The 288,358-nt window shown below is 43.8% G+C and overlaps 2 pseudogenes; one reads left to right on the top strand and one right to left on the bottom strand.

Annotated features, from left to right (window-relative positions):
• Positions 1-24,069: 24,069 nt before the first annotated feature.
• On the bottom strand, positions 24,070-29,389 carry LOC110496786 (annotated as a pseudogene).
• A 106,201-nt stretch (positions 29,390-135,590) lies between these two features.
• LOC110495963 lies at positions 135,591-262,244 on the top strand (annotated as a pseudogene).
• Positions 262,245-288,358: the final 26,114 nt, after the last annotated feature.

Here is a 288,358-nt window from a genome sequence, read left to right as displayed (position 1 = left end):
TACAGTATGTATGTAATGGATACAGTATGTATGTAATGGATACAGTATGTATGTAATGGATACAGTATGTATGTAATGGATACAGTAACAAATACTTGCAGTAGCTAATGATGCATGCAGCACCTTCAAAAAGTATTCACACCCCTTGACTTTTTCCACATTTTATTGTGTTACAGACTGAATTTAAAATTGATTTAATTCAGATTTTGTGTCACTGGCCTACACTTGTCAAAGTGGAATGATGTTTTTTGATATGTTTACAAATTAGTTGAACATTTAAAGCTGAAATGTCTACAAAACATGCATCATGTTTGCAATAAGGCACTGAAGTAAAACAAAACAAAAATGTGGCAAAGAAATTGACTTCATGTCCTGAATACGACACGTTATGTTTGGGGCAAATCCATCACAACGCATCAATGAGTACCACTCTTCATATTTCCAAGCATGGTGGTGGCTGCATCATGTTATGGATATGCTTGTCATTGCCAAGGAGTAGGGATATTTTTAGGATGAAAAAAAAACATTATTGAGCCAAGCACAGGCAAAATCCTAAAGGAAAACCTGATTCAGCATGCCTTCCAACAGACACTGGGAGATTAATTCACCTTTCAGCAGGACAATAATCTAATACACAAGGCCAAAAAATACACTGGAGTTGCTTACCAAGACGTCATTGAAAGTTCTTGGGAGGCCTAGTTACAGTTTTGACGTAAATCGCCTTGAAAACATATGGTAAGATTTGAAAATGGCTGTCTAGCAATGATCAACAACCAACTTGACAGAGTTTGAAGAATGAAAATAATAATAATGTGCAAATATTGTACAATCCTGGTGTGCAAAGCTCTTAGAGACTTACCTTGAGAGACTCATAGCTGTAATCGCTACCAAAGGTGTTTCTAACATGTATTGCTCAGGGGTGTGAATGGGTATGTAAATTAGATATATTTTTGATAAAATGTCTAAAAACATGCTTCCACTTTGCCATTATGTGGTACTGTGTGTAGATGATTAATATATACTATATATATATATATATATATATATATATATATATATATATATAATTCAGGCTGTAACACAGCAAAATGTGGAAAAGGTCAAGGGGGTATAAATACTTTCAGAAGGCACTGTATGTACATTTAATCGATTGATGTGAAAAATAGAGCAGATACTATATGTTGATGTTGTTATTGTTGTTGTGTTTTCCATCTCTCTCTCTGGCCAGGCACAACACCAGTGAGGACGGGGTGGTGGGTGGCAGGTCAGTGTGAGAGAGGAGCCAGGAGCGAAACCACCCACACACCTCCCACAAGCCCTGCCAGTCCTGCCAGTCATACATACACACACATGCATCAACACACGCACACATGCACACCACACACCCGCACACACCTACCTACACACATTGAATTTGTATGTTGCAAATTTTCATGTTGACTTTCTTCAAGTATTAACGCTAAAGGAGCATCATAAAATCTACATGCAAAATTGCCATTTTAGCCTTTGGTACCTGGCACCTGATACCTGACAATGACATCATTAATGACAATGTGTTAACTGTGATATGTAGGCCTATCACCACTTAAATTATCCTTATCCACCTTGTGTTCTTCAAGTCAAGTGTTAAGTGGGATCAAATATTGAATTGGATCTTAAAAGTCCAGTAGTCAAATTGCTGTTTAATTTACCTAATTAGAGTCTAATTAAATATACTGTTTCAGATACACACAATAGTATAATTCTACTATTGAAAGATGTTTGCAAAATGATATCAAGCTGCAAAAAGCTTCAGTGAACACTTCCATGTTGTTCCCCATCGTTGTTCCCCATCTAGTGGGCAATTCTGGTACTTCTTGTATCATATCGTAAGCTCTAGTTCAGATGTCCTCAATTACGTTCAGGCTTGTGACGATTTTTCCTTGGGGGCCTGAACATAGTGCAAAATGTACAGTGCAAATTGACTGTCTATTTATGCGTGGGAATACTTGGGAACTACAGGAGGCTGCTGAGGGGAGGGCGGCTCATGATGGCCGGAACGGCGCTAATGGAATGGCATCAAACCCATGGAAACCAGGTGTTTGATGTATTTGCTATCATTCAACCTACACTGCTCCAGACTATTCCAAGAGCCCGTCCTCCCCAATTAAGGTGCCACCAACTTCCTGTGTTGGGAACAGATTTCCTAAACAATTTTTTTGTACAGTCTTTTAGTCCAAGAAATACATTATTCCAAGAGCAAAAGTTTAAAAAAAAATATATAAATTGGAAATGGCGCCGGGGGAGATGGCTAACCAACTGTGCTATTTTATGTGTTTTTTCGCGTTGTAACTTATTTTGTACATAATGTTTCTGCCACTGTCTCTTATAACCGAAAAATAACTTCTGGATGTCAGAACAGCGATGACTCACCTTGAACTGGACAAAGATTTTTTCTTTAACAAGTCAGGCGCAAAGGTTTTCTCCAGATAACGAACCAGGCCCAAATCACTGTCATTTACATGACGAAAAGACACCGGTACAGGGGACGCAGGTCAGGGTGCCTTGTGAGAATTTGTTGGTGAGTGCGTAACACGCCTCTACCATCCATCCTATTGGCCAACGTGCAATCATTGGAGAATAAACTGGTTCCATTTAAGACTATCCTACCAATAGGATATTAAAAATTGTAATATCATATGTTTCACCGAGCTGAACGACGACATGGATAATATACAGTTGGCTGGGTTTTCGGTCCATCGGCAAGATAGAACAGCTGCCTCCGGTAAGACAAGGGGTGGCGGTCTGTGTCTATTTGTCAATAACAGCTGGTGTGTGAAATCAAATATTAAGGAAGTCTCAAGCTTTTGCTCACCTGACGTAGAATATCTCATAATCTGATGTACTGAAGGCCACACTATTAACCAAGAGAGTTTTCATCTATATTTTTTGTAGCTAGACCATAATTATATCCTACTGATTCCTGCTTACAAGCAGAAACTAAAGCAGGAAGTACCAAACCCATGCCAAATCTTTTCAGTCTCCTGAGAGGGAATAGGGGATGTCATTCCCTCTTCACGACTGTCTTGGTGCTTTTGGACTATGATAGTTTGTTGAGGATGTGGACACCAAGGAACTTGAAGCTCTCAACCTCCTCCACGACAGCCCCGTCGATGAGAATGGGGGTGTGCTCGGTCATCCTTTAACCTGTAGTCCATAATCATCTCCTTTGTCTTGATCACATTGAGGGAGAGGTTGTTGTCCTGGCACCACACGGCCAGGTCTCTGACCTCCTCTCTATAGGTTGTCTCATCATTGTCGATGATCAGGCCTACCACCATTGTGTCGTCGGCAAACTTGATGATGGTGTTGGAGTTGTGCCTGGCCATGCATTCATGAGTGAACAGGGATTACGGAGGTGACTGAGCACAGACCCCTGAGGGGCCCCCGTGTTGAGGATTAGCGTGATGGATGTGTTGTTACCTACCCTTACCATCTGGGGGCGGCCCGTCAGGAAGTCCAGGGTCCAGTTGCAGAGGGAGGTGTTTAGTCCCAGTGTCTTTAGCTTAGTGATGAGCTTTGAGGGCACTATGGTGTTGAATCCTGAGCACTAGTCAATGAATAGCATTCTCACATAGGTGTTATTTTTGTCCAGGTGGGAAAGGGCAGTGTGGAGTGCAATAGAAATTGCATCATCTGTGGATCTGTTTGGTCGGTATGCAAATTGGAGTGGGTCTAGGGTTTCTGGGATAATGGTGTTGATGTGAGCCATGACCAACCTTTCAAAGCACTTATAGCTACTGACGTGAGTGCTACGGGTCGGTAGTCATTTAGGCAGGTTACCATAGTGTTCTTGGGCACAGGGACTATGGTGGTCTGCTTGAAACATGTTGGTATTGCAGACTCAGTCAGAGACAGGTTGATTATGTTAGTGAAGACACTTGCCAGTTGGCCAGCGCATGCTCGGAGTACACGTCCTGGTAATCCATCTAGACCTGCGGTCTTGTGGATGTTGACCTGTTAAAGGTCTCACTTGCATCGGCTACAGAGAGCGTGATCACACAATCGTCCGGAACAGCTGATGCGCTCATGCATGTTTCAGTGTTACTTGCCTCAAAGCAAGCATAGAAATAATTTAGCTCATCTGGTAGGCTTGTGTCACTGGGCAGCTCGCGGCTATGCTTCCCTTTGTAGTCTGTAATAGTTTGCAAGCCCTGCCACATCCGATGAGCGTTGGAGCCAGTGTAGTATGATTCAATCTTAGTCCTGTATTTACGCTTTGCCTGCTTGATGAATCCTTGGAGGGCATAGCAGGATTTCTTATAAGCTTCCGGGTTAGAGTCCCGCTCCTTGAAAGCGGCAACTCTATCCTTTAGCTCAGTGGGGTTATTGCCTGTTATCCATGGCTTCCAGTTGGGGTATGTACGTACAGTCACTGTGGGGACGACGTCATCGATGCACTTATTGATGAAGCCGGTGACTGATGCGGTATACTACTCAATGCCACATATTCCAGTTTGTGCTTTCAAAACAATCCTCTAACTTAGCATCTGCTTCATCTGACCACTTTGTTATTGGGCGAGTGACTGGTACTTCCTGCTTTAGTTTTTGCTTGTAAGCAGGAATCAGGAGGATAGAATTATGGTCAGATATGCCAAACGGAGGGCGAGGGAGAACTTTGTATGTGTCTCTGTATGTGGAGTAAAGGTGGTCTAAAGTTTTTTTTCCCTCTGGTTGCACATTTAACATGCTGATAGAAATGAGGTAAAACGGATTTCAGTTTCCCTGCATTACAGTCCCCGGCCACTAGGAGCGCCTCCTCTGGATGAGCGTTTTCCTGTTTTCTTATGGCCGTACACAGCAAATTCAGTGCAATCTTAGTGTCAGCATCGGTTTGTGTTTGGTAAATAGACAGCCACGAAGAATATAGATGAAAACTCTCTTGGTAAATAGTGTGGTCTACAGCTTGTCAAGAGATACTCTACTTCAGGCAAGCAAAACCTTCCTTATATTTCATGCACCAGCTGTCGTTTACAAATATACATAGACCCCATACCCCTTGTCTACCAGAGGCCAATGTTCTATCCTGCCGAAAAGCGTTATACCCACCAGCTGTGGGTTATTCATGTTGTTGTTCAGCCATGACTCAGTAAAACATAAGATATTACAGGTTTTAATGTCCCATTGGTAGGATAATCTTGATCGTACGTCTTTGATTTTATTTTCCAATGATTCCACGTTGGCTAATAGAACGGATGGCAGTGGGGATTTACCCGCTCGCCTGCAAATTCTCGGAAGGCAGCCCAACCAACCGCCCCCTTTTTCTCTGTCTTTTCTTCACGCAAATGACAAGGATTTGGGCCTGTTCTCGAGAAAGCAGTATATCCTTTGCATCGGACAAGTAGCATGTGCCACATCTTTGGGTTTGCAAGAACACAATGAAACTCCCTGTCTTTTTCCCCCATCCCCTGTCCGTCTACAGTATATATACCAATTATATCCCCTTGATGAGACATATGATATAGGATGCATCTCCTTGTTTTCTGTTCTTCATCTTTACTAAGAGGAGAATCCTATCTTCCACTTAGGTAACATTTTCACTTGGTCTCCCATAGACATCAATGCATGACTAAGTGAAAATTCAATTAAAAGTTAGGATTTGCCCCTAATATATACTTTTTTAAAGGACAGGTGAAAGCAATATGGAGGATCCCTACCTGGAATGTGTTTTCCCCTGTCCAATTTCTTTCCCATTACTGCAGATGAAGGAGTGTAGTGGAGGAGATGAAGCAATATGGGGATGCACCCACAGTGTGAATTTTGTTTTTAACATATAGTGCTTGAGCTGCAGGGGGCAATATTGCTCTTCTCTACAGATTTCACTGCATTATCATCCCACACAGTTATTGAGCTGTGAGGGAACAGTCGAGGTAAATCTGCTTTCACTGTACGAGAGTGATATGTTTATTGTAGGCTATACCTGGAACTGGATAAAAGACTGATAACCACTCAAATACTAAAACAATACTCATTTAAATATAGTTGACCTTACTTACTCACTCACTCACTTAAATCAGAGAAACACACTTGACAGGTAGTCTATTGTGTAAACTATACACTGAGTGTACAAAACATTAAGAACACCTTCTCTTTCCATGACATGACTGACCAGGTGAATCCGGGTGAGGTGAAAGCTATGATCCATTATTGATGTAATTTGTTAAATCCACCTCAATCATTGTTGATGAAGGGGAGGACAATTGAAACAACTGAGGTATGGATTGTGTATGTGTGCCCTTCAGAGGGTGAATGGGCAAGACAAAAAAATGTAAGTGCCGCCGAAAGGGGTATGGTATTAGGTGCCAGATGCACCAGTTTGAGTCAAGAACAGCAAAGCAGCTGGGTTTTTCACGTTCAACAGTTTTTTGTGTGCATTAAGAATGGTCCACCACCCAAAGGACATCCAGCCAACTTGACACAACTGTGAGAATCATTGTCTACATAGGCCAGGGGGGGTGCAACTCCGTGTAGACTGTTGGTGTGAAAACGGATTGTTTAATTTGAATTACAGCAGAGATTGATGGTGATACAGAACCCCCCTGCCGAGGATACTACAGGATGGCTCTCACCGTTTCTCCCCCTCACCTGAGAGATCGATATGTCCCGGCTTTGTCGTGGCTTAAGCCAATCGGACAATAGCCATGTGTCTCACTCCTGTGTACTCTCTAGCCATGCAGTCTATCTAGGCCCTGATTGGCTAGTAGCCTAACCCATTCTCTCCAAGGGAGTAAAATATTCCCCATACCAAACGGTATTTTTCCAGTATGTGAGTGTAGGTGGACTTGTAGACATAGGATGCTTGAGCACATGTACATTTGTATCACTATTGTTATGCTTGTTAGACGTGTTACAGACGTGTTTACAACATGCATTGCCTTCAGATAGTATCCATATCCCTTGACATATTTCACATTTTGTTGTGTTACAGCCTGCATTGAAAATAGATAAAATATTTGTTACAAATCTCATCCATCTAAACACTATCCCATGATGACAAAGTGAAAACATGTTTTAGAAATGTTTGCAAATGAAATACAGAAATATCTCATTTACACCCTGGTCAATCATTTGTAGAAGTACCTTTCTGAGAAAGTCTCTAAGAGCTTTCCACACCTGGATTGTGCAACATTTGCCCATTATTCAAAATTATTCAAGCTCTGTCAAATAGGTTGTTCATCATTGTTAGACAACCATTTTCTGGGCTTGCCATACATTTTCAAGTACATTTCAGTAACTTGGCCACTCAGGAACATTCACTGTCTTCTTAGTAAGCAACTCCACTCTAGATTTGGTCTTGTGTTTTAGGTTATTGTTCTGCTGAAAAGTGAATTCATCTCTGTGTCTGGTGGAAAGCAGACTGAACCAGGTTTTTCCTTATTCTGAAAATGTCCCCAGTCCTTAACGATTACAAGCATACGCATAACATGATGCAGCCACCACTATGCTTGAAAATATGGAGAGTGGTACTCAGTAATGTGTGGTATTGGATTTGCTCCAAACTTAAGTCCGGGGCTGGATGGCATACCAGTTGAGCTATACCAAATCTTTCTTAATGGACACAGAGGATCGTTATTAGCATGTTTTAACCACTCCTGTAAAAATGGTAGATTATCAGATACTCAACAAGAAGGTATGATTTCATTATTACTGAAACAGGACCCAAGTGGTAAATATAAAGTGCATGAAAAAAAGTAGAGGCCCCTTACACTTGTTGTGATGCAAAAATGTAGCAAAATGCATAGCGCATAGAATTAAAAATATATTATTCATCCTAATCAGACAGTTTTCTAAAATGGACGATACATTGGGGATAATATAAGACAAGTTATGGAAACAGTAGAACATTATGAAAAATCTGGGAAACCAGGCCTGGTATTCATAGCTTTTGATAAAGTATGCCTGGAATATTTAAATTTTGGAGAATCTCTTATACAATGGGATAAAGTTATTTATAATAACCCTATGTGTAAAATAGTAAATATTGACTACTTCTCAGAAAGTATTAAACTGTCAAGAGGAGTAAAACAAGGTAGTCCACTATTGGCACATCTATTTATTATGACCATCAAAATGTTAGCAGTTAAAATCAGATCTAACAATAATATCAAGGGCCTAGAAATCCAGGGCTGAAAAACAAACGTGTCATTGAACGCTGATGATTCATGTTTTCTTTAAATCCACAATTTGGATCCCTCCACCGCCTCATAGAGGATCTAGATCATTTTCCTAACCTCTATGGATTACAACCAAATTATAATAAATGTACTATATTACGTTTTGGATGACAAAAAAAAGACAACTTTTACATTACTTTGAAGTTTACCAATAAAATAGTTTGACGGTAAAGTGGATATGCTTGATATTCATATCCCCAAATTGATCTCACTACAATACATTTTAATAGAAAGTCACCAAAAATAGATAAGATCTTGCTACCGTGGATGTCACGAATCCCGCCGAAGATGGTGCCACTTCCTGTTCGGGCGGCGCTCGGCGGTCATCGTCGCCGGCCTACTAGCTGCCACCGATCCCCTTTTCTGTTTTATTTAGTTTTGTCTGATTAGATGCACCTGTTTCTTGTTTAGGTCTTGGTTTTGGGCTATTTAAACCCGGTAGGCCCGTCGGCTTTTGTGCGGGCTTGTTTTCTGTTATTTTGATGTGTGTGATTTTCTGTGGAAGTATTTTGTTCTCGAACCGTTTCGTCCTGTTGTTTTGGACTGGGTCTTATTGTGCCCGTGTGTGTGGCGTTGACCGACACTGCTGTTTTGGGAATAAACATTCCACATATCAACTACCCTGCTCTCTGCGCCTGACTCCTCCACCCACTACTTCTAGAAGTACATAACAGAAGCCCGCACCATACCCATGGAGTCAGCAGGAGCAGCGACCACCCCTCTTCCATCGATGGAGGAGTGTGTTCTCCATCATACAGCCATCATCCATTGGATCGGTTCGGCGATGGACCTGATGATGGAGAGGATGGAGCGATGGGAGAGGAGTGGTCTCCCGACATCCACCCCAGCTCCCCCACAGAAGACACAACCCACTCCTCCACCGTCATAGTCTGGTCCCAGCGCGTTGTGTCTCACGCCCCCGAGGGAGTACTATGGAGCGGCGGCTGGGTGCCAGGGGTTTTTGCTCCAGCTTGAGCTCTACCTGGCTACCGTTTGTCCGACTCCCTCGGGTGAAGAGAGTGTGAGCCTCCTCGTCTCCTGTTTAACGGGTAGAGCCCTGGAATGGGCCAACGCTGTCTGGAACGGCCCAGACTCTGCTCGGGACCACTACCCGGAGTTCAGCGACTGTTTCACCTCAGACAGGAGACGAGGAGCGCGCAAGACTTCGCCTTGGAGTTCCGGACCTTGGCTGCTGGTGCGGGGTGGAATGACAGGGCCCTGATGGACCATTACCGATGCAGCTTCTGGGAGAACGTCCGCAGGGAGCTAGCTTGTCGGGACACCACACTCTCCCTCGACGAGCTCATAGACATGTAGATCCGACTGGACAACCTGCTAGCTGCCCGCGGGCGTTCAGAGGGGGTCCTGTCAGTTCCACCTCCCAGCCCTCCCGCTCCAACTCCGATGGAGCTGCATCTAGGGGGACCGGGGGAGGAGGCTCCTCCTGCACCTACTGCGGCCGGAGATGACACACTTCGGACCGGTGCTGGAGGAGTCTGTCTGGGAGTTGAGCTGCAGGCGGAACACTTCTTGGCCACCCCAGGTGAGTAGGCACCAAACTCACCCAGGGCTCCCTGTTGGTCACATGTTTTTATTTTTATGTTTTCCTGCGTTTTTTCCCTCTCTCCAGCATAAGGCGCTAGTCGATTCAGGCGCAGCTTGGAGTTTTATGGATCGCGGACTTGCCCGTAAGTTGGGGTTTCCGTTAGTGCAGATAGACCCACCCTTCCCCGTGCACTCCTTAGATAGCCAACCGTTAGGGTCAGGGCTGGTCAGGGAGGCCACGGTTCCGCTGGACATGGTAACGCAGGGGGATCATAGGGAGCGGATCAGTTTCTACCTTATCGATTCACCTGCGTTTCCAGTGGTGTTGGGGATTCCCTGGCTGGCTATTCACAATCCCCTCATTTCCTGGAGACAGGGGGCTCTTCAGGGGTGGTCAGAGGAGTGTTCAGGTAGGTGTATAGGAGTTTCCATTGGTGCCACGTCGGTGGAGAGTCCAGACCAGGTTTCCACTGTGCGCATTCCCCCTGAATATGCTGATTTGGCTATCTCCAAATTACCACCCCATCGACGGGGGGATTGCGCGATAAACCTCCAGGAGAATGCTGCAGCTCGTATAATCTGGTGCGTATTCGGAAGCGAGACGAGTGGAAAACAGTGTTTAGTACCACGTCAGGCCACTATGAGTACCTCGTCATGCCGTATGGGTTAAAGAACGCTCCAGCCGTCTTTCAATCCTTTGTAGATGAGATTCACAGGGACCTGCACAGGCAGGGTGTGGTGGTATACATTGATGACATCTTGATCTATTCTGCCACACGCGCCGCACATGTCTCCCTGGCACGCAAGGTACTTGGGCGACTGCTGGAGCATGACCTATACATTGGGGCAAAAAAGTATTTAGTCAGCCACCAATTGTGCAAGTTCTCCCACTTAAAAAGATGAGAGAGACCTGTAATTTTCATCATAGGTACACTTCAACTATGACAGACAAAATGAGAAAAAAAATCCAGAAAATCATATTGTAGGATTTTTTATGAATTTATTTGCAAATTATGGTGGAAAATAAGTATTTGGTCAATAACAAACAAGCAAGATTTCTGGCTCTCACAGACCTGTAACTTCTTCTTTAAGAGGCTCCTCTCTCCTCCACTCGTTACCTATATTAATGGTACCTGTTTGAACTTGTTATCAGTATAAAAGACACCTGTCCACAACCTCAAACAGTCACACTCCAAACTCCACTCTGGCCAAGACCAAAGAGCTGTCAAACGACATCAGAAACAAAATTGTAGACCTGCACATGGCTGGGAAGACTGAATCTGTAATAGGTAAGCAGCTTGGTTTGAAGTAATCAACTGTGGGAGCAATTATTAGGAAATGGAAGACATATAAGACCACTGATAATCTCCCTCGATCTGGGGCTCCACGCAAGATCTCACCCCGTGGGGTCAAAATGATCACAAGAACGGTGAGCAAAAATCCCAGAACCACATGGGGTGACCTAGTGAATGACCTGCAGAGAGCTGGGACCAAAGTAACAACGCCTACCATCAGTACCAGGGACTCAAATCCTGCAGTGCCAGACGTGTCCCCCTGCTTAAGCCAGTACATGTCCAGTTGAAAGTCCGTGTTGCCCAGCAACAGCCCCAAAACATCACTGTTCTAGAGGAAAAAAAATATCAGCAACAGTGTGTGTAAAACTTGTGAAGACTTACAGAAAACGTTTGACCCTTGTCAATGCCAACAAAGGGTATATAACAAAGTATTGAGATAAACTTTTGTTATTGACCAAATACTTATTTTCCACCATAATTTGAAAATAAATTCATTAAAAATCCTACAATGTGATTTTCTGGATTTTTTTTCCTCATTTTGTCTGTCATAGTTGAAGTGTACCTATGATGAAAATTACAGGCCTCTCTCATCTTTTTAAGTGGGAGAACTTGCACAATTGGTGGCTGACTAAATACTTTTTTGCCCCACTGTATGGAAATGTCTGCTCTACCCAAAATTACAACAAACTAATTGCAGCATTACTACAAAAATGGAAGAGGCAAGTGTAAGGGGGGAAAAGTAAGGAACTTGTCTGTCATTAAAGACCAAAATTGGTTCAAGAAAATTGTGATAAATAAAAATATATACCAGTTTCATTAGAGTTAACTGCACCTCACATTGCAGCCCAAATAAATGCTTCACAGAGTTCAAGTAACTGACACATCTCAACATCAACTGTTCAGAGGAGTATACATGAATCAGGCCTTCATGGTCGAATTGCTACAAAGAAACTACTACTAAAGGACACCAATAAGAAGAAGACTTGCTTGGGCCAAGAAACACGAGTAATGGACACAAGACCGGTGGAAATCTGTCCTTTGGTCTGATGATTCCAAATTTTAGATTTTTGGTTTCAACCGCCGTGTCTTTGTGAGATGTGGAGTATGTGAACGGAGGATCTGAAGCATGGAGGAGGAGGGGTGATGGTGTGGGAGTGCTTTGCTGGTGACTTTGCTGTGATTTATTTTGAATTCAAGGCACACTTAACCAGCATGGCTACCACAGCATTCTGCATCGATACGCCATCCCATCTGGTTTGCGCTTATTGGTACTATCATTTGTTTTAAAACAGGACAATGACCAAAACACACCTGCAGGCTGTGTAAGGGCTATTTGACCAAGGAGGGCGATGGAGTGCTGTATCTGATGACCTGGCCTCCACAATCACCCGACCTCAACCCAATTGAGATTATTTTGGATGAGTTGGACCGCAGAGTTTATTTATTTATTTATTTTATTCCACCTTTATTTAACTAGGTAGGCAAGTTGAGAACAAGTTCTCATTTACAATTGCGACCTGGCCAAGATAAAGCAAAGCAGTTCGACACATACAACAACACAGAGTTACACATGGAGTAAAACAAGCATACAGTCAATAATACAGTATAAACAAGTCTATATACGATGTGAGCAAATGAGGTGAGATAAGGGAGGTAAAGGCAAAAAAAGGCCATGGTGGCAAAGTAAATACAATATAGCAAGTAAAACACTGGAATGGTAGATTTGCAATGGAAGAATGTGCAAAGTAGAAATAAAAATAAATGGGGTGCAAAGTAGCAAAATAAATAAATGAATGAAATACAGTAGGGAAAGAGGTAGTTGTTTGGGCTAAATTATAGGTGGGCTATGTACAGGTGCAGTAATCTGTGAGCTGCTCTGACAGTTGGTGCTTAAAGCTAGTGAGGGAGATAAGTGTTTCCAGTTTCAGAGATTTTTGTAGTTCGTTCCAGTCATTGGCAGCAGAGAACTGGAAGGAGAGGCGGCCAAAGAAATAATTGGTTTTGGGGGTGACTAGAGAGATATACCTGCTGGAGCGTGTGCTACAGGTGGGAGATGCAATGGTGACCAGCGAGCTGAGATAGGGGGACTTTACCTAGCAGGGTCTTGTAGATGACATGGAGCCAGTGGGTTTGGCGACGAGTATGAAGCGAGGGCCAGCCAACGAGAGCGTACAGGTCGCAATGGTGGGTAGTATATGGGGCTTTGGTGACAAAACGGATTGCACTGTGATAGACTGCATCCAATTTGTTGAGTAGGGTATTGGAGGCTATTTTGTAAATGACATCGCCAAAGTCGAGGATTGGTAGAATGGTCAGTTTTACAAGGGTATGTTTGGCAGCATGAGTGAAGGATTTTTTATTTTTTATTTTTTTACCTTTATTTAACTAGGCAAGTCAGTTAAGAACAAATTCTTATTTTCAATGACGGCCTAGGAACAGTGGGTTAACTGCCTGTTAAGGGGCAGAACGACAGATTTGTACCTTTATTTCATAGTATTGATGTCTTCACTATTAGTCTACAATGTAGAAAATAGTAAAAAATAAAGAAAAACCCTTGAATGAGTAGGGTATATATATGGGGGTTTGGAAATGATGCAGACAATTACCTTGATGGAAACCCCAACCTGTCTGGAATATTAAAGCTGATCTACCCCCTAAAAAAACATTCAGGCTGTAACACATCAAATGTGTGAAAAGTCAAGGGGGAATCCTTTTCTGAAGGCACTGTAGAGATTAGCTCTTTTTGCCATTGATGTTGCCTATTTGGATGTAGCTTCACTGTGTTCTTTGAATGTCATTAGGTAACATGTGTATTGTTAGCATGAGTGCCATTTGTGACTTTTGTTACTCTGTAATACATGGCTATTAGAAACAGTCCTTTGCTCCAGTTGTTCTATTTATTATCATTCCTTCATGCATAACTTATCCCATTCTTTTGCACTCTGCACATATCGATGCAGTGTATTTATATCCTGTGTATTATATTCATAATCTCTGTCTCTGTTCCTTTACAGAATAATCCCCATGTTTATCCTCCTTAGTGTGTTTAAATAAAGTTCCTGTGTGTGTCAACTCTTGGCCTGCTTGATTCCCCTCTAACTGGGGGCGGTGTCAGTGGGTCACAAACCAGTAAAATGCATAGAGCCAGGACGCTCTCATTGGGTCCAGGCCGGGTTACTGTAAAGCAATTTGTGACAACTGCTGATGTAAAAATGATTTTTTAACATTGTATTGATTGATTGACAGATGGAAGTTGTGGCTGGGGATTATGAGGAACAGACAGTTTTAGAGGGTGTAACCAAGGAAAATCCTGTTTTCATACCTGGGTCTTTCAGCAAGGTCATAGATTTATCAACTGGTGAAAGATATACCAGCAAAGCAGGAATGGACATTTTGCTAAAAGGTGAATTCTCTAACCTGTGACATGACACACACACACACACACACGCACACTCACGTGTACAACCACACGCAACGACTCTCTCTCTCTCTCACACACACACACACACACACACACACACACACACACACACACACACACACACACACACACACCTCCCTTGGGGCTGAAACCCAGGAGGACAAAGAAAAACAGGATTCCATTTCTCTGTGTAGCAAAGGAAAACCAAAAAAGAAGTGCTGACGGCTTCCTTCACTCAAACCCGATGGGAGCGTTTATCACATTGGTGCCGCAAGATAGAAATCTGCTTTATTTTTTCAGGTTGCCGGTTCATCCTCATTTAAATGATAAGGAATGCGTTGTTATGCTGGCTTGATGCCGTTTCCTATATGCCAATCAGGATTTAAGGTCACACTCTACTAGACATGAACAATATTGGTATATTAGGATTCATAAACGTTGAGCAATTGCACATTTTTTGCTACTCCAGGGAGGAACGCTCTTTAGCTCCCATCTCAAAACAGGGCTCAGAGATAAGTTTCCTATAATCTGCCTTCCTCCTATCTCCCCAATACACACTCGGTGTATTACTGCACCGTACACAGACGCACACACACATACATACATGCACTCGCACACACACCTGGCATCAAAGGAACATTTGCTACACTTTAATCCACCAAAGGAAAGACAATTGCAGACTTTTGCCCAGTGTCTAATACCACATAAAACCACAGTAAAAGTAAGACAAACAGTGCTTTTGGTAGAGGTTCTACTGATAGAGGATGGAGGCAAGGTGCCATGTTTGCTTTGGGATGGATTTCTGCTTTGTGAGAGGAGAAATCCATCTTCTCCACAGTAAGAGATATCTGTGTTAAATTCCCTGTTGCAAACAGTTCCATGGGCCGACCATCTATTTGTATCGTTACGCTGGCTTCGAGGAGTGTGAGAGGCCTCCACCTTGTGTTAGCACAGCTGATATAGGGAATCACAGGAAAATAGTCTTGCAAGAAATAGGTTCTTCTTCTGTCTTCAGCTGAAGTCTGTGATGATAGATTAACTGTCCAATTGAAATACAAGGAACATGTGTATGGCATGTCATCGATATGGCATTGGGGGATCTGATCATACTATGTGCAGCCCAACTGCCATAAAGACAACCTGGAACATACCCAATAACAAAGGTATAAGAAAACTAGCAAGGCTGTAAGCTATACAATTGAGGTTATATGCTGCTGATCTAGGTTTATTAACTAAGAGAGTACACTGTGACATGTTGCTCTGGGTTAGAGACTAGAGAGAGAGCAACCACTGTCAAACGATCTCTTCCGACGATTTCCATCATGGCTCATAATGAACCCTGTTAATTAAGATCCTGGTTAAGGAAGAAAAAGAAAACGGGGTTGATAATGGAGGAAGGGGATCTAATTAGTCTCTTCAGATCCAGACTCACAGGACACAATTAAAGATCTCTTATCCCGCCTTAATGGGCTTCAGTGAGGGAGAGCCCCTCATTCATTCTCTCTTATTTATTCTTTCGCTAATACGCTGATGACATGCTACCACTAACCTCTTTTAGAGCATCACAAACAGATGGGAATGTGTGTCAGAAGTTGTGGCTAAAGCAGCCTAGTCTATTGGTAGAAAAAAGAAAAGAAAGAAAGAGCGGTTTTAAATACGTTGATAAGAGTTCTTCCCGGAGATCATTCTGCAAAAACAGGTTCCCCTCAATCTGTCTTTACTGTAATTTGGCTTGTTTTCATTTCTTCGTCTAGAGGAAATTGATATTGTCTCCAGAATGGAGTATTTTGTGTTGAGTAAATAGAGGGATGGCGAGCTATCCTGTCTCTGTATCTTCCAGTAAATCTGTCTGTCTGTCTGTCTGATAATCAGTCTCCTGATGTTCTAGTCCCTTTCATCCATCCGTCTGTGTGTGTGTGTGTGTGTGTGTGTGCGCGTTCATGTGCGTGCATGCATGTGTTCTTGTGTATATTTGCTTGGTGTGTACGTATGTGTGTGTATGTGTGTGCATGTGTGCGCATTTGTGTGTGCTAGGAAGAGAGAAAGGCTGCGGGGCAACCTTCAACCTTTGCCTGCTATAAGGTCACTGTCCCTCCCAATGGAAGGAAGAGGGGTGACTGCCCTAAAAAACCACACCTCATAACCCCCAAAAACATCCCCAAAGGGAGCTGCAAGAATTTCTGTGATCTTTTTTGGGGTTTTGCATCCTAGGGTCAATTGATGCTATTGTGAGATTTGTTTTCCCATTCATGTTCAAAGCCATCCATGACCGCTTGATGTTAACTATCCTTTGTTTGGAAATAATCCTTCCTACTGACAACAACTTGCAGATTCACATCCTATGTCTCAACCACACTACGCCTCAGGACGACAACTAGGGCTAAAGTGTGGAGAGTAAACATCTCAGGAATCACATTGATATGATGTGCAGCATGACTGCAGTTGAAGAAGACCTGTAATACAACCGGTTATTTGGTTAATGTAATTTATTGGCTGGTGAGCCCATTTATTTACATTTTTTTCCAACTGCTTACACACAAAATCTTTTCATGTCACACGATTTTTGAAACCTCTCACTCAAAGTGCAAAACTACACACCAAATATCCAAAACCCTAAGCTATTTCTCAGCCTTTGACTCAGTTGTCAATTGCATAAAACACTTGTACTTGTTACCCCTCTCAGCAGATTACTTTCACTGTAGAACATTGTATTGAAATGTAGATATAAGCCTATGAAAGACCAAAGAGCTTTAGATTTAGAACAACAGTGTTTACATGGTATATCCAAAAATTTCCTTTTATGAAAGCAGTGTTTGCCATTTGATGCAAATGCTTCATTCTGACATGTGTTTATGCAATTTTGAATGCAGTGTTACATTTTGAAGGAGATGTGAGGCATTTTGCATTTTGTGTGTGCAGTTTTGGGAATTGTGTGTAGAGATTTGAAATAAAGGAGACAGTTTTATAAAAGTGTGTAAGCAGTTGGAAGAAACTGTAATCAGCCTTTTTTTATATATATATGAATAGGTTAGATTTTAGAGCAAAGACCAGCAGACAATGTGCTTCTCCGTGATTGGAGCTAAATCAAAAGAGCCAATGAGCTTGGTTGCAGTACCACCGCTCCCCGGTAACATTTACAAGTCGACACTTAAAAGGTAATATAGGGCTGTATTCAATCTGTATTGCCAAAAATTCTGAGATTTCCATACCCAACTATAACATTTTCCGTCAAGATAGAACTGCCAAAGGGGGAGGAGTTGCAGTCTACTGCAGAGATAGCCTGCAAAGTAATGTCATACTTTCCAGGTCCATACCCAAACAGTTCGAACTACTAATTTTAAAATTACTCTCTCCAGAAATAAGTCTCTCACTGTTGCTGCCGGCTACCGACCCACCTCAGCTCCCAGCTGTGCCCTGGACACCATTTGTGAATTGATTGCCCCCCATCTAGCTTCAGAGTTTGTTCTGTTAGGTGACCTAAACTGGGATGTGCTTAACCCGGCAGTCCTACAATCTAAGCTAGATACCCTCAATCTCACACAAATCATCAAGGAACCCACCAGGTACAACCCTAAATCTGTAAACAAGGGCACCCTCATAGACGTCATCCTGACCAACTGGCCCTCCAAATATACCTCCGCTGTCTTCAACCAGGATCTCAGCGATCACTGCCTCATTGCCTGTATCCGCTATGGATCCGCAGTCAAACGACCACCTCTCATCACTGTCAAACGCTCCCTAAAACACTTCTGTGAGCAGGTCTTTCTAATCGACCTGGCCCGGGTATCCTGGAAGGACATTGACCTCATCCCGTCAGTTGAGGATGCCTGGTCATTCTTTAAAAGTAACTTCCTCACCATTTTAGATAAGCATGCTCCGTTCAAAAAATGCAGAACTAAGAACAGATATAGCCCTTGGTTCACTCCAGACCTGACTGCCCTCGACCAGCACAAAAACATCCTGTGGCGGACTGCAATAGCATCGAATAGTCCCCGCGATATGCAACTGTTCAGGGAAGTCAGGAACCAATACACGCAGTCAGTCAGGAAAGCAAAGGACAGCTTCTTCAGGCAGAAATTTGCATCCTGTAGCTCTAACTCCAAAAAGTTCTGGGAAACTGTGAAGTCCATGGAGAACAAGAGCACCTCCTCCCAGCTGCCCACTGCACTGAGGCTAGGTAACACGGTCACCACCGATAAATCCATGATTATCGAAAACTTCAACAAGCATTTCTCAACGGCTGGCCATGCCTTCCTCCGCAGTCATCCCCCTCTTCAAAGGGGGAGACACCCTGGACCCAAACTGTTACAGACCCATATCCATCCTGCCCTGCCTATCTAAGGTCTTCGAAAGCCAAGTCAACAAACAGGTCACTGACCATCTCGAATCCCACCGTACCTTCTCCGCTTTGCAATCTGGTTTCCGAGCCGGTCACGGGTGCACCTCAGCCACGCTCAAGGTACTAAACGATATCATAACCGCCATCGATAAAAGACAGTACTGTGCAGCCGTCTTCATCGACCTTGCCAAGGTTTTCGACTCTGTCAATCACCATATTCTTATCGGCAGACTCAGTAGCCTCGGTTTTTCTGATGACTGCCTTGCCTGGTTCACCAACTACTTTGCAGACAGAGTTCAGTGTATCAAATCGGAGGGCATGCTGTCCGGTCCTCTGGCAGTCTCTATGGGGGTGCCACAGGGTTCAATTCTCGGGCCGACTCTTTTCTCTGTATATATCAATGATGTTGCTCTTGCTGCGGGCGATTCCCTGATCCACCTCTACGCAGACGACACCATTCTGTATACTTCCGTCCCGTCCTTGGACACTGTGCTATCTAACCTCCAAACGAGCTTCAATGCCATACAACACTCCTTCCGTGGCCTCCAACTGCTCTTAAACGCTAGTAAAACCAGATGCATGCTTTTCAACCGTTCGCTGCCTGCACCCGCACGCCTGACTAGCATCACCACCCTGGATGGTTCCGACCTAGAATATGTGGACATCTATAAGTACCTAGGTGTCTGGCTAGACTGTAAATTCTCCTTCCAGACTCATATCAAACATCTCCAATCTAAAATCAAGTCTAGAGTCGGCTTTCTATTCCGCAACAAAGCCTCCTTCACTCACGCCGCCAAACTTACCCTAGTAAAACTGACTATCCTACCGATCCTCGACTTTGGCGATGTCATCTACAAAATAGCTTCCAATACTCTACTCAGCAAACTGGATGCAGTTTATCACAGTGCCATCCGTTTTGTTACTAAAGCACCTTATACCACCCACCACTGCGACCTGTATGCTCTAGTCGGCTGGCCCTCGCTACATATTCGTCGCCAGACCCACTGGCTCCAGGTCATCTACAAGTCCATGCTAGGTAAAGCTCCGCCTTATCTCAGTTCACTGGTCACGATGGCAACACCCACCCATAGCACGCGCTCCAGCAGGTGTATCTCACTGATCATCCCTAAAGCCAACACCTCATTTGGCCGTCTTTCGTTCCAGTTCTCTGCTGCCTGTGACTGGAACGAATTGCAAAAATCACTGAAGTTGGAGACTTTTATCTCCCTCACCAACTTCAAACATCTGCTATCTGAGCAGCTAACCGATCGCTGCAGCTGTACATAGTCTATCGGTAAATAGCCCACCCAATTTTACCTACCTCATCCCCATACTGTTTTTATTTATTTACTTTTATGCTCTTTTGCACACCAATATCTCTACCTGTACATGACCATCTGATCATTTATCACTCCAGTGTTAATCTGCAATATTGTAACTATTCGCCTACCTCCTCATGCCTTTTGCACACAATGTATATAGACTCTTTTTTTTTTTACTGTGTTATTGACTTGTTAATTGTTTACTCCATGTGTAACTCTGTGTTGTCTGTTCACACTGCTATGCTTTATCTTGGCCAGGTCGCAGTTGCAAATGAGAACTTGTTCTCAACTAGCCTACCTGGTTAAATAAAGGTGAAATAAAATAAAAATAAATAAATAAATAAATAAATTGCTGAAGTATTACTGAATGTTAAAGTCATTTACGATTGAGCCGACATGCAGCGGTTACTGTGAATGCAGTCTCCACTAAGGCGGGAACATTGCCTTTACGTTTCAATCACGCTGTGCTACCGCTATACGGATTGAACCCAGCACATACACTTTTACTTCACAAAAGCACTTCCTACAGAACCATATTTTCAAAATTGCCATGACCATTACCAAACTAACATTGTCACAGGGTTAGTCTAGGCTAGCCTGGTTAATCTTAAAATGGACTGACAAGTAATTCCATTATTTTTATTAGTGTACTACAATTTAGAGCTAAAATTTCTGAGGTGGCAGGTAGCCTAGAGTATTTATGCCAGTAACCGGAAGGTTGCTAGATCGAATCCCCGAGCTCACAAGGTAAAAATATGTCCTTCTACCCCCAAACAAGGCAGTTCCTAGACCGTCATTGTAAATAAGAATTTCTTCTTAACTGACTTGCCTGGTTAAATAATAAATGATAGTCCAACAAGATGGGTTTTCCTTCTAGTGGTTGCCATCTTTCTTACAGTACAAGCGGCGGTGAATTCATGAAACACGGTGCTTATCATGGACTGTTGCTTACCAGCTTTGGAAGATAATAGAGACGATTAAAAAGACCATAAAAGCAGTACTGTGAGCATTTCTTACAGTAATATGTAAGGCCCCACTTTAATCGGGTGTTTGTTCCCGTGTGGCTGGCAGTTGTGTGTGTTTTGGGTGTGCTACACGCATGCTCGTGCCTGCCGGCTGGGTATTTGATTGGTAGTGTATGAGCCATTTTGCCTAACAGGATACATGACCCAGAGGGCAGCCACACATCAAAGACCTGTCACATGTCTTTCAAGCAGAACATTGTTGTTGCACCCAGATCGTTGAATATATATTGCTCCATGACATTGGTACGCAACGGCCATATACACATACTTTCATACCACAGCTGTGGGTGATGACAGCACCGAACATGAAACACCAGACGGCATGTTTTTCATCAAACCACAATGTAATAGTGAGGACTGGGATCAGGGCTGGCCTTAGCCTGGTTAAACCAGACTGAACATTGTGCTCTGAAACAGTGAGTCTGTTTCAGTCTGTTTTAACCAGGCTAGCCTACAGTAGGCAATCCTTGGGTCAGAATGTAACTGTTTTGTAATGGCCATGGCAACTTTGAATACAGTTTATGTAAGGGATTTGGTCAAGTAAATGTGAAAGTAGTCAAATCAAATCAAATTTTATTTGTCACATACACATGGTTAGCAGATGTTAATGCGAATGTAGCGAAATGCTTGTGCTTTCTCAGTGAGTTACTAGTTACCTGTCCAATTGTAAATCAGTAACGTAACTTTTGGATAACCCAAACTCAGTAGCGTAATCTGGTTGCTGCCTGTGGGTCTTGCGTAGCCTCAAATACAGCAATGTCGCCAGTGCAGTGAGCGAGACCCCTCCCACAGCAGCCAGCAGTATCCCAATGAGAGACACGCCAGAGGAAGGAAGTTAAATTATTTCACTCAGAATACAATACAACATCATTATAAACTGAGTAATACAGGATGTCTTTCCAAATGCAGTTTCTCAAAGCTTCAGTTAGTGGAAAACATTTTGAAATTGGGAGGTATCTTAACATGTCCCTTAAGAACACAGATTTTTACTCACCATTGCTAGATGTTTCCTTAAGGTGTGCCCTAGTGAACAACTACAGCCAACACAAAAGTCATTCACCTGTTGTGCTCTGGTAGTTGACCTCTAGTTCAGACGCCTGCTCCTCGGGGAACTCATTCATCTGTACCCATTCAGGGTCCTGAACTAAGATGGGACTGAGGGCAGCATCCGCATTCCCATCTACAGTGCCTTGCGAAAGTATTCGGCCCCCTTGAACTTTGCGACCTTTTGCCACATTTCAAGCTTCAAACATAAAGATATAAAACTGTATTTTTTTGTGAAGAATCAACAACAAGTGGGACACAATCATGAAGTGGAACGACATTTATTGGATATTTCAAACTTTTTTAACAAATCAAAAACTGAAAAATTGGGTGTGCAAAATTATTCAGCCCCTTTACTTTCAGTGCAGTAAACTCTCTCCAGAAGTTCAGTGAGGATCTCTGAATGATCCAATATTGACCTAAATGACTAATGATGATAAATACAATCCACCCGTGTGTAATCAAGTTTCCGTATAAATGCACCTGCACTGTGATAGTCTCAGAGGTCCGTTAAAAGCGCAGAGAGCATCATGAAGAACAAGGAACACACCAGGCAGGTCCGAGATACTGTTGTGAAGAAGTTTAAAGCCGGATTTGGATACAAAAATATTTCCCAAGCTTTAAACATCCCAAGGAGCACTGTGCAAGCGATAATATTGAAATGGAAGGAGTATCAGACCACTGCAAATCTACCAAGACCTGGCCGTCCCTCTAAACTTTCAGCTCATACAAGGAGAAGACTGATCAGAGATGCAGCCAAGAGGCCCATGATCACTCTGGATGAACTGCAGAGATCTACAGCTGAGGTGGGAGACTCTGTCCATAGGACAACACTCAGTCGTATATTGCACAAATCTGGCCTTTATGGAAGAGTGGCAAGAAGAAAGCCATTTCTTAAAGATATCCATAAAAAGTGTAGTTTAAAGTTTGCCACAAGCCACCTGGGAGACACACCAAACATGTGGAAGAAGGTGCTCTGGTCAGATGAAACCAAAATTGAACTTTTTGGCAACAATGCAAAACGTTATGTTTGGCGTAAAAGCAACACAGCTGAACACACCATCCCCACTGTCAAACATGGTGGTGGCAGCATCATGGTTTGGGCCTGCTTTTCTTCAGCAGGGACAGGGAAGATGGTGAAAATTGATGGGAAGATGGAAGGAGCCAAATACAGGACCATTCTGGAAGAAAACCTGATGGAGTCTGCAAAAGACCTGAGACTGGGACGGAGATTTGTCTTCCAACAAGACAATGATCCAAAACAAAAAGCAAAATCTACAATGGAATGGTTCAAAAATAAACATATCCAGGTGTTAGAATGGCCAAGTCAAAGTCCAGACCTGAATCCAATCGAGAATCTGTGGAAAGAACTGAAAACTGCTGTTCACAAATGCTCTCCATCCAACATCACTGAGCTCGAGCTGTTTTGCAAGGAGGAATGGGAAAAAATTTCAGTCTCTCGATGTGCAAAACTGATAGAGACATACCCCAAGCGACTTACAGCTGTAATCGCAGCAAAAGGTGGCGCTACAAAGTATTAACTTAAGGGGGCTGAATAATTTTGCACGCCCAATTTTTAAGTTTTTGATTTGTTAAAAAAGTTTGAAATATCCAATAAATGTCGTTCCACTTCATGATTGTGTCCCACTTGTTGTTGATTTTTCACAAAAAAATACAGTTTTATATCTTTATGTTTGAAGCCTGAAATGTGGAAAATGGTCAAGGGGGCCGAATACTTTCGCAAGGCACTGTATCTGTTGTGAAACAGTAATCAGTCAGTGTACACAATCGGATGGGGAAGAGATGCAAGCTAGACTCCACTTGATAGAAAAGCACCACTAGCACTGATGGTCAAATCATAAACTTCAAAGATTACTCTGGTAGAATACAATGTCAGTCAGCAGACTCCTCCCCTTTCTCAGGCCACAGGTGGAGTCACAGCAGCCACACACCAGGTCATCCCCACCTGCTGAAGCCCACCTTAGAGGAAAGAAAACAAGACCTGGGGTCTTCAGAAAATGCAAAAAAAATAAAACCATGTATAGCTTTGGGTCCTAGTTCTATACAAATCCAATATATAAACATCCAGGTTTGCAGAATTATAGTTGTGTGCAGTATAAACTCAATCCCCAGAGACAAACCGGTTTGCCTCTGTTGTAAACTAGCAAGCCATGTGTTCTGAGTCAATGGAAGCAGAGGCCGACATTTCTCTCTGTCACGACTTCCGCCGAAGTCGGTCCCTCTCCTTGTTCGGTGATCAACGTCATCGGCTTTCTAGCTATCGCCGATCCACTTTTCATTTTCCATTTGTTTTGTCTTTGTTTTACACACCTTTTTTCAATCCCACAATCACTTGTTCATTATTTAACCCTCTTTTCCCCACATGGTTTTTGTGAGTGATTGTTTATTTGTAATTTTGGTCTGTCATGGTGTACGTGTATTTGTTACTTTGTGTATTTTACATTTTGAGCAAAGTGTGTTTAATTACTCATATCTGCTGTCCTGCGCCTGACTGGCTACACCAGCTACACCTAGGACCCATTACACTCTCAGATGACATGTGATGTACATCTTTAGGATGGTAGGAGAGATATTACTTGTACAGGGATGTGTTCATTAGAGTAAACAGCAGAAAATCAAAGTCATTGTTTCTTATTGGACAAGTCCAGGTATTCCACCTGTTTGTTTTCTTCCATTTATTGCCTAATGAACAAGACAAGTGAGTACAGTACATACAGACTAAAAATAAAATGGCCTTCAGGTGAATGTATCGTTACTCACAGAGCTCCTCTCATCTTGGTGGAACCTGAAGTCCTCAAGCTGAAACTAGAGTTTGTCATCCTGGGTTTGCTGCAGGAAGTGGGACTTGGAGCCTGTATGTCTAGCATCAGTAAGACACCTGATGGGGTGAAATAAAAACAAAGTTGAATTTACATTCACAATATACAGAAGTACGGTAAGCTGGAAGGGGAACACACACGCACCGCTCACGCACCCATGGTTCTCAATAAAGGAATATCTAGGTTCAGGGGCCAGCGTATCCACACAGCTGTCCACGTAGACATGGAGAGTTGTGTGGTGGGCTTGGATAATGGAGGCTTCAATGCTCATGACATGCCCCAGAAAGTAGACACTGGAGGGCCTCACAAATTGCCAGTCATCTGAAAGAGAAGAAAAGCTAAAGCAGCAATAGAGCCTCACAATGGAGGTGTCATAATACCCATAAAACCTAGCAGTCAAACAGGGAAATGGTTCTAGTTGTTTTCCACCATTCATTTTTCCCATAGGGGATTTTAGAAACACTTAAAAACAAGGTTAATTTTGTAAATATATTCTGCTCTATTTACACTCAGATTCTAAAATGCTAATTAGCATCAATGTAGACATCATGCAAAACTACAAATCCCTGCAGGGTCCTGCATGTCATCTCTAGCTGACACCTTTGCTAACAGGTATTGTGTCAATTTCAAACTTGCACAAGACAGTACAAAGAAGTGTCAATATAAAGAGATTTAGCCAATTTATTCATTACTACATTTAGCTATCATTAGATAGTTAATCCAGAGATGCTTACCTTTGCCTTGATTTGGCAGTCTCGTCCAGATCATCATGGCATTTGTAGTGCTTTATGAAAGCCACATAAGCAGTTAATTAGCATTTAATTGGGGGGGGGGGGGGGGGGGGGGGTAAATACAGGAGAATATATTCATTAAAGTGACTGTCCTAGAGAGATTTACACGTTACCAAAATGTCATGGCAGAGTAAGCCTACATAAAAATGCCCTATGGGGAAGATGATTGGAACCATTTCCCTTTATGACCCCTATGTTTTATGGGTATTATGACTGATACAATGGTACTCTATAGTCCAAAATGGCAGAGGTCAACTTTAAAGGTGTGGTCTCACCTATGTTCTATACCCACCTGTCATGAGCCTGAGAGAAAAGACCAGCTGCTGCTCTGCAACCTTGGTGGAGGCAAAGGGAACCCAGGTAGGCTTCAGAGCATTACTGATCACATTGTGCTTCCTGATGGATACAAATGTTTTACAGCCAAAGCCAGGGTTGTGTTCATTAGAGCATGATATGGAAAACATTTGAAAAGTGAGAATAAAATAAAAGTATTTACCTTTGATAATGGCATTCAACTCCAACCTCAGCATAATTTGTTCTTACAATGGGAGTGCCTTAAACTGGTGATGGTGTGTAGATAAGGGTACAGATATAGATGAGTACATCCTCTGTCATCTAAAAGAAAACAAAGTCACTTTCCAGCACTACAACACCACTAAGCATCAATACAATCCACTCTTCCTTGTACAAAGACAGTGACTCTGGAATCTACAGATGTTCTGTTCCATTTCTCATTCCAAACTAAATAAATTAATGTGTTCTTTTGTAGCTTGCAACAATTATGGAAGATAACTATTCGTTGTACAATTTCCCCATACACACAGGCCCAAACATACCATTAGCATACCATTAGCATTACCATTAGCATGCTCCTATATCCTAGCAGCTCAGTCTCAAACAGCAGCCTCTGGTCAGCATGGTCAAACTCTGTGGATGCACTGTGCTTCCAGAGTGGCACAGTGGTCTAAGGCACTTAGGGTTCAGGGATGTCCTTGTCCCATCGTGCACTAGCGACTCCCTGTGGCAGGCCGGGCGCAGTGCATGCTGACACGGTCGCCAGGTGTACGGTGTTTCCTCCGACACATTGGTGTGGCTGACTTCCGGGTTAAGTGGGCATTGTGTCAAGAAGCAGTGCGGCTTGGTTGGGTTGTGTTTCAGAGGACGCACAGCTCTCGACCTTTGCCTCTCCCGAGTCCTTACGGGAGTTGCAGCAATGAGATAAGACTGTAACTACCAATTGGATACCACGAAATTGGGGGGAAAGTTGTTGTTTTTTACTCTGGATGCACAGCCTCCCAGGGTCAGATCAGATGGTTGGATCAACTGACCGTTCCCTAGGAAATCCTGCTTGACCTCCACCCGAACCACGTCCTGCCTGTACTGGACCGCTACACTGGTCACAGACACTGGATTCTTCAGCTCAAACTTCACTCTGCCCTGCACAGGAGGTTTCCCCGGTTGAAACGCCTGTTGATTTCTGGCAGGCTGTTGAGGTTCGTATTTTACAGGCACCTGGGTTGGTTTTTGAACAGGTTTCTATATTCAAACGGTATAGGAGATGGTGCAGGTTTCCCATGCTCAGTTTGCACAGGGATTTGAACAGGTATCCTTTGTTCAAATGGCATAGGTGTCTGAAAAGGCCTGAATAGGTTTTGTGTGGGTAACCTTGAGCCTGTGCTCACAAGCTCTTCTGCTTGCTGCTGTGGACCATAGCTGATAAAGTTAGATGTTTCTTGATTACGTGATGGCATTGGAAAAAGCTAACTCTGAGCATCACTGAATTACCTGAATGGGACAAGCACAACAAACCCAATCAAATCTACTCTCAACCCCATTCTGATTTTTGACATAGTGTCCGTTGTGGATTCAATGGCATTTCATTTTAAAGCAGAATCTGTGAGCTTGCGCCTGTCTCCTTCCACTTGTCGTTCGTGAAATTGCAGCCCAGAGAGTTGCGCAAGACTATGGATGTGTCTCAGTACTCTTTCATGGTTTTCTTTCCTTGTCTCCTGTCACTCATAGAGGGTAGGACATGAAATGACTCTACACTTTTGAGATGTACCCTCAGTATGAGCTTATAAGCTGTGTTCGAATACTCATACCAACCACACTATCCATACTATTTGTGACGTGAATTGAGTATATAGTGTGCTTATTGGTCATAGAATGGATATAGATTTTTCATTTTAAAATAGAGTTTTATGAGCCCTATGAGCAAAAGTCACCACACCTTGGGGGTTTGAAACCTGGCCTTTATACGGGGATCTTAAACGTCCATGTCAGATGATCAAGAGGCTCCAGTGGCTTGAAGAATGTGGACTGTGTGTGTGTGTGTGTGTGTGTGTGTGTATTTGTGTGTGTGCGCATGTTCGTGTGTAGGTGATTTATGATCGTTCCCTGTGGTGCGTCAGATGGAGGGGAGTGTGAGGGACAGTGAGCAGGCCTCATCTGGAGCCTATATGGGTTGTCAACAGGCCTGTCAATCATACCTAAGGGGCGGGGAGACAGAGGGGCAGGAAGTACATGGCCCCAGTATTTATGGTTGAATTACAATATGAAAACCTCCTCACTGCCTGACCTCTACCCTTGTTGACTTGCATGTAAAGAAATAGGAAATGCTTGGATGGGTATCATGAATGTGTCAAAAATATAGCAGAAATGTTCTCTAGGCTTCAGTTCAACAGGCTAACCCAGTCTTGTTGTGTGAAGATGATTCAAGTTTAAACACACACACACACACACACACACACACACACACACACAGCCACACAAACAGGCACACACAGACATCCACACACAAACACACACCAACTCGTCTGTGGAAATTATGAAAAGAAACATCACATATTCATTTGCAAGGACTGTTCTTGGAAGAATTAGCAAACTAATCTCCCATAACTCATAATACAATACCATACCTACCTTTGCGTTGAAATACTGGAATACATTAACCATCTTTCCTCAACCATTTTTCCCAAAATACATCCTACCTGAAAAGCCATTGTCAGGAACTGGCTGTTATCTCCCGATCAGCAGGCAAACAAAAGGCAGAGGAGAGAATAGAGACTATAGCCCTGAGATGAGTCTGAGTTTGCCCCAAATGGCACCCTGATCCAGTCTGGCAGTGCACTAAATAGGGAATAGGGTGCCATTTAGGATGCAGTCTGAGTCTGAGCCCCGGTCTGTCAGTCAGCTCCCTTGGTCCATTTCTCCATCTAACTTAGTTAACAGGCTCTAATGTGGCCCTTGGGGAGCCCTAATTTGGCCCCTGAGGGCCTCCAGATAGGGCCTGGCAACCTCTACGACTCTGTTTCCAATAAACCTGGCCCATCTGGAGCTGAAGGGGAGCGCAGGAAGCAGGTAGCCATGACAACAACCCCCCTCACACACACACACACACACACACACACAAAGTCACACACACACTTGACACTCAAACACCCACACTCTGCTGCACCAGCAAACCAGCTGCTCATGTGTTTATTAAATGAGAGAGCAGGGATTGGGGAAAGCTGTTGACCATAGGAGGGCACTGTGCTCCTTACTTGACCCATCTTGTCTAACTTTGCACTCCAAGGGATAGTCACCGATATGAAGTTTCAAGTTAAAGTTTTTTTATTAGTTGTATGGCATACACCGTCCAGCAAAATGCTTACTTGCAGGTTCCTTCTCGACAATAATAAATAATAAAATACAAGAATAAGTTGTGTTTTTGATTGAGATTCTAAAATGCACCTACAGTATATGGGTTCTATACTTAATTCCATGTTATACCTACTCAGTTTTCACATGGACACAGAGTAGCAGTTGCATTGCCACTGTCCTGTTATGAGCCTCATCAAAAAAGTGTTGTCTGTGTGTGGACGATGTAAATGGGATGGAAGCCAGCACAGATGTTCTATAACACCAACACATTGATATAGACCAACACAAATACACACGTATAATACAACCTCGCAGAGTCAGAAATGAGGTGATTTTGCCACTGCTCCACAGTGGAACATATGGGTAACGGTTATGATGCTCATCTAGGATGTGTAGGAGAGACAGAAGGAGTTATAGCCTTCTGCTTTGGGGAGTGAGAAGTGTTCAAGATTAGCAGGTTTATTGCTTGTTCATCATCATTCCGCAACGGTGATTGTAAAATGTGGAGGCTGGTTGGGACGTGGTTGGATTTTGTGAGGATTTTATCACACCATCCTCTCCCAGTGACTTCCTTTGCAGTCTTGGCATCTGTGATTATGTTATTTTACAATCATTAGCATGATTCACATAGCTGCTTGCTTTATGGTCACTGTACACTGATACACTGTACGTGTACAGTGTACACTGTGTGTCTTGTATTATGTTCCATTGGGGGCCGTTTTTAATTTTGGTTAGAATCTGGTGGAGAATGAGAATAGGTAGAGGTTAAAAGATAGAGGAAGAAAACTATAGAAGAGAGGGGGGTGATAAAAGAGAAAGAAGGGAGAGACGAAGAGAGAGAGAGCGAGAGAGAGACAGACAGACAGACAGACAGACAGACAGAGGAGAGAAAGAGAAAAAGAGGAACGAGAGAAAGAAAGAGAAAAAGGGAGAGACTGCACAAACAATGGAGATACAGGAGGGGCAGAGGGATGATGTTTTACTCTGGGTGCAGAGAGAAGGATAACAGAGAGAGAGAGTGCTAGTCTGCTGGTCATCCCAGTGGGAGATTCAATGGGTCATCCCAAATGGCACCCAATTCCCTATTTAGTGCACTACTTTTGACCAGGGCTCAATTGTTTCTGTTGTTATCCCTAAAGGAAGAGATCATCTGAATTAGATAAATACCATCCAATTTCCAGATTATTTTACCTTTCCAATGTTTTAGAATCCCTGGAACTTTTTTTTATTTCTCCCTGCTATGCTTGTTTTTACATTATTTGTTAAATTGCTTAGATCATAAAAATCATTGTGCTGCCTTATTTCTAGAACTTTCCAAGGCCTTCGACACTGTTGACCACATTCCCATTCAAAGGTTGACTGAAATAGGCCTGGATCAGTTTTCTTGCAAGTGGTTTGAGAATTATCTCTCAGACAGGACACAATGTGTGATTTATGATGGTGTGAAGTCTAGTTTCCTGGAATATAGAAAGGTGTACCGCAGGGCTCAGTATTGGGACCTGCTCTCTTTACTATTTATGACAAAATGTTGGTCAATCTATCTGTATGCAGTAGATACTGTTGTTATATGCCATAGCCCCAACTGTAGACCCCCCACCCCCACTCCCCACTCCTGGTGATATCGTGTGGAATTATCCATATAATGATCTACTGTACAGAAAACATTAGGAAAACATTCCTAACACTGATTTGCACCCCCTTTTGCCCTCAGAACAGCCTAATGTTGACACAGACATGCAATCACAACAACAAGACTCTCTGATTCACGGGCCATCAGACTCAATTTCCAGTAGATTAGCAGAGAAGAAGGGTCTGTTCCACCACAGGTATGATGTACTGTTTGTTATTAAAGATGTGCATCACACCACATCCCTGCAGACCACACCAGACCACATACACACACACGGCCTCAGGCAGGCAGGCGCACGCACACCCACACGCAAGCACACACACACTCGTCACACACATACACACTAAAATAATATTCTCAGTCTCTGGCATAGCTGCTGTATCACTTAGCAAAATGGTGCAATGATGTAACATGGTGCTGACAGAGGCAGGTTGACAGTTTAGCCTTGTCTGTGTCCCAAAAAGCACCCTATTCCCTATGTAGTCAAAAGTAGTGCACTGTATAATGAATAGGGTGCCATTTGGTTTGCATCCTTGGTCTAATGTTACACAACTCAGATTCCTAAATGGTAGCCTACGTACAGTGCATTCGGAAACTATTCAGACCCCTTTTTCTACATTTTGTTACCTTACAGCCTTATTCTAAAATGTATTAAATGTTTTTTTTCTCTTATCAATCTACACACAATACCCAATAAGGACAAAGCAAAAACTGGTTTTTAGAAATGTTGGAAAAAAACTGGAATATAACATTTACATAAGTATTCAGACCCATTACTAAGTACTTTGTTGAAGCACCTTTGGCAGCAATGATAGTCTTGAGTCTTCTTGGGTATGACGCTACAAGCTTTACACCCCTGAATTTAGGGAGTTTCTCCCATTCTTCCTGGCAGATCCTCTCAAGCTCTGTCAGGTTGGATGGGGAGCGTCGCTGCACAGCTATTTTCAGGTCTCTCCGAAGCCTGTGTGCTTAGGGTCAATGTCCTGTTGGAAAGTGAACCTTCGCCCCAGTCTGAGATCCTGAGCTTTTTGGAGCAGGTTTTCATCAAGGATCTCTCTGTACTTTCCCTCGATCCTGACTAGTCTCTGAGTCCCTGCCTCTGAAAAACATCCCCACAGCATGATGCTGCCACCACCATGCTTCACCGTAGGGCCAGGTGATGAGCGGTGCCAGGTTTCCTCCACACGTGACGCTTGGCATTCAGGCCAACTACTTACGAGTGACTTCTGTCTGGCCACTATTCCACAAAGACCTGATTGGTGGAGCACTGCAGAGATGGTTGTCCTTCTGGAAGGTTCTCCCATCTCCACAGATGAACTCTGGAGCTCTGTCAGAGTGACCATCGGGTTCTTGGTTATCTCCCTGACAAAAGGTCCTTCTCCCCTGATTGCTCAGTTTGGCTAGGTGCCCAGCTCTAGGAAGAGTCTTGGTGGTTCCAAACTTCTTCCATTTAAGAATGATGGAAGCCACTGTGTTCTTGGGGACCTTCAATGCTGCAGAAATGTTTTGGTATCCTTCCCCAGATCTGTGCCCCGACACAATCCTGTCTCGGAGCTCTACAGACAATTCCTTGGACCTCATGGCTTGCTTTTTGTTCTGACATGCACTGCCAACTTCATTCAAAAAATGAAGGGGTCTGAATCCGAATGCACTGTATCTCTTTACTATAGAGACAAAACAAAGCAGGGTGGTCCTGGTCAATTACTACACTTCTATAGGGAATAGGGTACCATTTGGAATGCAGTGAAAGGTTTTCCATCTGAAAAGGTCATGGGCTAGAGAATACATGGAGCATCTGATCACATTCTAAAGGCATTTTCCACGCAATGATTGACAGGTGACGTTGACTCAAGCAGTGGACAATAGCGTGGTCATTGAACCAGGGCGTGACCTATACACTTCCTTGTATGTAGAAGAGAGCTAGGGATAACCATTGTGAAAACGATTTAAACCAAAACTTCTGTTGTTAAAAGTTGTTTTCTCAGCTGTAACCTAGTATTGACAAATTCAATTATTTCACATTTAAAATGTAGGACATCATGAAAAAGATGACTTCGGTCGTCAGTTGAACGGTGTTTCCTCAAACACATTGGTGCGCCTGGCTTCCGGATTAAGTGGGCGGGTGTTAAGAAGCCCGGTTTGGCAGATTATGTTTTCGGAGGACACATGGCTTGACTTTTGCCTCCCGAGCCCGTTGGGGTGTTGCGGCGATGAGACAAGATCGAAATTGGGAGAAAAAGGGGTAAAACACAAATAAGTAAATCAAATCAAATGTATTCATGTAGCCCTTTGTACATCAGCTGATATCTCAAAGTGCTGTACTGAAACCCAGCCTAAAACCCCAAACAGCAAGCAATGCAGGTGTAGAAGCACAGTGGCTAGGAAAAACTCCCTAGAAAGGCCAAAACCTAGGAAGAAACCTAGAGAGGAACCAGGCGATGTGGGATGGCCAGTCCTCTTCTGGCTGTGCCGGGTGGAGATTATAACAGAACATGGCCAAGATGTTCAAATGTTCATAAATGACCAGCATGGTCCAATAATAATAAGGCAGAACAGTTGAAACTGGAGCAGCAGCACAGCCAGGTGGACTGGGGACAGCAATGAGTCATCATGTCAGGTAGTCCTGAGGCATGGTCCTAGGGCTCAGGTCCTCCTAGAGAGAGAAAGAAAGAGAGAATTAGAGAGAGCACACTTAAATTTACACAGGACACCGAATAGGACAGGAGAAGTACTCCAGATATAACAAACTGACCCTAGCCCCCCGACACATAAACTACTGCAGCATAAATACTGGAGGCTGAGACAGGAGGGGTCAGGAGACACTGTGGCCCCATCCGAGGACACCCCCGGACAGGGCCAAACAGGAAGGATATAACCCCACCCACTTTGCCAAAGCACAGCCCCCACACCACTAGAGGGATATCTTCAACCACCAACTTACCATCCTGAGACAAGGCCGAGTATAGCCCACAAAGATCTCCGCCACGGCACAACCCAAGGGGGGGCGTCAATACCAAAATGTATATATACAAAAATCCCCTACACACACGCACGCACGCACGCACGCACACACGCACACACGCACACACACACACACACACACACACACACACACACACACACACACACACACACACACACCAGAGCCAGGTTTATGCCTCCTGCTCCCCACTGAATCGTTGTCATTTATGTAGCAACCGAACCCCTTTTGTTTAATAAACAATTTGTCAGTGATGTATCGAAAACCAACTCTAATTTGATTACCCATGAAACGGAGCAGTCGGCGGATGTGCATGGGACATTTTACTTTCTTTGTGAGGGTAAACAGAAATGTAATAGCCAGTGAGTGAGTGCAATGCAATATGCTGTTTGTGTGTGTGGGTCTGTGTGCACGCTGCCTGCATATGTGGAGAAGCGATCCCTGGGGGCTTGCAATTACATCTAAATGACATAATCAGTCAAGATGGATGACTGCCTCCCGTCCAGAGTGTTTTGAACTCTCAGCCGATCCTGCTCAATCACGTCTGGAGGGAAATTATGAAATGTCTAATGGCTTTCCACTGTGTTGCTCTTATTCCCTCCTCTTTTCACATAACTTGAGGGTTTGTGTGGATTACTGGCTCTGCTTACATATCTGAAGGAGACTGATGCAACGATGGAATGTGTTTTTTGTCTATAGTCTAGGGCTGCGTCTCAAATGTCACCCTTATTGTGCACAACTTTTGACCAGGGCCCATAGCGCTCTTGTCAAAAAGTAGTGTATCCCTCTATAGAGGGCAGGGATGGGCAACTTTGATGGGGCTGGGGGCCACAAAAAAACAAAAAGAAAACACATCCATACCCACACATCTAGTCAGAGCCGGCCCTAGCCTTTTGGAGGCCCTAAGTGAAATTTTGAGAGCAATGTTTGCAGTTTTTAATATGATATATGAGTGAGCGTGATAAACAAATTCAATGGGGGCCCCTTGGTCGGTAATTTGACCATGATTACAACAAGTATAGATAGCTGGCAACTACACTAATTTAGCAATCTTTAAAAAAAATACTGCCAGAAGATCTCTTTCGCAAGAGTAATACTACATTGCTGTGGAGTGAACAGTGAAGAGCTGTAGTCTAAATCTGAAGGGAGCATACAGTAATAATCAACACACAAAAAAATGATTAATCAATTATTAATCTCTGTCATATTCTTTTCAAATCATAAAATGAGTGGTTGAGAAACCCTGCAAAAGCTATAACCATGGTTTCCTTGTTTTTTGGCTTCCATCAAACAAACCTTTCAAGCGTTAATTGTTTGTGTTCCTCCCGACGCTGTGACATCATCAGAACCGCTGGTACAGTGCCACATCCACATCTCCCATGGGAGCCTCATCATTACCCACAATTCCAGAGTTGGCGAAGAGGAGACTCTCTGCCTGGTGAAGCCGCTGCTGCCTTCCTCGCTCTGTGCCAAGCTGTCTGTCACACGGGAGACCAAAACAGATGTTTCAGTTGCGAAAAACAAACAAACAACAAACAACTTAAAAATAGACATTATCTGTGATGGGGAAAAAACAAATCTACGTGACAGTGGTTGATATTTGAGATGATATTGAGTGTGAAAGGCACGTTTCCTCTGATCTTTTGATTACTCTGGAAACAAGGCAGAGCTACTTTCCCAGTAGATTTTTGTATATATTTGTTTGTTTCCCTATGATCCAGGCTAACCTACCGGTGCCAGTCCAATACCCTTTTCACAGTACTGTGATGACCCAAACCATTTTCTTTTCATATTGTCCTTTCCAGAACATTCCAGCTGCTATGGTGGATGTGTAAGCAGGCCACCCCAGCTCGGCTTGGTTCGATGGTATAACAATACTGGTACAGGACCGGCTTTGAGCTGTATGTAAATAGCTTTCCTAGTCTCACATGGCCAGACACAAGTTCAAGTTTAATTCTAGTTCCATGTAAGTACAAGCACATACATCAGGGGATGAATTCAAGACCTAATCTAGGCATGTCGGTCAACCCTATCCTAAACCACCACCTACACCAACCTATAGCCTACAGTACGTGTAATAACCACTACGGTAGTTACCTTAGGTATTGCCTATTTTCCATCTACTGTCTGTGATCTCCGCTGCCACATAGTGTTTGAGATCAAAGCCATCTCAAAGCCCCCATAAGCATAACAGTCAAACAGTGGCCCTTCTCTCCTGCTACACAACAGCCATTAGAATGCAAACAACCACACCACAACGATCAGCAAAAACACGACAGAAACAAATGATTCTGAGAAATCACCCATGGCAGAAAAATTATTCATTCTTAATGTCAGCCCTGATCTTGACAATGAGGAGGAAAATAATTTTGGAAACACTCCAGGTGACATTTGAGAGATATTTACCTTTTAAAGATCTTGACATTTCACTGTGGCTGTCTAATAATATCCTGTATATGAAAAACAGTTTGTGTGGAGTGTCTCGGGGTCCGAGGTAGCTGTTGTTGGAAGATATTGATCGCTCCTGCGGGAGTGAAAACCTCTGCCAGGATATAGACACCTGCAGAGAGACTTTATTATGGAAGATCCCTTAGCCTTGTCTAAGAGGTGTGTGTGTGTGTGTGTGTGTGTGTGTGTGTGTGTGTGTGTGTGTGTGTGTGCCTACCTATGGTCAGACTCAATGGACTGAGCTATTGACATGATGATTTAAAACACTTCTCTTATAAGTCAGTAACAAATAATTATACTGTCATATTTTATGATGAATAGGGCATACTGCGCATTAAATCAATGTGTGGCTTTACATACTTTAGTTAACTTTATTCTATTTTCAGAGATGTAATGACATTTTTTAGATAGATAAAAAAAAGAAGATTTACTTTAAGCTAGTTTGAATCAATACTTCACTGCAATCTGAAGGAAAGTTGCATGGTTTTATAAAATTGCCGCCATTGATCCCTGGTTGTCATTCATGTTAACTCAATTTTAATTGATTTTTTAAAAGAGGACAGAGGAGACCACTGCCAGGGTTTCTTTGTTGGATAAGATGTCTTATTGTTCATTGACTGTACTGCTGGGGGTAAAATTAAGAGGCTTGTCGAAAAAAAGGCTTGCAGAAAACCCAGATCAATCATCCAAAAAACAATTAAATATGTGTTTGCATCGATTCACTAAGTGGATCCGACTGAGACAGAAATGTTGTGAGTTTGAGTGAAAAGTTCCACATCTTTAGTGAGTTTTCTGTGTGAGTGGTGATGCATACAAAGATTTTCAAATGTTGTCTGCCAACCAGGCCGTGGAAGAAATATAAAGGAATATAACTCGTGTTTTTAGTTGACCAGCAGTGCACTTTCACCAATATAGAAACAGAATTATATTTTCTATTTCTATGCTTTCACCAATATAGAAACAGAATTCTATTTTCTATTTCTATGCTTTCACCATCTTCGAACAGCTATTTTGCCTTCTCCTCATTTGCTCACATACAATACAGGCTCACCAACACTCCAGTCTTTGTCTGCATCCCAAATGGCACCATATTCCCTTCCCATAGGGCTCTGGTCAAAGGTAGTGCACTATACAGAGCCAGTAATTGAAAGGTAGCTGGGATCGAATCCCCGAGATGACAAGGTAAAAATCTATCGTTCTGCCCCTGAACAAGGCAGTTACTTGTAAATAAGAATTTGTTCTTAACTTACTTGCCCAGTTAAATTTAAAATATACATAATTTTTAAAAATCAGAGACGGCAGTAATGTATACAGTAATCAGAGACGGCAGTAATGTATACAGTAATCAGAGATGGCAGTAATGTGTACAGTAATCAGTGAAAGCAGTAATGTATACAGTAATCAGTGAAAGCAGTAATGTATACAGTAATCAGAGACGGCAGTAATGTATACAGTAATCAGAGACGGCAGTAATGTATACAGTAATAAGAGACAGCAGTAATGTATACAGTAATCAGAGACAGCAGTAATGTATACAGTAATCAGAGACGGCAGTAATGTATACAGTAATCCGAGACGGCAGTAATGTCTACAGTAATCAGTGAAGGCAGTAATGTATACAGTAATCAGTGAAGACAGTAATGTATACAGTAATCAGTGAAAGCAGTAATGTATACATTAATCAGAGACGGCAGTAATGTATACAGTAATCAGTGAAAGCAGTAATGTATACAGTAATCAGAGACGGCAGTAATATATACAGTGATCAGTGAAAGCAGTAATGTATACAGTAATCAGTGAAAACAGTAATGAATACATTAATCAGAGACGGCAGTAATATATACAGTAATCAGTGAAAGCAGTAATGTATACAGTAATCAGTGAAAGCAGTAATGTATACAGTAATCAGAGACGGCAGTAATGTATACAGTAATCAGAGACGGCAGTAATGTATACATTAATCAGTGAAAGCAGTCATGTATACATTAATCAGAGACGGCAGTAATGTATACAGTTGAAAAAAAGACGGCAGTAATGTATCCCTGACCAGTTTGTGGCCAATTACCCAGTCAGAGCCATGGACACTCACCTCCCCTGTGACTGGCAAGATTAGTGGCCAAGTCCCAAATTACCGTACAACAGACCACACATTCACCCTGCACACCCTAATGGACAAACAAAGGCAAAGTCTTCGCATGCTTTGTTGATTTCAAAAAAGCTTTTGACTCAATTTGGCATGAGGGTCTTCTATACAAATTGATGGAAAGTGGTGTTGGGGTTAAAATTGGCAAAAAACATACATTTATTTCCACAGGGCTGTGGGGTGAGATAGGGATGCAGCTCTTCAACATATATATCAACAAATTGACGAGGGCACTAGAAAAGTCTGCAGCACATATGACATTTGAAATGTGTTAATTCTTTGGGAACTTTTGCGAGTCTAATGTTTACTGTGTAATGTTTACTGTTTATTACTTTTGTTAATTATCTATTTCACTTGCTTTGGCGATGTAAAACATATCTTTCCCATGCCAATAAAGCACTTCAATTGAAATTTAGAGAGAGCGAGAGCGAGAGCGAGAGCGAGAGAGAGAGACCGTCTTTAGGTTGAAAAGGGGAGGGAGAGAGGAAAGGGCAACCAGAGAAGAACAAACACCACTTTGTATTTTAACTATTTTCACATCGTTATAACACTGTATATAGCCATAATATGACAATTGAAATGTCTCTATTCCTTTGAAACTTTTTTGAGTTTACTATTCATTTTTAATTGTTTATTTAACTTGCTTTTTCAGTGTAAACATATGTTTCCCATGCCAATAAAGCCTTTTGAATGGGTTTAAATTGAGAGAGAGAGGTCAGTGGACTGACACTGTAGCTACTCTCCAAAGACAGAGAAAAAAAAATCATCCCTCCATCTCACAAAATAATACAAATGTAAAACACAAGACCTGCCTCTTACAACAGATTGGCTCAAATAACTTAAACTGCTGTTGGTTTAAATCCTTTCTGTATCTCTCTCTCTCTCTCTCTCTCTCTCTCAATTCAAATGGGCTTTATTGGCTTGGGAAAAGTGTTTACATTGCCAAAGCAAGTGAAATAAACAATAAACAAAAGTGATAAGACACAAAACAACATCAACAAGAAACTATTCGAATTTAACATTAAATACTGCACTCACGGTTTCAAAACTCTCTCTTTCTCTCCTTTTGAATTGTTCTCTGAAGTTGAGGGAGGGAGAGTATTGGGTTGAAAGGAAAAGCAGACAGTTGGTCCCAAGTGGCACCTTATTCCCTTTATAGTGCACTACTTTTGACCAGGGCTCTTGTCAAAAGTAGTGCACTATCAAGGGAATAAGGTGCCACTTGGGACGCACAGAGAGTACCTCCTCTACATTAAGAGGTTTAGTTGGTTGGAGACGTCCAGTCTAGGTCTTTGAACTTTGTGACATGTCCAAGCTGAGGGTAGCTTATCCCCATCACTTCAAAGTCTCGAAAGGTGAGGCAATGTTATGTCAGTGTCTCCATGGTCTCGTGGAGAGCACGGCTGCATGCTCTCGGACCAAAAACCGAAAGCTAAGAAGTGTCTACATCTGTATTGCTTGCTCTTTTGGGTTTTAGGCTGGGCATCTGTATAGCACTTTGTGACAAATGCTGTTGTAAAATGGGCTTTATAAAATACATTTACTTGATTGACTAGGGAATAGGGTTCCATTTGGGATGCACCCCTAGAGGTGTAAAAGCTTTGGGTCACCTCAGTGTGGGAAGAACAAAATATTCAATGAATTATATTTCTATGGTCTGGGTTTTGTTTGCAATCTGAGTGCTACGATGAGTGTTCAAAATCCTATGGTCTCATACCGTGGAGATTTCTCCAGAAATTGCAATACATTTTTTTTGTGTGTAAGACAGGCCTTTTTACTTTTCTTTTTTACCACTGAAAAGCCAAGCAGCTCAGTCTCTCAAGACAAATTTATGATTTCCCTTTGTTGGCATCTTTAACTCACCAGCCCAATAGCCTGGTTAAAGGTCCAATACAGCTGTTTTTATCTCAATATAAAATCATTTCTGGGTAACAATTAAGTACCTTTGTTTTCAAATAAAATGGTCAAAAATTTACAAAAATAGCTTCTAATTTCTCAAGCAAGAAACTTGCTAGGACTGTCTGGGAGTGGTCTGAGTGGGAAGTGGACTATCTATTATTGGCAGAGGGGTTTGGAACTCTCTTTCTTATTTGGTTTATTAACCAATTTACTGCTTGGTGATGTCACAAGGCTGGCCAATGCTCCATCCCACCAAAATGGGCTGAAATGTCTGGGAGTATTTTTAAACAGGTCTTACACTAAAAGGGCATTATCATAATTTTCCAAATTTCACAGTATTATTCCAGCCTCATAGTGTGGAAATATATTAAAACACAGGAAATCACCTTTTTGACTGCACTGGTCCTTTAAACCAGAATGAATGTTGCACTCACTATTGCACCTATCACCCCAAACCCCTTGTCTGTGTTCTCACATAATTTATTCACGATCCTAAAACTACAGAGAACCTCCACAATACCCTTGGCTGCTCCTTCTCACTGCCCAGACACCTTTTTTTTTTTAACACACCCCTACTCAGTTTCCACATTGAGAAAGATAGACAAGGAGATAGAGCGCAGTGAACATGACTCACAGGAACAAGCCCTCAATCTGCAGGTTTCCCTCCACAGAATAAAAGAGAGAGAGAGAGAAAGACAGAGGAAGAGAGGATCTGGTTCTTTCAGAGGAATGACACAGGCAGGCTTGCTAGAATAGGAGACTACAGTGAGTCAAAATGAAAGAATAGGAAAGGGAATAAAAGGAGTAAAAATGTGACAACTGTCTTTGTTAGTTTTTATTTAACCTTTCTTCAACTAGGCAAGTCGATTAAGAACAAATTCTTATTTACAATGACAGCCTAAACTATGTCTGTCATCGAGATAATCAGAATTTTTGTCAGTGAAAGGTAGTCTTCATTTCTTCCAAACTAGCTATTTTTGGGCAATTTCCTTTGCTTTATTCTTTCAAAATTATGGTAATCTTTATCCTCCTCCTGTCTTTTGCTGAGGAAAAACACTTGTAGTATCGATTGAATCACAACAACTGCAGTTTCTCCAAGTGATTAAGTAAATTACAGCCCCAGCATGCGGTCAAGATTGGGAGGCTATAGATTCATCCACAGCCCTAATTAGAGGAGCTGCAGACATAAATAGCTTCAGCTTTCATCTAAACCAAATGGCTCTCTATTACCAATATATAGTGCACTACTGTTGTACAGAGCCCTACGAGCTGGTCCCATGGACAGTGGTGTAGGGGAGTGTAAATGCATTTAAACACAATTTTTATTTTTGCCAAGCGCTTACTCACCTTTTGTGGGAAAAAAGCATTGAAAGTATAGGGAGTGTTACTTCTCTAATCCTGACCAGCGATCAGCATTTACCCACATATATTTCAACCAATACATCACTGCCTAAAGGGCCCTCGTCAAAAGTACTGCACTAGGTAAGTAATATGGGGCCTTTTGGGGCGCAAGCAAGCTGTGTAGACATGGGTTCAGCTCTGTAATCAACACAAAGGTAAGTAGACAATACTATGCTAGTATTGTTGCATGGTTATAGCCTACATATCAGTTGTCTTGAGAAGGAAAAATGCATACCTACAAGAAACACTTAGAGAGAAAAAAAACAAGGTAGCCACAAATGACATAATTGGTTAGAGTAGACAATAAAATCTAAGTTTTCTAGGATTGTATTCCCTAGCACCAAGTGGAAGAAATCAGAGTGAAACAGGAAGCGACTACCTAAACTTGTCCAAATGCTGATTTGAATTTTCGTTGCGAAAACACTTTTCTACTGTGCCCGCTAATGAACACCAAGTTGAATGTATCAATGAGAAAAAGGATCACTGAGAATGGGAAGTCATGTACTGCATGTAAATGAAGAACACACCTTTGGGGGGCAGTGTTCATCCTCTACGAGAAACGAGAGGCTGTTTCCATCATGTGCTAAAGGAAGCTTGGCTGCATAGCTCTGTTAGCAGGTCAAAAGAAAACAGACACATTTCCTTATGTCTTCCCTTTACATCAGTCAGGACTGTTCTTAAAGGCTCCGTAAAAAAAGTGGCAATCAATTGGGAACGTAACCATGTGGTGAGGCAGCGTCTGGATAGGGGTTAGGAAACCGATCGACAGACAGACAGGCATACACAGAGAGACTGCACAAACATCCGTTCACACCTCCATGGAGGTAATCAGACATCCTCAGCTGTAGGACATGACTCCGGACAAGCCCTTGCTGGCTCCACTTATTCCTGATCATCGACCAGTGTTCACCTACCTACCTACCGCCTCCACAGACACAGGGGATGTCCACTCTGCTCTAGTGAACAGTTAGCTTTACAGGCCTTGCCAGTTACTTGTGTGAAAGCCCATTTAACCGGGAAGACAGAGGGCTTGAAGCTCAATAGCGAATTGATGAGATAGACGTTAGCCCAAGTCATGTTTCTATGAAAAGCTGCCGTGTTCATTAGTGCACAGCGTAGCAAAACACAGCAAAAACAAGCGTTTACTTATTGGACAAGTTTGGGTAGTCCCTCCCTGTGTCGGTTTGTTGTCTTCAGTTTGGTGCCTATTGAATACGACCCTGGTCCTCGTACAAGGCTTGTGACAGACTAGCATCCTGTTCAAGTCGCCTCAGGCGCGCTACAGAAACAGGAGATGGGCTCAGGCTCTATGGGCCATTCTGGCTTGGGCAAGGCTTACCCTCGTTCAAATCATAAACAAATCTATTGACAAATCTAGTTACTAGTAGATTTTTTTTGCTGCTGTCTTATCAATTTCAGTGGCGCATCATTCTCTGACCATCCAGTGTTTGGATCCCATTATACAAATCAAATCAAATCAAATTTTATTTGTCACATACACATGGTTAGCAGATGTTAATGCGAGTGTAGCGAAATGCTTGTGCTTCTAGTTCCGACAATGCAGTAATAACAAGTAATCTAACTAACAATTCCAAAACTACTGTCTTGTACACAGTGTAAGGGGATAAAGAATATGTACATAAGGATATATGAATGAGTGATGGTACAGAGCAGCATAGGCAAGATACAGTAGATGGTATCGGGTACAGTATGTACAAATGAGATGAGTATGTAAACAAAGTGGCATAGTATAGTATAAAGTGGCTAGTGATACATGTATTACATAAGGATACCGTCGATGATATAGAGTACAGTATATACGTATGCATATGAGATGAATAATGTAGGGTAAGTAACATTTATATAAGGTAGCATTGTTTAAAGTGGCTAGTGATATATTTACAGCCTGCATACAAGTTAAAAGTCAGATTAATTCAAGTTGGTCTGATGAACCAATTACACAGTAATTGTTCTGGTCTAGGCGAGTGATTCATGATGTGAACAGGTTGCATTGTGCCTGTCTTCTACAGATTGGAAATTATTATTGTTTTTTTTGAATGGCAGTAGGGCCATTTTGATCTCTCTCTTTCTCTTTCTCTAACTCCCCATCCCTCTCTCTATTGAATATAGCCATCAATGTGGGGGGTAATATAGACAGGGAACCAATTGTACTCTTATGCAATATAAGCTCAGCGTATAATACCTTTTTTTGGGGGGGGGGGGGGGGGGGGCTATTGGGGTTAAATGATGTGTGATGGGTGTGGATTTGTAATTAGTGCTTATTTGCATAACTTAATTGACTGTGTTTGGTTGATGGAACATCATTAGTTCTGGTACTGCCTTTGACACGTGTTAATGTGGTGTGATGTGATGACTACCACACACACACACGCATATGCCAACATGCACGCATGCACGCAGGCACACACACACACACCAACAAGCTTCTCTTGACAGAGAAAACTGCCTTAACCTACAGGTCCTTAAATGAGCTTACACATTTATGTTTACACTCTACTGAAGAACTTGACAGACGTTCGTTTGAATGGAGCTTGATCAGTCCATCCAAACTAAACATTATGCTAATAAGAGGGCCTTTTATAAAGGTTACACATAATTCGTTGTCTTTAAAGTCACTCTGATCAGGAGTGTCTTTAATCAGGAGTCTCCTATCACCCTTAAAGAGATTCTCTGGTACTTTCTTATGCTTTTTAGCCAGTAGTTTTGAAAGTAGTGCTCATGAGCCAAAAGTGGCCCCGAAAATGACGTATTACAACACACTGAGTGTACAAAACATCATGAACACCTGCAACCAGTGTAGCTCAAACAATCAAATGTATTTATAAAGCCCTTTTTACTTTAGCAGATATCACAAAGTGCTTACAGAAACCAGGCCTAAAACCCCAAAGAGCAAGCAATACAGCAGCACGGTGGCTAGGAAAAACTCCCTAGAAAGGCAGGAACCTATGAAGAAACCTAGAGAGGAACTAGGCACTGAGGGGTGGCCAATCCTCTTCTGGCTTTGCCGGGTCAGGATTATTAGAGTACATGGCCATTTAAGGTCGTTCTTCAAGATGTTCAAAAGTTCATAGACAATGTAGCACGTCCGGTGAACAGGTCAGGGTTCCATAGCCACAGATAAAGCAGCCGAAACTGGATCAGCAGCACGACCAGGTGGACTGGGACAGCCAGGAGTCATCAGGCAAGGTAGTCCTGAGGCATGGTTCTAGGGCTCAGGTCCTCTGGGAGGGAAGAGAGGGGGAGCGAGAGATGGGGGAATTAGAGGGAGTATAATTCAGTACCCACAGGACACCAGATGAGACAGTAGAATTACACCAGATAGGAAAGACTGATTCCAGCCCCCGGCAAATAGACTACTGCAGCATAGATACTGGAGACTGAGACAGGGGAGGGTCGGGCGACACTGTGGCCCTGTCCGACAATAACCCCGGACAGGGCCAACCAGGCAGGGTATAACTCCACCCACTTTGCCAAAGCACAGCCCCCACACCACTAGAGGGATATGATCAGACCACCAACTTACTACCCTGAGACAAGGCTGAGTATAGCCCACAAAGATCTTACCCACTGCAAGAGCCCGAGGGGTCGCAAAACAAGACACGAAGACTGCAATGAAGCGGAGGAGACAGGTTAAAGAAGGATTGTTAAGCCTTGTGCATGTGTGCCATTCAGTGGGTGAATGGGCAATACAAAATATTTAAGTGCCTTTGAACAGGGTATGGTCGTAGGTGCCATGCTTACTGGTTTGTATCAGAACTGCAACGCTGCTGGGTTTTTCACGCTCAAAAGTTTCCCGTGTGTATCAAAAATGGTCCATCACCCAAAGGACATCCAGCCATCTTGACACAACTGTGAAAATAATTGGAGTAAACATGGGCCAGCATCCCTGTGGAATGCTTTCGACAACTTAGTATTAGGAAGGTGTCCTTAATGTTTTTGGACACTCAGCGTTTACATACCGTATTCTCAACATAGCTAATCTTATACAACTACTGCTGTACATATATTTTTCCAACTTACATTTTGGGGGAGGTTCAACTCAATATTAGTGTTCTTAAGGTTTTGAAAAACTCTGTGTATGCACCACGTCGTTGCTCTCTCTGCTGTGTTTGCGTGACGTGCCTCTCACTAGCTGTCACTCAAATGGCGAGGGGATAAAGCTCATTGGTTGAACTCAAATTGCTAGGAGGCTGGCCCATGTGCGGGGAAAAGTAAGGAAAATGGCGCAGAACAGCTTCCAGAAAAACAAACGCTTTCAAACACAGGAGGTTGGTGGCACCTTAATTGGGGAGAACGGGCTCGTGGTAACGGCTGGAGTGGAATCAGTGGAATGGTATCAAATACATCAAACACACATTTTCCTCCTTTCCAGCCATTAATATGAGCTGTCCTCCCCTCAGCAGCCTCCACTGTTTTAAAACTAGGGATTTGGTGGATAATTGAGGTAAGATAGTAATTCTGCTCAAAGATTATACATTGACACATCCAGCTCAAAGCGGAAAGCTTAAAAAATACGTAGTCAAACATCCCAGTGTGACAGGCTCTAAATTAATTTTCTGTGATTCCTTGCATCTTATTTCTCACCTTCTTCCCAAACGTATTGGAGTGAAAGGTCCAAGGTCCCGCCCTTCTGGCCTTCTCCAATGGGTTTGAGAAGGTGGCAAGTAAATAAGTTGAAATACTGATAGAGCCACTGTATGGCATCAACCTCGCCACCAGAGGAAACTATATCTAAGCAAATCCATGTAGCTACTGTAACAGAACAGCTCAAGACTGAATGATATCCCTCCACCCCTTCACAAACCAGGCGCATATCAAGATGAAATAGAGAAACCACTTGAATATGTGAACGTATAGTATGACTCTCGAGGTTTAGCTCAACTCTGCAGACAAGCAGGATGTTTCGAATGACGAGGAAAATGGTGCCATTTAGGCTCATTAAAAGAGTGAGATGCGTGACAGTGGCATGCTAGTTCCCTCTGTTCCCCCGCTCTTTCGTTTCCACCTTGTTTGCTTTTGTTGTAAACATAGCACATAATTGCCCAAATCAATGTTTGATGTCGCTCTCGGCATGATTAGGCAGAAAATGTGGTTATGCTGCAGTCGCCATGGTTTCCAAGCACAATTGTATTTTTTTGAAAGATCTCCCGCAAAGAGATTGCATGGCATAAATAACTTATATTAAAGCAACTCATCTGAATGTAGTTTAACTAATTACCCACTTACTCTTTCCGGCGGCAGCTAGGCCGAGGTGTAAAATACAAAAAAAGAGGAAAAGAAAGGAGAAAACAACGACAGGATGAGAGGAGTAAGAAACAGGTTTATGTGACAGTGAACTAATTTGATCCATTAGAGAATGTGTACGTACGTGTGTGTGTGTGTGTGTGTGTGCGCGCGCGTCTGGTACCTATCTGCTTTTTACAGATTCTCATTTACCCATTGAGGTGAATAGAAAATAGGGAACAGGGTGAGAAACTCAGACTTCACTTGTTAAGCTCTTCTATTCACCACCGTTGCATGGAGATATGAGTCTTACTGTGGTAGACATGTATAGTGTGTTTCCTGACAATGTTACTGACAAGGAATATATCCGGGCTCAAAAGCCTCATGAAATTGTGGTCAGGTCACATGGTGTTACAAATCCCTTTGGCTCTGCAGTCTAGGGGGGGATGGCAACGAGACCCGCAAATAACATTGAAAAAGTAACAGTGAGAACAAAAACCACAGACACTCAAGGTTTATTTTTTAAAACACGGTAATGGGGGGGGTTTACCTCCAGATAGTGTATGCCCATTGGCGACTTGTACCCCCTTTTCCCACCATCAAACAAACAGTCAATCACCGCAACAAAACAACACAGGATAACAGACAACGTGACATGTAGTTGCAAAAAACAAAATAGAGCCCTCTGCATACAAAGAGAGAGACAGAGAGATCAAGCTCCAGAGAAAACAACTGACTGGGTTTTTAAACCAAGGGAAAGGGGATGTGATAGGGTAAGGGAAAAGGAGCCAGGTGTCTTCTGATTGATGACTGATTGTGGAATGATGATTGCCACCTGTGAGGAGGGGAGGAAGGAGAGAAAAGAAATACACACAGGATACTTGTATCCGTAACACATGGTAAAGAAAAGCTCCTGGCCAAATCATCCAAAAAACACCTATTTTCTTTTATAGTTTCCTCATAGGAAACGATGAGGACACTTAATTACATCCTCGTAATTAAGAGACACACACACAGACACACACATACACACACACATGATAACATATGCACCCTACACGCACGTACACATGGATTTTGTGTTGTAGATATGTGGTAGTATAGTAGTGGCCTGAGGGCACACACCTAATATGTTGTGAAATCTGTTGTGAAATGTAATGAAATGTTTTTAGTTGTATATAACTGCCTTCCTTTTGATGGACCCCAGGATGATTAGCTACTGCCTTGGATCCATAGTAAATACAAACACAAATAGGGAATAGACAGGAAAGTTTGTAAAACTCAGAAGTTTTACATGTAATAGTATTTACATATATCTTAGATCTGCATGTTCCATTTTTTTCCCTTTTCCTGGTGATATAACACAATGGTTTGGTTTCTTCGTAGAATCTCGCTTGTAGTGATCCCACCACAAAACCATTTTCTGGAAACATTACTCCTCTGCTTGTGTAACAGACACATTCCAACATCACATTGGCTACTTGCTACAAAAAGCTGATGTTGAGTGTTCTGTACAAAGCTTGTTATGGAGCCTTCCAACAATTGTAATCCTCTCTGAATAGCTGCACAAAATGACCAAGACAAACATTTGTCATTAAGTTCAGCTGACTTTTCCTCTGTCTAAAAATATCAAGATTTAGAGTCGCTGTAAGAGTAAGAGCCAACTCATTTGGCCTTCTCACGGGTGATTTAGCCGTGACTGCATCTCAAATGACACCCCATTCCCTACATACAGGTGTAGGATCTTAATTTGACACTGTTTTTGCCGAGAATTCTCCTGCGCCGCAGGATTGACATAAATTCACTAAAAACCTGCAGTAACACACAGTTATATTAACAGTGTAGCACTAATATACCCTAATTTTGGCGAGCTAATAGCCAAACCACAGATTACATCGGCGGAACGTTACATTACATCGGTGGAAAAGTGTGAACGGACTAAACATTCAAATCCTGTTGCTGCAGGATTTTTTTTTGCTGCAACAGTACTGGTTAAACTAAGATCACACATCTGCACTGCACTACTTGACCAGGTTCCATAGGGAATAGGAGTAGGAATAGGGAATAGGAAATAGGGTGCATTTGGGACGCATCCCCATATATTGACTGGTTCTGATATGCAACTGGCCTTGTACTCAAAGGTTGTGCTTTTGGCTCTGTTTCACATTGTCCTCAACTCAAACCCTAGTCCATAAACACGCTGAAAATAGTCTCTAATTATGGCAACCCACACAACAGCCTTCCTTCAGGATGTGGAGGATGAGAATGGTTACATCTGTTTTTTCAACATGGAGGTTTTGGGCCTGGAGAGAATAGTTATGAGTTGAGAGAGAGAATACTGTACTCCATTCATGTCAACGTTAGTTCAGCCATCTACCCACAAATCCGCCTCTTGATACATGATCACCCTGGTGCCCTGACAAAAAAGACACACTCACATGCACACACGCACAGATAGACACACACACACACACACACACACGCACGTGCATGCAAGCACCTATACACACACTCTTTAGATCACAGACAGTGTTAAGCGGCTGACATTTGGTAGGTAGACCCTAACCATTGGTCTTGGTTGACATATTCTCCTACCCCCTTATTAGTTAAGGTCAAGATTGGGGACTATTCATATACAAGCTAAAGGTCCTTAATTTGCAGTTAGGGACAACTTTGGGCCATTATGGACTATACTTAAAACTTACATTAACACATGAATGAATTATCAATGACACAAGCACATGAAATGTGCCGTTACATTGCCCTGTTTCTATCTACCTTGTCTCCACCACAACATTGGGAGTTCAAGAGATGTCCCGAGGCGGTTCTGACACATAATCCCGCCGTTGTTTGGTTACCAGCTGAAATTGAATTGGGGTTGTTAAAACATTGCTAGTTGCCTGCCGAATCCTGAGCTGAAAATGAAAACAGAAGACCTGGCGCTCCCTCTATTTGCACAGCTCTCCGTGTGTTTGTGTGTGTGTGTGTGCAGCTCTCTCACTGTGAGTGTGTGTGTGTGTTACATCCTGATTCCCGCGGCCTTGTCTCCCATAACATTTATGGAGTGAGAGTATCCCTGGAAAAACAATACATCCATCCTTTGATTTATCGGCACACATACTGTATGCTTAACCTCTAATAACAGTGACGACAGATCAAATGGATTGGATCTAAATCTGCCAGTTGTTAAAAGGAGGATGACGAAACCCTTGAGATAAAAGGATGTGGATATGTTTCACACACACACACACACACACACACACACACACACACACACACACACACACACACACACACACACACACACGACGGTCCCTCTGTGGGGCTCTGTGAGTAATCCATGTTACTGTTCTAGCCTGTTATTGTAAGCAGGAGGACGGCTATTGACAAAACCTGATCCCACATTGAGCTAAAACGCGGAGGTGGTGGCACGACTGCTGAGTACCAGTCGATTTTGCTCTTTAAAAACCTGCCACTGATCTAAATCTGAAAGCAAATCAACGACATTATTGACCGCGACAACTACCCTCAAAATTGCACTCCAAGAAAGTTGGACACAAAAACATCCTGCGATTTTTACTGTGTAATATAGCAGAAGTTAATAAAATCCCAAATGCACACACACACACAACCCACAAACCTTCTTTCGCATTCTCTGTAGGGATGGATGACATTGGGAACTATTTTGTGCTGAGCATATTGCCCAACACATACGGTATTGTTTTACCTCTACCTATCAGACCAGTGGGACAGGTGGTTCAGCAAATAGCTACACTGGCTGATCAAAAGGGAAGTGACATCGGAGACCAAAGAGTCAACAGGAAGAAGGACCTTATGAATGTGCTTTCTATTGTTCTTCCCCTTCTAAAGGTAGATATTGTGTGCAAAATAAGGATCCATATTGAAAACAAAGGAACTGTGGGTGGAGGACGTTATACTTTGTTCAGCGTTTCAATCAGGATGTATCGACTCCCACTTACCTCTTGTAGCATCTACGACGTCGACATGCTCCTGCTTACCTTCTGATTTGGTTCTGCCGTACAGACCTACACATACTCTACGGTCACAAGACACAGGCCTCCTTATTGTTCCTAGAACGTCTAAGCAAACCGCTGGCGGCAGGGCCTTCTTCCATAGAGCTCCATTTTTATGTAATGGTCTGCCGATCCATGTGAGAGACTCAGACATGACGGTGTGTCATCCCATCTAAAATTAAGCACTTAAAAAACAAAAGACATGGTGATTGACTTTCGAAGGAACACTACCATGCACACACCACCACTGATAAAAGGTGAGCCCATTGAAATTGTGGAGGAGTACAAATAACTTGGCTAGTCATTGACCTCAAGCTGTCCTGGGATCAGTGGACTGACACTATTTAAGAAAAGCCAACAGAGACTGTATTTCCTACAGAAACTGCACTTTTTTAATGTTGATCTAACCATCATGGTTCTCTATTACAAATGATTCATTGAGAGCATTCTGTCCTACTGCTTGACCTGCTGGTTTGGGAATATCAAGGTTGCGCAGGAAAATAGGTTGGGCAAGATAGTCAGAACTTGCGGAAAAATCATGGGGCAGCAACAGCAAGAACTGTCATCTCTCTAACCTGGCCAGAGCCCTTCATAAGGAGAATAAAATAGTGGTTGACTCTACCCATCCACACCACCCTGAATTCCAGCTCCTTCCCTCTGAATGCAGGTACAGACTACCTAAGGGTTAAAAAAAATAGGGCCAAGTACTCTTTTATTCCGAATGTAATTCTGCAACTTAACAAAACGTTGGACTAATTGAACTTACCACTTGCACTATGAAACTGCACTTACCCTGCCTATTTGCTGGCAAATATCCGTAGCTATTTATTTTTATATGTGATATGTTTATTGATTGCTGCAAGATTAATTGCCTCTCTGAGGACATTAAGGTTTTCTGAATCTGAATCTCGACCTTTAAGTCTTTACTGACGACTCATCTCTTTAGTAGGTCCTGTGATTGAGTGTAGTCTAGCCAAGGGGTGCGAAGGTGAATGGCAAGGCACTGGAGTGACGAACCACCCTTGCTGTCTCTGCCCGGCCGCCTCCCCTCTCTCCACTGGTATTCTCTGCCTCTGACCCTATTACCGGGGCTGAGTGACTGGCTTGCTTGCACTTACCCATGCAGTCCCTAGGAGGGTCAGGGTGCATCATGTCATGCCAGCTATACTCAAATTGAATGGCTTGAGTCACTGATGTGATCTTCCTGTCTGGTTTTGCACCCCATCAGGCTTGTGCGGTGGGGAGATCTTTGTGGGCTATACTCAACCTTGTCTCAGGGTAGTCAGTTAGTGGACTGTTGATATCCCATTGGTGGGGGCTGTGCTTTGGCAAAGTGGGTGAGATTATATCCTACCTAGTTGTCCCTGTCCGTGTGTAACTTTGGAGGTGGCCACAGTGTCCACCGACCCCCTCTGTTTCATTCCCCAGAATCTATGCTGCAATAGTCTATGTGTCGGGGAGTTAGGACAGACTGACCCTATCCGGTGTAATTCTCCTGTTCTTACCTGGTGTTCTGTGTGATCTTAAGTATGCTCCCTCTAATTCTACTCTCTCTCACATTCTCAATTCAATTCAATGGGTTTTATTGGCATGGGAAACATATGTTTACATTGCCAAAGCAAGTGAAATAAATAATCAACAAAAGTGAAATCTCTCTCTCTGTCTCCCCTCCCAGAGGACCTGAGCCTCAGGACCTGACTTGACGAATCTTGGCTGTCCACGTCCCCAGTTCACCTGGTTGTGCTGCCGATCCAGTTTCTGCTGTTCTACCGGCTATGGAACCCTGACCTGTTCATCGGATTTGCTACCTTGTCCAGGACATGCTGTTTCGAGCCTCCCCACATGAAAAAATACAATTTATAGTATGGCATAAATACTATAGTAGTCACTGTAGTGTTTTTGCAGACTTTACTGTAGTTATCATTAAAGTCTGCAAAAACACTACAGTGAATACTGTAGTATCAAATCAAACTTTATTTGTCACATGCGCCGAATACAACAAGTGTAGGCTTTACCGTGAAATACTTACTTACAAGCCCTTAACCAACAGTGCAGTTCAGTATGTACTGGAGTATAGTGTAATATAGTGTAGTATGTACAGTTCACTATAGTACGCACCTCTCTGATTCAGATGGGTTGGGTTAAATGTGGAAGAGACATTTTAGTTGAAGGCATTCAGTTGTACAACTGACTAAGTATCCCCCTTTCCATTTCCTTTCCCTTAAAAACACTGTAATAAGAAGGAAACTGTTGTCACGCAGGAGTAGGTGGGTGCAGGAATCAGACGCAGAGAGAGTTCCACTGAGGTTAAGTGCTTTACTCAGGCAAAACAAAATAATAAGCCCAACAAATACAGGGTGTGGGACACACAACGAGACAACCCAAAAAACCACAGGGTGCCAAGTTAAAGAAAAGAAAATCCACCACTACCTAAAATGCACACACGTAACATAAAGACAATCCCGCACAAAACAAGGGCGGGTCTACCTACTAAATATAGGGAAGCTAATTAAACCAAACAACAGAAACACAGGTGAAACTAATAAGACAAAACAAACAGACAAACGAAAAAGGGATCGGAGGCGGCTAGTAGGACGGTGACGACGACCGCCGAGCACTGCCCGAACAGGCAGGGGAGCCAACTTCGGAGGAAGTCGTGACAACTGTGGTATATACTATAGTAATAAATGTTGTGTTTTCTGCAAATTGTAGTATAATGTAGTGTATACTGTAGGGTTTTTGCAGACTGTGGTATACTATAGCATTTACTGTATTATTTTTGCAGACATTACTGTAGTATTTACTACAGTGCTTTTGCTTTATTGTCTTTGACATAAAAGTGTAGGCTTTCTCCTTGATGAATCCTACGTAATAAATACCGAAATAGTACATTTTCCAGAACCTATAGGTAGGACTGGGGTCTGAACGGGTAGTTCCGGGCTTCTGCTCTTTTCTATAACTTGCAGGGAACACAATATATGGTATATACTTGGCATGTAGGTTTCTCAGTTATGTGTGACACAAATTGGAATATGGGGGAGGGGTATGAGCAGGGTATCTGCAAATTAAATGCTGTAGTATTTACTATAATTAAAAAACTGCAGTGTTTCTGCGGACTGTGGTGTTTTTGTGGACATTACTGTAATATTTAATACAGTGTTTTTTTTCTTCTTCTGGATAATACTGTAATATTTACTGTAGCAGATATGGGCAACTTTGATTGGGGTGGGGGTCACAGAAAATCTTAACTCATCATGAGGGGTCGCAGTGGCTCATGGATCTGCGTAACCACATCCAGTCAAAGAGCCTCCCTCCTGATAGTTTTAGAGAAAAATATTCGAATTTAGAGTTCCTTTCCTGGAATTATATACATTTTGCAACAGGGTGGAGAGAAATGTTTGCAGTGAGAGTGCCTAACAAAATCAATTAGGGCCCCCGGTCGGTAACTCGACCATGATTACAAGTTTAGATAGCTGGCTAGACGAATTTACCAATCTACAAAATGTTAGCTGACTAATTGAGTGACTGTCAGTGACTGACATAACAAGAGAAAAACTGCTGATGCATAACCAAATTTCTAAATTGCACCTCGTGTATTCTACTATTCTAACTCTCAGACTGAGTTCCAAAAATGTATCCATGTGCTAAAAAAAGGGGGGCCACGGGCCGCAAGTTGCCCATCCCTGTACTGCATGGTATGATATACTATACTACAAAATGCTATAGTAAGTAGCACACATAATTGAGGGATACTAAAGCTCCTGGTTCCTCTCGAGGTTTCATCCTAGGTTCCTACCTTTCTAGTAGGTTTTTCCTAGCCACTGTGCTTCTCTGCATTGCTTGCTCTTTGGGGTTTTAGGCTTGGTGTCTGTATAAGCATTTTGTGACAACTGCTGATGTAAAATACATTTGATTGATTGATGATAGAGATAAAGGAAAGAAGAGCAAGATTAGTGTGTGTGCCACAGTTTCGACTGAACCGCTCTCACTGAGACAAATAATGTAGTTATTTCTTTTGTGTTGAGTCTTAATGCATGACCACAATGAAGCACACATGTCTGTGTAATGGCTTTCATCCTTCACCTGCCACTGCTCCAGTGTGGACATTGACAATACCACAACACAATAGTGCCCCTACAATGACACTCATTTCATGCAAGTTGAATGGGTTTGACCACTGCCAAGTCTGTGCACAAAAACCAAGGTCCCACAGTACTATACAGTTAGTCCACCTCCTACTACAATCACATTGTGGGGGAAAACATAAATTGAATCATATATCTCCGCAATGGCGATGCAAATGCTAGGTGTAACTCTGTGTAATCCAGCATTAATTATTATTGTGGGATAAACAGCCCACCAGAGAGGAGGAGGGCAGGACACAATGCAGGATTGGCTAGTTTGGCCTGGGCTACATTTCTCTCTCTCTCTCTCTCTCTCTCTCTCTCTCTCTCTCTCTCTCTCTCTCTCTCTCTCTCTCTCTCTCTCTCTCTCTCTCTCTCTCTCTCTCTCTCTCTCTCTCTCTCTCTCTCTCTCTCTCTCTCTCTCTCTCTCTCTCTCTCTCTCTCTCTCTCTCTCTCTCTCTCTCTCTCTCTCTCTCTCTCTCTCTCTCTCTCTCTCTCTCTCTCTCTCTCTCTCTCTCTCTCTCTCTCTCTCTCTCTCTCTCATACCTTGTTGATTGCTGCACTGATGAGATGAGCAGAGGGAAGGAGGCATTGTTCAGTTCACAGTAGGGATATCTAGAGGGGGATTACAATGTCAGAATTCGTAATTGATTGTTGTGATTATGACTGCGTCCCAAATGGCATCCTATTCCCTGAATGGGGTGCCATTTGGGACGCATTCTATATGAATCCATCAGTTTCTGCTTTTGGGGTAGATGTGGCCAAAGAAATTCACTTTAGAAAAAAAGGTAACAACCAGGATAAGAGGAGGTGGAGTCTGTCTATGTGCATTAATATGCCATTTAAAATGTAAAAGCAATTTACCAGATGTTTACAGTAGTAATGAGATGGCAGAATCATTATACGATTCCTTTGAGAAGAGAGACAGGTGGGATATTATGGGATCTTGTCAGGAATGGGAGGAGGGGATGAGTTGAGTGGATGTGATAGGAGAGATGAGGGTAGTGGGTTGTGGTTGCACTGTAAATGGGGTGAGAGAGTGGACTATTTCTGAGATCCAAAATGACTGCAAACCAGGGGATTGGATAGGTGGAAACCATATGGCAACATTTCCTACTTAGCAGTTAGAAGTTGAAGAAAAACAGAATTTAAGATTTTAAATAATAATGTTCTACCTCATCAAATTAAACAGACATTTTCAGGGATTTCATATTAGCATGGTTGGCCGGCTTGAGAAATTAATTTAATAACCTAAACTAAAATATATTTCTTATCAACAAGTCTCTTAGGCTACAGCTGAGGCTTGAATATGTTTTTTTTAGGCCATGGCTGTGTGTTGGAATGCTGACCACACCGCTCGTGCCATTGCACACATGTTGATTTTGTCACGCCACCAGATGCGATCAGGACATGCAGGTTGAAATATCAAAACAAACACTGAACCAAACTATATTATTTGGGGACAGGTCGAAAAGCATTAAACATTTATGGCAATTTAGCTAGCTAGCTTGCTGGTGCTAGCTAATTTGCCCTGGGATATAAACATTGGGTTGTTATTTAACCTGAAATGCACAAATAAACCGAGTACGTTTCTAGTAATCTCTCCTCCTTCAGGCTTTTTCTTTTTTCTTTGGACTTTATATTGCGGTTCACACCCAACTTTAAGGTGCATTACCACCACCAACTGAACTGAGTGTGGACCTAATTTCATCTTTCAATCACCCACATGGGTATATGCTCCTAAAAAACAATGAGATGAGAGAGACTTGCAGGTTATATTTTAGCTGCTGGCTACGCAGACTCACAAGCAGTGTGGGTGAAATTATTGAAAGATACATTTATTTTGCAATGCTCGCTCACGCATACGATCAGCATATTAATAAGCTCTCAATCACTCGCCATAATTGACCCTTTGACAAAGTGTCGTGGTTGTTTGGTAGGCATGTTTGCGCTTTGAACTTGTAACTTTTTAAAACGTAGGGTATAAAATGAAAGCAGGGTTTATGGTAAACAGGCTCTACGTCGTTTACAATCATTGTCATGTTAAAAAGAAAATGGCTTAAAATAGGTAAGACGAGGGAGTTGAACCTTTGAGAAGATAAATATTCGAAGCAATCGTTGATACGTTTATCAACAGCCTAACATTGGGTTGTCACTTGTTACCACAGCCAGTCATAAACCATGCTCATTTAAAAAAATGTATCTGATTAAAATCAGATTATGAACCTAACCACTTTGCTAACCTTAAATTCTTCATTTTTGTTTTCATACATTTTTACGATTGGCCTATAGCCAATTTTGACTTCGTGGCTGTGGTAACTAGTGGAAACTTATCATTGATCCGATTTATGTTGATCAACTTCCAGGTGCAATGATCAACAGGTATATTTCAGCAGACAAAATAATGAAAGCTACTCCGTTCATTAATTTGACCGATAATTGAGAAAAGCTTTTTTTTATCGTAAATTGCAACTATTAGTAGTAGTCATTTTGTCAGTGTATATTCGTCCAGTGACACCTATGCTCCAGTTTCAGCTGAGGCTTGTGCGGTATCAAGCGCTTCGCAGCCTCGCACATGTGAATGAATCACAGAGGAATATACAAATGATCAATTGAGGCTGTTCTTCAAAAAATTTGTTTTCGTATGACAAGGACAACATGAAAGTCACTAACTTTTGGAGCGACTGCAGTGGTCGTTCCGTGTAAAGGAGAATGGACAGTTCGGGAGTTGATTGACCAAGCCAACCAGAGGTATCGAAAGATTCTGGAACAGGTAAGCAAAATGGACTCTTGGAATATATTGAAGTGTTTTACTTTGGCTGACTTTTGTTTTTTACATCCTTCCTTTTAATCCGGTTAGTTTTCCATTGAAATTATTATTGACAACGACATATTTTCCTACATTAGGCTATATTCATTAATGTTACCTCTGGAAACGGAAGCCGTTTACCCTTATAACCTAACAGAAGCAAACGGTACGAAACGGGGAGTGACTTACCTGCGTTTGTCCAATAGAAACTCGTTTTCATTGCAAAATAATTTCCAAGCCATAGATACAGATACTTGAAACTCCCATTTTATTCTCTGGACAGAGTTTATATACCAGGCTACAAATCAACGGGACACATTGTAAATAACCTCTTAATCACTTTCTTTGAAAGCACCAGAAAGCCAGGTGTTAGTGGTCTATATGAGTATCATGTGCCGCAGCTAGCAAGCAGCTGTCTAGAAATGTACTATGGGGCTCTTTTAAAACGGTCAGTATCTCCCTGTGCAGGTGGGACTCAGTGTTTGATGTGCTCTGCATCGTTTCGCCTAGCCTGTGTGGCGGACAACAGCCTTTGTCCTCTGAATGATGGGGGATTAGGGTGGCTGACAGCTCAGTGTTATCAGCTGGTTTTTCCCTGGCACGGTGGTGGGAGCCCGGTGATGGACAGGGTTATGCCAAGCAGGCAGTGGGGATGGATGACTTCCCATTAGAGCTTCCACCCAGGCAGCCACCTGCGTTGGTGGGCTCTAATCTGCCAGGTCTCCCCAGGCCCTTGGCTGACTGGGCCTGCTTCCCAAATTGCATCCCATTCCCTATAAAGTGCTCTACTTTTGACAAGGTCTTAAGTGAAAAGTAGTGAACTATATAGGAAATGGGGTGCTATTTGGGACTACACTGAATTTCATTTGCAGCCCCACATCCAGGTGAGTTTTCCCCCTGCCATTGGTTATAGGACCCTGAGTTTGTCCTGATCAGGTCACATGGAAAAAAACTCAGGGACCTACTATATGTGGCTGCCCAGCTACCCTTGTCTAAATTATGTTTGGCTTCAATTGGTAGAATTAGTAGAAGCCTCTTCGTGGCCAATTATGTGTGAGACACATCTCACTGACCTAAAAATCCCTCGAACATGATCAAAACAAACCCAGGGTCCCACAGGGTGAAATAACCCGTTAATGCGTCTAGTGAGATTCATCCTAGGAACAATCAAGAGTTTGGCTGGCGAGGTTCCACTCTATCGTCAACCATGAACTTTACAGCTCTCTAATTGCCTGCCACTGGTGTGACAGCGTTCATAGACCGTGTCAGGTGTCCTTGCCTTAAACAGAGATATCCTTGGTCTGTGAGAAAAGGCACACAGAGGAACGTCAGTCACGCTCTCTCAGTGGAAAAGGGAAGGTAGTGTACCTGCATGGTTTGCCCCTGCCACTCAGGTTACAGCCATAGAGAGCAATGAGTTCTGTCACGTCCTGACCTTAGTTCCTTTTATATGTTTCTATTTTAGGTTGGTCAGGGCGTAAGTCGGGGTGGGCATTCAATGTTTTTGTCCTATGTTGGGTATTTCTATGATTTTGGCCTGGTATGGTTCCCAATCAGAGGCAGCTGTCAATCGCTGTCTCTGATTGAGAACCATACTTAGGTAGCCTGTTTTCCCATTGAGGTTGTGGGTGGTTATTTTCTGTTTAGTGTATGTCACCTTACAGAACTGTTTCGTTTCTTCCATTTCACTGTTATTTTGTTTTTTGTGCGTTCAGTCAATAAATTATGACGGACATTTTCCACGCTGCATATTGGTCCTACTCTTCCTCAGACGAAGAGGAGTTTCGTTACAAATTCTCTGTAGCTATTAGGGTTGCACATTTTGGGGAATATCCGGAGGTAGAAACTTGCCGCAGGAATATATGGAAATTAATATTAAAACCATGTAAATGTATTTTTTTTTGCATTGGATACCATATCATATGTAGACAGAAACATAAAGCTTGTACCTTTATAAGCATACATAATTGCAAATGATTCAATCCTTCCAATTGAAATTAAAAAAAATAGTTAGTTACAAATTGAACTTTAATTAAATGAGTTGACTCTTCACATGGGATGATTTCACTGAACAACAAAAGACAGGGAATATTGAATGATCCCCAATGATCCATCGCATCTCCCAAAAACATTTTCAACATACAGTTGAAGTCGGAAGTGTACATACACTTAAGTTGGTGTCATTAAAACTCGTTTTTCAACCGCTCCACCAATTTCTGTTAACAAACTATAGTTTTGGCAAGTCAGTTAGGACATCTACTTTCTGCATGACAAGTCATTTTTCCAATATTTGTTTACAGACCGATTATTTCACTTATAATTCACTGTATCACAATTCCAGTGGGTCAGAAGTTAACATGCACTAAGTTGACTGTGCCTTTAAACAGCTTGGATAATTCCATAAAATGATGTCATGGCTTTAGAAGCTTCTGATAGGCTAATTGACATCATTTGAGTCAATTTGCAGGTGTACCTGTGGATATATTTCAAGGCCTACCTTCAAATAAGCCAAGACCTCAGAAAAAATGTGTAGACCTCCACAAGTCTGGTTCATCTTTGGGAGCAATTTCCAAACTCTTGAAGGTACCACGTTCATCTGTACAAATAATAGTACGCAAGTATTAACACCATGGGACAACACAGCCATCATAGCGTTGAGGAAGGAGATCCTAGAGATTAATGTACTTTGGTGCGACAAGTGCAAATCAATCCCAGAACAACAGGAAAGGACCCTGTGAAGATGCTGGAGGAAACGGGTACAAAAGTATCTATATCCACAGAAAAATGAGTCCTATATCAACAACCTGAAAGGCCGCTCAGCAAGGAAGAAGCCACTCAAGCAACATCTCAAGACATCAATCAGGAAGTTAAAGCTTGGTCGCAAATGTTTCTTCCAAATGGACCCCAAGCATACTTTCAAAGTTGTGGCAAAATGGCTTAAGGACAACGAAGTCAAGGTATTTGAGTGGGCATCACAAAACCCTGACCCCAATCCTATAGAAAATTTGTGGGCAGAACTGAAAAAGTGTGTGCGAGCAAGGAGGCCTACAAACCTGACTCCGTTACTTCAGCTCTGTCAGGAGGAATGGGCCAAAAGTCACCCAGCTTATTGTGGGAAGCTTGTGGAAGGCTACCCAAAATGTTTGACCCAAGTTAAACAATTTTAAAGGCAATGCTACCAAATACTAATTGAGTGTATGTAAACTTCTGACCCACTGGGAATGTGATGTGCTCTTATTCTTCTCACTTTGCTTGGTGAGGTAGATTGCTGCTATAACTTGATGACCCTTCACATACCTAACCATTTCCTTGGCTCTTGTGTAGAGTGTATCCCATTGTTTTCAGTGTCATGATGTCCTTGACGAGCAGATTCCGTGCATATGATGTGAGGGTAGGAATCCTCCACTTTAGACCAAGCAGCCTTCATGTTCGCAGCATTGTCTGTCACCAGTGCAAATACCTTCTGTGGTCCAAGGTCATTGATGACTGCCTTCAGCTCATCTGCAATGTAGAGACCGGTGTGTCTGTTTTCCCTTGTGTGTGTGCTCTTGTAGAATACTTGTTGAGGGGTGGAGATTATGTAGTTCATTATTCCTTGCCCACGAACATTCGACCACCCATCAGAGATGACTGCAATGCAGTCTGCTTTCTCTATGATTTGCTTGACCTTCAGTTGGACTCTGTTGAACTCTGAATGAGTAGATAAAGCATGTCTGGTTGGAGGGGTGTATGCTAGGTGATAAACATTCAGAAATCTCTTCCAATACATATTGCCTATGAGCATCAGAGGTGAACCAGTTGCATACACAACTTGAGCAAGACATTCATCAGCATTTCTCTGACTACATTCATCCATTGATTCAAATACAATTCTGATTCCAGGAGGACCATGAGCTGTTGCTATCGATAAGGTGGCTGATTCATAATTTTCACCCTAAATCAAATTTATTTGTCACATACACATGGTTAGCAGATGTTAATGCGAGTGTAGCGAAATGCTTGTGCTTCTAGTTCCGATAATGCAGTAATAACCAACAAGTAATCTAACCTAACAATTCCAAAACTACTACCTTATACACACAAGTGTAAAGGGATAAAGAGTATGTACATAAAGATTTAAGAATCAGTGATGGTACAGAAGGGCATAGGCAAGATGCAGTAGATGGTATAGAGTACAGTATATACATATACATATGAGATGAGTAATGTAGGGTATGTAAACATATATTAAGTGGTATTGTTTAAAGTGGCTAGTGATACATTTTTACATACATTTCCATTATTAAAGTGGCTGGAGTTGAGTCAGTATGTTGGCAGCAGCCACTCAATGTTAGTGGTGGCTGTTTAACAGTCTGATGGCCTTGAGATTGAAAAACAGCTTCTATCTCGGTCCCTGCTTTGATGCACCTGTACTGACCTCGCCTTCTGGATGATAGTGGGGTGAACAGGCAGTGGCTCGGGTGGTTGTTGTCCTTGATGATCTTTATGGCCTTCCTGTGACATCGGGTGGTGTAGGTGTCCTGGAGGGCAGGTAGTTTCCCCTCAAATAGAAGTAGAGGGACTTTTGTCAGAGGTTGCTTGTTGTGAGCGCTGAGGGATCTTTATGCACTTGGCCAGATGATTCTACATCTTTGTTGCATTCTTCACATGATTTGGCACAGTATTTGAAAATCTACAGTTTTTCCTTCTACATTAGCTGCAGTGAAATGTCTCCACACATCAGATAGTGCCTGTGGCATTTTCCTGGAAAGATTAGAAAAAATGAGTAGAAAAAAATTAGTAAAAAAAAACAAATAAAATTCCATGTACAGATAAATAGTTAAGCAGTTAGATTAAACAACTCCTTTGCAAGATACATGTTTTAAAAGGAAACATGTATGGAAACATGTGAATTAACACTCCTCAGTTAGCAGGCTCAAGCAAGCTAAAAACCCACATGATAACAATTTTTGCTAGTTCGTTTTTGCTACCAAGTTGTTAATGATTTAAACACACTTTGCTGCTTGCTACTATTTACTAGTTTAACAAAAAATAACGTTTGTCGTATTAAATATATTCACCCCACCCAAAATTGTAAACAACTTACCAGAAAGCATGTAGTCCTTAGCTCAGACAGACTAGTAGTGTGGGCCCAATAGCATCTCATTAGTGTGCAATATCTCGAGAATCAGCTGTACATGTGATGGAAGAGTGCACTGTGCATGCAGAGGGTTGAAAATCTGTTGAATTGGGGCTAGTTTAACCAAAATATGCCACAAGACCTAGAATTGCCTTATGTTTATCCCACAAAAAGGTTCACTGTTATAAGCTAACTTTTTGATGAATTTAAGCAAAATTACAAAGATTCCCAGATATAACTTCCCATGGAAAATGTCCGGGAAAATTCAGGAAATTTACTGGAAAGTTTTCCCATCAATTATAGATTTTTTTAAATGGACCAGTAGAGGCTCATCAGAGGAGGAAGGGGTGGACAATCTTCCTCAGTTAATTTAATTAAAATATAAATAGTAAAACATAAAAACAGTTCTTTTTTAGAAAACTATGCTAAATATATTGACTTGTCACCAACATAATTGATTAAGACACACGGTTTTGCAATGAAGGTCAATAGTACCCTCAGCAGCACACACAGCTAGCTTCTGTCCTCCACTGAGTATGTTGACTTCAATACAAAACCTTCAGTGGTTTTTCCACTAAAAGTTTTTTGATTATGCTGCGGGACTTAGAAGTTATTTGTGGTTTAGTACGGTACCCTGTGTCACCGCTTCATTGCTCCAGACCACCGCAAGGGGGAGTTAGATCACTGATTATGTTTTTGGGGCTACTGCGTCTCTAAATGACAGTGAATGGGTGACATAAACCTAAATAGAAACTGATAATTGTGCATGTATTACTTACTAACTGTTGTTACACTAAGGATTTTATTTTAAGATTATTTTTTCTCTTACTGTACTGTAGCCCACTCCTGACCAGTCACATTGTGCAGCACCTAAGTGGTGCAACAGTTTAAGACACTGCACAGCAGTGCAAGCGGAGTTGCTACAGATGCTGGATCAATACCCGTGCCGGCCTCGACTGGGAGACCCATGAGATGACTGTAGGTTTTTAGTTTCTCTCCCTCTATAAACAGAAATCAATAATTCTAAATAAGAAACTGGCTTTACTTACAAATTAGTAACAATGTCTCACCCCATGTTCAAGAATGGCCTTTTTTTCGCTCATTTTACGTTATTTGAAAACAAAATAATCTCCAATATTGTTATTTTTTTAAACGCAGTTTATTATTAATTTAGAATTATATTAAAGTCCCTTGGCTATTCTCACTGACATATTATTAACCCTGCTATTAGCAGGACTATATATATATATATATTGGTCATGGCTCCCGAGTGGTGCACAATGGAATTGCCTTGCAATTCTCCAGCTTTATCCACTGAAAGCGCGCAAGGTTCAAGGCATGAGGGCAGGGGGCACGGGATGGGCCGCAGAGCACAGAAGACAGACCTAGCCTATGGGGGAGGGAAGGGGGGGTGGCCCCCCACCTCGCCACACTGGGTAGCTGGACAATAGACTTGCCTATATGGAGGGAAGGGGGAGAACTCTATCGTCAAATGTATTTCTAAGTTAAGTTTTATTATTTATCACATCTGACCGTGATTGGGAGTCCCATAGGGCGGCGCACAATTGTGCCAGGGTTTCTCTTCCTCTAAAAACAGAAATACAATTTTTGGCCTTTACAAAAATGATGTAGGCCTTTATTCAGATTAGTCGCTCACTTTCATATTTTTTTTAAAGATGAAGTAACCTCCAAAATATTGCTATATATTATCAAGTTATAGTGGCACCTACATAAAGCTGAGTGACTCACTCATTCATGGCTGTGGATCAAAATAAGTACCGACATTCTTTCTGATAGTCTTTAATAAATGTTTTGGTTATAATGACCTGGACACCATGTATAGTCTTATAATTAACCATTATGTGCTATTAGTAGGACAATACACCTTTACTAACACCTCTGCATTTTGATACTTTGTGGATGGGGCCTCCCCAGTGGCGCAGCTGTCTGAGTCACAGAATCGCAACGCAAAATGCTTTGCTACAGATACCTGTGCCGGCCACCACCGGGAGACCCATGAGGCGGCTTTGGGTTTTAAGTTGGAATCTTCCAATCCTCAATATGTAATTATTGGCGGAGAGTCACGTCATGTGTTTTGATATACTGTAGGTCTACCGTAGGCGACATGAGTCTCACTAATGTTGAGTAATGTGCTGTTAAAAGTGGTGTAGGTCTTTATTTATTTAAAGAGCATAATGAAGTTAGAAGCAATAGGATTTTAAGCAATAGCCTTCAACTATTTTAGCACCGTTTTGTGCTGCTCTGAGACAAGCATGGGGAATGATCTTGATAAATCAATGAGATTTTTATTTTGACTGAGTCTCCGTTTGGTTATTGTTTAGACAACAATTATGGTATAGAAATGTTATGCTCTTTGTGTAACCTTTATTTAACTACGCTAGTCAGTTAAGAACAAATTCTTATTTACAAGGACAACCTACTCCTTCCTGCCCGTTGTGGAATTAAACCCCAGTCGCCCGCGTGCCTGCACGACACAGGAATTCTTTAGCTAAATAGCCCAGTACTGTGTAGCCTATTCCTGACCGTCACGTTGTACAGCGCCATATTTTCCATTCCATCCTTACGGAAACCCAGAGGGTTTATAAATCAAATTAATCCCAAACTCTAAAAGTAATTGGAAAGGTAGATACAAATTATTTGTGACATTGTGGTTACAATAAAGAATGGAAACAAGATGTGTTTTTATTTACAGTAGTAACGGACAGGTTTTCAAACACTTGTAGCCTGATTAGCTGGACAATAGACTCTTTATAGCCCGGCGACTGTAGGTGTGAACATCCACACACCTGCAATGTATTCAATGCTTATGTACTCTTAAGCGTTACATTTCTAACTCAAAACAGCGGTACAGTATTTCAGTATTTACAGTATCTTTATGCTTTCGTTAATAAAATGAAGATAAAAATGCTCTTTCAAAGTGCAAATGTTTAGTTATGGATCCATAACAAATTACTATGGGAATAAATATCACTGAATTACAGAAATATTGGATCAAAGTTGTCTAATGAAGGTAAACAAATTGTTGCTTACTGGAAAATATTATTTCAAACACACACGGTCACGTTGTACAGCGCCATTATGGCTATCAGCAGGTAACTGGACAATAGACTTGCCTAGAAGGAGGGTAGGGGGAGAATTCTATAGTTTAAATGTATTTACAAATTAGAACCGAAGTTGAGTATTATTATTATTATTATTATTATTATGTATCACATCCGATTGTGATTGGGAGTCCCATAAGGCAGCGCACAATTGCCCCAGCGTTTCTCTCCTTCTTGTCGTGTCTTTGGCGTCATTAATGTGAAGACTGTTATTTTCTCAAATCAATTCTCTGTAATTATTATTACGTGATTAAACTAATCATGTAAATCTTATTCACTAGGAAGTCGGGCCACCAAGGAAAATCTTCAGATTACAAAGTGATAATTTTCAGATATTTTAATATCTGTTTATTAGCTTTCTAATTAATGAATTATTCTTTACCTCACATTAGTCTCATTCCAAATATCGTAAATGGTTGGTTATCTGCACGAACCCTGTCTTTACTATGAATAATCCATACACCAATTGTCTTAATCATTTTTTTAAACTAACTATCTAAATAATCACAAATGCATAAACAAACAACATTTATGGTTACAAGGAAATGATAGGGGAGGTTCCCAAGCGGGCTAAGCCAATATGACGGCTTTGTGGACAAAGGGAAGTGGGTGTGAACTGAAAAGGATGTGAACAAAATAAGTCACTACACAGTTGATAATTATATTAATTGAAATGCCAATCCTTTGCACATGAATGCACACTCATTCGGGAATAATTGCAATCAAAAAGTATTTACGCCCAGTGTGTTGTCGTGATCTCTGTTGGAATCGTCAGTCCTCTCTCTCTCTTTCTCTTTCTCTCTCTCTCTTTCTCTTTCTCTCTTTCGTGGTATCATTCAGAAATGTTCTCATAGAATATATGTTTTGTCGGTCTCCTCTTGGCAGTTTAATACTTTTTGAGAAGTAGCCATTATCTACTATTTTACACCTAGGTTGCTAAACATAACTTTAACACGTTTTTATAAGATATTCTCCAATGTAAATATACAGGCATTTATATATAAACTCCAGTCATACTTTATCAAAAGCCTTTTCAAAGTCTGCTATGAATACCAGGCCTTGTTTCCCAGAATTTTCATAGTGTTCTATTATTTCCAGTACTTGTCTTATAATATCGCCAATGTATCGTCCATGTAGAAAAACTGGGATTAGGATGAATAAAATCCGACAATACATTTTATGAATTTTGCAAGAATTTTTGCATCACAACAAGGAAGTGTAAGAGGCCTACAATTGTTTAAATGGACTGGATCTTTATATTTACCACTTGATTCCTGTTTCAGTAATAATGAAATCAGACCACCTTGTTGTGTCTGATAATATACCATTTATATAGGAGTGGCGAAAACATGTTAATAATGGTCCTCTGAGTATATCAACTGGTATGCCATCCAACCAACCCTGGAGTTTTCCCGGACTTAAACGCTTTAATTGCATCAAGAAGTTCCTCTTCTGTAATTTGGCCTTCACAAGAGTCTTTCTTTACAGCTGTTTAATTGTAAATTATTAATAGAAAAAATTCCATACAATTAGCTTCGGTTATTGAACGTATGCTTAACTTCTTACAGCTAGCGGAACCCTTCGTCAACATTCCGCTGAAAAGGCAGAGTGTGAAATTTAGTGCAGTACACCAAATTAAAGAAACTTCTTGTTAATCTACCCATCGTGTCTGATTTCAAAAAGGCTTTACAGCGAAAGCACACCATATGATTATGTTAGGTCAGAGCCTAGTCACAAAAACACACACAGCCATTTTCCAGCCAAAGAGAGGAGTCACAAAAAGCAGAAATAGAGAAAATGAATCACTAACCTTCGATCTTCATCAGATGGCACTCATAGGACTTCATGTTACACAATACATGTATGTTTTGTTCGATAAAGTTAATATTTATATCCAAAAATCTCTTTATGGTCAGTAATGTTGTGCCTCGAAAACATCCGGCGAATTTTCAGAGAGCCACATCAATTTCCAGAAATACTCATTAAACTTTGATAAAAGATACAACTATTATGCACAGAATTATAGATATACTTAATGAAAGCGCTGTGTCAGATTTCAAAAAAGCTTTATGGAAAAAGCAAACCCTGCAATAAGCAAACAAACCATGCAGATACCCGCCATGTTGTGGAGTCAGAAATATCATTATAAATATATATGATGATCTTCATCAGAATGCACTCCCAGGAATCCCAGTTCCACAATAAATGTTTGTGTTGTTCGATTAAGTCCATTTATGTCAAAATACCTCCTTTTGTTAGCGCGTTTGGTAAACAAATCCAAACTCACAAGACGCGGGCAAGTCCAGGCGAAAGTTCAAAAAGTTATATTACAGTTCGTAGAAACATGTCAAACAATGTATAGAATCAATCTTTAGGACGTTTTTAACATAAATCTTCAATAATGTTCCAACTGGAAAATTCCTTTGTCTTTAGAATTGCAATGAAACGCAGGTCGCTCTCACGTGTGCGCGCGTGCGGTGTGATGGGTACAGGGGAAATTTTAGTCATGTAGTGGCCTAAACCTACCTACTATGTTACATTGAGCTGTGTGAATAGAATATGAATAAGTCATCCAATAGGCTATAACAGAAAAGGCCATGTTCATAAAAAAAGAATTGTCCTCCCTCATCTTAAACGGCACCGACTGCCACTGTTGTCGACATTTATAAAGTTTGAATAGAAAATAGATTTGACAATTGCCTGCTCCCGTGCATTTTCATTTAACAATTTTGCGTCAATAAAAACAGCTGGAAGTAATGACGTCACACCTGAAAAAAAACGACAGTGTCGGGGAAAAAGGTGGTTGAAGTGTTTCCATGACCCAGTTAGGCAAATTGCGCATTATTAAATTGGCAAAAGCTTGTATGCCCTCCCACCTATGTTTCATGTCTCAGGTCGCCCACAAAAACCAGCAAGGATAGAATGCAAATTGAGTTCTCACAAACTCACGCTTTTTCCAATACCCTTTTTACACTATCGTGCCAACACTTCTATAACCAGTCTCACTGTCTGTACTGTAGCTAGCGCAAAGCACATCTTCCTATGTACGGTAGCTACAGTAGCTAGAGGAAGGCACAACTTCATATGCTGTTGTTCATCTCCCTTCTAATAATACATTAAAGTGCTATATTCATGACAGTTCCCTTTCTCTTGTACTTTCTCTGAGGTACTCCACAGCTTTCTATTTGCTTGTTCATTAATATGTTTTCTTCTCTCACGGTAATCCCACACATTTACCTTCAGCTGTGTAATTGTGTTGGGGGGGATTAAAGTGTGAAAAACCAGCGCCCCAAATTTAGTGTCGAAGTGCTTCACTAATCGTGACGCGCTTCACCGCTCTCGAGATATTGCTTCAAATAGGCGACTTAGCGGTGTAATTTGACGAAATGTACCCTCTAACTGTCACTGCTAGGCCTAATTCTTTTATTGTGTTGACTGATCCACCATTGCCACATTTCCCTTTTGGTTTGAAGGGGACCCAGGAAATGTGAATGTCCATGATATATGGGAATTATGTAGTTTGACAACAAGAACTTCTGACAGATTTTTCTGTCCTGCTTTGTTTTTCATTGTACTCATTGAAGTGTCACGAGTGAGACAGGATTAAGGAGGAGTGGTAGAAACTACGCAGGAGAATAATTACATTTAAGAGCCTTGAGATGTTTGGCAATAGAATCTGCATCCTAACCAGATGGGAGTATGCATATATCAAGAGAGCTAGCTGAAATACTGCCAATTAGGCTAATGCCTAATGCGTAGTAATGTGCACAGAGTGATTTGAATGAGCAGTCAGGTGCAGTGTCTCTCTAGTGTTATGGGTGTTTCCTTTAAGTCTCCATTCCTGAAGGTTGCCCGGTGTATTTACCCCGATACGCTGATCCTTGGTCACTTTATCATTTTACCCACTAATGGTTAAGGTTAGGATTGGGGGAGGGGAAGGTGATCCTAAGGGAAACATCACCCTCCTACAACTGTGCCATGAACCTGCTCAGGGAGAAAAATGTGCGTGTCTTCCCACAGGTGAAACCTGTTTTTCAAGGGAGGTATTCGTGCTATGCCTGGAGACTAGATGGCCTACAGCTGGGTCCTTGTTTTGATGTGCGTGTGTGAGAGAGGATCTGTGTAAGCCTAAATCTGTTTCTCTGCTCCCACTGGGTGGGTGTGTGTGTGGTTGGTTGGTCCAAACACACCTAAAACTTTTCTCAACTCTTATTTGATTTGTGTTGTATAAAGCTTTACACTTATTCTCTGTGTAACATTAGGGACTCTAACCTAACGCATTGGTATATCTAAGCGCAGGCGGTAGCACTATAGGTTCAGGGGTGTGTCAAATTATTTTACAATTTTCACTATCACAATTATCGCCGTACTTGCTGACGTTGGTGCGAAAGGGTTGGGTTTTGATAATTAGCAAGTTGTGGGTGTGTCCCTCACAGGCAATCAGAATGGGATCCATGGCGAAATATGTGGTTGCTTCATGTTGTGTATTTACGGTCTTTTATGTATTGCCTTGGAATCAACTCTAATTCCAATGTTAGTCCGTTTATAGTTTGTTAAATGGATTACAGAAACTAAATAACAAAATATAGAACTAACTTAAACCCATTTGCAGTCCACATTAAGTAATTGCATGGCTTCAATAGCATTCACAATGATATAGGGGCTAGGCTCACTGTAAATTGCATTATGGCTGAGCATGGACATGCCAAACCTTGTCAAGAAGCAAGATTAAATACGTTTTTGAAAAAAGGGAAAAAAATAACTTTCTAAACAAATGAAACCACTTGTTTTAAATGGGCTATGTCACACTTACAGGCACCATCATTTTCCCCCATGGGCATATAAAATTAAAACAATGCAAACTATGGAGGGTTTTATGCACATCCTAACTGGGACCTGCATGGCTAAAATAATGTGCCCCTGCCTACAATAGATTGATTAAAAGGGAATGTCAGCTCACTGTTTCATATTTTTAATAAAGCTTTGATGGTTAAGATTTATTTCCAAGCAGTCTCAGGAGCCAAAGCCTTTATTGACGGTCTTGACTACTTTGCGATTGCTTTGGGCAGACACAAAAAAACTTTAATTGAGAGGTGGGGAGGCTATCCTTGGGAAAAAACGTTAGATTATGTTTCTAAATATTTTATTTTTTATTTTATTTTTATTTTACCAGGCAAGTCAGTTAAGAACAAATTCTTATTTTCAATGACGGCCTGGGAACAGTGGGTTAACTGCCTGTTCAGGGGCAGAACGACAGATTTGTACCTTGTCAGCTCGGGGGTTTGAACTCACAACCTTCCGGTTACTAGTCCAACGCTCTAACCACTAGGCTCTAACCACAGGCACCAAAAGCACATTACGCGACTCTTGTTCCATGTGTATATGGACAGTGTGGATAGGCTGCGTTTCCGCTGTCAAAATTCATGCCCGTAACCAACTTCGTTACCGCTAAAACCAGCTTTTGGTTGGTCTTAAATATCCCAATTAGCACTGCCTGAAATGAGCAGGACACACCTCAAATATTTCCACCCCGCCCATCTGAGCGCAAGCGAGCTGATATAAAACAGGTAAATTGCCAAACCTGGCGTTATGGCTGGAAAATGCCAATGCACCAGTTTTGTGCATGTGACCTGTTGGCCACAAAAAGGGGAAGCTAGTATTGTGTGGCCACCTCTCAGACAATACTGTTTAGTAGTGTTATTTTTTTAGTTTTTTAAAAACAATTAATTGACCAATGTCTGTTCAATTATTTGAATTCCATTTCATGATTTTCTGTGAGCTAGATGCACACATTGCTGAGTATTTCTAGAGATAAATCGGATCAAGCCCAAACTGTGCAACGTAGTAGGGAGTTGTAGTTTCCAACAGGCCAATATTCTACATCGTTTAGCTCAGAAAATGTGGTAGAGGCTGTGTAGGCTGCAGCTCTATAGAGATGAGATGACTTGGAATAAAATAATCATAAAGTCATCAAATAAAACAAAATGTAATATACTAGGGATGCACGATATATCGGTGAACATATCGGAATCGGTATGTCTAGTTTAACGCCGATGTACAAAACCGATGCCAAAGCTGACAGGTACATGACGTAATAACCCTACTTGAAATTTTGCGCTGTACATTCAACACAGCATTTCTTAACTAGCCCACAATGTCTGCTGTGTGGATCGAGCAGTCAACAAGTCAAGCAGTCATTTGAAAAAGTAAGAACATTTCAGCGAGACAACTCAAAAGGCAAAATCCATTAAAGCCAAGATGATGGAATTCACTGCCCTTGACCGTTCTTCTGTCGTGGGTGACGTTGGCTTTCGCCGTCTGGTCGAGCACCGGTTAACACTACTAAGTGTGCTATTTTTCCGATGTTGCCCTACCGGAGTTACACAGTAATGGCGTCACTGCTATTAGCTTCACGACATGCATACTATAGAATGCTGTTTGGGTCTTTGCGTGTCAGTAGCACTGTCAAAGCTGTATAAAAAAACTATGGAAACAAGCAAACACCGGCCACGAACGATGTGTTTACAATACTGCGTTGGTAATAAAGCATAATTTGTTCGACCGCAACTTCTGGGGTAGCTAGCTTTAGCTTGGCACCTAAGCTAGCACCAATACAACCAGCCTGAAAACAATGACCAGTAGAAACTGCAGTCATTTTCATTATTGTTAGCAATGAATTAGGAATCCTTGTGAGGAAGTATTAGCGAGGTTGCCACTTGAAATTGTAACCTTTTATTTAACTAGGCAAGTCAGTTAAGAACAAATTCTTCTTTACAATGACGGCCTACCCAGGCCAAACCTGGACGACGCTGGGCCAATTGTGCGCCGCCCTATGGGACTCCCAATCACGTCCGAATGTGATGCAGCCTGGATTCAAACCAGGGACTGTAGTGACGCCACTTGCACTGAGATGCAGTGCCTTAGACCACTGTGTGTGTGTGTGTGTGTGTGTGTGTGTGTGTGTTAATTATTTAAGTGTACTAGAATGCTTAAAAGGCCTCTACATTTTTTTTATATCGGTATCGTTTTTTTTGGCAAGGAAATAGCTGATATCTGTATACGCCAAAAAATGTCATCGGTGCATACACAACAACTGAAATATTTTAATATAGTAATATGAATAAATTATGATTAATAAGTGATAAGCCGTAATGGATAGTCAGTACCATCATGGGACTTTTTATTAATTGTTTTATTCTGTGTTACAGCATTCCAACCCACAAAATGCATAGTGCATTTAATGTAAAAAAATATTATCGAAAACGTAATCGAACTGAAACCGAACCTTGTTCTCTGTGACAATACCAGGAATATGGTTCCTATGCGTTCTCAGACCTGTGTTGCCATAGTGACATTTCAGGAATGGCCCACTACACTCGTTCCTTTCTAACCCCCCCCCCCCCCCCCCCCACACACACACACACACACACGCCCCACATACATCACATACACAAACACAACTACTGTACTTGGCTATTGTCATACATTTTGATTACCTGTTATGAAATAATAATGAGGCAAGTTAACAAAAGCAAGACCTACACAATGTGTAATTCTCTTCCCAACCATATTTCTGAATGTGTAAAGATGAAACAGTGTGCAGCCATTTTGCGCTTCATAACCCAGTTTTGTCTTATGAAGGTTTGTTGAAATTACACTTTTATTGCAGTTTACTGTATTCATATTAGCAGGTTGCAAATGGTACCATTTCAACTAACTGCTTTTCAGAAGTGTAATTGTATACCAATTAGCGGATGCTTTTATCTAAAGTGACTCAGTCATGTGTGCATACATCCCGGGTGGCCCCGGGATTGAAACTCACAAACCTGTCGTTACAAGCTCCATGATCTACCAACTGAGCCATACAGGACCATAAAGTGTGTTTTTACCCAATAACCACCCAATCAGGTTCTTATCATGCTAATGTGTCCATGTTTTCTGTGTACCTACCAGAATGGGGAGGACTTCCTGGTTCGAACCCTCCACGTGGAGTACTGTGACGGGGGCATCTTGGACCTGGATGATCTGCTTACTGACCTAGTGGAGGACCGAGACAAGGTAAGGGCCAATGATGTCAACATTAATATACATCATGAAAATATTTGCCTGTGTCTCCACCTAGGTGGAGCCTGTGTCTGACCTAGACTCTGATCTTTGGTCAGTTACGCGTTTTCCCCACTAATGGTTAAGGTTATGAGTGTGGAAGAGGAAGTTGATCCTAGATCTGTACCTAGGGTACACTTCACCCCGGAGCAGGTGAGCAGAATAGTACAACTCAGTGCCTGGTATTAACACAACACACATGTAACCTCTCACAGACTGGGTTGGAGAAAGTGGTCATATCTCTCATTGCCTAAACACCTTTATCATGATTACCTCCCCCTCTTTCAGTGTAAGTGTCATAAAGGGATGACAGCGAGACGCAGAAATTAATTGCTGGCTTTCAAACAGAGGCAAGCAAGCCGTGCCATGTGCGTACATACAGCAATTTGTAAACTATGACTGTAGTATGTGCTGCCAACTCTGTGGACTTGCTTATCTGGTCTGTCTGACAGTGGTTGGTTGGTTCATGATGGATTGCATCATACATCTCACTAAGAGGCAGGGTTTAGTTATTACCACTTAGTGTTTTGCAGTTAATCTTGTTCATGCTTTTTTTCTTTTTCACTCTGAAACAACTGAACCATGAGGAAAGGGAAGTTCATCAGATAGGGATCAATGTTTTGGTGTGAGAATCAGAGGATGGGCAAGCATTGTTAGTGTATCATGCCTTTCCTGTGTGGTCCCCTTCACCTGCTGTGTACGCACGAACGTACCCACCCACACAAACTGCTCCACTTTCTAGGAAGAAAGAAAATGGATATGGTTTTACATTTCCTCCTAATTTGGCATTATGCACTACTAAGATGTGCTAATAACTGCTTGTAATCCATTTTCATAAAGCGGGAAGCAGAATAGAATGATAAATTACCAACACTTACTCAGCAAGAACAGAATACCAAATGGAATATTCATGTTCATTCGGTGGCGGTGCTGTGTTCTGCAATAACAATTTATGTTTAAAACTTACTGGGCGAGTGTAACGCACTGTACTTGTCCTGTGCCTCCAGGATTCAATATGAAAGTATAATTAGTTCTGAATATTGAAGGGACAAGGGGGTAAATAATAGATGCTTGAACTCGGTCGCTAACTTAAAAAAAATAAAAAACTCTTTATTTTGTGATATGCTCTGTGGTCATTTTTATCGAGATATTAGTTTCAAGTTTTATTAGTTGTATGTAGGGGATGCACATGGTATACACCGTCCAACAAAATGCTTACTTGCAGGTTCCTTCTCGACAATGCAACAACAACAATGACATATAAGAACACTAACATAAAGTAAATGTAAAAGGTAGGGGAATTGTGTTGAATCGTTGTTTTACAAGGCCTTGTTTATGAGTGAGAGGAGGGTTGAGCGATATTACATGCCCGAATGTCGGTAAAAGCTAGGATGGCCTACTGTAAAGTTATGTAAAACTCTAAACATGCTGTTACTGTTGGTGTTATGTGTTCTTTACTATTAGTACTAGAGGATATCCACGTGTAAGCCATGGTAAGCGCCCAGGTGATGACTTGAAAGCTTAAGGTGCTGTAACCTATTGACTCCTCATCACATTGTTCATTGAGGGTTGTTTGTGTTCTATTGTTTAGCACATTATAAGCGGGATGGCAGAGCAAGCATGTACTTGCTTTACTGTTAAAAACACTCGAAGCCTCTGCCAATAGTGTTGTCCCTTACAGAAAGGCATCTTTGAGTGCTTGATCTAGGATCAGGTTCCTCATGTCCATGCAATCTTATTCAGTATGTTCTAAAAAGACACGACTGATCTGAGATCAGCAATCCTACTCTGATAAACCTTATGTAATTAAGCTTGATTACGTATTATGTCTTTCTGTGACTGGATGTGTCCCAAATTCCACTCTATTTCCTATAAAGTGCAGTACTATTTACAAGCCATCAGACTGCTGAACACCTGAACTGACCATCTGTCTGATTCTCTGCATCTTAGCACATGTTCACTCACTCATGCAAACAAGCGCGCAGACGTACGCACACGTGAACACAGAGTGTACAAAATATTATGAACATCTTTCTAATATTGAGTTGCACCCCCTTTTGCCCTCAGAACAGTCTCAATTCGTCAGGTAATGGACTCTACAAGGTGTCAAAAGCGTTCCACAGGGATGATGGCCCACCATGACTCCAATACTTCCCACAGTTGTGCCAAGTTGAGCATGAAAAACCCAGCAGCGTTGCAGTTCTTGACACTCAAACTGGTGCGCCTGGCACCTACTACCATGCTGCGTTCAAAGGCACTTAAATATTTTGTCTTGCACATTCACTCTCTGAATGGCACACATACACAATTCATGTCTCAATGCTTAACACATTTTTTCTAACCCGTCTCCTCCCCTTCAAATACACGGATTTGAAGTGGATTTAACAAGTGTCATCAATAAGGGATTAAAGCTTTCACCTCGGGCAATCTACGTCATGGAAATTGCAGGTGTTCCTAGTGTTTTGTACACTCAGTAGCAGTACATTCATGCTACACACACACACATCACAACTTGCTGCTACCACACCTGTTACACGGCTCAATTGATCCCCTGCCCTACCCAATTTACTGCCATTTACTTTGTTCGTATTCTTACATTTTTATTATTATTGCTTTTACATTGTCGAGAAGGGACATGCAAAGTAAGCATTTCGTTGGACGATGTATATCATGCATATCCTGTATAAATGACTAATAAAACTTGAAAGTACTTTTGACAAAAACCCTATGAGCCCTGGTCAAAAGGAATGCTCTACAAAGGAATAGAGTGCCATTTGGAACGCAGCCTATGTCAATGGTTTATTATTACTCCTCTCTGTGATGAAAAAAGTTATCTTTATCGCTTTTGTCCTCTCATTCCCAGCAGCACTCCCCTCTCCATCAATGATCTATGAGGCGCCCATCGCGAGATCGTCCACCGCACAGTATGTGTGCCGCGTTAGCCACAGATGCTAATGGTAGATAATCGTCGTCTATTTGTCTGCTAGCGTAGCGACTAGCGAGCCCTTTACACCCTTTACTATCCTACCTGTGGAGCCGTGGGCTAGGAGGTTAGCATAGTGCTGTATGGGTGTCGCGTAGCTATCGCTCCACTGGTGGTTGATGAGGGGCAGGAGTGATTTGATAACAGTACACACACACGCCAGGGGCTCCATTAACCTCCAAGTCAGGAACACCGGCCACAAGTCTCCTCATGAATATTCAGGCCTGCCTGATGAATGATGAGGGGAATGCAGAAAGATGGGAGGGAGGAGGGAGGCTGTATCTGTATATGTGGCCCCCCGGAGCACCAAGGGGCGTGGGACACACCACAGAGGAGAGGAGGGAGCTACCTGCGCAGTCATTTAAATACTTACAGCTTTGCCACCCATCCAACAATGTCCCACAACAGTTTATCTCAGTGACTATAGTAACAGAAGCAGGGCCCAGGAGGCAGATGGTGGTATAGGCTTGGTGTTATCCATAAAGAATAACATTATATATTCATTCTATTAAATCATCAAATGTTATTTGTCACATGCACCGAATACAACAGTGAAATGCTTACTTACAAGCCCTTATCCAACATTGCAGTTTTAAGAAAAATACGTGTTAAGTAAAAAGTAACAAATAAATAAAGAGCAGCAGTAAAATTAAAATAGCAAGGCTACGGGGGCACCAGTTAGTCGAGATAATTGAGGTAATATGTATGTTGAGTTACTGTGACTATGCATAGATAATAAACAGAGAAGAGCAGGAGGGGGGGGGGGGGGGGGCGCAATGCAAATAGTCTGAGTAGCCATCTGATTAGCTGTTCAGGAGTCTTATGGCTTGGGGGTAGAAGTTGTTGAGAAGCCTTTTGAACCTAGACTTAGCGCTCTGGTACCGATTGCCGTGCGGTAGCAGAGAGAACCTTCTATGACTAGGGTGGCTGGAGTCTTTGACAATTTTTAGGGCCTTCCTCTGACAATGCCTGGTATAGAGGTCCTGGATGGCAGGAAGCTTAGCCCCAGTGATGTACTGGGCCGTATGCACTACCCTTGCAGTCGGAGGCCGAGCAGTTGCCATACCAGGCAGTGATGCAACTAGTCAGGATGCTCTCGATGGTGTAGTTGTAGAACTTTTTGAGGATCTGAGGACTCATGCCAAATCTTTTCAGTTTCCTGAGGAGGAATAGGTTTTGTCTTGCGCTCTTCACTACTGTCTGTGTGTGCTTTGACCATGATAGTTTGTTGGTGATGTGGACGCCAAGGAACTTGAAGCTCTCAACCTGCTCCACTACAGCCACGTCGATGAGAATGGGGGCGTGCTCTGTCCTCTTCCTGTAGTCCACAATTATTTCCTTTTGTTTTGATCACATTGAGGGAGAGGTTGTTGCCTGGCACCACACGGCCAGATCTCTGACCTCCTCCCTAAATGCTGTCTTGTTGTTGGTTATCAGGCCTACCACTGTTGTCAACGGCAAACGTAATGATGGTGTTGGAGTTGTGCCTGGCCATGCAGTCATGAGTGAACAGGGATTACATGAGGGGACTGAGCACGCACCCCTTAGGGGCCCCTGTGTTGAGGATCAGCAGGGAGAATGTGTTGTTACCTACCCTTACCACCTGGGGGCGGCCAGTCAAGTCCAGGATCCAGCTGCAGAGCTAGGTGTTTAGTCCCAGGGTCCTTAGCTTATTGATGAGCTTTGAGGGCACTATGGTGTTGAACGCTGAGCTGTAGTCAATGAATAGCATTCTCACATAGATAGATGTCCCTTTTGTCCAGGTGGGAAAGGGCAGTGTTGAGTTGAATAGAGATTGCATCATCTGTGGATCTGTTGGGGCAGTAGCAAATTGGAGTGGGTCTAGGGTTTCTAGGATAATGATGTTGATGTGGGGCATGACCAGCCTTTTCAAAACACTTCATGGCTACAGACGTGAGTGCAATGGGTCAGTAGTCATTTAGGCAGGTTACCTTAGTGTTCTTGGGCACAGGGACTATGATGGTCTGCTTGAAACATGTTGGTGTTACAGACTCGGACAGGGAGAGTTTGAAAATGTCAGTGAAGACACTTGCTAGTTGGTCAGCGTGTGCTCGGAGTACACGTCCTGGTAATCCGTCTGGCACTGCGGCCTTGTGAATGTTGACCTGTTTAAAGGTCTCACTCACATCGGCTATGGAGAGCGTGATCACACAGTCGTCCAGAACAGCTGATGTTCTCATGCATGTTTTTACTCCTCAATGCCATCGGAAGAATCCCAGAACATATGCCAGTCTATGCTTGAAAAACAGTCCCGAAGCTTAGCATCTGCTTCATCTGACCACTTCTATATTGACGAGTCACTAGTGCTTCCCTTCCAAATGGAAGGGCGAGGGAGAGCTTTGTACCCATCTCTGTGTGTGTGTCGGAAAGGTGTTCTAGAGTTTATTTCTTCATTTTCTCTCCCCTCTGCTTGCACATTTAACATGCTGGTAGAAATTAGGTAAAACGGATTTAAGTTTCCCTGCATTTAAGCCCCTGGCCACTAGGAGCGCCACATCTGGATGAGCGTTTTCCTGTTTGCTCATTGAGTGCGGCCTTTTTGCCAGCATCGGTTTGTGGTCGTAAATATACAGCTACGAGGAATATAGATGAAAACTCTCTTTGTAAATAGTGTGGCCTACAGCTTATCATGAGATGTTCTACCTCAGGTTAGCAAAACCCTGAGACTTCCATGGATATCGTGCACCAGTTGTTGTTTACAAATATACATATACCAACGCAACCCCTTGTCTTTCCAGAGGCCGCTGTTCTTTCCTGTTGATACAGTGTATAACCCGCCAGCTGTATGCTATTTATGTCGTCGTTTTGCCACGACTCGGTGAAACATAAGATATTACAGTTTTTAATGTCCTGTTGGTAGGATATATGTGCTTGTAGTTTGTCTATTTTATTATCCGATGATTGTACGTTGGTTAATGGGACCGATGGTAAAAACAAATGACCCACTCACCGACCGGATACTTACAAGGCAGCCCAACCTTCGTTCTCGATATTTCTGTCTCTCTCTCCTGCAAATGACAAGGATGAGGGCCTTGCCAGGTGTCTGGAGTAAATCCCTCTCGTCCAGCTCGTTTAAGAAAAAAATTATTTCAAAACGAGGCGAATAATCGCACTCCTGTTTTCTAGAAGCTATTTTCGGTCATAAGAGACGGTGGCAGAAACATTATGTACAAAATAAGTTACAAATAACGCAAAAAAAATACACACAATGGCACAAATGGTTAGGAGACCGTAAAACGGCAGCCATTCTCTCCGGCTCCATCTGATCAATCATGGCTGGACTTGATAGTAGGGGGGCATCCAGGTTAGTATGACGTGATCACTGCCACTATGGTTAGTAATTTGAAAATATGGTCTTGTGTTGCTCACTGTATCTTATATTTAGGGCTGGGCGATATGGCCTGAAAATCATATCTGTTTTTTTTTTTATTTTTATATTTTAACTTATGGGCGATTCACTATTTAAAATAAATAAACATATTTAAGAAAAATGTAATAAGCGTTGTTGTACAATTTTAAAGGTCACATACTGCATTTCTAACCATCAGCAATAATCAAATGAATTCAGGGCTTGAAATGTATATTAATTTGATGAAAATGGCAATAATTTTGGGCAATAATCACTGATCTGGCTTTCAAGTTTATGAAAATGCCCTTTTTTGTTACAAATGTAACAAGAACCATGCACAATGTAAATTCACTGATGACTAACTTCTTGTAGCAGGCATTAGGCTTACAAAATGAACACAGGTCTGATCAACAATCTCTCAAGCCCACTTGCTAGTGATTACCCAGCTAATCTTTATATTTCAAGTTTAGCTAACTTGGATCTAAACTAAAAGTATGTGGACACCCCTTCAAATTAGTGGATTCAGCTATTTTAGCCACACCTGTTGCTGACAGGTGTATAAAATCAAGCACACAGCCATCCAATCTCCATAGACAAACATTGGTAGTAGAATGGCCCGTACTGAAGAGCTCAGTGACTTTCAACGTGGCACTGTCATAGAATGTCACCTTTCCAACAAGTTAGTTTGTCAGATTTCTGCCCTGCTAGAGCTGCCCCTCTAGCAACTGTAAGTGCTGTTATTAAGTGGAAACATCTTGGAGCAACAATGGCTCAGCCACGAAGTGGTAGGCCACACAAGCTCACAGAATGGGACCGCCGAGTGCTGAACCACAGCTCGTAAAAAAAAATGTCTGTCCTCGGTTGCAACATTAACTACCGAGTTCCAAACTGCCTCTGGAAGCAACGTCAGCACAGGAAGTATTCGTCAGGAGCTTCATGAAATGGGTTTCCATGACCAAGCAGCCACACAAGTCTCGGCTGGAGTGTTAAACTCGCCGCCATTGAACTCTGGAGCAGTGGAAACTCGTTTTCTGTAGTGATAAATCACGCTTCACCATCTGGCAGCCAGACGGACGAATATGGGTTTGGCAGATGCCAGGAGAATTATACCTCCCCGACTGCATAGTGCCAACTGTAAAGTTTGGTTGTGGAGGAATAATTGTCTGGGGCTGTTTTTGATGTTTCAGGGTCCTTTATTCCAGTGAAGGGAAATCTTAATGCTAGGGCATACAGTGACATTCTAGATGGTTCTGTGTTTTCAAATTTGTGGCAACAGTTTGGAGAAGGCCCTTTCCTGTTTTAGCATGACAATGCTCTTGTGGCTGAATTGAAGCAAATCCCCGCAGCAATGTTCCAACATCTAGTGGAAAGCCTTCCCAGAAGAGTGGAGCCTGTTATAGCAGCAAATTGGGGACCAACTCTATGTTAGTACCCATGATTTTGGAATGAGATGTTCGAAGAGCAGGTGTCCACATACTTTTGACCATGTGGTGTATTTGCTAGCTAATAAGGTTGAATTGTTATTGTAGCAAGTTGAAACCCCTTGTCAGACTGGAAGATGTGATCTCTCAACTTTGTTGGGGGTGGGGGTGGGGGAGGGGCTTGGTGTGTGTGCAAACCATAGAGGAACCTCTTGCTAAAATTGGTCCAAAATAAGGCCAATGCGGTTCTTTGGCCTTATTTTGGACTTAAGCTTGTCGCCTGCCTTTTCGCATTTGGGACAACGACTCCCATTGTTAGGGCGGCGATGTACGTCTCGTCATTATGTACAGATCTCTGGTGTAAATGGGAAGGTGCACAGGGGCGAAGGAGACGAGAACAAGCGGACAAGGCATTTGGAATATCGTGCAAAATCATCAATTCAAATTAATCGCCCAGCCCTACTTATAGGTCTCACTTTTTTTGTAGCACCCATATACACCCCCCCCCCCCACACACACACACACACACACACACACACACACACACACACACACACACACACACACCCACACCCTCTCTTGACAGAACCTTTTTGTGCTAATCAGAGCTCCAGCTCTCTACTCTCTCTGTGTGACTAATCCCCATAATCAGCCCTCCGTTCCTGATGAGTGCCCATGATGATGTGAAAATAGTCAGTCTCTCAATGTAAGGGGATATGCACCGCGTTAGCAGAGCACAACCAGAAAGCCTCTCTACTCCTCGTAATAACTGGTGGCAGCACTTTACCTCTCCCAGACAGTCATTTACCCAGGTAGACCTGTCATTCACTGCATTCAACCACCAGAAAGGCTACATTATCACAGCAATTAGCCTACTCTCTAAGTCTCGGGCTCTCCATATTGAAGTCCTGTCATAATCATTGAGGATTGGGATAGTGCCTCATTCAGATGGAACTAGATGGTAGCATATGTTTTCTGTAGGCCATAAGTCTATAGGCACTTAGGAAGTCTATCATTTTGCTGGTAATAAGTAGGATTTAGTAAGTGCACTATGCTTTATGTTGCTGTACTATATTAGCAATTCGTATTGATGGACCTAACAGAAATGGCTTGAAGTTCTGTGTGCATGCGTGCATTCATGCATACATGTGGTGTACTCGCTGTGTGTGTGTGTGTGTGTGTGTGTGTGTGTGTGTGTGTGTGTGTACACTCACTGTCTTTCCCTTCTCGTGTCAACCACTGTAACTAAAACCAGGGAGCATAGCCGTCCTCATAAACGGACTGTCACTCCTTATTACACATACACACCCACAACACCAAACGCGGCAAAATTACATTTTTGATAAAAACAACTAAATGATTAAATCCATCTCGACTAACTTGCTTTTTTTAATTGCTGTGTACAAGTTATCAAGGGCCCCAGCTCCGTTTACACTGTGGTACCCTATTTCCTATTTAGTGCACTACTTTTGACCAGGTCCCATACCATAAGGCTCTGGTCATTAGTAGTGCACTTTATAAGGAATAGGGTGCCATTTGGGATGTGGACTTTGTAAATGGTGGTGTGGATGTCTCGGCCGAGGTCATTCTTGCACATATCAATGGTAAAGCATTGGTGTCGTTCATACGTGATCATATGTATGGGCTCATCCATGCCTGCGTCCCAAATGGCACCCTATTGCTTATTTAGTGCACGCATTTTGACCATGGCCTATAGGCCTCTGGTCATTTGTAGTGTGCTATTTCGGGAATGGGGAGCAATTTGGGATGCAGTCTGAGTAGATGTGAATGTTGGTTTAGGTTTGGAATGGATCTGATGAAGGGAATGAGGAATGTATCTCATTTGGAATTGTGGTAAAAACTCAGGAAATGGAGAAGGATATAGCTTATGTATTATTCCAAGGATAATCATTCGGATGCGTCGCTCTCAGTCCTATGAAAAGCTTATTGACAAACCCATTTTAACGAAAGCTAAAGCTTCTCCGACTCCACGAAAAGTATAGATCTGTGAGTCACAGAAAAAGTTCATTGAATGAAGACTGATTTCAGGAAATAGGCACCATGCAAGACTTGTTGATTAGCCAAGTGACGTTGGCTACATTGGGCTTTGTGAGAGTCGTTCAATCCATTCAGTTTGCACAGATGGCAGTATTTGACTGGCATCTGATGAGTAATATTTTCTACACATATAAAATAAGTAGTGATGAATATGAGCTCAAATTAAACCAGTATCACAATCCAGACATGTCTGTAACCATTTATTGTAATTCAATTGGGATTTATGAGTGTTTATCTGAAATTCCAGGCTTTTGAGAAGTCTTGGTCTTTAAACAAATTTGATTTGTTTCATATTGTTAGAGCCCACCACCTAAAGTCTTTCCTATCAAAGATAACAAAATTATTAATTTAGCCTCCGGTCTGGTTCTGCCCCTACTGTGGAAACTGTGGAAACCTTTGACGGTAGTGGGGGAAAAATGTACGAACATTTGTATTGTATTTTTTTGTTGTTGTTTTTATCAGGGTTCATAAGGTCATGAAAATCCTGGAAAAGTAATGGAGTTTTAAAATGGTGTTCTTGAAAAGGATCAAATCCTAGAAGTTTTGGAAAAGTAATGGAGTTTTAAAATGGTGTTCTTGAAAAGGATCAAATCCTAGAAGTTTTGGAAAAGTAATGGAAATTAATTTCATAATATCTGTTAATGTAATATATTTAGGCACAGTTTAAAAATGTCTATTTTATCATTCAAATAAAAATCCACATATCAGCCAGGATCGGAATTCAACTTTAGCGCGTCATGCATGTTTGCTCGAATGACCTGAATATGTGCGAAATGTGTGGGCTGCTGCTCACGGAGAGAGAGAGTTGGACATTGCAGCAGCAGGTAACGTAAACTCTCCGCATTCAGTACAAATGTGCGCAACCGCAACATTCAAACGAGGCTACAAAGAAAACTAATGGGACTGTTTTGACGTCAAAATCGGGGGTGTGAACTAGGTTTCTATTCAAGCGTTGATCGACATGGTAATGGCTCTATAGTATTGGAGAAAAGTTGAGAACTGACACTCCGTTACATCTTGACGTGTCATGTCGTAATGTACATTACGACATGACACGTCAAGATGTAACGGAGTGTCAGTTTTCTCAACTTTTCTCCAATACTATAGAGCCATCACCATGTCGATCAACGCTTGAATAGAAACCTAGTTCACAGCACGCATAAAGCAACTATTAATGTCTTACAATCTCTCTCCATCAGGTGTAGCACTTCTGTCATCCGTTAAAAACAAGAAATGGACAGTGACGGGGGTAAGGGGGGATACCTAATCATTTTTTTTGTCATCATTGCATGCAATCATCATTCTCAAAGCCGCTGTTTTACTTGTAAGATCACTTTAGCACCGCCCTAAAAACCCGATTCAAATTCGACACAAACCTTCAAATAGGTATGTAATGACACTATAAAGAGTTTATATAATATGTTTTTATTTATATTTTTGAGGCGAGAAGTTGGACAGATCGAGTGATCCCACACAACATCTCTCCTTCTCACTATCACGCATTAGTTTAGCTTCCCCACCCGACCCAACTGGGCTCATTTCCTGCTTGAATTATGCAGAAACGGGCAACGTTTAGGTCATGTAATTGATTATTTGGAAAGGGGAGAAATTGTGCTTTACAATGGTATTGACATTATAGTTGATCTGGAAGTATTACGTTTTTGGGGCGCTAAAATAAGGGCAATTGTACGGACCAAGGCGATGTACGAGTTTACGTTAGGCATAGCTTATAAAAATTGGTAAGAGTGCAGACCTACTAGGTACCCTGTAGTTAACTGTTTAGCTATTATAAACATGTAGGCTATTCATGTTTTCTTCATGTCATGTCCCAAAAACCGTATCACCGACACTTGCGAATAAGGCCCTTCAAAGTCGATATTCTATTTTGAACGATTCATATGATTCACTCAAACTATTCACTAGTTGGTATTCGGTTCAATCGCATTGAAATGCGCAAATCAAAAGAATAATTTGTGAATTGTGAATATTTCATTTTAGGAAAAAATAATGCATGTTGCCTTTCTGTTCGATTATGTGGCTTCAAAAATCGCGATTAGGACATCCAACGCATGGGACATTGCAGGCTGACTAGCATCTATTGAGTTGCAAAGTAAACACTTAAGATCAAATTGACTGAACTAGAAAATGTAAATTTCATGAAAAAAAACGAGTGGTCTTGCTTCAGCTGAATAAAAAGATGTGCAGCCTGCTATAGCCATTTGATATATTGAATGAGTCAATTATTTCACAAGGCATTAAACGTATTTGGTTGGAATGTTACAGGGTTTTACATCAAGGGTGGTGCCCCATCCTCCCATGAGAGCTAATGCATGTGCAGGCTTTTATCCCTGTCCCCCTCTAACAAACCACCATGTCCAATCAATTGAATTTACCACAGTTGGACTCCAATCCAGTTGTAGAAACATCAAGGATGATCAATGCACCTGAGCTCAATTTCGAGTCTCATAGCAAAGGGTCTGAATACTTATGTAAATAAGGTATTTCTGTTGTTTTTTTTAGATACATTTGCACATTTTGTTTTTGCTTCGTCATTATGCGTCATTGTGTATAGATTGAGAATAAACGTTTATTTAATCCATTTTGGAATAAGTCTGTAAAGTAAGAACATTTGGAAAAGTCAAGGGTTTGAATACTTTCCTAATGCACTGTAATGTACCCTGCTGCGTGTTCCAACCGCATCCAGCCTCCCAGCTAATCGCTCGAATTATCTTTAAATCAAACATGTCTATGTGAGACCGCTGAGTGTGAAGGTGTGTGCATGCTCTGTGTAGCACGTGGACCCGAGCCAGGGGTTGTGGGGTTAACTGGAGGAGGGAGCAAAAGGCACGGGGCGAAATCCTTTACCGTGTTCCCGCCGCAATTAAACGTCTGAAACTGCACCTGCGTCCTCTCTGATGGGTCATTGACACTGTCATCATTTATTTGTATCATCCGTCGCTATCAATTTACACCAGGCGCTACCCACCCGTACGAATTAATTGATTGTCTTAATAAATGGACATCTTGATTAGACGGTAGTGCATCTGAATAGCCCACTTGAGTTGTTATTGTGACTTTCCATAAGCCTGACATGTGACAGGTAATACCATACACTTCACAAAATGTAGGAAAATCATGGATTTACATGAAAGGCTTGCCAATACCCTTCAACAACTGAAAAATAACCATATCTCACCATTTCTAACAGTGAATTTTCTATATGCTCTTCTGTCATACATTTATTATTATTATTATTATTATTATTATTTTTTTTTAAATATATGTTCTATTTTCATGTTTGAAGTCTAAACATTACCAACCACCATCCAGGGTACAAAACGGCACTCTATTCAATATAGTGCATTTCCTTTGGACAGAAAGTACTTCGCAAATAGGGTGCCATTTCAGATTTAACCACAGTCTTAGCCATCAGAATTCATAATTCTGTCTTGGAGATTCTAGAAGGCTCTATAAGATTTTAAATTCCTAGCCAGAGCTGAGAGGCTTAGCTCACCATGGCAACAGTAAGTATGGTGAAGCCAGTAGGCTAAATGTACTGCACATGACTGTATTATGATATGAATGGACAGAGCGCTTATTGAGCCTTGGGTCAACACTGTAAGGAATGATGATATTAGCAGGGTTGACGACCAGAGGCTACAGGGAATCTAGTGGCTCAACTATAAGCCTTTATTACATCTGCTATTTGTGACACGTATGAGTGGTGGCAGAAACAGACTGGCCAAAGGGCAGTTCAGGCAAATGCCAGATGGGCTGGTCCATCTTTAGCCCAGTGGAGCATCAGTGAGATTTTTTTTACTTCACTATATTTGGGTCCCAAACACTCACTAGTATTATATTGCTGTGAGCTTGACAGAGCAGACACCCACTCACTACTGCAGAGGTAGTTGGCTAGTCCAAGGCTTTGTTAAATGAGTATAGGAGGAGGTGTGCCTATTAAGAGATGGTTTAGTTTCTATTTAATCACTAAGCGTGTGCCGGTGGTAATTAATTCATTAATTAAGGAAAGGAAACTACCTTAATTAAAGAAAAATTAGGAGAGATTCACAAAAGTGGACTTGATTGACAGCAAACAATGAAGTGAAACAGAGATGATGTTATAAAGAGAGAAGAGAACAAGTGAGTGTGTGAATGGAAGAGAGCGCCACAGGTGCATGGTTGCTCCAGCATGCCAGTTTCCAGGTTAATCACTCCTACCAATTTCTCTCCCTGACCCTCGGGGGGTGAACGTAGAAAAGGAAGGATGAAGGAGAGGGGTGATTGCGGGGAGCAGCTGGCCTTACGTTCGCCACAGGGAAAAAATAACCCAATTTTATTAGCTTCTCACAAGGACTTTTGGGAGGAGGTGGATGGTGGAAAAGGGTAGTGGAGAAAAAACAGTGTGACCATTAGTGATGTGTTTGCACTGTTGGGGTGATAAATTCATATTTTTTTACAATTTTGTATGTGACTCTGTGTTGTGTCACATCTGAGAAATATATGTAGCCTCAGGGCCCCCCCCCCCCCCCCATCTTTCTCTCCCCCCTCTTTCCTCCCTCCCATCATAAATTGACAAAGACACAGACGCATGCACACACGCCCCTCCCGTTCTCCTGGGCACCACGTGATTTGTGAAGAGTTTACCCTGAGTGTTCATAAATAAAAAATAAGGCCTGTCACAACGCACAGCTAGCAAACAGTGCCTGTTTGCTTGTGTGCGTGTTATGTGAATTAGAATCATCAGTCAGAAATGGAATGTGTGTGGGTGTAGTGGGCACACACCAGAGAGAGCACTCCGTCATCACGGTGGTTGATAGAAGAGATCAGGCATGGGAGAGGGAGGCTGCTTTTACACCTGGATAGATGGAAAGAGCAAGATGGAGTGAGAGCGACGTCCTGGGCAGAGTAACCCATCAAATCAACGTTTATATGTCGCGTACAGAGATTAGCAGGTGTTAAAGCAGGTGCAGTAAAATGCTTGTGTGGCTAGCTCCAGCGATGCAGTAAAATTTCTATCAGTACAATACTAATAAACAAATAATCCCCCTCCCAAAAAAGAAGGAAAAAAATAAGAAACGACATTAAGAAATATCAGTGTGCAATGTCAGAGTCTGGAATATACATGTGGTGTGTATAGACAGTATGGACAATATACTGTATACTGTAAGTAGGGAAAAGCCATGTACAGCAGTAGTTGTATAAGATGAGCTACTGTATGTCGTTGAATACAGTATGTACACTGGATGTACAAAAAATTTAAGGACACCTTCCTAATATATATTTTTGTCCTCAGAACAGCCTCAATTCATTGGGGCATGGACTCTACAAAGTGTCGAAAGCGTTTCACAGGGATGCTGGCCCATGTTGATTCTAATACTTCCCACAGTTGTGTCATGTTGGCTGGATGTCTTTTGGGTGGTGGACCATTCTTGATACACACGGGAAACTGTTGAGCATTGCATTTCCCAAATGGTGCGCCTGGCACCTACTACCATACGCCGTTCAAAGGCACATACCTTTTTTGTGTGTCTCAAGTAGAGGTCGATCAATTAATTGGAATGGCCGATTAATTAAGGCCGATTTCAAGTTTTCATAACAATCGGAAATCGGTAATTTTGGATGCCGATTTTGCCGAATAATTATTATTATAATATATTTTTACAACTTTATTTAATCTTTATTTAACTAGGCAAGTCAGTTAAGAACACATTCTTATTTTCAATGACTGCCTAGGAACGGTGGGTTAACTGCCTTGTTCAGGGGCAGAACGACTCCTGTGGCGGGCCGGGCGCAGTGCGCGCTAACCTAGGTTGCCAGGTACAGTGTTTCCTCCGACACATTGGTGCGGCTGGCTTCCGGGTTGGATGCGCACTGTGTTTAGAAGCAGTGCGGCTTGGTTGGGTTGTGTATCGGAGGACGCATGACTTTCAACCTTCGTCTCTCCCGAGCCCGTACGGGAGTTGTAGCGATGAGACAAGATAGTAGCTACTAAAGAATTGGATACCACGAAATTGGGGAGAAAAAAACAGGGTAAAATTGATTTAAAAAAATAAAATAAATAAGTGTACATTCAGTATTGTTGTAATTGTCATTATTACAAATACATTTTAAAACACGGCCGATTAATCGGTATCGGCTTTTTTGTCCTCCAATAATCGGTATCGGCGTTGAAAAATCATAATCGGTCGACCTCTAGTCTCAAGGCTTAAAAATCCTTCTTTAACTTGTCCTCTTCATCTACACTGATTTGAAGTGGATTTAACTAGTGACATCAATAAGGGATCATAGCTGTTTTTCAGTATGTCGGTCCCAGCTTTGATGCACCTGTCTTTACCTTCTAGATGGTAGCAGAGTGAACAGACCAGGGCATAACATTTTTCTTTTTGATCCACCAGCCACTCAGATTTTGTACCAGCCAAAATATTTTTTTCCCACTAAAATTACACCACCACCACCACCACCAAAAAAACAAAACAACAACGGATTAACCTGCTTTGTAATGTTTCTAAAACAAATGTATTACTAGTAAGAAGTAATGTGGTATATTATCTTTTTAATAAAAATATCACAGATGAGACAAATACTTTCACGTGCCCCTTTAAGGCAGGAGGTTACCGTGGTAGTGGGATTCAAGTCAGGTTTGTGTCTGAGATTGAGTATGAATAGTGGAAGCATTGTCTTCTCTTCCCTAGCAGTTGAACCTCCAACATAGAACAACAACCTAGCTTGTGAACAAAACAATATAAATAGCCAAGAAACACAAGAACAAAGTCTCACTTCAATCGACTTTTGTTTCAAGTAAATTAGACAGACTTTTATGCATGTGCACTCCGCTTCTAAAAATGAATCTTTCACTTAGCTCTTCATGTGTGCACAACGAGGTGAAATAGCCTATATATGATTGTTTGTTCTTTGACTTTGTGTGATTCATTTACCAGCTATGAAATGAAAAGGCAGAAATACTTTGAAAACAGTTACTGCAGCATTTATTTGACTGTAAATGTGATCATATTTGACACTTTGTATCCACAAACGCGAGTGAAACGCTCGTTCTGTCGAGGCCTGACCACCTGCCAACGTGGCTGGTCAATAGACATCTTAACCGCCAATGGCAAAATCTACCAGCGTTTGGCAGTTGGTGGGTGTTCATTTTAGGCCCTGGAACTGGACGTGGCTCGGTTGGCTGAGGTCGTTCATAATCTTCTTGCCTTCCTGTGACACCGGGTGCTGTAGATGTCCTGGAGGGCAGGCAGTGTGCCTCCAGTGATGTTGGGCTGACCGCACCACCCTCTGGAGAGCCCTACAGTTGCGGCTGGTGCAATCTGTGGTTGGTGCAATCGGTGATACAGCCCAACAGAATGCTCTCTGGTGCATCTGTGGAAGTTTGTGAGGGTCTTAGGGGCCATGCCAAATTTATTCAGACTCCCACCATGGTGTCGGTGTGGAGGTAGGTTATTTGCCTGTAAACCATTCCACCAGACTCTCACCTCCTCCCTATAGGTTGTCTTGTCGCTGTTGGCAATCAGGCCTCCACAAGGCTCATTATAGTAGGCCTGTGTGTATGGTTATGTGTGGAGAGTGAGTTGGGTTGGCTGATGCTCACAGCCATGTTTGTGTGTTAGGAGTGTATGTGCGTGCGTAGATGTGTGTGCGTTTTATACTATGTATGAATGCATTTGTGCGAGATTGGGGTATGCTGAAACCCAGGTGTGTGTTTAAGGAGGGCTCCCGAGTAGTGCAGTGGTATATGGCACTGCATCGCTAGTAGGCATCACAACAGAGCCGGGTTCCGATCCCGGGCTGTATCACAACCGGCCGTGATCGGGTGTCCCATAGGGCGGCGCACAATTGGCCCAGCGTCGTCCGGGTTAGGGGAGGCTTTGGGCGGGGGAGTTTTACAAGAAGGCCATCATTGTAAATAATGACTTGCCTAGTTAAAGGTTAAATAAATAAATAAAATCAAACATCTGGATGTATGTTACAGATACACAGGGAAGTAGACGTAGGATTAGGGGAGTCTAGATGGTAATCGATCCAATTTCCTACTTGTTTTTAACAGCAGTGTGTGTGTGTGTGTGTGTGTGTGTGTGTGTGTGTGTGTTAGACTGAAAGTGTGTGTGCACAGATGCGTAAAGCATTGCATCATTGGAGTACATTTGGGTATGCATGTACTTTTAACATTGCACCGCATGAAATGATGACTCATGACATCAGTAGGTTTTCTTCCATTCATCACACCCTCAGCACCAGAGTCACCTGACACTGGACTCTACAAATGCCAATCAGGCAAAGCTCAAATGCATTCTTTCTTCCTCCCTTCCTTGATGACTTGATTAGTGTAAGGTTGGGAACAGTTCTATCATACGCAGTAAGTAGCCTTTCACCAATCCAGCAATGTCAGATCAGTGATTGCTTCAAAGAAAGGAGGAAGGAAGGATGCATTTTAAGGGCCCAGCAGTTTTCCCTTCGTTCTATTCTTCACAGTTTTGACATGTGATTCCGCTGGAATTTCAGTTTCTGAAAAGCAACTTCCATCAGGATCTGGCTGTGTACCAAATGGCACCCTATTCCATTTGGGTCCTGGTCAAAAGTACTGCACTACCTAGGAAATATGTTACCGTTTGGGAAGCAGACTAGCTGTGTGCTAACAGAGGTGTAAGGTTTTCTACTTCTTTCAGAGGTTTAGAGTAGACCCTATATTTAAGAGAAGGCCCCCCCACGCTTTAAGCTGAACAGTTCCTTGACTGCTTGTGCGTGGAAGGGTGTAGGGAGACGGAGATGATTGGATAACTGTATTACCGTCACGATGCGGCCCGCGCCTCGCTTCCCGCATTATGCATTCCAGGAGTTTCAAAGGAGAGAGGCGGGGGGGGGGGGGGATAGGAAGAGAGTGGGGGGACTCTAAAGATGCTTGACAGGCAGACAAAAGCACAGCAGCTCAATAGAGATGTGCCACACACCAACAGAGGCGATGGAGAGCGGCGAGAGAGAAGAGAAGGAATGTTTGGAGAGAGATGAAGTATGTATGTGGGGGGAGGGGCAAGTGTAGTGTGTGTGTGTGTGTGTGTGTGAGATATGGTTGAAAGACGGGCTGTAGTTGCTGTTGCTTTGAGCTAGGTGGCACTGTTCATCTGTTCCTATATGTGAACCTCTGTAGACTGAGTGACTGATTACTTTGTTTTGGACATGGAGGAAAGGGAGCTTGTTACAAGCCACAGACATCTGCACTAAATCTACCTGGACTGTATCCCCTTTAACAACAGGGTCATATTCATTTGTTCAATGTAAGAAAATGGGTCAAAATGGGGAAGGACTACCTGATCTTTCTTGTCCAATAAGAAACGGTTGTTTTCATTTTCCATTGCGAAACATTTTGCTACAGTGTAATGAATATGTCCCAGTCAACCCAGCATTGTGTATAAGTCTAGAGAGCGTAAACATCAGTGTTTAGGTGTTCAGCTTGAGAGGTACAATAGGGGAAAAGTCGCTCAGGAACACACACACACCAGTCCACAACACACTGTTTATTATTCTCTCTGAGTTGTTTGATTCAGATGTAAACTTTTAGCTATGGCCCCTGGCTGTTTGGAGCAGCCAGGTCACTCAAGATCCAAGGTGATTATTCAACGTTTGTCTAAATCCCCAGGACATCAGGAGATTAATCCAAAACCGGACACTAGTGGCAAAGGTGAGCGCTATTACCAAGTAGGCTTGCTAGGGTGTTGTGGATGGAGGATGGGTGTAAGCCGCGATAGCTGGCTTCAGTCAATCAATCAATCAAATTCATTTATAAAGCCCCTTTTACATCAGCCTATGTCACAAAGTGCTGGACAGAAAGACAGCGTAAAACCCCAAACATCAAGCAATGCATATGTAGGATTGCTCGTTCAATCCCAGTGCTAGGCACTCGTTACATTTTTGGGGGGTTTTAACCCTATCCCAAACCTTAACCCTTACCTTAACCGTTTACACTCATGGGAATGGTCCTATATAGGGCTAGGGCTAAATTGAAATGTTTCTTAAAGAAGAAATATGGAAAGTATATGCATAAACATGGAAGTAATCAAAAGGGAACCATTTGGAGATTATCGGGAAATTATTAGACTATGGATACGTTCAGTATCATAATATTATTTGAAAATGTGGGATAGGTGCAACATAAGACAACAAAAAAATGACATGGGTTTGAGTTAGAGGTCAAACTGGTGTCCCAAGTGGCCACACAGTGTGCACAGTTCCCAAGTAATTTCAATGAACTTTTATGACTCAAAGACGAGTCCAACTAAAATATATATATATATATATAACAAAACTGCAAGTGTGCTTGCTCTAGTTCCTCAACGACACAGTTAGGAGCTATATATATATATATATATATTAGCTCCTAACTCTGTCGTTGAGGAACTAGAGCAAGCACACTTGCAGTTTTGTTTGGAACATAGCCCTGCATCCCTGCCGACACACAATTACTTTTTACGGAATACTAAGATGGTCCATTATAAATCGCAATCTGGTTCAGGTGGGCATCATTGGGAAAGCTTGTTCTATTGCAAACATGACTAGCTAAGAAATGAAAATATATTTACAATAAATATATATGGGGGATTGGCAATTATGCAGACAATTACATTGATGGAAGCAACAATCTATCTGCAATATTAAAGCTGATCTACCCCTCTTGGCTTTCTCAATGCAATTCAGAGACGATCGTAATTTTGGTGTCATGAGTGCATTCAGACAAATTGTCCGTGACAAATTGTCTTAGGCTCATTCTGTTGAGGACAACCCAGGGTACGACGCCATGTCATCTTGTAACTAAATCAAATATTGTGATCATAAACGTAGGCACTGTATATTTGGACTCAGGTGTTTGGCTTGCTTGTATGACATCGACATGATATTTCTTATAATCCTCAGCGTCTCATCTTTCGAGTCCTCTTAATTTACAGCATTTCCCTCACTCAGAATTTTTTTTTAATTTTAATTTTTTTAAAGTTGCCCAATTAGCAGGATGGATGGAGGCAACTTGCGGTGCTCAAATTTATAACGACTGTCAGTCATAACCCATACAGGGCTGTGAAGCGGAGACCCCGAGCTCTGACGTCATGTATAGCTAAATCTGCCTAACTTAATTCCTAAACTTAAACGTAGAAATGTTTTGTTTTTTTATCCCCCCCCACTTCAGTATTCCACAAACGTGCAAACTTGTTGGTTTAAAGCATAATGATGATCATTGTAGCTGTTGTGTGCAAACATCTTTGTGTGCGCTTACACCATCAGAGTCTGGTCACGCGTTGTAGAGAGAGAGAGAGCCCTCCGTTTCCACACCTAGTGTGGTGATTCATTGACCATCTTTATATGACTATAAATAAAGCCAGTGTGTCTATGTATGCGGATGACTCAACACTATATGCGTCAGCTACTACAGCAAGGGAAATCCTTGCAACACTTAACAAAGAGATTCAGTTAGTTTCAGAATGGGTGGTAAGGAATAAGTTAGTCCTAAATATTTCAAAAGCTAAAAGCATTATATTAGGGAATAATCATTCACTAAACCATTATTGACCAGATTAAGGTGACTAAACTGCTTGGAGTAACCCTGAATCGTAAACTGTCATGTTCAAAACATGTTGATACAACAGTAGCTAAGATGGGGAGAAGTCTGTCTATAATAAAGCGCTACTCTGCCTTTCAACAACACTAACAACAAGGCAAGTCCTACAGGCTCTAGGAGAGAGTGACTTGGGAGGAGAGAGTGACTTGGGAGGAGAGAGTGACTTGGGAGGAGAGAGTGACTTGGGAGGAGAGTGTGACATACTTGTCAGTATACAAATGTAAGCAAGGTTTGAAATTATTATGTTTTAGTCCAATATCTGTTTGGGCTTCAATTTGCAGTCTACAAATGATTTGTAATTAAGAAACAATCGTCCCGCAGCTGAATCTAGTTGATGATCCCTGTCCTAAAGTATGCTCTTCCACACTTCCCGTCATGAATTTAACAATGGTGGAAACTCATTCCAGCTAATGAACCACCAATCCAATGGATTTACATGCATGATGGGAGGTGTGCCTGTCCACACTTTGGATGAAGGGTGGAGAATCGGGATAGTGAGACAGTGTCCCCATCCACCCATCAGGCCAATTAGGACCCCACTGATTCAGGTAATTATATCATCAAGTTAGGTTGAGATGGCATGGTATGCGTTGGCAATGCGTATCACCTGTCAGTAGGGTTGGGCGGCATACCATATACAGGGGTATTTGGAAATGCACAAGGAATGGTGTTTACCTATACCGTTGAAACTATTTTGTTAAAATTGTTGAATACATTTTAATATTTGTAGCAACTTTTTAAGTAAATACCTGCAGTCAACTTGTCCAATATGTTAGGAGATAAAGCAGAGTGTGTTCTTCATTTTGCTTGTCACATTATTTTTCATTTTGAAGCTTACCATATTTCCCCAGAACAGCAGCCAGTCAAGTGTTGGCTGTAAAGAGCACAATGGGAGAACGCGGGAGCGGGTGAGTCCACAGCGTTCTGTATCTATCGCTGAGTCTCTCTCTGTAGTGCGTCGCACATTAGGTGATGAAGTTACCCTTGTATGCAATTCACTACTAAATGTTTGCCATCCGATATCTTATAACTGTCTAAGATGTGCTACACTCTCCAGCTGTGTTTTGTTAGTTAGCTAAGTAAGTGGCTGAATTAATAAGGAGATGGGGTGTTGGCTTTCTACTGTGTTTGAGAAGTCAAAGAGTTCTGGATGAGCTACAGTTGAAGTCGGAAGTTTACATACACTTTGGTTGGAGTCATTAAAACTCGTTTTTCAACCACTCCACAAATTTCTTGTTAACAAACTATGGTTTTGGCAAGTCGGTTAGGACATCAACTGTGTGCATGACACAAGTCATTTTTACAAAAATTGTTTACAGACAGATTCATTCACTTACAATTCACTGTATCATAATTCCAGTGGGTCAGAAGTTTACATACACTAAGTTGACTGTGCCTTTCTAAACAGCTTGGAAAATTCCATAAAATGATGTCATGGCTTTAGAAGCTTCCGATAGGCTAATTTACATCATTTGAGTCAATTGGAGATGTACCTGTGGGTGTATTTCAAGTCCTACCTTCAAACTCGGTGCCTCTTTGCTTGACATCATGGGAAAGTCAAAAGAAATCTGCCAAGACCTCAGAAAAAAATGGTAGACCTCCACAAGTCTCGTTCATTCTTGGGAGCAATTTCCAAACGCCTGAAGGTACCACGTTCATCTGTACAAACAATAGTACGCAAGTATAAACCCCATCAGACCACGCAGCCGTCATACCGCTCAGGAAAGAGACGTGTTCTGTCTCCAAGAGATGAATGTACTTTGGTGCGAAAGGTGTAAATCAATCCCAGAACACCAGCAAATGACCTTGTGAAGATGCTGGAGGAACCTGGTGCAAAAGTATCCATATCCACAGTAAACAAGTCCTATATCGACATAACCTGAAAGGCCTCTCAGCAAGGAAGAAGCCACTGCTCCAAACCGCCATAAAAAAGCCAGCTACGATTTGCAACTGCACATGGGGACAAAGATCGTACTTTTTGGAAAAATGTCCTCTGGTCTGATAAAACAAAAATAGAACTGTTTGGCCATATTGACCATCATTATGTTTGGAGGAAAAAGGGGGAGACTTGCATGCCGAAGAACACCATCCCAACTGTGAAGCACAGGGGTGGCAGCATCATGTTGTGGGGGTGCTTTGCTGCAGGAGGGACTGGTGCACTTCACAAAATAGATGGCATCATGAGGTAGGAAAAGGATGTGGATATTTTGAAGCAACATCTCAACACATCAGTTAAAGCTTGGTCGCAAATGGGTCTTCCAAATGGACAATGTCCCCAAGCATACTTCCAAAGTTGTGGCAAAATGGCTAAGGACAACAAAGTCAAGGTATTGGAGTGGCCATCACAAAGCCCTGACTTTAATCCTATAGAAAATTTGTGGGCAGAACTGAAAAGCGTGTGCGAGCAAGGAGGCCTACAAATCTGACTCCGTTACACCAGCTCTGTCAGGAGTAATGGGCCAAAATTCACCCAACTTATTGTGGGAAGCTTGTGGAAGGCTACCTGAAACGTTTGACCCAAGTTAAACAATTTAAAGGCAATGCTACCAAATGCTAATTGAGTGCATGTAAACTTCAGACCCACTGGGAATTTGATGACAGAAATAAGCTGATTAAATGTCAGGAATTGTGAAAAACTGAGTTTAATTGAGTTGGCTAAGGTGTATGTAAAACAAGTACAGTTGAAGTCGTAAGTTAACTTTATGACCGTATTTGCGATTAGTCTACTCGTTAGTATTTAGTTAAAAGCGTCCATGAAAATTGCTATTACTTATTTAGTTAGCATTCTGGTAATAGCACCCCCTTGTGTGCTATGCCGGTAATAGCATAAATCTCGGGATGGCAGAAGAACGGTATGAAAATCTGGATACCGCCCAAGCCTACCTGACAGTGCTCCTCAGCGTGCGCATTATCAGCCCTTAGCAGTCTACCGGATTTGTTAGCACCCTTTGGCACACATGAGCCCTCTTTATCCCACTTCAGCCCTCCTTAGCGCTGACTGCCTGCATGTTTGACTCATCAGCTGAGATTAGGGTTAGATAAACAGTAAGCTTGCACACACACACACACACACACACACACACAGGAAGGCTCCAGAGTTTTCCTGACGGAGTATAAAGAGGTTGGGACTAGAGGTCGACCTACTATGATTTTTCAACGCCGATACCGATTATTGGAGGACCGAAAAAAGCCGATACTGATTAATCGGCCGATTTTGAAGAAAAAAAAATAATAATACAAATAAAAAAACAATTATTTATATATATATATATATATAATATATATATATATATATATATATATATATATATATATATATATATATAATAATTTTAAAAATGTTGTTTAAAAAAAAAAAAAAAAAAAAAAAAAAAAAACAATACTGAATGAACAATACTGAATAACTTAATATAATACATCAATAAAAATCAATTTAGCCTCAAATAAATAATGAAACATGTTTAAATAATGCAAAAACAAAGTGTTGGAGAAGAAAGTAAAAGTGCATTATGTGCTATGTAAGAAAGCTAACGTTTGAGTTCCTTGCTCAGAACATGAGAACATATGAGAGTTGGTGGTTCCTTTTAACATGACTTCAATATTCCAAAGTGTGAGGTTTAAGGTTGTAGTTATTATATGAATTATGGGACTATTTCTCTCTATACCATTTATATTTCATATATCTTTGACTATTGGATGTTCATATCGGCACCTTAGTATTGCCAGTGTAACAGTATAGCTTCCGTCCCTCTCCTCGCCCCTACCTGGGCTTAAACTAAGAGCACATCGACAACAGCCATCCTCAAAGCAGCGTCACCCATGCAGAGCAAGGGGAACAACTACTCCAAGTCTCAGAGTGAGTGACGTTTGAAACGCTATTAGCGCGCACCCCGCTAACTAGCTAGCCATTTCACATCGGTTTCACCAGCCTAATATTGTGAGTTGATTGGCTTGAAGTCATAAACAGCGCAATGCTTGAAGCATCATGCTTACGAGCATGCTGCTGCCTACAATCGCTCAGTCAGACTGCTCTATCAAATCATAGACTTAATTATAACAATAACACACAGAAATACGAGCCTTTGGTCATTAATATGGTCAAATACGGAAACTATCATTTCGAAAACAAAACATTTTATTTCAGTGAAATACGGAACCGTTCGTTATTTTATCTAACGGGTGGCATCCATCAGTCTAAATATTACTGTTACATTGTACAACCTTCAATGTTATGTCATAATTACGTAAAATTCTGGCAAATTAGTTCGCAATGAGCCAGGCGGCCCAAACTGTTGCATATACCCTGACTCTGCGTGCAATGAACGCAAGAGAAGTGACACAATTTCATCTGGTTAATATTGCCTGCTAACCTGGATGTCTTTTAGCTAAATATTCAGGTTTAAAAATATATACTTATGTGTATTGATTTTAAGAAAGGCATTGGTGTTTATGGTTAGGTACAGTCGTGCAACGATTGTGCTTTTTTCGCAAATGCGCTTTTGTTAAATCATCCCCCAGCGTTGCATCGATTATATGCAACGCAGGACACGCTAGATAAACTAGTAATATCATCAACCATGTGCAGTTAACCAGTGATTGTGATGTATTGATTGTATTTTATAAGATAAGTTTAATGCTAGCTAGCAACTTACCTTGGCTTACTGCGTTCGTGTAACTGTAAGGTTGCAAGATTGAATCCTGGATTCAAGATTGAATCCAGTAACCCTAGGCCGTCATTGAAAATAAGAATGTGTTCTTAACTGACTTGCCTAGTTAAATAAAGGTGTTAAAAAAATCGGTGGCCAAAAATACCGATTTCCGATTGTTATGAAAACTTGAAATCGGCCCTAATTGTTCGGCCATTCCGATTAATCGGTCGACCTCTAGTTGGGACTATGTTGAAGACCACTACCTACTGTTCCTATAGCTATTGGCTTGACAACCTGTATAACCCTCTACTACCAATTTACATGCTACTCTAGACTTTCCTTGGTACAAGTGCCCAGAGGCTAGACTAATTGAGGAGAGCTGTGTGTGTCACCATGACTATGGGGACACTGAGGATGGTTGTATCAAGGAGTAGAGATGGCTCTTGCTCTCTACAGGTGCTTCTTTTTGAGCTGTTTGTGCACTGGGGTTTCTACAATTCTCATCACATCCACATTAGTCAACTCTCTCATCCTCTGTGAGGGACAGTCATCTGATTTAGAAAGAGGTAGAGAACAGGAAAAGACCAGGGAAGAGAGGAAAAAAGGAAAAGACGAAGAGGCATCAATCAATCAAATAGTGCATATGCTTTTTTCTGGCCCCTCCCTCCCTCTGGCTGATGCTCTGATGTGGCCAATTTCCTCTGGTTTGGGGCGTGGAGGTGTCAGGATATTGAATCATGGCAGAAAGGGTGAGAGTGAGAAGCGTGACATTCACGCCATGATTTATGATTTATTTCTACCCACCGTGTTATTGCTTATTGTTTCCCCCCCCCCAGTTATGGGTGCAGATGATTCTGAAAAACTCTCTTTCTCTGTTTCTCTTTCTCACTCATTTTCTCTCACTCACTCCCTCTCGCTCTCTTGCGTGCGCGCACACACACACACCTGCCTCCTATGAATCTATGGCTCTCTCTTTCTTGCATTTGTGTCTCACTATTCTTCCTCTGTCTTTGTTTTTCACTTCCCCCTGTTCTGATTATCATTCTCTCTTTCATTAAGTGGCCATTTCCTGTGCTAGCACTGTTTAATGAGAGCGTCACGCCAACAAAGTGCTAATTTGTCAAACGTCAAATTCACGGCAGCGTGTCGGAGGACCATTACCCTCTCTCTCTCTCTCTCTCTCTCTCTCTCTCTCTCTCTCTCTCTCTCTCTCTCTCTCTCTCTCTCTCTCTCTCTCTCTCTCTCTCTCTCTCTCTCTCTCTCTCTCTCTCTCTCTCTCTCTCTCTCTCTCTCTCTCTCTCTCTCTCTCTCTCTCTCTCTCTCTCTCTCTCACACACTGTCTCTCTCCCTCTCTGTTCTCCATCCCTTGCTCTCGCGCCTCCATCCCTGTCTCCGTCCAGCTCGTGGAGGCAACTGTGTCATTGTGTTTGACAGGTTCTGATTCTTCTGTCAGATTTAATTTGACTATTTATTCCGATGTGTACACTCCTCAAATCCTACCACTGCTGGGCTGGGTTTCTGTGTTGTGTGTGTGTGTGTGTGTGTTTTTAGTAAACACAGTTAACCAATAGCGATTTAACACATGGGAACACAGACACACACTGTGCATATGTATGTTTCTGATTCGTATGGCTAACTGAGTTTACTAAACTGGCCTCATGGAATGTGTTTTGCTGCCACGATAAGACAAATTACTCCTAACTTCTATGTGTTATTATTATCTGGAATGCACAGATCACATTCGTATGCTGCTCTTGTTGGTATGCCCTCATACACCGTCTCGGGTTGACAGAAAGCGATAGAGCTGTTTTGATCCCTATAAATCACGTAGGGTTTGGCTGGCATTCACACTCACACACACACACACACACTCACTCACATACACACCTTCTCTTTCTCAATATCTCTCGCTCTCTCTCTCTCTCTCCATCGTTGTTGATTGATGGTATTTGTGGAGCACCACATACTCTTCCTGGCCTAGAGAATGCACAGCCCTCTCCCTACTGTTAGGTAGATAAGTCTGTTTTGTGCGTTTGCGACTGCGTACGCGTGTGAGGATGCGGGAGGCGGTGTGTGTCTGTCAGGCTTATGCTAATGTTAAGTGCATTTCCCACCAGTTCGCTTCCCACAGAGATGAATTGCAGTTGTACGTGCAAAAAGCATGAACATGAGCATTTACTATTGTCACACCATTACATCCATAAAAGGGTCTAACGAGGCTAGATTGTCCCTCTGTCTGTTGATAACCACTTTTTCTTTGTTGACAATAGGAACACTTTCACACATTCTGATACCCACCCACTCAGGTTTTACTTGCCACCCATTTGGAAATAGGCCATTTGACTCTGTGTGTCTGGTTGGTGTACAGTATAACTCTACTACAGAATTATTCTATTGATAATTGTTGTATTTAAATAAAGAAAATGCATGTTTTATTGTCACACAACGGATAGGTGCAGTGAAGTGTTGTTTTACAGGGTCATCCATAGTAGTCTGGAACCCCTGGAACAAATTAAGATGAAGTGCCTTGCTCAAGGGAACATCAACAGATTTGTTTTTACCTTGTTGGCTTAGGTATTCGAACCAGTGACCTTTCAGTTACTGGCCCAGCGCTCAAACCGCTAAGCTACCTTACCACCCTATTGTTTCTATTCCTGTATGATATCAGTGCTGTTGTGCATCTGTGCTTGTATTTCAGCTGTTGGCAGTGTTCGAAGCACAGGAGTTCCAGAGGAGGGCGACAGCGAGTACGGGCCACTCTAGCCCCAGCCCTTATCCCGATCCTGAACCCTACGAACACCAGCCCTCCTACTTTCAGCCAACCAGAGGAGGAGAGATAGAGGTTAATGCCTCCACCCTCAAAGCCAGTACGTACCACAGTAGAGTGTCACTAACCAATTTTAATGTACAGGGCTATGGCATCAACAGTTAAGTAACACCCATGATTTGGTGGTACATGTTGGTGTGGGACAATGCTTGATTTGAGCCAGTACACAACTCAAATGGTGAACTGCTTGAGTACCAGCACCTCTTATGGAATATTCACTTTAAAAATATGTTGAGTACCGGCACCTAAATATAAAGACTAACTGCAGTCAAATTGTGTACTGGCACAGAGTATTTCAGTCCGCTTCAACTATTGGTATAGGATGGTAACACTGTTGGGTAGTAACATAGTAATGACATTTAAAAAATATATTTCTATAGTTTTATACAGGAGCGCAACTTTCACTGGGGATGGGGGGACGCCCCCACACACACACACATTCTGAAATTGCATTTTTGTCCCCTTCCAGTTTTATCATTGGAATGTGATACAAAACGAGGCAACAGTGTGCTTTAGGACCATGCGGATGCCTCCGAGCGGTCGGATAGGTTGTTTGGGCCTGTAATTTTCATCATAGGTACACTTTAACTATGACAGACAAAATGAGGGGAAAAAATCCAGAAAATCACATTGTAAGATTTTTAATGAATTTATTTGCAAATTATGGTGGGGAAAAAAGTATTTGGTCAATAACAAAAGTTTATCTCAATACTTTGTAATATACCCTTTGTTGGCAATGACAGAGGTCAAACGTTTTCTGTAAGTCTTCACAAGGTTTTCACACACTGTTGCTGGTATTTTGACCCATTCCTCCATGCAGATCTCCTCTAGAGCATTGATGTTTTGGGGCTGTTGCTGGGCAACACAGACTTTCAACTCCCTCCAAAGATTTTGTATAAGGTTGAGATCTGGAGACTGGCTAGGCCACTCCAGGACCTTGAAATGCTTCTTACGAAGCCACTTCTTCGTTGCCCGGACAGGGTGTTTGGGAACATTGTCATGCTGAAAGACCCAGCCACGTTTCGTCTTCAATGCCCTTGCTGATGGAAGGAGGTTTTCACTCAATCTCACAATACATGACCCCATTAATTATTTCCTTTACACGGATGTTTCCACCCCCATGCTTCACAGTAGGTATGGTGTTCTTTGGATGCAACTCAGCATTCTTTGTCCTCCAAACACGACGAGTTGAGTTTTTACCAAAAAGTTATATTTTGGGAGAATGTCATATGGTCAGATTAAACCAATCTTCTTCTGGATCATCCAAATCCTCTCTAGCAAACTTCAGACGGGCCTGGACATGTACTGGCTTAAGCAGGGGGACACGTCTGGCACAGCAGGTTTTGAGACCCTGGCGGCGTAGTGTGTTACTGATGGTAGGCTTTGTTACTTTGGTCCCAGCTCTCTGCAGGTCATTCACTAAGTCCCCCTGTGTGGTTCAGGGATTTTTGCTCACCGTTCTTGTGATCATTTTGCTCCCACAGTTGATCTCTTCAAACCAAGCTGATTACCTATTGCAGATTCAGTCTTCCCAGCCTGGTGCAGGTCTAAAATTGTGTTTCTGGTGTCCTTTGACCACTCTTTGGTCTTGGCCATAGTGGAGTTTGGAGTGTGACTGTTTGAGATTGTGGACAGGTGTCTTTTATACTGATAACAAGTTCAAACAGGTGCCATTAATACAGATAACGAGTGGAGGACAGAGGAGCCTCTTAAAGAAGAAGTTATAGGTCTGTGAGAGCCAGAAATCTAGCTTGTTTGTAGGTGACCAAATACTTATTTTCCACCATAATTTGCAAATAAATTCATTAAAAATCCTACAATGTGATTTTATGAATTTTTTTCCCTCATTTTGTCTGTCATAGTTGAAGTGTACATATGATGAAAGTTACAGGCCTCTCTCATCTTTTTAAGTGGGAGAACTTGCAATTGGTGGCTGACTCATCTTTTGTAAAGTTGTTTTGTTGATTCTCTTCCTCCACAGCATGCAAGAATTCGTACTAAATGAAAAGACTAAGTGAGTGTAATATTCTGGCATTTATAGCATACCAAATTTCACATATTAGAAATTTCGAATACTCCAGCGGCCTACTATTTAGGATGCAGCTATGGGTATCCAGACACTTCCCACATCTCATGTTTTGTCAAATGGTGTTTCACTGGCTGTGTGAGAAATGAGTATCCGGCCACAAAGTATGGCTGTTGAGCCAGAAGCTCTCCCTGTATATCCCAGCTTGGGGCCCTCCTAGACAGCTGAGCCCTTTTTAGGAGACTCTCCAGGGTTAAACAAACACTACGTTTCCCAGGTCTCCCCTCTGCGGTGCTCCTCAGGGCTACCCATGCTCCCCAGGTGGGTTTCACTTTAGCTGTTTGCCAAGGCCAGGCTGAACGCAGGCACACGCACGCACGCAGGCAGGCAGTTAAACTCACACGCACTAGATGGGGGAAAACATTGGGGCTCTGTGTGTGGGTGTGTGGCGTGCGTGCGAGATGGCGTAACAATGTACGTGTGTGGGCACTGTAGTTTGTTAGTATACGTGTGCAGTTAGGTGAGTGGTTGCATGACTATGCATACTTGCGTGCATGTTCATTTAACAACCTCACATAATTTAGAACTGCTATGTAAAGAGAAGCTCAGCTTTTAATTCACTGCCTGTGAAAGAGGATTTAAGTGCGGCTCTGGCATTCTTTGGGATAAGTCATGTGCTTTAATGTAAACATCTAGGCCAAGGTGGTGTACCGTTACAGAAAAAACTTAACCTCCAGCTCTCACACTTTTCCCAAATCCCCTTCTTCCTCCTAATTTTCTTCTTCCCTACTTCCCCTTTCTTTCTCTTTCATTTCTCGCCTCATTTTCTTCTTTCCTCACTCCCCCTTTATTTCTCTTACCCTTCTCCTCATATTCTATTTTTTTTTCTCACCTTTATTTCCAGGTAGGCCAGTTAAGAACAAGTTCTCATTTACAACTGTGACCTGGCCAAGATAAAGCAAAGCAGTGCGACAAAATCAAACAGCACAGTTACACATAAACAAACGTACAGTCAATAACACAATAGTAAAAATCTATGTACAGTGTGTGCAAATGTAGAAGAGTAGGGAGGTAGGCAATAAAAGGCCATAGAGGCAAAATAATTACAATTTAGCATTAATACTGGAGTGATTGATGTGCAAGTAGAGACACTGGGGTGCAAAAGAGCAAGAGGGCAAGTAATAATATGGGGATGAGGTAGTTGGGTCGGCTATTTACAGATAGGCTGTGTACAGGTACAGTGATCGGTAAGCTGCTCTGACAGCTGATGCTTAAAGTTAGAGAGGGAGATATAATACTCCAGCTTCAGTCATTTTTGCAATTCGTTCCAGTCATTGGCAGCAGTGAACTGGAAGGAAAGGCGGTCAAAGAAGTGTTGGCTTTGAGAATGACCAGTGAAATATACCCGCTGGAGCTCTTGCTACAGGTGGGTGTTGCTATGGTGACCAGTGAGCTGAGATAAAGCAGGGCTTTACCTAATATAGACTTATAGATGACCTGGAGCCAGTGGGTTTGGCCACGAATATGTAGTGAGGGCCAGCCAACGAGAGCATACAGGTCGCAGTGGTGGGTAGTATATGGGGCTTTAGTAACAAAACGGATGGCACTGTGATAGACTGCATCCAATTTATTGAGTAGGGTATTGGAGGCTATTTTGTAAATGACATTGCCGAAGTCGAGGATCGGTAGGATGGTCAGTTTTACGAGGGTATGTTTGGCAGTATAAGTGAAGGATGCTTTGTTGCGAAATAGGAAGCCAATTCTAGATTTAACTTTGGATTGGAGATGTTTGATGTGAGTCTGGACGGAAAGTTTACAGTCTAACCAGCACCTAGGTGTTTGTAGTTGTCCACATATTCTAAGTCAGAACCGTCCAGAGTGGTGATGCTGGACGGGCGGGCAGGTGCAGGCAGCGATCGGTTGAAGAGCATGCATTTAGTTTTACTTGTATTTAAGAGCAGCTGGAGGCCACGGAAGGAGAGTTGTACGGCATTGAAGCTCATCTGGGGGGTTGTTAAACACAGTGTCCAAAGAAGGGGCAGAAGTATACAGAATGGTGTCGTCTGCATCTATCTGAGAAGTAGTTGGTGAACCAGGCGATGCAGTCATTTGAGAAGCCAAGGCTATTGAGTCTGCTTATAAGAATGCGGTGATCGACAGAGTCGAAAGCCTTTGGTCAGGTCGATGAAGACGGCTGCACAGTACTATTCTTTTATCGATGGCGGTTATATCGTTTAGATATCGTTATAATATTGTTCTTTCCTCACACCCCTTTCTCTCTCCTACTACTGTCCTCCTTTTCTCTCATCCTACTCCCCCTTTCTTTCAGTCTCTCCTCCTCTCCCACCATCCATCAGATGTTCCATGACCCAGAGCAGAGTGCCAACCCCTCTGACCCCACCCCCCATCCTCTTTCTGCCACCCCCTACCACACCATTCACCACCTGCCTGCCTGCCAGTCACTCACTCACCCCCCCCCTCCCCCCCATCTCTCTCACCGCATCCTCCCTAACCCTTGGCTTTTGGATCACAGCTCCTCGTTAACCAACCGCAGTGCTCTGGGATGGGGCTCAGAAACTAACTGGATTAACGCTGTAGCCTGTTAGCGTGCCCAGGGTCCAGCCGAGCATGAACATTTTTTTCCAATGCCTCTCATTTCAACTCTTTTTAAAAAAACTTTTAGGGCCTCTTCCTGCCACCCCTCAATCCCTTACAGAGTTAGGACATGGCCCTGTGGAGCTCTACCACATAGGTTGAGATGACAAAAGAAGCTTATTTAATTAGTCTCAGTCTACTAACAAAAGCATGGGTGGAGAACTCACTTAAACAGGCTCAGCCTAAACCCGATCATCCAGCCACTGCTATGACTGTCTGACAGGGACCACTCTGTATGTGTGCACAGGGGCCTTTTTTGTTTTGATGATCATCAGAATGCCCTCCCAGGAATCCCAGTTCCACAATAAATGTTTGTTTTGTTTGATAATGTCCATTTATGTCCAAATAGCTACTTTTGTTAGCGCGTTTGGTAAACAAATCAACTCACGAAGCGCGTTCACTAGTTGCAGACGAAATGTAAGTTCCGTTACAGTCCGTAGAAACATGTCAAACGATGTATGGAATCAATCTTTAGGATGTTTTAAACATAAAACCTCAATAATATTCCAACCGGAGAATTCCTATGTCTTCAGAAAAGCAAAGTAACGAGAGCTACCTCAAGTGAAATGCGCATGACCAGCGCGTGACTGCTGGCAGACCTCTGACTCATTCCCCTCTCATTCAGCCCCCCTTCATAGTAGAAGTATCAAACAAGTTTCTAAAGACGGTTGACATCCAGTGGAAGCCTTAGGAAGTGCAACATGACCAATATCCCACTGTATCTTCAATAGGGGCTGAGTTGAAAATTGACCAACCTCAGATTTCCCACTTCCTGATTGGATTTTTTTCTCAGGTTTTTGCCTGCCATATTAGTTCTGTTATACTCACAGACATCATTCAAACAGTTTTAGAAACTTCAGAGTGTTTTCTATCCAAATATACTAATAATATGCATATACAGTGGGGCAAAAAAGTATTTAGTCAGCCACCAATTGTGCAAGTTCTCCCACTTAAAAAGATGAGAGAGGCCTGTAATTTTTGAGAAGAAAAATCCAGAAAATCACATTGTAGGATTTTTTTATGAGTTTATTTGCAAATGATGGTGGAAAATAAGTATTTGGTCAATAACAAAAGTTTCTCAATACTTGTTATATACCCTTTGGTGGCAATGACAGATGTTGTTGGGCCCACACTACTACACTGTCTGAGCCAAGGACCACATGGTTTATGGTAAGTTTTGATTACAATACTGGGTCAGATGAATATATTTTATAGGACGTACATGATTTTTTTGTTAATTAGTAAATAGTAGCCAACAGCAAAGTGTGTTTAAATAATTTATGACTTGTTAACAGTTTCTGCTAGTTAGTTTTTGCTACCATGTGGGTTTTAGCTCGCTTGAGCTTGCTAACTGAGGGAGTGTTAATTCACCTGTTTCCATATATTTTCATTTAAAAACATTTATCTTACAAATGAGTTCTTCAATCTAACTGCTTAACTATTTATCTGTACATAGAATTGTATTTTTTTCTTTTTTCTAATATTTACAGGAAAATGCCACAGGCACTATCTGATGTGTGGAGACATTTCACTGCAGCTAATGTAGAAGGAAAAACTGTAGATTTTCAAATACTGTGCCAAATCACATGTGAAGAATTCAACAAAGATGTAGAATCATCTGGCCAAGTGAATAAAGATCCCTCAGCGCTCACAACAAGCAACCTCTGACAAAAGTCCCTCTACTTCTATTTGAGGTGAAAATTATGAATCAGCCACCTTATCTATAGCAACAGCTCATGATCCTCCTGGAATCAGAATTGTATTTGAATCAATGGATGAATGTAGTCAGATAAATGCTGATGAATGTCTTGCTCAAGTTGTGTATGCAACTGGTTCACCTCTGATGCTCACAGGCAATGTGTATTGGAAGAGATTTCTGAATGTTTATCACCTAGCATACACCCCTCCAACCAGACATGCTTTATCTACTCATTCGTTGGATCCAGAGTTCAACAGAGTTCAAGTGAAGGTCAAGCAAATCAAGCAGACTGTATTGCAATCATCTCTGATGGGTGGTCAAATGTTTGTTGCGCAAGAAATAATTAACTACATCTCCACCCCTCAACCAATATTCTACAAGAGCACACACACAAGGAACATCAGACACACCGGTCTCTACATTGCAGATGACCTTGGACCACAGAAGGTATTTGCACTGGTGACAGAAAATGCTGCGAACATGAAGGCTGCTTGGTCTAAAGTGGAGGATTCCTACCCTCACAGCACATGCATTGAATCTGCTCGTCAAGGACATCATGACACTGAAAACAATGGGATACACTCTACACAAGAGCCAAGGAAATGGTTAGGTATGTGAAGGGTCATCAAGTTATAGCAGCAATCTACCTCACCAAGCAAAGTGAGAAGAATAAGAGCACCACATTGAAGCTGCCCAGCAACACCTGTTGGGTGGCGTTTTCGTCATATTTGACAGTCTCCTGGAGGGGAAGGAGTCTCTCCAAGAAATGGCCATATCACAGTCTCCCGATATGGACAGCCCCATCAAGAGGATCCTCCTGGATGATGTATTTTGGGAGAGAGTGGTAAGCAGCCTGAAACCTATAGTGGTAGCCATTGCACGGATTGAGGGAGGCAATGCTATCCTGTCTGATGTTCAGACTCTGCTTGTAGATGTAAGAGAAGAAATCCGTATTGTCCTGCCCACTTCACTGTTGCGCCAAGCAGAGGAAACTGCAGTTCTGAAATACAAAACAAAAGCGTGAAGACTTCTACCTTGAAGCCCATACACACCTCAGAGTATGTTGGACCCCAAGTGGGCTGGCAAGAGCATCCGTCTGCTGCAGAGATCAACAAGGCCTATGGTGTCCTCACTACCTGGATGAGGGCAAGGTTCTTGGAAGTCTGGCGAAGTACACTTCCAAGCAAGGGCTTTGGGATGGAGATGCAATATGGCTGTCGTGCCAACATATCTCATCTCAGCTTGTTACCTGTATAAAAGACACCCGGGAGCCAGAAATCTTTCTGATTGAGAGAGGGTCAAATACTTATTTCCCTCATTAAAATGCAAATCAATTTATAACATTTTTGACATGTGTTTTTCTGGATTTTTTTGTTGTTGTTATTCTGTCTCTCACTGTTCAAATAAACCTACCATTAAAATTATAGACTGATCATTTCTTTGTCAGTGGGCAAACCTACAAACTCAGCAGGGGATCAAATACTTTTTTCCCTCACTGTATATCCAATGCAAAAAACATCTATATTTTAAATGGTATTAATATTAATTTGCATATATTTCCGTTAATTCTCACAAAGTTTCCACCTCTGAATATTCCCCAAAATGTGCGACTCTAGTTTTGAACCATGATAGTGATGTGGACACCAAGGAACCTGAAACTCTCAAACTTCAGTCCCGTCGATGTTTATGCTGGCCTGTTCGGCCCTCCTTGTCCTATTGTCTACAATCAGATCCTGTCTTGCTCATATTGAGAAAGAGGTTGTTGTCCTGGCACCACACTGCGGAGTCTCTGACCACCTCTCCATAGGCTGTCTCATTGTTGTCGGTGATCAGAAAGTCAAGGACTGTCAGGAAGTCAAGGATCCAGTTGCAGAGGGAGGTGTTTAGTCCCAGGGTCCTTAGCTTAGTGATGAACCTTGTGGGCACTCTGAATGCTGAGCTGTAGTCAATGAACAGCGTTCTCACATAGGTGTTCCTTTTGTTCAGGTGGGAAAGGGAATTGTGGATTTCGATTGCGTCATCTGTGGACCTGTTGGGGCGGTATGCAAATTGTAGTGGGTCTAGGGTTTCTGGCTTGATGGTGTTGATGTCAGCCATGCCAGCCTTTCAAAGCACTTCATGGCCATTACAGGGAGAGGTTGAAAATGCCAGTGATGACACTTGCCAGTTGGTCCGCACATGCTTTGAGTACACGTCCTGGTAATCCGTCTGGACCCGCGTCTTTGTGAATGTTGACCTGTTTAAAGGTCTTGCTCACATCGGCTACGGAGAGCGATATCACGCAGTTACCCGGAACAGCTGGTGCTCTCAAGCATGCTTCAGTGTTGCTTGCCTCGAAGTGAGCATTAAAGGCATTTAGCTCGCCTGGTAGGCTCGCGTCACTGGGCAGCTCACGGCTGGGATTCTTTTTGTAGTCCGTAATAGTTTTCAAGCCCTTATACATCCGACGAGTGTCAGAGCTGGTGTAGTAGGATTCAATCTTAGTCCTGTATTGATGCTTTGCCTGTTTGATGGTCCATCTGAGGGCATAGCTGGATTTCTTTATAAGCATCTGGATTAGTGTCTCGGTCCTTGAAAGCTGCAGCTCTACCCTTTAGCTCGGTGTGGATGTTGCCTGTAGTCCATAGCTTCTTGTTGGGAAATGTACGTGCGGTCACTCTGGAGACAACGCCGTCGATGCACTTATGGATGAAGCCGGTGACTGAGGTGGTATACTCCTCAATGTCATTGGATGAATCCCAGAACATATTCCAGGCTGTGTAGGGAAACAGACCTGTAGCATAGCGTTCGTGTCATCTGACCACTTCCGTATTGAGTGAGTCACTGGTACTTACTGCTTTTCAATTTTAGCTTGTAAGCAGGAATCAGGAGGATAGAATTATGGTCCGATTTACCAAATGGAGTTTATGTACAGTATGTGTCTGTGTGTGGAGTAAAGGTGGTCTTGAGTTTGTTTTTTTCCCGGTGGTTGCACATGCTGGTATAAATGAAGTAAAACCGATTTAAGTTTGCCTGCATTAAAGTCCCCGGCTGCTTCTGGGTGAGCATTTTCTTGTTTGCTTATGGCCTTATACAGCTCGTTGAGTGCAGCCTTAGTGCCAGCATCGGTTTGTGGTTGTAAATAGACGTCTACGAATAATATAAATGAGAACTCTGTTGGTAGATAGTGTGGTCTACAGCTTATCATGAGGTATTCTTCCTCATGCGAGCAATACCTCAAGACTTTAATATTAGACTAGCAGTTATTGACAAATAGACACACACCCCCGCCCCTCGTCTTACCAGATGTAGCTGCTCTTTCCTGCTGATACATGGAGAAGACGGCCAGCCCTAATTATCCATGTCGTCATTCAGCCAAATCTTGGTGAAACATAAAATATTAGTTTTTAATGTCCCGTTGGTAGAATAGTCTTGATCGTCCAGTTTGTTTTCCAATGATTGCACGTTGGCCAATAATACTGATTGGGGGTTTAACCTAATCATCTGCGAATTCTTACAATTTACCCCGCCCTCTTCCCCCTTTTCCTCCATCTTCACGCTTATGACAAATTTGGGCCTTGTCTTGACAAAGCAGTATGTCCTTCGCGTCGAACTCGTAAAAAAAAAAATCTTAGTCCAGTTCGAGGTGAGTAATCGCTGTTCTGATGTCCAGAAACTATTTTCGGGACATCAGAGACAGTAGTAGCAGCAACATCTTGTACAAAATGAGTTACAAACAATGCAAAAAGACTAATAAAATAGCACAGTTTGTTTGGAGCCCATAAAACGGCAGCCCTCCCCTCCGGCGTCACTCTCCCTCAAAACTTGAGGCATCTGTGGCATTGTTTTGTGTGACAAAATTATTCATTTTAGAGTGGATTTTTATTGTCCTCAGCACAAGGTGCCCCTGTGTAATGATTATGCTGTTTATTCAGCGTCTTGATATGCCAAACCTGTCAGGTGAATGGATTATCTTGGCAATGGAGAAATGCTCACTAACAGGGATGTAAACAAATTTGTTCCCAAAATTTGAGCGAAGTACTTTTTTTTGTGCTTAGGAGACATTTTTGAGATTTTATTTTAGCTCATGAAACATGGAATCAACACTTTACTACATGTTGCGTTTATGTTTTTGTTCAGCGTACATGGTCTTGTTTTATGATCGGTCATGATGTCCTACTTATGTGCCGTAACTAGGGCACCGTTTTTTTTTTCTGTTCATAGTTTTTTCCTGTGGTGAGTGCATTTTCACTTCAGTTTCTCCTCAATTCATGCACCTTGATTGGAAAGCGAGATAATGGCAGACAACAGTAGTTCCTTCGCTAGCCGCTGTGGTGACGAAATACTTCTGGCCCCAGTCATAACACTGGGTGTTGTTTAGTGGTACAATTTGACAGCTGTGTGTGGATGTGCTATAGCAGTGTAGAGGACAGGATTGGAACTTGGTTGTTTTAACATTGTGATTGAGCCCCAGCAGAGTCCCAGTTGGATGATTAGACCTGCATCGATCCCTGTACTGCACTGAGCGCACACACACACACTCTCCTGTCGGCGAGAGGGGATGACAGTCCTTATCACTGCGTCCCACAAGCACCCTGGGCAGGAGGGTTCTATTGATCTGACTAGACACGATCACTCTGGGCGCGCACAGACACGCTCCCACAGAGACGTGTACACTCACACCCAGGACTGCATGCCAAATGGGAATGGTTATTTCATCTGTGGCTTTGCCTTAGTTTAGATTAGCTCAATAACCGTTTTGAAGAGTTTTTTTTCTTCGAATATTCAAAATTCCATTACAGATTACAAACAGAATTAGCAGTCCATTAGGATACATACTCCTCAATGGATTGTCATTAAACTCAACATTGAGACAGAGAAGACTAAACAATCTACTACCCTTCTCTTCTGGGCCTTCTGATCTCCCATGAACCTATGCTTTAGGGTCAGAGGTCAGAGATGTTTATCTGTGGGGTTGGACCTCTGGCTTTCTCAACCAATGGGTTTTTGAGAAGGAGGCGAGGCGAGAGGACGTGAAGAATATGCAATTGAGATTCTCCCTCGCTCTCCCGAAATACCTCAGGTTTAGGAAGCACATTTTCAATCCCACTTAAGCAAAAAACTTAATCTCCCATTGAAAATTCTACTTAAAAGTGGGAGTTAGGATTTGCCCCTTAAAGTGGGAGTATTGAAGCGAGAGACATTTAACTGATCTGTAGTTAACCTCTACCTTGGTCATCAGAGTTTTTCCTGGTCAAGTCAGGTGAGGACAAACTCTGGGCCCTAAATTATGTGTAATCAGCCTCTTCATATAACAAAATCATAGGTACCTTTCCCTGGGAGGACTCTGAAGTGCTTTTTGTCCATGACTGAGTAGTCTGAGCTGGTATTTGGTAGCGCTGGGAATTGCCAGGGACCTCTCGATACGATATTATCATGATACTTAGGCGCCGATACGAAACTGTGCCTTCAGAAAGTATTCATACCCCTTGACTTATTTCACATTTTGTTATGTTATTTCCTGAATTCAAAATGGATTAAAATGTTGTTTTTTTTTTACACACCCATCTACACATGATACCCCATAATGACAAAGTGAAAATGTGTTTTTTGCCAATTTATTGAAAATGAAATACAGAAATAACTGTTACACAAGTATTCACACCCCTGAATCAATACTTTGTAGAATAACCTTTGGTGGTGATTACAGCTGTAAGTCTTTTTGGATAAGTCTCTTTGCACACCTGGATTGTACAATATTTACCCATTATTTTTTTCAAAATTCATCAAACTCTGTCAAGTTGATTGTTGATCATTTCTAGACAGCCATTTTCAAGTTGTGCCATAGATTTTTCAAGTAGATTTTAGTCAACATTGTAACTAGGCAACTAGGAACATTCAATGTTGTCTTGGTAAGCAATTCCAGTTTTGGCCTTGTGGGTTTAGGTTAATGTCTTGCTGAAATGTGAATTAATCTCGCAGTGTCTGTTGGAAAGCAGACTGAACTCCCTAGTCCTTGCCGATGACAACATACCCATAACATGATGCAACCACCACATGCTTAAAATATGAAGAGTGGTACTCAGTAATGTGTTGTGTTGAATTTGCCACAAACATAACTCTTTTTTGCAGTATTACTTAAGTGCCTTGTTGCAAACAGGATGCATGGTTTGGAATATTTTAATTCTGTGCATGCTTTCTTTTCACTCTGTCATTTAGGTTAATGTAATGGAGTGACTTCAACGTTGTTGATCCATCCTCCGTTTTCTCATTTCACAACCATTAAAATCACCATTGGCCTCATTGGAGCGGTCTTTATATGTACCACAGAAGAACCAAGAAATGAAGAGCGACACCATGGCTGTCTTTTGGGGCTTTTATGTAGATCTGATAATCGTCAGGTTAGGAATGAAAAGTCAGGTTAGGAATGATTATCAGGCTTCAATGCACCGTCTGACAAGTTGTTCTCTCTCTCTCTGTTTTCACGGACCCACACAATCACATTTATAGATAAAGCAATACTGTATAGACTACAGTAATAAACAAACTTCAATACACAGACTATATAATAGCAATTTATAGACGATATAACCATACCTGCAATGGTATAATGAAAACGTCAGGACTGGAATGCATTATTCTTCAATGCACCATCTGTCAAGTTGTTCTTTGGAGGAGCATGGAGGAAAGTAAAATGCATTCTGTCTCACATCTCCATTTATTTATTGTGTGCTGGATTTCACATCATGGACTTCTACACAGTAGTAATCAGCGACACCCATTTCTCTCTGTGTTTTCACAGACTGAGGAGAACGGGAGCTACGGGTAGTACCAGGGTGTTAGTAGGTGACGTAAGCACGTAGATGAAATAAAGTAGATTTAATCAAATGAAAACCGAAGATGTTAATATCATCCAGCTACTGTAGCTACCTCCTTAACCTCAACAGGCAGTACTAGTAGCTCAACAAATGAAAATATAAATCAAAAGTATGGTTCCTGGCGATCGTAGCGATCTGTTTCCTCCTTTTGTCTGAACTTGGAACATTCCTGTTCGCGAGCTTGCGCCTCTGAACCTTAACCTGGATGCTCTGTTTTGTGAACTATTCTAATCATTTGAAGTGTGACGGGAATAACCATTTTAAATCTCCTACACTATGGTGAAATCCACTTTTAACCACTATTATTGAACATGTAATGAGGTCACTTTTAACCACTATTATTGAACATGTAATGAGGTCACTTTTAACCACTATTATTGAACATGTAATGAGGTCACTTTTAACCACTATTATTGAACATGTAATGAGGTCACTTTTAACCACTATTATTGAACATGTAATGAGGTCACTTTTAACCACTATTATTGAACATGTAATGAGGTCACTTTTAACCACTATTATTGAACATGTAATGAGGTCACTTTTAACCACTATTGAACATGTAATGAGGTCACTTTTAACCACTATTATTGAACATGTAATGAGGTCATGCAACGTATTATGCAATTTGTTTGGCACATTTTTTTAGGCTTGCCAAAATAACAGAGGGGTTGAATACCTTGACATTTCAGCTTAACATTTTTTATTAATTTCTAAAATGTACCACAAACTAAATTCCACTTTGACATTATGGGGTATTGTGTGTAGATCAGTGACACAAATCTAAATTTGAAACCATTTTAAATGCAAGCTGTAACACAACAAAATGTGAGAAAGGAAAAGGCTTGTGAATACTTTCTGAAGGTACTGTATGTATTGCAATTTGATGTTCCAAACATCTTGCTGCAGAGACAGCATGAGACAATTTGTTTTGATCAGTAATGGAAATAAAATTGATACTCGTAGTCAATACTCGTAGTCAAATATCGGTTATAATACAACTCTACGTGTATTTATTAGGAGCTCTTGAGTGGCACAGCGGTCTAAAGCACTACATCTCAGTGCTAGAGGCATCACTACAGCCGGCTGTATCACAACCGGCTGTGATTGGGAGTCCCATAGGGCGGTACACAAGTGGCCCAACTTCGTTAGGGTTTGGCCCGGGTAGGCCGCCATTGTAAATAAGAATTTGTTCTTAACCTTTATTGAATTAGGCAAGTCAGTTAAATAAAATAATAACAAATAAATATTGAGCTGTGTGTGTGTGTGTGTGAACGTAAAGTGTTAATGCATATGTGTTTTAGTTTGTCATATTGAGATGTCATGCAGGTAGGTCCACCAGTAAGAGAGACTGACAATATTGGTTGTAAAGCTGTCTATTAAGGTTTTACTAGGGTACTGCTTCTATATACAGAACCCTTTTTAAATATCGACCCTATGTGTACAAATGGAAAAGTCAGTGGGGAATAATCTGGGTTTGGGGTGTACCTAGAGTTATTGCCTCGTCTCTGCCTCGAGATGTCATGAGCAACATTTTAGATGTTCGGAAGTATTTTTTTTAAAGAACAGTTTAGTTCATTTAAGTCAGAGAACCTAGAGTAATTGAGAGAGAGAAAGGCACACACACACACACACACACACACACACACACACACACGGAGAGTAACAGACAATTGCTGTGATAGACAGATAGGACATGGATCCAAGTGACATAGAGAGGATTAAACACAGAGCTTTACCTCACAGACAGACAATACATCATCGCCTAACAGAAGCAGTGTTCGGTTAAACATTGGGGACACTATTCTAATGTGTCTGTTTCTTTGTAAATCGTTGGAAAAATGGGCTTCCAGATGGTAGGTCTTTTTATAGGAGCATAGCACTGTAAGGGTTTTGAAATTGGTTGTTAAGGTGGAGGCATTTCTGGATTCCTTAAGGTGTGTGTGTGTGTGTGTGTGTGCCTGCCTCTGAAAGTGTGTGTGTATTTACTCTAGTAGAGAGCACCTCCTGGTAGGTCTGGTCTGAGGTTGTTTGTATGGTGTAGGGTGACTTGGTTGATGTGGTCAGCAGCCTGGGTGGGTCAACACTAGAGCAAGGAGCGCTTGTCCTGGTCAGGTCATGTGGTCAATAAAAATTATTGGCCCCTACTCCTGTCTCTGCAGAGGATCTATCCTTTAGGCCTTTCATACAGCCGCTACCATAGGGACGGAGATTCCACCATAGTCCTAACATCAAAGCAAGGTCAAAGGAGCAAAGTGGGACTGGCCGATACAGTGCAGTAACACTTCTTCTCCTTTGAACTTTTTCATATACTTGATACTCATCCGTCTTTTATTTTGGCCCAATTGGACCAGAAAGACCTAGCCTCTTCCCCTTTAAAGTGAGATTGATGACGGGATTATAAAGATCAGAGGGATCACTTTGGCTTCTCTCCCTCACTCCTCCCTCTCCTTCGCCTTTTTCTATCTCGCTCCTCTGTGGCTTCCAGGTCTAACCAACTCTCTTTAGGTTACAGTCGTATAAAAAGCTCAGTTGCCCCTACATCTCTTTAGATGTGGTTTCACATGATGTGTCCCAAACTGCACCTTATTTTCTATGTAGGGCACTACTTATGACCAGGGCCTCCCTATTCTCTATATAGTAGTGTACTATATAGGGAATAGAGTGCCATTTGCGAGTTAGCCCAGGCCTATTTGAGGTCTGGCCCTGATGCCGCTTTTAAAAGCAGAGTAAAAATATTTTCCTCCCCCGTAGTTCGGTGTACCTCTCTGGTACCCCAAGCCGTTTCATGTGGTGTAATTGGCTTGATTGCATAAGGGGGAGTGGGTTAGGTTGCAAGGCATGGGTGTGTTTGGGGGGTGTGGGGGGGCAGCAGCTGCTGATCAGATTGACTTCCCATTTAAGGAGGGGTGGGGGGGCGCAAAGTATGTGTTTGTGTCCCGGCTCACTCGCTCTTTCTCTCCCTCCCTCTGTCCCTCCGATGCTTATTTCATCCTCCTGTCAAAAAGGCACTGAAATCATATCTTGACAATTCAAAATCTTGGGCAGATTTACAGTGGATTTGTGTTGTTGGAAAACAGTGCCTAACTTAATACCAAGCGTAGATCGGTTTACACAAACACAACCAGTGTACTACTGCATGAGGCTCACATTTGCATTGATGGACAACATTGACCTCTCCCTCTCTCTTTCTGTGTGTGTTGGTATTTCCCAGACATCCCTCTACTGGTGAGGAGCAGCAGTGACTCTGCCCTGGCCCCACCACTGGAAATTGTGACACCTCCCCCTGATGACCTCAATGCCAGACCAGCTGAAATGGTGAGAAAGACTGTCTTAAAGTACAAACTGTGCTCAGCTGAGTAAAATACTGCAAGCCTAGAAAATGTCATACAAAGACAAAAAAAAGTCCATGAGTCTTTTTTTCCCCCCAGAGATGTGGTTGGAGTCCTCAAATACAAATCTGTACCTCAAATCAGTTTTAAATGTATTATTCCACGCTAATCAGGGACTGATTTAGACCTGGGAGACCAGGTGGGGGCTATTTTAATAATCAAGAACAATAGAAACCAGCAGTCCTTTGGACCTCCAGCAGGGCCTAAATTTACATTTACAAATGAATTTCTGCCGTATTTCTGCCGTTTTGTTTGATATCGAGTAATGCACGAAGAAATCGGGCTCCTACCGTTATAGCTATCCCACCTCATGCAGCAATACTATCTGTCTGGGGTCTGTGAGCACCGACAGTGAAGTACTGAAAAAGTAGTTTATTAGAAACAATGCGCACAGGCATAAAAGTTGGTCTAATTTACTCAAGTCTACTAAAGTGAGACATTGTCCTCACATTTCTTTTCAATTTACATTGTTTTGTTCAAAAGGTTGCCTTTCAATGTTTGATGTTGCTTCCACTGCTAGCAAAAAGAGACATTGTCAGCCTCTACTAGTGAGATTCTCGCAGGAACAAGTGATGACTTGAGTGGCCCTCTTACCAAAAAGTAACCTTAAAGGGGCAACATTTTTGCCTCTGTGATATTTTGGTTAAAAGAATATTAAATGAAATTGAGCAGTATACCACATTGTTACTAGTAATACATTTCTTGTTTTAAAACGTTACTAAGCTTGCTCATGTGTTTTTTGGTGCAATTATACTGAAAAAACAAACATTTTGTCTGGTAAAAAAATCTGAGTGGCTGGTAGATTTCTTTATTTACCTGCCACAGTGGCTGGTATACAGAAAAGTTAGTATTTGGCCCTGACCTCCAGGGTAGGATTTGAATACCCCTGGTCTAGAGGTTACTTTATTTCTTCTCTCTTTTTGAGACTTGACTATGTTTTCACCATCTGACAACTTACGTCCTGTAACCCAGACAAGTCACTGTTGCCCTGTCACTGCGTTGGAGGACATGCAGTTGTACTCCTATACCCCTATACCTCCATCCTTGCCTCACACACCTGTACACTCTTCAGAAAGCAGGCTCCTACAGTCACTCCTTGTAAGAGGCTCCACACAGAGCCGAGCGCGTATATACACACACAATGTTCCCTCAGCCTCCCAAACAGTCCGTGACCGGGTCATGGAAATATGATCTGTCTCGCTTGACACTCTTTATGTCTCTCCATTGTCTTTACCCCTGTCTCCCTCTCTTTCCGTTTGGGAACGCTCTCTGCATCACCTATTGTATTCCGATTCCCTCCTCCTAGTCTGCAGGCTATTGCCACCTGTAACTCCTCCATGTCTCTCCTTCTCTAGCACCCCTTCTCCCTCCTCCTTGCGCCTTCTAGCTCATTCTGCCCCCCCCTCCCCAAACCTCCTTTCCTCCGAGCAGCCCTGTGGTCTCAGTAATTTCCACTCTCTGAGGTTGTTTTTAATCCTCAGGGCTAGCAGCACCTGCGGCCCTCTGTGAGACCTCTCCACCAAGCCCCCCCCCCCCCCCCCCCCCCCCAACCACAGAGTTATTTTTGTCCAGGGTCTCACAGCACATAAAATATGCAGGGATGCAAACTAGTCACCTTTTGGCAAAATGTGCCATTTTGAACCCAAAATAGGTGACCTACGTGAATCGTGTAGATCCGATGAGAAAAAGTTTGTGTGGGGGTGGGGGCTTTGGATCATTACTGGCTGTAAGTGAACGAGTGATGCATGTTTGGAGCAATACTGTCTGTGTCCAAGGCTCAGCCAATCGTTCACATAACAACAGAATGCCGCACGCGACAGTAGAGAGAAGAAACAACCAATTTGCTGGTTACAGAATCAGCGCACGCTCTGGCAAGACAGCAGATTGTGCAATGCAGTTACAGCAGCGCGTCCCCTGAACGATAACGGAGAGGTAGGTGAGAAGCCTTACAGGTTGACTGCATGCGATGCGAGCATTGCAAAAATAAATTTTGAAATCTATATTTTTCAATTATTGCACCCACACGGCTCGCCTCTGGCAACGCAGACGCTCGTTGGCGTGCGCGAGCAGTGTGGGTGCAATAATTTAATAATATAGATTTCTAAATGTATTTTGCAACGCTTGCACGTGTCGCGAGCGGTGTAGTCAGCCTGTTACTGGACCTTGGCAATCTGTGTGAAATGTTAGCAGTTGGTTCATTAACTGAATCCTACAGACCAAGAACCATATGTGACAATTTTTCCATTTTAAGATGATCAGTTATTATTAATTGTGTGTACCACATTAGGTGTTTTATGGTTGACAAATAATTCACCATACCCATATCTTCCAACAATTGATATTTTTTTTGTTAAAATACTTTTTTTTTTATTGCCGTTTTCATTTCTAGAATGTGGAAGAACAGTACATCTCCAGTGATGATTTCAGTTTGTGGAAGAACAGTACATCTCCAGTGATGATTTCAGTTTGTGGAAGAACAGTACATCTCCAGTGATGATTTCAGTTTGTGGAAGAACAGTACATCTCCAGTGATGATTTCAGTTTGTGGAAGAACAGTACATCTCCAGTGATGATTTCAGTTTGTGGAAGAACAGTACATCTCCAGTGATGATTTCAGTTTGTGGAAGAACAGTACATCTCCAGTGATGATTTCAGTTTGTGGAAGAACAGTACATCTCCAGTGATGATTTCAGTTTGTGGAAGAACAGTATATCTCCAGTGATGATTTCAGTTTGTGGAAGAACAGTACATCTCCAGTGATGATTTCAGTTTGTGGAAGAACAGTATATCTCCAGTGATGATTTCAGTTTGTGGAAGAACAGTACATCTCCAGTGATGATTTCAGTTTGTGGAAGAACAGTACATCTCCAGTGATGATTTCAGTTTGTGGAAGAACAGTACATCTCCAGTGATGATTTCAGTTTGTGGAAGAACAGTACATCTCCAGTGATGATTTCAGTTTGTGGAAGAACAGTATATCTCCAGTGATGATTTCAGTTTGTGGAAGAACAGTACATCTCCAGTGATGATTTCAGTTTGTGGAAGAACAGTATATCTCCAGTGATGATTTCAGTTTGTGGAAGAACAGTACATCTCCAGTGATGATTTCAGTTTGTGGAAGAACAGTACATCTCCAGTGATGATTTCAGTTTGTGGAAGAACAGTACATCTCCAGTGATGATTTCAGTTTGTGGAAGAACAGTACATCTCCAGTGATGATTTCAGTTTGTGGAAGAACAGTACATCTCCAGTGATGATTTCAGTTTGTGGAAGAACAGTATATGTGACATTTTGCATGACTCTTGTAAGATGTCCTTTTTTAACACCTGATATGATGTTTTAAGTACTTTCAAGTACAGATGCCCTTCATGTAAATAACTTATATGCAATATGTTATTAATTCATTTGCATGGAGGTTCAGTTAAAGGTGGTCTATCAACAAGTTGAGTCATGAAATCTTAGTCTCGTTTCAAATGAAGCCCTCAATGTGAACATACCATAGAATAACTACAAAAATAGAATACAATTCAATTAATTAAATCAAAACAAGCACAACTTGTAAATATCAAATATGATCAATGTGATGTGCCAATATGCATGTCCATTATGCAGGTCCCTAAGGTCAATATTACAAAACGTTCAGAAAACCATTCTCTTTGCGTTTAACACTATGATCAGCAATTACGTTTTAAATTGCGTTAAACCCATGCTAAAGGCAAGAAATGTCCTTCTGTACTGAGGTGACAGCAGTAAATAACTATTAACTGCTTAGAGTTAATGCTAAATGTGGTGACAGAGAGATGTACTGTATTTTGTAATTAATAAAAAAAAAAAATCAAGTTCAAATGAATACTCACATACTGTATGTGATGACATATTTGTTTTTAATAAATTCAGATTAAAAAAGGTTCAAATGATCACAAACAAAATAATTCTCAACAGAACACATTGTACAATGCATTTTCTACACTAGGAACAACATCTTAAAATGAAATTCATTCAATATATTGTGCTGGTTCAAATCATACCTAAATTGATTCACATAGAAAACACCTACGATACATTTAATTTCCTACAATAGGGGTGACATGTCTTCTGAAATGTATTCAGATTCAACATACTATACAGGTTCAGGGATCATAAACTCACAGAAAAAACGGTTAATTATGTAGCTTGGTTTAACAACAAATGATTCACTCTGCAGTGATTCATAAAAAGAGCGTGCAGCAGCTGGCAAGTAGTTGAGCAGGTCATCAGATCTTGGTACTTGTATTTTTTTTGATGGGCAGAGGACTTTCATATGCTCTAGGGTAGTGGCTTGCAAAATAGGGAGGTTGAGGTGTAGCTCCTTGTTTTGGTTTGGAGATCAGCCACGACTTCCATCCCTCAAATAGACTGGCTCTGTTTGGCGTACAGATTCCAAGGATCCTCAACTGAAATTAGAACAGAAACATTTTAAGTTCCTGACATCAATAAACAACTTTCACAGTCAAGCATTAGGATATTTTATTGTTAGAACAACATGTTGCATGTTGATGGGATGTTAGTAAACAACTATTCTCTGTGCAATACCTGTGACTTTTAACCACCTCACTGACGTGATCTGTAGTCCAGCTGGTCGCTTGAGGACAGAATCTGGGAGGTGCCGGAAGTCTTCACATTGCATCCTCATCACCTTGAATGGTTTTGCTGGTTGTGCTTCAAGTATCATCTTTGAAACATCATCAGGTGTATAAAGGACTGACACCTTGCGCCTCTTCTCGATGGTGGCAAAAGATCGATCACAAGGAAGAAAATAATGACCAGAGACCATGAACTTCTGCTCAACTTGGGTAAAGTAACCCATAGAGACGAGCATCGACATCAGATTGAGCATCCGCCAGTTGTTATTCTGCCCACAGCATCTGTCACTGAAGATGATCAACTTGCGCACCATTTCAATATGCAGCTTGCCACCTCAATGGACCCTCGGTGTGCACTCCCTACAGGATACAGTGTAACGTTACATATAACTAGCTAGCTACTGTAGCCATGTCGAATCATCCGGTGGATGGAGATAAAGTAGCTGGCTATGTTTCTTCTATCATCTAGCAATAACATTTGTAACGATAATGTATAAATTAGTAGCCAACGAACTTTAGCTAATATGTTTTCTCTATAGTTACGAATTAGACAACCCAGAACATACATGTTAGTTACTGTACTCTATAGATAGCTAGCTTGATTGTTTGATATACGGTTCTTCCACATACCTCTTGGACAGCTTTTCCCAGTTTTTTTCTTGACCCTTGTGATTTGTATAGGGTTTTCCCGCATCCAAAGGTCTTCCTTTGCCTGTCTTTCCATTCTTTTAGTTTTGTTTTACGTTTCTTTCCCACATTTCTGCGATTTTCATCAGCATCAGAAAAGTTGTGTGCTTGTCCGTCCATTCTGAGTGGTGCACATAATCAAAAACTGAAAAATTGGGCGTGCAAAATTATTCAGCCCCCTTAAGTTAATACTTTGTAGCGCCACCTTTTGCTGCGATTACAGCTGTAAGTCGCTTGGGGTATGTCTCTATCAGTTTTGCACATCGAGAGACTGACATTTTTTCCCATTCCTCCTTGCAAAACAGCTTGAGCTCAGTGAGGTTGGATGGAGAGCATTTGTGAACAGCAGTTTTCAGTTCTTTCCACAGATTCTTGATTGGATTCAGGTCTGGACTTTGACTTGGCCATTCTAACACCTGGATATGTTTATTTTTGAACCATTCCATTGTAGATTTTGCTTTGTTTTGGATCATTGTCTTGTTGGAAGACAAATCTCCGTCCCAGTCTCAGGTCTTTTGCAGACTCCATCAGGTTTTCTTCCAGAATGGTCCTGTATTTGGCTCCATCCATCTTCCCATCAATTTTAACCATCTTCCCTGTCCCTGCTGAAGAAAAGCAGGCCCAAACCATGATGCTGCCACCACCATGTTTGACAGTGGGGATGGTGTGTTCAGCTGTGTTGCTTTTACGCCAAACATAACGTTTTGCATTGTTGCCAAAAAGTTCAATTTTGGTTTCATCTGACCAGAGCACCTTCTTCCACATGTTTGGTGTGTCTCCCAGGTGGCTTGTGGCAAACTTTAAACGACACTTTTTATGGATATCTTTAAGAAATGGCTTTCTTCTTGCCACTCTTCCATAAAGGCCAGATTTGTGCAATATACGACTGATTGTTGTCCTATGGACAGAGTCTCCCACCTCAGCTGTAGATCTCTGCAGTTCATCCAGAGTGATCATGGGCCTCTTGGCTGCATCTCTGATCAGTCTTCTCCTTGTATGAGCTGAAAGTTTAGAGGGACGGCCAGGTCTTGGTAGATTTGCAGTGGTCTGATACTCCTTCCATTTCAATATTATCGCTTGCACAGTGCTCCTTGGGATGTTTAAAGCTTGGGAAATCTTTTTGTATCCAAATCCGGCTTTAAACTTCTTCACAACAGTATCTCGGACCTGCCTGGTGTGTTCCTTGTTCTTCATGATGCTCTCTGCGCTTTTAACGGACCTCTGAGACTATCACAGTGCAGGTGCATTTATACGGAGACATGATTACACACAGGTGGATTGTATTTATCATCATTAGTCATTTAGGTCAACATTGGATCATTCAGAGATCCTCACTGAACTTCTGGAGAGAGTTTGCTGCACTGAAAGTAAAGGGGCTGATTAATTTTGCACGCCCAATTTTTCAGTTTTTGATTTGTTAAAAAAGTTTGAAATATCCAATAAATGTCGTTCCACTTCATGATTGTGTCCCACTTGTTGTTGATTCTTCACAAAAAAATACAGTTTTATATCTTTATGTTTGAAGCCTGAAATGTGGCAAAAGGTCGCAAAGTTCAAGGGGGCCGAATACTTTCGCAAGGCACTGTATATGCTGGGTCAAAATGACCCGATAATGTGATATCTGTGTTTTATTTATATGGGTCTAAAATATTATCCTTTTTTTGAACATAATTATTTTGAGTGATGATTTGGACCTTTCAATAATTATTTTATTGTTTGAAATGTTTTTAGTCGCTCTTCAACAATTTTATGCACATGTCAATGACAACATATTAAGAAAATTATAACAGCTGTTGAAAATATTAGCATATTTTTCTTACAATCAATATTACAATCCAAGGTTCACATTCAACCTTTTAGTGTGAAAAACAAAAAATAAAATCACCTTTTAAGCATGTTTTATAATATTTCAAAACATTTATTTTAAAATCCAAAGTTCATCATCAATATAAAAGACAACACTAACAATTGTGAATTCAGAAAAGTGTGCGTGTTTGTGATGCTTACTTATGCTGTCTTAGTCTGTGCATTTGTTACAAATCAAAGCATGTGACTGTGCTCTTTGCAGACGGGTGGGTTGCACTGAGAACACTATCAACTGACTTTTCTTTCCTTTGCGCTTGGGCAGAGCTGGCACCTCTTCTGGCCCTGGCTGATCTGAGTGGTGGTGGCATGACTCTTTCATCACCCCACATCTTTCCATTGCCTCAGTTATTCTGTGGAGATGGGAGAACCTTCCAGAAGGACAACCATCTCTGCAGCAATCCAACAATCAGGCCTTTATGGTAGAGTGGCCAGACGGAAGCCACTTCTCAGTAAAAGGCACATGACAGCCCGCTTTGGAGTTTGCCAAAAGGCACCTAAAAGATTCTGACCATGAGAAACAAGATTCTCTGGTCTGATGAAACCAAGATTGAACTCTTTGGATGGAATGCCAAGCGTCACGTCTGGAAGAAAGTTTCTTATCCACACACACCGGAATGCTGACAGGTGGTCCATTGCCTCTCTGAACACTCTGGTCCTCTTGTCATCAAGCCTCCGGTAGCGACGGATATCCTCATATCTTCCGACCGATATGGTGACATTGGATTCTGCAGTGGATCCAAAAATAGCTCCCATTTGGAGACATCCCACCTTTTCTCCATGCCGATAAAGGCCTTTAGTACCTCTTTGTTGACCTCTCTACACCTCTGTCCCCTTTGCTGTTGCTATTCTCCGTCCTTCTAAATTTGTACACTTTAGGACCTCCTCAATGATGATGATGTCACTAACTTTTGGTGACACATCGGTTGACCCCAGCACAGGCCCTGGGCAGCTTCTCAGGATGTTATGAGGTAGTGATGCTCAAACTACTTTTATGTAAAATAATAAGACATTTAAAAAAAACACAACTAGGATGTTAGAACATTAAAGACATTATTCATTATTCCAGGAATTCCTGGAATATTAGAAAACATTAGGCCGGGTCATTTTAATCCTAGGGTTAAGATGTTTTTTTCCCAAGTGCAATATTTAGATGTCTGTGGTCACAAGCATTCTATTATAAAGGCTGTCATGGCTAACTGCAATATTAGTGTATTGTTTTTTTTTCAAGACTTGAGTGTCATTTGCAGTAAAGTCTAGGCAACAAAAACAGATTGCTTTCCTTAGTTTTTAGCTGTGCTAGGTTCACATTAACCACTTTTTGTTTTACACACAGAGACTGATCATGTAGATCATTTTAATTGTTCTTTAATTAGTTAACCTGAATTTCCCCCTAGCAGGGATTTTTTTTTGCATGTTTCAGTGTAAAAAAAAAAAAGTTTTAAAAAGTGTCACCTTTTTGGGCCCTCACCAGTTTGCATCCCTGAGTATGTCTCTGTCGGATCATGGAGCGTGGCTTGTGTGATTTTTATTTATTTATGCCCTTTTTCCTCTGAGGTAGTGCTTCCCAATATTTTTGTTTTCACATTTTACATTGGTGTATATTAAGGTATGTGTGTAACTGGCCCCTGTCCTATAAACTTATACGTTACGTACCAATAATTATAAAAGCATTGGACTGGTGGAGGCGGCATGGGCTTTCTTATACCAGTCATTTTCTTTTCAAATCATTGAAGGAATGTGAACAAGATAACACTTTGGGATGAAGAAGAGATAGTTGGGACACAATCATGGATTGAGAGAGAAAAAGGGATGCCGCCACCCTCTCGAGAGTAAAATCACATTTTATTTGTCTGTCCTTCTGCTGGCTCCCGCACGATGGGATGGACTGTTGCGTAATCTGAGTCACTCTCTCTTTCTGATGGATGGGAGAGAGAGACCCCCCCCTGAGAAAGTATTCACACCCCTTGACTTTTTCCACATGTTGTTACAGCCTGAATTTAAAATGGATTAAATTTAGATTTTGAGTCACTGGTCTACATACAGTATCCCATAATGTAAAGATGGTATTATGTTTGACAAATGTTTACTGATAAATAAAAAAGAAGTATTCAACCCCTTTGTTATGGCAAGGCTAAATAAATTCAGGACTAAAGATTTGCTTAACAAGTCACAGTGAGTTGCCTGAACTGTGCAAGAATAGTGTTTAACATGATTTTTCAATGACTACCTTATCTCTGTACCCCACACATACAATTATCTGTAAGGTTCCTCAGTTGAGCGGTGTATTTTAAGCACAGATTCAACCACAAGACCAGGGCGGTTTTCCAATGCCTCACAAAGAAGGGCACCTTCCTATTGGTAGGGTATAAATAAATAAAAAGTAGACATTCAATATCCCTTTGAGCATGGTGAAGTAATTAATTTAACTTTGTATGGTGTATCAATACACCCGAAGATACAGGCGACCTTCCTAACTCAGTTGACGGAGAGGAAGGAAACCACTGAGGGATTTCACCATTACGCACACCTTAAACTTAAAACAACTTAAAACAGAGTTTAATGGCTGTAATAGGAGTTACTCCACAATACTAACCTAAATGACAGAGTGAAAAGATGGAAGCCTGTACACATATACACATAAATACACATATTCCAAAATATGCATCCTGTTTGCAATACGGCACTAAAGTAAAATGTGGCAAATAAATGAATGGCTGCATCATGTTATGGGTATGCTTGTTGTCAGCAAAGACTAGGGAGTTTTTGGGGGGATAAAAATCTAGGGAATAGAGCTAAGCACAGGCACAATTCTAGAGGAAAAACTGGTTGTCTGCTCTCCAACATACACTAGGAGACCAAATCACCTTTCAGCAGGAAAACCTAAAACACACGGTCAAATATACACTTAAGTTGCTTACCAAGAATACATGAAATGTTCCTAAGTGGCCTAGTTACAGTTTTTATTTAAATTGGCTTGAAAATCTATGGCAAGGCTTAAATGGTTGTCTAGCAATGATCAACAACCAACTTGACAGAGCTAGAAGAATTTAGAAAAGAATGTGCTAATATTGTACAATCCAGGTGTGCAAAGCACTTACCCAGAAAGACACACAGTTTCAAAGGTGAATCTGACATGTATTGGCTCAGGGGTGTGAATACTTATGTAAATTACTTTCCTGTATTTCATTTTCAGTAGATTGCTAATATTTCTAAAAACTCATTTTCACTTTGTCATTATGGGTTATTGTGTGTAGATGTGTGAGAGAAAAATATTTAATCAATTTTGAATTCGGGCTGTAAAACTGTGCTGTATTAGCCCACTCTATTGTTTATGATTTTGTTTACATGGAGGACTGATTGGGCTCATTGCTTCAAGTTGAAAAATAAATGCTGCTTTCATTGAATGGGATGGTTTGAGCACTACCGAAAAAATGCTATTTGCATGTGAATAATGAATGCTATATGCTGCATTTGCTATAGGCCTGTTGTTTGTTTTTGTTGGTGACACTTTGCAATCGCGATAATTTGCAGCTATCTAAGTCTTTTAAAAGTGTGCATGTTTGACTGTGTGTCCATTAGGCCTTTAGAGATTTTTTTTAATCAGCACTTATTAGATTGAGCAATAAAATCCCCACAGATGGTCTTCTTAAATGAACTTGTTTTTGACAGTATGGAGCACAATACCACGGAGGAGTTTAGAAGGGAGGATTTATTAACATTTATTCCATCAGCTGGGATCCGCACTATGCAGCTGTTGCGAAAGCGCTTTTTTTTCACTGACTGTCCCCTGGTCGCAAAAACAAGGATTGTTTGGCAGCTTATAAACTTTTAAATTCAACCATTTATTGTGTTAAAATACGCAAACACATTTGTGAACAGCCATCCACAACAACCACAATCCGTAAAGCGCAAATAGCTAATAGAGGGCAACAGTGTGATTCACATCAATGTGGTACAGTATGTAGATATCAATGAAAGTGATATCCGTATCGCCCATAGGCTACACCACGGCTGTTGGCCTTACCAGTTGGAATAGCTTGTATGTGGTGGCAACCCTAGCTCCCTTACTGTCACGCCCTTAACAAGATTGAGGCTGCAGTCCATATGGCACTGTATTTCCTATGGTGGACCTTGTCAAAAGTAGTGCGCGATGTAAGGAATAGGGTGCCACTTGGGACGTACTCTTTTTCCAAGGACCGATGCACTACCGTCTCATCCGTACTCCTCTACTGCATCCTTCGCTTCCCTCCTTTTGATCCAGCTCTCTCACTCTCTCTCCCTCTCCGTCTCATTCCCTCATCTTCTCCTTCAATCTCTTTCATTGGGAAGATCTCAACTGCATACTCCTCGGGTCATCTCTCATCTCCTTCTCAAAACTCATCGGATCCAAAAGCCAGAGGTCCCTCCCATCTGACCTTCTCCTCCAATGGGCTTTGAGAAGGAGGCGAGGACGCGAGGAGTATGCAATTAAGTTTCTCCCCTTCTCTTCCCCTCCCTCTCTCCCTCTCTTTCTGAAGAGGGAATGGCGAAAGTAAGATTGTGTAATTAAGGTCAGTGCAGCAATAAACATCCCAGTTCGTCCCCAAATAGATGTTTCTGCTACGGTGGTGTTCTCGGAAGTCGCACGGTGTTCTCGGAAGTGAGGTATCAAACGTAGCAGGACCTGCTCCCTCTCTCTGCCGAGGCGGCTCAGGTGAAACCTTTCCACCCTGGAGCTGTCTACACACACTTGCGCACACACACGTGCACATGCAAAAACACATATGCACACACACACACACTCCGGTGGGCTTTTTTTAGGGAAGTGTACACTGCCCGTGAGAAAGAAAGTCTTACACCCCCTTGAGCTTTTATCACATTTTGCTGCCTTAAAGTTTTTAAAACGACCTACTCCACATTTTCTAAGTCGGTTATAGAAAAATTTACAAATGATTAACATTTTTAAATATCCAATAAGATATTTAAGTTTAAGGCTCCGCGCCCCTGAGTTAATACTTGGTTGAAGCACCTTTTGGCAGCCAAACTACAAGGTTAGGTCAAATCCAATACTACACAACAGAGTGAAACCCTCTCTATTTTCAAATATTGTGGTGGCAGCATCATGTTATGAGTATGCTTGTCATCGACAGAGACTGGGGAGTTTGTCAGCATCAAAATATATATAAAAGGAGCAAAGCTCAGATAAAAAGTTTGAGGAAAACCCACCTCAGTCTTCTGAAAACCTAACCCTGGGTTAGTTTAATTTTTCAGCCAAACAATTACACAAATGTACATGCCAAAGACACACCAGATTGGCTTTCCAAAAGGTGGTGAGTGTTCCTGAGTGGTCTAGTCAAGGTTTGAATATTGCAGTCCATCCATCACTGATTTCCAACTAAATGTACATTACACCGGCGCTGGCCACGATAAACAGCCACTCTAAAAAGTGCAGTTTGGTCACACATTACAATGCCACAGATATTTCAAGTTTTTAGGGAGTGTGGAATTGGCGTGCTGACTGCAGGAATGTCCACCAGAGCTATTGCCAGAGAATGTAATGTTTGTTTCTCTACCATAAGCCGCCGCAGTACGTCCAACTGACCTCAACTGCAGACCATGTGCATGGCATCGTGTGAGCGAGCGGTTTGCTGATGTCAACGTTGTGAACAGAGTGCCCCATGGTGGCTGTGGGGTCATGGTATGGGCAGGCATAAGCTACGGACATCGAACACAATTGCATTTTATCAATGGCAATTTGAATACACAAAAATACTGTGACGAGATCCTGTTGCTCTTGTGAGGCCCATTTAAAAAAAAAGTTATCTGTGATTATTGTGTGAAATCCATAGTTTTGTGCCTAATGAATTTACTTCAATTGACTGATTTCCTCATATGAACTGTAACTCAGTGAAATCTTTGGAATTGTTGCATTTATATTTTGGTTTGGGGGGGGGGGGGGTAATTGTATCCCCCTTTGGATTACATTTTAAGACGGCAACATGTGAAAAAAGATCAAGGGGTTGTAGACTTTCTATTGGCACTGGATTGGGACGTAGGCCATATTTCACCTCCAAACACTGAAACTAACATTTATCAAATCAAATCAAATGTATTTATATAGCCCTTCGTACATCAGCTGATATCTCAAAGTGCTGTACAGAAACCCAGCCTAAAACCCCAAACGGCAAGCAATGCAGGTGTAGAAGCACGGTGGCTAGGAAAAACTCCCTAGAAAGGCCAAAACCTAGGAAGAAACCTAGAGAGGAACCAGGCTATGTGGGGTGGCCAGTCCTCTTCTGGCTGTGCCGGGTGGAGATTATAACAGAACATGGCCAAAATGTTCAAATGTTCATAAATGACCAGCATGGTCCAATAATAATAAGGCAGAACAGTTGAAACTGGAGCAGCAGCACGGCCAGGTGGACTGGGGACAGCAAGGAGTCATCATGTCAGGTAGTCCTGAGGCATGGTCCTAGGGCTCAGGTCCTCCGAGAGAGAGAAAGAGAGAATTAGAGAGAGCACACTTAAATTCACACAGGACACCGAATAGGACAGGAGAAGTACTCCAGATATAACAAACTGACCCTAGCCCCCGACACATAAACTACTGCAGCATAAATACTGGAGGCTGAGACAGGAGGGGTCAGGAGACACTGTGGCCCCATCCGAGGACACCCCCCAATCACCCTGCATGTAAAAAAAAAAGGAGCGAAGGGCGTGAGTGTAAGGAAAGTTTTAAAGGGCAGCAGTTTTGGTGTGGTTTTACTGCAGAGGAGATCACGTCAGTAGTACGGTTATGTGTGTGTGTGTCCTGACCCCTTCCCTAGAGGGGTAATGCTTCAGCTGTGAGTAAGGGGCAATTCTGTGATGGATATGACAGGGTTCAAGGGTCACAGGAAAGTACTCCCCGACACAGACCCACACACCATTTCTCACCACATCTGACGTTTAGCAGATCACAGAAGCGTTCCCAGAGAACACACTCACACCTCATTTCTCATGCGTATGACAACAACCACACACACACACCTCATTTGTCATGTATGTTCTCGCTGGCCCCGGCATGTATTTGGCCACAGAATACTTAATTTCTCCAGAGGAAAAAACGGTCACAAGAAGAAAAAAACACAACGGCATACAATTATTTACTTTATGAAATCCAAGCGTCAGTGCGTTTCTATTAGAATGTATTGGATACTAATCATGGGAGATAATTAATAAGGCAGTTTGAGCACCGCAACAAGAAGTTGCCCCCATCCCTCCCGGTAATTGGGCCACTTTTTCTACTTTTTTGTCGTCTGAGTAAGGGTAATGCTGTCATTGAAGAGAACTCCCGTGAGTCTAAACGTGCACTTCACATTTCCATATCATAAAACTCGCGTGTCAACGTTTATGATCACAATGTTTGATGCACAGTTAAAAGATGACATGCCGTCATACCCTGGGTTGTTCTGAACAGAATGAGCCTATGTTAAGTCTATTGTTAAGAAAATTAGCTGTGGAACACTCACCTGAATGCACTCAAATAACGATCTGTTTCTCTGAATTGCCTTGTGAAAACCTAACCCTGTACGATAGTATTTTCTCATTTAGCTCGTCATGTTGTCAATTGAACAAGCTTTCAAATGATGCCCACCTGACGCAGATTGCTATTTAAAATGGGTGGTGTTTTGGATTGTGTTAACAACAATAGTAATTGTGTGATGGTGAGGATGGTGGGTTTCTGTTCCAAACAACTACAAGTGTGCTTGCTCTAGTTCCTCAACGGCACAGCTAGAAGAGTAACTTTAAAATTAAAATAAACGTATTGTTGACTGTTCTTTGAGTCATAAAAGTGCGTTGAAATAACTTGTGCACACTTTAGAGAGGTGTGTGTGTGGCCACTGGGAGACACCAGTTAGTCTTCTCACTCAAACTCTTCAAAATGTTGTCTTATGTTGCACCTACCCCCACATTTAACAAGAATATTCTCATCATGTTACTGAATGTATCCAGAGTATTTTCACATTTAGTTATCAACAAATGTGGCAAAAAGTACAGAATGTAAAATGCACATGAAATCAACAGTAATGTTTGGATTCAGTCTTGTCAGGTGAACTGTTGTGTCCTCAACTTTGGTCTAATAATTTTCCCATGATCTCCAACACATCCCCTTTCAATTGCTACCATGCTTATGCATATTTCTTCTGTAAGAAACATTTAAATTTACCCCTATCCATATAGACCAATTCAGACGAGTGTATAGGGTTAAACCCCATTTTAGCCTTTTGTCCTCTCCCCCCTCCTCTCACTCGCCCTCTCCCCTTATTTCTCTGTTTCTCTGTCCATTTTTCCCTGGGCCGTGTGAATATAGCAGAACTCTTAATGGCTGAGATGGAGGAATCGAGGGGCGATGCACAATAACAATGGAGACATGGTAACATGTGGCCCATTGTGGATAACAGCTTAGCGGGCCTAATAATTGGGCCACTATTTGTCAATCTGTGCACGGATCATTGTGTGTTGTGGTGGTGTTGAGATGTGTGTTTAGGAGAGGAGAAGCAGGGGTTGGACCAAGGGTCCTGGCTGGCCAAGGGCGTAGGGATCGGGGAGGGGTAAGTGGGAGGCCCCCCTGTATGTGTCATTACGAGGGGGTTGAGACAATGGAGGAGGTTGGTGACACAATGAAAGTGACTAGGCAGAAGGTCGTCATTTTTTTCCCCCATTTTATTTTTCTCGTCCGTCAACTCTCTGATTCCGCCGTTTTTATTTATTTTATAAATTTTTTCCTCTTTCCTTTACATTTCACTCCGGAGCTGCTCTTGTGGTGCTAGCATGCATGACTTAAAATGAGCCTCTCTCTCCTGAGCGATATGGAAGGAGAGCAAAACAAAGAAGAACAGATCGAGTTGACGGAGGAGAGAGGGACACTCACGGATGAGGTTGGAACCCAGGTCCATCTGGCCATTGTCATGTCTAAAGGTCTTTGACTCGGTGATTGATATCAACTGAAGATGTTGTTTGGTTGGTGTCCCTGTTAGTGGACTAGTGGAGAGTGAGGGACTGAGATACCAACAGTAGACTTGGCTAACTGTGTGTGTGTGTGTGTGTGTACACAGGATGACAGCCATCCACTGACCCACAGAGGAGAACCCGAAGACCGACTGAGGCTTGACATCCCCACCACAGCCAAGATGAGCCGGGTCACACTCAGGTAGGGGGTGTGTGTGTGTGAACACACAACTACATATTCACATGTTTGCATGGGTTGATATGTTTACAAGGTTTGTTTGTGTGCTGTTCTCTTATTTCATAAGGATGTTTGTGTTTGCATATCTGTAACTACTTGTCTCTTATGTGTGTGCATCTCTCGCTCGCTCTCTCTCTCTCTCTTGCTCGCTCGCTCTCTCACTTTCGGGGCTGGACTGACAACATTGAGAGGGATTACAAATGCCTCCGTTCTTTGTTCTCCTGCTGTGAGAAGATTAAACTGCCTTAGCCGTTAGCCGTGTGTGTGTGTGTGTGTGTGCTAGAGAGAGTTCCATTGCCAGAGAGTTTTTAGTCCACCATACCTTTGACTCCTGCCCAGTACCCGCCCAGAGACTTCACTCTGCAAGCTGAATTTGTAGAGACCTGGCTAGGCGGGTGTGTGTGTCTCTCCATGGCAACCACTGCTGTCTGTTAGTGCCGCCCATGGCTAGTGCCCCAAGAGACCATAATATCCCAGTCTGTCGGTGGTCATGTGACTCCCTGTGGCGTGTGACTGTGTGTGTGTGTGTCTCCACTTCCTGTAGTTGTCACAGTCCCAGGAGCCAGGATGCACAACCTAACCTGATATACAGTAAACCATGACCAATATATTGACAGTGTGCTCCAGTATTTTCGTTCCGATTTAAGAATGGATTCGATGCGTATAGAGTTTAAAGAACTGTACTTTGTAAATGGAGAGAACTCACCTATCTTACTTGCAGTGAAAACACTTTCAACACCAGCAATTGACTTCGTTTATCACCAATAATTTGCCATTTTATATGGCAAAAAAAAAGGAACGCAAGTTTGGTAGTGAGGAGATTCTTCAGACCAAAAGTTGATCTACGACTAGTCAGAAAAGAGTGGGTGTTCCATCTCTTTCTCCTCTCCCTCGTTCCCTCCCTCCACCACCTCAGAGGAATGGATGTGTTTGTTTGTGTATGCACGGGATGCTAAAAAGGGAGAGGAGCGTAGCATGCATGTATTATAGCCTGGCGCTAACAAGCTCTGGCTTCCTCTGATGAGCTTGTTTGTGCCAGCGTTTGTTTTTGTGAATGTAAATTTGTTGCAGAGAAGGGGGAGAGAGTGTGTGTGTGTCTAACCCTGGGATGCAGGTGTACTCTATCTATGAACCCATAAACAAAAGGACAGAACAGAGGAAAAGAGAAATATAATAAATGACAGTGATGAGTTTGTGTCTCTCTTTCACCAGTTTATCTCCAAAGCACTGAGCTGTGGCTTTCAACCAGAGATAAACAAGGACATCACAGCGCCGATAGTCAGAGAGCACGGCCTTTGATAGTGACAGAGTTCCCATAGATAAGATCAGAGGAAACCGCAGTTTGTATGCTTGTGCGTATTCATGTGTGGGAGTTTGCACACATGTGTGTGTGTGTGTGTGTGTGTGTGTGTAGAGCTCAGGGACATAACTAATGTATGAGGATCATTATGGTAGTCATTAGTGTGTGCAGTATAATGACTAGGGAAGGGTTGTTTTGAGAAAGGACAGAAGAGAAAACGGTCAGTGGAAAGTCCAGGATATGTTAGAATTGAGTATCGGTTGTATCTGGGTGGAATTGGTCAGGTTTATTCCCTACATGGCTGGCATCATTTGAGAGAGAGGGAGGACTCCACTGTCACACTATTCTTTTTAGCCTTCGCTAGCGTCTCTCTCACCCACACACACTCACTCACTCACTCACTCACTCACTCACTCACTCACTCACTCACTCACTCACTCACTCACTCACACACACACACTGCGTACATACAGTACTGGATTGTACTGTGCACAACCTCTATGAAGTGACATTCACACATACTCACACATCCAGTTATGTTCATTGTACATTGAGGCTCACACAGCCTTACTTAAATTGAATGCATGCAAAAATGCATCCATACTAGTGGTGCTTGTACCTTAAAATTATAAGTATTCACCTACCTACCTTAATAAAATTACAGTCGTCTAAATGCACAATTGCTAACAAATCACGTGCGAGCACACACACACATGCATGCTTCCTCTCTCTCTCTCTCGCTCTTTTTCGCTCTCTGTCACTAACGTGCACACTCAAACACACACACACCCTTCTTTCCTCCATTGTTCCACCTCGGCACACCTACCTTTTTAAGCTCATTTGTTTGTCTTAGTGTAGCTCTCAGGAAACAGCAAATGGATCTGAAGTGGATGCTAAGGGGAGGGAGAGGGCAAGTGTGTGCATCTGTGTTTCTGTAGTGTGTGTGTGTGTGTCTACCATGTCCTTTCTGCTCTCCACTAACACATGGTCCTGTGTTATTGATAAAGGCTTATATGATAGGCAGTTGATTACCTTGCTCATTCAGGTTGATTTGCTTGCATCTCGTTTTCTCTCGCCCTCCCTTTCATCCTTTTATTCCTCTTTTGCTGACTTACCTGATGCTCATTCCTCTCTCTCCCCCCTCTTTCCCTCTTTCTCTCTATCTCTCTCTCTCGCGCTCCCTCTCACTCTCTCTACCCCTCGCTCCCTTTTTCTTTGATGCATAACCACTCTAATTAGGCTCCTGTTCTCCTTCTCTCTCTCTCTCCCTCTTTCTCCACCTTCCTTCCCTCCCTCTCCCTCCATCTCTCCTGTCTGTGTGTATGAGTGATAGTCAGTTCTCCTGTGTTTGCAGCAGACCCCCAGAACCACAACTAATTACACTGCCCTAATGAGCAGGACAGGCAGCCAGCCAGCAGGTCATCCCTGGTGTGTGTGTGTGTGTGTGTGTGTGTGTGTGTGCGAGAGAGGGAAAGTAGTTGTGTTTGCGTATGTATTATTCGTCTTCAGGATGCCCAGCCCACATGGGCTTGTAAGACAATGAGTACGTTTACATGCAGTAGGCTGAGTATGGCAATAGTCATGTAAACGCTTTGCTCTGCTTATCTTGAAAGTTCAAAATCGAAGTAAGCATACACTGATTAAAACACCTGGTTTTCTGAGCGTTAATCAGCGTTCCAGCAGTGCATTTGATCTGGTCATGCGTAAGCAACGGTAGCGCAAGCCTCCCTCTTATTCACAAGTGAAGTGAGTTCACATAACTATAACGTTTTATACATTTTTTTATTCACATACAAACTTTATATGTCCAAACTCCAAATAGGCTTCGCAAAAATAACATGGTCGCTGTGGTAGAACTTTTATTTAGATTGTTTTAAACATTTTAAACAAACTATTACATTAATATATCCATAATAATTGTATTATACTGGTAATGGTGAGAGGTTCACCTCCCCTGGTACTTCACCTCCCCTGGTACTGGTAATGGTGAGAGCTTCACCTCCCCTGGTACTGGTAATGGTGAGAGCTTCACCTCCCCTGGTACTGGTAATGGTGAGAGCTTCACCTCCCCTGGTACTGGTAATGGTGAGAGCTTCACCTCCCCTGGTACTGGTAATGGTGAGAGCTTCACCTCCCCTGGTACTGGTAACGGTGGGAGGTTCACCTCCCCTGGTACTGGTAACGGTTAGAGGTTCACCTCCCCTGGTACTGGTAACGGTGAGAGCTTCACCTCCCCTGGTACTAGTAACGGTGAGAGCTTCACCTCCCCTGGTACTGGTAACGGTGAGAGCTTCACTTCCACTGGTACTGGTAATGGTGAGAGCTTCACCTCCCCTGGTACTGGTAACGGTGAGAGCTTCACCTCCCCTGGTAATGGTGAGAGCTTCACCTCCCCTGGTACTGGTAGCAGTGAGAGCTTCACCTCCCCTGGTACTAGTAACGGTGAGAGCTTCACCTCCCCTGGTACTGGTAACGGTGAGAGCTTCACCTCCCCTGGTACTGGTAACGGTGAGAGCTTCACCTCCCCTGGTACTAGTAACGGTGAGAGCTTCACCTCCCCTGGTACTGGTAACGGTGAGAGCTTCACCTCCCCTGGTAATGGTGAGAGCTTCACCTCCCCTGGTACTGGTAATGGTGAGAGCTTCACCTCCCCTGGTACTGGTAACGGTGAGAGCTTCACCTCCCCTGGTAATGGTGAGAGCTTCACCTCCCCTGGTACTGGTAATGGTGAGAGCTTCACCTCCCCTGGTACTGGTAGCGGTGAGAGCTTCACCTCCCCTGGTACTGGTAGCAGTGAGAGCTTCACCTCCCCTGGTACTAGTAACGGTGAGAGCTTCACCTCCCCTGGTACTGGTAACGGTGAGAGCTTCACCTCCCCTGGTACTAGTAACGGTGAGAGCTTCACCTCCCCTGGTACTGGTAATGGTGAGAGCTTCACCTCCCCTGGTACTGGTAACGGTGAGAGCTTCACCTCCCCTGGTACTGGTAACGGTGAGAGCTTCACCTCCCCTGGTACTGGTAATGGTGAGAGCTTCACCTCCCCTGGTACTGGTAATGGTGAGAGCTTCACCTCCCCTGGTACTGGTAATGGTGAGAGCTTCACCTCCCCTGGTACTGGTAATGGTGAGAGCTTCACCTCCCCTGGTACTGGTAACGGTGAGAGGTTCACCTCCCCTGGTACTGGTAACGGTTAGAGGTTCACCTCCCCTGGTACTGGTAACGGTGAGAGCTTCACCTCCCCTGGTACTAGTAACGGTGAGAGCTTCACCTCCCCTGGTACTGGTAACGGTGAGAGCTTCACTTCCACTGGTACTGGTAATGGTGAGAGCTTCACCTGCCCTGGTACTGGTAACGGTGAGAGCTTCACCTCCCCTGGTAATGGTGAGAGCTTCACCTCCCCTGGTACTGGTAGCAGTGAGAGCTTCACCTCCCCTGGTACTAGTAACGGTGAGAGCTTCACCTCCCCTGGTACTGGTAACGGTGAGAGCTTCACCTCCCCTGGTACTAGTAACGGTGAGAGCTTCACCTCCCCTGGTACTGGTAACGGTGAGAGCTTCACCTCCCCTGGTAATGGTGAGAGCTTCACCTCCCCTGGTACTGGTAATGGTGAGAGCTTCACCTCCCCTGGTACTGGTAGCGGTGAGAGCTTCACCTCCCCTGGTACTGGTAGCAGTGAGAGCTTCACCTCCCCTGGTACTAGTAACGGTGAGAGCTTCACCTCCCCTGGTACTGGTAACGGTGAGAGCTTCACCTCCCCTGGTACTAGTAACGGTGAGAGCTTCACCTCCCCTGGTACTGGTAATGGTGAGAGCTTCACCTCCCCTGGTACTGGTAATGGTGAGAGCTTCACCTCCCCTGGTACTGGTAACGGTGAGAGCTTCACCTCCCCTGGTACTGGTAACGGTGAGAGCTTCACTTCCACTGGTACTGGTAATGGTGAGAGCTTCACCTGCCCTGGTACTGGTAACGGTGAGAGCTTCACCTCCCCTGGTAATGGTGAGAGCTTCACCTCCCCTGGTAATGGTGAGAGCTTCACCTCCCCTGGTACTGGTAGCAGTGAGAGCTTCACCTCCCCTGGTACTAGTAACGGTGAGAGCTTCACCTCCCCTGGTACTGGTAACGGTGAGAGCTTCACCTCCCCTGGTACTAGTAACGGTGAGAGCTTCACCTCCCCTGGTACTGGTAACGGTGAGAGCTTCACCTCCCCTGGTAATGGTGAGAGCTTCACCTCCCCTGGTACTGGTAATGGTGAGAGCTTCACCTCCCCTGGTACTGGTAACGGTGAGAGCTTCACCTCCCCTGGTAATGGTGAGAGCTTCACCTCCCCTGGTACTGGTAATGGTGAGAGCTTCACCTCCCCTGGTACTGGTAGCGGTGAGAGCTTCACCTCCCCTGGTACTGGTAGCAGTGAGAGCTTCACCTCCCCTGGTACTAGTAACGGTGAGAGCTTCACCTCCCCTGGTACTGGTAACGGTGAGAGCTTCTCGTCCCCTGGTACTAGTAACGGTGAGAGCTTCACCTCCCCTGGTACTGGTAATGGTGAGAGCTTCACCTCCCCTGGTACTGGTAACGGTGAGAGCTTCACCTCCCCTGGTACTGGTAACGGTGAGAGCTTCACCTCCCCTGGTACTGGTAATGGTGAGAGCTTCACCTCCCCTGGTACTGGTAATGGTGAGAGCTTCACCTCCCCTGGTACTGGTAACGGTGAGAGCTTCACCTCCCCTGGTACTGGTAATGGTGAGAGCTTCACCTCCCCTGGCACTGGTCATGGTGAGAGCTTCACCTCCCCTGGTACTGGTAATGATGAGAGCTTCACCTCCCCTGGTACTGGTAATGGTGAGAGCTTCACCTCCCCTGGTACTGGTCATGGTGAGAGCTTCACCTCTCCTGGTACTGGTCATGGTGAGAGCTTCACCTCCCCTGGTAATGGTGAGAGCTTCACCTCCCCTGGTAATGATGAGAGCTTCACCTCCCCTGGTACTGGTAATGGTGAGAGCTTCACCTCCCCTGGTACTGGTCATGGTGAGAGCTTCACCTCTCCTGGTACTGGTCATGGTGAGAGCTTCACCTCCCCTGGTACTGGTAACGGTGAGAGCTTCACCTCCCCTGGTACTGGTAACGGTGAGAGCTTCACCTCCCCTGGTACTGGTAATGGTGAGAGCTTCACCTCCCCTGGTACTGGTAATGGTGAGAGCTTCACCTCCCCTGGTACTGGTAATGGTGAGAGCTTCACCTCCCCTGGTACTGGTAATGGTGAGAGCTTCACCTCCCCTGGTACTGGTAACGGTGAGAGGTTCACCTCCCCTGGTACTGGTAACGGTTAGAGGTTCACCTCCCCTGGTACTGGTAACGGTGAGAGCTTCACCTCCCCTGGTACTAGTAACGGTGAGAGCTTCACCTCCCCTGGTACTGGTAACGGTGAGAGCTTCACTTCCACTGGTACTGGTAATGGTGAGAGCTTCACCTGCCCTGGTACTGGTAACGGTGAGAGCTTCACCTCCCCTGGTAATGGTGAGAGCTTCACCTCCCCTGGTACTGGTAGCAGTGAGAGCTTCACCTCCCCTGGTACTAGTAACGGTGAGAGCTTCACCTCCCCTGGTACTGGTAACGGTGAGAGCTTCACCTCCCCTGGTACTAGTAACGGTGAGAGCTTCACCTCCCCTGGTACTGGTAACGGTGAGAGCTTCACCTCCCCTGGTAATGGTGAGAGCTTCACCTCCCCTGGTACTGGTAATGGTGAGAGCTTCACCTCCCCTGGTACTGGTAGCGGTGAGAGCTTCACCTCCCCTGGTACTGGTAGCAGTGAGAGCTTCACCTCCCCTGGTACTAGTAACGGTGAGAGCTTCACCTCCCCTGGTACTGGTAACGGTGAGAGCTTCACCTCCCCTGGTACTAGTAACGGTGAGAGCTTCACCTCCCCTGGTACTGGTAATGGTGAGAGCTTCACCTCCCCTGGTACTGGTAATGGTGAGAGCTTCACCTCCCCTGGTACTGGTAACGGTGAGAGCTTCACCTCCCCTGGTACTGGTAACGGTGAGAGCTTCACTTCCACTGGTACTGGTAATGGTGAGAGCTTCACCTGCCCTGGTACTGGTAACGGTGAGAGCTTCACCTCCCCTGGTAATGGTGAGAGCTTCACCTCCCCTGGTAATGGTGAGAGCTTCACCTCCCCTGGTACTGGTAGCAGTGAGAGCTTCACCTCCCCTGGTACTAGTAACGGTGAGAGCTTCACCTCCCCTGGTACTGGTAACGGTGAGAGCTTCACCTCCCCTGGTACTAGTAACGGTGAGAGCTTCACCTCCCCTGGTACTGGTAACGGTGAGAGCTTCACCTCCCCTGGTAATGGTGAGAGCTTCACCTCCCCTGGTACTGGTAATGGTGAGAGCTTCACCTCCCCTGGTACTGGTAACGGTGAGAGCTTCACCTCCCCTGGTAATGGTGAGAGCTTCACCTCCCCTGGTACTGGTAATGGTGAGAGCTTCACCTCCCCTGGTACTGGTAGCGGTGAGAGCTTCACCTCCCCTGGTACTGGTAGCAGTGAGAGCTTCACCTCCCCTGGTACTAGTAACGGTGAGAGCTTCACCTCCCCTGGTACTGGTAACGGTGAGAGCTTCTCGTCCCCTGGTACTAGTAACGGTGAGAGCTTCACCTCCCCTGGTACTGGTAATGGTGAGAGCTTCACCTCCCCTGGTACTGGTAACGGTGAGAGCTTCACCTCCCCTGGTACTGGTAACGGTGAGAGCTTCACCTCCCCTGGTACTGGTAATGGTGAGAGCTTCACCTCCCCTGGTACTGGTAATGGTGAGAGCTTCACCTCCCCTGGTACTGGTAACGGTGAGAGCTTCACCTCCCCTGGTACTGGTAATGGTGAGAGCTTCACCTCCCCTGGCACTGGTCATGGTGAGAGCTTCACCTCCCCTGGTACTGGTAATGATGAGAGCTTCACCTCCCCTGGTACTGGTAATGGTGAGAGCTTCACCTCCCCTGGTACTGGTCATGGTGAGAGCTTCACCTCTCCTGGTACTGGTCATGGTGAGAGCTTCACCTCCCCTGGTAATGGTGAGAGCTTCACCTCCCCTGGTAATGGTGAGAGCTTCACCTCCCCTGGTAATGGTGAGAGCTTCACCTCCCCTGGTAATGGTGAGAGCTTCACCTCCCCTGGTACTGGTAATGGTGAGAGCTTCACCTCCCCTGGTACTGGTAATGGTGAGAGGTTCACCTCCCCTGGTACTGGTAATGGTGAGAGCTTCACCTCCCCTGGTACTGGTAACGGTGAGAGCTTCACCTCCCCTGGTAATGGTGAGAGCTTCACCTCCCCTGGTACTGGTAATGGTGAGAGCTTCACCTCCCCTGGTACTGGTAGCGGTGAGAGCTTCACCTCCCCTGGTACTGGTAGCAGTGAGAGCTTCACCTCCCCTGGTGCTAGTAACGGTGAGAGCTTCACCTCCCCTGGTACTGGTAACGGTGAGAGCTTCACCTCCCCTGGTACTAGTAACGGTGAGAGCTTCACCTCCCCTGGTACTGGTAACGGTGAGAGCTTCACCTCCCCTGGTACTGGTAACGGTGAGAGCTTCACCTCCCCTGGTACTGGTAACGGTGAGAGCTTCACCTCCCCTGGTACTGGTAACGGTGAGAGCTTCACCTCCCCTGGTACTGGTAACGGTGAGAGCTTCACCTCCCCTGGTACTGGTAATGGTGAGAGCTTCACCTCCCCTGGTACTGGTAATGGTGAGAGCTTCACCTCCCCTGGTACTGGTAACGGTGAGAGGTTCACCTCCCCTGGTACTGGTAAAGGTTAGAGGTTCACCTCCCCTGGTACTGGTAGCAGTGAGAGCTTCACCTCCCCTGGTACTAGTAACGGTGAGAGCTTCCCCTCCCCTGGTACTGGTAACGGTGAGAGCTTCTCCTCCCCTGGTACTAGTAACGGTGAGAGCTTCACCTCCCCTGGTACTGGTAATGGTGAGAGCTTCACCTCCCCTGGTACTGGTAACGGTGAGAGCTTCACCTCCCCTGGTACTGGTAACGGTGAGAGCTTCACCTCCCCTGGTACTGGTAACGGTGAGAGCTTCACCTCCCCTGGTACTGGTAACGGTGAGAGCTTCACCTCCCCTGGTAATGGTGAGAGCTTCACCTCCCCTGGTACTGGTAATGGTGAGAGCTTCACCTCCCCTGGTACTGGTAACGGTGAGAGCTTCACCTCCCCTGGTAATGGTGAGAGCTTCACCTCCCCTGGTACTGGTAATGGTGAGAGCTTCACCTCCCCTGGTACTGGTAGCGGTGAGAGCTTCACCTCCCCTGGTAATGGTGAGAGCTTCACCTCCCCTGGTACTGGTAGCAGTGAGAGCTTCACCTCCCCTGGTACTAGTAACGGTGAGAGCTTCACCTCCCCTGGTACTGGTAACGGTGAGAGCTTCACCTCCCCTGGTACTAGTAACGGTGAGAGCTTCACCTCCCCTGGTACTGGTAACAGTGAGAGCTTCACCTCCCCTGGTAATGGTGAGAGCTTCACCTCCCCTGGTACTGGTAATGGTGAGAGCTTCACCTCCCCTGGTACTGGTAACGGTGAGAGCTTCACCTCCCCTGGTAATGGTGAGAGCTTCACCTCCCCTGGTACTGGTAATGGTGAGAGCTTCACCTCCCCTGGTACTGGTAGCGGTGAGAGCTTCACCTCCCCTGGTACTGGTAGCAGTGAGAGCTTCACCTCCCCTGGTACTAGTAACGGTGAGAGCTTCACCTCCCCTGGTACTGGTAACGGTGAGAGCTTCTCGTCCCCTGGTACTAGTAACGGTGAGAGCTTCACCTCCCCTGGTACTGGTAATGGTGAGAGCTTCACCTCCCCTGGTACTGGTAACGGTGAGAGCTTCACCTCCCCTGGTACTGGTAACGGTGAGAGCTTCACCTCCCCTGGTACTGGTAATGGTGAGAGCTTCACCTCCCCTGGTACTGGTAATGGTGAGAGCTTCACCTCCCCTGGTACTGGTAACGGTGAGAGCTTCACCTCCCCTGGTACTGGTAATGGTGAGAGCTTCACCTCCCCTGGCACTGGTCATGGTGAGAGCTTCACCTCCCCTGGTACTGGTAATGATGAGAGCTTCACCTCCCCTGGTACTGGTAATGGTGAGAGCTTCACCTCCCCTGGTACTGGTCATGGTGAGAGCTTCACCTCTCCTGGTACTGGTCATGGTGAGAGCTTCACCTCCCCTGGTAATGGTGAGAGCTTCACCTCCCCTGGTAATGGTGAGAGCTTCACCTCCCCTGGTAATGGTGAGAGCTTCACCTCCCCTGGTAATGGTGAGAGCTTCACCTCCCCTGGTACTGGTAATGGTGAGAGCTTCACCTCCCCTGGTACTGGTAATGGTGAGAGGTTCACCTCCCCTGGTACTGGTAATGGTGAGAGCTTCACCTCCCCTGGTACTGGTAACGGTGAGAGCTTCACCTCCCCTGGTAATGGTGAGAGCTTCACCTCCCCTGGTACTGGTAATGGTGAGAGCTTCACCTCCCCTGGTACTGGTAGCGGTGAGAGCTTCACCTCCCCTGGTACTGGTAGCAGTGAGAGCTTCACCTCCCCTGGTGCTAGTAACGGTGAGAGCTTCACCTCCCCTGGTACTGGTAACGGTGAGAGCTTCACCTCCCCTGGTACTAGTAACGGTGAGAGCTTCACCTCCCCTGGTACTGGTAACGGTGAGAGCTTCACCTCCCCTGGTACTGGTAACGGTGAGAGCTTCACCTCCCCTGGTACTGGTAACGGTGAGAGCTTCACCTCCCCTGGTACTGGTAACGGTGAGAGCTTCACCTCCCCTGGTACTGGTAACGGTGAGAGCTTCACCTCCCCTGGTACTGGTAATGGTGAGAGCTTCACCTCCCCTGGTACTGGTAATGGTGAGAGCTTCACCTCCCCTGGTACTGGTAACGGTGAGAGGTTCACCTCCCCTGGTACTGGTAACGGTTAGAGGTTCACCTCCCCTGGTACTGGTAGCAGTGAGAGCTTCACCTCCCCTGGTACTAGTAACGGTGAGAGCTTCCCCTCCCCTGGTACTGGTAACGGTGAGAGCTTCTCCTCCCCTGGTACTAGTAACGGTGAGAGCTTCACCTCCCCTGGTACTGGTAATGGTGAGAGCTTCACCTCCCCTGGTACTGGTAACGGTGAGAGCTTCACCTCCCCTGGTACTGGTAACGGTGAGAGCTTCACCTCCCCTGGTACTGGTAACGGTGAGAGCTTCACCTCCCCTGGTACTGGTAACGGTGAGAGCTTCACCTCCCCTGGTAATGGTGAGAGCTTCACCTCCCCTGGTACTGGTAATGGTGAGAGCTTCACCTCCCCTGGTACTGGTAACGGTGAGAGCTTCACCTCCCCTGGTAATGGTGAGAGCTTCACCTCCCCTGGTACTGGTAATGGTGAGAGCTTCACCTCCCCTGGTACTGGTAGCGGTGAGAGCTTCACCTCCCCTGGTACTGGTAGCAGTGAGAGCTTCACCTCCCCTGGTACTAGTAACGGTGAGAGCTTCACCTCCCCTGGTACTGGTAACGGTGAGAGCTTCACCTCCCCTGGTACTAGTAACGGTGAGAGCTTCACCTCCCCTGGTACTGGTAATGGTGAGAGCTTCACCTCCCCTGGTACTGGTAACGGTGAGAGCTTCACCTCCCCTGGTACTGGTAACGGTGAGAGCTTCACCTCCCCTGGTACTGGTAATGGTGAGAGCTTCACCTCCCCTGGTACTGGTAATGGTGAGAGCTTCACCTCCCCTGGTACTGGTAACGGTGAGAGCTTCACCTCCCCTGGTACTGGTAATGGTGAGAGCTTCACCTCCCCTGGCACTGGTCATGGTGAGAGCTTCACCTCCCCTGGTACTGGTAATGATGAGAGCTTCACCTCCCCTGGTACTGGTAATGGTGAGAGCTTCACCTCCCCTGGTACTGGTCATGGTGAGAGCTTCACCTCCCCTGGTACTGGTCATGGTGAGAGCTTCACCTCCCCTGGTACTGGTCATGGTGAGAGCTTCACCTCCCCTGGTAATGGTGAGAGCTTCACCTCCCCTGGTAATGGTGAGAGCTTCACCTCCCCTGGTAATGGTGAGAGCTTCACCTCCCCTGGTAATGGTGAGAGCTTCACCTCCCCTGGTACTGGTAATGGTGAGAGCTTCACCTCCCCTGGTACTGGTAATGGTGAGAGGTTCACCTCCCCTGGTACTGGTAATGGTGAGAGGTTCACCTCCCCTGGTACTGGAAATGGTGAGAGGTTAGCATCTCGTTGGGGTATCTTTGTGCCTCTGTAACGCTCTCACACAATTATTCATGATTCTTTCAGGATTATCTGTAATCATGGTAGCATCCACATTAATGTAGACGTGTTCAGAAAGCATTCCTAGGGAAATGAAAATAGTTTTTTTTTTTTAAACATAAAAACCTTGTCTTATCTTCTAAGCTTTGGAAATAACATTTGCACCCAGGAACATTTATTTTTCTAAATATCCATTCAAGTTTGTCTTAATCACTAATCCAGAATTGCTATGGTTTCTGTTGTTGCGTTTCATCCTAGTTACTCTTAAATCATCATATAAAGTACAGTAAAATGAAAGTACCATTCATTCTCCATCCCGTTCATTCTTCTTCCCTAAATTGGAGACTGTACATAGCTGCTTTTCTTCATCAATGGCATTGGACCTACATACTTCAATTGCCAGAGGCAGTATCCCGGTTCTCAACTGGGCATACAGGGTCTTTTGATGCACATTTGAGTGTGTACCTGTGTAAATTTGTGGCCAGCCAGATCTAGTCATTAGCTCCATTCCCCTGCTCAGTGGTGTGTTGGTAAATCTATGCACATTCACTGTGGGAGTCCTTCCCCTCTGTCTACTAGGGTCTAATGGCAGCCTGGCATGTGTGTACGCGAAAAAGATTTGTTACAGTAGAGGGTGTGTGTATACAGTCTTGGAATGCGTCCCAAATGATACCATGTTCCCTCTATAATACCCCACTTTTGAACAAAGTCATGGGGCTCTTGTCGAAAGTAGTGCACTATATATAGAAAAGGGTGCCATTTGGGACACACTCTAGGTCGAAGGGCAGCATGCCCTGTGGCCTGAAACCAATCACGTTCGAAAGGCAAGCAGCTAAACCTAGCATCACACACCTCTCCGCTCCACCACGCTCCAGCATCATACTTACACAACCTGACAGGGCAGGTTTCACACGCTTGCATAAGCGCAGCTGGCCCATGTAAATGCCAGTTAATTCACCTTGACCTTGTTCACTCAACCACTGTCTGTCTCAGGGAGCGAGGGAAGGGGGGAGAGAGTGTGACTCTGTTTTTGTCTCTGTTTTGCAAGGGTTTAAGTTCTGTCACTGCAACGTGTATATACATCATATGGATTCTAGAGAGGTCGTTTTTTTTAGATCCGTGTAGATCCACAATAAAAGTCTCTGGGGTGTTCGGGGGTGGGCTGGTTTGGAGATGCCAGCCTAATGCAGAAGCATGTCTGTTCTACGAAATACAAAACTTTATTTTCACTGTTACACTTTGTGTGCTGAACTGACATGCACGGTTGTTGCTGACGTTTAATTCCCTTCATCTGAACATCAATCTATAATGCTCACCACCACCGCGGCACTCAACTAAAACTGCTAATGGCACAAATTTTTACGCATTTTTACTCAATTCTTACCAATATGTTATTGGGCTAATTTCTCGAGGTGGAAATTAAATTTTAGATGGTGTCAGTATAATGACATTTTTATTCATTTGGGAATAGAATGTCCTTTTTAAAAAGTCATCAGAACTGAGCTTCTCAGTCCTTCTTCATAAAAAATTATCTCAAAGGACACAGGACCCCCTTAAGCAAGGGGATTGGAATTGGTCAAACTTGCAGGTAAATAAATGTACAAAATAATCCTCTTTTCCTAGAAGCACTATGGTCATTACTTTTTTTACATGAAAAGGGAGGTTAACTTGCACCCAGAGATTTGTATTTGTAGGTATCTGTGTTCCTGTTACCATTTTTGTGCGTGAGTGAGATTGACAAACACAAACTCTCTATCTCTTGACTGTGTTTTGTCTCTTCAGCCCCCTGACCGAGATAGTGGGGAGCTCTCTGGAGAACAGGGACCGCTGGGGATCCATGTCGTCCCCTACTGCTCATTGCTGAGTGGACAGTGAGGAACGCACACACACTCACTTTCACTCGCTCACTGTAACTCACTCACTTTCACGCACTCTCTTACACATTCTCTACCCATGCATTGAAGGCTGTTTGTGTGTGTGTGTGTGTTCAGACTGTGTTTATCATCCGTTCTCAGGACCCTGGGCCTGCACATTAAAAGTATCGAGGCGAACAGTCGCTCCATGAGAGAGGGCCTTTTCCGGGAGGATGAGTGCATCGTTCAGATTAGCGGCACCGAGCTAATGGACAAGACATTTGCCCAGTACGTACCTCGGCTCTACGCTATCGCAGGATGATTCTCAAATGTCTCTGTATTCCCTTTATAGTGCACTCCTTTTTACCCATAAGTCCCTGGTCAAAAGTAGTGCACTATGTAGGGAATAGGTTGCCATTTGAGACGCATCCTGTGTCATTTTGGATGCAAGCCTGCCCTACACTATCACAAATCTACCAGTATGAGGCCGGTCTGTCACTCAGTTTCCCTTTTATTTTCCCTTTTATTAGGAGCCCTTCTTAATCCCTGCTCTTACAAATCCTCCCTATTCCTGGATTTATCTCACACCCCATCTCCACAGCAACAAAAGCGTGTGAGAGAGAAAACGAAAGCGAGAAACACTCATTCTCTCGCTTCACTGTTGTCGGGAATAGGTTCATTTATGACCATCACAGCATTTGGTTAGACTTCAAAAGGAGTGGGGCTAGTGAGTGAGAAAGATAAGAGATAGACAAACAGTAAAAAGAGAAAGAATTGGTGGGCATCAAGGAGGATTGTCTAATCCCCTACCTGAATGAAATGCCCAGTAAAAGAGGTGGACCTTGTTAGATCTGATAGTATAGCCCAGAAGAGGCTTGACAATAGGTCTGACACTGGTTCTGGATAAGCAGTTGCTGCTAGTGACTACTACTATAGATTACTTGTCTCTAGTGAATTGACTCTTGAGGGTCTAGTCTGTGACCTCTAGTCAATGTGGGTGTTGAATGAGAACTTAGTAAGCTTGAGTTTGTACTGGTGTTGATACCAATGGAAGCTCTGTGCTTGGTGTACATAGTGGAAAACCGTACAATTAAGTCTGATATAACAGTATTCTCAAACTTCAGTCATGTCCTTCAGAGACGGACATTGATGATGTCACTTCCTCACACCCACAGGTCCCAGGAAGTGTTCCGTCAGGCCATGTGTTCCCCTCTGGTGCGCCTGGAGATCCTGCCGCTGGCTAACAAGCAGCGATACGAGAAACGCCTCATCGGGCAGCTCTTCACCGACAGTCACGACTCCGTCTCCAAAGCCATGAGCCCCCTCGTGATCCACCAAAAAATGGACGCTAAACCAGAAGTGAAACCAGAAACCGTGAAACCAGAGCAGATCAGTCCCAAACTGGAGCCGAGACGTCCAGAGCTCTGTGTCCTCCGCTCCAAGACCCCCGATCTGCCAGCCTCTCTCACCCTGCTATGGGAGCACCAGACTGGGCACGTCCCAGAGGAGATGCCCCTCAGTGTGTCCCCAGCCCCGGTGGTCAGATATCGGGATGGGGCCTCCCCCACGGCGGTGGGGGTCAGTGAGAGCCCCCTGTCCCGGGGAAAGAGTCCCACTGGGCTCCCTAACCTGGCCAACCTGACCAACCAGAAGGGAGGCCGGAAGCTGAAGATTGACCTGAGGAAAGGTATGGAAGCACTATGGAAAAGGGGGTATTGCTGTGTTCAAATACCAATACTAACATACTGTATACTACATACTTAATGGGTATATACTTCATACTTAATGAGTATATACTACATACTATTAGTTCATTTTAGTATACTGGAAACGAACTACAGTATATCCTTTCAGTTGAGCGTACTAGAGCTTCGCCTGTCTACCGGAAGTTGATGCTGCTGCTATGAAACCTCTTGCTAGCTTGTTAGCTTAACAAATGACTAGCTAAACATTTTACGATTTCGGGTGTGTTCGTAAATTCAATCTGGAGTGCCAGAGTGTGCTCTGGGCATTCGTAAATCCAGAGCGTTGTCAGAGTTCAGAGCGCACACTGGACGCTCTGGCCGAGGAAAAGGGTTGATCCGAGCGTTCAATGGCAGTCAGGCACCCAAGCTAACTTGCTAACGTTGGCTAGCTACTTCCAGACACGAATGAGAGAACACCTCACTGAGCATTTTACTTGCCCTAGCAGAGCTGGTTAGGCTGTTCATGTTATCCAGTGCATTGGTGACAATTTATCCACTGCTGGCAACAATTTAATAACTTTTTTATTTTGCTGATGTTTACTGACATCGGCCGTATTCAACGGGTGTTGAGAGTTCGTAAATTCATCAGTTATTCTGCACGAGAGTGCTCTGAAATCGGAGTAGATATCCAATGAATCGCACGACTATACCACTTAGCTAAGAATTATGTAATTAATCAAGTCAGTAAACGTTGGGCAGATGGTTAGATAGCAGATAGTTAATATACTGCCTGGCAATTTCGATGTACACTACCGGTTAAAAGTTTTAGAAAACCTACAGTACTCATTCAAGGGTTTTTCTTTATTTGGACTATTTTCTACATTGTAGAATAATACTTAAGACATCAAAAGGATGAAATAACACATTATCAAATCATGTAGTAACCAAAAAAGTGTTAAATAAATCTAAATATATTTTATATTTGAGATTCTTCAAATTGCCACCAGTTGCCTTGATGACAGCTTTGCAAACTCTTGGCATTCTCTTCACCTGGAATGCTTTTCCAACAGTCTTGAAGGAGTTCCCACATATGCTGAGCACTTGTTGGCTGCTTTTCCATCTTAATTGGGTTGAGGTCGGGGGATTGTGGCGGCCAGGTCATCTGATGCAGCACTCCATCACTCTCCTTCTTGGTCAAATAGCCCTTACACAGCCTGGAGGTGTGTTGGGTCATTGTCCTGTTGATAAACAAATTATAGTACCACTAAGGCCAAACCAGATGGGATGGCGTATCGCTGCAGAATGCTGTGGTAGCCATGCTGGTTAAGTGTGCCTTGAATTCTAAGTAAATCAGACAGTGTCACCAGCAAAGCACCATCACACCACCACCTCCTCCATGCTTTACGTTGGGAAATACACATGCGGAGATCATCTGTTTACCCACACCGCATCTCATAAAGACACACCGGTTGGAACCAAAAAAGGACAGATTTCCACCGGTCTTATGTCCATTGCTCGTGTTTCTTGGCCCAAGCAAGTCTCTTCTTATTATTGGTGTCCTTTGGTAGTGGTTTCTTTGCAGCAATTCAACCAGGAGGAACCCACTAAGCCCCACAACAGATTTTTGTACTTTTGTAAAGGTACAATGTGTTGCTGTGTTGGGGTCAGTTTAGTTTTCAATCCAGTCGATTCAGTGAAATTAATCATCCTAGAAAACTGATAAATTGGGAACTGAGTTCTTAGGCTGCGTTTACACAGGCAGCCCAATTCTGTTATTATTCACATCAGATATTTTGCCAAAAGATCAGAATTGGGCTGCCTGTGTAAACCTAGCCTTAGATTGTGGTTGTGCTCTTCCATGGTTAAAGCGTCAATCAGCTGTAGAAACAAAAATTTACCCCCCCCCCCCTGTTTCGGTATAAAGCTGAGGTATGGGGCTGGAGAAATGTAACCACTCTCAAATCAATAGTTTAGATAGTTATAACCATGTTTTGAGGCTATATTGTGGTTTTAATATTATTTTTTTACATTTACTTTGTTTACAAACATTTGAGTAAATGTATATTTTATTTATTGAACCTTTATTCAACTAGGCAAGTCAATTAGGAACAAATTCTTATTTACAATGACGGCCAAACCCGGACGAAACTGAGCCAAATGTGATACAGTCTGGATTTGAAGCAGGGTGTCTGTAGTGACGCCTCTAGCACTAAGATGCAGTGCCTTAGACCGCAGTGCCACTTGGGAGCAAACAAGCTTATATTTTGTGATCTGATGGGGTACGACAGTTGAACTAAGCTCATGAGGCATTCATAAATTATATTCGTCAAGAATCAATGGGTACATACCAGTAATTTCTAAGTCAAAAAATGGATGTAGCAACTAATGATTTCCCCTTTAAAGACTACTCTCCCACTGTGAGTGACTGCTAGGAGGTTTAGAAGCATTAATGGAAGGTAGGCAGAAGCTTAGCTGCCAGATGAGATTTTATCACTCACCACTATCTTTTAGTATGCCTCTTTTGGCTTTTCTCCACTGCTCACCAAGGTGGCAGTTTTCACTCATTGCTTGGAGGCACGTACACACACAGGCGTGCATGCACAAACACACAAATAGATATACATGTGAGCTTGGACACACACACACACACACACACACACACACACACACACACACACACACAAGCACTCTTGAAATCAAACTGTGAGTCCACAGGGAGAGGAGCCATGCGAGGGAATGATATCTCCGGATACCTCTCTCTCCCTCCCCTCACCTTCCTTCTCTCCCTTCACCTTCCTCCATCAGGCAGTGTGAGGCCTGCTCACACGTGAAATTGAAGGCAGTCCTCCTCTTAATCCACATAAGAAAACCGTTTTTCCGCTGGCTTTTGGCTGCGAGCTGCATCCCGAATAGCACCCTATTCCATGTATAGTACCACTACTTTTGACCAGGACCCGTGTGCACTATAAAGGGAATATGGTGCTAGCAGAGAGGGCCCCACAGCAGACCAGTGGAAGTTGATCACCAGTTTACTCAGGAGGAACCCACTAAGCCCCACACAGGATGCAGGGCAAGTGGGGAGATGTCACCCTCCATTTATTAGCACACCAAGTGACCTTATTGCGACGTGATGGGATGATGTGGGGTCGTGATGATGGGGACAGGTCTGTCCGTAATGCTCTGCTTTTTTGACACCACACTCCAGTCCTGCAGGCTCTAGTTTTATCTTATCATGATTATTGTCCAGTCATATGATCAAGTGCTGCAAAGAAAGACCTAAGCTGTGTTCGAATACCCATACTAATGTACTGTATACTACATAATGAGTATATACTACATACTATATATTATTAGTTCATTTTAGCACACTGTTCAGTTGAGCGTACTAGCTCTTCGGCCTATCTACCGGAAGTTGATGCTGTTGCTATGCAACCTCTTGCTAGTTAGTTAGCTTAACAAATAGTTAGTTAGACTTTTTTATTACCCCTTTTTCTCCCCAATTTCGTGGTATCCAATTTTGTCTCGTCGCTGCAACTCCTGTACGGAGTTGCAGAGAGAGAGAGAGGGAGGCGAAGGTCGAGAGAGAGGCGAAGGTCGAGAGACATGCGTTCTCTGAAACACAACCCAACCAAGCCGCACAGCTTCTTGACACATTGCCCACTTAACCCGGAAGCCAGCCGCACCAATGTGTCGGAGGAAACACTGTACACCTGGCGACCGTGTCGTTGTGCGGAGTCAGTAGTGCACGGTGGGACAAGGACATCCCTGCCGGCCAAACCCTCCCCTGACCCGGACGATGCTGGGCCTATTGTGCGCTGCCTCATGGGTCTCCCATGGCACAGCTAGGACTGCAGTGATGTAGACCACTGCGCCACTCGGGAGGCCCTCTAGTTTGACATTTTACATTCGTGTGAGTTCTTAAATCCAATATGGAGTGCCAGAGTGCACTCATAAATTCAGAGCGTTTCGCTCTCGGAGCGCACACTGGACGCTCGGGCCGAGGAGTAGGGTTCATTTGAGAGTTCTGACCTTAGAACGTCAAGCACCCAAGCTAACGTTGGCTAGCTACTTCCAGACACAAATGAGACCACTCTGACCATTCTACTCGCCCTAGCAGAGCTGGTTAGGCAGTTTTCATGTTATCCACAGCGTTGGTGACTGTTACTTTGCTGCTGGCAACAATTTAATTACGCTTTTTTTGCCGACGTTTGCCGACGCCGGCTATATTCAACAGGTGTGAAGCGCTTGTAAAATTAACTACAAATTCAAGGAAACATAAAGTATTATACAGAGCCATGAGTGCATGGAACTCCCTTACGTCTTATAAAGCTCAAGTGAACAGCAAACCAGGTTTCAAAAAACAAATAAAGCAACGCCACACGACACAACGCCTCTCACCCATGTCACTTGTTGTTGTGTGTATGTACTGACATGTATGTGTAACTGATTGATGCGCACGCACACACTACGTGTGAATGTCTGTAAACTGTCAAGTATTTTGTGTGTAATCTCTTTTTCGTTATGTCGGACCCCAGCGTCAGCTAATGGGGATCCTATTCAATCAAATCAAGGAAAAGAAAGATGGTATAGCTAAGACTGTTATCAGGATAGCTGATAATATCCCTCTGTCCCCCACTCACCTTCTATCTCTCTTGTTTTTTCATCTCTTTTCCTATCTCTTCATCATTCTCTTTCTTTCCCTCTCTCTGTCCCTCTATTGTTCCTCTCCAGGTACCGAGGGGCTGGGTTTCACCGTGGGGACTCGACAGTCCATGGCCCGGGGCCCATCCTGATCAAGAGCATCCTTGCCCGTGGCGCCGCCATCTAAGATGGCCGCCTGCAGCCTGGCGACCGCATCCTGGAGGTGAAAGAGTCATTTGACCTCTGACCTTTGAATTCCTTAAAAGTGCATCCTTCCTGCCATCCTTGAAGTAATGACTGATTCGGCATGATTCGATAGGTGAACTCAAGTGTTCCACCACACGGCATTCACCTGTCCATTGATTTCTAATCATCAGTGATTGCTTCATGGAATGGAGGAAGGAAGCACTTTTTCAAGTATCCAAACAGTGCCGTCTGTGGCTGATAAACTAGTTGTATTTTTTTCTGGAAGGTGGTCCTTAAACCTTTAAAAATTTAGGTGTAGGTATTTATATGCACTGTGAAGCACTTTGTGTATATACTGTACATATTTGAACCCTTTCCTGTGATGTGTGTAGGTGAACGGTGTAGACCTGATGGATCGAACTCAGGAGGAGCTGGTGGCCATGCTGCGCAGCACCAAGCAGGGGGAGTGTGTCTCTGTGGTTGTGGCCAGACAAGAGGAGATCTTCCTACCCAGAGAGCTAGTGAGAACAGACACCTTTATCTCTCTCTAGCCACCTTCAATTGCTCTTGACTCTGCATGATCTTTGATGCAGATACGTTACCAGGAATATCTACCTTTGCCCTCCTTGTCTTATACATGTTGTTACCCCTTGAAACGTCTTTCTATTACTAGTGAAAGGCGTTCAACCTCTTTCAACTGCCCTTTTGCCCCCCTGCACGCATGCCATCACCTTCAAACAAGCACTGACACACACACACCCAGCCCCAGCACACGTACCCAGAGCCCCATTCCTCTTCCTGCCCTTATCTGGGTTTGTTGACTCAGAGGCTGACAGGAAGTCACACACATGTCCCTGCGGCCTCGCAGGAAGTGGTGCGTGCCGACACACACGGGTGTTAAGTGACCGTTTAGCTGTGGCCAGAGACCTTTCTGACTCCTGGCCGAGTGGCGTGTTTTGACCCCTTTATCTAAATAAACTGCCTGTCAACTGCCCCGGTGGTACCCTATAGGAGCGTGTGTGTGCATGTGCGTGTCCTGTGTATAGCTGTGTGTGTGTGTGCATGTGCGTGTCCTGTGTGTGTGTATTGGTCCTCTCAGAAAACAGCGCTCTGTCCTTGTGTGCCACTCACTACTCCTGTGATTATTCGCATTATTCAATTTCCTCAACTTCAAAGCATTCAGGAGGGACAACTCCGCCGCTTTGTAGTGAACGATGCATATTCACATGGAAACGCGCACGCATGCACACATACACACAGTGCTCACATTAGCCCTCATTAAAATACCCAACATTTCCACAACATCCACACTAAGGTGCTTCTTGACTTCCTCTTATCTTGTTCTTTTTGAACTCTGTCTTTATCTGGGCTGTTGAAGTTAGATTCCCTTAAAGATGAACCCCTTCTCTTCTCTGCAGGCCTCCTCCTCAAATATCGTTTCATGTCCCTCAAACTCATGTACATGTTCACCCTCACTCAAGTTTAGCAATGCTCACAGACAGAACTTATGCAGGCAGGCGCACACACACACACAATCGACCACAACTCATTCCAATACCTTAAACTTCCACATTTAGATGCAATTGTGGTCCGTTGTACAGCAAACGCATACGTACATAACACTCGTCTTCTCTCCTTATTCTGCCTCAGTCACAACCCTAATACTGCAGCTGCGCTCACAAAGCCCCCAACACAAAGACCCATCTATTTAGCCTCTATTTAGCCCCCCCCCCCCCAACAACAGAACCGCTGCTGCTGGGAAGTCAAAACTGCCCAACTCCTTGGAGCAGCTTGCGATGCCCATCAGCCTAAATGCTTTATCCTCAAGAAGTCGCATTCTTGAGGCCGTATTTACTCTGTTTTGGAGAAAGAATCCCCCTCGACGGGAACACTGGAAACAAGGACAATCAACACAATCTTCAGCTAAAGTCCCTTATGAAGACCTGCCGTCTTATGTGTGAGTAGAAATAGAAACACACACACCCGACACTAATTTCCAAGCAGCTTGAGGATTTATTAGCCTGTAGTCGTTTTGCCTTTGAAGTTGAAGCACATTGGTATTTCCATCAATGAATAAAAAGCATTATTTTGCATAGTTTTGTTTTTCTTTCTCCCGGACAATTTGGCCGGTAACACGTACGTTGTTATTCTGTCCTTGTTGGGACCTAAAAATGTACTTCCATTCAAAATCCTATTTTCCCTCAACCTAACTCCTCAACCTAACTCCTCAACCTAACTCCTCAACCTAACTCCTCAACCTAACCCTTATTGTAACCCTATTTGTAAACCTAAACCTAACCCCTAAGCTAATAATAGTCTTCTGACTCCGCACAAAGTGCCTTTGAACGGGGTATGGCTGTAGGTGCCAGGCGCACTGGTTTGAGTGGGCCAAGAACTGCAATGCTGGTGGGTTTTTCATGCTCCACAGTTTCCTGTGTGTATCAAGAATGGTCTATGTACCCAAAGGACATTCAGCCAACTTGACACAACTGTGAGAAGCATTGGAGTCAATCAATCAATCAAATTGATTTTTAAAGCCCTTTTAAATCAGCCGATGTCACCAAGTTCTATACAGAAACCCAGCCTAAAACCCCAAACAGCAAGCAATGCAGATGTTGAAGCCCGGTGGCTAGGAAAAACTAAGCACGGTGGCTAGGAAAGCGTCCCTGTGGAATGCTTTCGACACCTTGAAGAGTCCATGCCCTGACGAATTGAGGCCCTTATGAGGGGGAAAAGGGGGGGAAGGGTTCTTAATGTTTTATACGCTCAGAGTATACTGCCATCTAAATTACTGCCACATGCTTATTAATATTGTTTGGAAATATTCATACAAGTCACAAACTGTGCTGTCCATCAGATGAGCTGAGGCCCTTGTTTAGAAGCGAAATGATAGCTTCAAGTTCAATTTGCACATGCGCAGAACGTGACTCCGGTTACTTAGACAATAAGAATAGGTGACCGTGTCCCGGGCCTGTTCTTAGTATTGTATTGAGGTGTGATCCTCGCCTTTCAAGAATAACTTGCTGATAAAACCTGATCTGGACTTGATTGTCAGTGTTTAGTTTGTCCTTCGGATTGAATTTGTGATGCAAGGTGGTTTGTAGATCTCAATCAGTCTCGACTCGCCTTTAAAAGTGAGGTGCGTTGGTCGAAACCTCCTTTTGTCTTTCTGTCCGTCTTCGGACAAGCTCAGCGTGGTGGTCACCTACACGTCTGCATGCCCATCACGCATAGAGCTGTCTGCATGCCCATCACGCATAGAGCTGTCTGCATGCCCATCACGCATAGAGCTGTCTGCATGCCCATCACTCATAGAGCTGTCTGCATGCCCATCACGCATAGAGCTGTCGGCATGCCCATCACGCATAGAGCTGTCGGCATGCCCATCACGCATAGAGCTGTCGGCATGCCCATCACGCATAGAGCTGTCGGCATGCCCATCACGCATAGAGCTGTCGGCATGCCCATCACGCATAGAGCTGTCGGCATGCCCATCACGCATAGAGCTGCTTCCTCTCCCTTCTCCACTCCTCTGCACTTCTTTTCTCATTCTTGGATGGTTGTGTCCTGGAACCATGGTAGCTAACCACTCAAGGTCACAAACACACACACACACAAATGATCCCAACCATCAGCAATTTGGCTTCCCCTCCTCCCCCTACTGAGGCACAGGTACAGAGAACATAAGAACTCAACATTACTTCCAATAATTGGCAGACTTAATTTCTCTCCGATCGAGCAGTAGCGAGAAAGATCTCATCTTAATTGAATGTCGCTCTCGTCGCTAATCTGCCACTTTGAAAAGCGCCTTTTCAGAAGCCCGGCTGACAGGAGTGTGTATTAATCGGTCTCCTTACACCCCCACCTCTTCTTCTTCCCCATGGGTAGAACGGTTCCTTTTGTCTTCCTCGTTCCTCTGATCAAGGGTGGTCTCCCCTCTTAAAGCCTGTTAACAAGCACTTGAGGAGAGACAATGAGGCGTGTTGTGCGCCAGTGGAGCCACAGGGCTCAGGAATGGAAGGGTTTTGCTCTGTGTGTGTGGGGGTGGGTGGGGGGGGGGGGGGGGACCACCAGGGGTGTGTGTTTTACACCGGGAGATTTAGTTGGCTGTTTAAATGTGATTTAGTCCCTTAAGAACGGTGGACATATCTTGTGTGTGTGTGTGTGTGTGTGTGTGTGTGTGTGTGTGTGTTAGCCTGCCACACAGTGACCCAAAAAGACAGCTCTTTGCATCAACAGATCAAACCAAAGACATTCATAAAAAAGTTTAAATAACTTTAGTTACAAAGTGCTGCTGGAATATCTCTCCCCTCACACTGACAATGGAATATCCTGCAGCTGTTACGTCTCTTCAGATTCCACCTCTCCTCTTCTCCTTCTCTCCCTTATGGATGTGTGTCAGGGATAGAGATGCCCAACGAGACCTGTCTGTCTGTCACGTCAGCTGTCAAAGTGTCTAGTCTGAGCTGGATTGCTGGATCCTTGCGTCAGTCTTCTCACTGACTCCATTGAATAAAGAATAAATGGAGCCTCGTTCCGAATGAAAGCTTCCCATCTTTACTACTCCGTGTACAACGGAGTTTCCACAATAGCTCGAGGTGATGGTGATGGAGCTCCATGAGAGTGAGGCCCCAGACTAGACTGCCCATTTTCCTAAGGGGCTCTACCCAGGTAAAGAGGCTGTTAGGTCTTCCCCTGCCGAGGATCAAGGGGTAGAGAACAGTGGGGGTGTTCTGTTGGCTAAACAAGGGCCTCCTCAGGACTCAGGTGAATGTCACCCAACACCAGTGGGATTATAGTGAGAAACCTGTAAAGCTACACTGAGCCGTTCTTTCCTGCCTCTGTCGCTAGACCGCTGGCCATATTATATGGCAACCTGGGAGGTTCAAAATAAATCTGCTTCCAATAACAGATAAGGTATGAAGGAAAGCAGCTCAATGAGCTTTTGGATTTTATATTGGGCAGCTGTGAAAAAATAAAATCACAGACACTTCACATACACACTCGGTGTCTCTTAGTTTGGACTAATGTGGCGTAACACACACCATTATTGTTAACAAATGTAAACATATACAGTACACACAGTATTTTTCCCCACCTGCGTTGGTCGCTGTCCTCCTCACAGGAAAATAGGCCGGCTATGTGAAAGAGCCTCAAAGCACCTCTTTACAGGCCCGTTTCCCTGGTGACAAAACCCTAGCACCACTTTCTCTCTCACCACTCTGTCATAATGACAGACATTTTTCTTTTCTTTTGTTGCCATTTCTTTGTCTTCTCTCTCCCCCTCTCTCTCTCTCTTTCTTTCATTTGGTAGCCAATTCTCGCTCCCGGAACCACCGGGTCATTTTGTTCACGTTAAGAGTGGGATGAAGGAGGAGAGAGAAAAGAGGGGGAGAGAGACTGAGAGAGTGAATGGGAGAAAGACTGAGAGAGTGAATGGGAGAGAGACTGAGAGAGTGAATGGGAGAGTGGATATCTCCAGGGATGGGTTATTACTTTTAAATGATCCCCCTGTCGCCCTCCCTCCATCGCTCTCTAGAAGGATGTATAAAAAGGTTATTGTGCTTCCTTTTGAAATGGCACGCTCTCTGTCTGCCTTTCATGTTCAAATGGAATTACCTCTCTGCCTGCCGTCTCCTCCCTCGTTCTCTCTTTCTCACCACCTGCTCCTTCTCACTTCCCATCATCCTCTTCCTCTTTTTATTTATTCTTCCTCCCCTCACCCGTTTTCCACCATCTTGGATCCATAATGCAAATATCCCTCTTCTTTTGTGTTTGACCTTTTTCACCTTTTTTCTTTCACCTTCTCTGTTACCTTTTTCTTTCGTCCTCTTTTCCCGCTCCCTCTCCCTGTCATCCTCATTCGATGAGTTCTCATATGGACGAGATGTTTCATTTTCTGTGTCTATTTCACTCAGCGTTGTATTTTTTTTAAATTTTCATTAACTGCCCTATGCTTGTTTCAATATCAAAACAATCTCTCTCTGTCCTCTTCTTCATTCTTCTCTTTCCCTCTTTCAGAAACGGGAGGAGGCTAGCCCCATGGTGCTGGAGGATGGGCGGGAGCAGCTGATGTTCGAGGTGCTCTTGAACGACACTGGCTCGGCCGGCCTGGGCATCAGCCTCAAGGGCAACAAGTCCCGGGAGAAGGACGAGGACCTGGGCATCTTCATCAAGTCCATCATTCGCGGAGGGGCCGCCTTCAAGGTACAGAAGCAGGAATGAATGGTGCTGTTTTGCTTCGGTCTTTTTTCTATCTCAATGTTTCCTTTCTCTGTTGTCTCTCTTTTCCTCTTTCCAATTCTCGCTCAGCCTGCTCTCTTTCTGTCTCTCTCTCCACCTTGTTTCCCTTTCTACTGTCTCTTTCCTTCTATCTTCCGGCTCTCTCTGTCCCATCTGTTTCTCTTTAGTCTGTAAACCCCGATACTCAGCAGTCCTGTCCAGTCTGAAGCCCACATCTGTTTCAGTTCCTCTGACCCCTGGTGACCCCATTGACCTCGGCCCTCTGGCAGTGTGCTCAGACTTTTCTTAGACTTTTCTCTTTTCGGGTGGATCGGATTGAGGGCCCTTTCTAGAATCTTCCACTGAGGGCCACACTTCATCACTGTAGTGACACTTGGAGTTGATAGATACACTCTGAACTCCCCTGGTTCCCATCTCTTTCCACAGATCAGATGAAAGCAGTAGGGCAGGTGTTGTGTCCCTGTGTAGATAAGGCTTGCACTGGGAACAGGGAGATGAGGTACTTGAGCAATACTAGTACATCAGTACTTCGATGGAAGCCTCAAACTGGACTTATAAACTCTTCTCTCAGAGGTATATGGTATTCATTAGGATCCCCATTAGCCGCTGCAAAAGCAGCAGCTACTCTTTCTGTCCACATGAAGCATGACATAATACATAGTACAGAACATTGTTAGTCAAGGACTGAACTACATCAATTTAAAACGTCTCACACAGTCTACATCTCAGTACATACTATATCTAGGTCTAATGCGTAATACAGTGCAAATTACAATACAAGATATATAAAATGGATGTGTCTCTTCACAGTCCCCTTTTGTGCAGTAATGTATTATTTTAGATGTTTTTTTAAACCCTGGTTTTATTGCTAGCTTGAGATATCTGGTGTGGCTGAGAGTTCCATGTCTTCACGGCTCGATTTAATACTGTGTTTTTTCCAAGCCTCTGTTCTGGACCTGGGGACTGTGAAGAGACCTCTGGATGCGTGTCTTGTGTTGTACCGATGAGTGTCTGAACTGTGTGCCAACTGCTTGAAGAGACAGTTCGCGACCTTCAACACATCAGTACCTCGCACAAAGACCAATATTGATGCTGTCAATCTCTCCTTAACTTTGAGCCAGGAGAGATTGACATGCATGTTAGTGACACTGGCCCTCCGTGTACATCTAGGGGCGATACGCGCTGCTTTGTTCTGGACCAACTGCAATTTACCTACACTACCAGTCAAAAGTTTGGACACACCTACTCAGTCAAGTGTTTTTCTTCTTTTTTTTAACTATTTTCTACATTGTATAATAGTAGTGAAGACATCTATGAACTATGAACTATGAAATAACACATATGGAATCATGTAGTAACCTAAAAAGTGTTAAACAAATCAAAATATATTATATATTTGAGATTCTTCAAAGTAGCCACCATTCTCCTTGATGACAGTTTTGCACACTCTTGGAATTCTCTCAACCAGCTTCATGAGGAATGGTTATCCAACAATTTTGAAGGAGTTCCCACAAATGCTCAGCACTTGTTGGCTGCTTTTCCTTCACTCTGTGGTCCAACTCATCCAAAACCATCTCATTTGGGTTGATTTCGGGTGTTTGTGGAGGCCAGGTCATCTGATGCAGCACTCCATCACTCTCCTTGGTCAAATAGCCCTTACACAGCCTGGAGGTGTGTTGGGTCATTGTCCTGTTGAAAAACAAAGGATAGTCCCTCTAGGAGTAAACCAGATGGGATGGCGTATCCCTGCAGAATGCTGTCGTAGCCATGCTGGTTAAGTGTGCCTTGAATTCTAAATAAATCACTGACAATGTCACCAGCAAAGCACCCCACACCATCACACCACTTCCTCCATGCTTCACGGTGGGAACCGCACAAGCCGAGATCATCTGTTTACCTTCTCTGCGTCTCAGACACGGCAGTTGGAACCATAAATCAAACATTTGGACTCATCAGACCAAAGGACAGATTTCCAGTGATCTAATGTCCATTGCTCGTGTTTCTTGGCCCAAGCAAGTCTCTTCTTATTATTGATATTATTAGTAATGGTTTCTTTGCAGCAATTTGACCATAAAGGCCTGATTCACGTAGTCTCCTCTGAACAGTTGATGTTGATGTGTCTGTTACTTGAACTCTGTCAAGCATTTATTTTGGCTGTAATCTGAGGTGCAGTTAACTCAAATGAATGTATCCTCTGCAAATCAAAGACAATTTTATTGGTCACATACACGTGTTTAGCAGATATTATTGCGGGTGTAGCGAAACGCTTGTGCTTCTACCTCTGACAGTGTAGTAATATCTAACAAGTAATATCTAACAGTTAAACAACATACCCAAAATACACGTACATCTGTAACGCTTGTCGTCTGGGGAAGGAGAGGAGGACCAAGGTGCAGAATGGTAAGTGTTCATATTATTTAATGAAATATGCAACACTAGACAAAACAACAAACACGACAAACAGTCCTGAACGGTGAAACAAAAACACTAAACAGGAGACAACCACCCACAAAACACAATGGAAAACAGGCTACCTAAATATGGTACTCTATCAGGGACAACGATTGACAGCTGCCTCTGATTGAGAACCATACCAGGCCAAACACAGAAATAGAAAATCATAGACAAACTAACATAGACAACCCACTCACGTTGAGTGAGAGGTTATTTTCCTGGCACCACACTCCCAGAGCCCTCACCTCCTCCCTATAGGCTGTCTCATTGCTGTTGCTAATCAAGCCTACCACTGTAGTCTGCATACTTGATGATTGAGTTGGAGGCATGCTTGCCACGCAGTCATGGGTGAACAAGAGGGGGCTGATCACTCTGGGTCTTCCTTTCCTATGGCAGTCCTCATGAGAGCCAGTTTCATCATAGGGCTTGATGGTTTTTGCGTCTGCACTGTTTTTCGACATTTTCCAAATTGACTGACCTTCATGTCTTAAAATAATGATGGACTGTCGTTTCTCTTTGCTTATTTGAGCTGTTCTTGCCGTAATATGGACCTGGTCTTTTACCAAATAGGGCCATCTTCTGTATACCAGCCCTACCTTGTCACAACACAACTGAGTGTCTCAAACGCATTAAGAAGGAAATCATTTCCACAAATGAACTTTTAACAAGCCCCACCTTTTAATTAAAATGCATTCCTATAATTCCTACCTCATGAAGCTGGTTGAGAGAATTCCAAGACTGTGCAAAGCTGTCATCAAGGCAAAGGGTAGCTACTTTGAAGAATCTCAAATATAAAATATATTTGGATTTGTTTCACACTTTTCTGGTTACTACGTGATTCCATATGTGTTATTTCCTAGTTTTGATATCTTCACCATTATTCTACAATGTAGAAAATAGTAAACATAAAGAAAAACCCTGAAAAGAGATCTTCCATCTCCTCTTCTGGTTGCCTTCTCAAAATGTTTTAGTTTTTCAAAAACAAGAAACAGGGAAGAAAGTAGATTGAGAGAGATTTAAAAAAGGCAAACTTGGAGCGAGAGAAAGTTGATGAGATATTTTAGCATAAATTGAAAGTGCGTATGTTTGGGGGGCTGAGGTGTGCATGTGCGCGTGTCTCTCTCTTCTTGTGTGTTGCATGTGCGTGTTGCCCGTTGTCGCAGGTTCCCTCCCTGCGCTGTGTGTGTGTGTGTATGTGTGAATGCTAATTGAAAACTCTAAAGAGGCTAGCTAATGAGCGTGTGCAGGGAGGGCTGAGACAATCCGTCTGTCCCCAGTGTCTCTCTCTCTGGCTGTCTCCCTACAGGCAGCCAGGGGAGGAGAAGCCACAGCCTCACACTGAAACTGGGACCTAACCCAATTCTGACAGTGTTTGTGTGTTTTTGTTTGTTTGTGTGTGTGTGTGTGTGGGGGGGGGGGGGGGGGGGGGGGGGGGGGGGGGGGGTTACTATCCTTGTGGGGACTAGAAGTCATGTGGAAGTCAGTTTCCTTGTGAGGACCAGAAGTTGAGACATTTTGCTGGTCCCCACAAGGAAAGAGGGTTCGGGTTAGGTACATTTTTGAATTTATTTAACTTTAGGGTTAGAATTGAGGTTAGGTTTAGAGGTCAACCGATTAATCGGAATGGCCGATTTAAATAGGGCCGATTTTCAAGTTTTTAGATATTTTTTGGACACCGATTTTGCAGATTTTTTAAATGTATTTATTTATATATATTTACACCTTAATTCAATCTTTATTTAATTAGGCAAGTCAGTTAAGAACACATTCTTATTCTCAATGATGGCCTAGGAATGGTGGGTTAACTGCCTCGTTCAGGGGCAGAATGACAGATTTTCACCTTGGCAGCTCGGGGGATCCAATCTTGCAAGTTGTAGTTAACTAGTCCTTGTGCACTCCACAAGGCGACTGACTGCCTGTTACGCGAATGCAGTAAGCCAAGGTAAGTTGCTAGCTAGCATTAAACTTATCTTATAAAAACAATCAATCAATCATAATCATTAGTTAACTACACATGGTTGATGATATTACTAGAAATTATCTAGCGTGTCCTGCAAGGACAGAACAGGACAGGACAGAAGCAGGCGTGTAAACATTCATTCAAACAGCACTTTCGTGCGTTTTGCCTGTAGCTCTTCATTGTGCGTCAAGCATTGCGCTGTTTATGACTTCAAGCCTATCAACTCCCGAGTTGAGGCTGGTGTAACCGAAGTGAAATGGCTAGCTAGTTAGCGCACGCTAATAGCGTTTCAAACGTCACTCGCTCTGAGCCTTGGAGGGGTTGTTTACCTTGCTCTGCATGGGTAACGCTGCTTCGAGGGTGGCTGTTGTCGACGTGTTTCTGGTTCGAGCCCAGGTAGGGGCGAGGAGAGGGACGGAAGCTATACTGTTACACTGGCAATACTAAAGTGCCTATAAGAACATCCAATGGTCAAAGGTTAATGATATATATAGTCCTATAATTCCTGTAATAACTACAACCTAAAACTTCTTACCTGGGAATATTGAAGACTCATGTTAAAAGGAACCACCAGCTTTCATATGTTCTCATGTTCTGAGCAAGGAACTTAAACGTTAGCTTTCCTACATGGCACATATTGAACTTTTGTTTTTGCATTATTTAAACCAAATTGAACATGTTTCATTATTTATTTGAGGCTAAATTGATTTTATTGATATATTATATTAAGTTAAAATAAGTGTTCATTCAGTATTGTTGTAATTGTCATTATTACAAATACATTTTAAAAATCTGCTTTTTTTGGTCCTCCAATAATCGATATCGGTATCGGCACTGAAAAATCATAATCGGTTGACCTCTAGTTAGGTTTGGTGTTAAGGTTAGGGTTATGGTTAGATTTAAGGGTTAGGAAAAATTGGGGGTTTTTAAAGTAAAAAAATGAATAAAAAATTACCCCTTTTTCTTCCCAATTTCGTGGTATCCAATTGTTTAGTATCTACTATCTTGTTTCATCGCTTCAACTCCAGTACGGGCTCGGGAGAGATGAAGGTTGAAAGTAATGCGTCCTCCGATACACAACCCAACCAAGCTGCACTGCTTCTTAAAACAGCGCGCATCCAACCCGGAAGCCAGCCGCACCAATGTGTCGGAGGAAGCACAGTGCACCTAGCAACCTTGGTTAGCGCGCACTGCGCCCGGCCCGCCACAGGAGTCTCTGGTGCGCGATGAGACAAGTACATCCCTACCAGCCAAACCCTCCCTAACCCGGACGACGCTAGGCCAATTGTGCGTCGCCCCACGGACCTCCCGGTCGCGGCCGGTTACGACAGAGCCTGGATGCGAGGCCAGGAAAAATCGGATTTTAAATGGGAATCAATTGTTTGGTCCCCACAAGGATAGGGAAACAAACGTGTGTGTGTGTTTGTGTCTGACTTCCTGTTTGTGCGTGTCTAAAGGTGTGTGTGTGCGCTTGCTCACACACGTATGTGTGATTGTGTGTGTGTGTGGGCTTCTGCTTGCCTGTACGTGTTACTTGGTGTGTGTGCTTGCTTGCATGTCTTTGAAATTGTGTGTGATCTGATAGGATCAGAAGGTTATTGGTGGTGTGAGAGGTCAGGGCCCGGCGCGGGCTGCTTAATGACTGAGGTCAGAGGTCAGTGGTGACTAATGGCTTGATGGGGCTGGTGGCACTGGGGAGTCTTTAGTACCTTTGGCCATGTCTCTGTATGTCGGTCTCTCACTCACTCCACACACACACACACACACATACATACATACATACATACATACATACACATATATATATATATATATATATATATATATATATATATATATATATATATATATATATATATATATATATATATATATATATATATATATATATATATATATATATAAAAAGTGTGTCTTGGTCTCTAGAACAGTAGCTACTACATACAAATGATCTCCCTCTCTCTCCACCTCCTTGTTTCTCTCTCCTTAATTTCTCCATGCCTCTTTCACTCTATCATTGTTCCTACCCCTCTCTTTCTCTCTCACTGCTCTCCCCCACCTCTACTATTTCCTACCGACTCCCCTCTCCTCTCAACGACCAGCTGATTGCAGTGAACGGCGAGGAGCTGTTGGACCTCTCCAACCACGTCGCCATGGAGACCCTACGCCACTCCATGTCCTGGGAGGGCAATGCCCGTGGCACCATCCAATTGGTGCTCCTCCGCGCCGCCCCCTCATCTGGCTCCGCCCACAGCGCCAACGCACAGGTACTCTACAAACGGGACAACGATCACCACGGTTCACTACTTCGCCGACGAGCCTATGACCCAAGGGGTCTGCGATACAGGCACAGATATATGCAGGGGTCAGCGCAAAGCTATACGCTTAGTGATATACACAGGTACACAACGCAAGGGAACTTGCGTAGTCCAACACTCTGTATCATACACAAACACATGCAAGGATCACACAGCAAGGTACAGAGCAACACACACAGATACTATAAAGGCCTGACGCAGGTATACACACAGGAGATCACACACAGCTACACGGATGACAACACGCAGACACACACACTCAGCAATGTGCCACACAGCCACACAACAGGCAATGGAAATGCACACAGTTCTAGGTCAGTAGACGGCAATGTCTACAGATACACACAGGAATGCACATGCAGTCACACACCTGACAACATACACACGCAGTCACAGTCCTAACAATTTACTCAGACCTATACGCAGCCACACACCCGACAACCTATGCATTCACTCAAGAAGCCAAACATACGACAACATACACAGCCGCACACGCAGCCACCCACCTGACAACTTACGCAGTCACACTCCTGACAACCTATGCAGGCACCCATGCCGGCACACACCCAACCACATACACAGCCGCACACACAACAACCCACGCAGCCGAACAACTGACAAAATACGCCATTATACACACAGCCACACAAACCGTTACACACACAGTCAAACGCATGACAACACACACAGTCACACACGTAGCCACTCACTAGACAACATGCACATCAGCAACACACATGCCTATGCAGAGAGCATAAGGGTGCTGACAGGGGCAATGTACGGTGACTTACACAGACACGACAAAACGCACAACCACTTAGACAGAAACAGAGACACACAGGGATCCAACTACACACACAACCAGGACCTGATGCGACATCACCACCGCAGGCTCTCGGGAGGACTTTGAGAGAACACACACATCTTTGTGCAGATATTTATATATATATATATATATATATATATATATATATATGTGTGTGTGTGTGTGTGTGTGTGTGTGTGTGCATTTACTGATACGTGTGTATGTATGTGAGGTGTGTGTGTGTGTGCAGCATTAACTCTTTCCCCTGCCCAAACTGTTCCCTCTTTCCACAATGACCACCTTCATACAGGCAATGACTGTTAACCAGAAACCCACTGTGACTAAAACTCAGGAGAAAAACAATGTCTGTGCACTACTTATAAATAATGAATTGCGTATTAATTATCATTATTAAAAAGTTACCACTAATTTTGTAGACAAAAGTTGTAACTCACAAAAATGGGCACTGTTGTTTCACTGTCTTCAAATCTTTGTCTGCAATGCTATTGACAATCTGGTAATATTACCATTATCCCTGAAATGCTTGTTAAACCTATTCTGTTCCTTGTATTTGCTAACTTATTTATTTTCATTATTCTTGTGTTGTTCATTTGTCACCAGACTAGTCACTCAATGTTATGGTTTTAATCTCACAATAGTCCTTGGTTCAATAAAAAGTCTTCCTCTTGCATGCTGTCTGTCTGTTTCACTGTGGTGGTGGTGGTGTGGTGATTCCTTTCTACTGGCTAGCACTCCTGTCCTCTCTTTCCCTGATGTTTACATACCTGTCCATCTCTCTTTGGAATGATTTGTTTCCATCTTTGTCTCATTCTCTCTCTGGCCTTATTCTTTCTCTCTCTCCGCTGGGTATCGTCCCTTATCCCCCATACCGACCCCTAACACACACAGTCAAGTGACTTACTGAGTCTCATCTAAAGAAGCCAAAGAAATTTGGAAAAACCAATTTCCCCTTAGGGATGATCACGTTTTCTACTACTGTGTAGTTTACTGCACTATCCTCTTTCTATGAGTATATGACTTCAGAATTCCACGGTCAGAAAAGGAAGAGCAGTATGTAAGTGGCTATAGCAATATGACAGAAAAGCGGACTCATGACAATATAATACAGACAGACTGCCATACTTAGTTGTTTTTTGCACTACTACCAATTATTTAGGTTTTTGTTACTGCTTTGTTCTCATTCTCAGTTAATAAATGTTTGTGATGTTCTCAAGTGCAGCGGTTCCCAAACCGTAGGGGCGAACTCGGTCTTGCTTTAAACTTCCTCTTGAAAGTTGGAAATTGGGTAGTGTATCATCACTTCCTCTTGTCACGTTAGTCATTATATACCTTGGAGAGCTATTTTATAACTTATCAGACATGTCCAGATTAACTAGATCATGTCAGCTAAAAAAAAATGTTTTTGTGACACGTGCGCACGGGTGGCGCGGGATGTTCCCCAATGCTGGGAGGGGGGGCCCCCCCGAGTAAAAAAAAAAAAAAGTTTGAATCCCAGCCCTAGTGAACAGCTGTATCTTGGTTAATCACAACAGCCATTCAGAAGCATTGTGAACCGTGACGCGGTAGCTATTAGTGGAAGAAGAAAGACTAGAAAAAATGAACTATTACGGTGTTAATGTCTGATGGTAGGGTATAATGGAGGGACAGGGTGGAGAATGAGATGAGACAGCAGGGGGTTATGGGATTAAATGGGTGTGACCAATGACCCGCCCCTTTTGTGTCCTCTCGTCAGTGTCTCCTTGGCCACACCAAGTGGTGCGGTCTTAGGAAATTGGCATGGAAAATTGTGTATGTGGTTGCAAGATATCCCCACCCCACATCCTTCCAAATCGGCAGAAAAATACATTGTGTTTGTGCTCCCTCAGAGCCTGTAGGAAAATTGTATAACTGCCAGTGCAGTTCTCACTGCATGTCTCGGTAGGCCTCAGCCTATGTTCACTCAGCAATCCACACGCACACCAGGTCTAATCTTATCAGACCACGAGACCCCAAGATGAAAGACCAAAGCCTTGAGGGTAGCGCCAGGACCCCCACCTCTCTCTCTCGCTCAACTCCGAGGAGCGGGTGTTGGGGGACACAGTGTGCGTTTGGTGGGGTGTTCCTCCATAGCCTCATTGTGTTGACCAGCAGGTTCTTATTGTTCTGCGGATTAGGATGTGAGCTCCTCTCTGGCTTCTTTGATGGCTCTGCCTGGCTGTCAAAGCCCCATGAGACAGATGGGTGGATGGAGCAGTACCGTGTGTGTGTGAGAGCCGCTCTGACAGACTAAGATGTGTGTGTGACAGTAATACATGTAAAGAGCTGTGGTTTGCCGGCTAATGATACCATTGGGAACGTGTGTGACTTCACGCAGGAACAAAAGCACAACGGACACCCCCCCAAAGCCTAACTCACACACTGTGCTACCGAACGCACACAATGAAAATCCCCTTTGAAATGAGGATGATGGCCTAATGAAAAGAGATATCACATAGAGACGGTGAGCGTGCAACGCCACCACTGCTCATTACGTATAATGTGGCGATGATGCAAAGCCCATAGCCACACGCCCACAGAGTTCGAGAGAGACTGGGTGTGGGTGATTTTGTGTCTATCCATTTATTTGTGTGTGTGTGTGTGTGTGACAGCTGTAGATCCCACCACACATCGCTCTCAAAGGAGAGTCATATCTTATCTGCGGTACATCTCACTCTGCCACCAGCCCTTCCTATCTGTCTCGGTGCTTCCCAAATGGTGTCCTATTCCCTACATAGCGCGCTACTTTTGACCGGGGCCCAGAGGGTGCTTTTCCGCCTGTTCCTCTGTGGCGGTGGAGACTGTTCGATAACATGCCTGTCATCAGCATGAGGGATTCATGTAGTTACGCTATTTACGAACCCTCAACCAAACAGTGAGTCTCAGTGGCGCTATTGTCCTCTCACTGATGAAGCACAATGTAAGCCAATGGGAAGATGTCCGTTATGATTTCAATATGAAATAGGTAGAGTTCTTGTACAGTGCATCAGGTAGAGTGTGTGTATAGTGCATTGATTCTGTGCAATAGCCGTTCAGAAACTGACACTACTTCCATGCGAGCCAGTGCATGCTGCCGCCAGATAAGCTTGAAAATCGATAGACCAAATAAGCGATTTGATTACTTCCTGTGGTCTCTCATGAGAGCATGAGGAAGATTCCGACTGAAGTCAATGGAAGAGTGGCACACTCTTATTCACTGGCGTGTTGAGTTTCTCGGTTTTCAAGCTTCTCTGACGCTAGCCCACAGTGGCTCGAACGGAAATAGAACGATAGTGGGTAAGCGGCTACTGTGTCTCCGACTGTAGTCATAGATATAGTACTCTGATTCTCAAAGATATTCTATGATCGTAAGTACACTTCAACACGACATATGTGCATCTATACTATGCACTTATTGTCCTCATACCTTTTCAATTAACAAGCACGTATATATTTTTCTCACTCAATGATTTAATGTCCAGTGTCATCCTTCTCATATTTTATATATGTACCTTTTACATACCTCTCACATGAAAACTTAAAAACACATTCAATGTGCATCCAATGTGGGAAAACTCTGGGCCATTCCAAATCAAGTGATCAAGAAAAACTCCCTAGGAGCAGGAAAAACTCCCTAGGCCCTAATGTAATGCACTGACCTCTGCTCCTCTCCCCCTGGCTGTGACAGGAGAGCCAGGAGGCGGCTAGCCACCAGATCCCAGACGGCCCCTCCGGACCCCCGGCTCTAGCTGCAGCCCTGGAGTCCCACCACCACAGCAACGGTCCCAGCCCTCAGCCGTCCATGGTCTCAGCTTTGGAGGTGAGAGGACACAGTAGCGCCTGAACTAGGGAAGAGATGAGCACACTCATACTGGTGCTTGACTTAGACACACACAGAGATGAATATAGTATATACACAGACGCAAACATTCACACTTGCCATAAAAACAAACAGTGTACAGCGGCTTTATCACAACAGTTATATACCCTGAACAAAAATATAAACGCAACATGTAAAGTGTTGGTCCCATATTTCATGAGCTGAAATGTTCCATACCCACAAAAGACGTTTATAGTTTGTGCACAAATTTGTTTATATCCCTGTTAGTGAGCATTTCTCCTTTGCCAAGATAATCCATCCACCTAACAGGTGTGGCATATCAAGAATCTGATTAAACAGCTTGATCATTGCACAGGTGCACCTTGTGCTGGGGGACAATAAAATGCCGCTCTAAAATGTGCAGTTTTGTCACAAACACAATGCTACATATGGATCAAGTTTTGAATGTGATTGCAATTGGCATGCTGACTGCAGGAATGTCCACTAGAGAAATTGCCAGATAATTGAATGTTCATTTCTCTACCTTAAGCCACCCCCGTTGTTTTGGAGAATTTGGCAGTATGTCCAACCGGCCTCAACTGCAGACCACGTGTATGGCGTCATGTGGGTGACTGGTTGTGAACAAGGTGTCCCATGGTGGCGGTGGGGTTATGGTATGGGCAGGCATAAACTAAGGACAACGAACACAATTGCATTGTATCAATGGCAATTTGAATGCACAGAGATGACGAGAGCCATTGTCATGCATGATAATGCATGTCACAAGCATCTGTACACAATTCCTTATACAAACTGCACCTAGGTCAAATCTTTCAAATTGTTACATGTTGTGTTTATATTTTTGTACAGTGTGTGTTAATATATAAACTCAGCAAAAAAGAAACGTCCCTTTTCAGGACCCTGTCTTTGGGTGGGTTTGTGCCCATAGGTGACGTTATTGCCGGTGATGTCTGGTGAGGACCTGCCTTACAACAGGCCTACAAGCCCTCAGTCCAGCCTCTCTCAGCCTATTGCGAACAGACTGAGCACTGATGGAGGGATTGTGCGTTCCTGGTGTAACTCGGGCAGTTGTTGTTACCGTCCTGTACCTGTCCCGCAGGTGTGATGTTCGGATGTACTGATCCTGTGCAGGTGTTGTTACATGTGGTCTGCCACTGCGAGCATGATCAGCTGTGCGTCCTGTCTCCCTGTAGCGCGGTCTTTGGCATCTCACAGTACGGACATTGCAATTTATTGCCCTGGCCACATCTGCAGTCCTCATGCCTCCTTGCAGCTTGCCTAAAGCACGTTTACGCAGATGAGCAGGGACCCTGGGCATCTTTCTTTTGGTGTTTTTCAGAGTCAGTAGAAAGGCCTCTTTAGTGTCCTAAGTTTTCATAACTTACCATAATTGCCTACCGTCTGTAAGCTGTTAGTGTCTTAACGGCCGTTCCACAGGTGCATTTCCATTCATTGTTTATGGTTCATTGAACAAGCATGGGAAACAGTGTTTAAACCCTTTACAATGAAGATCTGTGAAGTTATTTGGATTTGTACTAAATATCTTTCAAAGAGAGGGTCCTGAAAAAGGGACGTTTCTTTTTATGCTGAGTTTCTATGTGTGTGTGTGTGTGTGTGTGTGTGTGTGTGTGTGTGTGGACACTACCCTTTAAAAGTTTGGGGTCACCTAGACATTTCCCTGTTTTTGAAAGAAAAGCTCATTTTTGATCCATCAAAATAACATCAATATGATCAGAAATACTGTGTAGAAACAGACGCCTCACAAGTCCTCAACTGGCAGCTTCATTAAATAGTACCCGCAATATATATACAGTGCCTTGCGAAAGTATTCGGCCCCCTTGAACTTTGCGACCTTTTGCCACATTTCAAGCTTCAAACATAAAGATATAAAACTGTATTTTTTTGTGAAGAATCAACAACAAGTGGGACACAATCATGAAGTGGAACGACATTTATTGGATATTTCAAACTTTTTTAACAAATCAAAAACTGAAAAATTGGGCGTGCAAAATTATTCAGCCCCTTTACTTTCAGTGCAGCAAACTCTCTCCAGAAGTTCAGTGAGGATCTCTGAATGATCCAATGTTGACCTAAATGACTAATGATGATAAATACAATCCACCTGTGTGTAATCAAGTCTCCGTATAAATGCACCTGCACTGTGATAGTCTCAGAGGTCCGTTAAAAGCGCAGAGAGCATCATGAAGAACAAGGAACACACCAGGCAGGTCCGAGATACTGTTGTGAAGAAGTTTAAAGCCGGATTTGGATACAAAAAGATTTCCCAAGCTTTAAACATCCCAAGGAGCACTGTGCAAGCGATAATATTGAAATAGAAGGAGTATCAGACCACTGCAAATCTACCAAGACCTGGCCGTCCCTCTAAACTTTCAGCTCATACAAGGAGAAGACTGATCAGAGATGCAGCCAAGAGGCCCATGATCACTCTGGATGAACTGCAGAGATCTACAGCTGAGGTGGGAGACTCTGTCCATAGGACAACAATCAGTCGTATATTGCACAAATCTGGCCTTTATGGAAGAGTGGCAAGAAGAAAGCCATTTCTTAAAGATATCCATAAAAAGTGTTGTTTAAAGTTTGCCACAAGCCACCTGGGAGACACACCAAACATGTGGAAGAAGGTGCTCTGGTCAGATGAAACCAAAATTGAACTTTTTGGCAACAATGCAAAATGTTATGTTTGGCGTAAAAGCAACACAGCTGAACACACCATCCCCACTGTCAAACATGGTGGTGGCAGCATCATGGTTTGGGCCTGCTTTTCTTCAGCAGGGACAGGGAAGATGGTTTTGCAAGGAGGAATGGGAAAAAATGTCAGTCTCTCGATGTGCAAAACTGATAGAGACATACCCCAAGCGACTTACAGCTGTAATCGCAGCAAAAGGTGGCGCTACAAAGTATTAACTTAAGGGGGCTGAATAATTTTGCACGCCCAATTTTTCAGTTTTTGATTTGTTAAAAAAGTTTGAAATATCCAATAAATTTTGTTCCACTTCATGATTGTGTCCCACTTGTTGTTGATTCTTCACAAAAAAAGACAGTTTTATATCTTTATGTTTGAAGCCTGAAATGTGGCAAAAGGTCGCAAAGTTCAAGGGGGCCGAATACTTTCGCAAGGCACTGTGTATATATATATAGTACCAGTAAAACGTTTTGCCACAACTACACATTTTTTATTTATTTTTACTATTTTCTATGTTGTAGAATAATAGTGAAGACATCAAAACTATGAAGTAACACATATGGAATCATGTAGTAAACAAAATAAATGTTAAACAAATCAAAATATATTTTAGATTTTAGATTCTTCAAAGTAGCCACCCTTTGCCTTGATAAGAGCTTTGCACACTCTTGGCATTCTCTCAACCAGCTTCATGAGGTAGTCACCTGGAATGCATTTCAATTAACAGATTTAACTTGTTAATTTGTGGAATTTCTTCTTTCTTAATGCGTTTGAGCCAATCAGTTATGTTGTGACACGGTAGGGGTGGTATACAGAAGATGGCCCTATTTGGTGAAAGACCAAGTCCATATTATGGCAAGAACAGCTCAAATAAGCAAAGAGAAACAATAGTTCATTACTTTAAGACAGTCAATACGGAAAGTGTGTGTGTTTGTTCTGTACATGTTTCATGAGACGTACAGAGTTGGTCTTGCTCAGCTAAATGAAGAATGGATCCATTATTCAAGGAGAATCAGTTGCATTCATTTCCATTGTGTATGTGCTTGCGTGCACACAGTTGAAAATCTATCCCTCAATACTGTTTGGCTCCGTCAGTTGATTGAGTGTGTTTAGGTCTACTGCATTACTCTCCTAGGCAGGCAGTCTTTCAGACAACTAGCATTGACACAGCTTCCAACGGAATGGCTGTATACCAAATGGCACCCATCGGGCTCAGAAGTATTGCACTATATAGGAAATAGGGTGCCATTTGGGACCTATCCAATGCCTCCTGTCTCAGTGGCCCTTCATGAAAAGTGATGACTGGTTTAGCTCTAGCCAGAGGAAGATATATTTCTCCTGTTATAACAGGACTATCACTTTTGCCAAATGTGATCCTGCATTTACATGGCATAGACCTCATTCATGTGTCTGGGATTTAATGTATGCGTGACACAGTAGTAGTAGAGTAGAAGTTGCCAGTCAGCACTGATCTAAGTTCAGCTTAACCACCCTCAATCTTAACCGTAGTCTTTAGGGCGATAGACTCAAAACTGGTCTTAGATGAAACACCCATCCTACTCTTTTAAAGGCACTGGTCACTGGTGGAATTTCTGATTGATATGTGTCTGTCTGTGCTGTTTGTCCGTATCCTCTCCCCGTCCAGCTCCTCCCACTAATGGTGGCTACGCCCATCACGAGGAAGAGGAGGCGATAGAGGAGGATTTCCCCTCACCACCTTCGCCTGGCTCCGTGGAGGAGACGAACGCTAAACTCCCATGCACAACACAACCTCACCGGAGGTCATTACACTGTGGCCCCATTTGAATTCCAGACCAGGTCAAAAGTAGTGCACTAAATAGGGAATAGATTGCCATTTGGGACCAATTATACATTGGTCATATTCATTAGTGTACATCATAGCAAAAAAATCTGCACGAAAACAAACGTGCTTCCATTTGGTTCCTAGTGAATACGACCATGATTGGATAGGTGGACGCATGGGTTCCACCACGTACTGTAGCTTTCACCTGTCCAGTCCTTTCGAATAAGTGATGTATGATTCAGCTCAGATCATGACACAACTATGTTATACACTGAGTATACAAAACATTAAAAACACCTGCTCTCCATGACAGACTGACCAGGTGAATCCAGGTGAAAGCTATTATCCCTTACTGATGGCACTTGTTAATTCTACTTTGCTCAGTGTAGATGAAGGGTATGGTTGTAGGTGCCAGGTGTACCAGTTTGTGTCAAGAACTGCAACTCTGTCTGTGTTTTTCATGCTCAACAGTTTCCCGTGTGTATCAAGAATGGATCCACCACCCAAAGGACATCCAGCCAACTTGACACAACTGTGGAAAGCATTGGAGTCAACGTGGGCCAGCATATATATATATATTGAAAACTCTCTCAACCTAACTCAACTTAGATAAATTGCAATGAAAATCTTTAGTCGCAAAACTTACTGTTATTTTCCAGTCCATTTAAATGTTGAGCTCGAGGTGATGTAATCCTCTGACCGCTAGAGTGTCCCAAGTTAGGTGGTGTCCCATGTTGGGGGAAAATAAATTAGCTAATACATCTGTAAGATTTGAATATATGTGTTTAGGTGGCCCACTGCCACCACTACAAAAAATATTTTGTAAATGTTGTTGTATAATCATTTTTTGCCAAGACATTATTTTAAATGGACTGTCATTGGCTCGATGACTGGAAGTCTATGGAAACAGCTACAATGTTATTGCTCTAATGCTAGTAGCAGTGCACCCCCCCGCCCCCCACTACCCTTGTCACCACTATTGGAAAATAAGTAACACAAAGTATATTTACATAAAATACACTATGAAAGCGAGGTTAAACATTTAAAATAGGACATAACAAAAGTACAGGCTACAATGTTAGTAGTGTTGATTATAATCTGTGGTGGTTTTTCTCAGTGAGCGGAACAAGACTCCCTATTCTCCTGAGGGTCCCCTTCACCCAGACACACAGAGAGCACAGCAACCCAGGCAGACGGACTACCCTCAGACAAGGAACTCTTAAGAGCACGGACCTGGGTGAGCACACAGTGTTGCACACATGCACTCACATTCCGATATGGAGGGATTTCAGTGCCAACCGAAATTGCATTTGAATTCCATAGTTTTTAATTGGTGTTGAGATGTTGAATTTATTATTTTTTAATTGGTAATGCACAAATTGAATAATTTCATTCATAAATTCAGTATTATATTTCATGATTTGAAACTGACTTGAATGAATATTGCATTCAGTTTAAAAATCACTTTAAAAAAAAATGTATATATTGCATTTCAGTTTGCTGATGTCAATGTTTTGAACGGCGTGCCCTATGGTGGGGTTATGGTATTGGCAAGCAATAAGCTACGGACAATGAGCACAATTGTATTTGATCAATGGCAATTTGAATGCACAAAGATAACGTGCCGAGATCCTGAGGCCTATTTTTTTTATTTTAAGGTTTCTGTGACCAACAGATGCATATCTGTATTCCCAGTCATGAAATCCATAGAATTTATTTCAATTGACTGATTTCCTCATATGAGTGTCTGTCACTCAGTAAAATCAATGAAACTATTACATGTTGTGTAAATATTTTTTTGTTCTATATATATATATGTGTGTGTGTATAACCCTGGAATGAGTAGGTGTGCAAACATTTCACTGGTATTATTTATATATATACACACACAAAAAATAAGGTTATATATATATATATATATATATATATATATATATATATATATATATATATATATATATAACCTTATTTTTTTTAACAAATCAAAGTATATTTGCCTTGATGACAGCTTTGCCCAGTCTTGGCATTCTCTCAACCTGCTTCACCTGGAACGCTTTTCCAACAGTCTTGAAGGAGTTCCCACATATGCTGAGCACTTGTTGGCCCTTGTTGCTGAGCACTTGTTGACCCTTCCACTGTCATACAACATCTGTAAGGTCCCTAGTTAAGTATTGCATTTCAAGCACAGGTTCAACATTATCACATGGGCCCATTGTAATGTTATGTTAACGCACACATATGACCATGAAAGCTTTGCCAATTTTTTGAACATGAGCGCTCCTTAACACCCGCTTAACCCGGAAGCCAGCTGCACCTATGTGTCAGAGTTAACACACCGAAGTCAGCCTGCAGGCGCCTGGCACGCCACAAGGAGTCGCTAGAGCGCAATGAGCCATGTAAAGCCCCCACCCCGGCCAAACCCTCCCCTAACCCGGACGACGCTGGGCCAATTGTGCCCTTCCCTATGGGACTCTGTGACACAGCCTGGGATTGAACCCGGGTCTGTAGTGACCCCTCAAGCACTGGGATGCAGTGCCTTAGACCGCTGTGCCACTTGGGAGGCCTGACCTTTTCATTCCTGAACTAGACTCGTGTGTCTAGTCAGTCTGACACTGCTCTGTGTGCGCACGTCTCCGCATGACACTGCCAGTCTGTGCCAAGCATGGATCCTTCAGTCGTACCCAACTTTCTCCCTGAAAGCTGAGAGCACAGCAGTTTATTTCCTCATATTGGCCCCTGGGTGACCCTGTTAGCCTCTCTTTTCTTCTTGCTCCCGCCTTCTTTTATTTTTTTTGCTCTCTTCTCTCATTCTTCCCCCATCTCTCTCTTTTCTGTAAAGTTTTTTTTTTCTTCCTGTCGCTGGTTTCCAATCCCAGTTCATTAGTGTTGTGGATTGGGTTCCCGCTCCTAAACTAGTTGCACGCCGCTACTGCACATTTATTGGCTTTTATTAGGAAGAGACCCCCGCATCCTGCTCACTGCTTCTCTTGTCTTTCTCTTTTTCGTAATCTCTCTCCTTCTTTCTTGTTCTTTCACTCCCTTTCCGTCCATCTTTCTCCTTTTCGTGCTCTCTGTGGATCTCTCTCTCTGTGGATCTCTCTCTCTATGTGGATCTCTCTCTCTATGGATCTCTCTCTCTCTCTATGGATCTCTCTCTCTCTCTGTGGATCTCTCTCTGTGGATCTCTCTCTGTGGATCTCTCTCTCTCTGTGGATCTCTCTCTCTCTGTGTGGATCTCTCTCTCTCTCTCTCTCTCTCTCTCTCTCTCTCTGTGTGGATCTCTCTCTCTCTCTCTCTCTCTCTCTGTGGATCTCTCTCTCTGTGGATATCTCTCTCTCTCTCTCTCTGTGGATCTCTCTCTCTCTCTGTGGATCTCTCTCTCTCTCTGTGGATCTCTCTCTCTCTCTCTGTGGATCTCTCTCTCTCTCTCTGTGGATCTCTCTCTCTCTCTGTGGATCTCTCTCTGTGGATCTCTCTCTCTCTCTGGATCTCACTCTCTCTCTCTGGATTTCTCTCTCTCTCACACTCTCACACTCTCTCACTCTCTCACTCTCTCCCTCATGAAAATGACAGATTGAGATGAGGTTGTTATCTGAGGATGGGGGAGGTTGTTATGGGGGGGGGGGGTGTTGTTATCTGAGGATGGGGGGGGATTGTTACCAGAGGCATGGGGACTGTATGACACTGTGACCTTGTGCTGTGTGTCCCATTTGTAAGGATCACCCCCTTTACAAGGGGGTAGTTTCCCATTTCCAGACGGGGGTTAAGCCGGCTGAGTCAAGTCTGAGGGTTTATTTTTCGCACCAAGCAAAAAGTAATAAGCAATCTAAGCTCTGGTGCTTAGCAAATGTTTTCTTATGGGGACTGTAGGGTGCACAAGCAAAACATGGGCTGCATCTCAAATGGCACCCTATTCAGGAACTTTTGGCCAGAATGTGTACTTATACATCAAGCTGCCTCATGCTACAAGGCTATTTATTTGACTTACTATAATAGGGAAGAGGGTGCTATTTAGGATGCACACATGGCTTCTTCAGCATTCCAGAGGTATCAGACGTTGGTTAAATAGGCTTAGCCAAAACTGTGATCCTAAACACTCGCTCTCAAGTCTGTCTTAATGGTTGCACCTGGGCCCGTATTCATAAAGCCTTTCAGAGTAGTAGTGCTGATCTAGGATCAGTTTTGCTTGTGAAATCATAAGGAACATAAGGTGGGGACTAAATTGGCACTTCTACTCTGAGACACGTTTTGAATTCAGACCCAGGAGTTTTTCCCTTGACCACATGACCTGATCTGACATTAGTTGAGTTCATGTACATGAAGGCACACGCGTGGAGAAGAAACCGTGGAATTCACTGAGCAGTAGCCATAGTGAGCTCACCAACACCAGCGACAAATTCCTATCCCAGCAGCAGAACATTTATCTGTGGGTGGGTGAGAGATTGTTGATGCTGCTCTCCGAACAGGGGGGTGGGGGGGTCTCTGTAACAATAAAAGCAGATTCATATGCACATTATTTTTTAGCTTTGAGCCACACAGCTCACACACACACACCACCAACCTTTTTGTGGCTACTGTATTTGAGGGAAAACGTAACGCGTGAAGCCAGCAAATGTAACAGCCAGTCTCATCCATTGTCCCCTCTGTCGCAGCTGCATTTCCTCTCCCTCTCTTTTTTTTTTCCTTTTTTTTTTTTTCTTCCGCTCTCTCGTTTCTCTGCCGGGAGAAAATTGACCTCATAAAATATGAAAAGGGATTATTTCAGAGAAATTGCAACGTAATGAAAACCTATTATTGTGTCCCGTGGTGCAGTGCCCCTCTGGCAGCTGATGCCGCTCCCTGCCTGCCTCCTCAATCCTGTTGGTGTGGATTAGAGAGAGGGAAAGAGTGATGAGAGAGGGGGGGGGGGGGGGGGGAATGAGGGAGAGAGTACCCAGTTCTTGCCCTCCCCACCCTATCGCTCTTTCCCTCTTACTCTTCTCTCTGTGTCTTGCTCCCTCTCTCTTTTTCTCCATCTCTGCTCAGAGAAAGCAAAGGCAACAGTTTATGGTGTTCCAATATTCACTGTGTGTGTTTTTTGTGTTTCAGTGGCTGATGAGAGCAACATGAGATCCCTGGCAGAGCAGAGACCAGGTGAAGAAACACGCTCTTCCCCCTATCCATATCCCCAACACATACTCTTCGCACACACCACACACACACTCTTCAGACACACAAACACACACCTTCTCAAACAAAGAAAGCGACTGAACATTGAAAAAAGGTATGAAAAATAATCAGGATTTTCAGTGTGCTGTCATACTTACCGCAAAACAAGTTATGACCTGTTCAGGACCCTTCCGTAGTAGGGTGAAGTTGTCCCTAGACACTGGTCATGGGTCAGTTTTGCATTTCCCCACTAATGGTTAATGTAACGATTGAGGGAAGGGGAAGCTGATCCTAGATCTGTACATTTGGGGAAACTTCACCCTGGAGCGAACACACTTCAGCGGGGAGATGCTTTGTGTCAGTGCACCTGTTTTATGTGTTCTCCTTACTCAGCTGGAAGCAGCAGGAAGTGATTTGTTAAGCTGCCTCTTTGCTCCGACAGCCCTAGATTGCATTAGACCGGGATGTTCTTAATTTGTCTCCTTTCACTTAAGTGAGAAAGGGGGTGCAGGGATTGAGTGATAGGCTTGAACGCACGCCCCCTGCAGACACGCGCCCACACACACCTTAAATCTCCCGCAGCAAAAACCTGTTGCCGCATAACAACAACTCTACAAGTCCCCACCCCCACAGTACCAGGCTCAGCCCCCCCCCCCCCCCCACCCCCCCACATGATTTCCCTCAAAGCCCATTTTCTGATCGGTAGTCATAATAACCCTTATGGGCTATGATAGATAAAGAGATTCATTTTCTACATCAGCCTCTAACTGATGTGGAAGCTAATGTGTATTGACAGGCTGCACTGAGGCCAGTTTGCTGACAGGGCTGTTTTGGACTTGGCCCCCGTGCATGATTCTTTAAATGGCCCCATGCTTCTTTATAGGCCTTGACATATTTCATTAGTAGGATGGTCTTTAAGAGGGGCTCCGCCTCCGGCTTTAATCTGGCTAAAACCTCTGTTCGGGCTGAGGGGGGGGGGGGAGATGTAGTATGATGCAGAGTTACTCTTTCCTTCTATTTCTCTCTCTCGCTCTCCTTCTATTTTCCTGTCTCTCTCTCCCAACTCGCTCGTTCTCTTTTCCTACTATTTCTTTCTCTCTCTCCTATTTCGGTCATGCTTTGTCTATCGCTCTCGCCCTCTCATTTGCTTTTGACTTCTTCCTCTCTTGCTCTCCTTCTCTCCATACCTTCTCTATTCCTCGCTTTCTCCGTGCTCTCACTCCCTTTCTATCTTCCTCACCATTTTATGTCTTTCTTGTTACTCTTCTTAGTCTTCTTTCTCTACTATCTCTCTCTCCGCTCTCGCTCTCTCGCTCTCTCTCTCTCCGGAGCGGTCAGTCTTGTCTCTCTCACGCTTAGTCTGTCCCCTCCTATCCCCATTTCATCTTCTCTTATTCTCCATATCCCAATTATCCTCCTTCCTCTCTGTTCCTCTGTGCTTTCCTAGTGTTATGTGATTATAGGTAACATGCTCCATCCTTTGAGCTTCCCCTTCCAAATAATCCTCCCTTTCCCTTCTCTCCTAGTGCCCTTATATCTCCTTCGCTCTCTACCTTCTCATAGCTACAGCCTGTATAAGCCCAGTCTTTAAAGCCTCCTGATTTAGGTTCTCTCTCTCTCTCTCTCTCTCTCTCTCTCTCTCTCTCTCTCTCTCTCTCTCTCTCTCTCTCTCTCTCTCTCTCTCTCTCTCTCTCTCTCTCTCTCTCTCTCTCTCTCTCTCTCTCTCTCTCTCTCTCTCTCTCTCTCTCTCTCTCTCTCTCTCTCTCTGTCTCTGTCTCTGTCTCTGTCTCTCTCTCTGTCTCTCTCTCTGTCTCTCTCTCTGTCTCTCTCTCTGTCTCTCTCTCTCTCTCTGTCTCTCTCTCTCTCTGTCTCTCTGTCTGTGTGCAAAGAAACACTAACGCATAGACACAAGAAACTTGTGGATTACACATGTGCGTGTGTGTTTCTTTGCATGTATGTGACATAGAAAGAGGGCTAGCTCCAGTAATCCTCAGGTCCTCTGAATAGACTAGTGTGTATCAACAGCCGGAGGAGAACATGCTCGTGTAGGAGAGGGGGATAGATGGATGTTTGGAGGGGGACTCTCTCACTCCATCTCTCAGGTGTGGTCTCTGTCACCATCTCTCCATCCTCCTCTTTGTCTGTCCCCCAGCTCTTAACATCTCCCTCTGGCAGCTCTACTCACACACAGGTCTGGGAACGCTTCCAACACGCGTGCGCGCACACACACACACTCCACTTAGTAGCCCTGCGCGCACACAGGTCTTCTAACAAATGTTGTGGTGTGTGTATGTGCATGTTTTGCTCTGCTGATGCCTGGGTTTGTTTCTGTTGGAGATGGGGGATATCCACCTACGCTGGAGCCCTGTTAGATGCGGCAAACACTGGCTAGCTTCTGGCCCGCTGTGCAACTGGCTGTGTCCATTATTCTGTCTTGTCCCCTTCTGCAATTAGACTTTGAAAACATGTAGCCTTCCCTTTTCCCCTGCCAACATGGAACCCTGCTTTGTTGTAGTTCGTATCTCTCTCTCTCTACCCAGCCCCCTTCTCCCCCATCTCACTGTTGTTGATTCAAGTTGAAAGTCACCATGTTGGGCTGATTTGAATTGATGGATCACTCTGTAGCGGGAAGGGCCATCTGTCTGTGTGTGTGTGTGTGTGTGTATGTGCGTGTGTGTGTACATGTGTGTGCTCTGCCCACACTACATGCTTTGTGTTCTACCGCAGCATAGTAGTGTATTTCATTAAACCTAGCTTTAACAAGTGGCACATGTCCCATCTCTAGTCCCTGCCCCCCCTCCCCCCACATCCCTCCACGCGACTAATCCACTAAAGGTGAGTCTGTAATGATGAAATGGCCTTTTAAGTCCCCGACCATTATTAGAGCCATACGTCCAACGGGGCAAATATGCAGCCTGAGGCTCCATCTATACATCTAAACAGGATTACTGCCTACTGCCTGCATCTGTGTCCCGTCTGGGGACGCAACGTTAGTGATTTATCAGAGTGCACTCAGGGAGAGTAGATCAACTATGATTGGTTGCAACGTTAATTGGAACTAAACTGTGATTGGTCGGGACGTTAATTGGACTGTACTTTGATTTGAACTTTTGGGTTAAGTGAATTATTTCACACAAGACAGGGTAGTGGCCACTTTCATGCGCATTGCTTACTGTACCACTCTAAAACCTGTTTGTTTTGTTGTGTCTGCCTCTCCTATACTTTACCTTGCCCAATGAACACTAAATTATTCGGTTTTCATCTGGTAGAGCTCAAATGTCAACACCCAAACGTTGGGGTATTAAAATAGGTTTGAAGGTTTCCACCCACCCACATTGAAACCGTTATATACCTTTTCCATTTATTGGAAAGGGTTCAAATATAGGTTGTTTCACTAGTTCCCATCACAGTGAACGTGGTTTTATTAGCTAGCCGAGAGATTGAATCCAGGGTTCTCCGAGTTGGAAAGATAGACATTATCGGTTTATCCTCCGTGATGATGAGAAGAAGAGGGAGGCACACACACACACACACACACACACACACACACACACACACACACCCCGACACGGACAGAGGTGTCTCCATGACAACTGACCTTTTTAAATCATCCACTGCAGGGAGAGGCTGCTTAAAAAGTGGCATTTCCATCACCGGTGGCGACCTTGCTCAGTTGAGCTGCAGAAATGCTCACTCTAGTCAAAGAGTGAAATGCTTACAAATGCATCAATATCTCAAGTGCCACCTACTGTCGTTGTTCCCTTGAGCAAGTAACTTAACCCCCTAAATTGCTCATTGGGCGATGCACGGTGGCTGCCCTCTGCTCCAGCCTCTCCAATCTAATGTGTGTTTGTGTACTATATGTATATCGGGGGTTGAATAAAAGCAGAATTTTCATCTTGCGTAGACTAATAAAGTATATCTTATATTCTCTCTATACCGTACCATTGGGGTCCGCCATATGCGCTTTCCCTCGGCCCTATGCGCGTTCCCTCGACCCTATGCGCGTTCCCTCGCCCCTCTGCGCGTTCCCCCGCCCCTCTGTGCGTTCCCTCGGCCCTCTGCACGTTCCCTCGGCCCTCTGCGCGTTCCCTCGGCCCTCTGCGCGTTCCCTCGGCCCTATGCGCGTTCCCTCGGCCCTATGCGCGTTCCCTCGGCCCTATGCGCGTTCCCTCGGCCCTATGCGCGTTCCCTCGGCCCTCTGCGCGTTCCCTCGCCCCTCTGCGCGTTCCCTCGCCCCTCTGCGCGTTCCCTCGGCCCTCTGCGCGTTCCCTCGGCCCTATGCGCGTTCCCTCGGCCCTATGCGCGTTCCCTCGGCCCTATGCGCGTTCCCTCGGCCCTATGCGCGTTCCCTCGGCCCTATGCGCGTTCCCTCGGCCCTATGCGCGTTCCCTCGGCCCTATGCGCGTTCCCTCGCCCCTCTGCGCGTTCCCTCGCCCCTCTGCGCGTTCCCTCGGCCCTCTGCGCGTTCCCTCGGCCCTATGCGCGTTCCCTCGGCCCTATGCGCGTTCCCTCGGCCCTATGCGCGTTCCCTCGGCCCTATGCACACTGCGGTAGTATCCTAGCGCTGGGTGTGTTTTTCTGCTGTAAGACTGGGTTTGAAACCCAGTGGCATCCAATGTGACTGCAGTATTCGAGTCAAGAGGCGTGTGCGTCTATGCTTCTCTGCATCGTACTTGTGGTCCTAATGTGTTTTGATTTGTAATACGCAGGTGTGTGTTTCTGGAGGTAGTTGCGTAACATTACTCATATTGCTCAAAGTTCTATTCAGATGGGCAGTATTGGTTTGTGTGAATGCCCCTACGGAACTCCTGTCAGAGGATTGCACCTATCACCGATGCTTGTTGACCTGACATGATGAGTGAGTGAACCCACATTGAGCATCTGGTCCACAGCAGGCAGTGATAGGAGTCAAATGCTTGTTTCACCCTTGAAATTCTGCGGGCGGATGATCGCCCTCCTGTAGCGCTCATTATTCAGTTACATCTACCTTCACCCATTTGACATACCTACACTGGATATGGACGAAGAGAAGACACACACACACACACACTCTCTCTCAAACATGCAGACACACACACACGTGCCCACGGGCGAGCACAAACACACACACAAACACAAACGTGCGCAATGCAATGCAATGCACACACACATACAGGTGGTGTTATGCTTGCAAATACACACAAGCGTGTACTACACACACACACACACACACACACTCTGAGCACAGCGTTCACTGCAGAACCCAGCAGCAAGCAGCTTAATTCTATCAAGCTGCTAGCCGGACAGCCACAATTACATTTGTGACACAAATCCTGCTTCTCAAATTGAGTGTTTTATTCCTAAACGTACCCGCTCTCTATTTATAAACCCTTATTTCACACAAATCCAACTTCTTCCTCAAAGTCAATTTAGGACTTAAAAGCCACTGCCGCTGCAGCTCTGGCTCACTTTCCCTCCTTTCCCCTCGACTCTATCGCCCACTCTCCAAAGATCAATTTCAATGAGGAATATTCTCATGCTTTGAAGACTGAGTCGACAAAAGAGTCTAAAACGAGAACATTTTGAGCGTTTACCATCTCCGAGAGCGTTTTGAAGCGTAAAAGTCTGGCAAATCCCTGGTGGGAGTTAGAAATAGTCACTTTTTCAGTCGGTTTTCAACTATTTATACCTTTTAGCAAAATAGCGTTAGGGCCAAATGAAGGATAAGGGAACGATTTGGGACTGGCTGTGTGTTTCTCGCCACATCCCCTTTGCTTGTCTGTCTCTGCGGCCTACTCATGCATGCCCTGGTCTGGCGATGGACCTCTGTGATTAACCTACAGCACTAGCCATTGGACTGACCTTTCTCCTGGAGTGCTATACCCTCCTGCGTGCTTTTGCTCCAACCCTAATTTAGAACACCTACTGCTCTAGCTGCTCACCGGGACCTTTTGTTGTGTGTTCCAGCAGGGTTGAAGCAAACACCTGTACACCCAGGAGCTCCCCTTGAAGAGGGCTGGCCATGTGTATGACATGTAGACCTTTTCCTGCCTGGCCCTTTTCTTCTTTGTCTCTTCTTTCTTTGTCCGCTCCCTTCTCCTCTGTGGCCTCCTGCTTTTGTTTCTTCTCCTTTATCCTCCTCGCACTCCTCCTCCATTACCTCCACCTCGTCTCTCTCTCTTTCTCCCTCTTCATTAACTGCGATCTTCATCTTTTTCGTCTGTCCAATCGTCTTCGTGGTCCTCCTCTCATGTCCTCTTTTTTTCTGTCTCACTTCCTCCTAACTGTGGCCCGTGCCTGTCTACTCACGGCAGTCCTTTGGCTCTCCTCCATTCCCCTTCATCCTCTTCCTTTGCTTTTACATGAATGCATCCTTTCCCCCTCTCTCGCCTCCCATCTCTTACACCTGTCCCTATCCATCCTTTTTACTCGAACTCCCCATTTTAAATTGTCCATCCATTTCTTCCCAACCGCTCATGTCTCTTTCTCTCTCTCTCTTTCCACTTCCAGTCCTCCTCCTCCATCCTTCTATCCATGCTGACTGGGGTCTCCTTCCCCTCCCTCCCCGTCTCTCCCATTGTCAGCTGCCTCATCCAGGGGGAGTGACCTGGGTCCCACCTTGGGCCTATGGAAGTCCTGCTCTTTGGAAAGCCTCCAGTCGGCCATGTCGGAGGCCCGGCAGCTGAGCCAGGTGCCCTTCCACCGTCCCAGGCCTCACATTGTGCGCCAGAGCTTCCGTGCCGCCATCGACAAGTCCTACGACGGGCCCTCGGAGCCGGAGGACGGTTAGGGAAATCACCATAAACTTTAATGCAACACTGAACATGACTATGTTCCCTTTGACGGATGTACCCTGGGTCCTATGTTCCCTCAGTTCCCGCAGCCCAGTGTTCCCACAGCCCTATCTTCTAAACCAGGGGTCGAAGGGGCAGGGAGGACAAATACGTATTTTAATTTTGAGTATTTTGTAATTTGTTGAAAATGGACACTTTGTCCGAAATTGACACTTGCAATGCACACTGGGTATCATTCTAATTATCCTCTTCCCCAAACAAGGCCAAATCTCATTACAATACAAATAAGCATTTGTGCCAATTTTGATTTGAAATTGGTCAGTGGGTGCCGAGGGGACAAACGTGGAGACGAGGGAACGTAGGGTGGGCCCCAATGTTGTGGTATAGAGACATCATAGTGATCTTAGTTGTCCCACTGTATTTTTATTCCTTGTCCACATACTTATTGGAAGTCACCTGGGGCGAATACGAACTTCCGCTTAACAGTAGGTAGATTTTTGTTCTGTGCATTGAAATCAATGGGTAAGAAGCTGCACTGTACTGTAGGCGATTGTAGGTGATTTCTACGTTTTACTACAACGGTAGTCTTTTGCCATTTCATATTTTCTCGGCTGACATGGTTTTTGAGGCCGTTTGAGATCAGACGTAATGCACACGTACTGTACAAAACATCAGGAACATCTGTTCTTTCCATGACATAGACTGACCATCCAGGCTGTATCAATAAGAATGTGTTCTTAACTGACTTGCCTAGTTAAAAAAAACAAGTGAATCCAGGTAAAAGCTATAATCCCTTACTGATGTCACATGTTAAATCCACTTCAATCAGTGTAGATGAAGGAGAGGAGACAGGTTAGAGAATGATTTCTAAGCTTTGAAGCTTTATTTACTTTTTACTCGACCTTTATTTAACCAGGCAAGTCAGTTAAGAACAAATTCATATTTACAATGACGGCCTAGGAACAGTGGGTTAACTGCCTTGTTCAGGGGCAGAACGACAGATTTTTTTAACCTTGTCAGCTCGGGGATTCGATCTTCCAACCTTTCGGTTACTAGTCCAACGCTCTAACCTCTAGGCTACCTGCCACACACACACCCTTTGAGACACGGATTGTGTATGTGTGCCACTCAGAGGGTGAATGGGCAAGACAAAAGATTTAAGTGTCTTTGAACTGGGTGCGAGACGCACTGGTTTGAGTGTGTCAAGAACTGCAACGCTGCTGGGTTTTTCATGCTCAACAGTTTCCCGTGTGTATCAAGAATGGTCCACCAGCCAAAGGACATCCAGCCAACTTGATACAACGATGGGAAGCATTGGCGTGAACATGGGCCAGCATCCCTGTGGAACGCTTCTGACACCTTGTAGAGTCCATGCCCTGACGAATTAAGGCTGTTCTGAGGACAGAAGGATTTGCATCTCAATATTAAGGTGTTCCTAATGTTTTGTGCACTCAGTGTATGATTGCCTTTGGACCGATTATTCAGAAATATCCACACATGAGCTGTATAAACTTTGATTTATCACGGATATTAATAATGAGTAATTTAGCCATTGCGTAACTCGCTGACGTTCAGCAAACGGGGGGGTCGCAAAAGGACACACTGTTTAGCGGCTCAATGAATATGTAGTCAGCGTTTCTGGCCAGGGAACTTATTTAATCCCACAGCTGCACATTTTTGATGTAACATCTTTCATGTGAAGCCAAAGATCTGTCTGTGTGTGTGATGTGTGTGTGTGTGTGTGTGTGTGTGACCATCTGAGCATCCACACTGAACTGTAAAGCACTAGAATTGCCTCTGACTTTCCCTCTGGCCTCAAGGGAGTGGTTGCCTCAGGCTTAGAGGGGGGAACCAGTGATTCTGAATACAAGATTGGAGTCAGCACCCCCCTCTCCCACTTTCGCAAAAAGACATGTCGGTGAACCCGGCTGCAAAGTGTTGAGTCACTGCAGGGGGGATGGGGGAGGTATATGAGTTTGTGTTTGTCCGTCTACTTTATTGGGTGTACGGCATCTGTGTTGACCTTAAGGCTGTCCCTGGCAACAACAACAAAAAATCTTGGTCGACTGTGAGTCGTCCTGTTCACGTTGTTTGGTCGAAATGTTTCAACTTATTTTTCCACATATAGACACGCCCAATGTGTTTGAATAAAATCAACTACATGTGCACTGAGCTTGTCTGATGCTTTAAGCACACTGTTTGATGAAATAGTTAAGACACACAAATGACTCAAGAAAGAGCTCGATGGCCACACTGTTAAAACAATGACATGGTGTGACTGGCGCACGTTGTCTCGCTCTCCTCCCTCCTGCAGCGTGAAGGCACCACAGCACAGCAAGTGTTTAACACACGGCGTTAGCTACAACATGACGTCAGCCATTTAGTTTAATACTTGTTTCTGACTGAAAAGTTCCGTTACGGAAATCCCTCATTTGTTTAGGGAAAAATATTCCCTGAACCCTGAGCTCTCTTTACTTGAAACATGCAAGTGTCGCATGTACAGTATGTGGCCAAGGCCTGACTTATAGCCTTTCATAATCACATCAATAAATTGGTTTGAACAATCTCGGAACACCGTAACAGGTGACAGCGAGATGGATGTGGAGGACGTGAAAAAGAAACTCGAAACGGGGGAACGTTTGCTCGGGAGGTAGAGGGGAAGTCGGATCTGTGGAAGACATTTAACTTAGTTGTGAATGCTACTGGAGATCAAGGTAAAGGAGGGCAGAGGAGCAAGCGTGGCACGAGTATTATGTGGACCAAACGGTTGCTGTTAGATTACAATATTCCATTTTTTCCTGACCTTTTAGAACAGCGTATACAACACTAAATATGTAAGCGCACCAGAGAGCCGGTTCTAATTACAGCAAACTGAAAACAGTTGCATGCGTTCGTGAATTGCTCTTTTATTTATTGTTTAGGCTAATTATTCAAAGCTCCCTTTATTACATTTTGAACAAAAATTCTTGATTCCATTTCAAAGCATGAACTCCTCGTAATGCTGTGTGATGGCATGAACAAATGAATGAATGAATGAATGATTGATTGATTGATAGATACTATATATTGAAATATAGGCCTAAATAAGTTATGGTATTAAGACTAAACATGATGTGCTCTTAAGCCTACATACAGCTCAATGGGGGTTACTATACAAAGCCTCCTAATGATAACGACATTGCTTATTATTATAATAATGATGATGATAATAATTGTAATGACTAAGTAGGAGATCAAGAAAACGAGGGTGTGGGAGCGAGAGCTGCTGGCATATTATGTGTGACAAACAGGTGCTGTTGGATTACAACATTCTTTTTCTGCCTGTTTGGAACAGTGTAAACAACACTAAATAAATTATAAGTAATAGCAGTCTTTTGTAACGGGGGGAAAAAAGTGTAAAGCATTTATTAAAGCATAGCAAAGATTTAAAAACAGCCGAATCTGTGAAATTGCTTTATCCAACATTTTGCCCGTTGCATGAGGCTTGGTGCTCACGGAATCAGTAGGCTATTAAGCAAACACTCAAACAGGCAACAAAAGCAAGATCTATCTTACTTCTGTAGATATATAGGGATGATTTATAAAGCCTGGCACATCTAAGTTAGACTATTGATTATAGACCTAATTAAGTTGGGTTTGCCACCCTCCTACATTTTCTGAGACAATTAGTCTAAGGCAAGGGATGTGTCCTCATCTCAGCTGCTGTTGCCTCTGCTGCATTGTTCTACATCTCAATATGCTGGTTATCGTTGCTATTATGCACATAGCGACATAGGGAAAGGCACCAATTCTACGGCGAACTGAAGATCATGTTTCAGAACTGAAGACAGTGACCGTATCCAACGCAGGAGAAAACGCATTTGTTACAAAATAATATTAGTGTTGCGCCATTATTTTGACATAATATAACCACATACAATTTCAGTATCACGTGTCTTAGAGTGATGTGATGGACTGTCCCATCCCCGTGGCCTCCGCTACGGATTAGTCCACTGAGACGGGCGCGAAACTGACAGGTTGTGTCTTGTGCACCATGAAAGAATGAAATTGTGACTGCTCGACTAAAGAAATCTCGGGTGACCATCAACCTAATGACAGAACAATCATCCAGACTAAATGGAGTCAGCCCTCGTTGACATTTTGATCTTTGATACCTCCCTCTCAGGTGACCTGTCAGAGCAGAGCTCCGGCCGAGACACGCCCGTCAGTGGCTCATCCCGCCAGGACCAGATTGAATCAGGGGCAGGGAAGAAGAAGAAGAAGACCAAAGGGAAGAAGAAGAAGAAAGAAGAAAAGCAAAGAAAAAGTGAAGGAAAACTGCGAATTCTGAGGACCAGGAGAAGGCCAAGAAGAAAGGATTCGGCCTCTTAAGGTAGGGAACCATTCACAATTTTACAGATGCTCTTATCCAGAGCAACTTACAGTAGTGAGTGCATACATTACGTTTTTGTACTGGTCCCCTGTGGGAATCAGACCCACAACCCTAGCGTTGCAAGCTTCGTGATCTTCCAACTGAGCCACACGGGACCAATGTTTCATCCTCTTTACGTTTCATAATATGTATCTCTGAATTCTAGTTCCATTCTTGCCTCTTTTATCACTCCCCTTTCCCAACTGTTCAGGTCGTTCAGCCAAGGCTTATTACAGTATCACTCACCCAACGTTTTCTCGCCTTTTCCCCCATTTTAATAAGCACCTAACACATCTCTCAATTTATTTCACTAGTACAGGGCATACCAACCCTGTTCCTGAATAGCTACCCTGTAGGTTTTCACTGTAAACTCAGTTGTAACTAACCTAGTTCAGGTTATCAACTAGCTAATTATTAGAATCAGGTGTGCTAAATGAGGGTTGGAGAGAGAACCTACAGGAAGGTAGCTCTCCCGGAATAGGGTTGGAGAGAGAACCTACAGGAAGGTAGCTCTCCCGGAATAGGGTTGGAGAGAGAACCTACAGGAAGGTAGCTCTCCAGGAATAGGGTTGGAGAGAGAACCTACAGGAAGGTAGCTCTCCAGGAATAGGGTTGGAGAGAGAACCTACAGGAAGGTAGTTCTCCAGGAACAGGGTTGGAGAGAGAACCTACAGGAAGGTAGCTCTCCAGGAATAGGGTTGGAGAGAGAACCTACAGGAAGGTAGCTCTCCAGGAATAGGGTTGGAGAGAGAACCTACAGGAAGGTAACTCTACAGGAATAGGGTTGGAGAGCCCTGCACTAGTTCTAAGCTAAGAATTGTCTTGCTGAGATTTTGTGTAATGTGATACTGTATAGCAAAAAGACGGTTATCAATCTGATCTTGTTATTACACCATAGAAGTTCAAACATTTGTGATTCGATTGCGATCATAGATGGACTTATATAGAGCCTCAATGTCTATCGTTTTTAGGCCCTCCGATGAGAATCCAATCGTCCAGCATGTCAGTGGTAATGGTGGGGAGATGTACGCTGTTAACATCTGACTTGGTACCAGGATGGACACACACACACACAACCTTTTACTTGGTTGGTTTCTGGGAGGGTTGCAGGCGGGAGATGGAGAGGTCACAGGACAGGGCTGTTGGTATTGGACCTCTTATCACACATGTACACAGATATGCATGCACACAGATGCTCACAGTGCACACACAACAAATGACAGGAAAGGACCGTTGACATCAAATTGGTAGTTACGATCTTGCCTCATTGCTGGAACTCCCCAACGGACTTGAGAGAGGCGAAGGTCGAGAGTCATGCATCTTTAACGGCTTCTTAACACACTGCTCACTTCACCCTGAAGCCAGCCACACCAATGTGTCACCGCTCAACTGAAAACCGAAGTCAACTTGCAGGCGACGGACCGCCATAAGGAGATGCTAGAGCACGATGAGACAAGGGAATCCCACCCTGCCAAACCCTCCACTAACCCGGACGACGCTGGGCCAATTGTGCATCGTCCCATGGGGCTCCCGGTCTGTAGTGGCGCCTCAGCACTGCGATGTGGTGCTTTAGTCTGCTGCACCACTCGGGAGGCCCTACACACACACAGACTTGCAAGTGTACACACACACACACACCCATGCTCACACACTTACACACTAACCACACTCACACGTACTCTCACTTACACCACACACACACACACACACACACACTCCATCACAAACTCTCTTGCTCCCCAGCTTGTTCTGATACAGTGAGGGGGAACCTCAATGGAGAAGGTTAGAGACATAGCCTTGTGCTCTCTCTGACTACTCAATGGGTTGAAGGCTTTAGCCAGGACATTCTTGAACCATTTGACTGAATCAAAATTCCAAGACACATTTACATCGGAATTCAACTTCCAGCCAAGTGTAGTCTTAAACGCGGAGTGCAGTTGGAGCAGAAGTGGAGGGCAAGACACTTAAACGCTCCCAGAGTTTCCACCAAACACAGGCTCGGTTCACTCTGGCCTGATGATTGAATGTGAACTATGACTTAATTAGCTGGAATACGGTGTAGCTCCATCTCCATCCCAAATGGATTCCCAATTCTCTAAAAAGGGCACTACTTTTGACCAGGACCCATAGGGCTATGGTCAAAAGGAGTGCACTATATAGGGAACCGGGTGCCATTTGGGAAATATCCAATCTAATTGTAGATCACAAATGTTTTACTCTGATGGCTGTATTTCAAACTGGAAAATTAAAAACATATGATTCTAATTCCCCTCTGATCGAAAGTGTGTGCAACACTGTAGCGGGACAAATGTATTTTGAGAAGCGGAATTATTTTCACGGCCGTTATGGTTTTTATGCATGTGGTACCGTATTATTTTTGGACTGCCAGATCCTTTGTTTGCGTAGGCAGGACTTCCACCATCCGTTTTGTTAGTTGGACTCACCGCTCAACAAGGCTATTCTGAAATCAAAACACTGACCGTGCCGATATTAACTGGATTATTGTCTTTGTTGCCCTCTGTCTTTTTCTCGTTATTTTGCTCTTTCTATCTTATCGTACTTAGTTTCTTTATTTCTCTCTTTCACTCTTTTTTGTTGTTGTCCCCTTTCCCTTTATTTTATTCTCTCTCCCATTCTTGAGAGGACAACAGTATGATCTCTATGCATTCACAAAATCTAGTAGATACTTCCATCTCAGATTCTTCTTCCAAACAGCTTCTACCCCCAAGCCATAAGACTCCTGAACAGCTAATCAAAATGGCTACCCAGACTATTTGCATTGCCCCCCCCCCCCCCCCCCCCCTCTTCTACGCTGCTGCTACTCTCTGTTATTATCTATGCATAGTCACTTTAATAACTCTACCTACATGTACATATTACCTCAATTACCTCGACTAAACGGTGCCCCCTGTATATAGGCCCGCTATTGTTATTTACTTTTGCTCTTGAATTATTTGTTGTTGTGATAGGCATGTGTATAGGGGGCAAGGAAGTCAGGCGCAGGATAATTTATCTTTATCTTGAGTAGTTGATTAGTAATGATTTAAAAAACAACTCCAAAACCATGAAAAAATACACAAAACAAAGTGGGTACGAGGACCCGACGCGCACCAATACACACAACACGAAAATAATAACAAACCATCTCTGACAAAGACATGAGGGGAAACAGAGGGTTAAATACATAACAGGTAAAGAATGGGATTGGAACCAGGTGTGTAGGAAGACGAGACAAAACCAATGGAAAATGAAAAATGGATCAATGATAGCTAGAAGACCGGTGACGTCGACCGCCAAGCACCGCCCGAACAAGGAGAGGCATCAACTTCGGTAGAAGTCGTGACCGTTGTTCTTATCTCTTACTCCTTTTTTTGGGGGGTGGGGGGGTGTATTTTCTTAAAAATGCATTGTTGGTTAAGGGCTTGTAAGTAAACATTTCTCTGTTAGGTCTACTACACCTGTTGTATTTGGCGCATGTGACAAATAAAATGAGATTTTTATCTCAACTGCACTCCCCTTGCCATCCACACACTCCTACACACTTCACATTCCTATCCCCCCCAACCATAAAGACGGTCTTTGATGCGAGATGACTGGTTGTCCCTTCAGTACCTACAACAGTAGAGATTGAAGTGTCCTTGCCGAGCGAACCGCCTGAGGGAGTTTCGGCATTGACAGGCCTTTTGATGATCAGCCACGTTACTCGTCCGCCACGTGAGACTCCCCCACCGTGTGCACACATATACAGTACACTCTCTCATAGGCTCTTATGAAAGACGTGTACATTATGTTCAGTACAGAGACTGGTGTGGCAGCTTTTTCAAAGTGCTGGCGAAGCCTAAAATTGACGTTATATCCTCATTGGGTATGTGTGCAAGATGTCTACATTTACTGCACGATGAGGTGTCTCAATGGTCCAGTCAACACGAGCCTGCCTGTTTTGAGGTCCTCTTCCTGACTGTGGCCGACTGACCGTGCCAGAATACCCAACCCATAATTGTATTGTTAATAGTTGGCTGATTGGGTATGCGGAAACAGGTAGTTTTATAGTATGTGACATTTAGAACATTTTGTGCGCTTTAAATGCCAAGATGTCGTACCGATTTCAGCTTTTCATCTTGTACAAATTCGCTGCATGCTATTAAGGAAAAGATATTGTCTTTTCAGACCCACGTCTGTTTGACAGCAGCTGATAATGAGCTGATAATCAGATAAGGGCAATTCCACAGTAACAAAGATGTTTCACTTTAAAATGTATGTCAAACAAAAACCGATCGTTGCAAAGTTAAACAAACCTTTTACAACTCTACTTATAACAATTTCTCCCCCATGAAAGAAAAATGACCTTAAGAACAGTGCAGATGCAACGTTTGGTAACAGAAGGACAGTTTGTGCCTTTTGTGCCGTCATTCTGTTGCCAAACTTTGCACTGATCTTCAAGTAAATGTGTTTTTGTAATACTTTCAGTGAACATTGATAAAAGTCGTTCTCGTGCATGGAGTTGTACGGTTAAACTACGCAATCATCGGTTTTAGTTTGGCTTACATTTTACCATGTTACCAAGGAAATGCCCATAAGAAGACTCATTGTGCCAAAAGGAATGAATGGCGCCAACCTTACAATTGCACATCAGTGAATGCATTCTCAGTATGGGTGAGCCAAGTATGTTTGCTGCTTACTGCATTTTTATTTTTTTTACTAAACCGTATGTTCTAAATAGTATGAAGTATAATAAGTACACAATATTTTGTTTTAGTAAGTAGTAGTGAAGACAAATTCCGGACACGGCCTGTGTGTCTGTATGCATTCGTCTGTGTGGCTGTTTGTAGGTTGTATTTACTCTTCTGCCTGATCACAGCTCCAATACCAGGCACTTTCCTGTGGCCTGTATGTGTGCGTATCCTTGTACATTTGTGCGCCCGGTCTTTCTATCCCACACTGCTTCCCTCTCTCTCTCCGTCACCCTCCCCACCTCTTCTGCCCGTCACTCCGGCTCAGAATGGCTGTCACTGAGGCCCTCGGTGTGACAGACAGACAGGACACGGCCGTCCCCGCTACTACTGCCAAATTGGGGACATGAAAGCCAGCATGCTGATCCGCTGTTTACAAATCCCCTTCCGCTTGCTTCGATCCTCTTCCCTCTCTTTCTCTCTTCCCGGGGACGGATGTAATCCGACAGGGAACCAAGCCAATTAGCAGGGCCAGTTCCGGACCTACATTCTCTCATTTCCATCAGAAAGCCCAGTATGTGGTTATGTTATCCTAAAGGATGGGCGCCATAGACGGACCACACCCTCCTCAGACCCTACTGTAAATCCCCCATAGATGGCCTGCATCCCGATTTGCCACCCTTCTCCCGAAGTGTACACTTGCACTTCCATCAAGGATTTAGCTAATGCTTACACCAATCCAATACTTTTAAATCCATGACGGGGAGTGTGCAAGTGCACACTTTTGGGTGAATTGAGACTTAGGCGTAGTTCTTGTAAGTGGACTAGAGTGATGCTGGAGCTGTAAGACGTGTTTAGATGTGTTTACGTGTCGGGGACATTAAGCTGTGACGAGCTGAAGCTGGGATGTTTTTCTGAACCGTAATGTTGTTAGCTAAGTTTGTCATGGTTTGTCACGTCATGGTTTAGCGTTTTGACGCTTTGAAGACTGGTGTCTCTTTGTCCTCACAGGAGGGGATTTGTTGACCTTAGGTTTTCACCTCGAAAACATGTCGGAGTGTCTTGGAGAATGTTTGTCTGTGTTTTTTTGTGTCTGTTTGCAGGTTGCGTTCACTCCCAAGTTTGTCTCACCACTCATCCTGTGGGTAAATGACTTACTTAACAACTAGAATCTTTGAATAGTCAGGGCAGTAGTTTTCATTTCATTTCATTTCGTTTTTTTTTTATTTATTTTTTTCAGTTTTCTGGAATGTTGATTTAAAAACCTGTCCAATGTCCATCAGCAACCACCACCAAATTGCCTCCTCCCTGAAAATGTTTGTCGTTCTGAGGCACGGTGCATCCTATATCCTATATTTCTGGCATGGCGCAATTCTAATTTATATCTTTCCTATGGACGTCAACAGCGGCTCACGCTATCGAGGTACGCAGCCCGAGAAAAACAAATTATATATATTTTTTTTCCTCTATGTTGGACTGCTTCCTGAAATGATTTGGTAATTTACTTGTTGCCGTGGTGACCTGTCAATCAAGCATTAGAGGGATTTTGGAAGAAGAAAAAACGGCCAAAGAAAGGGAAAATCCCCATGCATATATATCAGCTACTAAACCGTCAACATGACGGGCAGGCTTCTTCTTTCCTGTATAGCATAGCTCCCTTAGTACAACACCATTGATCTATGTCAAGAGGTTTGGACCGCTTGGTGTAATGGCTTGGGCTTTGGCCTGACAAACAAAGGGCAGGCGGGTTCAAGTCCTTGTATTGCTAATCCCGCATTCAGTGCAATATATTGGCATGTACGATGATGGATAACAAGACAACCTCTAAGTTGTAAATTGCTTCAGGATACGTATATCAAATCAAATGTATTCATGTAGCCCTTCGTACATCAGCTGATATCTCAAAGTGCTGTACAGAAACCCAGCCTAAAACCCCAAACAGCAAGCAATGCAGGTGTAGAAGCACGGTGGCTAGGAAAAACTCCCTAGAAAGGCCAAAACCTCAGAAGAAACCTAGAGAGGAACCAGGCTATGAGGGGTGGCCAGTCCTCTTCTGGCTGTGCCGGGTGGAGATGATAACAGAACATGGCCAAGATGTTCAAATGTTCATAAATGACCAGCATGGTCAAATAATAATAATCACAGTAGTTGTCGATGGTGCAGCAAGTTAGCACCTCAGGAGTAAATGTCAGTTGGCTTTTCATAGCTGATCATTAAGAGTATCTCTACCACTCCTGCTGTCTCTAGAGAGTTGAAAACAGCATGTCTGTGACAGGTAGCACGTCTGATGAACAGGTCAGGATTCCATAGCCGCAGGCAGAACAGTTGAAACTGGAGCAGCAGCACGGCCAGGAGGACTGGGGACAGCAAGGAGTCCTCATGCCAGGTAGTCCTAAGGCATTGTCCTAGGGCTCAGGTCCCCCGAGAGAGAGAAAGAAAGAGAGCATTAGAGAGAGCATACTTAAATTAACACAGGACACCAGATAAGACTGGAGAAGTACTCCAGATATAACAAACTGACCCTTACCACCCTGAGACCGAGTATAGCCCACAAAGATCTCCGATCTCCGCCACGGCACAACCCAAGGGGGGGGTGCCAACCCAGACAGGAAGATCACATCAGTGACTCAACCCACTCAAGTGACGTACCCCTCCTAGGGACGGCATGAAAGAGCACCAGTAAGCCAGTGACTCAGCCCCTGTAATAGGGTTAGAGGCAGATAATCCCAGTGGAAAGAGGGGAACCGGCCAGGCAGAGACAGCAAGGGCAGTTCGTTGCTCCAGTGCCTTTCCGTTCACCTTCCCACTCCTGGGCCAGACTACACTCGATCATATGACCCACTGAAGAGATGAGTCTTCAGTAAAGACTTATATATGGACGTCTGGATATTCCAGACATATGTATATGGCTAGACGAAAACACCAGTCAACCTCAGACGATGGATGCTCATCATCGTCCAATGAAAGCAGCTCATTGAGCCATCGGCGAGTTGTCTCCTGGTCATCTGATCTCCAGCACTTCAGGTCCTTCACGTTGCAGTCGAGACTGACTGATCTACGAATCTCCTTGCATCATAAATAACTACTCAAAATGATTTGTAGATCAGTCACAATTCAGCCATGACGCATCGCGGTTTTGATGCTCGTGATTATGGCCTCTGTCTTCATGGAGGCTGATCCACCAATGAAAGAAGCTCATTAAGACCTCTTCAACCAATATAAGAAGCCCATTGAGCTATCAGCACATTGTCTCCTGGTCATCTGATCCACAGCACTTCAGGTCCTTCACTCTATCTTCATCCAGCAACATGGAGGCTCATCGACCAATGAAAAAGCCCATTGAGCCATCAGTTAGTTGTCTCCTTCTACTGGTCATCTGATCTCATTGCTTTGTGTCATTCACTCTGTCTTTATCCAGAAACAAAATACGCCGGGAAGCGATTACACCTCTTCCCATTGCCGCCGTCCCGTCGTCAAGCTCAATGTGATCGATAGGTATCTGCCGGCTGTGTGTGTGTGTGTGTGTGTGACGTACCGTCCCTCACAGGAAAAGATTAAGTGGCTCTTATGAGGTCTAAGGAGAAGGGCAGGAGTGGTCACAGCACGTTAACCTCTAACCGTGCCCTTTTCATGGGGTAGGAATGCAGTCTGTAGGGGGGAGTTGGGGATATGGAGGGTCACACTTCTTTCTTATTCTCTCGTTTTCTTCCTTGGACTGTTTTGAAATCAAAGTGCAGTGCAATTATTGACTGGCCAATGGTACATTCTCTCTTTCCCCCCTCTGTCTTTCATTACAACTGCTCACTACTTGTTAGGATCTTTGTCATTGTTCTGGTGTGTCTGAATCCTCGACACCTTTAGTAACCTGGATGGAGTAGTTCTACTGGGACCTTTGATCAGTCACTCTCTCACCCTACGGTATCTCTTCATCACGGTTTCTGTGTGCTGTCCTGGACTCGCGGCTGAAATAGTGACTGGCTCAAACAGTGCTTGGAGAAACACACACACACACACACACACACACACAGATGAGCACATACACACCTACACAGATCAGCACATACACACACACACACACACACACACACACAGATGAGCACATACACACACACAAACGCATGCGCACACACATGCTCACTCACACACACAAACACAAATAATCACTCACTTGCACGCGCACACACACACACACGCCAAAGATCACTCTCTCCCTCCCAAATGAGTGTGAAAATAAGACGTGTAACTGACTTGTTAAATATTCATTTGTTTTTGACAGAAATGGGGGGAATTGGAGACAAGACAAATTGCCTGGAGCTAGCGCTTTGTGCATGAATCGTTAAAATATGCCAGAAGTCAGAAACGCAAACAATTAAAATAAAGCCCATATTTCACGTGCCGCCCTTGGGTGACAGATGCATCTCTCACTCTGTGGCTGTCAGAGAGGGAGTGCCCCCCTCCCTCTCTCCTCTCATTCCTCTCTCGGCTAAGCAGTCTGATTGACGCAGCGTTACACCCGGGACTGGCCAGACACTGTTTAAAGATGCACACTCACACGCACCTTTCACTTTTCTCACACAGACACGCCATACACCTTTCACTTTTCTCACACAGACACGCCATACACCTTTCACTTTTCTCACACAGACACGCCATACACCTTTCACTTTTATCACACAGACACGCCATACACCTTTCACTTTTCTCACACAGACACGCCATACACCTTTCACTTTTCTCACACAGACACGCCATACCATACACCTTTCACTTTTCTCACACAGACACGCCATACACCTTTCACTTTTCTCACACAGACACGCCATACACCTTTCACTTTTCTCACACAGACACGCCATACACCTTTCACTTTTCTCACACAGACACGCCATACACCTTTCACTTTTCTCACACAGACACGCCATACACCTTTCACTTTTATCACACACACACCATACACCTTTCACTTTTCTCACACAGACACGCCATACACCTTTCACTTTTCTCACACAGACACGCCATACACCTTTCACTTTTCTCACACAGACACGCCATACACCTTTCACTTTTCTCACACAGACACACCATACACCTTTCACTTTTCTCACACACACGCCATACACCTTTCACTTTTCTCACACAGACACGCCATACACCTTTCACTTTTCTCACACAGACACGCCATACACCTTTCACTTTTCTCACACAGACACGCCATACACCTTTCACTTTTCTCACACAGACACGCCATACACCTTTCACTTTTCTCACACAGACACGCCATACACCTTTCACTTTTCTCACACAGACACACTCGTCCCTCGTTAATGAAGACACTCCTGATAACATATTTTTCTCTCCATCTTGTCGCTTACCCACTTTTACTCTCTCGGTCTCTCTCTCTCTCAACTCTCTCTGCTTTACAACCCTACTTTCTCCTCGGTTCTTCTTCCATTCCCCATTCTGCCTCTCGATATTGGTAATCATATTTTGTGTTGCGTTCATTTCTTAGACTGTATATCTTGATTTGGTCTGTGCGTGCTGCTGGATTTCCAGGCAACTGGGACGTCAATGCCACTGGATGTGTGCGGGTGCACGCATATTGCATCCCATCGAGGAACCGTTAAATCAATAACACCGTACATTTTGGGCCTACAGCTGAACTAAACGGTATTTCACTCAAAGCTCGCTTCAACACCGTCTTTATTAGCGATGATCCGAGTTGGCTCGACGGCAGTGGCGGTTCTAACGGCAATAGATTCATCTGGGAGGGTGGTTTTGATCCATTTGGTCGTGTAACTCGTAATACGAAGTGTTAATGGGAGGTGATTCAGCCCAAATTGCCGCCGCCTGCTGCAGTATGCATATGGAGAGGAATAAGATAAATAGATTGAATTATGCCCCGTGGGAATAACGAGAGACAAGAGACTGTTTTAATTATTGAAGAGGGGCGTAGCTTTCTGCTGCCAGGAAGGAACTGGGATTAGCTTATCATGCTGTCAATCAAGGGAAGAGGAAGGTAGAGAGGGATATAGTGGGGAAGAGTGTGGAGGGTGGCAGAGTTCTGTGTGCGTGTCTGTGTTTCTGAATGAAAGGACACAAATGAGAGTCATGACCCCCTGATTTTTTTAGATGGACCGTTTCATTCTTTCTCAACATACTTGTAAACTTCTAGCTTCTTAACTGTCCTCTGCGTGATGTACACTACTGCACTATTCCAGTGTTCTGTACCAGAAGACACCAAAGAGCCCTTGTTACATCACACCTCTTTATCTACAGTTGAAGTCGGAGGTTTACATACACTTAGGTTGGAGTCATTAAAACCTGTTTCTTTTCAACCACTCCACAAATTTCTTGTTAATAAACTATAGTTTTGGCAAGTCAGTTAGGACATCTACTTTATGCATGACACAAGTCATTTTTCCAACAATTGTTTACAGACAGATTATTTCACTTAAAATTCACTGTATCACAATTCCGGTGCGTCAGAAGTTTACATGCACTAAGTTGACTGTGCCTTTAAACAGCTTGGAAAATTCCAGAAAATGATGTCATGGCTTTAGAAACTTCTGATAGGCTAATTGACATAATTTGAGTCAATTTGAGGTGTAACTGTGGATGTATTTCAAGGCCTACATTCAAACTCAGTGCCTCTTTGCTTGGAATCATCGGAAAATCAAAAGAAATCAGCCAAGACTTCAGAAAAAATTATGAACCAGACCGCCGCAAGTCTGGTTCATCCTTGGGATCAATTTCCAAACGCCTGAAGGTACCACGTTCTGGTACGTTCTTGGTACAATCTGTACAAACAATAGTACGCAAGTATAAACACCATGGGACCATGCAGCCGCCATACCGCTTAGGAAGGAGACCCGTTCTGTCTCCTAAAGATGAACGTACTTTGCTGCGAAAAGTGCAAATCAATCCCAGAACAACAGCAAAGGACCTTGTGAAGATGCTGGAGGAAACGGGTACAAAAGTATCTATATCCACAGTAAAATGAATCCTATATCGACATGACCTGAAAGCCCTCTCAGCAAGGAAGAAGCCACTGCTCCAAACCGCCATAAATAAGCCAGACTATGGTTTGCAACTGCACATGGGGGCAAAGATTGTACTTTTTGGAGAAATGTCCTCTGGTCTGATGAAACAAAAATAGAACTGTTTGGCCATAATGACCATCGTTATGTTTGGAGGTAAAAGGGGGAGGCTTGCAAGCCGAAGAACACCATCCCAACCGTGAAGCACGGGGGTGGCAGCATCATGTTGTGGGGGTGCTTTGATTCAGGAGGGACTGCACTTCACAAAATAGATGGTTCTTCCAAATGGACAATGTCCCCAAGCATACTTCCAAAGTTGTGGCAAAATGGCTTAAGGACAACAAAGTCAAGGTATTGGAGTGGCCATCACAAAGCCCTGACTTCAATTCTATAGAAAATGAGTGGGCAGAACTGAAAAGCGTGTGCAAGCAAGGAGTCCTACCAACCTGACTCAGTTACACCAGCTCTGTCAGGAGGAATGGGCCAAAATTCACCCCACTTATTGTGGGAAGCTTGTGGAAGGCTACCCAAAACGTTTGACCCAAGTTTAACAATTTAAAGGCAATGCTACCAAATACTGATTGAGTGTATGTTAACTTCTGACCCACTGGGAATGTGATGAAAGAAATAAAAGCTTAAATAAATCATTCTCTCTACTGTTATTCTGACATTTCACATTCTTGAAATAAAGTGGTGATCCTAACTGACATGGAATTTTTACTAGGATTAAATGTCAGGAATTGTGAAAAACTGAGTTTTTTTAAATGTATTTGGCTAAGGTGTATGTAAACTTCCGACTTCAACTGTGGTTGTTAATTGAACTTATCCCTACTTGTCTCTCTGGCTTCCAAAACTTCCAACTCCACCGAGGTACCGGTAGAAAATACACACAGCAATCTAATTACCGTGATAACATTTATAGGCTGTGAGATTAAGTGTTCTCTCTCTATCTCTCTCGCCGCCTCTGGAAGCCTCACTGTTCTCTCTATATATTCCTAAGCTCCAACCGTACCCTACTTTCATGGGAGCTTTAGCTTATCCCTCCCTCTCTCATTCTCGTTTTTTCTCTCGTTCATTCTCCATGTGCGCTTTCTCGTTGTCGTTCTCGCTCTTTCTCTCCCAGCTTGTTATTTTGGTACTCTAAGGCAGATGCCTATTTAGCTGGCATTATGGGTGATCAACTCCTCGTGCTGTGGAATGTGTGTGTGTGTGTGTATGTATGTGGTGCTTCAGCTGGCCTAAGAGGTCAGTCCTACCCATCTGGAAAAATGTCAGAGGTTTTGTGTGCGTGGAACTGGAAGTGTGCGGGTTCCCGCAGTGTGCACGTATTGCATATGTAACACCAGACGCACCATCTCAGCTATTAGCCTCATTCATTTCCATCATAAAAGACAGACGCCATCAATGAACTCCCCTGACAGACCGACAGACAGACTGTAAACTGTCTCCTGACACATCACTCTTGCCGACTGAACACCTGCTTGGACTGAATGCCTGTTTAGCTACTTGATAGTGCTCACCGGTAACCAGTGTCCCACTGGCTCCGTCCACCAGCTCTGAAGGAAGCCTGTTTATTCACCACTCCCTGCTCTCTGCTTGTTGTCACACTGTAAAAAAATAAAAGCAGCTTAATTTCCTGAGCTGCCAACCACAGAGATGATAATGGAGGAAATGAGTCTAGCACACATAGGTAAAAGTGTAGCTAGCACACATACTGGTTAATAGGCCACAGTATGTTTCTTCTCTTACTCTCTCTATTTCCCTCCCTCACTCTCTCTGCCTCATCTCTGTTTCTCCCTCTTTTTACCCTTCTTCCCTCCCTCCCTCCCTCCCTAGGGAGCCAATTCCACAGGTCGCAGGGCAGTTACATCACCCAGGCTGTCTGTGATCTCACTGTGTTTTGAACCTCATTAGAAAGAAGACACAATCCTTTTCTTTTACTCCCTCCCCACCCACTTCCTCCGAATGTCATGTAATGAGCATGGGGAAGCTTCTGGAAGAGGTGATTAAAGATGATGAGTAAAGGCGCCTTCCAAAAAAGCATATTTTCACTGGAACTCAACCGGACAGTCTTTTGTCTTGTCATACTTGGACATTTTGGGGATATTGGTTGTAGTTTTTTCATTTCCTCTCAGGGGCAGTGTCACCGTTGTAAACCCAGGAGACATTCTGGTGACTCTGGCACACCGGCAAAGGCAGACTAATGATGACAGTGCTATGCTAATAATGGTTCCGTTTGGCCCCTTGTGACAGTAGGACCACATTAAACCGTGACACCAATGACCCAGTAACCCAGAGCATCCATATTACACCATTGTTTGAAAGTAATGCAGCCAGTGCTATGATGTAGGTGTAGTGTGTTTTAAATTAGATCTCCCACTCTTTGTGTGGCTGTGGGTGGCTCCCAATGAGCTTTCCCACACAGGGTGGCGACCATCTTCCTGTGTTGTTTTCTCTAGCGTGTGGGACTGTCAGGTATCTCAGCATCAAATGGGAACAGGAAATGTATGTATTTCTGAATAAACATGATTTGATATAAGGACAAATTTGCACAGCTAGATAGAATCCAGCTCCGAAGAGTCTTGCTCGATACATTTTTGTTGTTGTCTTAAAACAAATCTGACTTCAAATCTGACCACCAATTCAGATCTCCACAACCTGATTGTCTTGGGAAAAGAAATGGTGAGGAGAGAGGGAGAGATTTATGGAAATGAAGAAGCGAAAAGTTATGATGGAGGGGAAATGGGTTTGAACCTTCCCCATGGCAGGTACATACTGAGTGTCAGTGGTGTAAAATACTTAAGTAAAAATACTGAAAGCTATGATCCCTCATTCATCCACTTCAATCAGTCTAGATGAAGGGGAGGAGCCAGGTTACAGATGAAGGGGAGGAGCCAGGTTACAGATGAAGAGGAGGAGCCAGGTTACAAATGAAGGGGAGGAGCCAGGTTACAAATGAAGGGGAGGAGCCAGGTTACAGATGAAGGGGAGGAGACCAGTTAGAGATGAAGGGGAGGAGACCGGTTACAGATGAAGGGGAGGAGACCGGTTACAGATGAAGGGGAGGAGACCGGTTACAGATGAAGGGGAGGAGACCGGTTACAGATGAAGGGGAGGAGACCGGTTACAGATGAAGGGGAGGAGACCGGTTACAGATGAAGGGGAGGAGACCGGTTACAGATGAAGGGGAGGAGACCGGTTACAGATGAAGGGGAGGAGACCGGTTACAGATGAAGGGGAGGAGACCGGTTACAGATGAAGGGGAGGAGACAGGTTACAGATGAAGGGGAGGAGACCGGTTACAGATGAAGGGGAGGAGACCGGTTACAGATGAAGGGGAGGAGACAGGTTACAGATGAAGGGGAGGAGACAGGTTACAGATGAAGGGGAGGAGACAGGTTACAGATGAAGGGGAGGAGACAGGTTACAGATGAAGGGGAGGAGACTGGTTAAAGAAGGATTTTTAAGCTTTGATACATGGATTGTGTATGTGTGCCATTCAGAGGGTGAATCGGCAAGTCAAAATATTTAAGTGTCTTTGAACAGGGTATGGTAGTAGGTGCCAGGCACACCGGTTCGAATGTGTCAAGAACCTCAATGCTGCTAGGTAGGCTTGGGCAGTATACTGTATACCAGGGTACTTGGGAAAAGACACGGGATGGTTTTTCAATACCTTTAAAATATGTGTACATTATGAAGCTTACCGTTGTTCCCCAGAACAGTTGAGCCAGTCACGTGGTTTGTATGCAATTCCCTACTAAATGTTTGCCATCAGATATCTTGTGGCTTTCTGCCATCAGTTTTTCTCCCATTTGCGCCATGTACCCATGCTGCTCTTCCTTCAGAAAATAATGCATCACAGCTGTTCATTTGCACAATTTATCTTGTTAACTTTCACTTGTAAATGTCTGCACCCCCCCGAAAATGACTTTCAGTAGCTACTAGCTATGCTTGTATAACTTTATGATCTGGATTTGCAATTACTTTGTTCGTTTTCTCTCATTAGCATTTAGCTACCAGCGTCTATGTGATTTTGACTATTCGTTTTTCACATTTTGTTAGCATTCTGGTAACAAAAGCCCAGCGGGCTTTTCTTGTGTTTTTAGTGCCCCATTGTGTGCTATGCCAGAAATAATGTAAAACCCAGAATTAGAGGAGTGTGTGATGATATGAAAATCTGCATACCGCCCAAGCCTAATGCTGGGTTTTTCACGCTCAACAGTTTCCCGTGTGTATCAAGAATGGTCCACCAGCCAAAGGCCGTCTAGCCAACTCAACACAACTGTGGGGAGCATTGGAGTCAACATGGTCAAGCTTCCCTTTCGGATGCTTTCGACACCTTGTAGAGTTCATTCCCAGACGAGACTGTTCTGAAGGAAAAGGGGAGGGGGTCTCAATATTAGAAAGGTGTTCCTAATGTTTAATATCGATTTGTGTCTCTGTCTCACTCACTCACTCACTCACACACACAAGAAGAGAGAGGTGGTCTAATTTATGGACACATAAGGATCAGGCCATCTGTGGATCTCCATCACACACACAATGCTGTGTGAAAGAGCGGGACGAGCCACCCAGCTCACTTCTTTCATTGAGGGCCAGACTGCCAGTGTCTGTGAAATAGATACTACTGCCAGCACCATGCTAAGAATGGGCAATAACATCGGCCATTCATATTACAATTCTTCTAACAGTGATTCAATGTCTGCAGGTTGTACGGGAAGCAATGCTAGGCTAGTTGGCCTTGAAGAAATGTTTGAATGCCAAGGAAGCTTTTTTATTCCTAGAGCTGTTTTTATAGTCTGGAGATGTCATCTGGAGTAGGCTGATGGAGGCTGCACTCTCATATTCAAAGGTATTAAGTGTCACTTAAAGTTGACTAGCATTAGCTTGCTTTCCAGAGTCTGTATTTATCCAGCATCTCAGAGTAATTTGCTGATCTAGAATCAGGTCCTCCCTGTCCATAATGTAAAGGCAAAAGTGATCCTACCCCCGAGATGCTTGAAAAATATGGCCTAGGACTAACCCATGCACCTGGGTCAGCTGCAAAGTGACAAGCTTAAAATGCGATTGTATTCTGTGATAATTCCCCTCCAATCTGGCAACCCAGCAGCAGTGCAGTGATCATCGGCTGATTTGAGTGTGTCCTCTGTCCTCTGTCTGGGTTGCCATTCACACCATGTCCCCCTCAGGGCTGTAATGAGAAGAGCCAGTGACAAGAATTAAGACAAGCCCCTGTCCCTAATGAGCTAAACACAGACATCAGATTGGACTCAGCAGGGAGCTGACAGGCACACGCACACACCAAACACCACGGTCCCGTTCAGTATGGATATGTGAATTAATCCAGGGATGTGTATGTCTTTCTGTCTGTGAAGGCCATTGGGGGAATAATCAGTAGCTCAGAGAACCATGTTTTGGTTGAGTGTCCCTTAAAAAGCTGGAGAGTGACATGTGATTCAACTCCATGCCTGGAGGGCAAAAACACTTTAGGGCCCGTAATCACAAAGTGTGCTGTCTAGGATCATTTTTGCATTTTTTTTATCTGTTTCTAGATCAGCACTTCTACTGATGTTTTGTGAATACAGGCCCTGGTTTTGAATCTTCTAATCAGGGACTGGTCCAGACCTGGCATACCAGACAAATAGACTTTGGCCAATTACTGACATGAATCAATCAATCAATAAACTATACTGAACAAAAATATAAACACAGCATGTAAAGTGTTGGTCCCATGTGTCATGAGCCGAAGTAAAATATATCAGAGATGTTCCATACACACAAAGCTTATTTCTCTCAAATGTTGTGCACACATTTGTATACATCCCTGTTAGTGAGCATTTCTCCTTGAACAATGTAATCCATCCATAAACCTGACAGGTGTGGCATGTCATGAAGCTGATTAAACAGCATGATTGTTACACAGGTGCACCTTCTGCCGGGGAAAATAAAAGGCCACTGAAATGTGCAGTTTTGTCACACAATGCAATGCCACAGATGTCTCAAGTTTTGAGGGAGCGTGCAATTGGCATGCTGACTGCAGGAATGTCCAACAGAGCTGTTACCAGAGAATTTAATGTTAATCTCTCTACCATAAACCGCCTCCAATGTCGTTTTAGAAAATGTGTCAGTATGTCCAACCGGCCACACAACCGCAGCCCACCGCAGCCCACGTGTATCCACGCCAGCCCAGGACCTCCATATCCTGTTCCTTCACCTGCTGGTTTGTCTGATGATGGGGGGGGTTGTGTCTGTAATACAGCTATTTTGTTGGGGGAAACTATTTCTGATTGGCTGGGCCTGGCTCCCAAGTGGGTGGGCCTATGCCCTCCTTGGCCCACCCATGACTGTGGCACTGCCCATTCATGTGAAATCCATAGATTAGGGCTTAATGAATTTAGCATGTTGCATTTATATTTTTGTTCAATATATGGGAGAAGATAAAAACTAAAATATTTTAGGGGTCAGATTAAGGTGACGTTTCCTCTAGATGCTGACCCTGGGTCTGTTTTGCATTTTCCCCACTAACGGTTAAGGTTAGGGTAGGGGGATGGGAAACTGATCCTAGATCTGTACCTAGGGGTAAATTCTCCCCGGAGCAACACACTCTCACCTCTGTCTGTCAGAAAGCATGTTGTATCAGTTCAGAATACATACTGTATATTAATACCAGTTAATCATCATCTCAACCACATTTCCAACTCACTAACACACCCACTGCATTAACACACTGTGGAAAATGATCACACTGCATTATCACCAACCTTTTAACCGTTGTACCAGAGGAAAAGGCACTAGAATGCGCTAACGTTTGGGAGTGAGTTTGGTTCATATGTGTGTGGGTGTAATAGTGTTTGTGTGAGCGATGGGTACCATTTCTCAGCTGTGAATTGCTAACGTGTGTGTGTGTGTGTGTGTGTGTGCGCGCGCACGCTAGTACACGTGTGTGTTGTCGACATGGTATCTGTGTGTGCACATACGTACAGTACCAGTCAAAAGTTTGGGCACACCTACTCATTCCAGGGTTTTTCTGTTTTTACAATTTTCTACATTGTGGAGTAATAGTGAAGATATCAAAACTATGAAATTAGTTTTTTAAACAAATTTAAAATATATTTTATATTTGAGATTCTTCAAATAGCCACCCTTTGCCTTGACAGCTTTGCAAACACTTGCCATTCTCTCAACCAGCTTCATGAGGTAGTCACATGGAATGCATTTCAATTAACAGGTGTGCCTTCTCAAAAGTTAATTTGTGGAATTTCTTTCCTTAATGCGTTTGAGCCAATCAGTTGTGTTGTGACGAGGTAGGGGTGGTGTACAGAAAACAGCCCTAATTGGTAAAACACCAAGTCCATATTATTTGCAAGAACAGCTCAAATAAACAAAAACAACATGAAGCTCAGTCAATCCGGTAAATGTCAATTACTTTGAAAGTTTCTTCAAGTGCAGTCGCAAGAACCATCAAGCTCTCTGATGAAACTGGATCTCATTATGTCCACCACAGGAAAGGAAGATCCAGAGTTACCTCTGCAGCAGAGGATAAGTTCATTAGAGTAAACTGCACCTCAAATTGCAGCCCAAATAAATACTTCACAGAGTTCAAGTAACACGCATTTCAACATCAACTGTTCAGAGGAGTTTACGTGAATCAGGCCTTCATGGTCGAATTGCTGCAAAGAAACCACTACTAAAGGACACCAATAAGAAAAAGACTTGCTTGGGCCAAGAAATACGAGTAATGGACACAAGACCGGTGGAAATCGGTCCTTTGGTCTGATGATTCCAAATTTTAGATTTTTGGTTCCAACTGCCGTGTCTTTGTGAGACGCAGAGCAGGTGAACTGGTGGTCTCTGCTTGTGTAGTTCCCATCGTGAAGCATGGAGGACGAGGTGTGATGGCGTGGGGGCACTTTGCAGGTGACACTGTCAGTGATTCATTTAGAATTCAAGGCACACTTAACCAGCATGGCTACGACAGCATTCTGCAGGGATACGCCATCCCATCTGGTTTACTCCTAGAGGGACTATCCTTTGTTTTTCAATAGGACAATGACCCAAGACACCTCCAGGCTGTGTAAGGGCTATTTGACCAAGAAGGAAAGAGATGGAGTGCTGCATCAGATGACCTGGCCCTCACAATCACATGACCTCAACCCAATTGAGATGGTTTGGGATGAGTTGGACCACCGAGTGGAAGAATTCCAAATGTTGGAAGACCTTCAAGACTGTTGGAAAAGCATTCCAGGTGAAGCTGGTTGATGGATTGTCAAGTGTGCAAATTAATAAAAATTAAAAACATATATTTAACCTTTATTTAACTAGGCAAGTCAGACCAAATTCTTATTGACAATGACGACCTACCCTGGGGAAACCCGGACGGCGCTGGGCCAATTGTGCGCCGCCCTATGGGACTCCCAATCACGGCCGGTTGTCATACAGCCTGGATTCGAACCAGGACTGTAGTGACGCCTTTTGCACTGAGATGCAGTGCCTTAGACCGGGAGGTGACCAAGAAACCAATAGTCACTCTGACAGAGTTCCTCTGTGGAACCTTCCAGAAGGACAACCATCTCTGTAGCACTCCACCAATCAGGCATTTATGGTAGGGTGGCCAGACAGAAGCCACTCCTCAGTAAAGGGCACTTTGAGTTTGCCAAAAGGCACCTAAAGGACTCTGTCCATGAGAAACAAGATTCTCTTGTCTGATGAAACCAAGATTGAGATATTTGGCCTGAATGCGTCAAGAGGAAACCTGGCACCATCCCTACAGTGAAGCATGGTGGTGGCAGCATCATGTTGTGGGGATGTTTTTTTGATCGGCAGGGACTGGGTGTTACGTTCCCCAGTTTCTGTATTTTGTGTATTTGAGTGTGTGTTTCAGGAGATGGCTTCCTGAAATTCCCCAAGCAGCTGATTGGTCGACTCCACGGCTAATTGGAGCTGACCCTGCCTCGTCAAGTTATAGCTGTATCCCATTAGACTCCTTCTCCAGTTATAAAAGCCAGTGTTCTGTTGTTTAGGAGAGAGATCATTGCTGGGAGGTCATTGCGGAAAGATGATTGCTGAGAGATGATCGCTGAGAGAGGAGGCTGATGGTTATAACATATGTTGGTTGTTTCTCAGGCAGTTGGTATGTACTATGTTAGTTGTAGATGGGAGCAGCTTTGGTATGTTCTGTGTGAGTTTGTTGCTCAGTCAGAGCCTATTTGATGTCCTGTGTTTCTCAGTGTGTTTGTGAAATTGTTAATAATATTCTGTTTCATTTGTTCCCAGGGGGTAAGGGGAAGGCACCTAGGGAGTGCTTAGGCAAGAGGCCCGCGGGCATACATATACTCATAGTATATTCACACTCTAGGCACACTAGGAAAGACCTGGGCGGACCACCCTCTGTGTCTTGGTTAGTGCACCAGGTGGTGCTAAGTTAGGTAAGAGGTGGGTAGACAGGTAAGGTAAGAGAGGGGGCTTTGATATTTACTTTCTTTGCTTTGGTTCCATCCAGACCCTTTTCCCCATATTACCGTGTGAAGGAATAAATTCCTAGTAAACTGTAACTTCTCTGCTTTTTGTCAACCTTACTTGCACCTACAGTCCCATACTTCTTTCACTTCACGGCGAGTTGCGTTGTAGCAGGGTGTTGCGTTCCCTCTTCACAGAGGCATACATAACATAATGGGGGCTCATCCGGGATCATTCCATTAAACCCACCGGACCCTGCTGCACTGAGCACTCTGTGGTTAGTGATTGAGGTGTGATGGTGGGTTGTGAGTTTGGATGACTTGTTTAGTTTTTGTGTGTCCAGTAGATTGCTGTGTACAAGGCTGCCTCAGCCATCTCCAAGTTCTTTGAAGCGCCCTCTATTGATTGTTTGGTGAGGTTTCATAAAGTAGACCTTTTAGCTGTATCTGCCCATTATGGATTCGTTATCCCTGAGAAAGCCCTAAAGGCTGAGCTTTTGGTGCTAGTCGGGGAGGGTTTAGTGAGAGAACGAATTATCTTGTTGCAAGGAGAGGAGAGGGGTAGACCTTCCGATGCCAAGTCGGAGGACAGGACGGAGGAAGGGGTTGCTCGTACCCCCTTTACCTTGCCCCGATTTGACCCTTTATCTTCTGCTTCAGGTTGTTCAGATGGGACCGCTAGGCTGAAGGTGAGGCTGGCTCGGTTAGAAATGGAGCAAAAAAATAAAGAGAGACCGATGCAGTTTGAACTTGAAATTAGGGAAATAGAAGCCGACAAGGAGGTGAGGATCCGACAACTGGAGCTAGACGCTGGCTCCAGTGCGACTCCACAAGCTGCTCATCATCAAGCCCACTTCGATGTGAGTAAAAATATTGCCCTCCATTTCGAGAGTCGAAAGTTGATTCCTATTTCTCTGCGTTTGAGCGTGTGGCAGTTGCGCTGCATTGCCCACTCGAGGTTTGACCGCTCTTGTTACAATGTAAATTGTCTGGGAAAGCCCAGGAAGTAGTAGCTGCTCTCTCCCTGGAAGACAGTTTACACTACGATATGAGTTGGTGCCTGAAGCTTATTGACAGCGCTTCAGGAGCCACAAGACTAGTCAGGATTGAGGGAAAGATGCAGAACAGAGCAAAGTACAGAGAGATCCTTGATGAAAACCTCAGACTGGGGGCGAAGGTTCACCTTCCATCAGGACAATGACCCTAAGCACACAGCCAAAACAATGCAGGAGTGGCTTTCGGACAAGTCTGAATGTCCTTGAGTGGCCCAGCCAGAGCTCGGACTTCAACCCGATCAAACGTCTCTGGAGAGACCTGAACATAGCTGTTCAGCGACCCTCCCCATCCAACCTCACAGAGCTTGAGAGGATTAGCAGAGAAGAATGGGAGAAACTTCCCAAATGCAGGTGTGCCAAACTTGTAGCGTCATAACCAAGGAGACTCAAGGCTGTAATCGCTGCCAAATGTGCTTCAACAAAGTACTGATTAAAAGGTCTGAATACTTATTTAAATGTGATTTCATTTAAAAAACTATTTTTTTTACATTTGCTAAAATTTCTAAACCTGTTTTTGCATTGCCATTAAGGGGTATTGTGTGTAGATTGAGAGAAGGGAAAAATGATTTAATCGATTTTAGAATAAGGCTGTAACATAACAAACTGTGGAAAAACTCAAGGAGTCTGAATATTTTCCGAATGCTAACAACCCAACGCCCAGCCGTGGATGCATCATTTATCAGTAGACTGTACTGTAGCGTCTGTCAGCATGGGGGTTTAGGGTCTGCAGAGCCTCAAGCTTTGCCCGAAGCAAACATTTAATGTACGCTGTTTAGAATCATTAAGGAGATGGTGTCATTTTGAAGAGAGAGGTAACAAACAACCTCTAAATTGTCAAACGCCTGTTCTCTTTGCTACCGAACGGCAAGCAGTACTAGTGCACCAAGTCTGGAACCAACAGGACCCTGAATAGCTTCAACCCCCAAGACATAAAACTGCTAAACAAGACTGCTACATAGCTAATCAAATGGCTACCCAGACTACCTGCATTGACCCTTTTTTTGCACCAACTCTCTTGTGCTGACTCTGCGCACACACTGGATCCAACCCACACACTCGCACATACTTACACTGAAACCCCAACACACACTACATACACACAGAACGCACACACACACACGTACACTGACGCCACACATACACACTCACACACATTCACACGTACCACATATGCTGCTACTACTGTCTATTATCTACCATGTTTGCCTAGTCACTTTACCCCTACCTACCGTGGCAAGAACAAGTATGTGAACCCTTTGGAATTACCTGGATTTCTGCATAAATTGGTCATTAAATGTTATCTGATCTTCATCTATGTCAACACAATAGACAAACGTAGTCTGCTCAAACTAATAACACACACGCAATTATGTTTTCATGTCTTTTGTTGAACACACTGTGTAAACATTCACAGTGCAGGGTGGAACAAATATGTGAAACCTTGGATTTAATAACTGGTTGACCCTCTGGCAGCAATAACCTCATCCAAATGGTTTCTATAGTTGCGGATCAGACCTGCACAACGGTCAGAAGGAATTTTGGACCATTCCTCTTTACAAAACTGTTTCAGTTCAGCAATTTTCTTGGCTTGTCTGGTGTGAACCACTCTCTCTTGGTCATGCCACAGCATCTCAATCGGGGTTGAGGTCAGGACTCTGACTGGGCGACTCCAGAAGGTGTATTTTCTTCTGTTGAAGCCATTCTGTTGTTGATTTACTTCTGTGCCTTAGATCGTTGTCCGATTTCATCACTCAACTTCTGTTGAGCTTCAATTGGGCGTACAGGTAGCCTTATATTCTCCAGCATAATGTCTTGGAAAAACTTTGGAATTCATTTTTCCGTCAATGATAGCAATTAGTCCAGGCCCTGAGGCAGCAAAACGGTCCCAAACCATGATGCTCCCTACACCATACTTTACAGCAAGGATGAGGTGTTGATGTTGGTGTGCTGTGCCTTTTTTTCCCCTCCCCATTCCCTTCCAAACAACTCAACTTTAGTTTCATCTGTCCACAGAATAATTTGGAACATCCAGGTGCTCTTTCATGAACTAAAGATGTGCAGCAATGGGTTTTTTTGGACAGCAGTGGCTTCTTCCGTGGTGTCCTCCCATGAGCACCATTCTTGTTTAGTGTTTTACATATCATAAACTTGTCAACAGAGATGTTAGCATGTTCCAGAGGTTTCTGTAAGTCTTTAGTTGACACTAGGATTCTTCTTAACCTTACTGAGCATTCTGCGTTGTGCTCTTGCAGTCATCTTTGCAGGACGGCCACTCCTAGGGAGAGTAGCAACAGTGCTGAACTTTCTCCATTTATAGACAATTTGTATAACCGTGGATGGATAATTTTGTAACCCTTTCCAGCTTTATGCAAGTCAACAATTCTTAATCTTAGGTCTTCTGAGATCACTTTTGTTCGAGGCATGGTTCACATCAGGCAATGCTTCTTGTGAATAGCAAACTCAAATCCAGGTCAGCTGACTTCTGACTCCATGTAGTTTTTGGAGAAGTCATTAGCCTCGGGGTTTCACATACTTTTTCGGACCCAGACTGTGAATGTTTAAATGATGTATTCAATATAGACAAGAAAAATACAGTAACTTGTGTATTATAAGTTTAAGCACATTGTGTTTGTCTATTGTTGTGACTTGGATCAGATCAAATGTTATGACCATTTTATGTAGAATCCAGTTAATTCCAAAGGGTTCACATACGTTTTTTTGCCACTGTATATGTGCATAGCTCCTTCAATGAACTCGTATCTCTGCGCATCGGCTCGGTACTGGTACTCCCTATGTATAGCCTTGCTATTTTTACTCGTTATTGTTATTCATTATTCACTGTGTATTTATTCCTCATGTCACTATTTACTTTTTCTTTTTTTAAATCTTTATCCTAATTCTGCATGTGTGAGAAAAGGACCCGTCAATCAGTAAGCATTTCACTGTTCGTCTACACCTGTTTTGCGAAGCATATGGCAAATAAAATGTTATTTTATTTGAAAGTTAGAGGGCGATTTGTGATAGAGGGAAGGAAAGAGAGAGAGAGAGGGATGGGAAAATAATAGATTGACTGCAATGAAGGGAATGAGTCAGACATAGAGAGGGGAAAAAAGGGGAGGATAATTAGCCACAGTCTAGCAAGCTTGACAGATCAGTTAGACTCCTCTCCTCTAACTGGCCACTTAATTACTCCACCATTCTGCTCTTCTTTCCTCTTCCCTCGTTCTTTCTATTTCTCCCTCTCACTTTCCCTTTTTCCTTTTCTTTCTCTCTTTCTCCCTGCCTCTCTTTCTCCCGCTCCTCTCCGTGCTCGACTACAGCAGCATAATCTGAACGCTCCATATTCTACTGACATGTGTAATGGAAGACTAACTGGAGCTAGCAACAGCGTGACATGATCAACTTATTCTGGTTGGAATTGACTGCATGATAGTTTAGTTACACCACATGGTCCTGTGTTCCAACCACACACACATTGACAGACTTACAACACACATCTGCTTGCGAAACGCACCCATTCATTGATTTATTCATGCATATGGACACACAGCTTTGCCGACACACACTCAAACCCGCTCAGTGGTTTTGCTGCGAAGCCTTTTTGTAACCTAGCAACACTCCAGTCTAGAATCCAATGCTGCTGAATTATTGTGTGTGTGTGTGTGTGTGTGTGTGTGTTTTGATGTGCACATGCTCAGTAGTGATGCGTCCTCCTCCCCCCTCACCTGTCAGAGGAGGAGCAAGTTGACTCTGGAGTGTCTACATAATTTAGTGCCCGGAAATGTTTTTATTAGGACTTCGATGGCAGGTGCGTCCATGGATGGGTGTCACATTTGATTACAGCGACACTAGGGGCGGACCTGTGGAGAAAAACGCTTGTCAAATATTATTAGAGAAAAGGTCATCTAGTCTCTCCACAAACCAGGGAAAGGGAGGAGAGGGAGGAAAGAGGGAGGAAAGAGGGAACAAAAAATAGTCACCTGAGGAGTTTCTTATAAAGCCATGTATTGTATTTCAATGTAGTTAAATAAAAAATATGAACGTCGGAATACAGAATGTACAGTTGAAGTCAGAAGTTTACATACACTTAGGTTGGAGTCAATAAACTCGTTTTTCAACCACTCCACAAATTTCTTGTTAGCAAACTATAGTTTTGGCAAGTCGGTTAGGACATCTACTTTGTGCATGACACAAGTCATTTCTCCAACAATTGTTTACAGACAGATTATTATTTATCCCAGTGGGTCAGAAGTTTACATACACTAAGTTGACTGTGCCTTTAAACAGCTTAAAACATTCCAGAAAATTATGTCATGGCTTTAGAAGCTTCTGATAAGCTAATTGACATAATTTGAGTCAGTTGGAGGTGTACCTGTCGATGTATTTCAAGGCCTACCTTCAAACTCAATGCCTCTTTGCTTGACAATATGGGAAAATCAAAAGAAATCAGCCAAGACTTCAGAAAAACACTTGTAGACCTCCACTAGTCTGGTTCATACTTGGGAGCAATTTCCAAGCGCCTGAAGAAACCACGTTCATCTGTACAAACATAGTACGCAAGTATAAACACTTTGGGACCAAGCAGCCGTCATACCGCTCAGGAAGGAGACGCGTTTTGTCTCCTCAAGATGAACGTACTTTGGTGTGAAGTGCAAATCAATCCCAGAACAACAGCAAAGGACCTTGTGAAGATGCTGGAGGAAACAGGTACAAAAGTATCTATAGCCACAGTAAAACGAGTCCTATATTGACATAACCAGAAAGGCCGCTCTGCAAGGGAGAAGCCACTGCTCCAAAACCGCCATAAAAAAGCCAGACTATGGTTTGCTGCTGGAGGGACTGGTGCACTTCACAAAATAGATGGCATCACGAGGAAGGGAAATTGTGGATTTATTGAAGCAACATCTCAAGACGTTAAAGCTTGGTCGCAAATGGGTCTTCCAAATGGACAATGACCCCAAGCATACTTCCAAAGATGTGGCAAAATGGCTTAAGGTCAAGGCATTAGAGTGGCCATCACAAGGCCCTGACCTCAATCCCATGGTAAATTAGTGGGCAGAATTGAAAAATCGTGTGTGAGCAAGGAGGCCTACAAACCTGACTCAGTTACACCAGCTCTGTCAGGAGGAATGGGACAACATTTTGTGGAAGGCTACCGAAAAGATTTGACCCAAGTTAAACAATTTAAAGGCTATGCTACCATATGCCAATTGAGTGCATGTAAACTTCTGACCCACTGGGAATGTGATGACAGAAATGAAAGCTGAAATAATTCACTCTACTATTATTCTGACATTTCACATTCTTAAAATAAAGTGGTGATCCTAACTGACCTAAGACAGGAACATTTTGACTAGGATTAAATGTCAGGAATTGTGAAAAACTGAGTTTAAATGTATTTGGCTAAGGTGTATTTTAACATCCAACTTCAACTGTTTATAGACCTAATCCTAGACACTAGTCCATCTGCAACCTATAAGGACAGTATGCACTAGTGGATTCAGTAGGAAAGACGGGGAGATGGTGTGGTTGGAGTTCTCCAGAACTATGCTGACCGACTCGTTGCACATTGCCCTCTCAGCCACCATAATTGCAACGTTCCTCAACGGATGATCAATACAGCACCAATTCGGTTTACTTAAACTTTCCTTCGTTCTGTACTGTCTTCTCTTTGATGTGGCCAGTCAGAGACAGTCCGAGTCCCGGTGGCCCCAGTTCAATGGCCAAGTCTCCCTAATTAGCCCTCCTGAGGTTGGACACATACACACACAGGTTTGACAAACATCCCTGAGACCAAAGGGAATGGAAGGTTCTGAAAGTTCTGGCTCCCACGTCCCTCCCCCTGGATAAGAGGAAAAATAAATATCTTTACCCTTTACTGAACTTTCCACTGGTGCTCTGGGCTCCCTGGTGTCTGCGTGGCAAACGAGGGGAAATTAGCTTCTGATGACAACCTGGTTTCGATGCACACACACACACACACACACGTGCCTGCATAGACATGGTGCATTTGGGTGTACCTGACCTCAAAGGCCAGCTGAATCACCAATTCTCTAATCTTAGTATTTCTGCCTAAAGTGTATGCTTAATGGAGGAGTTATAACCTCCCACATTATTCTGAAATGTTTGTATTCTGTTAAACAGTTGACTGAAGTAAAGAACCCTCTGCCCAGTTCTCACTAGGGTTAAATATTATCCCGGGATTTGACAGTTGTTCCATCCTGAGAATAAATCACTTTTCTCCCAGATAACCTGGTATTTCCCGCCAAAACTGGAATTGTCCTTCTATTGTAAAGCATATGAATAGGCCGATGTCCAGATTTGATCAGAGCTTTGATCGAAATTCAAGCCTGACGCTCCCTGAGCCTTATGAGCCCTACATTAGACATTTAATGAGGCCTTTAATGAGGCCAAGCCCAAATGATTGTGCCATTATCCAATACATATATTATATATGGCTACTGCACATTACACACAACAGGAAAAACCTAAAAGCCCATAGATGGAGCAAGCTATATGTTCTCTTGGGTAAACATTTTTTATTAGGTCCAGGAGTCTCTCTCTCTCTCGCTATATATATATATATATATATATATTGTGCCAATCTAGAACAGGATTATTTATTGTGGATGCAATTTCAATGCAGTTGATGGAGAGAGAAAGACTGTGAGTGCTCACGCGTGCACTGATATTCAAGCTGCAATAAAAAAATATGTTTTTTGTAAATATCATCTTTACAATTAATAAATAAGGTGACCCCGAAAGCCATATAGAGATGGGTAAATCAGACACACATTCTGTCTTTATATTACTGCATAGACCATGCTGCAGAAAATGCAGGCCTACCTGTCACAAAAAAAAGTAAGTTACCATGATGAGATGATTGTGAACTGCGCTCCATACTGAGATGGGCTGTCTGTCCCCACCCTGAGCGTTGTTGATTCATCATGCAGAGGCCATGGAGAAGCCAGATTTACAGTTCCATTTCACACCATGTGTTCATATAAATAATTTATTATAATTTACCCGTACCTCGCAGTTATTTGTCCTGTGAAAAGGGAGTGGTTTTGGGTGGCAAATCCCGGTTAATCTCGGTAGCTGGGTTCTCGCCATTCAACCATAGTGCCCACTATCTTCTCTCTCTCCCCCTTGATACTTCAAAGTACTTTCAGTAGCAGCTCCTATAGGTGCACTGAATTGTTAGGAATTGAAATCTGGTTAAGGTATGGAGAAATGCTGGATGCAAGAGCAATATATTTAAGTGTTTTATTTATTTAATTATTTTTTACCCCTTTATCTCCCCAATTTCGTGGTATCCAATTGTCTTAGTAGCTACTATCTTGTCTCATCGCTACAACTCCCGTACGGACTCGGGAGAGACGAAGGTTGAAAGTCATGCGTCCTCCAATACACAACCCAACCAAGCCGCACTGCTTCTTACCACAGTGCGCATCCAACCCGGAAGCCAGCCGCACCGATGTGCCAAAGGAAACACCGTGCACCTGGCAATCTTGGTTAGCGCACACTGCGCCCGGCCCGCCACAGGGGTTACTGGTGCGTGATGAGACAAGGACATCCCTATCGGCCAATCCCTCCCTAACCTGGACGACACTCGGCCAAATGTTCGTCGCCCGGTTGTGTTTCAGGAGGCTGAAGAAATTTGGCTTGTCACCAAAAGCACTCACAAACTTCTACAGATGCACAATCGAGAGCATCCTGTCGGGCTGTATCACCGCCTGGTATGGCAACTGCTCCGCCCACAACCGTAAGGCTCTCCAGAGAGTAGTGAGGTCTGCACAACGCATCATCGGGGGCAAACTACCTACCCTCCAGGACACCTACACCACCCGATGTCACAGGAAGGCCATAAAGATCATCAAGGACAACAACCACCCGAGCCACTGCCTGTTCACCCCGCTATCATCCAGAAGGCGAGGTCAATATGGGTGCATCAAAGCAGGGACCGAGAGACTGAAAAACAGCTTCTATCTCAAGGCCATCAGACTGTTAAACAGCCACCGCTAACATTGAGTGGCTGCTGCCAACACACTGACTCAACTCCAGCCACTTTAATAATGGGAATTGATGGAAATTGATGTAAAATATATCACTAGCCACTTTAAACAATGCTACTTAATATAATGTTTACATACCCTACATTATTCATCGTATATGTATTTACTGTACTCTATATCATCTACTGCATCTTTATGTGGTCAGTGGTCAGAGCGTTGGACTAGTAACCGGAAGGTTACAAGGTACAAATATGTCGATCTGCCCCTGAACAGGCAGTTAAACCCACTGTTCCTAGGCCGTCATTGAAAATAAGAATTTGTTCTTAACTGACTTGCCTAGTTAAAGGTAAAAAAAAAAAAAAAAAATGTAATACATGTATCACTAGCCACTTTAAACCACGGCACTTTGTTTACATACCCTACATTACTCATCTCATATGTATATACTGTACTCAATACCATCTACTGCATCTTGCCTATGCCGTTCTGTACCATCACTCATTCATATCTTTATGTACATATTCTTTATCCCTTTACACTTGTGTGTATAAGGTGGTAGTTTTGGAATTGTTAGGTTAGATTACTCGTTGGTTATTACTGCATTGTCGGAACTAGAAGCACAAGAATTTCGCTACACTCGCATTAACATCTGCTAACCATGTGTATGTGACAAATACATTTGATTTGATTTGTACTCGGTAGGCCAAGCTTTGAAAAACTACAAACCTCAATGTCCCACTTCCTGGTTGGATTTTTTCTCATGTTTTCGCCTGCCATATGAGTTCTGTTATACTCAAACATCATTCAAACATTTTAGAAACTTCAGAGTGTTTTCTATCCAATACTAGTAATAATATGCATATATTAGCATCTGGGACAGAGTAGAAGGCAGTTCAACCTGGGCATGCTATTCATCCAAAAGTGAAAATGCTGCCCCCTATCCCAAAAAGGTTAACATTTAGTCATTTAGTAGGTATGTGCTGAACCTTCACATGGACTGTGTCCAAAATGGCACCACCCTAGTCCCTAAAAGAAGTGCTCTTCATAATGCAGGGCTGCTCAACCCTGGAGAGCTACCCTCATGTAGGTTTTCGCTCTATCCCCAGTTGCAACAAACATGAGCTTATCAACCAGTTAATTGTTAGAATCAGGTGTCTGAGATTAGGTTGGAGCAATAATTAGAATAATTAGATTTTTTTTTTTTTCATTACGAGAGACGACATGCATGCTCAATCAAGATGGCAGCCCTAATGATGGTCCGAAGACCGCATGAATGAGTTTTTGAAAATGTCTTTATTTCTCTGCCCTGAATGTCCCTGCTCAGCTGCTGTAGCTACTGGGGTAGAAGGGGGATGGATGGAGGGGGGGGAGTTGAGTTGGTGATGGATGAAAGGATTGGTCCATATTTTAAACAGTGAAGTCCTCAATTTCAAAACAAATGACATCAACCATGCTACGTGAAGACCAAGGGTTAGTCTTCACGTATTCTTTTAGGACCGTGTTCTAATTTGGCCCTATTGTAAATTGCGCTTTTAAATCAATGGAAGAATTAGGCGAGAACTTGAGTTATGCGCCTAAATTTCAAGTTGGTATTAGTCCCTGAGTGGCGGTAGCTGCAGGGTATTGCATTGTGTGTGTGTGTGTGTGTGTGTGTGTCTGTGTCTGTTTTTGATTGTGTGGCAGGTGAGGGACTGCAGCTCTGTCTGTCAGTCTGTTCCTCTGTGTATTCGGCTGGGTTGGGTAGAGAGAAGACTCTGCATATCAATGGATGTCTGCCTCAGTCTGTCCCCATTGACAGGAGGTAGGACGATTTAGAGCAACGCATACACATCCTCTTGTCAGCGCACCACCAGAGCACCAGCCAGGCCTGCTAATTAAGGCCATGGTCATTAAAGGAACTTCTAGCATTTATGCCTGTGCTGGTTCCCCTCTAATGAAGCTCTCACTTCTGCCCCAGAATCAATACCTGCCTTGGGTCACATCATTAGTATGAGTGGGAGAGGTTGGGAGTCTAGTTTGTTTGTGGGTATGTGTGTGTGTGGGTGTGTATGCATAAATTTGTATATTTGTGTGTGTGTGTGGGTTACCAAACTTGGTGAACTCCTGCTCTTTCTCTCGCTCGCTCTCTCTCATCTTATATTGGTCTGTCGTCTCTTTCCGTGTAACCAGAGTGCATTCTACATATATGGTTCCTGTGTTGTATGGTTCCTGTATCTTCCTCTGATTTTAGTGGAGCTCTCTCTCTCTCTCTCTCTCTCTCTCTCTCTCTCTCTCTCTATTTCTCTTGCTCTCAGTGAGCGTGACCAGAAGCTCAGGAGAGAGCTCCAGCAGGCCCGTGCTGCGCCCGCTTACGAAGAGCTAGGGGTCAGCTGCCGCAGAGCCCTCGACTACGACCCACCACGAGTGAGTGTGGGGGCGTGCGTGTGCACGCGCATGTGTGCTCGGGCACATTATGCATCTGTGTGGGTGCTTGAATGTATGAGTGTGGACATGAATGTGTGTGTGTCCTCACTTGGAGTCCTCTGGCTCGCTCCTGCTGTGCCTACGCAGATCACAGCGACTAGATTAACCACCACAAGTGGTTTACGCGCATCATCTCAGCAGAACATGGAGATTAACTCCATGATAATCCATACTTCGAGTCCCTGCCCACTGCCTAGAGATATCAAGTGTCTATCTGCTCGCTTCCCAAATGGCACTCTATTCCTTAGAAAGTGCTCTTCTTTGGACCAGAGCCCGAGCTTGCGTGCCATTTGGGACAAACACACCCTGGCTCTGAGAGAAAGTAGGTCCTAAGCACTCTATATACTGAGGGTACAAAACGTCTCTTTCCATGACAAAGACTGACCAGGTGAATCCAGGTGAAAGCTGTGATCCCTTGTTGATGTCATCTGTAGATGTGGCTAGTATGTGTTAGACAGGTTTAAGCCTTGAGACAATTGAGACATGGATTGTGTATGTGTGCCATTCAGAGGGTGAGTGGGCAAGACAAAATATTTAAGTGCCTTTGAACGGGGTATGGTAATAGGTGCCAGGTGCACCGGTTTGAGGGTGTGAAGAACTGCAATGCTGCTGGGTTTTTCACACTCAACCGTTTCTCCTGTGTATCAAAATGGTCCACCACCCTAGGGACATCCAGCCAACTTGACACAACTGTGGGAAGTGTTGGAGTGAACATGGACCACCATCCCTGTGGAACGATTTCAACACATTGTAGGGTCCAAGCAGCGAAAGAATTGAGGCTGTTCTGAGGGCAAAAAGGGGGTGCATCGATCCATTTTTTTTTCTTAGAGCCTGCCTGGCTGTTTTATTTGTAGCTCTCTCTTGTTAGGATTAAGTGTTCTACAGGCGCCTCTTTCTCTCTCTCTCTTTCTCTCTCTTTAAGCAAATAACCATTAAGGTGGTGACATTTTCATATGATCTTTTTAGCGCTACTGCTCAGCCCGAAACAAACATGCTCTCTTTCACTTTCCTCTCGTGCTCACTTCTGGCTGCGTGTGTGGAACCGTCTTATGACGTTATCCAACGTTATCCAAACACTGAGACAATTAAACCATCCTCGTGCTCCCCGGTTCTGTTTGATCCGTCAAAGCACATTATTCACACGCTGAAACAGCCTAACGATGCCTCTTGGAATCGGTTGTTGTGTGTTCCTTGTTCAAACACAATTAGGAGGCAGTGAGTGTGAGGCGACTCGCCATCCTCTCATTGTTGTTGCTGTGGAAACACACACCACGTCAAACAGCACAGCTGTAGGTGCTTCCCCTGAGGCAGCTGCTTATGGAACATTATCATTTAAACAGAGACTCCAATGAAATCACAGGCAGAGACCGAAAGCATATTGAGACCTTATAGAAGCATGTAAAACCTATTTACTGTATAGCCTATGTAGAATGTGTGAGGTAAACCTTGAGAACAAAATTGAAATACTGTAAGTTAAATGGGAAGAGACAGCAGACCAATCGTCACAGTGTATACACAGAGAGAGAGAGAGAGAGAGTAAATCAAAATGTTTCAACGTTTCATTCACTCTGGCAATTGTTGCGCCCGTGTCTCCCTGCGTAGCCTATATTGTGCCCTCCTTTCAGCTGACTTCATTTGCTCTTTTCAGCAGCCTAGTTTGGTAGCCTTGAATGTTTTAAGATTTAATGACACTTGAGTATTGCGCTCCTCATACGAGGTCACACAAGGCCCATTCTTCTGTTGTGCCTCGTACCGCGCTGGGGAAAATGTTTCATTGAAAATAATATAGCGGAGCGTGTAGCAGTTCTCCATCTTTAAATATATACAGTGCCTTGCGAAAGTATTTGGCCCCCTTGAACTTTGCGACCTTTTGCCACATTTCAGGCTTCAAACATAAAGATATAAAACTGTATTTTTTTGTGAAGAATCAACAACAAGTGGGACACAATCATGAAGTGGAATGACATTAATTGTATATTTCAAACTTTTTTAACAATTCAAAAACTGAAAAATTGGGCGTGCAAAATTATTCAGCCCCTTTACTTTCAGTGCAGCAAACTCTCTCCAGAAGTTCAGTGAGGATCTCTGAATGATCCAATGTTGACCTAAATGACTAATGATGATAAATACAATCCACCTGTGTGTAATCAAGTCTCCGTATAAATGCACCTGCACTGTGATAGTCTCAGAGGTCCGTTAAAAGCGCAGAGAGCATCATGAAGAACAAGGAACACACCAGGCAGGTCCGAGATACTGTTGTGAAGAAGTTTAAAGCCGGATTTGGATACAAAAATATTTCCCAAGCTTTAAACATCCCAAGGAGCACTGTGCAAGCGATAATATTGAAATGGAAGGAGTATCAGACCACTGCAAATCTACCAAGACCTGGCCGTCCCTCTAAACTTTCAGCTCATACAAGGAGAAGACTGATCAGAGATGCAGCCAAGAGGCCCATGATCACTCTGGATGAACTGCAGAGATCTACAGCTGAGGTGGGAGACTCTGTCCATAGGACAACAATCAGTCGTATATTGCACAAATCTGGCCTTTATTGAAGAGTGGCAAGAAGAAAGCCATTTCTTAAAGATATCCATAAAAAGTGTTGTTTAAAGTTTGCCACAAGCCACCTGGGAGACACACCAAACATGTGGAAGAAGGTGCTCTGGTCAGATGAAACCAAAATTGAACTTTTTGGCAACAATGCAAAACGTTATGTTTGGCGTAAAAGCAACACAGCTGAACACACCATCCCCACTGTCAAACATGGTGGTGGCAGCATCATGGTTTGGGCCTGCTTTTCTTCAGCAGGGACAGGGAAGATGGTTAAAATTGATGGGAAGATGGAGGGAGCCAAATACAGGACCATTCTGGAAGAAAACCTGATGGAGTCTGCAAAAGACCTGAGACTGGGACGGAGATTTGTCTTCCAACAAGACAATGATCCAAAACATAAAGCAAAATCTACAATGGAATGGTTCAAAAATAAACATATCCAGGTGTTAGAATTACCAAGTCAAAGTCCAGACCTGAATCCAATCGAGAATCTGTGGAAAGAACTGAAAACTGCTGTTCACAAATGCTCTCCATCCAACCTCACTGAGCTCGAGCTGTTTTGTAAGGAGGAATGGGAAAAAATGTCAGTCTCTCGATGTGCAAAACTGATAGAGACATACCCCAAGCGACTTAAAGTTGTAATCGCAGCAAAAGGTGGCGCTACAAAGTATTAACTTAAGGGGGCTGAATAATTTTGCACGCCCAATTTTTCAGTTTTTGAATTGTTAAAAAAGTTTGAAATATACAATAAATGTCATTCCACTTCATGATTGTGTCCCACTTGTTGTTGATTCTTCACAAAAAATACAGTTTTATATCTTTATGTTTGAAGCCTGAAATGTGGCAAAAGGTCGCAAAGTTCAAGGGGGCCGAATACTTTCGCAAGGCACTGTATATATATATATATATACACAGTGGGTAAAAAAGTATTTAGTCAGCCACCAATTGTGCAAGTTCTATCACTTAAAAAGATGAGAGAGGCCTGTAATTTTCATCATAGGTACACTTCAACTATGACAGACAAAATGAGGGAAAAAAATCCAGAAAATAACATTGTAGGATTTGTAATGCATTTATTTGCAAATTATGGTGGACAATAAGCATTTGGTCAATAACAAAAGTTTCTCAATACTTTGTTATATACCCTTTGTTGGCAATGACAGAGGTCAAACGTTTTCTGTAAGTATTCACAAGGTTTTCACACACTGTTGCTGGTACTTTGGCCCATTCCTCCATGCAGATCTCCTCTAGAGCATTGATGTTTTGGGGCTGTTGCTGGGCAACACGGACTTTCAACTCCCTCCAAAGATTTTCTATGGGGTTGAGATCTGGAGACTGGCTGGGCCACTCCAGGACCTTGAAATGCTTCTTACAAAGCCACTCCTTCGTTGCCCGGGCAATGTGTTTGGGATCATTGTCATGCTGAAAGACCCAGCCACGTTTCATCTTCAACGCCCTTGCTGATGGAAGGAGGTTTTCACTCCAAATCTCACGATACATGGCCCCATTCATTCTTTCCTTTACACAGATCAGTCGTCCTGGTCCCTTTGCAGAAAAACAGCCCCAAAGCATGATGTTTCCACCCCCATGCTTCACAGTAGGTATGGTGTTCTTTGGATGCAACTCAGCATTCTTTGTCCTCCAAACATGACGAGTTGAGTTTTTACCAAAAAGTTATATTTTGGTTTCATCTGACCATATGCCATTCTCCCAATCTTCTTCTGGATCATCCAAATGCTCTCTAGCAAACTTCAGACGGGCCTGGACATGTACTGGCTTAAGCAGGGGGACACGTCTGGCACTGCAGGATTTGAGTCCCTGGTGGCAGTGTGTTACTGATGGTAGGCTTTGTTACTTTGGTCCCAGCTCTCTGCAGATCATTCACTAGGTCCCCCCGTGTGGTTCTGGGATTTTTGCTCACCGCTTGTGATCATTTTGACCCCACAGGGTGAGATCTTGCGTGGAGCCCCAGATCGAGGGAGATTATCAGTGGTCTTGTATGTCTTCCATTTCCTAATAATTGCTCCCACAGTTGATTTCTTCAAACCAAGCTGCTTACCTATTGCATATTCAGTCTTCCCAGCCTGGTGCAGGTCTACAAGTTTGTTTCTGGTGTCCTTTGACAGCTCTTTGGTCTTGGCCATAGTGGAGTTTGGAGTGTGACTGTTTGAGGTTGTGGACAGGTGTCTTTTATACTAATAACAAGTTCAAACAGGTGCCATTAATACAGGTAATGAGTGGAGGACAGAGGAGCCTCTTAAAGAAGAAGTTACAGGTCTGTGAGAGCCAGAAATCTTGATTGTTTGTAGTTGACCAAATACTTATTTTCCACCATAATTTGTAAATAAATTCATTAAAAATCCTACAATGTGATTTTCTGGATATTTTTCTCAAATTTTGTCTGTCATAGTTGAAGTGTACATGATAGTTGAAGTGTACATGATGCAAATTATACAGGCCTCTCATCTTTTTAAGTGGGAGAACTTGCACAATTGGTGGCTGACTAAATACTTTTTTGCACCACTGTACGTATATTTAGACATTTTCACAAACATACAATAACAGCAAACATAAAATACAATAAGGGTATGTTTTTCTGTGTCCTTTCTGTTGAATTGTTTTTCACTGTTGTCTTTTAATGGTAGAAAGGGAGTACACAATCCTGCTTCGTTTACTCCTCAATAAAACATATTTGAGGCATAAAATACATTAAGGGAATTTAACCAACAAGATGTTGTACCCCCTCCATCCCTATGAATATAGGTGTGTGTGTGTGATCCTTTTCTCGTCTTTTCTTGTCTGTGACTCCTGTATGCTCTCTCGTGTTCCCTCTCCTTTTCATCACGTTCCCCTTTCTCTCTACATTTATCTTGACCAGTCAGTCTCGGTACACTCAGTACAGACGTCAGTCTCGGTACACTCGGTACAGACGTCGGTCTCGGTACACTCGGTACAGACGTCGGTCTCGGTACACTCGGTACAGACGTCGGTCTCGGTACACTCGGTACAGACGTCGGTCTCGGTACACTCGGTACAGACGTCGGTCTCGGTACACTCGGAACAGACGTCGGTCTCGGTACACTCGGCACAGACGTCGGTCTCGGTACACTCGGCACAGATGTCGGTCTCGGTACACTCGGCACAGATGTCGGTCTCGGTAAACTCGGCACAGACGTCGGTCTCGGTACACTCGGCACAGACGTCGGTCTCGGTACAGACGTCGGTCTCGGTACAGACGTCGGTCTCGGTACAGACGTCGGTCTCGGTACACTCGTCGGTCTCGGTACACTCGGTGCAGACGCCGGTCTCGGTACACTCGGTGCAGGCGCCGGTCTCAGTACACTCGGTGCAGACGCCGGTCTCGGTACACTCGGTGCAGACGCCGGTCTCGGTACACTCTGTGCAGACGCCGGTCTCGGTACACTCGGTGCAGACGCCGGTCTCGGTACACTCGGTGCAGACGCCGGTCTCGGTACACTCGGTGCAGACGCCGGTCTCGGTACACTCGGTGCAGACGCCGGTCTCGGTACACTCGGTGCAGACGCCGGTCTCGGTACACTCGGTGCAGACGCCGGTCTCGGTACACTCGGTGCAGACGCCGGTCTCGGTACACTCGGTGCAGACGCCGGTCTCGGTACACTCGGTGCAGACGCCGGTCTCGGTACACTCGGTGCAGACGCCGGTCTCAGTACACTCCCACATACAGTTGAAGTCGGACGTTTACATACTTAGCTTGGAGTCATTAAAACCTGTTTTTCAACAACCCCACAGATTTCTTATTAACAAACTATTGTTTTGGCATGACACAAGTAATTTTTCCAAAAATTGTTTACAGACAGATTATTTCACTTATAATTCACCTTATCACAATTCCGGTGCGTCAGAAGTTTACATACACTAAGTTGACTGTGCCTTTAAACAGCTTGAAAAATTCCAGAAAATATGTTATGGCTTTAGAAGCTTCTGATGAGGCTAATTGACACCATTTGAGTCAGTTGGAGGTGTACCTGTGGATGTATTTCAAGGCCTACCTTCAAACTCAGTGCCTCTTTGCTTGACATCATGGGAAAATCAAAAGAAATCAGCCAAGACCTCAGAAAAAAATGTAGACCTCCTCTAGTCTGGTTCATCCTTGGGATCAATTTCCAAATTCCTGAAGGTACAACGTTCATCTGTACAGACAATAATACGCCATGGGACTGCGCAGCCAGGAAGGAGACACATTCTGTCTCCTAGAGATGAATGTACTTTGGTGTGAAAAGTGCAAATCAATCCCAGAACAACAGCAAAGGACCTTGTGAAGATGCTGGAGGAAACATGTACAAAAGTATCTATATCCACAGTAAAATGAGTCCTATATTGACATAACCTGAAAGGCCGCTCAGCAAGGAAGAAGGCACTGCTCCAAAACCGCCATAAACAACCCAGACTGCGGTTTGCAACTGCACATGAGGACAAAGATCGTTATTTTTGGAGAAATGTCCTCTGGTCTGATGAAACAAAAATAGAACTGTTTGGCCATAATGACCATCTTTATGTTTGGAGGAAAAAGGGGGAATCTTGCAAGCCGTAGAACACTATCCCAACCGTGATGCATGCGGGTGGCAGCATCATGTTGTGGGGGTACTTGGCTGCAGAAGGGACTGGTGCATTTCACAAAATAGATGGCATCATGAGGTAGGAAAATGATGTGGATATATTGAAGCAACATTTCAACACATCAGTCAGGAAGTTCAAGCTTGGTCGCAAATGGGTCTTCCAAATGGACAATGACCCCAAGCATACTTCCAAAGTTGTGGCAAAATGGCTTAAGGACAACAAAGTCAAGGTATTGGAGTGGCCATCACAAAGCCTTGACCTAAATCCTATAAAACATTTGTGGGCAGAACTGAAAAAGTGTGTGAGAGGAGGCCTGCAAGGTGGCCTACAAACCTGACTCAGTTACACCAGCTGTCAGGAGGAATGGGCCAAAATTCACCCAACTTATTGTGGGAAGCTTGTGGAAGGCTACCTGAACTGTTTGACCCAAGTTAAACAATTTATAGGCAATGCTACCAAATACAAATTGAGTGTATATTAACTTCTGACCAACTGGGAATGTGATGAAAGAAATAAAAGCTGAAATAAATAATTCTCTGTACTATAATTCTGACATTTCACATTCTTAAAATAAAGTGCTGATCCTAACTGACCTAAAACAGGGAATTCTTACTAGGATTAAATTGTGAAAAACTGAGTTTAAATGTATGTATACTTCCGACTTCAGCTGTACCATCTGTCCAAGTACAGGGGCTACGTCCCAAATAACACCCTATTCTCAAAATAGCTCACTACTTTTGACCAGGCCCCTATGGGGAAAGAGGATACCTAGTCAGTTGTAAAACTAATTGCATTCTACCGAAATGTGGCTTCCGCATTTAACGCAACCCTTCTGAATCAGAGAGGTGCGGGGGACTGCCTTAATCGAAGTTCACACCATCAGTGCCCAGGGAGCACTTGTTTTTAGGGGTTAACTGCCTTGCTTAAGGGTAGTGCATTATATGGGGAATACTGTGCCATTTGGGACAATGCTCTAGAGCTTTTTATCCTTTCGAGGCATGATAATGATTGTGTATATGATGTCATGTCGCCTCTTGGGCCTCCGTGTACAGACTGGCCAGTTTCTGGTATTTTTAGATGTGGCTGTCTATTCGCCTGCCACAGTAGCTGGCAGTGATGTCCCCTACCCAGTAAGCCACATGCATCTGGCAGCCATTTTGGAGCTCCACTCTACCACAAGCATGTGGAATAGGCAAGGGAAGGGTGTGTCCAAAATGATTCCTGGTTAAAAGGAGTGCACTATTTGGGGACTAGGGAGGCAGCCATACTTGGTCAAATCCAGACATATTTGGTATTCGGGGAATGTCTAACCGACTGAAAAACACCCAACTAAATGAAATAAAATTAAGTGTCCTTTTCTGAAACGTCCATGTACCAAAGATTGCGATTTACAGCGGAAAATGGTCTTGACCATGGAAGATGGATAGAAGACACATTGGCTTTGGTCAAAAGCAGAGCACCATATAGGGAATAAGGTGCTGTTTGGGATACAACCATAATTGAAGTCATGAAGGGAGGAAAAATGAAGACTTGAGGAAGTGAACTGGCTACAAGAGACTGTAACTTGGATATCAGGGAGGGCGCTGGCGGGGCCGATAGCGCAGGAGGGATATAATCAACACCTTATCTCCAATGCATTACCCTGGGAATCACACACACACACAGGGGCAGTGTGAGTGGCACATTAACGAACACAAGTCACAGGCAAGCACACGCGCACACACTCTATCAAATACACACCTACTCTATCGCACAAATCTATCGCACACATACTACCCACACTCCACCCTCCCACACACTCCACAAAAGATAGGACCCGTTTCCTCCGGAGCAGTCCCCCCCTCCCTCCCTCTGTTGTCGGGTGGACATCGATCACGTTGATGATGTTTTAATGTCAGCTCTTGGGGGCAGATGATGCGAGCTGTGGCAGGCGGGCGTCGCTTCATAAACACCCTCCACATCATTAAGTAAACAAAAACCACCGCTGTCACAGTGATGGATGGCTAGCGTGCCTCTCGTCTGATGGTGATGGTCTACTCTACCCCCAGGAGCGCTGTGGGAGTGTGGGACGCCCAGGGGGCAAGAGAACCCCTAGAGCCACGCAGATGCCCAGGCATAACCATAATTGTGTGTGGTGGGTGTGTAGAGCCTAGTCTTTTGAGCATGATGTTCCCTTTAGATGAGGGGTGGACGGGGCAACTCAGGGCCACGGTAACGGCAGGCTTTTGTTCAGGCCTAAGCACTAACAACTCAAACAGTGACTCGATCGTGTGCCCATTCAATTTAGACCCCAATAAGTTTGAATAGAAATGTTATTAGAGCTGAGCTGGAGCAAAAGCAGACTCTACGGCCCTCCAGGACCGGAGATACCCGCCCATCCCCTACTGGAGTCTAGATTATCCCTGCTAGCAATAGTCGGACCATTATTTATTATCTAGTATATCAAAACCTCATAGGAGGGAGCTAATGCTGTACTACAGAGAAGTGACCTGTGTTGTGTTTAGATCAGTGACTGATCTACCAGTGACCAGAGATCAGTCTTGTTTGGGCCTGACAGCCCAGCAGCACCAACACAAAAGGGGTAATGGATGAGCTGGTGTGCTTCTCCTGATGTGTGTGTGTGTGTGTGCTTACTGTGGGGGGTTGCTTACATACTGTAGCACAGTGGGTAGCCTACCACAGAATTATGTTGTGGACTGGAGGAGAGAGAGGGGAGGAGGCTGAGAGGGAGGGGGTAGAATGATGGGACGCAGAGAGGGGGGAGAGAGATGAAAAGAAAGGCTGCTTTGTGGAGAAACTGGTGAAGAACAGGAAGGTGTAGCGAGAGGGAGAAAAGGGAGGTTTATCACCAGAGAGTAGAAGTGAGAAAAGGGACGTTTATTAACAGTGAGAGAAAAGGTAGAAGAGTCACTCCATGTCATTTCAGCAAGCCATGACACCCACCATCTCAGATTGTTATGAAATAATCATTTCTGTAGTTAGACATAGGTGAGATTAGCATTCCTGAAACATATTTTTTGGGGGATCTCAGAGAAAAAAACCTTATTGATTGCACTAATATTGTCCCTTATAAATTACAGTGGGGCAAAAAAGTATTTAGTCAACCACCAATTGTGCAAGTTCTCCCACTTAAAAAGACGAGAGAGGCCTGTAATTCATGTGTGACAGACAAAATGAAAAAAAAATACAGAAAATCACATTGTAGGATTTTTAATGAATTTATTTGCAAATTATGGTGGAAAATAAGTATTTGGTCAATAACAAAAGTTTATCTCAATACTTTGTTATATACCCTTTGTTGGCAATGACAGAGGTCAAACGTTTTCTGTAAGTCTTCACAAGGTTTTCACACACTGTTGCTGGTATTTTGGCCCATTCCTCCATGCAGATCTCCTCTAGAGCATTGATGTTTTGGGGCTGTTGCTGGGCAACACGGACTTTCAACTCCCTCCAAAGATTTTCTATAGGGTTGAGATCTGGAGACTGGCTAGGCCACTCCAGGACCTTGAAATGCTTCTTACGAAGCCACTCCTTCGTTGCCCGGGCGGTGTGTTTGGGATCATTGTCATGCTGAAAGACCCAGCCACATTTCATCTTCAATGCCCTTACTGATGGAAGGAGGTTTTCACTCAAAATCTCACGATTACATGGCCCCATTCATTCTTTCCTTTACACGGATCAGTCGTCCTGGTCCCTTTGCAGAAAAACAGCCCCAAAGCATGATGTTTCCACCCCCATGCTTCACAGTAGGTATGGTGTTCTTTGGATGCAACTCTCTGCAACTCTCTCCAGCTCTCTGCAGGTCATTCACTAGGTCCCCCTGTGTGGTTATGGGATTTTTGCTCACCGTTCTTGTGATCATTTTGACACCACCAGGTGAGATCTTACGTGGAGCCCCAGATCGAGGGAGATTATCAGTGGTCTTGTATGTCTTCCATTTCCTAATAATTGCTCCCACAGTTGATCTCTTCAAACCAAGCTGCATACCTATTGCAGATTCAGTCTTCCCAGCCTGGTGCAGGTCTAACATTTTGTTTCTGGTGTCCTTTGACAGCTCTTTGGTCTTGACCATAGTGGAGTGTGACTGTTTGAGGTTGTGGACAGGTGTCTTTTATACTGATAACAAGTTCAAACAGGTGCCATTAATACAGGTAACAAGTGGAGGACAGAGGAGCCTCTTAAAGAAGTTGTTACAGGTCTGTGAGAGCCAGAAATCTTGCTTGTTTGTAGGTGACCAAATACTTATTTTCCACCATAATTTGCAAATAAATTCATTAAAAATCCTACAATGTGATTTTCAGATTTTTTTTCTATTTGTCTGTCATAGTTGAAGTGTACATATGATGAAAATTACAGGCCTCTCATCTTTTTAAGTGGGAGAACTTGCACAATTGGTGGCTGACTAAATACTTTTTTGCCCCACTATATAGGATTCAGATAATATTCAATAAATAAACCCAACATCTGATTTGGACCAAACTTTCAGGAATGTTAATCTTGTCTGTTCTGAAATCGTTTCTGTAGTTAGTAACAATCCGAAATGATGGGTTTCGAAATCCTCTTTTGCTTTTTGAGGTGGATTGGCCCAGAAGGGAGAAAAGGGAGGTTTATCAAGAGAGGGAGAATGTAGAAGTTAGTAGATTTCTGTAAAATATTAATCCTTAATTTCAATACCGGAAATAATTCATATTTATTTTGAGTCCTTGGAAAAACTGCCAAACTCGGAAGTGCATATATAAAGTGTTTAAAATCGAGATATAGCTACTATGCAAGGGATCTCCCAAAAAAAGAATGACTCTCATGACGCACGCCAAGTAGGCGATAGCATTGTCAAATCGCACAAATTTTTGAATCATACAAACGACAGTCAAACAAAAGTAAAATGACCATAGATGCTAAAATTGCTATATAAATTCATTCATCGAATGGCAGAATTTCTCTGATATTTGGCAACATTTTGTTGATGATTATACAGATCGCAGATCAGCTCGTGAAAAATGGGGAGTTGAAGAGTGGAAATAGTTTATATGTCAAGATCTATTAACGGGGACCCAACTCTGTTTAAGAAAATATACATATCTACTCTCCTACCGTTGATCACACATTCTCTACCGATGCTCTCATATGGGCAGCAAATACGAGACAGCACAGAGAAGCTGGGGGAAATGTTATAGCGTTATTTTGACATGCGTAGGAATTTTTTAATGCGAAACAGGAGTTAGGATTTTGGGTGTCAGTGGGATTTGGACTGGATAGGAAAATAGCCAAGGCTCTATATAAGCCTACTATGTTTGTGCAGCAATGGATCAATTAACCAAATATACAGACAGACTCCGCTCACAAAATCACATTGAGTGGCTAAGTGAATATTTTATAATAAAAATGTAATTATTTATGACAATATACACACTTTTTTGGACAATACCATACTTCGACAGCCTAGTTTTTTGTGATGGGTCGTTCATGAACCGAATCGCATCCGTGAAAGAACTGTTAATTTGGCTCCCTGATTTGCATACTGTTACTACTGCTTTTTGAGCTCAAAACAATGTTTTTCTGCAGATCATTTACAAAATAATAATCTAAAGAGGGTTAATCTTCACTGCAGAAACAAATAGTGGGGGTAACATATGGAATTGTTTTAAGGTGGTCATACCAAGGATAATTTTGATATTTGAATTTTAGCCATCCCTTCATATAAAAAAAATATATATATATATTTGATGAAACATTGAATTTGGCCTTACTGCTATTAGCCCATAGAAATGCATTGAATACCAGATTCATACATGGATAAACATAGTCAAAAGAAAATCTAAAGGTCGTTTGTTTTGAAGTGTCTGTCCTATATCTGAGAGGTATATGAGAAGATCAGGAAGCTGTCAGAACAGCCTAAATTCGTGGGGGCATGGACTCTACGATGGTGTCAACCGTTCCACACGGATGCTGGCCCATGTTGACTACAATGCTTCACATAGTTGTGTCAAGTTGGCTGGATGTCCTTTGGGTGGTGGACAGCTTGATACACACGGGAAACTGTTGAGCGTGACAAAACCAGCAGCGCTGCAGTTCTTCACACAAACCGGTGTGCCTGGCACCTACTACCATGCCCTATTCAAAGGCACTTCAATCTTTTGTCTTGCCCATTGGCCCTCTGAATGGCACACATACACAATCCATGTCTCAGTTGTCTCAAGGCTTAAAAATCCTGATTTAACCAGTCTCCTCCCCTTATTAGTCTCCTCCCCAATAAGGGATCATAGCTTTCACCTGGATTCACCTAGTCAGTTTGTTATGGAAAGAGCAGGTGGTATTAATGGTGGTATTTTTAACTGATACCAGGCTACCTTCAGGCGAGTCTTTTTGAGGCTGGTGGGCGTCCTAGTTGCAAAACTGCAAACTCTGCCCATCTGGCTCTCTAGGCAGGCTAAGGCAAATGCTACAATTATCTCAACCCAGGTCTGTTCTCTCCCTTCTCTCGTTCTCTCCCTTCTAAGCTCTTCTCATGTCAGCGTGTCTATTGGACACTTTGGTATAACTGACTGCCCAATATAACTGATCATAGTCTCCCTCCCTTTCCTAACTATGCCAGTCGCTCAGTTATTCCTGGAGTATGAAACAAAGACTAACTTCTAACAGACCCATATAATTACATAAGCTGCAGTATAATTGAGAAGTTCAGCCCAGCCCAAATCAAAGGTGGGGACTAACACTAGCCTTTAATCACAGTAGCTATAGGCTGTAACTGAAGCCGGCCGTGGCAGTGGCCCTCGCTCCAGCCCTGTATGGTGTGTGTGCGTGGACTGTGGGTAAGTTGTTATGGGGCAGGGTGGGTCGGGAGGCTTTGGCTTGGCCCCTTGAAGAGCACTGAACTCGTAACTGCCTTTGGTCTGCACATATTTGAGGTTCGGTGCCCTTGGATGGTGTGTGCCTGTGTGTGAATTTGTATCTGGTGGGGTTCTAAAAAGAAAAAAACGTATCACCACACAAACACACCTAGGTCATCCTAGTGCGCGTTTGTGCGCATTTGTGTGTGTACGTATGCGCGTGTGTGTGTGTGTGCACGTGTGTTTATCTAAGGCTTAGCTGAGATTGGACTGAACGAGAATGACACAAAGGAATTTAGACAGAGAGCTAGAGAGGTGAGAGAGAGAAAGAGATGCTTGCTTTCCGTAATGACAGAGGTAAACTATATATATTTAAAAAAATGTGGACATCCCTTCAAATTAGTGGATTCGGCTATTTCAGCCACACCCGTTGGTGGCAGCTGTATCACATTGAGCACACAGACATGCAATCTGCATAGACTAACATTGGCAGTAGAATGGCCATACTGAAAAGCTCATTGTCTTTCAATGTGGCACTGTCATCAGATGCCACCATTCAAATAAGTCAGTTTGTCACATTTCTGCCCTGCTAGATCTGCCACGGTCAAATGTAAGTGCTGTTATTGTAAGGTGGAAATGTCTAGGAGCAACAACGGCTCAGCCGCAAAGTGGTAGGCACACAAGCTCACAGAATGGGACCACAGAGTGCTGAAGTGCTCTGCACATAAAAATAGTCTGTCCTCGGTTGCAACGCTCACTACCGAGTGCCCATCCAAACTGCCTCTGGAAGCAACGTCAGCTCAAGAACTGTTTGTCGGGAACTTTATGAAATGGGTTTCCATGGCCGAGCAGTCTCATACAAGCATAAGATCACCATGCACAATGCCAAGCGTCGGCTGGAATAGTGTTAAACTCGCTGCCATTGGACTCTGGAGCAGTGGAGCGTGATCTCTAGTGTGATGGATCACGCTTCACCTTCTGGCCGATGCCAGGAAAACACTATCTGCCCCAAGGCATAGTGCCAACTGTGAAGTTTTGGAGGATAAATAATGGTCGGCTTTTTTTCATGGTTCGGGCTAGGCCCCTTAGTTCAAGTGACACTTAACACTACAGCATAGAATGACATTCTAGAGGATTCTGTCTTTCCAACTTTGTGGCAACAGTTTGGGGAAGGCTTTTTCCTGTGAATGGCCCCGTGCACAAAGCAAGATCCATACAGAAATGGTTTGTCGAGATCGGGGTGGAAGAACTTGGCTGGCCTGCACAGAGCCCTGACCCCAACCCCATCAAACACCTTTGGGATGAATAGGAACTCCGACTGCGAGCCAGGCCTAATCTCCCGACATCAGTGCCCGACCTCACTAATGCTCTTGTGACTGAATGGAAGCAAGTCCCTTCAGCAATGTTTCAACATCTAGTGGAAAGCCTTCCCAGAAGAGGATGTTTTAGCAGCAAAGAGGGGACGAACTCCATATTAATGCCCATGATTTTGGAATGAGATGTTCGACGAGCAGGTGTTCATTTACTTTGGTCATGTAGTGTATGTTAATTGAACTGGAGACCAATGGGTCTGGCCAAAGAGAGACTGGGGTCTTGCATCCCAGGTGAGCAGCATTAGAGATTGAAGTTAGACCTATGCACATTGTTCTTCCCTCACATCCCTAACCAGTTGTTTCCCAGATGGTATAGCAGTTGGACATGTGTTTTGTCCTGTCCCATGTAAATGTCGTTGTCCTCATTTTTTTTCGTATATTTTTTGTGTATATTTTAATCTCACTTTCCATCTATGGACTGAATATACTCTCCTTCAACTCGCCTCACCCAATGTGGTACGCATCTGCTATTTTTATACTTTAGAACCGGAACCCCATCAGAAGCTAGCCAGCTAACAAGCTAGTAGTCAGTAAGCCAATGCTAGTGGTCTTCACCATTAACTCGGACACCAGCCAGCCTCAACTCGATCAATACCTGCCAGTCCACACAGCGCGATATCAACACGGAACATATCGGTCTGCTTTTTCTCTACCACATCTCCGGATTCCTACCGCAAGCTCTGAACCTTTACACCGGATCATCGCAGCCAACTAACTGCAAACCGAGTGGCTATCGTCTCTGTCCCGAAGCAAGCACCAGTTAGTCTTGAGCTAGCCTCGAGCTAGGCCCATCTCCCGGCCAGCCAAAGAGGTCCACCAGCTAATTCTTGGGCTACAATACCTCTTTTGCCAATTGGCCTGGACCTTTTAATGCCGACACGGAGCCCCGCCGATCCATCACGACTGGTCTGCCGACGTAATTGCCCAAGGTGGTTTCAGCAGGCTCTTCCGTTGCGACGTCGCTGAAGGCCTTTCTGCTAGCCCCGGCCCGCTAGCTGTCTGAATCGCCGTGTCTCCAGCTCGCCTAGCATAGTAGTGACTCCTGAATCGGCTTCATGACTCACCTATTTCTGTTTATTGGACCCTATATGATCACGCGGATACACATGCCTCTCCCTAATGTCAATATGCCTTGTCTATTGCTGTTTTGATTAGTGATTATTGTCTTATTTCACTGTAGAGCCCCCAGCCTTGCCCAATCAATATGCATTAGATAGTCCTTTTGTCATACATGCAGTGACCTCATCTGGCTTAACTGGTGCCTCTAGAGTCAAAACCTCTCATCGTCACTCAATGCCTAGGTTTACCTACACTGTACTCACATCCTACCATCCTGTACATTATGCCTTGAATCTATTCTGCCACGCCCAGAAATCTGCTCCTTTTACTCTCTGTTCCAACGCACTAGACGACCAGTTCTTATAGCCTTTAGCCATACCCATTTCCTACTCCTCCTCTCTTCCTCTGGTGATGTAGAGGTTAACCCATGCCCTGCAGCCCCCAGAACCACTCCCATTCCCCAGGCGCTCTCATTTGTTGACTTGTGTAACCGTAAAAGCCTTGGTTTCATGCATGTTAACATCAGAAGCCTCCTCCCTAAGTTTGTTTTATTCACTGCTTTAGCACGCTCCGCCAACCCTGATTTCCTAGCTGTGTCTGAATCCTGGCTTAGGAAGGCCACCAAAAATCTTGAAATTTCCATCCCCAACTACAACATTTTACGAACAAAATAGAACTGCCATAGGGGGCGGAGTTGCAATCTACTGCAGACATAGCTGGAATTCTGTCATACTATTCAGTAGAGGTCGACCGATTTATGATTTTTCAACGCCGATACCGATTATAGGAGGACCAAAAACCCGGTACCGATTAATCGGACGATTTTTATTTATTTATTTGTAATAATGACAATTACAACAATACTGAATGAACACTTATTTTAACTTAATATAATATATCAATAAAATCAATTTAGCCTCAAGTAAATAATGAAACATGTTCAATTTGGTTTAAATAATGCAAAAACAAAGTGTTGGAGAAGAAAGTAAAAGTGCATTATGTGCTATGTAAGAAAGCTAACGTTTCAGTTCCTTGCTCAGAACATGAGAACATATGAAAGCTGGTGGTTCCTTTTAACATGAGTCTTCAATATTCCCAGGTAAGAAGTTTTAGGTTGTAGTTATTATAGGAATTATAGGACGATTTCCCTCTATACCATTTGTATTTCATTAACCTTTGACTATTGGATGTTCTTATAGGCACTTTAGTATTGCCAGTGTAACAGTATAGCTTCCGTCCCTCTCCTCGCTCCTCCCTGGGCTCGAACCAGCAACACTATGACAACAGCCACCTTCGAAGCAGCGTTACCCATGCTGAGCAAGGGGAACAACTACTAGAAGGCTCAGAGCGAGTGGCGTTTGAAACGCTATTAGCGCGCGTTAACTAGCTAGCCATTTCACTTCGGTTACACCAGCCTCATCTCGGGAGTTGATAGGCTTGAAGTCATAAACAGCGCAATGCATGACGCACACCGAAGAGCTGCTGGCAAAACGCACGAAAGTGCTGTTTGAATGAATGTTTATGCGCCTGCTTCTGCCTACCACCACTCAGTCAGATACTTAGATAATTGTATGCTTGTATGCTCAGTCAGATATATATGCAATGCAGGACACGCTAGATAATATATAGTAATATCATCAGTAACAGGCAGTCTCCTTGTGGAGTGCGACGAGAGAGAGGCAGGTCGTTATTGCGATGGACCAGTTAACTTTAAACTTGCAAGATTGGATCCCCCGAGCTGACAAGGTGAAAATCTGTCGTTCTGCCCCCGAACGAGGCAGTTAACCCACCGTTCCTAGGCTGTCATTGAAAATAAGAATGTGTTTTTAACTGACTTGCCTTGTTAAATAAAGGTATACAAAAAAAACAATAAGTAAAAAATCGGCAAATCGGTGCTCAAAAATACCGATTTCCGATTGTTATGAAAACTTGAAATCGGCCCTAATTAATCGGCCATTCCGATTAATCGGTCGATCTCTACTCTAGACGGTTCTGACTTAGAATATGTGGACAACTACAAATTCCCAGGTGTCTGGTTAGACTGTAAACTCTCCTTCCAGACTCCCATTAAGCATCTCCAATCCAAAATTAAATCTAGAATCGACTTCTTATATTGCACCAAAGCCTCCTTCACTCATGCTGCCAAGCATACACTCGTAAAACTGACTATCCTACCGATCCTTGACTTCGGCGATGTCATTTACAAAATAGCCTCCAACTGTATACTCAGACTACATCCAGTTTGCTATCACAGTGCCATCTGTTTTGTCACCAAAGCCCCATATACTACCCACCACACCCAATCACTGAAGCTGGAGACTTATGTCTCCCTCTCTAACTTTAAACATCAGCTGTCAGAACAGCTTACCCATCACTGTACATGTACACAGCCAATCTGTAAATAGCACAACCAACTACCTCATCCCCATATTGTTATTTATCTTCTTGCTCTTTTGAACCCCAGTATCTCTGCTTGCACATCGTCATCTGCACATCTCTCACTCCAGTGTTAATGCTAAATTGTAATTATTTCACCATCATCTTCTACATTTGCACACACTGTACATAGATTTTTCTATTGTGTTATTGACTGTACATTTGTTTGTTTAACTCTGTTGTTTTTGTCACACTGCTTTGCTTTATCTTGGCCAGGTCACAGTTGTAAATGAGAACTTGTTCTCAACTGGCCTACCTGGTTAAATAAAGGTGAAATTAAAATATAACCATAAGAGGGTATAATGACAAATTGACCTTAGATCAGCATCTAGAGACTAGAGTCATCTTCAACCCTCAATGTGTCATCAGCTTCTTTATTCTGTTTTGTTTCTAAGTTTCGTTGGTGGCTTAGCTAGCTTACCCCCCCGTTGTCTTTGGAATGGCTTTTGATATTGCCTTTTCTCCTGTCCGCTCTGTTTCTTTGATGAATGTGTTTGCAAACACCTTACATGTAATGTGCAATACACACACACACATTTTTAAGGTGTCGCATCAGTTCTCTCCAGAGTTTTCCTCCACGCTTTTCAAAGTCATAATGAGTCATTCCGAACACGGAACCCCTCTCCTCTCCGTCCTCGTTCCCCCGCGCCGCCTCCTCATCCCCTGACCCCTCACCCCTGACACAAAGCGCTTCACTTCTTCTCTTTGTTTTATGTCAGTTCATTGTGAAATCCGTGAGCACAGTCCAGACTAGGTTATCTCTCCGACGAAGGCTACCGGGACTGATTTGGGCCCCTTTATCACCGAGGCTCGAAAGCTTGTCTTTGACCAACAGGAGAGTGTGTGTGATCTGTTTGCAGTTTAAACTGCAATCGAACACAATCCCGATTCCCCACACTCTCGCCTTCGCTGTGTGTGTGTGTTGAGGTCATAATTTCCCATCTTTGATGTTGGCAGGCTCCCTGGGTGTGCATGCTGCCATGACTTGACAGAATACTGTAATGCTCATAGTCTAGACACACAGAGTGCTTCCAGTACTATGTGGGACATTTTCCTCTCACAAACACACGCGCTGTGAGCAAAACGCACCGTAACATTTTAAATAGATGGGAGATCCGATACTGCAGCTCACCTGGAGCCAGGCAGGGGGAAATACCCCAATTCCTCATCACCTCCACCAAAATCATTGGCCAGACCGTTTGTGGATTTTCCTCACACCCCTACCAACTCAGTTGTAACCCTGAGCATGTGGAGAACACCACTCAAACCCACAGTTGTGCCAATACTTCCTCCTGGAGATCTCCCTCCTGCAGGCTTTTGCTCCAACCCTAATCTAGCACACCTGATTCTCCTAATCAGTTGTTCACCGGGACCTTGATGACTGGTATCCAAACCAGTGTGATACAACAGGATTGAACTAAAACCATGCACCTACATAGCTCTCCAGGGGGGAGGGCTTCTTTGGCCAACCGTGTCGTTGAAAAGTTACAAGTCAATCAGAGGCCAATTGGACAGCGCACACCCCAAGGGCTACAAATATGTTTATATGTAAATGCCTGAACCTCACCCTACCCCTTTACCCACCATCCCACCCCAATTTCCCAAAACAAGTTAATACAAAACAGGCAGATTGTACCATGTACTTGCACTGATCAAGCTAGCTCTCCACTCCACTCGGTTTGGAAGTAACCTTACATGGCTGTAAGGGGAGGCATGACTAGGCCCCAAATGAGCCAGTCTTACCATCTGCTGCTAACGAGCTCTGGGAGTGTTTAGGGGACATTGGGGGGGGGGGGGGGGGGCACAGGGCTGCATGACTGTAGCAGTGAAGCGTCAAACAGACCAATACCACACGTAATGTAGGGCCAGACATAAGGGAGAGATCCGCAGAGTGAGATTTAGAGACTGACTGAGTACAGTTTGTTTGTTTTACGAAACACCAAGAGCACCATGAGCACAGTTTGAGTTAGTAGCGAGACACAGTGTGAGTTTTGTGAGACACAGTTTGAACAAAGTAACACAGTTTGAGACTTCAGTCCCCCTGAAAGCCCCCACCCTCCTGCCACGGCTAAAACTGTTCCCTCAGTGCCAGTTTGTTTCCCGAGCGGAAATCAATGGAATCTCATTACGGAAAATTACGAGGAAGTGCAGATATTGGATGGATCTCGCCCGCCACTGCATCATGCCAGCCGACTGCAGGCGGACACGTCCGCTGCCAGGGGGGGGGGGGGGGGGGAGTGCCAGGCTGCGATTCCTCACTGAGAGATGCGGCTAATTAGCATCAGAGATGGATGGATGGCAGAGAGAACACAAGCAATTACTCTGTTCAAAAAGAGGGGCTCAGAATATTATTATTTTTTCCTCTCGTACCTCCGTTTTACCATGAAAGCATTCCTCGTATTTTATGTCAAGACATTCAGGCCCTCGCTTGAGGCTTATTGTACGCACGTGACTGTAAATTGCTTAGGGGAGTGAAGTGCTCCAGGAAACTCATTTCCTGTATATGCACAGTATTTTTGATGAATGCGACAGCTGGCTTTAACTACTTGATTGGTGTGTTTTTGCGGCACACTTAGTGGCACTCCAGACGCTTAGTTTTCTGGGGAAAACGAGCGAGAGAGGGTGATATTCGAGCTTGAAAATCAACTCGTCCTTTACTCAAAAGCCCGTGTTCTTACTGTGTGGTTCTCCATTTGGCTGTGACGTTTGTCTTTTACTGTGAGGGAAAGTAGTCCGGCAGTCTGTAGTTTTCATTTCATACGACGTAAGGGTCGTCCATGGTGGGAAGAGTGGGTTGCCACATGGCGCACTTAACTTTCTCAGTGCAGGAGGGAAACCCCAACCTCTCACAATGCCCCATGGGCTGCATGTGGCCTGGCCTCAGCTGCTTAGTGTGTCCAGAGAAAGGCTGGTCCTCTGTAAGCTACCCTGCCTGTAGAACACATTAACACTGCCTCTGCGATCCACAGCAACACACACACACAGACACACACACACATACACTTACACGACATCACCAGGCTCATAACCAAAATGTGCGTGAGTTTAATAGGAAACAGAATTTAATATGATCTTCTCTGTTTTGTGTCCAAAAGATGTATACTCTACCCCGTTGCCATGGTAAGAAGTTATGCTTGGGATGGAGGTTGAGGGGTCAGACTCCAGGAAGTGTTAACCACCACCACCCTAGAGGAGTGGAGGCCTTTCGGCAGACACTCTTTTCTGGTCACTATTCATAGACTGACAGTAACCTGCTCGATAGCTACAACATGAACAAGATGATAAAGTACATCATTTTATATTCTTGTTTGATAGTCCACTAGTAGTCCACTGGCCGATGATCAAATTCACCCATCCAACTCCAAATGTTTGGAGTGAATTTTGGCTCTCTATGCTGACATTCTCTCGTTGTCTTTCTTTCTCTCCGTCTTTCCTTCTCTCTGTCTGTCGCTCTCTTTGTCTCCCTGTCTCTCCCTCCCCTTTCTCTCCCTCCCCTGTCTCTCCCTCTTTCCTCCTCTCTGTCTCTCCCTCCCCTGTCTCTCCCTCCCCTGTCTCTCCCTCTTTCCTTCTCTCTGTCTGTCGCTCTCTTTGTCTCCCTGTCTCTCCCCCGCTTTCTCTCCCCCACTTTCTCTCCCACTCTTTTGCTCTTCTCTTTCTTTGCTTCTCTCTCCCCTCCTATCCCCCCTTTCACTCTCTCTCTCTTCCTCTCATCCTTTCTCTCCCTCTCTCTTCCATCTCTCCCTCTTCCCCAGAGACACATATGACCAAACTTAACATGCAACCGAGCGGCTCTAACCTGAACCCTGGCCCCCGGCTTCCCGCTCTCCCTGGCTTCGTCCCAAATAGCACCTTATTCCCTATAGTGCATTACTTTTGACCTGGGCCCATAGTACCAGCTCGTAGGGCACTGTTCAAAAGTAGTGCACTATGTAAGGAATAAGGTGCCATTTGGAACATGGCCGACGAGACAAATGGCACACAGCGACGACAGCCATTACCCCGCACCTCTTTGCATAATGCCTTTAACCTTCACACAAAGATTGAGCGGCTCAATACTCAATACCCAAATGGCCTACCCCTCGGCATAATGTGGTTTATGCTCATGGTTTCTGTCTAGCTCGAGTCATGGAGGGTTGGCGGGTAGCCTAGTGGTTAGAGCGTTGGGCCAGTAACCGGAATGTTGCTGGATGGGATCCCCGAGCTGACGAGGTAAAAATCTGTCGTTCTGCCCCTGAACAAGGCAGTTAACCCTCTGTTACCGCCACCTCTCTGATTCAGAGGGGTTGGGTTAAATGTGGAAGACACATTTCAGTTGAATGCATTCAGTTGTACAACTGACCAGGCATCCCCATTTCCTTTTCTACATTCATTTTCAGATGAGAGTTATGGGTATGGTGGTATGGTTAGGAAAGCCTTGTCGTAGCTAGTTACAGTTGCAGCCAAATACAGTATATTGGCACCCTTGCACTTTTGTTAAATAATTCCCCATTTATTCTAAAATAAGTTGAAAAAAGGTTTGGTCTCCACACCTTATTGGATTTTCAACATTGCAGAACCAGTTACATTTTTGTTTACGATTTGAATTACAATTATTGGCACCCCAGAGCTACCAACAACCAAAAAAGCATTCAAAGAAAAGAACACTCTCCCGACAATCAAACATTAGAGGTTCAATAATGTTGTGGAGTTGCATGACTGCCTCTGGTCCTGGAAGCCTTCAACGTGTGCAAGGCATCAGGGAATCAGCCAGTTATCAAGGTGTTTTGGAGTGCAATGTTCAACCCACTGTCCAAAAACTGTGTGTGTGTGTGTGTGTGTGTGTGTGTGTTATATATGAATACTTATAGTGTCACAAAACTAGGATCACAATGGAAAATATTTGACATTTTCTAACAAAAAAATTCCTGGTCGCACAGCAAAATATTTAGGCGCATATACGAGTAAAATGGTCGCACTGTAAAGCCCTTCCCTACCACTAAGCCATTCTGAGACGGTGGGGGTAGACGGGCATGTATTTATAATAACATTATTTGTCCTCTCTCACGTGACTGTAGGCTACAGCTACGTCTAACCATTATTAACCCTTACCCTTATAGCTAACGCTAACCCTAATATGAACCTTAACATTAAGCCGGCTTAGCTAGTGATGGTGGGGGGTGGAGAGAGAGAGACAGACAGACAGGCAGACAGATGTGTAGTAATGATATTAACCATTACCTGATACCCGCCCGGGACCCTGCTATGAGGACGAGGAGCGACAGTACGCAGCCCACTCCAGGTAGGTTCATTTCAGGAAGTACATTTGAATTACAATTCAATAATCGTAAAGAAGGCATTTGTTATTTTCAGTGACTTCTCAATAAATTGCTGTTTATTTGAAACGTTTTTTACATTTCTGAATTTGTATTTCAAATCACTTCCTGAATTGACTGCCTTCAATTTGAATTGAGCCCAACCTTGGCGTGTGTGTGCATGCACGTCTGTCTGTGTGTCTGTCTGTCTTCTTATCTGTTTTAGGCCACCATCAATACAATACACACACACACACACACACACACACGACAGCAGAGAGAGTAATCCTCTTTAGAGCTTATAATTAAATCTGGAGTGTTTGCCTTGGGAAAGCCTCCTCATCCCGGGAGTAGCCCTGATCAGCTCCTGGGAGACGAAGAATAGACGGGGGATGGATCCTTTCTCTGCGCCACAAAGGTCCACCTAGATTATGCATGAGCATGATGCGGTTCTGTGCAGCTCTGTTAGCGGAGCACGGCCCAATGCCAAAGTCGCAGGTTCGATTCCGACTGGGACCACCCATACGGAAATGTATGCATGCTCTACTGTCAGTCGCTTTGAATCAAGGGTCTGCTAAATGACATACATTATATTATATAACACTTACTACGTTTCTCTCTCCATCTGACTCAACATCCTCATGTCAGATGGCACTTACACACGTGCACACATGTAGACTTAGTACCTGCCGTACACATACTCACTCACACACTCCCCCCCCCCACACACACACACACACTCTGCTGTGTTAAAGTCCCCCAGCGCTAACCAGGAGTGTGGTGGGCCTGGGAGACAACCAGAGCATACAGTGGAGTGGTGCGGAGAGAGCTATCATTTCACGGGTTATTGCTCCGGCTGACATGAGGGGCACCAAGGAGAAGGGAGTGGAGCCACGCTGACTGAGATGTACTAAAACTGAACAGAGCATCCACTGAAAGGAGCAGTGTTCCTGACTAGGTCTGGACTGTAAGCTAAAGCCTAAGGCTTTCTGCATGTAGGCCCTTCCTGAGCTAATGCTAAGCTTATGCTAACACATGTCTCAGACGAGGTAACTTATGGTTACTCACACTCGACCGGGGTCGGATCGCAGGCGGTTAAATGAACTGTCGCGAGAAATGTCCGAGCTGTCGCTTAGCCCTCTCTTCGGATTTTAGTTAGAGGTGTCAACCCCACAAGCCTTTGTTCAAGTCTCTGTGTGAGACGACGGTACACAGAGTGACAGAGCATTCAACCGCTGGTGGGGAGCAGCACGTCTTCAGCACCAGAACAAAGAGGGAGGAAAGTGCCGCGCGCTGCCTCCGAATGAGTCATTCCAAATCTTATATGTTTGCTCTCTTGTTTTAGATGTTCACTCGAGGATGAAACGAGCCCTGTACCCCAGAAACACTACATCTCCCCGAAGCGTCAATACCAAGACGGGGGACCTAAATTTATTCCAGGAATTTGACAAAACAAAGAGCGAGAGATTGGGAGGGGGGGGGGGTATAATTTCTGGGTTTTGGAGGGGAAATAATACAGAAGGAGGGAGAGCGATATGGAGAGAGGAATCGAGAGGGAAGTGAAATAAATGTGTTTTTCAAACCAAGCTGAACTTTGTGCGAGATCCCCCCCCCCCCGGGCCCAGCTCATTGAGAGTCATTTCCTCACAAATGAGTGTGTCTCTGCTGTGCGGCTGTGTTCCATTAGCATACATTTGGCCTGTCTTTTGTGAGGAAGGAGCCTGCACTTGCTGGGGATGCGGCTGGGGCTGCACGTCTGGAAAGTCCAGTGCCTTAGGGGGGAATGGTGGTACCCCTCTATTCTCCCCATCCCAACCCCGGCTCCTGTGGTGGGGATCAGCTTTTCCCTAGACTGGGGTGTTAGTGCTCGGGGGGAGGCAGAGGAAGGGAGGGAGGGGTAAAACACACACTCATTCTACCCCATATGGAGCACATTAAGGTCATTACTGTTCTGAAGCACTGGGTCATGGGCTCCACGGCTCAGCCCCAGGTTATCCAGTCTGAACGGCCCATGACCCCATAGGTGATTGGATTAGGCCGCTAAGCCGAGGTTGTGTGCGTGAACAGTGGTCGCTGGGCTGATAATTGCGTGATTAATGTGCAGCCGGTGGCCAGTGCTTCAGATGGAGGACTGATATTACCCTCATCAATTGGGTTCTGCAGAAGTGTGTGCGTGTGTGTGTGTGGGGTCTGAATGGCACATTTAACTCCAGAGCTACTGTTGTAATGTAAATGTCTTGACAAAGTGCAAGGCTACGCTACTCTTGAAGACATGAGGACCAGTCTGACTACACATACACTCTGTTTAACCTTCCCTGGTCTCAGCTCAGTAGTTATGTTCCACTGCACCTATCTCCGACACGCTGATCTGTGGTCTCTTCTCTCCTCCTAATGATCCGTGATTGGAGCTGTGTGTGTTGGTGTGCGTTTTCTCCCTTGTGAGCATGGCTTCGCTCTACGACAGATGGCCACGTCAGCACTGTATGTTGCTTAAACAGGTGCATGCTGGGTAAATGTTTGATCAGCGTTGGTCTCTCACTAATCTCATCCCTTACTTTTCGTTTCAATTCAGATCATTTCAATTCATTGACCTTTTTATTGGTATGCTAAGTCCTTTTAGGTTTCTCAGACCCAAACGCAGACTTTCCGTACCGGCTTCCTCATTCACGACGCTCCTTGCTGTATGTGTCAAGCGTCTCAGAGTAGGAGTGCCTTATGATCACAATGGAAGAAATGACATGGGTGAACTGATTCTAGATCAGCACTCCTACTGTCTCCCTCTTTCGGTCTCTCCCTCTCCGACAGACACCGAGGCAGGCACAAGCATTTATGGAAAATTAAATCATGGATTTATAAATAAAACAAAGGATAAAAACACACTTTGAGAGAGACTGAGTGAGTGAGGTCTTTGACCGCTGACCAGTGAAGTCACAAAACAGACGGAAAGATCTATTCAAGGCTGACACTGTATTTTAGATCTGAACCAGTTGAAGTACCAGTAGTTACATCTGGAATGTTTATTTTGACTTTACAGATGGCCACTTAGTAATTCGCCACCAGGATATCTGATAGAATTGTTGGTCTCATTTTAGTGCGTGTTACTCCTGTGTAAAGGTCTCAGTGGGATACAGTGCTGCAAAGTGTAATTCATACTGTACTCACTATAGAGTAGACAGAGTGAGGGAGAACACAGAGACATTTTGTGTGTGGGTGTGTGCATGCATGACTGTGTGAAAGCCCTCTCCCCAATGTTTATTTAGGTTGGTTTCATTAACACAAATAACCTCTCTCCATTGTAACCTAATGGTTTTCCTTTAAAGGGATACTTTGGGATTTTGACAATGACTACTTCTCCAGAGTCAGATGAACTCGTGGATACCATTTGTATGTCTCTGCGCCCAGTATGAATGAAGTCAGAGGTAGTTTTGCGACTAGCGCAATGAATGAAAATCTATGGGTGTCTAGTTCTGGGGAAGTAGATTAAAGACTGCATTGCTAAAATCCTGAAAGTATCCCTTTAATGTGAAATCAGCCTGGTCTGGCCTGTTTTTAGCACTGTGTGTGTGTGTGTGTGTGTGTGTGTGTGTGTGTCCCTCTGTCTGTCCGTTGTTTTGGAAAGTCCATAGCACAAACTGAAAACTCGCACGTATACACACACACGTATGCAGATTGTCAGTAAGTGCTATGGACCCTCCAGAGAATGGGTTAGATTCCCTCCAAGCAACCCCTCGTTGGCCTCCATGGCTGCTATCTACCAGCTGTGTTCCCTCACACCAATGGAGTTTATTGAGGGTCAGGTAAGAACCACAGAGCCTAATGTTCCTTCCGTTTCCTTGGGCAGGTGCAAATAGTCCCCCCTCACTCACCAGGGCCAAATTAAACCTTGTCGTAAGGTGGAAACTATGCCCAAATGTCATTGCGCACACACAAACGCACAGCGCATAGACGCATACACATAACACACACACAACACGCCACAGACCACATAAACACACACCACATGCACCATCTCCCCGTTTTCAGGCCACATCTCAAGGGCTCTTTGCATGGTGCACTACTTAGCCTTATGGTCCCTGATCAAAAGTAGTGCGCAATATAGCGAATAGGGTGCTATCTGGGATGCAGCCATAGTGTTGACAGTTGAGAGGTGTGAGTCTGATTTATTACATGACATGTTATTAGTAGCGTTCACTTGGCCAATGTGGATAGGATCACACTTCCCTCTGTCAGGTTGTATTACATGACCAAAAGTATGTGGACACCTGCTCATCAAACGTCTCATTCCAAAATCAGAATTTGTCCGCCCTTTGCTGCTATAATAGCCTCCACTCTTCTGGGAAGGCTTTCCACTAGATGTTGGAACATTGCTGCTTCCTTTCAGCCACAAGAGCATGATGTTGGGCGATTAGGCCTGGCTCCCAGTCGGCGTTCCTATTCATTCCAAAGGTCTTTGACGGGGTTGAGGTCAGTGCTCTGTGCAGGCCAGTCAAGTTCTTCCACACTGATCTCGACAAACCATTTTTGTATGGACCTTGCTTTGTGCACTGTTGCCACAAAGCACAGAATCGTCTAGAATGTCATTGTATGCTGTAGCGTTAAGATCTCCCTTCACTGGAACTAAGGGGCCTAGACCGAACCATGGAAAAACAGCCTCAGACCATTATTCCTCCTCCACCAAACTTTACAGTTGCATTCAGGCAGGTAGTGTTCTCCTGGCATCGGACTGCCAGATGGTGAAGCATGATTCATCTCCAGAGAATGCGTTTCTACTGCTCCAGAGTCAAATGGCAGTGAGCTTTACACCACTCCAGCCGACGCTTGGCGTTGCGCATGGTGATCTTAGGCTTGTGTGTGGCTGCTCGGTCATGGAAACCATGAGCTCTTCAGTAAGGCCATTCTATTGTCAGTGTTTGTCTATTGAGATTGCATGGCTGTGTGCTGAATTGTATACACCTGTCAGCAACAGGTGTGGCTGAAATAGCTGAATTCACTCATTTGAAGTGGTGTCCACATACTTTTGTGTATATAGTGTGTATTACACCCCTTACACATACTCGCATACACTCACAAACATGCACACACACACGTACATATACATACACACACACATCCATTATACTGACATGCATTTAGATACACCCATAATCACCTATACACTCACATGTATGCATGGAGTTTGAAAGCCCTCTTTGCGCCCTTCTCTCTGTCTCTATCTCTCCTAGAGTTAGTGAGAGTAGAGCTCTCACTGTCCACTCACAGGCGTGCTCAGTGTGACAGCTCTGCACCTGTTGACTGTGCGCCATAACATGTTGTGTATGTGCTTCCCTTGGGAGATCTCTGTGGTGTGTGGGGCAGTGGGCTAGGCATGCCAGATATCAACAGCATGTGGTTTATGTAGACTTGACCACCCAAACACGGACAGGTGGTCCCTTATCATTCAGCACCGGGGGCCCTATGATCTCACTAAGGGCCCAGAGAAGGGATAAGCAGGGAGAGAAAGGGAGCGAGAGATGGAGAGTGAGAAAGAAGTGGAGAGAGAAATGAAAGCCAGATGTTTCATCACTAGTGATTAGCAGCTGGCCAGCGGGGGTTTTGAGGGAGGGGAGAGCACCTGAGCCTTCACCCCAGCTCAAGGCCTCCAAACAGGCTTTCACCTCCACATCCTTCTCCATTTTCCCACTAGCCTAAACATCTTTCCACCAGCTTACACAGGCCAAATATGCCCCCGAAATGACCCTTTCACAACATCACATCTATTAATCTATCCCTTTATCCGTCTCTCCATCCAGAGATTGAGGGATGGCTGGATTGATGAATAGATCGACATTTATTGTCCTCAGAGGATGTAGAGCTGGCGGGTGGGATGTGGTCATGTGTGTAATGCTTATTTGTGTGTGTGTGTGTGTGTGTGTGTGTGTGTGTGTGTGTGTAAAGCAAAGCAAAGCAAAGCATGTTGGTATCACAAACACATGTATGAAAATGTGCAGGGAATTTACCAGTGCAGTTTCCCCTCTATCACCTCTATCTGACCTGGGAGAAGGCCTAGTTTTGGGATTTGGTTCTGGTTGTTGGCTGTGTGTGTAACTTAGCCCAGGCAGGGCAGAGCGTGAGCAGGGAAAAATGTGGATGTGGCTGTGAAAGGTGATCCATCCTGCCTCTGTGAGTCGCCCTGCGTGTCTCCTTACCCCAGGAGCTTAGTCCCCTAATCACCCCACAGTCACTGGGAGGGAATCAGAGACACCCAGCTGCCTACAGCCTCCTTACTGCGCTACCCCCCCCCGGGTCACACACACTCACACACTCAATCAGATATGTGCATTTACACACAAGCTTATGCACACACACAAGTTGACTGGGGGGGAATGGAAAATAAATGTCTACACTCTCTAATATGATTCTGTCCTCTGTGTGTGTGTGTGCGTGTGTGTCGCAGGAGAGTGGATCCGAATGACTACCCCACCCAGTCTAGGACAGCACCTGGTTACCCCGGCCGAGGCAACTACTACCCCCCTAAAGAGGCCCAGCCCCGCTCCTCCAGCCAGGTGGACCCCAGGTACTACCCATCCTCGCCCCACCGGGCTGACCAGCACCAGGATGTGCCCCCCTCACCAGGCACCCGTGCCCCCCACTACGAGACAGTGGGCAGGGACAGTTACCATGACGCCAGCCCTGAGCGCTACGGCGGCGGCTACAGGGACGGCAGGCAGCCAGACCCAGGCCAGAAGAACAGCATGATTGGAGCGGTGTAGGTGCCATAGCTAGATGGACTCAGACTGGGATTGCAGAATTCTGGTAACATTCCCCAGATTTTCCGGGAAAATCCCAGTTGGAAGATTCCCGAGTTTCTACCATATTTCTTCTTGATTCCTGAAATCTTCCAACCAGGATTTTTGGAAAACCTTGGAATTTGGAAAGATTACTGATTACTCCAACCCTAAATCAGACCCACTCATTGCTTCTCTACAGCCCCCATGTCTGAAAACATCCTCGCCCCCCTACCTCATTTGGTGTCTGCAAATCTGAAGGAATCAGATTGGTGTAAATAATACGGCTCCAACTAGACGTCCAATGGGCGTGAGCCATACTGCTTACACCTATCCAGGTCTTTGAGATCTACAAACATCAAAGCAGTAGGGGAAGGGTTGCGTCCCAAATGGCACTTTATTCCCTTTCTAGTGCACTTCTTTTGACCAGGTCAAAAGTAGTGCACTATGTAGGGAATAGGCTGCCATTTGGAAGGGGTGGTTTATGGACCAGGCCATCATCAGAACACTCCTCTCAGCTGCTGACATGTTTTAGAAGCAGTAAAGGTCTATATGTGTAATGTATGTACAGTATGTATAGAGACATGTTTAGAAATGTGTGTTTCTTCATGCATGTGTGGGGATGTAAATTATGTATTTTTGATTCACAGGCGTCCAGAATGACTGGCGGTAGACATAATGTACAGATTGGAAAGAGACTTTTAATTGAATACCAGCCAAACTCTTGCAGGGTTAAAACCAGGCCCCTCCCTTTCTGGAACAACAGTGAGAGGCCAGGGATGGTGAAGTTAGGGTTTCGACTCAAAAGGCACCCTATTCCCGAGATAACGGAAGACAACGGGACAAGAAGTTGACACTGGACAGGAAGTTGATCCTAAGAAACAAGGTCAGAGGAACAGGAAGTAGGGAACAGGAAATGAAGTCCACATCAAAGCATTTTTGCCCGCCTGCCGTGTCCCTTCCATCCGCCTTTTTAGATGTGGACTTTCTGCTGCCCATAATGTTGCTTTTTTAAGTAAAGTATAATGTGTGTTGTGTTTATGATTTAAACGGCTGTGTCAAATTTAAGTTATGTTATCATAAAGACACTGTTGAACAAATTAAAATGTATGCTCTGTGTTGACTAACTATATTTATTCATCACATGGGTTGTGTCCCGAATGGCACCCTATTCCCTATATACCGCACTTTTGAGCAGGACCCTAATGGGCTGTGTCCATAGCCTTATGAACCCTGGTCAGAAGTAGTGCACCACATAGGGAACACGGTGCCATTTGGGGCACAGCCACAGTCTCCCAGTGATGAAGGCCTAAGAGAGACACTTAAACATGTTACTCATATGCACCGGGATTATTATCCTTTCTCGCCATTGATCTCATTTCAAGGCGGTTAACCCACTGTTCCTAGGCCGTCATTGAAAATAAGAATTTGTTCTTAACTGACTTGCCTAGTAAAATAAAGGTAAAATAAATTAAAGAAATGTTCTCTTGTGTGATGGTAAAAAATCACAACGCTGACCATATCATGTCATATTGTACGTTGATGACGATACATTTTAACCTTTGTTTGTAAATGCATGTTTTTATATTATGCCGTGCATGAAATAGACATTGTAAATGATCATATACAATGTGCCAAGATGAATTAATTTATTGTTCACCAATTTAGCTGTCTCATTTTACAGGATGATGAAATTGCAAAGTTATGCAAATTGTCCTGATTATGAGTCACCAACATGATGACTCATCTCGCCCAAATGATTCATTAAGATTTTCAACCCAGTTTAGCTTTCCCATTTGAGATAAATTAGCCCTCTACGATAACAGAGAGGCCCAGGCTGCTTCCCAAATGGCACCCTATTCCCTACATTGTGCCATAATTTTGACCAGGGCCCATTGGACCAGCTCATAGGGCTCTAGTCAAAGTATTGCACTATTTAGGGAATAGGGTGCAATTTGGGACGTAGACCCAGTCTTACTGCTGATAAAGACTGAATCACCCTCAACAATTAAGACTGAGGAGATCTCTGTGCTGAAGTGATTACCTCCCAATTTGCTCCCACGGAAAAGGAAGATCTGGCTGATTGGTGGAATTAGAGGTTGAAATTAGGATAATTAGAATCTGTTGAGAGCTCATTTTATCAGTTAGTGTTTAATTACCGCCGAGGCCAGTCAGTGTGTTTCAGATTTCATCCCAAATGGCACCCTATTTTCTACATGGTGCATTGCTTTTGACCAGGGCCAGTAGGGCATATTGGGGCCGATTCTAACCCGAGTTTAAGCGTGCGTAAATGGAACGTAATTCCCTTTAATGCACTTCTCTATGCGCATTCTGACCTTGAACTTAAGCATGAGAATAGCATGCTGTTCACACGCTATTCATTTTGGGTGGAGATCTAAGAAATAAAGGTGTGTTTGAGGTGCGTCTACAGATGTATTCTGCCTTGACGCACGAGGAGAACATGAATAACATATGTATTGTGGCCCATTTTCCTCAGTGAAGTAGGCTATAAATAGCTATGCAGTTATTCAAAAATTGTATTGTGTGCCCTCATAATGCACAGTATGCAATTTGGATTACCAAACTATAGGTTTATGTAGGGCTGAATCTGCCGAGTTGATGTATGCGCTTTAAAATGTTTTAATTATATAATATATATAATTATATAATGTTAAATATTAACCACTATCAGGAGCCACCGTCAGTAATACCCACAGACATTTATACACTGAATAAAAATATAAACGCAACATGTAAAGTGTTGGTCCAATGTTTTATGAGCTGAAATAAAAGATCCCAGAAATATTCCATTCTCACAAAAAGCCAGATAATTTAATGTTTATTTCTCTACCATAAGCCGCCTCCAACGTCATTTTAGAGAATTTGGAAGTGCGTCCAACCGGCCTCACAACTGCAGAACACATGTATAGCCTTGTGTGGGCAAGTGGTTTGCTGATGTCAATGTTGTGAACAGAGTGCCCCATGGTGGAGGTGGGGTTATGGTATATTGCATTTTATCGATGACAATTTGAATGCACAGAGATACCGTGACGAGATCCTGAGGCCCATTGTCGTACCATTTATCCGCTTCCATCACCTCATGTTTCAGCATGCACGGCCCCATGTCGCAAGGATCTGTACACAATTCCTGGAAGCTGAAAATGTCCCAGTTCTTCCATGGCCTACTCACCAGACATGTCAACTATTGAGAATGTTTGGGATACTGTGCATCAACGTGTACGACAGTGTGTTCCAGTTCCCACTAATATCCAGCAACTTACCACAGCCATTGAAGAGGAGTGGGACAACATTCCATAGGCCACAACAGCCTGATCAACTCTATGCGAAGACCATGTGTCACGCTGCATGAGGCAAATGGTGGTCACACCAGATACTGACTGGTTTTCAGATTTTTTTTTGTTGTTGAAGGTATCTGTGACCAACAGATGCATATCTGTATTCCCAGTCATGTGAAATCCATAGATTAGGGCCTACTGAATGTATTTATTTATTTCCTTTAATGAACTGTAACTCAGTAAAATCTTTATTTTTGTTCAGTGTAACTGTTACTTTAGTGTTAGTTTTCTTAGATTTGTAGCTTGCATTTTGCATCATTCCATTCCGTTTACCTTTCCTCTGTCATGTCTGTGTAGTTGTTCCTGAGGGTCGCTATCATTAGTCGGTCTTATTAGGCTAACGTTGTGCAATAATTTGGGACATGTATCCTATTTGATTCATTATGGAACTCAGACCACACGTAGCAGGTTGAACCTGGAGCCTGGCACACAGTTCACTGGACCGTTTTCATACATTTCCATGATTAGGGTAGATTTATAGGACTATTGTTCAACCCTTATTGTACACTGTTTTTCCACCTTCCTATAACTCATGGATTGAACTTGAATCTATAACTCAATGAATCAAAGCACTGTATTTTTTATTCATCAATATATTTTGTGCGTAAAGGCTCTCCAAACCTTATGATTCATTCATACCTAACCTAAAATGTGCATAAATAAGGGAACCATGCCAGCAAAGGTCGTTACGCACCTGCTTAAGGTAAGTCTAAATACCAACTACTGAGAAGTGTGTAGGAAAGGAATACATTTCTTAAGTCGGAATCGGGCGCATAGGGAATAGGGTGTCATTTGGGATGCATCCTTAAACTTCCACAGATCACTGTGTACCCAGACTTTGGTGAAACACCTTGACACCCTTCACACCACCTGGGTCTTGTTCATTAGTGCACGCCGTATCAAAACGATTTTCAACAGAAAAATAAATGTGCATTTAGTCCAGGTAGTCCCTTCCTGTTTCAATCTAATTTATTCTGTTTGATGCCTAATAAATACAACCCAGACTGGGTTGAAACACCCTAACCCCTTTACCTTACCTGGGTTGTGTTCATTAGTGTTGTGTTCAAAATGTTCTGCAAAGGAAAACGATAATCAGCTTTTCCTATTGGATAAGTCCAGTTAGTCCATTCCTGTTTCAGGCCATTTTTCTGCATTTGGTGCCTAAATGAACTTTATTCTGACAAAAAATAGATTATCCCTACAAGTGACATATCTGTGTAATACATGTTAAATAATGCATGTCTTTGTCTTTAATCTTTAAGATATACCATATAGGATACAGAGAACCTCAAAGATTAATGTGATAAGCATCAATTTAAGGGGAACTCCAAATGAACTTAAATATGGCTGCCAGGCCTCACACTATGCAATACTTTAAATGTGAGCGTCTGTCCCATTGTACTCATTCTACTTCTGAGAGCCAGGACTGTCAGTCCGTGCGAGTGCGTTGTCTGTGTAGTCTTTGTCTGTCTGTAAGAGTGTGTGTCTGTCTCTCTCCCACTCAGGCACGGTCACGGACGGACACAACAAATCCTCTATCACGCCGCATGACAAATCCACTGTCACACCCCATTATAAGGAGTCGGCCATGTTCACAGGGTCACAATCCCTCATTTGGGGCCTCAGCCATCTTATCATGCTTTATGTTGGGTTTGTTTTTAATCTTCATGTCAAGGTCTTATCATTTCCCCACTTTGAGACAGAAGTTGTCTCACTCAAATAAAAGGCCCATCACAGGATGCCGTATCTGCCGAGTCCCATTTTGACTCTGTTTTCTACTCCCTCTGTCAGTTCGGAATACTGTATTTTTGATATCCTAGAAATTCAGCTAATTTCTTTCTGTTTTTCCCACTTGTACTTTCTATCTGTCAGTTCTGAATGTCTGGTCTTTCTTCTCCTCAATTCTACAAATGTCATACCTTTTAATATATGTTTTTCCTTTTTCGGGGCTAGCTCGAAGGGGTGATGTTAATTCATTTGAAACCTCCTAATTTCACATTCTGTGAATCCCCAAAAAACACGGAATCCTAAAAAAAACTAGGCTCCGGGGTGCTCTCGTCGTTTCTCAAAAACAGAAAATAGTCAGACGTGGTATTCCCTCACTAACTTTTACAGGTCAATGCGAGGGCGTACGGGGCGGCAGGGTAGCCTAGTGGTTAGAGCGTTGGACAAGTAACCGGAAGGTTGCGAGTTCAAACCCCTGAGCTGTCGTTCTGCCCCTGAACAGGCAGTTAACCCACTGTTCCTAGGTCGTCATTGAAAATAAGAATTTGTTCTTAACTGACTTGCCTAGTTAAATAAAGGTTAAAAAAAATTAAAAAGTGCACAATTGAGAGCATCGGGCTGTATCACCGCCTGGTACGGCAACTGCACCTCCCACAACCGCAGGGCTCTCCAGAGGGTGGTGCGGTCTGCACAATGCATCACAAGGGGGTAAACTACCACCCGATGTCACAGTATGTTAAAAAAGATAATCAAGGACCACAACCACCCGAGCCACTGCCTGTTCACCCCGCTATCATCCAGAAGGTGAGGTCAGTACAGGTGCATCAACGCTGGAACAGAGAGAGAGAAGCTGTTTCCAATCTCAAGGCCATCAGATTGTTAAACAGCCACCACTAGCACAGAGAGGTGGCTGCCTACCTTCAAACTGATATCATTGGCTACTTTAATAAATAGATCACTCGTCACTTTAAGAATGTTTACATATCTTGCATTACTCATCTCATATGTATATACTGTATCCTTTACTATCTTAGCCACTGTCACTGCTCATCCATATATTTTATACTTACATATTCTCATCCCATTCCTTTACTAGGTTGTGGGTATTAGGTTTTGTTGTGGAATTGTTATATTTTATCTGTTAGACACTGCTGCGCTGTCAGATCTAGAAGCATAAGCATTTCGCTACACTCGCAATAACATCCGCTAACCATGTGTATGTGACCAATAAGATTTGATTTGAGCTTCCCTGTTCCACCAGCGCCTCCTAGCACACCTTAGCTTGTTAACAAGTGTCAATCAAAGCCCTACTCTGGAGAGGGTGAAGCGGGAAACAGATCTCACTCCCATGCAGCCCCTAAAAAAAATTAGCTGAGCGTTCAGGAGCATGTAGGAGTCCCGTACGCCCTCGCATTGACCGAAACCGCAACACAGACCAGTTCTCGATGTCTTCATGACCTCAGCCTCTTTATAAAACCACATTCCGATGCATTAAGCCCTATTCCATCGTCCATCACCGCAGTCCCGCATTCATTTCAACCCCTCCTTATCATGACATCATGAGCTCCGTATCAGAGCTAATCAGACTTCACTGTGTAGCCTGAGTGGATTTCCTCATTTCATTATATACTCCATTATAAAGCCAGAGACTCATGGGCTGGGTCCTAAATGTCACCCTCCTACCTATATGGTGCACCAATTTTGACCAGAGCAAAAAAGTAGTGCTCTATGTAGGGAATAGGGTGCCATTTGGGATGCACTACAGTCTTGGGGTTATACGGGCCATGGGAATAGGAAAGTGGGCGGGTAACGTAGAGTTAAAATGGGGATGTTTAAGTGGGTGCTTCAATGGAGATGGGAATGACGGGCTGATGAGTTAGTCATTGACTGGACCTTCACCTGTCCTTATACCCATTGGACTAACACAGCCGGCTGCAGAAAGCGCTGTGGCTTTCAGCTGGCTCCGGGGTGAAATTTTCCCTAGGTACAGATCTAGGATCAGCTTCCCCTCCCCTAATCTAAACCTTAAAACAAAACGTAACTCAAGAACCAACTTCTATTGTTGAAAACAGCATATGTGACATCGATAGTAGTCAGAAACATTTATTAATGCCATAATTGACAAAGTGCAAGTAGGTTAATTTTGGTCGCAAAGTCCATATCGTCCAAACCTGAGTTTTGTGAGAGTTGTGTACAAGAGTCCATCATTACTTTCTTGAGGGTTGGTTTTTGATTTCAACAATGTCCACTACCACGGGATAAACAGCTGCGGTGATTGCAGTCTATCCAATCGTACGGCAGAACACACCTGCACAGCGGATCGAGCTTGCATTTTTTTACTTAAGAAATACTGCACCAAACACCTTCGCTAGATATAAAATTGTGCCCCTGAAATCTCAGCAAAAATGTATATTTATTAGAGATATCTTGAGTTATCATATATTCATTCTATTTTGGGGAAGTGATACTGGATTTGATCCTATGGTGTCTCATGGGGGACAAACATTAGTAACTGCCACATCGAACCACTCCCCCAAAACTGAAATCTTGTTTTTCTTAATGAGCAATAGAAATAGTTCAGTCGCTCTTTAACCATTAGTGGGGAAAAGCAAAACTGACCCAAGATCAGCGTCTAGGGCAGGGTTGTTCTAATTCATTTTTTTTGTTTCTAACTGGTTGGTTGGTCCTTGATCAGAAGGAGAGGATGAAAATGAGTGTTTTGCCTGGTCTATGGGTAACTTCACCCAACTTCATACTTATTTTATTTATTCGGCTGACCTATTTGTGAGATTTCTCCTTTGAATCAGACTTTAAATAAATAAAGTAACCTGGTGTAAATGTGTGCCACATTTTACCCTAAAAGCACTGGCTGCTTCCCCTACCTTCAGTCAGTCACACACGAGAACCATCCACCATCTTTTTCAACTGACCGTCGTCATAGCAACGCCGTGGCTCCTGGCACAGCATCCCTCACTGTGGGGGCAGGGGGCTAATGGCATTGCCGTGGCAACACCGAGATGGGTTCCACACGCCATGTTTAGCAAATGAACATGCTAGTCTGTTTGTCATTCAATACCTCAGAGCAGAGTTGTGAGCTCAGGTGTTAGCATGTGGCTAACATAACCTATACAAGTTTGCACTGCGACTCAGTGATATGACGTTGCATCAAACTAATCAAATAGCGTTTGCAGTTTCTGTCTGGTTTGTGGTATTTTACACCGAGTGTTACGACAGATTCACTACATCACATTCAGGACTTTCTTCTTAACAGAGTTAAGAAACAGAGTTATCTGGAGGGAAAATGCTCCATTTAAATTCATGGGAACTAAACCATGGACTGTATCCCAAATGGCACCCTATTCCTTAATTAGTGCACTACTTTTGACCAGGGCCCAAACACATGAGCAATGGTGATGTGGCTATGGTGTGTTGAAACTCAACAACTGGAATCCATGGCTTGGGAGCCCATCCATCTGCCATTCAACACCAGGCAGGCTCCAGGGGACACGTTTCCTTTACGTACAGATCTAGGATCAGCTACCCCTGCCTTAATCCTAACATTAACTATTAGTGGGGAAAATGCTAAATTGGAAACTTCAAAACTAAACTTAAACTGCCAGACCCCTGCTCTGAAGGAATGTAAGCATAAAGGAGATGCTTGATTAGTGCCTGACCCAATCTCATACATTAGCATTCACACACCCACATGCATGCACATACACTCAGTCTGCATATACACACACACACACACTGACAAATATCCTACACACGTACACTGCACTGAGTTCCATGTGAGTGACCGAGACTTCGCTGACAGCTTGGCACAAGGTGTGATATTGGCTCCCTTTCCAGAGAAATGCCAGATGTTTTTGTTGGCAGTCACAGGGGTGCCAGGGTCAGAAGTACTAGGTTGCCCTGTGATGGCATGTCAAGTGTTCCTGTTAGCTTAACACTCAGATTGATGTGCCTGAGGTTGGTCGAGCAGTTAAGGCTTCTGCCCTTGGCACATGAGGCAGGAGGATAGCCTGGAGGTTAGAGCTAGTAACTGAAAGGTTACTGGTTCCTATCCCGAAGTTGACAAGGTGAAAAAATATGTCGCTGTGCTCTTGAGCAAGGAAGTTAATCCTCCAAGGGCACTGGAAAATGGTGACCCTGGTTGTGACCCCACTCTCTGTGGGTGTCTCAGGGGGAGTTGGGATATGCAAGATACACATTTCAGTTGGCCTTGATGTCCTTATGTTAAAAAAAATATATATATATATTTTTGCATTGTTTGCTGTTTTCTTCTGTCTTTTCCTTTCTTCTCTTTAGTTCATTATCTTGGTTGTTGGTGCATTGGGGGGTTCTTGGGGGTGGGGAATGGAATTAATTTGATTTTTTCTGGGGGGGGGGGGGGGGGGGGGGGGACTGTGGGAGGGATCTCGAATGGTTGAGGGACAGCTATTGCGGATCTTGGAGGGTTCGGGTTTCACAAGATTGTGATCATGAAAAAGGAAACTATGACATATATTTTATATCACTATCATTCACACGCACCCTGACACATAAGGACGGCTCTGTTGCGGAAAGACTGATACATGTTTGATAGTGTCTTGATGCTGTATTGTTTGTCCTTCATGTTCTAATACTTTAATGTTTCCCCTTGTGTTTTTTGTACAAGTGTGTAACAGGACAAATATAAGCACCCACCAATTTATTATGATAGGTAGACCTCTGCCTGCTTGGGATCAAATCCTGGTCCCACCGCACTTCTACACAGTATGTTCTCTATCGCTCTCTACCCCTTCATTTAATCTCCCTGTCAATAAAACCCCATCGCTTTGTTACTGAAAAGTTTTGTAGTGATTCCTATGTTGATGTAAAGAATATTTGTTGGTCCATGGTGTGTAATTAGGCGCAAACAGATGTTGCACTTGACACATTTATGAAATTGCTTATCCCAGTTACTATAAAGCATGCGCCCATTAAGAAAATGAAGATTCAACTTTATTGTCATTGAACAAGTACAGTACAACGAAATGCAGTTAGCATCTGATCAGAAGTGCAAATAAGAGTGCAAAAAATGTACAAGTAAAACAATTAAGTACAATGTATGATATTAAGTGGGATGTATAAATGTGCAATGAAGGCAAATGGCAAGTCTAAATGTGCAATGAAGGCAAATGGCAAGTCTAAATGTGCAATAAAGGCAAATGGCAAGTTTAAATGTGCAATGAAGGCAAATGGGAAGTCTAAATGTGCAATGAAGGCAAATGGCCAGTCTAAATGTGCAATGAAGGCAAATGGCAAGTCTAAATGTGCAATGAAGGCAAATGGCAAGTCTAAATGTGCAATGAATGCAAATGGGAAGTCTAAATGTGCAATGAAGGCAAATGGCCAGTCTAAATGTGCAATGAAGGCAAATGGCAAGTCTAAATGTGCAATGAAGGCAAATGGCAAGTCTAAATGTGCAACGAAGGCAAATGGCCAGTCTAAATGTGCAAGGAAGGCAAATGGCAAGTCTAAATGTGCAATGAAGGCAAATGGCAAGTCTAAATGTGCAATGAAGGCAAATGGCCAGTCTAAATGTGCAATGAAGGCAAATGGCCAGTCTAAATGTGCAATGAAAGTAAATTGAAAGTGCAAGGAGGCATGCAACTGAAATGCAGGGATAGCAGCAAAGAGGTTACCAAGGTAGACATGTACAACTGAATAATGTCCTTAATCAGACTTTGCAAAGCAATATCAGAGTCCAGAGTATTGTGAAGAGTGCAAAGAGAGTAATGCAACAAGGTCCCTGAGAGGCAGTACTCAGCTGTGGGCGGGTGGATATGGCTAGTGCCGAGTCACAGAGTTCAGCAGGGTTACAATAGCTGGAAATAAACTGTTCTTGAGCCTGCTAGTGCGGGAACGTGGAGACCTGTACCGCCGGCCTGATGGTAGGAGGGCAAACAGTTTGTGACATGGATGTGAAGGGTCCATGATGATGCCACGAGCCCTACGCAGACTGGAGGTCTACAATGGCAGGGAGCTGAGCACCAGTGATCATCCGCAAAACCACACTGTGGCGCAGTTGGTCAGAATGCTCTCGACCGTGCAGCGGTAAAAGTTCACCAGGATCCTGGGAGAGAGGCGGGCCTTCTTCAACCTCTTCAGAAAGTACAGGCGCTGCTGCACCTTTTTCACTAGGGTTGAGATGTTGAGGGTCCAGGAGATGTCATCGGAGATGTAGACACCCAGGAATTTGAAGCTGGGCACACGCTCCACATCAGTGTCATCAATGAGAACTGGGGCGTGGCTGCAGCTTTTAGACTTCCTGTAATCGACAATGAGCTCCTTGGTTTTCTTTGCATTGAGGGCTAGGTTGTTGTCAGCGCCCCATGCAGTCAGGTGCTTGACCTCCTCCCTGTAGGCTGACTCGTCATTGTCACTGATCAGGCCTACCACCGTGGTGTTGTCTGCAAACTTGACAATGGTGTTGGAACTGTGTACAGGAACGCAGTCATAGGTGAAGAGGGAGTACAGGAGGGGGCTCAGCACGCAGCCCTGTGGCACACTGGTGTTCAGGTTGAGGAGGTGAAGTTGTCTAACCTGACAGACTGGGGTCTGTTGGTTAGGAAGTCCAAAGTCCAGTTAGAGAGAGGCGCTGATCCCTAAGTCATGGAGTTTGGTGACCAGCCTAGAGGGAATGATCGTATTGAATAATTAGCTAAAGTCTATGAACATCATTCTCACATAGGTGTTGGTTTTGTCCAGGTGGGTCCGGGCAGAGTGTAAAGCTTTGGAGATGGCGTCCTCTGTAGATCTGTTCGGTCGGTAGGCAAACTGGTGAGGATCCAGTGTTGGAGGGAGGCAGTGCTTAAGGTTGGCCAAAACCAGTCTTTCAAAGCACTTCATGATCTTGGGGGTGAGTGCAACAGGTCTGGAGTCATTCAGACTTGATGTGGTTGACTGCTTCGGCACTGGCACAATGGTTGCGGTCTTGAAGAACATGGGGACAACCGCCTGGGACAGTGACAGGTTGAAAGTGTCAGTGAATACCTCGTTCAGCTGCCCAGGACATGCTCGAAGCCCACGACCGGGGACGCAATCAGGACTAGCAGCCTTGCGTGCATTCACCCTGCTCAGTGCAGACAACACATCTGCGATGGATCGTCTGAGGGGGAGGTTGTCTGGGGGAGTTCCGCTTTGATGGCTGGATCTTTTTTGTCCTTCTCTCTCTGCTCTGATGGACATGAGCTTGCAACTCTCTCTCCATCTTTCCAGCGTTGCACTTCATCATTTATTTCAAATGATTTAATATACCCATCAGTTGTTTTTTCCTTATAGAATTTGACTGTAATGTGTCAGCATATTAATTATTTAAATATGTGAAGTTCCCTATTTAGGGGACCTGCGTGGTTCTGGTACCGATTCCAACCATAATTTCAACAAAAGCAAACAAGAAAATGCTCATCCAGAAGCGGCACTCCTAGTGGCCGGGGACTTTAATGCAGGCAAACTTAAATCCGTTTTACCTCGTTTCTACCAGCATGTCACATGTGCAACCAGAGGGAAAAAAACTCAAGACCAGCTTTATTCCTCACACAGAGATGCATATAAAGCTCTCCCCCGCCCTCCATTTGGCAAATCATCCCATAATTCTATCCTGATTCCTGCTTACAAGCCAAACTAGAGCAGGAAGTACCAATGACTCGCTCAATACGGAAGTGGTCAAATGACATGGATGCTATGCTACAGGACTGTTTTGCTAGCACAGACTGGAATATGTTCCGGGATTCATCCAATGGCATTGAGGAGTACACCACCTCAGTCATCGGCTTCATCAATTAGTGCACTGACGACATCGTCCCCACAGTGACTGCTTGTCGGATGTGGCAGGGCTTGAAAACTATTACGGACTACAAAGGAAAAACCCAGCCATGAGCTGCCCAGTAATGCGAGCCTACCAAATGAGCTAAATGCCTTTTATGCTCACTTCGAGGCGAGCGACACTGAAGTATGCATGAGAGCACGGACGGCTGTTCTGGACGACTATGTAATAACACTCTCGGTAGCCGATGTGAGTAAGACCTTTAAACAGGTCAACATTCACAAAGCCCTGTGGCCAGATGGATTACCAGAACATGTATTCAAAGCATGCGCAGACCAACTGGCAAGTGTCTTCACTGACATTTTTAACCTCTCCTATACCGGGTCTGTAATACCTACGTGTTTCAAGCAGACTATCATAGGCGATGTGCCTAAGGAAGCGAAGGTAACCTACCTAAATGATTACCGCCCGTAACACTCACGTTGGTAGCCAGGAAACTGGCTGGTCATGGCTCACATCACCAGCATTATCCCGGATACCCTAGACCCACTCCAATTCGCATACCGCACCAACAGATACACAGATGACGCAATCTCAATCACACTCCACACTGCCCTTTCCCACCTGGACAAAAGGAACACTTATGTGAGAATGCTATTCATTGACTACAGCTCAGCGTTCAACACCATTGTGCCCTCAAAGCTCATCACTAAGCTAAGGACCCTAGGACTAAACACCTCTCTCTGCAACTGGATCCTGGACTTCCTGATGGGCTGCCCCCAGGTGGTAAGGGTAGGCACCAACACGTCTGCCAGGCTGATACTCAACTCTGGGGCCCCTCAGGTGTGCGTGCTTAGTCCGCTCGTGTACAGATTACAGCCTATACAGATTACAGCCTATAGGGAGGAGGTGTGGTGCCAGGACAACAACCTCTCCCTCAATGTGAGCAAGACAAAGGACCTGATCGTGGACTACAGGAAAAGGTGGGCCGGACAGGCCCCCATTAACATTGACAGTGCTGTAGTGGAGTGGGTCAAGAGTTTCAAGTTCCTTGGTGTCTGCATCACCAACGAACTACAGTGGTTGCTCAACTAAAAGTTTTGCGGTTGTACTGCAGGAATTTATGGTTTAGTACGGTACCCTGTGTTGCTACTTTATTGCTCCAGACCAGCGCAAGGGGGAGGTAGAGCACTGATTATGCTTTTGGGTCCCAAGGCGTTACTGTGTCTCTAAAAATACACTTATTTTTTTGTTACTACTTGTCAGTATTACTTACTAAAACTGTTGTAACACTAATATTTTTATTCTAGGAGAAACTTAGACTACAATTAGGGTGTGGAAATGTTAGGATTATTTTGCTTTTACTGTAGTACTGTAGCCTACTCCCGACCGGTCACGTTATGCAGCGCCCGAGTGGCGCAGCGTCCTAAGACACTGCATAGCAATGCGAACTGTGTTGCTACAGATGCTGGTTCAATACCTGTTCCGGCTGTGACCGGAAGACCCACGAGGTGATGGTAGGCTAAAGGCATCAGTCAAAAGCTGTACTTAAATCCGAACTGAATTTAACGAAAAATGACATGAAGAGCGAACATATTTGTATATCCCAAACTCTAAAAGTAATTGGAAAGGTAGATACAAATGTTGTGGTTGCAATAAAGACCGTAAACAATATGCTGTGTTTTTATTTACAGTAGTGATGGACAGCTGGAGGCATTTTGAAAACAGGATTTCTAACACTTGTTTTTCACAAGTGTACTGTGGTACTGTCCATGACTGATGCAACCCGTAAAAGCATTAAAGACAGAGTACTTGAGGTCACCAAGAAAGTCTGGACATGGCCTGCTCTCCCTTATGTAAGGAATTAAGCACTTTACCATGTTTACTACAATATGTACTGTAGGCTAAGTTACTTGTCAGACTGCACAGTAACCAAATAAACAAACGCAGGTGCCTTCTATCTTCAAAATGCTTTATTATCCAAATGTTTAAAGTGCGTATGGGCCACCTCATCAAAATGTTGGATAAAGCATATATTGTACAGTACTGTATTTCTTAATCAGCACTTTATGCTTTTGCTAATAAAATAATTATAAAAATGCTCTTTCAAAATGCATATGTTTATTTACTTATGGATCCATAACTAATTACTATGGGAATAAATATCACTGAATGACAGAAATATTAGAATAAAGTAGGCTAATGAAGGTAAACAAATAGTTTCTTACTGGAAAATACTCTTTTAAACACACATGGTCACGTTGCACAGCGCCATTATGGCTATTTGCAGGGCTATTAGCAGGACAAGGAGGGTAGTGGGAGAATTCTATCATCAAATGTATTTCTTAGTTAGGTTGCAATTTCAGTTTAATCCACCAGAAAAGACAGAACAAACAACACAACAAATAATGTGGTTGAACTCAAATTATCAATTGGAACCTTTAACATGTGGAAGCAGGGAAAAAGCAGATTGTGAATTCTGCAAGCAATGTTTCTTGGATGGGCTAGTAGCAGGGCAATATAGCAGGGTCATATTGGTCATGGATCCCGAGTGGCACAGGGGTCTAAGGCACTGCATCTCAGTGCAAGAAGCATCACTACAGGCCTGGTTAAAATCCCGGCGGGATCACATCTGGCTGTGATTTGGAGTCCCATAGGGTGACAAACAATTGGCCCAGCGTCATCCAGGTTAGGGGAGGGTTTGGCTGGCTGGGATGTCCTTGGTTTCTCTTCCTCTAAAAATATATTTTTGGGCCTTTTATAAATATTTTTGGGGCCTTTATTCAGATTACAATTGCTCACTTTCATTTTTTTGGCAAACAAAATAATCTCCAAAATGGCATTATATATAACCTACCTGCTGTGGTCAACTATTTCAGCTCCGTTTTGTGCTGCTCTGAGACAAGCATGGAGAAACAAAAATGTTCAATTATATTCCACGATATTCTTAATTAAGATATATGTGTTGACTGAATATAAGCAAGTGATGTCTGCTAAATAATGAAGTTGATGGCACAGTCATATAGCCTCGGCACCTACATAAAGCTGAGTGACTCACTCATTCATGGCTTTGGATAAAAATAAGTACCAACATTCTTTCTGATGGTCTTTAATAAAGAACTGTTTTGGTTATCCTGACCTGGACACCATGTACAGTACTATAATAGCCCATTATGGGGCCTCCCGAGTGGCACAGAGGTCTAAGACACTGCATCGCAGTGCTACAGATGCTGGTTCAATACCCATGAGGTGGCTTTTGGTTTCTCTCCCTCTAAAAACAGAAATAAATCATTCTAAATGGCAAACTGGCTTTATTTACAAATTAGTGAGAATGTCTCACCCCATGTTCAAGAATGTCCTTTTTCTCACTCACTCTAGGTTAAATGAAACTAAATCGTCTCCAAAATATAATAATTTTTTTAACAAAGCTATAATTATTATTATTATTATTAATAATAATACATTTGGAATGATATTAAGTTCTCTAGTAATGCCTAGATTGAAGACTCAAATGCTTCTCAAATATACCCTTTGGTGGTCAAACTAACACTAACTAGCATTAATGGAAAAATGGCTGACGTGCCATAGAATTCTGCAGCAGCCCGCAATGTGTGCTGCAGTATGACGCAACTTTTAAAGGAGAAACCACTGTATCATGGTCCAAACACACCAAGATAGTCGTGAAGAGGGCACGACAACACCTTGTCCCCCTCAGGAGACTGAAAATATTTTACATGGGTCCCCAGATCCTCAAAAGTTTCTACAGCTGCACCATCGAGAGCATCCTGAACCATTGCATCACCGCCTGGTATTGTCAGACTCTTTGCTACCACACGACAAGCAGTACTGGAGAGCCAAGTCTAGGACAAAAACACTTCTACCCCCAAGCCACAAGACAGCTGAACAATTAACCAAATGGCCACCCGGACTATTTACATTGACCCCCCCCCATTTGTTTTTACACTGCTGTGACTTGCTGTTTGTTATCTGTGTATAGTCACTTTACCCCTACCTACATGTACAAATTACCTCAACAAACCTGTACCCCCGCACAATGACTCTGTACTGGTATGTAGCCTCATTATTTTATTGTTACTTTTTATGATTTTCTACTTTAGTTTATTTGGTAAATACTTTTCTTAACCATCAACACAGTTCAAGAAAGAGTTAAGGGCTTGTAAGTAAGCATTTCCCGGTAAGGTCGTGTTGTGTTTGGCACATGTGACAAAAAAGTTTGATTTGATTTACATCAGCAGATGTCACTAAGTGCTTATACAGAAACCCAGACTAAAACCACAAACAGCAAGCAATGCAGATGTAGAAGCACAGTGGCTAGGAAAACGACCTAGAAAGGCAGGAACCGAGGAAGAAACCTAGAGAGGAACCAGGCTCTGAGGGGTGGCCAGTCCTCTTCTGGCTGTGCCGGTTGGAGATTATAAAAGTACATGGCCATTAAGGCCAGATCGTTCTTCAAGATGTTTAAACGTTCATAGACAACCAGCAGGGTCAAATAATAATCACAGTGGTTGCAGAGGGTGCAACCGGTCAGCACCTCAGAAGTAAATGTCAGTTGGCTTTTCATAGCCAATCATTCAGAGAGACAGCAGGTGAGAGAGAGAGAGGGAGAGAGAGAGAGAGAGGGAGAGAGAGAGAGAGATGTAAACAGTAGGTCCGGAACAAGGTAGCATGTCAGGTGAGAAGTAGAGGGCGCATACTGTGGCCCTTTTCAACGATACCTCCGGACAGGACCAACAGGGCAAAATATAACCCCACCCACTTTGCCAAAGCACAGCCTCCACACCACTAGAATGATACAGTGCCTTGCGAAAGTATTCGGCCCCCTTGAACTTTGCGACCTTTTGCCACATTTCAGGCTTCAAACATAAAGATATAAAACTGTATTTTTTTGTTAAGAATCAACAACAAGTGGGACACAATCATGAAGTGGAACGACATTTATTGGATATTTCAAACTTTTTTAACAAATCAAAAACTGAAAAATTGGGCGTGCAAAATTATTCAGCCCCCTTAAGTTAATACTTTGTAGCGCCACCTTTTACTGCGTTTTGCACATCGAGAGACTGAAATTTTTTCACATTCCTCTTTGCAAAACAGCTCGAGCTCAGTGAGGTTGGATGGAGAGCATTTGTGAACAGCAGTTTTCAGTTCTTTCCACAGATTCTCGATTGGATTCAGGTCTGGACTTTGACTTGGCCATTCTAACACCTGGATATGTTTATTTTTGAACCATTCCATTGTAGATTTTGCTTTATGTTTTGGATAATTGTCTTGTTGGAAGACAAATCTCCGTCCCAGTCTCAGGTCTTTTGCAGACTCCATCAGGTTTTCTTCCAGAATGGTCCTGTATTTGGCTCCGTCCATCTTCCCATCAATTTTAACCATCTTCCCTGTCCCTGCTGAAGAAAAGCAAGCCCAAACCATGATGCTGCCACCACCATGTTTGACAGTGGGGATGGTGTGTTCAGCTGTGTTGCTTTTACGCCAAACATAACGTTTTGCATTGTTGCCAAAAAGTTCAATTTTGGTTTCATCTGACCAGAGCACCTTCTTCCACATGTTTGGTGTGTCTCCCAGGTGGCTTGTGGCAAACTATAAACAACACTTTTTATGGATATCTTTAAGAAATGGCTTTCTTCTTGCCACTCTTCCATAAAGGCCAGATTTGTGCAATATACGACTGATTGTTGTCCTGTGGACAGAGTCTCCCACCTCAGCTGTAGATCTCTGCAGTTCATCCAGAGTGATCATGGGCCTCTTGGCTGCATCTCTGATCAGTCTTCTCCTTGTATGAGCTGAAAGTTTAGAGGGACGGCCAGGTCTTGGTAGATTTGCAGTGGTCTGATACTCCTTCCATTTCAATATTATCGCTTGCAAAGTGCTCCTTGGGATGTTTAAAGCTTGGGAAATCTTTTTGTATCCAAATCCGGCTTTAAACTTCTTCACAACAGTATCTCGGACCTGCCTGGTGTGTTCCTTGTTCTTCATGATGCTCTCTGCGCTTTTAACGGACCTCTGAGACTATCACAGTGCTGGTGCATTTATACGGAGACTTGATTACACACAGGTGGATTGTATTTATCATCATTAGTCATTTAGGTCAACATTGGATCATTCAGAGATCCTCACTGAACTTCTGGAGAGAGTTTGCTGCACTGAAAGTAAAGGGGCTGAATAATTTTGCACGCCCAATTTTTCAGTTTTTGATTTGTTAAAAAAGTTTGAAATATCCAATAAATGTTGTTCCACTTCATGATTGTGTCCCACTTGTTGTTGATTCTTCACAAAAAAATACAGTTTTATATCTTTATGTTTGAAGCCTGAAATGTGGCAAAAGGTCGCAAAGTTCAAGGGGGGCGAATACTTTCGCAAGGCACTGTATCAACAGACCACCACATTACTACCCTGAGTGAAGTCCGAGTATAGCCCACATAGATCTTCTCCACAGCACTAGCCGGAGGGGGCGCAAGACCGGACAGGAAGATCAGGTCAGTGACTCAACCAGCTCAAGTGGAGTGTAGCAGAAAAAGCCTTGCACCACGTGACACACCCCTACTAGGGACGGCATGGAAGAGCTCTAGTAAGCCAGGGACTTAATAGGGTCAAAGGCAGAGGATCCCAGTGGCGAGAGGGGAGCCGGCCAGGCAGAGACAGCAAGGGCGGTTAGTCACACCAGTGCCTTGCCATTCACCTTCCCACCTCTGGGCCAGACTACACTCAATCATAGGACCTACTGAAGTAAACACTTAAAGGTTGAGAATGAGTCAACGTCACTCACATGGATAGGCAAACCATTCCATAAAAATGGAGCTCTATAGGAGAAAGCCCAGCCTCCCGCTGTTTGCCTTGAAATCAGCCCTAGCCTTTATGGGAAGCCAGTGTAGAGAGGCTAGCACTGGAGTAATATGATAGAATGTTTTGGTTCTAGTCAAGATTCTATCAGCTGTATTTAGCACAAACTGAAGTTATAGGGATTTATCCGTGTAGCCGGAGAGTAGAGCATTGCAGTAGTTTAATCTAGAAGTGACAAAAGCATGGATTAGAGACCTTTAGAAAGTATGTATAGAATCTCCAATATGTTTTTTACAGTTGTACAAAAAATAACTTTAAATCCTTATTCATACCGTTTTGTTGAATAGGAAATACATCACAAACGTGTTCATATTTTAATCGTATTTGTACTATGTACATGAGCTTGTGTCCTCAAAAGTGACTACACCTCAGCAATGTATAACGTTTTATACCAGAAAGGTGAGATTTGTAACTCTGTTGACCGCCTACACAATCAATGAACCATCAGCATTGCATAGGCCTCTCCCATCCTCATTGATTGAAAGTTTGGAACGTAGCCTATTCTAACCAGTCCGTACAGTATGCATACAGTCCACAATCAAAGACGATTAGTTTGATTCATTTAGCTGTAGACCAATACCAAATTCCTGCCATGCGTAGGATATGCGCTAGGCCCAAGTATTGTATAACAGCACAATCATGTTTTATCATTCGAGCTTGGGCTCATAAAATATATTTTTTTAAATAGGGCTCCGGCAGGGTTTGGCTTGAATTTTCGTATGGGTGATCTGTAATCTATGAAATGCTTTGAAATAATGAGCACCTTAGAGAGTGCTGTCCATTCCAGTACACCTACCATAGATAGTCACCTACCATAGACTACCTGTTTGATTTGTCCGCTGTGCATTGTGTTTGTTACTTTTTTCCCTCATGCATTCCTCGCCACCACACTGCCCTGTCCCATCTGGACAAGAGGCATACCTATGTTAGAATGCTGTTCATTGACTAGCTCAGCATTCAACACCAGAGTACCCTCCAAGCTCATCATCAAGCTCGAGGACCTGGGTTTGAACCCCACCCTGTGCAACTGGGTCCTGGACTTCCTGATGGTTCGCCCCCAGGTGGTGAAGGTAGGAAACAACATCACTTCTTCGCTGATCCTCAACACTGGGGCCCCACAAGGGTGCATGCTGAGCCCCCTCCTGTACTCCCTGTTCACCTGTGACTGCGTGGCTAAGCGCGCCTCCAACTCAATCATCAAGTTTGCAGGTGACACAACAGTAGTAGGCTTGATTACCAACAACGATGAGACAGCCTACAGGGAGGAGGTGAGGGCTCTGGGAGTGTGGTGCCAGGAAAATAACCTCTCACTCAACGTCAATAAAACTAAGAAGATGATCGTGGACTTCAGGAAACAGCAGAGGGAGCGCACCCCCAATCCACATCGACGGGAGAGCAGTTGAGAAGGTGGAATGTTTTAAGTTCCTCAGTGTACACATCACTGACAAACTAAAAAGGCGCAATAGCGCCTCTTCAACCTCAGGAGGCTAAAGAAATTTGGCTTAACACCTAAAACCCTCACAAACTTAGAAATTGATCACTAGCCACTTTAATAATGTTCCGTATCTAGCGTTACTCATCTCATATGTATAAACTGCACTCCACACTATTCTACGGTATCTTAGTCACTTTTAAATTGTGTTTACATATTGCATCACCCATTTCATATGTAGATACTTTATTGTATTCTATATTCTATTCTATACTACACCACTGACTGTTAAACAGCCATCTCCAGCACATCAGAGGCTGCTGCCTATAGCCACTTTAAGGAAATGAAACACTAGCCACTTTAATAATGTCGCCGTATCTTGCATTACTCATCTCATATGTATAAACTGTACTCTATACTGTTCTACAGTATCTGAGTCACTTGAATTGTTTATACATATGAGATGTGTGATGCAATATTTACATACTGTACTCTATACTATGCCACTATATCTTAGTCCAATGCCGCGCCGGGATATATGTATATATATTCTTTATCAATTCCTTACTTAGATTTACGTGTATTTTGGGTATGTGTTGTGAAACTGTTAGATATTACTTGTTAGATATTACTGCACTGTCGGAGCTAGAAGCACAAGCATTTCGCTATACCTGCAATGATATCTGCAAAACACGTGTATGTGACCAATAAATTAGTATTTTATTTGGTATGCTGCTCATTTAAGGCAAAACAATTAGTGGCTAATTGAGTGAAAACAAACTTAGATGGTTACTCTGACTCTCCAGCTTTGTGCTCCATGTGTCGAAATCTTGACCAATTTACAGAATTGAATCTCATATTCAGGTTGTTTTTGGGGGTTATTTGGCACAGTATAGCTCTTGGGAAATCGGAGAGGAATATATTTGGGAGGTTTCAGTTTGTTTGGTCTAGGTGTTTTTACTACAACGATTTTGACAGCGGTTAAACATGGACCTAATTCAGATATTTTTCCTCTAAATGGTCTTTTGACAAAGCACATCAGATCTTTCCACATCAGATCTTTTTCAGATCTGATGAGTCAGAAGACCAATCAGTAAAAAATATATCAGAAATGGGCTGCCTGTGTCAACGCAGCCTTTGAGACACAAGAAACTGAAAATGTATCTTTGCGGACGTGTTGAAATATCGGATCTCTATCAGATTTCTTTAGATGGTGAAATTATGCAATTTGTAGAGTAAACATACAAGTGTTTAGTTAAGAGTATCCATTCATACACACACAGACACAAACACACACACACACACACACACACACACACACACACACACACACACACACACACACACACACACACACACACACACACACACACACACACACACACACACACACGTCTACATTGTATTCTTCTATACATTCCCTAGAGCTCCCAGACATACCAGTCCACTAACTTCCCTGACCCATCTATCAATGCACGTGCCCACACACACACCTCCTCTCACTACGGCACCCTGTCGTAACCAACTGCTGCTTCTCACTCATCTCCTCCACACAAGTTTCAATACCTCCATCTCACATCCCCTTCCTCCTCCTTCCCTCACTACCTTCTCCAGTTACCTACAGCCGTAGACAACAAGCAAGATTCTCAGAGCTAGCCATGCACACAGAGTTGATTGCACACATACAGTACACCAATGTTGGGCACAAAATTAGGAGAGAGAGGGCTTACTCTGTCGCATGTCTCACACACACCGCAGAGACGCACACACTCTCCCTCACACTCACTCACAGGTTTGACACACAGTTGATAGCACATGTACACAACATTATTAATATCACACGCACACAAATATACTAATCTCCTCACACATGGCACACACATACACAAAGGTTTGAACCAATGAACTGAGAATACACAGACAGTTGATAGCACACGTACACAAATATTATTGCAAATATTATTGATGGCACACATACACAAATATACTTACCGCCTCACACTTAACACACACACCCACATGCGCACACACACACACACCTGTCTGTGTATTCCACCCTGTTCTTTGTGTGGTTTGGATGCCGGGAGTCCAGAGCAGTGATTTATTTGTGTTGCTCCTCTGATTGTCTGAGCCGTGGTGGTTCACTGCCATGGGAGTGCCCTTTGACCTCTATCCCACATCAGTGCATTCTCACCAGTTGGAGGCACTTGATGAGGTGAGTCCATCCTTGTTTGGTGCTAATGAGTTCTGTTGAGTCAGAGGCCTCATTATCTGGAAGCAGTAGGAAACTTGGCAAACAATGGTTGTGCTTCTGGTTACAGTGAGGCATATGACCTATTGTGACCTAGAATAGTCAGTTCTTAGTGTTGGCTCTCTGAGACACACACACACATAAACACATTAAGACACTCACACTTTGGTTTGAGAGATTTATACATTTTCCACCAAACAATCCTTGCTCTCTGAGCCCAGTTTTTATTTATTTTTAATCTGGATAACAATTATCCTGTAGTCCCCTTTTTTCAATCCAGGATCAGATTTATCTGATCCGATTTTGAGGCAGTTTTTCAGAAAGGATCGAATAGGATCATTCTGATCCAGATGCCTCAATATCAAGATTGCAGAATTGAATAGGGCCTACACCTTGCCATCTACTGGACAGGTTTTGTTACTACTTCTACACTGTCATAGGGAAACAGAGATGAGTAAACTACAGTGCCTTGCGAAAGTATTCGGCCCCCTTGAAATTTGCGACCTTTTGCCACATTTCAGGCTTCAAACATAAAGATATAAAACTGTATTTTTTTGTGAAGAAACAACAACAAGTGGGACACAATCATGAAGTGGAACGACATTTATTGGATATTTCAAACTTTTTTAACAAATCAAAAACTGAAAAATTGGGCGTGCAAAATTATTCAGCCCCCTTAAGTTAATACTTTGTAGCGCCACCTTTTGCTGCGATTACAGCTGTAAGTCGCTTGGGGTATGTCTATCAGTTTTGCACATCGAGAGACTGACATTTTTTCCCATTCCTCCTTGCAAAACCATCTTCCCTGTCCCTGCTGAAGAAAAGCAGGCCCAAACCATGATGCTGCCACCACCATGTTTGACAGTGGGGATGGTGTGTTCAGCTGTGTTGCTTTTACGCCAAACATCACGTTTTGCATTGTTGCCAAAAAGTTTTGGTTTCATCTGACCAGAGCACCTTCTTCCACATGTTTGGTGTGTCTCCCTGGTGGCTTGTGGCAAACTTTAAACAACACTTTTTATGGATATCTTTAAGAAATGGCTTTCTTCTTGCCACTCTTCCATAAAGGCCAGATTTGTGCAATATACAACTGATTGTTGTCCTATGGACAGAGTCTCCCACCTCAGCTGTAGATCTCTGCAGTTCATCCAGAGTGATCATGGGCCTCTTGGCTGCATCTCTGATCAGTCTTCTCCTTGTATGAGCTGAAAGTTTAGAGGGACGGCCAGGTCTTGGTAGATTTGCAGTGGTCTGATACTCCTTCCATTTCAATATTATCGCTTGCACAGTGCTCCTTGGGATGTTTAAAGCTTGGGAAATCTTTTTGTATCCAAATCCGGCTTTAAACTTCTTCACAACAGTATCTCGGACCTGCCTGGTGTGTTCCTTGTTCTTCATGATGCTCTCTGCGCTTTTAACGGACCTCTGAGACTATCACAGTGCAGGTGCATTTATACGGAGACTTGATTACACACAGGTGGATTGTATTTATCATCATTAGTCATTTAGGTCAACATTGGATCATTCAGAGATCCTCACTGAACTTCTGGAGAGAGTTTGCTGCACTGAAAGTAAAGGGGCTGAATAATTTTGCACGCCCAATTTTTCAGTTTTGAATTGTTAAAAAAGTTTGAAATATACAATAAATGTCATTCCACTTCATGATTGTGTCCCACTTGTTGTTGATTCTTCACAAAAAAATACAGTTTTATATCTTTATGTTTGAAGCCTGAAATGTGGCAAAAGGTCGCAAAGTTCAAGGGGGCCGAATACTTTCGCAAGGCACTGTACATGAATGAAGGGAACTATAAATAAGAAATAGAGACTGCGTTTCACTTATAAGTAAGTACATGCATTTATATGACACTCAATATAACGACTGACCACACACCTATACAGCAGTCAATTTAACATGATGAAGCTTTGTTTTTTTAAACAACCTCTCCTTACTCTGAAGGAGTTACTTTGAAATATCTTGCTTGTCGTGTTTTTCACCTTTCTGAATCCACCTTTCCAGTGTGTTCAAGATTATCTATCTATTAAACTATCCTAATCCCTACCATTGAGTTTAGAAAAACGCAAAATCAACATTTAATCCTGATTACAGGTCAAGATTGGATCATCAAATCCATATCCGGAGGATCAGAATCAAATTTTTCAGTCTTCAAATACACAATTTATAGTTCCCTTCAGAAATGGTTTGAGAAACTGGGCCCAGATGACTCTCCAGCCTAAGTTTAGAAAATAAACCCACTCACACCCTCCAATACACACATTCTATAAACGCTTTGGATAACTGACCTGGCCCCTCTGACCACCCTGTGAGTGTGAGTCATTATAGCAAGCCTTATCTCAAACTACACACACACACACACACCCGTGGGAAGGGGATTGCCCTTCTGCTTTGGTTGAGGCCCAGTCCCAGCACACACAAGGCCTCTTGGAGAGACAGACAGTGCGAGAATAATGTTGCCATTGTAGCCCCCAGTGCGTGTAGCCACCCAGGCCCCATCCTGCGCTGAGACTACAGCCACACGAAAGCCAGGGGCAGAGACGCTGGCCTGATAAATGACTCACAAAAGATTCCTTCTAGACACACACACACACATTGGAGCCCCCAGCAAGCACACACACACACACACACACACACACACACACACACACACACACACACACACACACACACACACACACACACACACACACAGGGCGTCCATGAGGGCTAAGGGATCTCTTCTTGTCCTCTCTCCGAACCCTTTCTATGTCCAGTCAGGAGGCAGGGTGCGAGGCTCCACTCATGGCTATTGAGGATGAGTGAGTCATTACAGGGGAATTTGATAGTACTGTGTTACTGTACGCAGTGATCGCTGCTCCTCTTTTCCAAGAATACGGGAAACATGGTACCACACAGCACCTTTCTTGTAAGAAAGTAGTCACCCCTGCCATGTTTTTGGTAAACAGCTGAGCGATGGCGCTGGAGAAATATAACCACTCAACTGTATAGACAGAGCTATGGATGCAAGGACTGATCATCCATGAGATGAAAATGATGGGTCCGTACTTGCGAACATTAGAAAAAGTTTAAGTTTAAGCCTTTTCTCAGTCTCAAAATGTGCATCAGCCAATTAAAATAGTTGATGTAGTTGCATGTGATACAATGATGTACATCTTAGCCCTTATGACACATTTAGCCCTTATGCTAACCTGTAACAAATGCTGCATCAGCCTATCAAAGATCTTAGACTTTATATCCACCGACTAATGGCATTTCTTAAAATAGGTCAACTTGGGCACCAGAGGGATATTTTAAACATCCAAAGTGGCATTTTTGTTTTACGCAATAAAAAGAAGACAAAATTGATGATGTTTGAGGGCAGGGTTTTGTTCTTTCTGGATTCCAACTCTTACAACTCCGTCTATTGATTCCTGCAAGATACTGTTATTAATGATGCTACCTTTTACATGGAGAAAAACAAGTGTATATTTTGGATTGTGATGGAGTAAGACAGTTGCACTAAGTTCTTCAAGAATCAATGGCTATTTAGAACTTATTTTAGAAGTCCACAAATGGATGTACCAATCCGAGAGAGCCTCTTTAAAGTGAGCTTCATGTTTGCTTCCCTTTGCTGTGTTGAGTCCTATTTTCAATCTAACACTGTGAGAGAGAGGGATTGGCCCGTTCACATGTCAAATCATTACTTCCATCATGTGTTTGTGTGCCGGCCAACATGGATCAATTGTCTGCTGCCCTGTGTGTGTGTGTGTGTGTGTGCGCGAGCGAGATGTGAGCGAGATCGTGTGTGTGCGCCTGTGCTTATGCATGAGCGAAATAACCTTATAAGCATCTGTACACAAGTGAGAGAGTGTAGAAGCCGGATCCCAATCTGATCTAGATAATTAGACACCCTTAAATATATAATGCTCCTATGGTACAGTCCAATCCCTTCAATCACTGGGGATAACATATGGAGAAACGCCTACTGGAGTTAGACAGCTGGACAACAGCCAAAGACTGCAACAGTTTAAAATATCATACCTATAGGATGACTATGGAAACGTTGAGCACAGTAACTGAACCTTGAATGTGGTCATCAGAGTGGTGTAGGATTGACACAATTAGCAGTCTTATTCTGGGATCTGTGAGGACTTGGGGGGGCACAAAGGATATTGAGAGGAGAGAGACTTGTCTACATTGATATCATCATTGCATTCAGTCATTGAACTAGGTCAATCAAATGTATTTATCAACCGATGTCACAAAGTGCTGTACAGAAACTTGGCCTAAAACTCCAAACAGCAAGCAATGCAGGTGTAAAAGCACGGTGGATAGGAAAAACTCCCTAGAAAGGCCAGAACCTAGGAAGAAACCTAGAGAGGAACCAGGCTCTGAGGGGTGGCCAGTCCTCTTCTGGCTGTAATGGGTGGAGATTATAACAGAACATGGCCAAGCTGTTCAAACGTTCATAAATGACCAGCATGGTCAAATAACAATAATCACAGTGGTTGTAGAGGGTGCAACAGGTCAGCACCTCAGCAGTAAATGTCAGTTTGCAGTAGAGAGGTGCGGTAGAGAGAGAGGTGCGGTAGAGAGTCGAAAACAGCACGTCCGGGACAAAGTAGCACGTCCGGTGAACAGGTCAGGGTTCCATAGCTGCAGGCAGAACATTTGAAACTGGAGCAGCAGCACGACCAGGTGGACTAGGCCAGGTAGTCCTGAGGCATGGTCCTAGGGCTCAGGTCCTCCGAGAGAAAGAGAGACAGAGAGGGAGTTAGAGGGAGCATACTTAAATTCACACAGGACACTGGATAAGACAGGAGAAATACTCCAGATATAACAGACTGACCCTAGCCCTCCGACGCACAAACTATTGCAGCATAAATACTGGAGGCTGAGACAGGAGGGGGCGGGAGACACTATGGCCCCGTCCAACGATACCCCCGGAGAGGGCCAACCAGGCAGGATATAACCTCACTTCACTTTTCCAAAGCACAGCCCCCACACCACTAGAGGGATACCTTCAAACCACCAACTTACTACCCTGAGACAAGGCCAATGAGAAATGAATAGCTAGGGCATTAGGGTACAGCTTGTCAATCATTGGTTCTGGATGTGAGCTGAACAGGTGAGCTCGCCCCTGACTGACAGAGTCTAATGAGTCAATTAGAGAGCAGCATGTTAGAATGTCACGCCGTCGTGGACTCTAAAACCTGGGCTTAGTGTCCAAACAGCATCACTGGGCACTGGAGAAATCCACCAGAGTGCCTCATCTCCAGAGGGTAGGAGTGTGTGCAACGTGCATACGCGCACACACACATGCACACAATCACTCACACACCACACTCTCTCTCTCTCTTTCAGAATGATGAAGTGGCTCCATTTGCTATTCTGGGTGCTTCTCTTTGTATTTGTTTATTCCAAGGAGGCTGTATAGCGCTGTACTTA

The sequence above is a fragment of the Oncorhynchus mykiss genome, chromosome 18 (genome assembly GCF_013265735.2).
Source record: "Oncorhynchus mykiss isolate Arlee chromosome 18, USDA_OmykA_1.1, whole genome shotgun sequence".
Taxonomy (NCBI): domain Eukaryota; kingdom Metazoa; phylum Chordata; class Actinopteri; order Salmoniformes; family Salmonidae; genus Oncorhynchus; species Oncorhynchus mykiss.
Note: the sequence above shows the minus strand (reverse complement) of the source record. Positions and strands in the feature narration are given on the sequence as shown.